The 288,358-nt window shown below is 40.6% G+C and overlaps 12 protein-coding genes across 23 annotated transcripts; 4 read left to right on the forward strand and 8 right to left on the reverse strand.

Moving 5' to 3' along the window:
- The first annotated feature begins 221 nt into the window (after positions 1-221).
- On the forward strand, positions 222-13,607 carry hpcal1 (hippocalcin-like 1). 3 transcript variants are annotated; one of them, XM_080491190.1, is made up of 6 exons: positions 262-544; positions 1,382-1,447; positions 1,989-2,049; positions 8,293-8,795; positions 9,780-9,885; positions 12,906-13,607. In XM_080491190.1, the coding sequence occupies exons 4-6, from the start codon at positions 8,418-8,420 to the stop codon at positions 13,001-13,003; spliced, it is 582 nt and encodes a 193-aa protein (XP_080347316.1). In that variant the 5' UTR covers positions 262-544; positions 1,382-1,447; positions 1,989-2,049; positions 8,293-8,417; the 3' UTR covers positions 13,004-13,607. The 3 variants fall into 3 exon arrangements, with proteins under 3 accessions (XP_080347317.1, XP_080347315.1, XP_080347316.1); XM_080491189.1 differs by lacking the exon at positions 1,382-1,447 and having other exon boundaries at positions 245-544; positions 12,906-13,603; XM_080491191.1 differs by lacking the exons at positions 1,382-1,447; positions 1,989-2,049 and having other exon boundaries at positions 222-544; positions 12,906-13,603.
- pdia6 (protein disulfide isomerase family A, member 6) lies at positions 12,819-20,131 on the reverse strand. 2 transcript variants are annotated; one of them, XR_013936455.1, is made up of 14 exons: positions 20,034-20,127; positions 19,577-19,718; positions 19,206-19,263; positions 17,687-17,813; positions 17,133-17,236; positions 16,903-17,042; positions 16,671-16,785; positions 16,013-16,153; positions 15,201-15,285; positions 14,995-15,067; positions 14,733-14,891; positions 14,546-14,642; positions 14,020-14,267; positions 12,819-12,999 (listed from the first exon to the last, which is right to left on the reverse strand). XR_013936455.1 is itself a non-coding variant. In XM_080491188.1 (13 exons), exons 1-13 carry the CDS (start codon positions 20,050-20,052, stop codon positions 14,205-14,207), a joined length of 1,323 nt encoding a protein of 440 aa, XP_080347314.1. In that variant the 5' UTR covers positions 20,053-20,131; the 3' UTR covers positions 13,510-14,204. The 2 variants fall into 2 exon arrangements, 1 of the variants encoding a protein (XP_080347314.1); XM_080491188.1 differs by lacking the exon at positions 12,819-12,999 and having other exon boundaries at positions 13,510-14,267; positions 20,034-20,131.
- A 2,531-nt stretch (positions 20,132-22,662) lies between these two features.
- On the forward strand, positions 22,663-25,521 carry LOC308126415 (voltage-gated potassium channel regulatory subunit KCNF1-like; the record flags this gene model as incomplete). The annotated part of the gene is made up of 1 exon (XM_080490804.1): positions 22,663-25,521. The coding sequence occupies one exon, from the start codon at positions 22,663-22,665 to the stop codon at positions 24,157-24,159; it is 1,497 nt and encodes a 498-aa protein (XP_080346930.1). The 3' UTR covers positions 24,160-25,521.
- A 12,426-nt stretch (positions 25,522-37,947) lies between these two features.
- LOC308126293 (uncharacterized protein) lies at positions 37,948-40,545 on the reverse strand. Its single transcript, XM_080490551.1, has 2 exons — positions 40,492-40,545; positions 37,948-40,395 (listed from the first exon to the last, which is right to left on the reverse strand). The coding sequence occupies exons 1-2, from the start codon at positions 40,508-40,510 to the stop codon at positions 39,374-39,376; spliced, it is 1,041 nt and encodes a 346-aa protein (XP_080346677.1). The 5' UTR covers positions 40,511-40,545; the 3' UTR covers positions 37,948-39,373.
- A 468-nt stretch (positions 40,546-41,013) lies between these two features.
- LOC308126452 (uncharacterized protein) lies at positions 41,014-42,393 on the reverse strand. Its single transcript, XM_080490856.1, has 2 exons — positions 42,315-42,393; positions 41,014-42,130 (listed from the first exon to the last, which is right to left on the reverse strand). Exons 1-2 carry the CDS (start codon positions 42,337-42,339, stop codon positions 41,130-41,132), a joined length of 1,026 nt encoding a protein of 341 aa, XP_080346982.1. The 5' UTR covers positions 42,340-42,393; the 3' UTR covers positions 41,014-41,129.
- Positions 42,394-44,955: 2,562 nt separating this feature from the next.
- Positions 44,956-82,448, reverse strand: LOC308126494 (rho-associated protein kinase 2-like). Of its 3 annotated transcripts, none has more exons than XM_080490966.1 (33): positions 82,176-82,448; positions 75,848-75,929; positions 74,838-74,938; positions 74,003-74,140; positions 72,860-73,120; positions 71,780-71,924; positions 71,433-71,571; positions 69,716-69,807; positions 67,088-67,247; positions 65,806-65,902; positions 65,613-65,695; positions 64,172-64,220; positions 63,934-64,069; positions 61,919-62,010; positions 61,401-61,647; positions 60,281-60,387; positions 60,032-60,191; positions 59,478-59,638; positions 58,424-58,608; positions 57,235-57,304; positions 56,932-57,035; positions 55,669-55,855; positions 55,307-55,400; positions 54,588-54,682; positions 54,092-54,280; positions 53,127-53,295; positions 52,783-52,998; positions 52,066-52,133; positions 51,869-51,957; positions 50,690-50,768; positions 50,338-50,605; positions 49,127-49,496; positions 44,956-45,584 (listed from the first exon to the last, which is right to left on the reverse strand). In XM_080490966.1, exons 1-33 carry the CDS (start codon positions 82,269-82,271, stop codon positions 45,581-45,583), a joined length of 4,533 nt encoding a protein of 1,510 aa, XP_080347092.1. In that variant the 5' UTR covers positions 82,272-82,448; the 3' UTR covers positions 44,956-45,580. The 3 variants fall into 3 exon arrangements, with proteins under 3 accessions (XP_080347092.1, XP_080347093.1, XP_080347094.1); XM_080490967.1 differs by lacking the exon at positions 82,176-82,448 and adding an exon at positions 77,761-77,829; XM_080490968.1 differs by lacking the exon at positions 52,783-52,998.
- Positions 82,449-84,192: 1,744 nt separating this feature from the next.
- On the reverse strand, positions 84,193-97,273 carry LOC308126667 (sine oculis-binding protein homolog). Of its 4 annotated transcripts, none has more exons than XM_080491209.1 (7): positions 97,002-97,273; positions 94,233-94,362; positions 93,753-93,947; positions 92,387-92,538; positions 91,080-91,175; positions 88,933-90,879; positions 84,193-86,744 (listed from the first exon to the last, which is right to left on the reverse strand). In XM_080491209.1, the coding sequence occupies exons 1-6, from the start codon at positions 97,092-97,094 to the stop codon at positions 88,942-88,944; spliced, it is 2,604 nt and encodes an 867-aa protein (XP_080347335.1). In that variant the 5' UTR covers positions 97,095-97,273; the 3' UTR covers positions 84,193-86,744; positions 88,933-88,941. The 4 variants fall into 4 exon arrangements, with proteins under 4 accessions (XP_080347335.1, XP_080347338.1, XP_080347337.1 ...); XM_080491212.1 differs by having other exon boundaries at positions 88,933-90,858; positions 91,086-91,175; positions 97,002-97,214; XM_080491211.1 differs by having other exon boundaries at positions 88,933-90,858; positions 97,002-97,214.
- Positions 97,274-122,238: 24,965 nt separating this feature from the next.
- On the forward strand, positions 122,239-132,094 carry LOC308126462 (reticulon-4-interacting protein 1 homolog, mitochondrial-like). Its single transcript, XM_080490874.1, has 9 exons — positions 122,239-122,849; positions 122,938-123,089; positions 124,864-124,932; positions 125,392-125,516; positions 125,916-125,964; positions 126,059-126,195; positions 126,688-126,871; positions 129,172-129,267; positions 131,116-132,094. Exons 1-9 carry the CDS (start codon positions 122,579-122,581, stop codon positions 131,317-131,319), a joined length of 1,287 nt encoding a protein of 428 aa, XP_080347000.1. The 5' UTR covers positions 122,239-122,578; the 3' UTR covers positions 131,320-132,094.
- LOC308126460 (uncharacterized protein) lies at positions 131,964-160,693 on the reverse strand. 3 transcript variants are annotated; one of them, XM_080490870.1, is made up of 23 exons: positions 158,023-158,213; positions 157,785-157,856; positions 156,160-157,490; positions 152,203-155,650; positions 151,774-151,953; positions 150,768-150,809; positions 149,846-149,964; positions 148,126-148,282; positions 147,775-147,914; positions 146,209-146,335; positions 145,120-145,155; positions 144,432-144,592; positions 144,171-144,291; positions 143,309-143,454; positions 141,384-141,510; positions 140,375-140,404; positions 140,130-140,242; positions 139,535-139,667; positions 136,774-136,913; positions 135,289-135,412; positions 134,948-135,106; positions 133,390-133,552; positions 131,964-132,373 (listed from the first exon to the last, which is right to left on the reverse strand). In XM_080490870.1, the coding sequence occupies exons 2-23, from the start codon at positions 157,830-157,832 to the stop codon at positions 132,285-132,287; spliced, it is 7,134 nt and encodes a 2,377-aa protein (XP_080346996.1). In that variant the 5' UTR covers positions 157,833-157,856; positions 158,023-158,213; the 3' UTR covers positions 131,964-132,284. The 3 variants fall into 3 exon arrangements, with proteins under 3 accessions (XP_080346996.1, XP_080346997.1, XP_080346998.1); XM_080490871.1 differs by lacking the exons at positions 157,785-157,856; positions 158,023-158,213 and adding an exon at positions 160,336-160,693; XM_080490872.1 differs by lacking the exon at positions 157,785-157,856 and having other exon boundaries at positions 158,023-158,328.
- Positions 160,694-167,349: 6,656 nt separating this feature from the next.
- LOC308126695 (melanocortin-2 receptor accessory protein 2A-like) lies at positions 167,350-170,711 on the reverse strand. The gene is made up of 4 exons (XM_080491252.1): positions 170,401-170,711; positions 170,175-170,312; positions 169,143-169,242; positions 167,350-168,462 (listed from the first exon to the last, which is right to left on the reverse strand). The coding sequence occupies exons 2-4, from the start codon at positions 170,290-170,292 to the stop codon at positions 167,976-167,978; spliced, it is 705 nt and encodes a 234-aa protein (XP_080347378.1). The 5' UTR covers positions 170,293-170,312; positions 170,401-170,711; the 3' UTR covers positions 167,350-167,975.
- A 37,502-nt stretch (positions 170,712-208,213) lies between these two features.
- LOC308126540 (single-minded homolog 1-like) lies at positions 208,214-216,260 on the reverse strand (the record flags this gene model as incomplete). Its single annotated transcript, XM_080491042.1, has 11 exons — positions 208,214-208,959; positions 209,328-209,715; positions 209,814-209,970; positions 212,187-212,334; positions 212,525-212,631; positions 212,798-212,997; positions 213,337-213,422; positions 213,901-214,009; positions 214,200-214,289; positions 214,391-214,473; positions 216,086-216,260. 11 exons carry the CDS (start codon positions 216,258-216,260, stop codon positions 208,214-208,216), a joined length of 2,289 nt encoding a protein of 762 aa, XP_080347168.1.
- A 60,353-nt stretch (positions 216,261-276,613) lies between these two features.
- On the forward strand, positions 276,614-280,623 carry LOC308126508 (uncharacterized protein). Of its 2 annotated transcripts, none has more exons than XM_080490986.1 (12): positions 276,614-276,720; positions 276,837-276,891; positions 277,000-277,033; positions 277,123-277,152; positions 277,287-277,325; positions 277,425-277,448; positions 277,769-277,804; positions 277,914-277,943; positions 278,076-278,247; positions 278,756-278,865; positions 278,989-279,163; positions 279,307-280,623. In XM_080490986.1, exons 2-12 carry the CDS (start codon positions 276,880-276,882, stop codon positions 279,404-279,406), a joined length of 762 nt encoding a protein of 253 aa, XP_080347112.1. In that variant the 5' UTR covers positions 276,614-276,720; positions 276,837-276,879; the 3' UTR covers positions 279,407-280,623. The 2 variants fall into 2 exon arrangements, with proteins under 2 accessions (XP_080347112.1, XP_080347113.1); XM_080490987.1 differs by having other exon boundaries at positions 276,649-276,720; positions 276,841-276,891; positions 279,307-279,753.
- The last annotated feature ends 7,735 nt before the right edge of the window (positions 280,624-288,358 follow it).

Here is a 288,358-nt window from a genome sequence, read left to right on the forward strand (position 1 = left end):
AGTGTGGACGGAACCATTCCGTGTGCAGGGGGGGAGATGAAGTTCAATTTGTGATGTACAACCCAGAAAATCCAAATTAATTATCATTATTTTCCACGAGTTATATGTTCAAGTTGGTATTTATTTGTAATTGTGCTCTTTTTTAGACTGTACTCAGCGCGATCAAATCGTTTTACCCACATGAAAATACAAAATGTAAACCCTTTAGTTGTGATTTGGGCGAGCCGGATGAAAACCGAGCTTTGTGCCACATCTTCCACTAAACGATAAAGGCGCTGCACCGGAGCTGGTCGAAGGAGCGACTGTTTTATTAAAAAAAAAACATTACAGCCCAGGCAATCCCTTTTATTCTCCTCAACACACCTTTCCCCTCTTAGTTAATTTCCATAAAAGCGTCGGGTTCACTGCATCATCTTTGCTTCGTCTCCAGTCGGAGTTTATCAGTGGGAGGAGGCGCTGGGTTAACTTAACGGTGAAGTTCGGCTGCTGGAGACGCCTCAAAGTGGGGAAGTGAAGATTTACAGCAAACAACAGCATTAAAAAGGTAAGTGTATTTGACTGCATGATAACGTCACTCCTGACAAATCCATTGCGTGTCAGGAGCATGTCCCCCCCCCCCCCTTTTCTGTAGTAGTAATTTACCCCAGATAGAGGAATGTGTTTGGAGGACTACACCCTGACAGGACTCACCCACTCCTCACCTATATAAGTATTAAAAACATTTCACAAGATGTCACACAGCCAAACCGAATCATGATATAAACACACCCTGGACAAAAGTCATAAATCTTACTGCAATGTAAACATCTACGCTTGTTTTTAATTGCAGGCAAAGCAGGGCTGCACAGTGGAACTTTACAATTATGATAATATTTATATGGACATCTCGCGCATGTGCATCACAATATGGCAAAACACAACTATTCTATCCCCAGAAAGCATTCTGTATGTGCAAAACAAATACAGGGCCATAACAAAGCAGTATAATCATTGTGCGAAAGTGAGGAATTCATTGTTCTTGCTATGACCATGTGTATTTGCAGTTTATTTATATTTTATTTTAATATGCATCCTACACAAAAAACATGAATAAGTGAAGCTTTACTAAGTAATACACAGGTTGTTTTGATAAATTGCTTGATGTAACACAATCACCGATGCCTCTAACATGATGCACTGAATAAAAGTACTTTTTAAACGCAGTTAACAGTAGTGCCCCTCGCCCCCCCCCCCCCCCCCCCACCACCACCTACAATGAGGGTATTCATCCTTTAAACTTTTATCTTCCCACACATTATTATGCCTGCCAGCCCAGTCATTTCAGCAACTATTCCACAGGAGCGTTGCAGTTTTTTTTTTTTTTTTTTTGTTTATTTCACAGTTTTTGATAGCAGGACCAATGCCAGCATGTGAAGAGTATGCATCCAAAATTAAAGCTGAAAATCTGGTGAGTGGGCTTACTCTTACACACTTGCTGATGATTTAAAAAAAAAAAAAAAAAAACAACAACAAAAAGATTCATGAAATTTTCAACTTTCCTTCACACAATAGTAACATTAAAGGTACTGTGTGCATCTTTTTGTACTTCAAATTACGACAGTGGATGACAGAATTGTTCATTCAGATAAGATTCTATTTGAAACAAATTGAAATCAGTCGATACTTGAGCGCAGAAAGAAAGAAAAAAATGTTCTTTGTTTTTCTCTTGAGTCTCAATACATCTGCTGCCCTGTGTGTGCCCCAGATTGATAGTTACACTGCCTCCTTCTCATAAGCCTTCGCACTGCGTACCATCCTATCCTGTTGCCTTGACTACTGGTGTGTCAGGGGACTTCATCCTGATCCACTGCGTGATTTTCTTTGACACGAGTTCAGAGAGACTGCCACGGCGCTGCGTTGAAAGCGAGAATAACAGCTCATTTTCTGTTTTTCTTCTTTTTCTTCTTCATATCCCGGACCAACTCCTCACCCACCTGATACTATCCCAGTTACAAGTAGTAGTACATCAGTACCCCGTCCTCCAGTGCTGCTCTGCTCACCCGCTGCACAGTAAGTGTGCTTTTTCTCTCACACCACCTCAGTTTGTTAGGATTACTATCCATTTAAAGCAGGCACAAAGGCAGCGAGCATTCAAGACAATGCTTATGCAGGGAAAATGATTGAAAATGTTTTGGGGACCTTGGAATGGTTTTTGTTAAAAGGCCCAACTAACTCGAAAAACAGCCTTTATTCGCTCCGTCTGTTGGTTATTATTCTTTGCAAGCATTCTAAAAGTATTCCCAGAGTGCAACCTGGCCTTTTCAAATGTCTCATTTTGTCTGACCAACACTTAAACCCCTAATGCACCATCACTGTGGGCAAAGAATACCAGTGTTCATATTTTTTTTAAAGTTTGGAATCAATAGCATTTTTTAGCTAAAAGCCTACTCAAACTGTTGTCTGTGTATTTTTATTTTATTTATATTTCCTCACCTTTGTTTTACTGAGCTCCATCAGCTGTTTATGATGCCCCCCATATGTGCACTAGTAGTGATTAAATGCAGCCAGCCATATTACCCCTTCATTCCCCCCCCGCCTTTTTTTTTTTTTGACTATCTGAAACCGTTTTCCCCATATTCGTATCTGATGGACATTAAGAAATGAACATTTGGGAAAAGAATAATGTTTTTCTTTGTTGTTGCTTACAATTACACAGGAAATGAGGTGGGAGGAGGGAATGGCAAACACCAGCGAAACTGCTCAGGGGTTTAACAGGAACCCTAATGTAGCCTTGGGGAGGAGCGGCAGCGGTGCGGGGGTTGGGGGTGGTTGGTGGGGGGTTGGGGGTTTACGGGCTGCACAGGAGCTTGTGTGAAACAGTCTCATTAGGCAAGGAACCCAGTGGAAAAAGTGGACCATACTGAACAAGGATGGCGGGTGGGGGTTGGGGGCAAGGAGAGAAACTGTTGCCGTGTAATCGAGGGGAATTGCAAACACTGAACATGGAATGGCCATCTTGTGGGGGCCGTCGTGCATCGAGCGACGGAGGCACACTGTGTTCGACTTACAAACCTAGTTCACCTCCAGCGGTTGACGCGAGGGGAACCAGATTTCCTCTGCAAAGGAGGTCACGGGGATGTCAAAGTGACATGCAGGTGCTATTTTTGACTTCACTGCAAAACATGTTCCTGTGAATTGGTATATTTTTAGTACCAGTGGAAAGAATAACACAGAATACACACAGATTAGGCTTGAAACTAATGAAACATCCTGTTGATCTATTAGTCATAAGCTTCTATGCATAAGTAGGAATGACGTGAGATAACACTATATCCCTGCAGCAAGTGGCAAAACATGAGTCAGAATCAGTAGTAATCAATCAGCTCATAGTTTTTCATAAATGGTTAAAATTATATTTATAGGGCAACTGTTTACATTTATGACTTACATAAATACCTGAAGATCAAACTAACTTCATCCAGTTGTCTTACAAAAATCCCCAAAAGGGCATAGTCTGGCTTTTATTGCAGTTGCACAAGCCTTATTTTAGGCTTTATTGTGCATATTTTATAGGTCACTGAAATCTTTAAAAGTCTGTTGCGACCCACAGCCTGACGTAAGAATGTTCGTATTATTTTTAACTGACAATCTTGGTTGGAGGGCGCGTGGTTTTAGTGAGTTTTGCTCAAATTATGTGTCTCACAACTGCTAAAGTCGACTTAGTTCGGCCTCGGAGTGTCTTCAAACGTGACAGTGCTTTTTTTTTTTTTAATTCTTCCAGCATGGAATTTTCTGGGTTTTCATGTGGCTTTCTGTGTGTGCGTTTGAGGGAATAAATAGCAACGCCCATATTTCTGTCTGCTCCAGCTCAGGCTGCACACTGAGCTGTCCTGGAAAAGTCCATGTGCTGAGGAGGTGCTGCCGCTTCCTCATCCTGTTGTGTGTTAGAGCGGAAGGATGATAGAGGAGCCTGCCGCCGCCGGGCAGTGTGTGATTTATACTGAAAACCCAGTTAAAACGGAGAGGGCTGATATGACACTGCAGCAAAATAAGAATCGCTTCTAGTTACTCACTCTTGCAATGCCCACAAACCCCACTAAGGTAATTCTGTTTAAGGGGTCACATATGGCCAAGTTTGAGTCACCGGCATTACGGAAAATTATGTTAATATTGAAGCAATTTATTGAAATGCCTTATGTGAACTACTTGAAATAAGTATTATCTGAAATCTTCGGAGCAATAACAGGTTTTGCTAGGAGGTTTAGTGTTGGACAAATGAATTATAGCAGTTACCTTGGTGGAAAAACTGTTGTTCATTGTGTTTTTGACTTTAACCCGAGGGTTGCATTAGACCGGTTTTGGCCCAAGTGTTAAATCGTCGACACACCTGAACTAGAAGATCTGAACTTGTGTTGAACTTGCGTTATTTGAGGTGGATTGTTCACACACGATGACTCTCAGGGTACCAAGCAGCTTGACATCTTTATCATGATCAAAATTACAGGGCTGATTTGATTTGTGGCAGTGTGCCCAGAGGATGAATCCTAATGACTCGAGTGAATTCCTCTTGCCTGGATTTCCTCCACTCTTTTCCTCCAGTGTCACCCAGAGGTGGATGTGTGCTGTTTTAATGAAATGTGTTGACAGCAACTTTAAAAATGTTTGATGTATTTATGTCCCCCTTGTGGATTAAAACGGGCTTCACAAACAAATCTTGAATAATTAATCTACCACTGTTATGAGGTGGAAAAAATACTCAATACAACAATTGTGCCAATTAAAAGTAAAAAATTATGAATAAACTACTTTGATACAGGTTTTTCTTTTTCTTTTTCTAGGCGCTACATGTTCAGTTCCTTACTTGCCTTTTTCAAGTGAGTTGGTTTCGCTTCAATTTGAGTTTAATTTCAAACCTTTTCAACTGCAAGACTGTGTCACACTTTAAATCAAACATTCAAAGGGATCAGTTTGTTTGTGCTTTTTGTACTGACCACAAATACTTCATAGATAAAGTCCAGTAAGATCCATTCAATTGGCGGTGTAACCAGAGACAATAACCTGATCCCTCAGGGATCCTGGCCAACAAAACCAGTGGTCATGATTTGTTTGGAGACTACGCCAATAGCCAGTGACGGTGACTATGCATGTGACCCCGACTCCACAAGTGCTTCTCATGCACGGCAGAATTATTTGACAACGACCACTTAAGAAGATGCAACCAGTCAAAACAGACAAGAGGGAAACGTGACCTTTGAGATGTGATGTGACTGGCTGCTGGCTGAAAGTCAACCATGGAACACAGACAAGGGGGCAGATTCACAGTAATTAGACACTCCCCATCCAGGGTCCATGAGCTCATTTAAGAAAATTTAATTAAAACCTTATCTGTATTTATTCTTTTTCAAGGTTCAAGCTATAGACTTCATCACCACCCTTGCATTGCAATGAGCAAGTCCTTGAATCCTGAACAAGTTCAAAAGAAATTAATTTGTTATTATTTCTAATCCATGCTTCTTCTTTATGTGTGTCTAAATAGTTTGTCAGGTACACTCAGCTACACTCGGACTGTGCAAATTAAAAAGTTTCAAATGTGTTTAAAGAATTGAATTGTGATAATCCCTCTGATTAGGAAAATAGGAAATACAAAGTCAGATCTTAGAAAAATCTTAAAAAAAATAAATTCTAAAATACAAAAACAACTGATGATAGTGAATAGTTGAAGCTAATCCAATCAATCTTTGGTTAGTTGAATCCATTTCTGTTACTATGTAATATGCATGAAGCAGAAAACTGGAGTGAGAATTAAATTATTGTGATGTGCAGACCCCCCCCCCCCCCCCCCCCCCCCCCTTTCATTGATTCCTCCTCCATTCATAAGCCATTGTTAAGAGCTTGTGTCACAGGCTGTACCTCAAACCTGACTGCCTCTTATGTTACCCCGGGACTTTGATTCATAAAACTGCAGGAAATTACACCCGCATGACAATTACTAAAAAAGAGCATGCCCAGTGTGCAGAAAAGACTTCATCTAAATCTCATTTGTCCCTTGCCAGATTGAATCTTTCTGTAGCCTTTAAAGCAGGCGGGGCGGGAGCTCAGTAATTGAAAGAGAGAGAGAGAACTTGACCATAGTGCAGCTCTCCCTTCTTCCACACACATTCATTAAAGGTAGCACAGAGGAGTGAAGGTGCTATTAAGAAGGCTTATTATGTAATTGAAATGCTGGTATTAGCGGAGCGGCTCACGAAGCATTGCTGGAAATAGTTTTTCTTCTATGTGTCATACTTTTTCCATTCTTTCCTCCTCCCTACCTCCGCTCATCTCTCTGCCTCTCCGTCCCTCCCACTCACACTTTACTCCATCCATGTACCAGGCTCGCTCAGGTTTTTGCCATGTTTCTTGCCTGATTTTTATTTATTATTTAATTTAAATCGTATTTATGATGGCAAATTTTAAATGTAGATTTGTAGTTTTCCCGCTGTACACACTCAAGGCTCTCAAACCTTTTAATGCACACACATTTATGAAAAAGAATTCCTCTTTTAAATTGAAAATGAATTGATGTTCTCCTGGAACTAGGGCGTTAGGATGTTATATTGTCAGGCCTTTATTGCTTCTCTCCTGCCATTTGCAATCTGTTTGAAACCACAGAAATAACCCTTAAAGGGAAGAACGAAATTCAAACGCTTTGCTTGGTTCATCAAAAACATGCAGGTAAACGTGCATCATTTCCGTCTTTCCACCTTAAATTAAATCAGTCATTTTCCTTTGAGAGTTTTTTTTTTTTTTTTATCAAATGCCCCATATTATACAGTTTTTGAACAATTTCACATAGCGGTCAGTGGTCCAACAACATTGTGTTCAAAGTGTGTTGCCTCAAATCCTGCCTTGCTCCTGAATTTCAGCCAGTCTAAAAAAGTCCTTCTTGTGAGCTCTGGACGGTCAATTTTCGGAAAAGACGGCCGAATTGTCAGTCTAATTTTGCCTAAATGAATCTTTTTTTGCCAAAATATAGTGAAATATCGGCTTGTGTGCACAACGAAAAAGTGACGCCCGCTTGTAATTTTAGACAGCAGAGCTCATCTATCTGTGGGAGAGTAAAAGCGAGTATCCACTACCAGAGGGAGTGGTTATTTCCCTGCATGACATCATAAAGGGAAAATATCTGATTGGCCTGTATATGAGCACACATTTGCTAAATGTGTGCAAGTGAGGGAGATGACAGACTATCTTCACTTCTGGGGCCTCATACACAAGCCATGGGGAAACATATCACTGTTAGAAAACTATATATTTTGCATAATATGGGACCTTTAATTCAATGTCAACCTACATAGGGTTTTTTTTTGAGAGATTGACTGCTGTGCGAAAATGTTTGAAAAAATAAAAACAGATTTAAAAATATATCTATTTACATGTATGTTATGAAAGTGACAAGAGGCTGACAACAGAGAAGCTGACAACCCAAAGAACCCCAGATTCAGGAAAGCAAATCTGCTGCCGCCACAACTTTGTTGTTGTTAAAATGTTCTCTGCAAGTGTCCCAACCTTTTCAGTTCCAAACCAACTCATCTTTTGCGTCAGCTTCACCACTGAGTTGCGCACACGAGCTGCCCCGTCTAATCATATCCCCCCAATCATGAATACCCGTGCATAAATGATTAAACACATTTTGCAGGATGTAACCATGGAAACAGTTTAGAGACAAACAACCGGAAGCAGAGGTGAATGGGCTCAGGTGGTCAAATGCCCCAGTGTCCTTGTTTGCATTGGCACTTTTTTTTTTCTTTTATTCCATTATATTCTTTGTCCTCCTGCTTTACATCAGTCGATGAACTCTTTCTGCTGAAAATACATTAAAATATCAGTTTTCTCATGAAGGTAGGGATTATTGTCATGGTGGATGTCTGGCCTTCTCAGTAACAACAGTCAGTATCAGTCTGACCTTTTACAAAGTGGCTTTATTGAGAATTACAATGCCCCAGGCACTTGTCCCTCCACCATGCGGTGAGGGGTCGATAAATTATCACCGCGACAGAGCATTAATACTGTATCCACGGAGACCAGGCCACCCCCTACCACATACTTACGTCGACACACACATAGTGACATCTGAGGAGTCGTCTTATCTCTATTTCTTCTGAGTGTATGAACACCGTCTCAACTATCCAGCGTTCCTTCTGCAGCTCCATTGCCTCGAAAAACCTCTTGAGCTGAAAAAACTCCTGCTGAAAGCAAGAGAATCACTGACTACCATGAATCATTTATGATATTCACACAAGGATATTAATGAGGGTTGTTGGTCCCCTGCAGGAGCAGAGGAAGCTCTGCAGCCTTTGACGTGGAGAGGGGGAAACAGAGGGAGCGTGGAGACGCGAGAGGAGAAGCTTCGGAAAACAGCAGCCCAGCCCCGTGCCTGCCTGTGAAGGTGTCGCGTCATGGGGAAACAGAACAGCAAGCTGCGGCCCGAGGTGCTGAACGACCTGCGAGAAAACACGGAGTTCACCGACCAGGAGCTGCAGGAGTGGTACCGGGGTTTCCTGAAGGACTGTCCCACCGGCCACCTCACTGTGGAGGAGTTCAAAAAGATCTACGCCAACTTCTTCCCTTACGGCGACGCCTCCAAGTTCGCCGAGCACGTCTTTCGCACGTTCGACACCAACGGCGACGCCACCATCGACTTCAGGGAGTTCATCATCGCCCTGAGCGTGACGTCCCGCGGAGGCCTGGAGCAGAAGCTGCGTTGGGCCTTCAGCATGTACGACCTGGACGGCAACGGATACATCAGCCGGGCCGAGATGCTGGAGATAGTTCAGGTGAGGACACAGTTTATGATATGACTCATACAACAGTAAACGTATGTATCTTATGTTGGCTGAGCTCTTTGCATCCTTGTGGCTGATAATAGATGGGCATGCATGAGAATTTTGCATGAATATACAGTCCCTGAGTTCCCATTATTTAATAATAAACTTTTTTTCTGTCGGATGCACCTTCACCTTAAATTAAAAAAAAAACAACAACAGACTTTTAGGTTGATTTGCTTATTCCAGTTAATAGCACACACAAATCTTTTTTAATGCTTCTTGCAGTACATATTTTACGATTAACTAGGGCTGCTTGTGATGATATACTGATTTACTTGGGGTAATAGAGAGTATAGAAATCTGTCTCCTGATTGTGTTTTATTCATTTTATCTTCATGTAAATAACCTCTTTTAGACTCATGATCCTTTTCAAATGTATTTTCGTAACATATGTAAGCCCCCGGTCATTGATGGAGACTGCCTTTTCTGTTTTTCTTATCACCGCCGCTATATTTACTCTCCCACTATGGTGAGGTGAGCAGCCTGCAGGGCCATATCAATATTGGCTCAGCCCGTTGTGTTTGTGGATACAAATGAATGTGGAAAAAAAAACCAAAACAAACCCCCCAAAAAAACATCAGCACTTTTGTTGTTATGAATGCGCGCTCTGTTTTTCTGCCAAACAGCCTTTTTTTTTTTTTTTTCCCTCATCAAAGCCAACAACCTTTGCTTGATGTAAAATGTGCAGCTTTAAACGTAGAAGCAGTCACCATGCAGTTTGTAACCATGCGTCTGATAAAGAGAAGGGGAGCAGGAGGACCTTCAGTGTCATTATCATGTAGCAACGGAAAACAGGACAGAGCTTTCAGACAATAGGGAGGAAAGAAAATGTCAGGAGGGAACATTTTTTATTATTTTTTTCCATCTACTGACTAAAATACTCACACTGAGATTTTTATTTTTAAAGTGCTTTCATTTTTACCTTCCTTTCAGGCAATTTACAAGATGGTGTCATCAGTGATGAAGATGCCTGAAGATGAGTCAACACCTGAGAAAAGAACGGATAAGATATTCAGACAAATGGACATCGACAACGATGGTAAGAGGGGCGTGTTTTTCTTCAGCAACCGTGTGTGAAGGAGGGTGGCATGTTAACCTGGTATGTTTGCGGGTTTCCGCAGTCAGAAACAAAATTCTGAGGCGTCAGTGTAAACGTGTGGGACTCTCTGGCCCTGCTGGTGATGGACTAACAACTCGTCCAGGCGGCGTCCAGGCGGCGTCCAGCCTTCGTCGGCTGGAATGGACTCCAGTCACACCCAACACTTAGTCAGACAATGTGGTAGAAAACATGGTTGGTACAACTATAGAGCCATGCGTAATGCCTGAATAAAGCATGGTTTTTTGGGGGGGGGGATATGTTCTTTTAATAAGGGAATGAATACACACATTTAGTGAGTTAAGTGGTCCTTTAAGAACAGCACAGCTTTGTGATTCAAGCATTCAGTGGTCAGAACAGTTCTTACTTGTAAATGGACACGGAGTTTGTTGGAAAAGAAGCGACCGCATCTAAAAGAAGAAAAAATAAAAAATCATGTAAGATCAGTTATGTAATACTCCTTCATATCGCATATCATGCATCACTGAGCACTTTGGAGGGTATTAGATCGAAATTCGAAATGTTTTGAGAGAAGCATTATATCACACAACAGCCTGACATAACATGAACACGACTCACTCAACTATTACCGGCCTTTTGCTTTTCAGTCCGTCAGCGATTTGACATCTAATATAGAAAAGTTCTGTTGCGCCCCGCATGCAGAGCGCTGACCCGGTCAACCTCCATCTCGATGTATCTGATGTCTCGAAGCCAAGCGAGGATTCCGGAGTTGTTTATGCAGCGGCAGGCAGAGTTGCTTTGCAGCAAAAAAACTTCTGAAAGTCCGGAGGTCAAACGGTCTCAGACATGTGGCAGAGCAGACCAGGCCCTCCAGCTACAGCCACAGAGGAGGGCACAGCCACCCAAACTCACTTCACCCTTCTTTCTGAGACGGTTCTCTACGTGACCAAAGTGTCGCGGTGACTCCATTAACATGTCGCCGTTTCATTTTATATCAGTTGTAGATTCAGCAACACCGAGCGCAGCCGCGGGTTTACTGATTAACGCGGTTTGCCGGTTTTGCTCTTCACACCTGTGCAAACATTAGATGGAAATCAACGTCACAGTGCATAAAAGGGTTATTTTTAATCAAGTATTGACTTTTTTTAATGGGAACTCACTGTGATGGAGTGGTGAACTGTTCAGTTTGCACCCTGCATCCACCCTCATCATATAAGTCTGGTCCCAGGCCTGAAGGCAATTCAGGGTGCCGGAGTGTGGCAAAAATTTTAATTAACCTTGAGATAGCAACATCAATCTGATGAGATTAGAAGAAAAAAAAAGAGTCATTGACATTTTGTTGCCAATGCTTGTTAAGTTGTTTTAGGATTTGTTGTACACCATCTGCTGCTGCTGCGACTTTACCATTTGCCAACGTGACGCAGTTTGCATTGTGGTTTACAGTATGCGATGCTTACTCAAAATATTTTCCAAAATTTGGCATCCTGAAGCTTTTGCTGATGTTTCCATATGTCACACTTCAGTCCACATGTAATATATGTGTGTGTGTGTGTGTGTGTGTGTGTGTGTGTGTGTGTGTGTGTGTGTGTGTGTGTGTGTGTGTGTGTGTGTGTGTGTGTGAGAGACACACTTCCTCTTCTTCTAAGGATGGACAGCTCATACAGTGACTGTCAGTAACTTTCTCGTACTTCTTGTTACTAATTCAGTGTCTTTGGGAAATGAAAGTATCCAAGTGACGTGAATGAATCCGGCTTTCTCAGCCATGGATGAAAAACTTGCAGAGTAACTAGACAAGACTCCCACCTCGGGCCTGGAGAACTTGCGAATTATGTTTGTGCCCGACAGAAGATTAAATATACCAGAAAATTGGTGATTGCAGCAATTTGTTCTGAATCACTGGAAGGCACCGTTTCGGGACAAATCTGCTAGTGTGAGTGATTCTTGCACGAGGCCGAATGTTTAATCATGTCTCCCCTCAGACACACCTGATTCATATGAATGGTTCATTACCAAACATCTGCAGAACCTGATAACAATTCATTCGTTTCAATCAGAAGCACTGGAGCAGGGAAACAAAAAACAACAACAAAAAAAAAACCGAACTGCAGGAAGAGAAGAGAGTGAATACAAACTGCACTTTGACTGGTTTATGTCAAAACATCAAGCATTAAGATCCAATCAGCAACTTTTATTATCTATCAGTGTGTTTTTTTTATTTTTTTTAATACTTGCATTTCAGTCACATTTGACTGTGTCCCTCCGAGTTTCCCTGTGGCGACATTTCCAGGCCTGCAGCAACCCTAAGTTGGATAAATTGGTGAAGATGGATGGGGGGGGGGGAAGAACAAACAGGACAAACTGAGACGGGAAAAGGAAGAACAGGCGGTGCCACTGTTGTACAATGCTCCTTAACCACACACTGGGAGGCTGTGGAGATGTCACGAGAAAACGTGGGGGTCGTATTTATAGAAAAATGGACCAGAAGAGGGAAGAAATCAAAATCATGTACATCGTTGACATCAGCCGTGTGTAGGGCACAGACTTTATCGACGTTCCTTAATATAGGTTTATTCATCTTTTTAAATCCAGTTTGTAATGAAGTAGTTAATTGTGCCTCCAGTAGTAACTCGCCTTTCATTTTATTTATTCTTAGTTAACTTCTAACACCCATCCTCGACTATTCAAAGGATTGCATCAAAGCAAATAAACGGATTCGCTGGAAAAAGAAAAAAGAAAAGCTCAACAACGCCCCCTGCTGGCAAATGTCCCTCAGCTACTATTGATGTTTAATTAATGTGAACTCATTGCAATTCAATTGATGCTGCATTGTTTCTATCTGGGGGCAGTGAGGAGTGATTATTTCTGAAATCAAAAGAACATCAGATGATTTCTTTTTTTTTTTTTTTTTTTCCTTTAAGGAGTTTTGTGGGTGGTCGCTTTATGATTCACTTCACCGTCACATGTTGGCGCACTAATGACGACCTCCTCCCTCTCCTCCGCAGGTAGATTGTCTTTGGAGGAGTTCATTAAAGGCGCCAAGAGCGACCCGTCCATCGTCAGACTGCTGCAGTCGGATCAGGGAGCCTCTCGTCAATTCTGAGGACACAAACAATGACAGAATCACTCTGACGCACGCTCACGCTCACCCGTCCAGCTCGGCGGAGCCCGGCCATCTTCACAACCGTTTCCTTTTAACACTCCCATGTCTGAATGTTTACATTAACGCGTACTCCTCTTGTCAATGTGGCGCCTGCGTGGACTCTGAAGTGCTTTTCAGTCGAGCTGTTTGTGCTTTTGTGCTTTTCCGAGGCTCTCGTCTTTGAAATGGTTTTTGACCCGTTACCTGAAAGTGAAGTGCCATATCATGTATTTATAGACTGGATCATGTACTCTTTTAAAGTATTCCGACTCCTGTTATGTTACATTAAGGGGAAACTAATTAAATCACTTGCTATAATTTGATTCGTCGTGGCTTATCGTTGTTCAGGGTTGTCAACAGGAGCTCGGTGTTTCGAACAAGTTCCGTATGCCTTCGATATTTGCATGCACTCGGTGATCGATGTTTTCTAATATTGTAACGGTTCATGTGAAAGAAAAAAGAAAACAGAGGTGGTCATTGTTTTTATTACTTTTTATTTTTGTAACAAAAATGTCAATTTTGTTTTCACACAATTCAAATAAAGTCGTGTAAGAAAAATCTACACAAGAACTCAAGTCCCACAGTAAACAACCCCCCCCCCCCCCCCCCCCCCCCCCCAACCCCAACCCACCCCCACCCCCGCCAACACGCCCCAGACAGACGTCACAACCCACCAAGATTTTTGTAATTCTGTGATTTAAAAAAAGAGAGAAGAGAGAAAGAAAAGACATGTAGTCACACCAGACTGGACGTTGAAGGTTACTTTGACAGATCCACATCTTAGAAGTAGCGTGAAGGCGGCTGAAGAGGGGAGAGGGGGCCATGCTTGAAGAACACGATTGAAATGTGACATTCAGACACTCCTCTTCCTCCTCCTCAGCTGACAGCGGCTGTATAAATATGCAGCTTCTTAAGTTCAGCAGGTATGTGGAATTAGTTCACCCCAGGGAGACACACACACACTCACTCACACACACCTTCTCCTTCCTCCTCTGTGTGAATGAACGATGATGTGAGAGACTGCAGGCGTCTCGTGTGTCTTTACTGGAGCGATTCATTAACCGAGCGACCGGCCCTCCCGTTTCATCCACAGGAGAGGGGAGGGGGGGGGGGGGGGTCACGCAGGTCCAAACCAAACCGGATCGGATCCTCCCGTCTGGACTCACAACTCAATCTTTTCGAAGAGGTCAATGTCGCTGAGGTCATACTCTTCTTCCTCAGGAAGCTGAGGATGAAAAAGAGCAAAAAAATTATCACATCGTCTTTTGTCTCAGTTTGCAGCTTTGGAGCTCTGCCTCCTTTAATTCAACACTTATAGTTTTTGGTTTTTTTCTTCAATATTTTCCAAGGAGAAGATTTGACTTTAAGAAATAAGCAAAGGGTTCTTTAGTTTATTAAGTTTTTTTTTTTCAAATTGTGTTCATCATCCTCACACTTTAAATCTCTTGGTTTAGGTCAATGTTTGTTTAAAGCCCTCAAGTTGTTGCACCCGCTCGCCCTCACCTCTCCATCTTTTCCATCCCAGGCGTCAGCATTATGGATCTTGGGCATGCTGCCGGCTCCCCACGTAGATGTAGAGCCCCGGCCGACTGAAAGCTCCCTAAAAAAGAATCGTTCATGTCAATTCATCGGCCTCTTCTTGAATTGTCTTTTTTTTTGGTTTTGAAATCAGGCGACTCTCTCCCGGTACCTGAGGAACTCATGGATGCCGGTCTCACTGAAGGAGCCCTTGAGGAGGGCGAATTTCATCTTGCGCGAGTTAATGGCAGCCATGGCGGGGTAACCGAAGCCTCCGATACCCAGAGAGGACTCCAGCTCCATCTGGACGCCGGCCTCAGTCCAGAGCCAGCTGAGGGGGGGGGGGGGGGGGGAGGGGAGGGCGGACGTTAAGTCACAGCCGTGCACATTTATTTCATGAAATCAATCATGCACAACTGCTATCAAGTCCTCACCCCCACATCTTCTTCTTGTACTTCTCAGCCATCTTCTTCATGACCTCTATGTAAGCATTTCGACCGGACGCACCTGTTGACACGCAAAGTGAGTCAGGAGCGAGGAGACGCTGCCGCCTGATGGTCGCCCCTGGTCTTTAGAGCCTCACAAACACATCAAGTTGATCTAAAACCACTACTGACGACATGTGAAAGCCTGATCTCACCTGTGTCCAGGATGTGCGGCAGCACTGCGATGACACACAACTGGCTGTCCTCACAGGTCTTCTTCAAGATGTCTTCACTGAGGATCTGAGAAAGCAAACAGTTGGACAGTGAGTCTGAAGCAGGAGCCGCCGTTTTGGGTCCAAGGAGCCTGAACTGTGTGTACTTCACTGCTCAGGCCACCTGAAGGGCTGTTCATTGTCTCCACTGACTCACTACTAAAATGTAGCCGCCAAGTATTATGGTAAAATGTACTCCATGTTATTTATTTCCAGAGCCGCTTCGCACCGTCTCATTGCTCCCTGGTAATGAAAATATGATGTCCTCTAAAACTCCACAGTGATTTATTATAGTGGCAAAGAGTACGCAGTGTGGTCGTTCATTGATTGTTTATCTGCAGAAATGATGTTTTCATTTTTTTTTTTCATCTTGTGACACCTTCAAGTCTTATTTATGTACAAGGTGTCGCCTTTGTTGATTTTTACTTGATGCAAGATGTTTTACCGTAACAGAACTTCAAATCACAAAGAAAACATTTGCTTTCTTATTATAAGTACAAAGAAGGACGTGTAAGAGAATGAATTAGTAAGTAAAACATGAGGAACAAAAGCCCTCTAAAGTTGTATTAAGAGAAATATGCAAATTAACTGCTGCTGATTAAAAACATCTGTCAAAATTAAAAAAAACTATTTCTGATACTGTGATAGATTATCTTTGTAAGGACTTGCTTTCAAGCAATGTGAAATGATCCAAACAACCTATTTGCAGTTAAAAAAAAAAAAAAGAATCTCCACATGCTACAAAGTGAACCGACCTCCAGCACTTCAGGAGCAGGAGAGTTGTCAGAGAAGATCTCCAGAGCTCTCTCGATGATGTCACCGCGGGAGCGACCTCCTTCGTAGTTCTCCGGCTCCTCCCCTTTACGGAAAATCTTGATGGTGGGAAACCCTCGGATCTACGGACACACACAGACAAAAGAGAATCCTTCAGGTTATGCCGTGGCAGCGAATGCAATTGAAAAGAAAATACTGAATTCTAAGTAGTAACTTCAAAGGTGGATTCCTTCAGTCATGCATACTATGGCATTTTATACGGATCAGACGGGGGTCGTCATTTAATCTTTTCTGACCTCAATAATACATTTATATACAATATTGTTTTATTTATATAGCATTACCAAGGCCAGTGTACAAGAGATATAATAAACAAAAAAAACACTGCTAATAACACAATAGTATTTTTGGGTAGTATTATAAACTAATAAGTAGAACTGCATGATGTAGAGTTCTGAATAAATCACTTCATCAATGACCAAATTTAACCATTTAAATGCCAGTTTATTTGTTTGGCATATCCAAACCAAAGCTTCACTACTAATTAGCAGAATATTTAGAAGATTCGTATTTACAAACTACACAGTAGCAGCATTACAAAATCTGCATCTTTTTGACTTTTAAGCAGTTCCCACTCACCCCATAGCGGCCGGACACGCCCTGGTGCACGGTAGCGTCCATGGCCCCGAGGCGAACCTTGCCATTGGTCTGCTCCTTGACAGCTGTGGCAGCAGCTGCCCACTCAGGCTCCAGGCTGGCGACAGCAGAGGGAAAGAGAGACGGTTAAATACATTTTTAAAAAAGACTTTTCAAATACTTTCATCTCCATCCTCTTTGAGGCGGCAGGTTCCAGTTTAAATGCTGAACTCACCTCTTGCAGTGGCCACACCAGGGGGCGAAAAACTCCACCAGCCACACGTCGTCGCTGTCCAGCACCAGCTTGTCGAAGTTGTCATCAGTGAGCTCCACCACGTCTTTCTTGCTCCCGCCGCCGCCGCCACCGCCGCTTTTCTGGAAGCAACACGTGCGGAGAATGTTTGTTTTAGTGCGTCTCACTTGTCTAAACGCCACACAGAAAAACAGACCGTCTGCTTGTTGTACCTGGTTGGAGTCGTATCCGCCGGACTTGCCACTCAGCCGCTCTTTCACCAGATTGCGCAAAGTATTCACTGCTCCGTCCACAATGGCCTGGGCACTGCGTCCGCCTGGAGAGGGAAGGACATGCAGATATGATCACAGCACAATAAAACAAAAGTGGATCACTGAAGGTTTTGCCATCTGATTAAGTCCTAGATGGTGGTTCAGAGAATAGTGAATAACAAGTACTGCACGTGGAATACAATGAGCACTGAGAGATTTTTCAGGGGCCCATTGATGATTCAAATGTGAAAGTATCTATAATTGAATACTTTTTGCAATGTTTTAATGTTCTAACTGTACTTACTGAGCTGCAATACTGACTTTGATTGCGAAGTTGAGGTATAAATAAGGTATAATTTAGTGATATTTAAAGAATTTGGTATACATACGCATCTTCTCATCCCCCTTTTCCTCAAACCAGACAAAAACCCTATTTTGTTCATTTGAGTTCCACCCGCCGCTCTCAGAACGATATTTACACATCTACAAAGCCTGCAATTTCAGTTTCTCCGTACCTTGGTACTCCTCTGGCTTGTTCTTGTTGGCACCAAAGATCTTGATGGTGGGGAACCCTCGGACGTTGTACTGACCACCCAGCGACTTGTGCTGATCAGCATCAACTGCACCGACTTTGACAATACCCTGAAGGACAATCACAACAAACAGGGTGGAGTCTGCGGTCATAAAGTTTATTTACAAAACTCACATCACACCCAGGCTATTAGAATAAAACAAGTAAGAGAGCTGTTATGTCGCAGGTGCCGTCTGGAATCAGCCGTCTGTTTTTCCTTCACCATGACCAAATAACTTTGTCAGTGCACCTGATTGATGCATTCAGAATTGAAAAGACTTTGAACTATGAAACTTGAGTGGTAAAGGCGAGTTTAACATGATGTGAAAGAGTTTTACATTTAAATGTTACATTAATTATTTAGTACTGCCATTTTAAAAGGTCTCAGACGTGGAAAGAAATGAAGTTTTATGATACGTCCCTAGACTCTCGGCCGGGTTTGAACTTTCCTTTCCTAAGTATTTCAGTGAGTGTCCTGATGTTGGTTAAACACCACAACTTTGTATCTGTGAGGCATTTTACACAAAGCTACTACAGTATTTTCAGAGCCCAAATTAAGGTTGCACTGCCACCAATACTCGTTTTTCATTAATAAATCAATTAAAAAAAAAACCTCTGACACAGCATTTAATGAAAAGGTGTGTTTATGTGAAAACTTGCACTCACACCCAGCCAGTAAAAGGGCCGGGCTTTTAATTGGTATCCTGTTTTTTTTTTTTTTCTTTTCTCCCACAATCAGTTTTAACTGCAATAATGACTGTAATTCAAAACACCGTGCCCTGAGAAACAAAACGGTTCACATAAATATCGTTGCAAAGGAGGCGACTGTTTTTAGAATAGAAATATTTTAATAATCCCAGGGTGACATTCTTGCCCTTCAATCAGGTTAATCACTGAAGCATTCATGACTCAAAATCTCCATTGTTAGATTAAGCTGCACTCGTCCTTGCCAATTCCCACAACAATAACCCTCACGTATAGATTGAGTCCACCAAGGCCTGCGAGAGAAATTAAACATTTGCACAGCTTTGTTTGGCCTTGTGGCGACATTGGCAAACGCATAACTTGGACCTGGGGGAGGATCCTTCAAGTTGCACTGATAAACGTACCGTTAACTCGCGTTTTATTTCGTCTCGCTTTGTTCAAGGGTTTTCTTTACATGTCACATCTAAGATTATCTTTTAAACTGATCACCTTCAGCAAATCACAGTTGATCCTTTTATATGCGTGTTTAAAAATAGTATTGACGGTTGTTATTCTCATATCCCTTGGGTTTAAGGTCCCCCCCCCCCCCCCCAAATTTGTAAGCTTTTTATTTGGCGCTTTGTCTACCTTGCTTCTGGATAAGGTGATTTCCGATTACACAACTGTGTCCGGTATCTTTGGAATTGAAATCCTAAGACAACAAGCTGTCGGTCAGTCGGCCACCTGACACTGATGCATCACAGTATGAAGTTATTTACCTTGAGGGCAGTGGCAGCTTTCTTCCACTCTGGAGCCAGACTTCTACAGTGGCCACACCTGAGGCGACACAAAAAGACGACGCAGGAAGTGGGTTACTACACTAATGATGAGCGATAAAGGATGGTCATTTAAATATTCATAGATAATGTGTGCAGGCGTTTGTCAGTCTTATTAGTCACAGAAACAAGTGATTCAATGATCCCCAGAGCATATTTAACACATTTTATTTTTGAATATTTTATGGCTGCCATTTAATTACATAACTGACTAACTGTGGGCAGTTTATATTTATCCAAAGCATGATTTTTACAGCTTCGAAACATAAAATCTGCACATCATCACAACCATATTGGCGATCAATGGGACTCACCATGGAGCATAAAACTCAACCAGCCACAGACTGTCACTCTGGATCACCTCCTTGTTGAAGTTGGATGAAGTGAGTTCAATCACATCATCAGAGGAGGAGTACAGAGCTCGGACCGACAGGACCAGAGAGCAGCCCAGCACTCCTGCAGGCAAGAAGAGGAGACCAGGGGTTTACTCACACCTGCTGTATTCTAACGTCAGCCCCGATAAACAGCAAAAAAAAACCACCGAGCATCAATTTGCAAGTGCGTCTTTGGATAAACACGAGAAATGAGGTTTATTAAGACATTGGATGAACAATAACACAGGCCTGCCTCTGTTGTCTGCAACTCAACTTAGCAGGTCAAGCTAACCACAACAGGGGGGAAAAAAAAGGCTCCAGCGCACGCGCCGTTAACAAACTCATAACAACTCACTGGATGTAAGCAGGACAATGTGTTAATGTAGTTGTCACTCACCGAGTAGAAGCAGCCTCATGTTTGGCCCCACAGCTGAAACAGACACAGAGAGAGAGCGAGAGAGTGGCTTCCTCCGCCGCTGCGTCTCCCAGAAAAGAACATCCAAAAGTCTCACCGTGGCCCGGGCTGATTGGTCCGCTGGCCGTGACGCTACCCTTCAACCAATCGGAGCGCGCCGTGTAGTTTTAACAGCGGCGCACGCTGGGGGCGGGGCGAAGGAGGAAGGAAGCAGCAGAGTTTACAACAAAGATGATTCAATCCTACAAATGTGATAATCCACACAAATAAACTCTGCAAAGGCCTTAAAGAACATTTTAAACACATGTTGCTGAGAATATAACAGATTTAATAAAATCGTTCAGAATACTGTTTGGTTATACTGCTGGGGACCCTTTGAGTTAATAGCCACAAATAATCATGGCAATATCAAACTTTGCGTGTGTGTGCGTGTGTGTGTGTGTGTGTGTGTGTGTGTGTGTGTGTGTGTGTGTGTGTGTGTGTGTGTGTGTGTGTTTTCAAATATCCTCACACAGTATTTCACTTTAAAATGCAGATGAAGGGAGGTAAAATGTAAATAAAGATATATGCTCACATAAATATGTGTTATTGAAAACTGTAACAGTCTTGACTTCTAAAACAGATCTTGACACGTATCATATCTGTGCTTAGAGTAAATGTAGACACATCTTGTTTGATATGATAGCTGTTAATTACAGGCAAAAAGTCATTGTAACCCTTTATCTCTGTTACAACCTCACAATAATGTAATGGTTACCACTGTAGCCTAAGTAAGGCGTTTATTATGCTATGTATTTCATTGCTTTCTATTTTTACCACTTTATCTAATTCAGGGTCACAGGACACTGGGGTCAATTCCAGCTGATTATTATTGAAGGCATGCAGGGTCGCTGGAAAAGTCACCAAACCATCACAGGACAAATTCAGACAGACCTGCTCTCATTCACATCTATGAGCAATTTGAAGTCAACAATTAAAGTTTGATGCATGTCAATCAAATCAAAGACCTTCAGCATAGTGTGACAGATGTAGAAGGACCTAAACTGTCTCAGAAATAGACATGGTTTTGGTCCTTCTTGTAAAGGCAGTGATCTTAACTCAGCCCAGTTTATTGTAAATAAACTGGAATCTTTAAATATAAGAAAATGTCTCAAAGCCCCCACCCCCAAAAAAGGGCTGAATATTGTGTTTCATCGCCTGTGTTGTAATGGTTATCAGTCTTGTCTCAGGAGGACCGAGTGCTTGTTCCTGACTTGCGTTATAAAAACTTGTCACTAGATGGAGACAAACGACCAGCGAAGTTTGAAGCCAAACCACTTGTTAGTCAATCACTGTCCACTGTGAAGCGATTCAGAAAAATAGGCTTTAGTCTCGACGACATTTTAAGGGGAAAATTGTATTTTGAATGACACTCCGATGAATAAATAAATAAATAAATAAATAAATAAATAAATAAATAAATAAATATTTGTGTGGAGAAAAACCCCCAATGTATTACAGTGATATTGGCCCAGTCTAATGGCGCTGAGCCAAATGAGATATGATGATGCATTAGTGACGGCGTCACGACTTTTCCTCAGAATAATCGATCCTTAATTGGACATGGTGGTCTGTTCAATCAATTTTACAGAGTGATGAATCTACAATGTCCCAGGAATCATACATAACAAGACACTTTGTTGTAGATGTAGACGAGATGACTTGACGTGCATATGATCGATGGGCGACATTCAACCAATTGTTGCTCTTTCAGATTATAAGGAAATCCAGCAGGGGGCACGTCCCCGTTTTACCCGCTAACTTGACAATTCATCTCAGACTGCAGAGATTTACGATCTGCTGCGCCTGACTGCGCTGCGTCAAGACGCACACGGCATGATGGGAGACACACGGCCAGGACTGGAAATAAAAGCACGGGCAGTCCTGAAGACAGATGTATGTTTATTATAAGAACTCTGGGAGGGTTGCTGCTTATACTTTATAAAAGAGGACAACCTTGACGTATTTATTCATAATAAAATCCTATTTTAGGCCAATTTAAGTAGACGGTTATGGTGAGAGCCTTCATGAAAATGTTACCTTGTTGTGAAAGCTGTTTAAGTTTTGGTCACATGATGAATCATAAAGTTTAATGAGACCGGTTGAAGTCTAAACTACAGAGATTAATTAGTAAAATTTACGTAAGAGCTTTATGTCGAATTGATGATCTTACACTTTAAAGAGAAATACTATGCAAAAGGCGCAAACTAGTCTCCTGTAAAATGATTGACGATCCGTGATTTTATAGTGAAATATGAGGAAGGAAGTTCTGCTTCGGTTTGGGTAAGTCTCTCTTGACGTTGGACGCACTTCATTGCCAACTTTCTCAGAGCGCACAGGCGCACTGTTAGTTTCCAAGCGCGGCTGTATGGGATTGAGAGCAATCCACGCTGCAGTTGTTTATTACCAAAAGATTAGACATAATAAAAAATAATAATAATTAAAAAAAAAAAAAGAAAGTCCGCATGATCTAGGAAGCTTTACGCACAGCGCCAGAGCTGCTGGTGACTTGATTTTTAATTTTGAAGTGCCCCGGTCAGTTTGGTTGATTTGTTGCGGACCTCTCAGCATAATGTGGGGCATCCAGAGGACTCGGTATGCGGACTGCAACGGCTCCGACGCCAGTGAAGAGACGGAGATTGTTGTGAACATCGGCGGAGTGAAACAGGTGTTGTACGGGGACGTGCTGACTCGCTATCCAGACACTCGCTTGGCAGAGCTGGTGGACTGCTCACTTAAGCCTCCCGAAGAAATTCTGTCATTATGCGACGATTACGACCCTGACACCGGGGAATTCTATTTTGACAGAGACCCCGAGGCGTTCAAGTGCATTATCGAGTTGTACTATTATGGGGAGATACACATGAAACGGGGTATCTGTCCAATTTGTTTTGTGAAGGAGATGGAATTCTGGAAGATCGACTCGGATTTTCTGGATGAATGCTGCAAATGTCACCTGAGCGAGGTGGAGGATGAACTTGCAGAGATCGCTGAGAAAGTGAGAACTATCCTGGTGGACCGAGAGGGAGACCCCACTGCCGGGGGGTGGCAGCGCTTCCAGATGTGCCTCTGGAGGATGATGGAGAAGCCGGACTCGTCGCTGCCCGCGCAGATAATCGCCATAGTTTCTTTCATTTTCATCCTCATTTCCTCTGTGGTGATGTGTGTCGGGACCATCCCCGACCTGCAGGTGGAAGACGCAGAGGGTCGTCTTACGGAGCACCCAACTTTGGAGGTCATCGAGACGGTGTGCATTGGCTGGTTCACCATTGAATACATCCTCCGTCTGATCTCCTCTCCCAATAAAATGAAATTTGTCCTGGCATTTATGAACATCATCGACTTCATGGCAATCATGCCTTTCTATGTGGTGCTGATTCTCACCTCCTTCGGCGCAGGAGTGATGGAACTGGCTAACGTGCAGCAGGCGGTGCAGGCTTTACGCATAATGCGCATTGCGCGCATTTTCAAGCTGGCACGCCATTCCTCCGGACTCCAGACTCTCACATCTGCCCTGAAGAGCAGCTTCAAAGAGCTCGGACTGCTCCTCATGTACATGGGCGTGGGGGTGTTTCTTTTCTCGGCACTGGGTTACACCATGGAGCAGAACCATCCTGACACACTGTTCACCAGCATCCCACAGTCCTTCTGGTGGGCTGTCATCACCATGACCACAGTGGGATACGGCGACGTCTACCCCAAGACCACTTTAGGTCGTTGTAACGCGGCCATCAGCTTTCTCTGCGGGGTCATCGCAATAGCGCTGCCCATACACCCCATCATCAACAATTTTGTTTTGTTCTACAACAAGCAACAGGTGCTGGAGACTGCGGCCAAGCATGAGATTGAGCTGATGGCGCTGCGCAACGGCGACGGGGAGTTCGAAGCAGCAGCCGTCGCCCATAAACATGTTTGCGGTTCAGGGGCGTGGGACGGCGCTATGCACTCTTGTCACAGCGACACATACATTCCTTTGCTGAAAGACCCCCGGGGAGCAGCAGGCATCCAGACCCCCAGCATGGACACAAGCTTTGAGAGCACAGCTGAGGCCACTGAATATTTCATCTGATCAACACAGCCTGGCACCATTTGGTGGGAAAAACAACAAAATACCTAAAGGACTATGAATTTCTGAATTATTCAAACTGAATCAATCAGATTTGGATTACTGATACAACAGTGTCAGTTGAGACTGTAAATACTCTGCTAGAAATAACAGGACTTGCCTCCAAGGACTTTTAATGCATTTGAGGAATTGAGCCTCTTAAGGGACATACATGTGAGATATTGACCTTAATGAGATGTTCCTCTGTGCAGTGAGTCCCAGTGGACTGTGGGGCTCCATTTGAACTGCCAGTACACAGAATCCCCAAATGAAAGCATGTTATACAACACCCCTATCCCCAATTCTCACACTTACACTGTAGACTGCACTGTAGCCTATTCCTATGTACAGAAAAGAATATCACAATTGATGTTTCAAAGGAATAATGAAGACAGACAGCTTCTTGACGAGCAAGGACAAGTGTTATCAGCCTATAAAAAACAGTGTACAGACATCAGAACAACTCCAAAGGACAGACTGGAGGCGTTTAAATCTTAAATTGTCATAAATTTCATCGAGGTTACTCTGGCCTCACTTCAATGTGGCGTTGCATCCACAGACAGTTTTAACAGTACATTAGAGGCCTGGCAGAGGATGTAAAAGCAGCATATCATGATGGATGGTCATTGTCGTGCTCGTGATCTTCATTACATCAGTGCAATTTTGTTACTGACTATGAATGTGAAGTAATGCGTCAGATGTAATAACCCTCGACTGTGCAGGACTTTTAAAGGCAGTGACTCCCATTTGCTGACATCGAGACCCCAGTTAAATTTCCTTAGCTGCGGGACATGTTCCTGCAATGGGTTTAAATTTTACAGCAGCTTCCTCCTGAGGTTCAGTGGAATCAATCTCCCCACCGTCAGTGAGTGGAAGAAGCAACAGGTCAAACAAAAATGTTATTTTTAAAATTTAAGCAGAAATAGAGATAAAATAATAAAAAAAAAAGTATAAATCCAAAATGGATGGAGTTGTTCAGGATTCATGTGTTCACCTGGACTTGAAAAGCATGAAGTATTTTAGCACTCTCTTCCATGTTTGAAAAAGAACTGTGAAGCAGGCTAATGGGTGGCTATTCAAAAGTTATTTTTCACAGTTCGAAAGGTCTGAACTCCTACACCGTTACTCTGATTGACATGAAACTTGCACAAATAGCGCCGTCTTTATAGACGCTAGTCAGCACAGTTGGGGAGCTTTAATTGAAATCTGACACTTTTAATTCCAACTCATGTCACTCGCTGGATGATTTCTGCCAGGATTGTGTTCCTTTGACCAGTCTTTTGTGAAACTTGTTGAAATGAACATGTCTGAATATAAAGACACAGCTTGTGCAAAGAAAGAGTGGTAGTATTCTTTCTACAAAACAGTGAAACAATGAAGACATGACAAGTGATTCTACTTAACCGGCTTGACTGGAATGTATGCGGTAAATTAAAGTGTTTGACGTATGGTCAGTTTGCTTACATTTAATGATTTAACCTGAAAAATTAGTAATAATTTCAAGGATTTTCTTCACTGTAATAAATCATTTGGTCTCCCCATTGAGAAAAGATCGTTTAACATCATCACATTTGAAGTGAAGACGGATTTATTAACCAGAATGATTTACACCAACGATACTAATGTCTTGGTTTGTTAAAACCAGTCAAACCTTAATTTTATAGTTTGGATTGACCAAGATTCCTCCTGTTTATGCTTTTGAAAACTATTTCAATTGATTAAATCTACTAATAGGAAATTTCTCATCGGCCCAAAATGGAAAACATTTGCGAATCAGTTAGAAATACATGTATTTTTTGAAATATGAAATTACGTATCTAAGTGCGAATCATTTGAAGCCTGGTGTGGTTTGTGATCAAAGCAGAAGGAGGAATATTTTTAAGCAAAAGGACATGACATAAGATAGCAAAGAATATCGTTATAACACAAAGTGCTACAACTCCATGTTTGAGTAAATACTAATGCTTTCCCCTTGAGTGAGAGGAACCCAGGTTTGAATACCGACGACAGCAGAGAAGAAAATAATAAACTAACTATGGCAGCCGACAATTTAAGTTGCTCTGACTTGCTGTGAAACAGCCAAATACAAATAAGCCAACTAGTCCAGTGGTGCCGTGAACAGACGCTGTTCACAGACCTCCAGTTGACAACAATATTTTTTAGTTTGAGAAAAAAACAAGACTTGGTGTTTAATCAAAGTCACAATATCAAAAGTATTTTTGATCACAATTATGAGCTTTTAATTCATTCCCAGCTTCTCTTTGTTTTTTTGAATATTGTTGTTTTAAAAAGAAAATAATAATAATTTTCAATGAATTTCAGATAGGTTTAGCGGTCTCCACTGCACAATAATCCCTAAGCCTTTTAAAATCTCAGTTGTGTAAAAGCAGAAGCCTTCATTTAGCCATCACCTTCAAGCAAACGTTTAGTCCATCCATCTTCCGTACCTGCATTGAGGGTCAGAGACAAAGGCGAGGTGTACTTTACACCGATTGTTAGGTCATCGGAAAGCTAACACTGAAAGGCAGACGATCACTCACGTGTACTCCCAAAGCCACAGACAATTCGGAGTCACAAGAACACCTGGAGGACAGTGAAGCCACAGGGACAACATGAAGACTCCACACAGAGAGGCCTTTTGAGGGACAGAGCTAACAACTGGACCACCATATGCTAAGAGCAGAAAGAAAATGTAACCTTCAGTTACTGCAAATAGTGCAATGGCAACATGAATACTTGAAAATGTCAGACAAATTCAAGTTTAGGTCAATAATACTGGGATTATAAAACTGAAATGGGCCACCTCATGCTACAGGTTTACTGATAAGGGGTCTGCAAAAACCACTGGTTACAAAACAACAAAAACAACAACAACAGCTCATTCAGCTCTGCCACCATTCTCGCCGTATTTTCCACTCCGCTCTAAGTATTGCAGACTGGGAGAAAGATCACGAAGGAGGTCAAGGAGGACTCTGCAGGCTGTCCACCCACGTATCCTGCCTCGCTCTGCTATCTGCACTGGCCAGCAGCAGATCCACACACGTCAGAGCCTGGGAGAAAGGCCTTTGTTCGCGCTGACAGGTGGAGCTGGAATGTCAACGGCGCAGCATTGTGAAACAAAACAATGTTCCTTCGGCAGATGTAAATGCGCACGCGCCATGAGCATATATACAAATAGTGCCCCTCCTCTGTGACGCCTACCTAAAGTGCACACAAACATTTATGTTCTCACACACACACACACACACACACACACACACACACACACAGAGTTAAACCCGCGGTAGTGTGTGAGCCTCTGTGCTGTGACCTGCCATGATTTGCTGGCTAATCACTGATTTCACACCCACGTGTTGGTCATCTGTTGCATTCAGTGGGTGTTTAAGGTGTTTAAGGCAGGCATTTGCACAAAAAATGTGCTCATTATCGCTTCACTGAGAGGGTACCAATTATTACCCAGCGAGCTGATGTTTGTAAGTACTAAATCAATAGTAGCTTTATTCACACTGTGAAATCCCAGAGACAGTGTTTCCAAGTGAAGACGGATCTATTTATAACAGTTCTGTGAGATATCCTGGCTGAGCTGCTGTGGCCATCTGATGCATGTTCACACTCTTAAAACAAACTGAAAGCAGATCGCTAAACGACTCTTCTGGTTTGAGTTGGGAGCACGTTATCCAGAGATGAAGGAGAACAACCAACGATGTCAAATCTAAAGGTTGTCACGTTTGTTCTCGCAACTCACTGTGGCGTGCGTTAATTATTCACCACATCCAGCATTAAATCATGTATCATGCTTGTTAGATGCTTTAAATAAACTCAGCCTACACCCAGGATACATTTAATTGCCACATATCGAGAGAATAGAGATTTCTCTGTGGATGTGCTTAAAAGGATGAACTTGGCGTGCACTTAAAGCTCACATCTCTTCCACGTGACCTCCAGCTCCGAATGCTAACTGGTGACGTACTGGCATGTTGATATTGGATTACACCAAACCATTCTGATGAGATCATGGACACTCGCATTGCGTCCATGTCCCTGCTCCCCTGACCTCCTCAAAATAGGCACAACGTTGGAGGTGTTCAGTTAACAAATGCTCCTTCAAGGCTTGTTATGTTTCACATTTATTCCTTCACATTTGCTTTGTGTGAAGTTATTCAAGGTTGTGTTGAATGTGGGCGTATGAAAAAAAAAAAAGAAAAGAAAAATATATAAATGTTTTAAACACAATTGTTGTCGTTATTAAGCATCAAAGTTACTGATTGACAGGTCAGACGCAGTGGGAAGGATTAGTCTTTGCAAAAACGTTGAAGGAAAAGCAAAATAAAGAATTAAAACAGAATAGATAAAAGATTCAAAATCACCAAGGGTAAATTATCTTTCCCGTGATCACACTAAAAGCAGGTAATAACTACCCTGAAACTCTGCGGATATTTCATTTTAATGGATTCATATCCTGCAGAAAATAGTCGAACACATTAATTTAAATGAGAAAGTGTGTGCATAATGCTATGTACGGCATATGCCCGCCCCTCCGGGCACTAGCTTGGTGTAAGAGATATTTTCAGCTGCAGGAGAGGGAACAGGTAATCTCCCTGACGGTACATTCAAAAGACCAAGAAAAAACATGTTCCAGAAGCATCATTTTGCTCTCAATGATTTTCTCCTTCATTTTTATTTTTTTTTCCCTCTACAGGAACATTTAAAACACTGCGTAGGTGCACCTCGGAGCTCTTTGGTTGAGGTGGAGAGTTGCACAAAATTGCACGACAATAATTACATAGATTAAATATGACCTTCTGCAAAATAGCAAAATGGAATGATGCACTCAAACCACTCAACCTGACTGTATAATTTTCGCATCTCCTTTTTTCCTCTAACCTTCTCACTTTTACTCTCTTACGTAGTGGAGTACACTCTTGAAAGACATCTGTGCCCCTGTGAGTTCAGATTGCAGAGCCTTCGCTATATACCACACCCTCATTTAAACAAAAAACTAGGTTACCCACAGCAAGTCAAGGAATTGTTTTAAATTCCTCACAGACTGCCATCGGCAGCTGATTATGCCAAAGCCCTCGTACAGGTGAGGTAAAGTGTTAAACGCTGAAATCAATGCATCTGTGTCGCTGCAGTGTGGACACTGAGCAGCGAGGATGAAGGGGAGTCTCCTCTGCTGCTCGCCACTGCATTACCCCGGACTCATAAAAAATGAAATAGGAAATATAACCGCGAATGCATTGCAAGGAAAAATGATTTGCCTGCAGAGTCGTTCTCACTGGTGAGCGTTACTCCCGCAGAGGGTTCGATTAGAGTTTGTAAACAAAAAGAAAGAGAGCACAGAATGATGGCGGTCATGGGGACAGTAATGTTGAAGCACCCACACAGTTTCATTGTAATAAATAAAGGAAATCAGCTGTTGATAGCTGATGGAAAAATAGATTACAGTCCTTGTTTATTATGGATTGACCACGTCTGCTGAATAGAATAATTTACACACACGCGCACACACACACACGGATCTAAATAACCTGTACATCTTCCACTTCCCCTCACACCAGTAACCTGAGAAGAAGAAAGAAAAACAGAGCTTGTGTCACTAGTTTAATGTCGCCTTTCTTCATGGTGTAAAGCTCGCTGTCTGGAGATACGGCAGGCGAGTTACGGCCTCATTTTTCTCAGGTTGTTAAGTGAGCTGCTTTTATTGGGCCCCTTCATTTGAGATGGAGACCGGGCTGTTCCCCACTATCACAGTGTAACTCTGAGCCTGAAGGAGGCGACGCGGCCTCAGCTCAGTGAAAACATCTCTTCTGGCTCTCACTCAGGACCTTTAATGACAGGCCTGCCCTCCGCGGGTTGTCTGCCGCAAACAAATGGAAACGCTGCACAGTTACTGCAGAGCTCATCTCCATGCAAAAGCACCTGCCTGATTTGATTTATACTGCATGCTAATCCAAATTCACGAGGAGCGATAAAATGTTTATGAACCCATTATAACTGATGCAGTCTCTCATAATAGCATATTGGTGTTTCGTTAATTATTGTTCCGGAATGCTAATATGAAAGCATTAGTTACTGATTAGACAGAAACAGGCGGCTTTAAAACAACAAGAGGTTCAAATGGGCTCCATGTTCTGACTCATTGGTCATGAAGGATTTCGTTCCGTTCTGGTGATTACAAAACTTGGTAACATTTGCGATGGTTGTAAAAATTATTCAACTCAATGTCAAGTTTCCAGTGTTATTTATCTCACGGCTCAGACGACGATTTCTGGAGCAACTGTAGAGGAAACATGCAAACTCTGCATCCAAACGTCCTGAAGCCTTTGAGGTGAGATTGCTCGCCATTAAACAAATTGTGTTTAAAACTCAACTAATTAGAACATGAGGCATTTCCGCTGTGGCGATCCTCTCGGAGATACTCTGGTCATCCAAAGTACGAGTTTTAATATCTGACTGATTTCCTGACACATCGTTAACATCTGATCTGACACAAACACAAAAAACCCATTTGAAGGGATTAATGTTTATTATCGTAGACGTTTGTATATCAGAAGTACAACAAAATCTCTCTTCACTTTGATGTGCACGACTTCTCTTCTGTTATAACACCAAACTTACTTTTGATTCAGTAACAACTCTCAGCCTCCAGGAGCCATGGAAACGAGCTTTAGTCGTTTTTAATCTTGATGCCTCATTGGTATAAAACCCAGCATGCAGATTTAACAAAGGGAATATCTGACGGCCCCCACGAATAGACCAAATGAGACCATTTTAATGCTTTATAAACTGTAGATTTGGCTCTAAGCTGTATCCATTTGCTTATATCATCACACAAAACCCTGCTCTTTCTAGATTTGGATTGATGTGAAATTGAAGTTGGAGTAAACTTGATTTCTCTTCGATCAGATTCAGAAACAGAAGTAAATGTTACACTGTTCAAAGACTGACGATGCCAAAAATATTGCTGTTGTTTCTCTTAGGATTGTAATGAGTAGCATATTAACTAACTGCTACTCCACCATGCCGGACTATTAACAGTTGACAGTACAAAATGAAAATGTCATAGGCTCCAGTTTTTCATCAAAGCTCCCCCAAACTAACATTTATGTCCACTTTGTAAAGAAAGATGTCATTGCCAGCGTTTCTTTTGTGGTCGCTCTCAGTTTTACATCTTGTTCTCTGCATCCAGGAGAGAGACAAAGAGAGTTCTGCCTCCCGAATTCAGCTTTCATCCTAAGCTGGCGCTGCCTCCTTGTTCTACTACTGCAGGTCGAACAGTTTAATTGTTTTTGAATCACGAGTGTTTGAAAACTGTCGAGTTGTTCCGTTTGAAAGTGAAATTCAAAGCATGTGCAGACTGCGATAGGGAAGGCTTTGTTTATTCCAATCTTGAGTGCAGGAAAATAACATGTAATCTTTGTTTTGCTTTTCTTTTTTTAGCTTTCAATGTTTGTCTTTCAATCTGACATTGCTCGGTCCCTAACGCTTATTCGGCAAAGTATGAATATGTAAATTGAAAGTCTAAACCTTGATGTATTTATTCATGTCGCTTCCCAGTTTTTCTACATGCGCTATTGTGTGATTGGATTGTCACTTGCAGGCAGTGCAGCGCGTTTCATGTTACTGTAGTGCTGATTGCTTTGATCAGGTCGTGTGTGGAATGAGAGCTGTCACATTTCCTCCAAACACAGATAAACTTCAGTTTGAAAGCTGTGGCTGCAGACGGCTTAGAAGACACTTGTTCAAAGCCGAAGCTTGTTACAACCATCTGAGTTTACTTAAAAAAATAAATAAAATTGAATTCATCTATCCACGGGTTTCCAAGTAAATGAATTGAATTAGCACATTATAAACAGCAACACATAAAAAGGAAGGAGCGGCTCGCCTGTGTGCTGCAGCCTGCATCATAAGGAGCTACAACCAGGTCTGCTGTCTGTCTGGCACAAGTTGTTCTTGCTCTGCGCTCAGTCATTCAGTTCGTGTCCTTCTCTTTCAATCCCCTCTCCAAAAATGGCTTTCAGAGGGTACATTTTGAATGAATCAGCCATGTTGGAAAGCCCCTTTGTCACTTCTGCTGATACATTTATGAAGATTGAATTAATGGAATTGGTCTTGAGAGGCCAAAGCTGCAGATGGATCCGACCTGCTCACTGATGCACTTCCATCTGCTGAGCATCTCATGTTGTTTTACGAAGTGGAACATTTTCCATCCATTGTAGATTGGCTACCATGATTACAATTATCTTTAGTGGGCGTCTTGTCACGAGAACAATACTTTGTGACGATGTCTCGAGCCTGATAACCTCCTCCAGGATCTATCTCTGCCACTTGAGAAGTCAAATATGAATTTTCTCCTAATGTTTAATGCAAATGGATTAAAGAAATGCACTTGAGAACCTGATTACTGCACTAAGGCATTGTTTTATGCTCCTGTTCAAAAATTACACAGAGAAATGACACAAGTTTATCTGTGCATGCGCCACGTGTGTCCGTATCTGTAATGTGGAAAGCAGGGTTGATGAAATGATGCCACACGGATTTACTTATTGATTTCACAGTTGTTAAGAGTGATTAAAGCATATATTATTGTATCTGAAGCTCTCCTACATCATCACTACATTTTGGCAGGATTAGTTTATTATTTTATGCAGTTAGCAGCCGAACTTTCTGGGAGGCCTTCCTTTTCTTGGGGGGTAAAAGTTCTTATCTGCTGTGTGATTATGTGAGCGGAAAATGGAGAAATACCACTTCATGAATAATTGAGCAATTAGCAAATGAACAGTTGAAAGAACTTGACTTTAAGAAAATCGAGTATTCTCCGTCTTGCTGAGAGAGGAGAAGTCTCATGTATCAGAATTAATTCCGTTGACATTCAGGAAACATGCTCACATGCTTTTTTGCAGTTTTACATTACCAGCTTGATCCCACTCATATTTCTTCATTAAATCTAGATGCAGCCGGTCCTGGACAGTTTAAATAAGCAAAAAAAATTGGAAAAATATTAAAACTGGCACAGTTTGAAAGAATCAAATGTTCTGCATGTCAGAAATCTTCTTTGCAACAAGTTACTGATTAACCCCCCCCCCCCCCCCCCCCCCTCAAAAAAACAACAACAAAAAAACAAAAACGGGTATTTATTGGTATTTTATTTATTTTCATCTGGATTTTATATTGTGATCTTTTATTGTGACTTTGTCATTTTTCAAATCTACTTTTCCTCTTTCAATCTTGAACTGTGAGGGCTACAGGCTAAATGCATGTACACACAGTAACAACATATTCATCCCTATAGGCATCAATTAACTGAATACACTCAAAATAGCCTCTAATAAGATTTGATCCCAACATAATTTGTTTGAGTTATCCTGTTGTATGTATACTGATTTATTTATGTGTGTGTTTGTTGTATTTATCAGCTGTTTTACTGTAAGGTGACCTTATGAGCCTTTGTGCATCATTATTAATATTGATGTGATGAACACGTATTGTCTTTGGATTGGATATGTGGGCGGATGCTGAAACAAACACATGCAGACATCCCCACCTGTTTGTCTGATGAAATAATAAGATAGTGATTACCAAAAAGTAAGAATTTTCCTTTCATTTCAAGGGAAAGAAACAACTTTGGTATAATGACATTGGACTTGTGAAAGTTTTACTATGACAACAGGGATTATTATTGAAGCTTTTTCAGCTTCTCTGCCCTCGGAAACAGTTGGCCTGACCTCCTGACTCTGCCCGCCGCTGACACTTGAGAATCCAGAGTGTCCTTGACACTGTTTCTGCTCACTGTGAACAAGTTTGGATGACTCCAGGCACTTCAATGTGACTCCACTCCCAGCTCTGCAACAACAGGTGAAAGGTCTGTTATAAGCACTGCATAAAGCCCCCCCAGGACAGATGGACCCAGATGATAATCCAAATGAGGTCAGTGTGAAAACATCAGCCAATCGACATTAAAACTTATGGCTGTCGGCGGGCGGAGTCAGCGAGGAACATTTCGCCGTCATACTGTGATGAAATGCCGCGTCCTTGTCTTTGTGCTTGGTGGTAATTAAACCCCCTCGGCCAATTTGTCCCCTACTTGGGTCATTGGGGGTGATTACAGATGGATGTGGAAATCAATCTGCCTTACCCCTGGGAAGAAAAATTACAGCCTGAGACACGAAAGGAAAAATTCAAAAAGTCCTTTCCTCTTCCAGTCGCCTCACATCAAAGCTGCAGAGATCATACACATGCAGACTTTACCGCAGTGGAACATTTACATAGTCATTACAGGGAGTGGATGTGTAGGCTAACTGTCTGAGGGGAATGCATGAAGCTGTGGGAGGAGTAACAGATCTGTCAGTACGGCTTATGGACATTGTGAGCTTGTAAATTAAACATCATACATGGATCCTGTCGGTTTCTATCAATCCTTGCAAGTCAGTGCAGACACTAAAATCACAACGCAAAAGAAGTCAACGAGGCTTCCTTTTAAAAACGAAAAGTTGAATTTGCAAGCGATAAAACCTATCAAATTGGTTGTTTTTGTTATTTTGCTTAAGTGCTTATAACATCAGTGGTTTGCTGGTGCTGATTTAAGTGAACTTTTACTGTAGATCAATCATGCCTCTAAAAATAGTACAGACGAATGTGAGGGTGTGTGTGTGTGTGTGTGTGTGTGTAGGTGTGAATCTGAGAGTTGATTATAGAGAGAAAATGGAAATTGATTGGAGAAGCTATGTCTGTAAGTGCATGGATATTTATATAAGTGATCATCCATCTTCTCCATCCACCCTGATGTAATTCATCTGGTTCTCAGGGAGTTTGATGCTATTTGTAATTTCCTCCATTTCCTCCTTTTCAATATAATATAAGCAAAGTAATTTCGTGTTCACTGCTCACAACTTTGGAAAAAATTGTTTTCTACAAAGTTATTGGCTTCCGCAGTACATTTTATTTCCTTTCTTTCTATTTCTTCAAGCTATTGCGAATGCTCCTGAGGATATGTCTAGTAATTTCTGAAAAATGTGCTGCATTATGACCTCTCGCAGGAACATATTTTGAATCAAATTACAGCGTTGCACCTGGAGGCAGAAACACATGTTCCATCAGAGGTGGTGAGAAAACACATTCAAATAAAGGAACCAGTTTTCAATATTAATGGTTGCTCAGAAGACTTTGTATGTCATATTAATGTTAATTTGTAAAACAGGCAATATTAACCTAACAAAAGGAAGCTGTTTGCCTAAACTGATTCTCCACCGCCACTGCTGCATGTTATTTATTAAGTGTGCTGCCATTAAGACGCTGTCAAATTAATATTTTGGCTGCAGTTTTCTTCCATTTCAGCTCAGAGTGCTTCGTTAATGGCTGCTGCTAAATTGCACCTTTGCACTTTTTTTTTTTTTTTTTTCAAAAGATGAACAGATGTTACATTTCTTTGAATTTCCACCCACACCTAAAGCTTTATTCTTGGTGATAAAACAGCCTCGATTTGTACCGGGGTGTCAAAGGGAATGTCGGTGTAGGAAGAGCCTCTGAATAGCCCATTTCCCTGGAGAGCATGAGAGGCCATTTACAACACCCAATCATACAGTTGGGCAAGCGACCCCGGTCCCTTTTTGCCAATAATGAGATAATGCACAAAGGCAACGCCGCATTTCTCTCCCCGTGTTTATGTTGTCAAGTACAGCGATGATTTATGAGCAGAGCAATGAGAGGAATAAAACCCATGAAGGATTATGATAAATGAAAACATGGGTTAACCCGTGGAAGCCATGATACTCTCAAACTACTCCGGCCAGAATTGATTGAATAAGCCACAGCAATGCAAATTGTAATGCATTCCAGTCCTGGACATGCACAAGTTAGAGGTATATAAAAAAAAGTGCAGTGAATCATGAGTGAAAAGGCAAGCAGAGGCTAATGAAGGGCTCAGTGGGAGTGTTTCCCTGTTTGGTAAGTGCCTGCATGGTAATGGCCTGAAGCTTCTTAAGACACACAACCGTGACTCCTCTCACCCACCTCGAGGTAAGCTTTTAATGAATCCAACAACCTCTTTTCTTACTTCAGGCCCAGCTCAAACGCGCATTGGGTGTCACCAAAAAGGTGAACATGACCTGTGAAATATCAAGGTTGAAGAAACAATGTGCACAGCTGCAGTGCAGAAAAGGAACAGATGTTTCTACTAATGACTGTCTGTTGAAGTGGAAATCCAGTCCTGGGATTTCCTTTTTATTTGTGATAAATTGCACTCTCGTCCATAAACTTTTGTTAGGCTATACTGTTAGGGTACCTAATAAAAAAAGCATCAAAATTACAAGAGGCGATACTTTGCAGAACATAACAACTCAACGAGATGCTTTCTAGACTCTCAGATACTTCTAAAGTGATGTAAATAATACGCAGAAACCACAAAGATTTATTACTCCACTCTACTCTCTACTCTTTCTTCCAATATGTAGATTTTTCCGCTTCACATTTAATTCATTTACTCAAATCCCAGTTTTTTTTTTCAATTTTATATTACTGTATCAAGTTGATAATATAATTGTCTTTAATTCCCCAGATTTCAATTTTTGTCCATGCGTGCACATAGGAAACGTTTTATTCATGTGTCTGTCAGGAAGGCTAACGTATAAACAGTATGCCTATTAATGTTTGGATTTTTCCAGAGGCAAAAAGATGCATTCAGTGAGGTGGAAATGAATCCACCCAGATATCGATATCAGCAGAGACTTGGAACATGTCAGTGTCACATTATCTGATGTCGGTGAAAATCCATCATCAAGCCCTACCGTCTGAGCCGATTTATTACACCTTGCTTGCTCAGCAGCTTGCACAGTTTGTGACTGGCTGGTGGATTTCATGGGGTGTTTACCAGCTAAAGAACCGTGAAATCTCCACCCAGAGTTCATTAAGAACACAAATAGAGTGAAAAAATAAAAAAATTTAAAAAATGCTATTTGGAGTTGTATTCGTAAATACAGCTTCAAGCTGAGATATTCCTTGAATTACAAATATGGCCAAATAGCAGAGAGTGAGTGACCGTATTTGGTAACTTTCATATTTTCTCAATACAGTTATGAGAACTGAGCTTTACACTGTTCATACACTGGTAGTACAGGTAATTGGATGCAGGTGCAATTTAGAACACTTTTATTACACATTATTATTATTTAGAACACAATTATTTAGAACACTTTTTTTTGCATTTTCATCAGACAACACGATACTAAACAGTGGGAAGACCTTTCTTTCTTAGGAAATCCAGTGAGACATTAAGTTTAGATATGTATGATTTTATGTCAGCTTGAAAACCTTCAACACATTTTATTCATTGAAAGTGGAAAATCTTGCACATACATACACTTGATAAACCTTATTGTAATATTGTTGTCTCGTTCAGAGAGTATGCAACGTATGTGGTTCTCACTGTGATTGATCAAACTGACAATCCCTGAAGATTTATGGAGAAATTTAAAAATATAATAATTTTGATAACTAGATCATAGTCAACAATCTACTGCTTTTATAACCACTGAAATATTATCTGTAAAATCTGTGATCAATAGTGATAGAACTCTAAAACCAAAGTGTAAAAAGAAAGTGATTTATCCACTTTACTGGACTGAATTACTTACAGCTGTTTTAACTTACTTTTAACAAACACTGTAGAAAATACCTTCAGAAATTGTTTCACGAGTGGAACAAAAGGAATCCCGTTGAACAGCACTTCTAAAGAAAGACACAACACATGTAGTGGAAGACTTTGCAGAGTTTAATGTCAAGTAATAAGTGTTCTATTATGTGCTAATGAGCAGCTATCAAAGAAGATCAAGTCTCCAGTATTACAGCAGTGAGCCAGAAAGGCCACAGTAATTTTCGAGTGCGTCAAAGCACTGCCGGTGACCTTTCAAATTTCAGTGTCAGTCAGTCATCATTAGCAGATAGTCGGGCAGCGAGCCAGACAGCAGAGTCCATTCCTCCACATTGGAGGGAAGCTTCGTCTTCATTTATGCAGTGAACACACAATCCCTGTCACAAATATCAGAGGTTCAAGGTTTACTAAAGTGGGTGGAGATTGAAACGTCGCCCCTCGAGGAGAAACAGTAGTTGTTGGGGTAAAGGACACTTATTCATTGTCCTGAAAGCAGATGTTCACATCCAGCGGGAACGCTCCAGAAAGCCCACATCCTCAACCTTCAACCTCCAGGATACAATCCAGAGAGGTGAAATGAAAGACTTACTGTACATCAACCCTCTCAAATTCCCGTCTGCTCTTTGGGGAAAATGTACAAACAAGGTTTCATTTTCGTGAGTAATAGTCTCCAGAGGCGGGAATGTTTTATATGTTATAAGTGTGATAAATTAGAGTCCGATGCACTCGCTGTGATCGAGGCCTGTGGGCTTATAGATGATATATACAGTGCAGGCAAACGCTATGAAAGAGAGGTGGAGAGAAACACAGAGAGACGTAAAGAATGAGAAAGAGGGATATTTAAACACATCCTGGAGAGGTCAGCTGCGAGACTGAGCCGTTGCGCTGCCCACACACTCCCACATTCTCAACATCATTAAAAACAAAAGGCCACGACTAAAAACAATGCCGCAATCTGTGATGCAACCAACAAGTGAGACAGATCTGTTGGCGTAAGAATCTCACAAGAGCTCTTTATCTTCCTGTAATTCTCTTCCTCAGCGGACCATCATTCCTGCTCTTAAACACGGCTTGTTCAGCCTGGAACTACAGTCATCCATCACTTTTTCACCTCCACAATTAAATTAATGAATCAACCTGAGAGCTAGTTGGATCAATATTCATTAGCAAAAGCTTTTGGTTTAACACATTTCTGGCTGGGATGTACTGCTCAAATAGGTTCTTGAGTGTAAGCTGCACTTTTTTTTTTCAATTCAAATCACTGATTAACTTCGGGGTATCTTTTTCCACTCGGGGGCGTTGGACAATATCCAAACTGATAAGGGCAGTTCACAGCAAAAGCAACATAAATAACAAACACAATATGTTTTGTTATACTATCTTGGACTTTTGATATAATCCGTTTTGAATAATAACTTCTCAAAAAAGAAAAAAGAAAAATTTGTGGTGCGGAAAGGCTTCCCCCTGACCCCCGCTGTTTGTTCTGCTGCTGTGCCACCATTTTCCAACACTGCGATTGTTAAACTTAGATTATAGTTTCATCAGATCGAGTTGGTGGTCAGTCAACGAGATCACTTGTTTAAGTTTGAGCGCTTCGGGAGCATCGCAAGTCACCTCCTGCAGAAAGAGGACACTTTCCGGATGCTCCCCGAGCCACTTCCACAGATACTCCATCTTTCTATCACACTTCCAGGGGTTCCCCGTTAGAATCACACGAAAACCGGCTTTTGTCTCATCGAGCAGACCCGCGGGGAGAAATCGTAGCTGATTCTGATTGAGCAGCAGAAGTTCAAGGTGTGTCAGCCCCTGGAAAAGAGTTGCAGGCAGCTCTTGGAGTCGATTCTCCTGCAGAAACAGCCGGGATAGTTTAAGGTTGTGCGTGAAGGTCGCAGGTTTTAGGGAGAGGAACTTGTTGCCGGCGAGGTTTAGTGTCACCAGGTGGTTCAGGTCCCCCAGTGTTTGCTGTTGTATATCTTGTAGATCATTGTCGCTCAAGTCTAGATTCTCCAGACGGGGCAGTCTCTGAAACATTGCCGCTGAGACATTTGATAAACGGTTTCCAGACAAATCCAGCCAGGTGATGCTGCTGTTGAGCGGAAACCAGTCCGCTTCTGCTTTCTCAAACAGATTGTTCTTCATCACCAGACTGCGGAGTGAAGCCCGACTGAAGACACGCGCAGGCAAATGAACCAGCTGATTTCCCGTCAGGTCCAATGTGTTCAGATGAGCGACGCCAGCCAGGAGATCTGAAGCGAGACTCGTCAGGTTGTTGTGATACAACTGAAGCTTCTTCAAATATGGGAGAAGACTCAAATGGCTGGCGGAAACGCCGCTGAGGTTTGTGGACTGGATGGAGAGTTGGGTGGTGTTGGGGGACAGGCCGTCTGATGGGAACTTACTCAGGGAGTTGTGGCTGCACACCACCTCTGCGCCTGAAGGTGGAAAAGAGCACAAGCATAGATCTGGGCACGGGTGGCTGCCGCTCTGCTGGTGACCGCATTCAGCCAGTGCGGCCAAAGTCAGAAGCAGCCACAGGTTCATCTTTAAAAACACTGCGCAGAGAGGAAAAAAAAACAAACACTTTAAGTACAAATAATTTACAGATATGGTGAAAATGTGAAGAACCGTTATCACAAATAGATTCTTACCAGAAAGACACAGCAGCATGCCGTCTGCTCTTGATTACAGACTTGCTTTGATACAGCATTTTAGTACATTTGTTCCCAGGAATGAGTCAGGACAAAATGTTGCAAGAGGCAAACAAATCCGAGCAAACAAACCAACTCATCAGCTGTTGAGTGGATCTTGTTTTTTTGTACTTTCTGAAAGTAAAGATGTTACTACACATAAATCAATATTTGCTACTTTTTACTCCTGCAAAAAATATTTTGTTCAAGTGTACGTGTGACATATGGGCAAAATGACTGCGCACTGTTTATGTAATATTCAAAAATGTGCACATATGAAACAATAGAAACTATTCATTATTCAATGTTATTTTTGTCAGAATTTTCTTAACAAGAGTTAAATATCCTTTTTCATGTCACTTTAATGTTGTTCTACTCCAAGTTAAACCACTAGTGTATTTGATCAGCTCAGTTTTGGGAGAAAACAGGCTAATTTGTCAGTTTTTAATGGTTAAAAATAAAGAGGACTGGGATTCGTCATGTCATGTATGTATATAATGTTTAATCATATCGTTACATACAAAAGACTCATTCATTGAAAGGACAGACAGATAGAATTGGTCAGATTTGATCAGATATTAGTCTTTGCACATGCAAAGCTAAGACTGGGCATTGAGTTCAGTCTCAGTCAGTGACAACACCGAGCGTCCTGCGAGAGACTGAGGTTTGGCACATGTGACGGTCTCTGGGAGGAAAACCTTCTTCTTGTTCTTCTGAAGCCATCTCCACAGGTACTGCAAGTTCTCGTCGCACAGAAAGGGGTTGGCAGACAGGTCCAGACCGTCATTCTCCAGCGAGTCCAGCGGGTCCAGCAGACCAGGGGGGATGTGGGTCAGTTGGTTGTCTTCCAGACTGAGGTGTTCAAGTTTGGCGAGGCCCTGAAAGAGATTCTGGGGGAGTTTGTCCAGCTTGTTTCGGGTGAGGAACAGATAGGTGAGGTTGTGCATGTTCTGAAAAACAGAAGCGTCCACTGCGTCTAGCTTGTTGTTCTGCAGGTTCAGCCTCTCCAGCTTGGTCACAGAGTCCAGGGAATTAGCGGATATCTTCTCCAGGCGGTTGTCGGACAGGTCGAGATTCTCCAGGCGGGGCAGCTTCTGCAGCAACGTGGTGGGGATCTTTGTCAAAAGGTTTCCAGATAAATCCAACCAGGTCAGGTTGCTATCTTTTGAAATCCAATCCGCATCGGCTTTCTGGAGCAGATTGTTCTTCAGCACCAAGCTGCGGAGTGGCGCATGCTTGAAGACATGCAGAGGCAGATGGCTGAGCTTGTTTTCAGTCAGCTCTAAAGTGTGGAGGAGAGGAACACCCCTGAGCAGATGAGAGGAAAGGTTCTGCAGTTGGTTGACATACAGGTGGAGCCCACGCAGCAGAGGTGTGGCGTTCAGATGCTTTTCGGAGATGGAGGTGATGTTTGTGAACATTATCGTCAGCTGTGTGGTGTTCTCTGGCAGACCCTCAGAGGGATACTCTGTCAGAGGAGCCATGTTGCAGACCACCTCTGGTCTTCTGGGGTAGCATCTACAAAGAGTTGGACAGGAAAGTGCATCATGGAGGAAACACACCAGCCCAAGAGACACAAGGATGCACCAGGACTTCATCGCTAGAAAACAAGAGGGACAGAGCACATGAGGACACATGGGGGGGATTTTAAATGGTTCGGAAAGTATTGCCTCACTGCAAAAGGCAGGACCACAAATAAAACCAGAACAAGTGACAAATATTTTCCAGCTCATGCCCAGGCTGTTCAGTAACATGAGGAGTAACAACAAATAAAAACAACTTACTGCTGTGTTCTGGTTGCATAAGCATCCGGCACACTGCTCCTTAAATCAGACTCAACACTGTTCCGCTTGCAAATTTACCGTCATTCGGGGGCCAGAATCCCCCAATCTAATCATTAGTTATTGTGTAAACAAGGACCCGCCCCCGCAGTCAAGGACATGCAGTTGCAACAGTCTGACTTCTCCATGAAGGGAAAGTGCAAACTCTGAAAAGCTGGTTCTGAAAATGACGTCTGTGAGTTATAGTGAGCAATTCATGACTGACTAATAAGCTGGCACTCATTAAAAACTGTAAGGTACACAACTTGTATTACGGCGTACTTTAAATATTGTAAATGTTAGACAGAAAGAGGCGAATGGGAGGCCAAGTGGATGAGTAACAGGGGAAAAAGTGCTTGGTCATCAATTCCAAAATATTGAAGAATTAGATTTATTCAGAAAGAAATGACATTGATCATGAGAAAGTACAGGGCTGTTTTCTTTTGTAGCGCGAAGACGATATGTGAGCAAAACAGAAATACTGTGACGTTACAGCGTCTTTTACATTAGTGAGAGTTGAAAGAAAGAAATACTGTATTGATTCTCTAATTTCAGGAAAATTACCAAAAGTAATGCTCTAGAAAGACATTGCACCTTTTAGTTTTATTGTACGGTTGTATTTTACTGGAACAATGATAACATTGAAACTGGAGCTCAAAATGAAATAATCAAAAAGAGGAAAACCACTGCACTTATCGGCCTCTCACAGGACAAAGTTTAATGTTCATGGAAAGCTGGTCAATAAAAACTTGTGCCTCACCTCATTCAAACCCAAAACAAAAATCAATTTTTATTCTAGTCTAAAGCCTGAAGGTTTCACATATTAACTATATATTTGTATATGTATGAAAAAAAATCTAGATGTGTGGAGTGACTGTTGATTAATGGATGAGCATTTTTCCACAGGTAGAAATAAGAGAAGAGAACGCATGACTTTCACTTACTACTATTGGGGAACAAGAAACTTGTGAGATGTGTAAATTAAAAAAAACTAAAGGTGAGCAATAATGAATGTACACTCATGAGGAAGAGGAGGAGTTTGTGTGCCACCTGGCATTATAACAACGAGGTACAGCCGTCAGGTAAAGTGCAGGATTAATTCATTGGTGATTTAACCGGCGCTTACAATCACAGAGCTGATAGAGAGAATGGATTAGACCAGCAGCACAAAATACGATTTTAGCAGATGGGCAACATGATGAACCATTGCATTATGTATGATGAGTGCCAGTTGGCTTTAGGCTGTTCTGAAAGATTTATTTCAGTCAAGCCCACTCACTCCACATGCACTTGTGAGATAGAGACAGGCCGACTCCGGTATACGTAGTTTAGTCTCCTAAAATGCACTGGAGTCAAATATAATACCTCTACAGGCACAATGACTGCACATTTGCCATTTCTATGTTCTTAATGTATCACACAATGACCTGTCCGGACACATCTCAATGTGTTCTAGTGGTTCTGTTTAACTGGTGACACCATGTTAGAGCGACAATATGGCCCCATTATACATATTTCCACCTTATTGTGGTATTTATACTCATTACAGCAACAATGAAGACAAGGGAAAGGCATGTGTATGGAAAATAACTACATTGCAAATTTTACCATGGATTGTTTTGAATACATTTAATTCCTATCATTTTGAAGCTGTATCTTCATTATTCAAGAAAACAGGTCATTGAGTTCAGATATTTCCATCCTGTGATGATGAATAAACCCCTTTGTACACTGAAATGAAGGTTCATAATCATTTAAGACCTTCCAATGGTCACCTATTATTTTTGTGCCAATAACCAAAAACTCTTGATCCTCGTTGATATTGTATAACACTCTTCCTCTGTTTTTGAAGGATTGCATCATAAAACTAGAGATTTATTTATCTCTCACTGAATGTAAAATCTGTCGAGTCCCTTTAAAGTTTTCTAACAAACGACATCATTTTTTAAAATCAAAATGAAGAAAAACAATCTATTCTCTTTACATTTTATGTCACCATCCTCCCTGTTTTGAAGGTGTTTATATTTCCCTTAAGAGAGACTAAAACTGTTCCAAAAAGCCATTAAAGCATACATGCATTATGAAATTAAAACAAAAATATTGTAATATGGTTAGAGTTTCTGCAATTAGACATATTCAAGAAATAATCAAGATACGCTCTGCATCTCAAAATAAAAGTCTTCTTGTGTTGGTTTGAAGCTTATAATTTCAAATCTGGTTCATTTTTAAGGTTATTATTAGTTTTGAGCTAAATATTGTATAACAATTCATTTGGTCTCCATAATACTTCAAATCCAGTCATAAAAAAATGAGCGCTTTAACAAGATAACCAGCCATCTTAGCCTCTGTTTAGTTCTTTTTAGTCTGAATTTCCTAAAAAGAAATATGAAGACAATCCAAAATAACATCAAAAAAGCCTCTAAAATCAGGCTTTCTAAAAAAAAAAAAAAAGTGATCACCTTTAAACCATAAACACGAGACATCCAACGATAATAGTTTTCATGAGTGGCACAAAAACACATTGTTCTTGTTGAGTTCATGTTTTTAAAAGCTGTCACAGCTTTTATGTTGCACGAGGAGGAGAGTCAAGAAATGAAGACACACACACAATGTGAAGATTTCTATTTAGGATAATCTGTATTTATACATTTACAGGACAAGCAGAGGTTTTCCATAATGTGCTGCTGAGTTATATCCATAAAAATAATATAACTAAGGATAATTCAATCCTATATACAAATGTTCACACACATGCCTAATATTTCACAAGCACTATTCAAAATTGAGTCAGAAAGAAAGAAAGAAAGAAAGAAAGAAAGAAAGAAAGAAAGAAAGAAAGAAAGAAAGAAAAAAAGAAAGAAAAAAAGAAAGAAAGAAAATCCCTGTTTTCATCATGACTACAATTATAAAATAAGGCAGCTTTAATCATCAGATGTTGTGAAAAGGTTGATCTTTGGGTGAATTGTCACTGTAACGTAAAGACGGTGCCGATTTCCCTCTGGTTAAAATGACAAAGACGGTCCCAGTTCTCATGACGACGGCCAGTCTCTGCAAACATTTCTGACCGTGATTAGTGAGGTTGTTTTTTTTTTTTTTTTTTCCCTTCTTCTCTTTTTTACCGCCACTTTTGTCGGTCCACTTCTGTGAACAAATATCACACACAGGCACGGCTTCCAGACCACCATCATTAATCCACACGGATGAAAATGCACGTCTCTGATTAGCCAGGGTTAACTGTGAGGAGAGAGGGAAATAAACAACATGATGTGAAAACCTGGGAAGCGACCAGCAAGAATGGCAGCACTTCAAAGGCTCACCCACACAAACACACACCACAAAAAAAAGAAATCCACACGTATTAAACAAGGAAGCTACCCACTAACCACACAATGGATGAGTAAAACACATAAAAAGCAGACAGATACGGGAATAATCTCGGTCTGCAAGCTTCAGAGAGGTAAACATTAAAACAAAAGCTTGACATTTTTGGGGAAGGTAGTAGGCTAAATATATAGCTAAGCATTGAAACGGCTCGGGTGTCTCTCAATGAAAGTCACAAAATCTGCCTGTGAAGCAAGTAATTCAACGTCAGGCTCATTCCTACCTAAACTATGACAGAAACAAAACAAAACAAGAAAACAAAAACAACTTAAATTAAACCAACTAAACCAATATGCTTACACAATATACCAATAATCCAATGAACTACTTTGATATTAAGTCACGACTGAGCATGCTCACAATTCAAAATAATATTTGAACACTAAAGTGCATGTTTTAGTTAGAGAATAATTTTCTTTCAACAAAACCAAACTCTTGTTTAATATCTACAATTCTCCACAATGCAAGTTGCTGTAGTGTAATTTCTACATGCTTTGTTTGATCTGATGTGTGTTGCGTCATGAGTTGATGCAGTTTACCTTGCATGTGACATCAGATAGTTAAAATAGTAACCAATACTAATCGAATACAAATCAAGCAGAGTACCAGGAGTTGTACCAGAGTCCACCTCCAGTGGAAACAAGCTTGTGACGTCGTATTAGTGGAAAGCATCGGGGGGGAATTTGAGAAATCACACTTAGTACTTTTTCAGTGTTCATGTAAACAGCTGACGTGCTGGTATACAAGCTTGAAAGGTTTCCTCCGATCCATTCAGGGGCTCTGATGCTATCAAACATTTAAAATCCTCTGAAGTGATTAGATAAAAGTGTTTACATGACGAGATTGTAATTGGATCGACATTTGGAAATTTCTGCTGCTCAACAAGAAAGGGACCAAAGTGTCAAACTATTACATAATTATTTTATTCTTTTACTTCCCCCAAATATGCAGACCAAAATCATTCCCTTTATATTGACTATTTGTTAAGTTATGTCCAAAAATAACTTTGTAATGGAATCTGTGAGACCAAACACTATTTTCATGACTTGCACTGGAATGTCAACCTGCGAATGACACACTTTGTCATGCTGTCTGTCACACTACGACCTCCTACAGACTGCAAACACACGTCTCATGCGGGGGTCCCGTTACCCTCTGTCCCTCCTCTGTCACTTGCTTCAGAAGAACAAATCATCATCATCATCATCATCATTAACGACATCATCCAATGACCAACTCCAGCCTTTCAGGTCAAACTCATCAAGCAATCTGAAAGAGCAAGTATGAGATTCAACAAGGGGTCAAAGGGATTTATTCTTTCACGGGCGTATTGTCGGGGGGCAACACATGCAGCGGTCAGCAGGGGGCGGCGAGCGAGCGGGCTGATCGTTCGGATGAGGAGGGTTAAAGGGCACAGCCATGCCGTGGGCGGACTCGGCTCACCGGACTCGGCTACTTACAGCCTCCCAGCGTGAGAGACGTTAGAAAGGTGGGGTCAGAAGTGAAGAGGTCAGGGGGTCAGTGGAGGATGATGCGGAGCATGGGGCCAGTGCTGAGGGATGAAAGCCTGTTAGGGCGCGGCTCAAAGTACAAACTACTAGTCGCAAAAAAAAAACCAGAAAAAAAAACCAGACAGTAACCGTTAGTTACTCTCAATTTGGGGCCATTTTCTACTCCATTAGGTTTTCTGCCCACACTGAAGGAGGTGCCATGTTGGAGCATTAATGCTGCACTGGGCGTTATGCAAATGCAAGTGGTTGAGGGAGCCTGTTTAAAGCAAGACATTCTAGGTCAGCCACAGCTTCAGGCCCCTTTCAACTCTGCAGGACTGAGACTCATCAACAGACATAACAAATCAGTAAGGGTTGTTTTGAAACTAGTTTTTGACCAAAACCTGCTAAAAAATTCAAGTTTTGCCCTCATGTTTTATTTAACAAGACATTTATAAGAACTGTTTATGCTACATGGAGCTCCCTCGTGATGAGGAGAGCTCAGGAAGGAAGGTTCAGCTCATTGGAATAAGAACAAATGAACAATGTTTTGGGAAATATGTGGTAACATGCGCATCTCTTTATGTCTTCTAAAGTAACAAAGGTAAATAAAAGGAAATGCTAGAATATATACACGGATGATTTTGGCCTCTTTGCTTTTGATTAAATGATTTGTTGAAATTCGTTGAAAAGGTGTGAAAAACCTTTCTTAAACAGATGCAATATACGTATGTACAAAACCAATATCAGGCTGAAAACGTATTGTCATACATATTGAGTGTGATGAGTCATAATTTTTTTTGTAACAAAACGTATGTTTACACAGTAGTACTGTTTGATAGACAGATAACTTTACGGGGACTTGAGCCCATTTAGAGACTTTAAAAAAAATGTGAAAGGTTAAAATACACGATATTGCCCAAAGTATTTGTCCAGTTAACCAAATCATGAATTCGAAGTTCCAATTGCTTCCGTGTCCACATGTGCATATGGAAGGCTTCCTTGGCCGAGCAGCTCCTCAGTTCCAGTGAAAGAAACCCGGAAAGCTTCGGCATACCAAGACATTTAGGTCTATTTCATGCTCTCAACTTTGTGGGAACATTTTGGAGATGACTCCTTCCTGTTCCAACTTGACTGTGCACTAGCACACAAAGCGAGGTCCATAAAGACAATGATGAACGAGTTCGGTGTTGAAGAACTTGACTTCAACCCGACCGAAGAGCTTTGGGATGAATTCCAGCAGAGACTGTGAGCCAGGCCTTCTTGTCCAACATCAGTGTCTGACCACATAAATGCCCTTCTTCTTAAAAGAGTTGAAGCTGTTATAAAACAAAGCTATAAAAGGTGAACTGACATCATATTAAATCTTTTGGTTTAAGAACGGGATGTCACTGAGGTTCATACGCATGTGAATCCACGTGAACAAATACTTTTGGCAATATAGTAAACATGTTATTTTTGTTTGTGGTTGACATGCTAATTTTCAAGCAATTCAATTGCATCATCGACATGTAACACTGCATATTTATACTGACTTTAAAGTTGTACCTATAATATCCTTCCATAACACTTAAGGGTTACACATGTTTTGGTGAAGGCCCTTCAAAGGGTTACAAACAGGACTAAAAACAAGTGAGCTCATTGGTTAAATCTATAGTAACTTTAAAATTAACATAATCCCTTTTGTGTTGATTCATTTTCACTTTAACAAAAAGATTTCCTGCCCTCAGACATTTATTTAACTCAATAAAAATATCTCTGTGCCGTATTGCTTTGTAGATATTGTAATGACCTTCTTTAATGTTTAATTCCAGTTTTTCTGAATTGGTTGATCAGACAATTATTGTATCCAAATAATGCAGTAATTATCTAGATATTGTTCAGTATCACGTGAAACTTGTTTACCTTTGTTTCCCTGATGGCGGCTGCGGCTGTGGCTGTGGCTGTGGCTGCGACTGCGACTGTGGCAGCGGCTGCGACTGCGACTGCGACTGCTGCTGCGGCTGCGGCTGTGACTGCGACAGCCTGGTGGATTGAATCTTGATGGCTCCGCGATGCGACATGCGAGGGGAGTTCCTGGGCGAGGGCCGAGGGGAGAGTCTCGGGGAGGAGCGTGGCGTGCCTTCGGGGGGCTGGCTCTGAGCGGAAGAGGGTGGACTCATGGTGGGGTGTTTCCTCGGGATGCGTTTGAGGAGGTGGCTGACCCAGTGCTGCTGTTCCTCTGGAGAGCCGGTCAGCAGCAGCAGGTGTTTGGCGGTGGACATGTCATAGTTCACTGTCAAAGATTCAAAGATAGGAGTAAGTGTCTGATAAGTGTACATCAGACCTAAAATAGTTAAATACACAATAATTTGGGGTGTGTCAAACATACACAGAGCCAATCATACACAACTAAATATTGTACTATAAACTTGTAGCAGTAGTTTTCATACTCGATATACATACAAATACAGACCAAACACTACTAGACACACAACACCGTATTATTCTTTCAGTAAATTCATCTTTTTATACAAAATTCAAATCACAATTCATGATTTATTTGATCATATCTCAACCTACCTTTACCTACTCTGCCACTGCTCATATAGATCAATAGTAATACAGAACTTGGTCTGCTGAAATGGCATTTCATAGTTCATTTTCATCACTTAATGCAAATATCAAAGTGAGTTAACCGTAGAGAAACCAAAACTTGGCACATCCACCTTTTGCCACCAAAGCACTATCAATTATTCTCAGCACACAGTTTTTGAAGGAAGTTGGAGGGAGGCTGTTTGAAAACAAAGAAGAGTTCTACAGATGGAGTCGGGTTCAGATCCCTCTTTCTGATCATTTAAACACAGTTTTTTCTCTAAATACCGGCTGTATGTTTTGGGTAGATTTTTTTCTCTGTTGATGGATACATTTCGAGCATATCAGACAACTTTCTACTGGTACGACATGATGGATAAGAAGCTTTACATCACACCAGCACTGTAAATAAACAGTGCACTATGTGCATGTAATCAAATATTTTGCCATTTGGTGTTATTGTCAATCACAGTTTGCACGTTGAGTTGCATCGTAGCAATTCTATACAAACTCTACACGCGTTGCTGTCCGAGTGTACTGACCTTTGCAGGGAGCAATAGCTTCCTCCGATCTATCCAGGTGGTCTTTGTGGCACTTGGTGTGGCAGCGGCGGCACTCGAGGGCCGGCGGCGGCTTGAAGACGTTCCACAGGGGCCGAGTGCAGAACTCACAGCTGGAGGGGAAGTGGTAGAGGGTGAGGATGAACTCGTGGCCTTTGTGGTTGATGTAGGAGGGGCGATCGCTATACAGCACGGGGTCCATCGCGACCTCCTGCTCACGTTTGCTCTCGCCCTCATTGTCATACAGAATCTGGAGGGACAGATGAGGGACGACATGTTGATTTATACAAGAGGACAGAAACAATTCAAAAACATCAAAGTCTGGGCACATTACCTGGAATATCCTTGGAATTTCTCTGGCTTCTGCACGGTAGACATCAGTCTGAGTGACAGGTCGGACATGAAACACTTTCCTAAAGAGAGGAAGAAGAGAAGAGAAAGTTAAGTGCAAAGATCACACATGATGAGAAATGTAGTTGTTTCAAAGATGTTAAATGTCAAGTATACTAATCTTTTTACAGTGTGCTCTGATTTGTTTCAGTTTGATTAAAATAAACGGAGGTGTTAAAATGACTGTTGTGATCTACACAAACTGTACCACCGACATGCAACTATAGACTCCTTAAGGAGTGGGTCTCTGGGTGACGTTGCCATTGAAGTGTTTGCTGCACAGACGAAAGATGTTTGAAAAAAAAACAAAAAAACAACCCCGAACAGGATGCGACAGGCTTCAGGATGGCTGCATCCTCTCCAGCTGGTCTTTGTTGGTATGTGCAAAGAATTCCTGCTGTTGCTTTCACTGCTTTATACATTTTATGTGAGATTGTGAGCGGGTTAAAAATAACACCACAAGGGCATTGTTGTGGAAGTTTTGAAAGAACAGTTATGCAAAACATGTCTTAAAAGCACGAAATAAGCTGTTTGTTTCCATCTTTTGTGTGATGTGCGTGTGAATCCAATGCTAACAACACTGAGATGCATTTTTTCTCACTTTAAGTTCCTCTAGCGTGGCCTTAAAGTACAAAGGACTTTCTACTTTTGTTTTATTGGCAATGCTGGCTTCAGATCGATCACAATTTTCTTTGGCTAAAACCTCTATTTTTGTCACGCGGGGAGTTTCCTTGAATAGCAGCGCTGGTATGTGAATCAGTCACTGCACCACTTAGACAGAAAATAAAATCTACTACTATCGCATTTTGTTTTCCAGATGCTGAAACTCACTACGAGCTGCTCATTTTTTCTTTAATATTGAGTCAAAACAGTGCACGGAAATCCCGCCGACACATGTATGTTCCCATAGGATAAATTAGAAATCTGGTATGCTGTCAACATTGCACAGTGTATTTTCAATTTGTCTGACTGAGTGATGAAACGCCAGTTGCTATTTGCACCGGCCTTGTCCGACTCTTCTTGTAGTAGTTGGGATGAAGATCTCTTCTGCAATCAAGACCGGACCGAGACTGCAGCCAGTATAAAAGTGTCGTATTATCAAATGGTGCATTCAATGACTCACTCGATGTCCAGGGTCATGAAGGGGTTGGCTTGCTCTCGGTCCAGCTCGCTGTTATAGAACAGGATCTTCTTACTGCTCACCACCACATACTGCAAAAGGAATGGAAAAACAGTGACAGGCAGGAAGTGACTAAGTGACAATGGTGATTACTAAGAAAACAAATCTGTAGATACAAGAAATAACAGAGGATGCGTTACTTTTTTGTCCCAGCCAAAGCGCTTCGAGTTCTTGGTAGGAAGTGAAATCCACCCCTCCAGCCGGGAGTCTATCGGAGGGAAAACAGGAAGAGGTCCGAGTGAAAAACGGAGAGGTGCCTTTAATCGTGTGAATCACTTCAAAGAACACCTTGACATTTTTAAGGTTTGGTGGCATTTTCCTCAAGCAGGCACTCTGCACCCCGAATACAAATGATTCCTCGCTGCAACCCAAACGGCAGGAGTCAGGAAGTCCAGCTGCTTTCTTTAACAAACAGCAGCGGGCGCATCAAAAACATGAAATACATGAGCCCACAAACAAAAACACAGCAAAAAACAAAAAAAACAAAAAACAAATCAAGAGCTGAAATTAGTGGGGGGAAAAAAACAAACTGCACACACATTTTACACTCCGCATTTTTTGTAGCTGAGCAAATTGCAGAAAGGCTGTGCAGCATCAAGCTGTGAGCATTCACATGTCCAGCCAACATGGAAAAAGATTAAAGCACGGCAGAGACACAGTCAACAGGGATTAACTGCGAGTTTGAACAAGAGTCTGGGTTTTTGAACTAAGCACATTTAGGGCAGAACAGACCAAAACTATTTAGGGGGAAAAAAAAAAATGATGAAATGTTAGAAAATGTTTGTTTATGGCCAATTGCATTTTTTTGTACTGCAATTGATTCCCGTGCTTCAGTTTGAACCACCATGCATGGTCACCTTCAGATTCAGGCTCAGAGGACTGATCATAGGTCAGGGCCAGAGGGCGCTGGCCCTTCTCCTCGTGCTCATCATAACTGTCTTCGTCCTCAGAGTCAGAGTCAAAGAGAGCGCGAGCCGAGCGCAGGTTGGGCCGAGTGTCGATGCAGACAGATTTGTGTGTGCGCTGGTAGGTGAAGGACATTGACTCTGAGGTGTGAGAGTGAGTGATGCGCACTGTGCCGCACCACGAGCAGAGAAGATGAGGTGAAGTGAGGAGCAGATAAAGATAAAGGGAAAGTTAAAGACATGAGAAAATAAAGAATCCAGAAAATACACAGAGTTGTTTTTAAATCTGGGTGTACCTGGGTATCCGTCAGCCGGGTCCAGGTCATTCCCGCTGCTGATGCTGGTGGAGTCCAGAGAGTGGACGCTGAGGGAGGTGATCTGGCAGCGGAGCTGCTCGATGTCGCTGTCTTTACTGTCCAACGCCATCTGAAGCTCCAGACGGACCTGGTTCTCTTCTGCTATCAGCTGCAAGAAATACACAAACTGACTCTCAACTTTTGATGGACATAACTGCTACCTTAGGACATCAAGAAGTTTAAAAAAAAACAAAAAAAACCAACAACACACAAAGCAGAGAAACAGAAAATCATATACTAGCCACCATGATTCACAAACAAGATTATAGAACTGTCAGATATTGAAAGATCAAGTAATCTTGGAAAAACGCGGAGAAGCACCGTCTCTGATTGCACATTTTTTGGGCAAATCTTCAGCCATAGAATCAAAATAAATCTAGTTAGTCTGAGTAACAAATACAAGACACAAGCAAAATCTGCTTTAGCCGTCAGTCAGCAGAACTTTTCTTGAATGCAACTCAAATCAACAGAAACTATATTATAATATTATAAGCACCAAGGAGCCAGGCATGGTGGTGTATCGGGTACCACTCCAGCCTCACTAAAATGTATTTTCATCAATAAAATCACTGGTTTGACACCCACATTGGAGGCCCTTTCTGCGTGGTGTTGCATGTTCCCCTCCTGGGTTTCTATGGGTATTCGGGTCTCCCTCACAGAAATAAATAGTCGGTGATTTGGTGTTTGAAAATGTCCCATAGACGTGAATGAGAGTGTGCGTTTGTGTCGCGTCTCTGTTTCTTATAAACTGTACGCCTGAATCAGCCACATTCTTACATCTTTCAGTGCTGTTGTCCAAATCCTGCTAAATAGTGAGGAAACTGCTGATAAAAATGTAGTTTTCTTCTTTTGCTAATGTATCCGTGTATCCTATGTGTGTATTCTGGCAGTGTGGGCGTACTGACCGCCTGCATGTCCGTCAGCTCCTTCTGGTATTTGTGGATGGTGGTGTTGAGCTTCTGCTTCTCGGCTCTCAGCTCCAGCTGCAGCTTCCTGTTCTCCTTCTCCTTCCTATGCACCTCGGTGTCGGTGCTTCGGTGGCCCCCCCGCCCCGTCTCCCTCCTGTACATCACCTCGTGCAGCTTGTTCACGGCCTGGGAAGAAAAAAAAACGACAGCGCAGAGGTGTGTTTATGACAAATGTGAACTGGGTAAACAAAGAGGGAAGCCTACAGGAATATCAATGATGCTGCAAGAAACAATTTTACACTCGGTTCAGATCTAAGTGGTTTTGCCCAGAGTTCAGCAGCAAGCTGGTAGCAGAAATTATTCTTAACAACAAATGATGTGGCATAACCGTCTGTGGGAAAGAAAGAAAAAAAAGAAAAAAGTATGAAGGTATATAAAAAGTATTGGAGGTATTTCAGGCTTTCCAGACCTGTGTAGGCGCCCAGACACGCACCTGAATTTTTAGTGTCCTTTCATTCTGCAGCTGCTTTTCGAAGGACAGTTTCACAGAGCCCATGCTCTTCTCCTCCTGCTGGGCTTTCTGGAGCTCTGTAAAGAAAACAGACATCACCGCTAATTAGAGGATACATTTTTACTTGGTGTTAGATTTGTGAAGGTAATCAGGAATAAAAATAGAAAAAAAAAAAAACCGTGTCTGTGTTATCCCACCGTCTTCTACACTACTTTTATCCACAGACGCAGAAACAGAAAATGCAAATTCCTTAAAGGCAGGCTTGGAGTTGAACGAGGAAAATTCAGGCACAGGGCCCCAATCACTGCACCATCACGCAACCTTTATATATTATTCATGATGTGGAAATTGATCTGCAGTTTACACATTAAAAATATTAATAAAAATGACACAGGAAACTTCATCTGCTTACTTCAGTCTGCGGCAGCAAAAGTAAAAACATTTGTCACACAGAGGCAATTCCTTTAAAAATGCACACAAAACCTTCATCTAAAGTGAAGTAAAAAGTTTTAATCTACTTTTTCATGACAGTTACTACTAATGAAGACCTCAACTGAAGATTGTTTTGGATAGTATTTCAAGTTGCCTGCACAAACATCGTGTGGATGTGCAAGTCAGCTTCCAAACACGCTTTCCATTTTCATTTGTGCATAAAAAAAACGAAACTGTGCTCTGCTTCATTAATTTAAAGGGACACTCACGCTGCTGCCTGTCTTTCAGCTGGTTGTTGAGCTCTTCCTTCTCACTGGCCAGGTTGGCTACGTCCACCGTCAGAGTGCGATTGGACTCCTCCAGCTGTGGGGAAGACGGAGGAATCAGTTTTGTGACTCATTTCAAAACAGAGGCCGCAATTCTTTAAAGAGAGAAGAAACAGAAGTATACAAAGCACCAAGTATCTGAACAGGCTTAACACGAGATGGTGGAAACCTTGACCACCAGGAGCGCTACATGAAATACCAAATAACATTAAAACACATGCGCACACGCACACACACAAAATAAATGCCTGTCATTACAGATTATTTGTGCGGTGGATTCCTGGATTGCGGTGAGGTGGTCTCACCGAGCTGATGGTGGCCTCCTTGTCGCTGAGCTCCTGCTTGTGTCGCGCCATCATATCTTTGATCTCCAGCTCTTTCATGATCTTCTCTTTCTCCAGATCAGAGTATTGCTCCTCGGCGATGGAGCGAGCCAGCTGCTCGGAGTCCGCTTTGGTCAAACTGGCCTCCAGCTGAGATGTCAGTGAATCCCTGTGGAGGGAGAGAGAATTATTATCATGGCGCTGAACTGTGAGAACTGGATAAGTCTTTGAATTACACAAAATCCCTGCTGCTACCATGCCTTTCAGGAATCGACTGCCTGTAGCGTGAGCATACATCAATAATTCAATGACCTTTTTGTCATTGCAGGACTACAGTTAATCTTTGGCTATGCATCTGAGGCGCCTGCTAATCAGGTTCAACTTTGTTCGATTCATTGAAAGGTCACATTCTGAGTTTTGGCTGCAGTGAGAGGAATTCACAGTGGAGCACTAATCTGAGAGGTCTGTCACATTGTCCGAAACACAGATAAACATGAGCTGTGCCGACTTGTACTCCACATTTTTAATAATTGTTCATGGTTACCAACACGTTTCCACCACTAATTCAAATCAGCTGGATGATGGTGGTTTGGATTCATGAATTTAAAATATTTCCTATATGCGGGTAACAAGAAAGCAACAAAGACACCATCAGGACAATCGGTTTAATTAGAGTAATGATTACACCTATAAATTAAAGAAAATACAAATAAGAAAGACTGATTACATATAATAAAAAGCAGGGTTGCTCAACGGGTTGTAGGATGCCTCCACACATCTCAAGCCCCCTGGCCCATGAATATTTAATCATTTTCACATCACATGTTACACTGTATTTATTAACATTTCTGATGCTGCTTCGAGGCTTTCATTTTGAAATCTGGGTGGTCTGCACATGTTAAACTTTGGGTTTTGCAGTCCAGCTCATTTCGTCATTGTATTATCAAGTGTTTTAAGTGCACATGTATCATCAGCTTGTGGATTGAGCAGATAAAGAAAATGAAATCTTCTCTACCAAGCAGCTTTTCTTTGCACGTGTGTGTATATATATATATATATATATATATATATATATATATATATATATGCATGAAAAGAAGTGAGCATCAATTAGTCATTATTTCAGAATGACCAGCCACCTTTACTTTATTATAGGAACTGCACATTGCTTTGTTCACAGTGATTACTTGTTTCAGTGGATCGCTGTGATGAACATACAAGTCAAAAGATAACGATCACAGTTACCTTTCCTCCTGATACTGTGCCAGTCGCTGCTGCGCCTCTTTGTATAATTTATTCCTCTCTTCACAGTCATCCTTCAGCTCACGGATCTGCGTCTTGTAAAGGGTCTATGAGCAAAACAACATACACATTTCATATCTGAGATTTTAATTTCACACACACGTGACTCGCTGGGAATCTTCCTCTCATTGCATTCAGGCTGCATATTTCAAGAACGGTGATATTTTCCTGCTAGGTTGACATTCAGATATTTGACAGCAACAGGTGTTTGTGGATATGATGCATGAAAATGAGAGAGAGAGTTACTGTGAAATACTGCTCAGCCTCCAGTTGGTCCTTCAAGTCCTTCAACTGGCCATCAGCCTCCTGCTTTTCCCTGAAACGACACCAACAACCTGTCAATCACTTCTGCAGCGCAACTCTCCGCCACAGCCAAATGCATAATCCTCTAATCAGATAAAAATATAATGTGATTTGCCACCACATAATGCAGCACTTAAAATTCTGATGCTAAATGTCTGCACGTGTATTATCCATCAGGCCTCAAGTTATCAAACACACAAGAGTTAATTGGCATTCATGAAATATATTTGTATTCAGTGCATATAGAGGAGACCCTGGTGGCTACTATATTCCACTGAAGTTAAAGCTGGCATTTGAAATAAATCTGAAAAATGGCAATTAATCGCTAAGTTTTCATATATTTGAAGAGTTAAAAAGTATTGCATTGACACAAGGACATAAAGACTTTTCCCAGATTAACAAAGGAGGGGAATGGCGGGGGCGGGGGCGGGGGGGGGGGGGGGTGTTCTTTGCCAAGTGTGACTGTACGTTTTGAGTACTCCAGTTTCATCCCACAGCTGAAGGAGTTTTGAGATCAGTTAGTGACTCTAAATCGCCTGCAGGTGTAGAAGTGAGTGTCTGTCTCCGTTTGCCTGTGATGGATTGGTAACCTCTCCAGGGTGCAAACTGCTTTCACCCTTCATCAGCTGGGATCCGCTCCAGCGACTTTAAGCTGGATGAAGCAGTGCAGAAGATGGATGGATGGATGAAAAGATAGCTAAACACTGCTCCAGAAGCTTTAACACGCTTGGGGTACCACAGCATTGCTGATCCTGAAGGCTGACCTTTAAAAGTGCCCCATATTTTAAACCGGGGACCGGGGGGGGGGGGGGGGGGGGGATTGCCAAGTATTGGTAAAGGAAGTAAAGAAACGAAAAAAAGCTCTAAACATTTTGTTTTGATAATTTATATACGAATAAAAAAAAATGCAGTACCTGTCTCTATAGATTAAAGCACCAAAAATTCAGTCATGATTAAAATGTCATTACTCACAGCTCAGTGGCTTTCAGTGAATAAAAAAAAAAACATTATTTAACTTATATTTTTCAGACGATTAAGCAGTTTGGTGTGAATGTGTGTGTGTGTGTGTGTGTGTGTGTGTGTGTGTGTGTGTGTGTGTGTGTGTGTGTGTGTGTGTGTGTGTGTGTCTGACCTGCGAAGCTCCTGGTTCTGTTTCTCCAGGATCTGCTTCATGTCCAGCAGATGGTTGACTTCCTGTTTGAGCTGCTTCTCTGAGGAGCGGAGCACAGACACCTGCTGGTTCTGCATCTTCAGATCGCTCTGGCTCAAGCTCCGCTTGTGGATCTCCTCCTCCAGACGCGCGTTTAAGACTTTCACCTGCGGGTGACGGGTAATGAAAGCGGTAGCTAGGTCAATAAAAGTTCATGCTTTTAATACAAGTTGTGTGTGTGTGTGTGTGTGTGTGTGTGTATAATTACCAGGTAATTTTATGAAATCCTTACTTGTGTTGTAATGCTTAATTTTTAGCACCAAACTATGTTTTAGTGAGACATGCAGAGTTTGCTTATGGAAATCAAGCAAATTACCAATAATATGCCAACGTCAGATTGTTTTACTTATTCAAAAGAAAATAAATACTTTTAAAATGAATGTATCACCTGGAAAATCAGGTAAAAATGTATTTTAGGATGCACAATCTAAAAACAAATCCATTTCATTTTGTGGAGGAGCAAAAGAAATTAAAAACTATCTGAAAGCAGAATTAAATAACCTCAAGTCCTTATACTCCTCATTATAGTGGTCCACATCACCTCACTAGTATGACTGTTCAACGACATAAGATTCACCAGCATGTCACACATCTGGTAAAAGTCAGTCCCATCAAAAACACACAGTATCAATAATGAAAAACGGCCAGACACTCAAAGTTACCTTGGGAAGGAACAAAAGGCCAAATCACTCACTCATTGCACATCTTGTGCCAAACTTACATCCATAAAATCTAAATCAATCCAGTCAACCTTGTCATAAGAGTGTAAGATGTAGTTCTAGTAGGTTATTGTAGTGTCATGCAACTCCAGCTCTTTCTGCCACGTTTTCACATGTTTCCCTCCTTCGACACAAATTATTCCAGAAGTTTTTCGGTCAAACTTCCCGGTGAAACATCCGTCTTAACCGGGCGACTTAAGAGCACGGAAACATCTAAGGGTAAACTTTGTGTCACGTGATTACAGAGCTGGGCGTACCTCCTCGCAAAGTTTCTCCTTTTGAGCGTGCATCTCGTCCAGCTTGAGCAGCGACTGCTTGTAGTCACAGTCGAGCATCGAATGGTCCTTCTCCTGCTGCAGCAGCGTTTCCTCCACCTGCAGCTTCAGGCTGCGCTCCTCCTGCAGGGTGCTCTCCATCTCTGGGCCACGGGAAAGGACAAAACAAAGTCATAAGGGGGCGTTATCTGCAGCACAGTATCGACAAAGCCATTTGCACCTCTCAATAAACTTGCTTGAGGCACCAGATAATGGTGTGAGAAGGACAACCGGTAAAATATCCGCAGGCCAGTCTCTTATACTTTTCTGTCAAACTGCTGGAACAAATGAAAATCGTTTGCGAAGGCTTTTTCAGTTTGAGGTCAACCCCATCAATCAGAGCCTTTCTCAGGTTATTCTACTCCAGCTTTTTCTAACTCGCCGACGCCACTTTTACTCCTGGACTTGCATCTTGTTCTTCCATTACTTTTTCCAGTGTTTATGTACCGTGTTAAACCTGCAGCTTACACATTTTTCCCGTCTTCCCACTCGCTCACCTTTTAAGGCCTCAGATTTTGCCTCTTCGATGGACTGGTAGATATGGTTCTTATCTGCCAGCTTGGCCTTGGTGGCCTTGTGCTCCGCCTCCTCCTGCTCCAGGCTCTGCTGGAGCGACTTCAGCTTGAACGTCAGGTCGATCTCCTGGTTGCCCTTTTCCTACAAAGTCACAGTTCATATTATGACCCGGGTGCACTCGTGTTATTCAGTCAGAAACAGAAACCGAGCCGCCGGGAAGGTGAACTTACCTTCTCAAGGTCATTGAGCTTTTTCTGAAGCTCCTTCTTTTGAGTCTTGACCTTGGAGAAAGACGATTTGACCTCTTTCACCTCGTCTTCTAGGCCAGAGATGCGTCCTGAGAAGCAGAAATTACATTAGTTAGAAAAAGAGTTTACAATGATTTTTTCCCAGAATTATATCAAAATTAGGAATGACAGTAGAAAATAAATATAAAGAATCAGCTAAAACAGACAAATGCAGCTCGCAGGCATATACTTTTGTGGCTAAGAAAAAAAACATTTCAAAAAAACTAAACATTTATTGACTTTACAGCTAATGGAAAGATGCTTAATTGGAGTACAATTAAAACAGATTGACTCTAAATTACAGAGTTTATTTCGAGGGAGGAATATTTATAGCGTGCATGTTGATTCAAAGTGAAGACATATGATAGAATTAGCCCCACAAACATCAAGCCTACCTGACATAGATTTGGCTTATCTGACGTCATTTGAAAAAATACACAGGAAATTTAAAAAAAATAAATGTAATGTTAAATTCCAGATATACGTACATGCTTAACTTGTGTAGTTTCAAAGAAGCAAAAAAAACCCAAAGCAAAACAGTCAGCATTTGTTTTCCTTTTTCCCCAACTCCGCCTACTCTGACATTTTTACTACGAGGGGAAAAAATCACGAGGCTTTACAGCAAACAGGTAACCCTGTTGTTTCATTACACTCCCTCTGATCTCAGCGCGCTTAAGTTTCCACTCTGGAGAAGTCCTGGCTCTGGTCTTGCGCGGGCTTTTACAGCCTCTTGCTTCACTCGCAGCCTTTTGAGCAGATGTTTCCACCTATGATCAAACATTTCCCAAGGCCGGCTCCAAAAAAAACCGATTCACATCTAATAGCCTGTTTTGCCTCGAGCGTCAGGTTGTGTAACGTATTTTATCCTCCTGCTTCTGAGGTGATGTTTACTGCAGTAGCTTTTTAGCAGCTCATGAAGATCCCTTTGACTACATTCCAGATATAGCCGAAATTTTTTTTTCATCATTTCTTAATACTGCTATTGGTCATCTCATTTAGATAATTTATCCCGTTTATTTGAATAACTGTCGAGGGGAAAGAGTAATTAAGAGCTATGTCTCACCCTGCAGATCGTTAATAGTTTCTGTTCCAAGGCTGCGATCTCGTCTCTCCTCCTCCAGCTCGGCCTGCAGCCCCCTCAGCTGCTTCTCCAGCTCCACCTTGCTGTTTTCCAGTTGGCTGCACTTCTCCTGCATCTCCCCGAGGCTGGCCTCCAGGCTCTGGGCTTGTTTCTGCGCCTCTGCCTGGTTCTTCTTCAGTCGCGCTGCTGCCTCTTGCTCAGCCTGAAGCACAGTGTTGGCCTCCTCCAGCTACAAGTTTATAAAAAAAAAAGAGGAAGAAAAACCCCAGAAAACACACACACCCAGAAAAGATGAAACTTTTTTTTTTCCCCTCCTTAAGGCAAATCTTGGTCACTGCAGCAGGAAAAATAGAATAATTAAAACTGTGGTTACAACTGCTCGCTGCCCAAAAGTATAAACACTTACAAAACCACTGAGGTATACACATGGATAAATAAAGGGGAAAAAAAACAACACCATGTAAAGCAAAGGCATTAAAAAAAATTCGCCCCCGACTCACTTGTTTTTGTAGCTGAATGTTTTTTTCATTGGAAATCTGCGAGTTCTGGTTCCTCTTCCTCAGATCTTCGAGCTGGTCCCTCAGGTTGTTTACTGACAAGCGAACACAGTCACAGAGAAAGTCAATGCAGTGTTTTATATAACACATTCAGTGGACTCTGAAAACACCAGAACAAGTGAAATGACAGTGGTTATTCAGGAGCACTAAGCCATTTTGATACTTTTGATTTTTAATGCAACAGGGGTTGATTTCACAGGTTTATAGTTAATCTTTATCCCTCAAATTCCTCAAAAACATTTAGAGTGAAACATTTTCTACACCACTTTATCCAAATTAGGGGTGAGGAGCACTGCAGCTGATCCAAACTGTGATAAAGGAAGTGTAAACCCCAGTGGCCACACCCAGTGGACAAGCCACACACACTCACATACACGCACACACACACACACACACTTTCACTCCTCACGAAAGGTGCTTCTGAAGTTGCTTGTTGTCTGTCATCATTTGCTCAAACTTTAAAAATCATGTTCCTCTTTTGTTGTTGCCTCTTTGTTATTTCATGTTCCTGCTTCACGTTACTGTCTAGATAGAGCTGCTCAGGCTAGTTAAATCTAGGAAATCATCTTACTGTCTAGATAGAGCTGCTCAGGCTGGTTCAATCTAATAACAGTTGGAAAGTATTTGGATGAGTGTGATTATTGCAAATAATATATGTAGCACAACAAGGACATTGTATGTTATCCCCTTCCCCCCACCCCCCTCCCCCCTCCCCCCTCGACTTTCTTCTCTCTCTTCTCTTCTCTCTCTCTTTGTGCGTTCCCCCCCGGTCGTGTACGGCAGCCATGCCAGCTTCTGACGGAGAAGGCAACAGGAGGAGACTCCAGGTCTCTCCCTGTTGCAAGACCAAAAACTGTTCTGACTCCGAAGGCTCTCAATCACATCATATTGTTGGCCCAAGCTGCCGAACAGGACAAGGGCAAAAAAAGATTTAAAAAAAAAAAAAAAAAAAAAAAAAAAAAAAAAAAAAAAGGAAGTGTAAACCCCAGACAGTTTATTAGTCCACCACAGGGCAAACAAAGATACATACAACCGCGCACACTCACAATCACACCGAGGGGCAAGTTGGAGTCACTAACCGTGAATGCAAGTTTTTATACTGTGTGCAGGGAAAACATGCTGACTCAACACAGAAAGGTAAATGGATTCAATATATTTAGCACTTTTTCACTGCTTCAGGAATCCCAAAACACTTCCATAGTCACAGTCCCCGATTTACATGTCAATAGTGACGGCTGCCATGTCAGGTGCTCAATTCAACCATTGGGAGCAGTATGGGGTTCAGAGTCTTGCTCAAAGACCCTTCGAGTGGTGGCGTCGAAGTTAGAGAAGTGGACCTGGGATCTGAGGATCACTGGTTTGACCTCCACTGTGCGTCTCTTAACCCATGATCTCCCTGGGCGCCACAACATGGCAGCCCGCTGCTCCAACCATGTATAGTTAAGGTATTTCCTCAAGGTGATTAATAAAGTATGATTTCTTCTGCTTTCTTTTTTCAAATATGGGAAAGGGGAGATGATTGAGAGCCACAGCCGCTCGAAGATGAGATATTCTCACTTTGCCTACCACTACACAGGAAGATGGTTTTAAACACCTTTCAGAAGTAAGAGTTGATCTCGGCTCAAATCTGTCTCTTCATGCAAACCCAAACAGACTCCATGATGTTGAGATGAGGACTCCGGGACTCCTATTTCTCAGTTATGCCCAAAGACAGCTGCTGCATGAATGCATTATGTAGGATTAGGATTATTGAACTCTGCTGCAGTCTACTTTCTTGATGCTCGCATGACTGGAAACCAGCATTTATTTCAGCACTTGCACAGTAGTGTCCATAAAAACAACTGGTGACTCCTATAGACGTTCCGATCTCTACTTTCTTTGGGTTTAGCAACAACAGAATTAGGAATTTCTGTTTGAGTTCATCTAAAGGTGACAAGCATTTCGTCATAGTTGCTTACGTTCATTCTCCAGGCCGCGTTTTCGGTCCGTTTCGATCTCCACTTTGCGCAGACTGTCGGCACTCTGGTGCTGCAGCAGCGCCCGCTCTCTCTCCAGCTGCCTGAGCGAGGCCTCCACCCTCTGCCTGCTGTTCATCTGACAGGATAGAGATCCACGCACAATGTGAGTGGAAACAAACTCTCACCTACTTTGTCACATTTGGGTACATGCATGACATTAAACTGTATCCACTCTCACCTCTTGGTCTAACTCTTTCACCAGTTTGTCTAAACGGTTTGTAGCATTTCTGGAAAAAGAACAAACAATTTCAGAACAGATTATCTTACGTTTTTTTTGGGTTTTTAAATACAAATTCCAAAATACATGTAAACATCTCCCTAAATTTCTAAAATTAAACAAACTGAACAGTATTTATGATGTACCAGACAGGAAAGCACAACCACAACTGTGTTCTGAGTTTTGTTTTGCCTCCATTTCTTTTTTAACATCTGCCATTATGGGAGTTTGTAAAAAGCTTACACTTTAAGAGGAATGGACTGTTTCTTCCCATTTTGCTAAACAATCCCACTTATTTCCTGACATACGTGACGCGCAACATGAAATTCTGCTCAGTGGCTGAAAGAAACCAGCAATCTTTTCACTGATGGGGCTTTGTTTTTAGCAGCTATACCAGCGTCTAAAAATGAAAGTGGTCGTGAGGAATGTAACCATGTCACATACGGCATCATTATCATTGTGCATGTGCACTCAACCACCAAATTAGGTGCATTTGTGTGATCAGCAAAGCAGCTCTGCCTTAAATTACACGTTAATGAGTTGTAAAGCGTTTTTCTTTTAAAGCTGTAGTCTGTAGTTGTTTTGAGTTGGACCGCGAATAAACAGAGAGCCGTTTGTAATATTCGACTCTTCTGAAGAATGTTAACGATGGGCTGAGTTACTACTACCTCCAAAATAATGCAGTCCGGCTAAAAGCCCCCTCAATATACAAGGCAAAACATAACTTATAGCAAAACTACAAGCTCTCAGAGGGTCTCAAACAAACGTGAGCATTATAAACCTTGTAAAAGCAGAATATGATTAAAAAATGCAGGATTCTCCTTTAAGAGAGGGGGAAGTGGGAGGGGTGCTTAAATGCTTGAGTGTATAAAATAAGCTACAGACTGCATATAAAGACAGGCATTTTAAATTAAAAGGATGTAAACTTGCACAAGAACAGTTGTTCTTTTTGTATTGATTGAATCAATAAATTCTTTGAATGTAAAAAATTAAGAAAAAATACACACATTTCTTTTTTTTTTTAAATCAGGAAGATTTTCACGCATGTGCACATAGTGAGGGATTGCAGTGCAAGGTGGGGCGTGCTGATGTTTCCATTGTGTATATTCTACCACCATACACATATGTCCTATGAATATAGATATAATTTAACACTGTCAACATTCGAGCAAATGCACATATTCGACGCTGTTCAAAGTTCGAAAACGTCTGCAAAAGGTCACACTAGTTTATCTAGTGAGGTGGCCTGTATCCATTTAATATTTTGGGGCAAAATGTCACCGTAATGTTTGTGAGTGTATCATCTCAATGGGCTGCTTCATCATGAATGAAAAGTTGAGACTGTACATTTATTGGTATCATTTATCATGAAAATGCTCTGTGTGTGTGGGCCTGGTCGTACTTGCACTTTTGCTCCAGCTCTTCTTTGGCTTGCATCTCATGGTCGAGCTGTTCCTCCAGCTGGTTGAGCTTTTTCTGCAGCTGCTGTGGTGGACAGAGAAATCCTTAGAAAACCCTCCCCAAAAAAACTGTTTTATTTAACCATTTTCTCTTCTAATACCAATAATTTTATCACCTCACATAAAAACACTTACATCTTTCTTATTGTCTGAACTATTCTCCTTATCTTTACGGTTTTCCTCACTGTCCTCCGAATCCTCCAGGGAGCTGGTGTTACTCGCCTTCAGCAGCCTGAGGGGGAAACGTGCAAATTCAAATTAAAGCCACAACAAAAATGACAATGAGTGGACATTAAGCGTTTTGCATTGGGCCTTCAACAGACTAAATAAAGGGTCTTTATAACCGAGACGACACACAACACCATCCGCAAGTCCAAGTTTCTGCCATAAATGAAATACTGGTTTGTAATGAAGAGGTGACCGTTTTATCCTAAAACAAAAATATACAACACAAAAACACATCGAACCAAAACATTCTACAAATTAGAGAAACACCAAGAGGCTTGTAAAGTGTCTCCCTGAGCCACACTACAGATTGAAATATTGTCAGAATGGAACAAAAAACCCGATGACGAATGAGTTGACACATCAATAAGGTGCAAATAAGAGACAAATACATGAGATATAAATGAATTTACAGCTAATCTTAGAAGAGTTCTAGACTGAGAATATGACTATGGTGGTGAATGAAGCATAAAGCCTGTAATCGTGTTTCGCTGAAGAAGCAGTGTGAGTTCAAAGACCTTTTAAGGCTTCTTCTTAGGTGCAAATGGGTTTACCACAGCAGAAACACACAAAGAAATGCTGTATTAAATGCTCCCATTAAGAGTCTGCTAATTTCTTTTTAGATCGAATGATGTTCATTACAATAGAAATTGATTTGAACAAAACAAGCAACAACACATTGTGAGTTGCTCAGTCCATATTCATGTATTCCAAGAAATGTCTACCGTAGATTGCCATTTTACTCAAGAAAAAAAAAAAGCGTCTGACATAAAAGTAACTGGACAAGCATTTCCCTTTTCAGAAATCCAATACACACCTAAAATAGTCGATTTGTACCTTCAGGTAACAAAAGCAGCACATAGAAAGTGAGATTTTTCATAAGCAAAGTGGGCACTTAAAGGGGCTGTCAGAACAAGGCAGCAGTGTGGAACAGAAACAGGCATACAGTGTGTGTGTGTGAGACTGTGTCAAAGGTATGAGAGAGAAGCTGCCTTTTCCTATCATATTCACGGCACAGAGCTGGCTTCCCTTAAGCCCGGTCGCTTACTGCTGAGGACTTGGCAAACAAAACATATTCACATGCACATTTATCGCTTAGCCCCATAAAATCCAAGATTTATTCCTAACAGTGCATGGGTAAGCTCAGCAAAGAACAAAGAAAGTGACGGAAATATCTGATTGAGATACTTACTGATCCTCTTTGAAGTAAGTAAAGCCGATAAATGGTAGCTGGTTGCCCACGAAGGCTCTGGGAGGAGGAAAGGTCTCGGCATTTCCTTTATCCTCTTCTATATCATCAAAGTTACTGGTGTCAATGTCACTGTGCAGCTCGGGAACAACTGGGGCCACAGCTGGAGGAGAGAAATGAAGAAACCAGGAGGGTTTGAGGAATGAGAAAGACACTGTTTTTTTTAACATAAACTAGAGGATTAAAATCATGTGCCGCAAGTATTTAAATTTAAATGCATTTTGAGAAGTTTAAGAGAACTTCGTGCCAAGTTTGGCACTGCTAGTAGTGAGAGTGAGCTTTCTGCAGGTTGGCGTGAGCCTGACACCACTCCTATTCCAGTACAGTACTCGCTTTATGCCCCACACACACGCACGCACGCACACACCCACACACACACACACACAGCGCCTTTCACAAGCGAAGTCTGACCACGCCAGGAGAGTACGACCCTTCTGCTCTCTTCTCACAGGAGCAGGCAACTTTAATAACCCTGGGCAATATGCACACACACACACACAACACACAAATGTGTTAAAGGGCCAACCAGATAAAACTAAGTTAGTTTTTTTGCCTTTAAATAGCCTCCAATTAGAGAGAAATAAAGCAGCTGTTACAGGTCAGATTCCTCTGACCAGTGCAATCCTGGCTCTTGGCGAAGAGCTCATTATTGTTAGGTCGAGTCACAAACCCCCAGTGGGACAAAGATGGTGGAGAAAATAACCATGAGAGATCAAGCACTGCAATGAAATAAACGAGGGGGGTGGGAATAAAACGAGAGAGTGACAGAAGAAAAAAAGACAAGCTGTGGTGAGACGGAGAGACGTGTGCCGCTCCTCGGAGGCCCCTGTGGCCCAACTTCCCAGAATGCTCTCTGATAGCGGGCGCTTAATGACAGGCAGCCGTGGCCACAGTGAGAGCGAGCGAGCGGGAGCAACCCTCCAAACCAGGGCGCCCCTCTCATTAGGCCCGTCCACAGAGGCCGCACAGCCTGCCCCGCCCGCCGCTAAAGGGGGAGGATGCTGCCTCCGTCCCATTCATTCACTCATCTATTCATCCATCCATGGAGCCGCCTGCTTCGCCCTCAACCGTCCAAACACTTAATGAAAAAATAAGCGAAGAAAATAGCCCAGTGGAGTCACGGCCACAGGCCCTGAGACACAGAGGGGCCGGGACCTGCAGGCAGCTCTGCAGGATGCCGGGACGGGAGCCGGCGAGTGAGTTGGGGAGTGTCCGTGTGCGACAGGACGTGCATGTGCAAACACGACGAGAGCCGAGCGGCACAGCGGTGGTTTCATGTTCCAGACTGCCCGGCTGTGATCAGAAGTTCTGTCTGTTTTCTTAATCAGAGCCAGGTGAAGCACAGAGAGGTGGGGAAAATAGTCTGAATGTAATTATATACAGACACAGAGGTCCTGCTCATACTCCTAAAATATGCCCCCCCCCCTCCCTTTTTTTACTCTATCCTGCATAAACAGAGAGTTGAATCAGCCATTGAAATGGAATATAATGACTTTGATATAAGTATATTACTGATGAAGTCCCTGATAAGTATCAGAATAATGTCACTAATATAAAGTTTCATGGTCTCACATAAAAAAATTACTGATGTATGTGATTCTTCACTGTGCATTTTTTTTAAATCTTCATTGCATTGTCAGATTTATTTTTAAATTCCTTTTGTTAATCTCATTTTGCTTTATAATGAAATTTTTTTACCTAATGCATGAGTGGCTCCATAGGGTTTTGCACATGTTTTCTTTTCCAGTGACACCCTCAACAAAAATAATGTAGAAATGCTTTATTAATCTAAAAATGCATCAACACTGCATTGTTGACTGGCTGTGTGTAGATTCATCATTGATTTAACTACATTCAAATAGTATACAATAGCATCACAGTGATGTATTATGTCTGTGAACTACAAGATTCTTTGATATTAATAAGATAATTAAACATATTTGCATTATTGGAACATTTGATGTTTACCACATCTTAGATCTACATTTGTAATTCTTTATTGTTTACAGACTTTGCAAAAAAAAAAAAAAAACACTACTACATTCAAAATGCAGGAAATGTTCTATTTTTAACCACTTGTACTTCACTTTTACATTTTGATTCCATATGTATATATGTCAACACAAAACTATATTATTGTCTATGGTAAAAAAGTCAAAAGCAAAACTTTGAAAGTTTTCTGATGAATCGGGGGCTTTGGCAGCACTGCTCATATGTAGCTGGTTATCCTGCATGTTTTGTGCATCATGTGGACTCCTGTTTCCAGGTTCCTGTCATATAATGTACAAAATGAGGGGGCAGCATATGGCACACATGTGAACCATATATGAAGGCTTAATGGCTCAGGGGCTGGAAATAAACTTTGAACTGAAGCTGAGGCAGAACAGACCTGCAGAAGAACGGATTGAAAATGATAAGAGGAGCTCAATATAGTGAGCAGCAATGAGAGGGAGGGGAAAAGAAGAGCAAATTACCAGAGATGGCAGGGAGGAAATCTGCACCTGTGCTCTGGTGGCTTACAAATAACAGTGAAGATTAAAGAATTAATAAAAAAAATGTGCAGACACTCACTCTCACGGATGTTGTCAAAGGTCCACTGCTCGTTCTTGAAGAAGGGGTGACACTTGATCTCATCCACTTCAGTGCGGCCCAGACGAACCGTCCTGCACACAGCGACAGGAGCGAGCAGTCAGACTGGAAGGCGAGTCTTCTCAGTGTGATCACAAAACGCACACCGCACCTCCCCTCCACCCACCATCGCCAACATCTCATCCCAAACACACAGAGCCTAGTGGAATGACCACGCTAACCAGCGTGGAGAGCCGCATGACCACGAGTGGACACAGGAGAACCTCCTCTACACAGTCAGCACCACGATAATAAGGGCTCCAGGGAGTGAAGACACCAAGGATCAGCAAGCTGGAGGTAACATCCTGACTGGCTCAACACAACTGGGAGTCCTCCCCACTTTCTCCCCCCTTTTCTCCCTCCTCCACCTCTGGGTGCAGGGCTGAAGGGGTGTGGCAGTTTGGGCTTGCCACGTGTGGGACATTCCAGAACCCAGCCAAGAGGAAGAGAGGGCAGGGGTGGGGAGGAAGAAGAAGGAAAAAGGAGAGCAAGTCAGGCTTCTAAGCGGAGTCTGAGTGGCCAGGAAATAGCAGGAGCGCTGAAGGAGAAGCTCTGAGAAAATTTAAAGGACGGATTTAAAAAAAAATAAAAATTTGAAGGTGTTGAAAGACTCGCAGAAGGGAAGGAGAGATGAGTGAATCCAGAAGGAGAGAGTGGCCGTGCTTACAGGAGTGATTCAGCATGATGCAGACACAGTGACGGAGCATGTGGGTTCAGTGGTGAAAGCAGTCAGTGGTCAGTGTGCAGAATGTGTGTGTTTGTGTGGGTGTGCGCACACATGTGAGATTCTGTCTGTGGTGAGAGAATAGTGAGAGAGAAGGTAAATAAACTGAGGGAGGGAAAGTGAAAGGCTGCTCTGTGTCAAGGCAGAAAGGGCCTGTGTTTGAGCCCTCTTGGGGGCGGGGTTACTAATGTAAACAGGAAGTGCTTTCTTCCAGGGGGATGGGTTATTACTGAGCAAAATGACCCACAGAACCATTCACTGTTACCTTTCATGCAAAGGTTTGCATTTAGGCTGGAGCTGTGACGAGCAGCATGCTTTCCTATGGTCGAAAGAAGTTTTGTTTTCTTTCATAGTGTGTAGATGAAGGATGAAACCTTGAATCAGTAACAATCCATCTCATGTACAACGGTCATTTCTAAAGCAAAAGCATGACATGAGTTATCCTTGTTTAAATGGCATGGAGATAGTTAATTCTTAACGAACTGATACTCACATTACTGGAATTAAGTAGAATTTAGAGGGGCTTTTAGGAGTTGATTTTTTTCAAATATATAAATTCATTAATACTTAGGCACAATTTACAGAATGTAATCTATCTCACTACCATTTCAAACGATAAATTGCTGTGTAGTAATCCCACAAATTGAATTACTTTACAAATCTATTGATCTGCATTTCAGTAGCCGAGAAAATTACGTATTACTTCATAACTGCATTTGTTTACTATTGTGTTTTCTTCTGGAGAAATCAATGCAGATATTGTATACACTTAGACTGAATCAATGCTAATGTGTATGTATAAATCTTGTGTGTTTAGGTCTGGAACAGGTGCTAAGGACATTTCACTGCATTCTTAAACCATGTATAATATTATACTTCTGACAGGTAAACACTTTGACATGACTACACAGTGAAATTGTAGTTGCACGTGCAAACCTGTCAATCAGAAAGGCACAGATGAGATCTTTGGCATCCGGAGATATCTCAACGTTATCTGGGAAGACGAGAGAATTCTTGTGGTTCATTATTTTCCCGTAAGTCCCAACCAAGGACTCTGCATAGAAAGGAGTTTCACCTACGAGAAGAAGGAAAGATCAAACCATTAAAATGATGACTAATACCAAAAAACATGTCTTTGTCAACAATTGATGCCAAATATGTCAAATTTTAACCCAAAAACCTTGAGAAATGGTTTTCATGTTTAGATCCTTGATTTAGTCATTCCAACCTCAGTCTAGACTCGCCTATGATGGACAATCAAGTGGATGAATACCGGAACTTACCAACAAACATCTCATAGATAACCACTCCCACAGACCACCAGTCACACTCTCGGCCGTAGTAACCATCTCCACCCTGAGACTGCAGCACCTCGGGGGAGATGTAGTCCGGCGTGCCAACAGCGGTGTCACAGTGCACCATGCCCGTCTGTATATAGACGGATACACAACAGAGTACATGAGAGAAGTAAGACCAAACAAAGAAAAACTGTGGAGTGTGAAACATGGGACCTGTTGCTAAAAATCATCTCCCAGGAGGCTTCATTGTTTAAAAAATGCACGACAATTTACAGTGGCATTAATTAAAAAGTGGCTGCTGTTAAAAGTAAATGCTATTTTCAAAAAGGAAAAAAAAAAAAAAAAAAGGCACAACACACATTGAGATCCAGAACTTAACAGCAGAGGGCAGCAATGCTTGTCGTGAGGGAAAAGTGTTGCAGCAATGAAATGTAGATACAACGTCACACACAAAAATACTTTAAGAGAAAGTTTGGATAACCATGCATGCTATAGTCTGCAGAAATGTTATGGTTCAGCAAAACTCAGCTCAAAATGGGCTGTAATGAGGCTGTAGAGTAATGAACTTATGAAACAAGGACACTTTGTTCTAATTGGTCTTCTTGTGACTCCTTGCAAACCTTCCTCACCATGAAATTTCTTTCAATAATCCATCATAGTTATATATATATATATAGTGTGTAAAGTCTGCTCAGCCTGTTTTTCTTTTGCTTCCAACTCTACCCGATTGTTTGGACTATTTGTACAAGAGATGTAATTACACCATGCACTGGGCCTAATGGTAGATTTTGAGACAGCTCCGATGTGTGCAGCCAGCTATTCTGAAATGGCTGTGGTGAAAACAAAAGGGTGAAAAACACTTCCTGGCCCACAGCACAGACGCCACTGCTGGCTCACTGCAGATTGGTTGTTTAAGTTGACGACTTCTGAGGGCCTTTTTAGAAACAGCCTGACGTTAGAAGTGTTACCCTGTCTTTGTGAAGCTTCACTTCACATTTTGAACACCTGGTGGTGCGCTCAGACCCGCAGACACATGAAAAACAGGGAAACACAACTCGGGCCTACCGAGTCCATCTTCATACACGTGCCGAAATCGGCCAGTTTGAGGTGTCCGTGCTCGTCCAGCAGCATGTTGTCGAGTTTGATGTCGCGGTGGATGAAGCCCATGGAGTGGATGGCGTCCAGCGCCAGCACCACTTCCGCCGTGTAGAAGCGAACCCACTCTTCGGGGATGTCGTAATTCATGGTGAGCGTGACCAGGTCTCCTCCAGGCATGAACTCCATCACCATGTAGAGGTGGTGGTAGTCTTGGAAAGCACAGCAAAGCTGCGAGCAAGTGCGAGGAGTCAATTAATGCTCAGGATGTCAAGAGATTAGTTGAATCGAGATGCGGCTTCGGTGAATGACTCACAAATCTCTAACCTCCGACTCCATGTCATTAAGACATGCAGTACAGAAAAGCAGGAGAAACTTAAAACCCCATCATTTAATTAACTATTAATTTATTACATGCTGAGAGTATGCTGGTTATCCTCCGGGCTAAAACAACAAATTACCTCCTAATGCAAGTTAAATGTTTCTTCAGCATTTAATTTCCTTTAATAGTCACATTCAGAGTCACTTAACAGTTACATTTCCCTTTTCGCACTTTCAATAACTGCACACCAGCTTTCTATTTATACTTCATGCAACATTTCAAGGCTGTTTACACCTTCTGTACATATTTCTTCACAAAAATAAAAATGACATATCCTTGACTATTATTATTGTAACACATTAATATTATCTTATCTCATTCGTAAATGCACCTTAGTCAGCATTTCCTATAGCTTTCACTGTCAAGAAGCTATACTGCAGTGATTCTTCTTGACTATTGTAAAGTGGTGTGATGTCAAAATTACATATTAATCCAGTATTATTGGAGTTTTCCTAAGGCCGTTTTATTCATTAAATGTTGGACTGTCATTAGATATTCAATAATGTACTTCTTACTAAAACCAACCGACATAACAAGATTGGCTCTGTTGCAAAAAATATTTGGAAAATGACACTAATAATTGGTTTGGGAATATTTGTTTAATGCGGTGTCAAAATGAGGGAAAAGTGTTGCAACATCTCAGTCTGTGGTAAAAATAATAAATCAGAGACACGCTTCATTATATTTTGTGAATATGTCATTAATGAGGATGAATTAACATAAATGCACACCTGAACAACCCAGGGGCTTTTGGAAAAGGCCATGATGTGTCTCTCCTCCCAAAAGAAGGCCGACTCTGACCGCTTGATCATCTCAAACTTGTTGAGCTGCTTCATGGCATAAACTTTCTTCGAGGCCTTGTGACGAACCTGTAATCATAAGAAGTGAGGCACGGGTCAGAGACATGAGACGTGGAAGAGCAAACAGTGATAACTCCACAAGGACAACGAGAGGAAGATTCTCAGAAGGTCACTACGACGGAGATAACATGAGAGGCACAGAGGAAAATCTACAGACGGAGGTGGAGAAAGCTGTAATTGTCGTACACACCCATAGAGAGACATGCTTACACAAGATTTCAAGCACAAACGCACCAGGTCCCCCCTCCACACCCCCACACCAGACTTCACACTTGTCTCCCACACACACACACAGACACATGCACACACACATACACACACACACACACTGAGCCTGTCCAGACTCGTTTCCACCACAAGACGCTCTGCACGTAGCAGATAGGAGAACACCAAGAACACACTGGGAGCTGAGGAAAGTAAAGAGTCACTGCAAGCCTGAAGCTCCAATAACTAAAACTGCATTTACAGGAGGGGAAAAAAGAAAAAGAAAAAAAAAAATTATATGAGACATTGTGTGTTTCTGTAGATTGTTGCACCCTCTAGTGGTTTCCAGACTATTCAAACGGATGAATTTAGGAACAGCTGGAGAAATCCTGTCCTTTTATCACTGCAATACACTGCAGCCTCCGGGTGATTTGGAATTAAAATGTGCGAGGGAACAATCACGCACTTATTTATCGGCTCTTTGCACAGAGAAACATCTCACCAGCTGCACTTCTCCGTAGGCGCCTCGGCCAATCAGCTTGACTTTGTCAAAGTCTTCCAGTTTGACCTGCAGTTCTCGCAGCTGGCTCACGGCCGCTTCATCTGAGAGACGCAAACGTATGTTACCATGGAAACATGAAGGTAAAAGGCTCGCATGCATCCAGAAGACCTCTGTTTTTTTATAGTGTAATAAATATAATCAAAGAAACATGTGACAAGAGAAATATCAAACCTATTTTTAGGTTTTTCAGCCATATTGTACACGTGTACATAAAGCTAAATACAGAATTTTCTGTTCTCAAGACTAGAAAATGGTTTGGAAACAACGTACAGCCTCATTAAAGTAACACAATTGTGTTTTAATAAGATTTTGACTGTGACATTTGCATTACTCATTAGCCCTCAATTTAGATTTCCTCAACAATTGGCACTTTAATCACATTTTGTATCACTCCTGAACATGTGAATCAGATTAAATAACAGGAATACTTTGGCTGACAGAATAATAGTCACAGTTTTGTTGTACAACTACATTATGAGTCACTAAAAGTATCAGACTTGCTACACAAAATGTAAGATGGACTATGGAGATGAAAGTATTTCACACAAATCTCTTCTCAGAGGTTACTGTAATTAAATGGTGTTATGATGTACTTTAATCTGTACCACTTTCAAGTATATACATTTACTTTCGTATAATATGCATGACGTAATGTAGTTTGTAAACCCACAATTTGAATTAATATTCAAACCCTTTAATATGCATTTTGTAGCCAATAAATTAACTCTTTGACAAATGTGCTCTGGACTTTTACTATATTGAATACTCGCAACTTAATGCAGTGAAATTGTATTTTTTCGTGCTTTTATATGAGGTAATTTCAGCAATGATACTTTTACTTGTAATTAAGTACAATATAAGTAAAGTAACAGTAGTTGTGCACTTGAGTACAAATGTTCCGCAGTCTTCCAACCTTTGTAAACAAATTAGACATTTAATCTGGTTCTTACATCGGTTCAGAAAGGTCTCAATGTTCTTGTTTTTCCGCATAGCAGGGTAGTTCAAATCATGGGCCAATGCACTCATGGAGTCCTGGAAGACAAAAGGAAAAAAATGATTAATAATAATACAAACAAAGAGAACACATATTCCTCTTAAGAAATAATTAACTGCAAGGCTTACCATCAGTTTAAAAGACACAACTGGGCCCACTGAACTAACATACATTGGTAACATAATATTATATACCAGATAATTCTTGCGGTTTTGGCTGAATTGTGCAACACAGCTACATTTTCCAAACCTGTTTCATTGTTGTTCTTACGGTCCTTTATCTGTCGGGAAGAGTTCCGCATGTCGTGTGACCCTGACCTCCAAACAAAACCGAACAAATCAATTAACGTGAATTGCATGTAAAGCTTTCACATTTTTCCATATTGGGAGTGCTCCAAAATCCAACATAATAGGGAGAGAAAAGGCAGAGCGGTGATGGGGCAGCAAAGCCAAACAACCACAAAGGAACAATGGAGGTTGGATATACAGACATAACAAGCCATGTAACAACACGAACTGGTCACATGATGTTGTTACTGCCGCCTACCCAAGCACACGGACCATCAAGCGGGCCCACCAGCCCCTCCCTATAGCGCAACATACTCGGGCAGTGGCAGCATCAGGCTAAAATCCGAGGCCTCAGTCGTGTCATCGGCGCTTAAATCGGCGGTGTTGAGTTTCATGTGAACCCGGAATGTCTCCGTGATCCCAGTGCATGTTCTGGTGGGGCAGCTGGGGAGATGAGCGGGGAGAAGGAGGGGGTCACAAGGTGTTTTATGACCCCCGTTCCCTAAAAACAGGGGTCAACTGGAGTCATGCAGTGAGTGTGTTGTTTGTGTGTGTGTGTGTGTGTGTGTGTGTGTGTGTGTGTGTGTGTGTGTGTGTGTGTGTGTGTGTGTGTGTGTGTGTGTGTGTGTGTGTGTGTGTGTGTGTGTGTGTGGAAGCGGTGTGGGCAGTGTGTGTTTTTTCTGTTTGTTCTGGGACATGTGGGTGGGTGGGTGGATGGGGGGGGGGACATGTGGAACAATTCTGCACCTTTAAATAGCAGCAGTGAGGAGAGATGCACCCTCCAAACTGCCCCCCCCCCCCCAACCACCGCCGTCCCTGTTGACGGTGGAAATAGACCTAAAGGCTCAGAAGCTATTGTGGGACAAACAGCTTATAGGTCTGGATCGAGACTGAGCAGTCGTGTGTGTGTGTGTGTGTGTGTGTGTGTGTGTGTGTGTGTGTGTGTGTGTGTGTGTGTGTGTGTGTGTGTGTGTGTGTGTGTGTGTGTGTGTGCGTGTGTGTGCGCGTGCGTGTGCGTGTGTGTGTGGGGGTGTGTGTGTGTGTATGAAGGTGAACCTGGCGATATTTGAATGATATGTAAATAATACAATCTAATTTTAGGCTGCATGTAAGATGCATCTGGAGACATAGGGAATGTGTGACTAAAATCATAAATGTGTTCAGACTGCTGCAGCCTCGTATCTGACACCAGTTTTCAAAATAAATTTAAATCCATCCTCCATCCATATTGATTAAAAGGAAGCTGACATGAGAAATGAAGTTACTTGCATTAATGGTATAAAATTTCCACATTTCCATGTTTCTCAACTGAAATACAGCTTGTGTACACTATTTACCATTTAAACCCTTTAAGCCTAAGGCTGTTATTCAATATCCACTGAAAAAAACATCCAAAAAGAAAACTGCAAAGATCCCATGTTTTTATAGGCCAGAACTTTGGCAAAACTTGACATTTTTATTTCCACTTAATGAAAACAACAACAGTCTCATAACAGTGAGTCACTGAACACTGCTGTCACTGAACCTGTTCTCTGCAAAGCCACCAGAATCTATGCAAATAAGACAAAAACACTGAACCCACTTTACTCCTCGTCTCTGTCGCGTTGGCATCTTCTCCCTGTGGCTGACAAAGACACGTAGGTGTGTGTCTCTCTTTGCGGCAGCCGTCTGATGGGCTGATGATATGAGCCTTTCTTCCAACGTTGGCGCGGACATGCTTCAGCCATCGTGACCCCAACTCTCGTGGAAAACCAAGAGATGGATGGTACCAAGTGGTGTGTTGATTGGATGTCTTTACTGCTTCAGCAGCCCCAAAGTGCTTTGCACTGTCACATTTGAACACACAAATCTACACATCAATGGTGACGACCATGCAAAGGTGCTAAACGTCCAGCAATTTGGACGTCACTATAAATTTACTTTGCAATGTTTTGCTACTTTTTTTTGGGGGGGGGGGGATATTCTCCATATTCTAGATCTATAATCGCTGATTTTCAAAAAAATACCTTTAATTTACTTTCGCTATATATTCCAAATAGAATTGCCTACAGGATGAATAATTATTTATCTATTAACCCATCTACAATATGTCATAAGATTGAGAGACAAAGGTCTGACAACCTGGAGAAAATGGCCCCAGGTGCAAACGTTCCAAAGAAAGGCGAGAGTGCAAACGGTGATTCAACCCCAGTCACATCACGTTTAAGAAAAACTAATAAATGTGCAACATTAGACCCGTGTGCTAATTATCTAAGAACAAGAAAAACCTCCCCAATCTCATGTAAAGTCTATGGTAAAGGCGGCGATCTTAGCATTTTGCAGGGATTAAGGAAAATGGAAACTCAAACAATCATTGTCAAATATTTTTTTTAAAAGGAGCTTTAGTGATTGTGTCAGTGTCTTTTGATCTGTGTCGGTTCATGTTGCTTTCGGCTGGCTTGTTGGTAGCTTTTTCTTGTTTGTTTTTTTACGTGGAGGGTTGGGGTGAGATAGCCATCACAACTTGCACCATGGACTTGGTTAGTTTTCACGGGTGTCCTTTCTCCATTCGAACAATATGGCTGCACTTCTTCAACACAATCACTCAGATCCAACTATCAAGTGGGTTTATAAATGGTCTTAGGAAAGCCATCGGTACTTATTTATAATCTGCTGGTCGACAAACACCTTGTGGAGTAACTCATTCCTGAGGTAAATCTCTTGCCTGCTCAGTAAGCCTCAGACCAAAGACAATTGGCTCCGTCTTGCTTGAGTTCAAGTGGAATCTGGACAAATCTGAACATGATCATGCATCTTCCCTGCCTTAGCCACCACCCCCCCCCACCCCCCGTACTGTAAAGGAGCACAGTCAGCAGCAGTAGTGTGTTGATATTAGTGCTCAGATGCCCGACACAGAAACCTGCCTGGCTTATAACTTGCATATACTGCATGTATAAAGAGGAAATAATTATATGCTAGTAATTCACTAAACGGGGGGGGGGGGGGGGGCTTTACTGGTTTTAGCAGTATTACAATGTTTCGCACATTGACATAAACACTTGTACACTACTGGCAACAGACCTGCCTTGCAAGGAGCTCCACTTTTAACAGGAACCACTGCTCAAGGAAATGCTCACACCAACAGATCGGGTAATCGCACCGTCTACAGAAAGACGGGTCAACAATCCACTCGACGACCTCAGCCACGGTCGTCAAAATACTCAGTGACTTAATTGATCCTCTTACAACTCGTAATTCATGGTAATAACTATTGACACCTTATCAGTTTTTGAAAGGTCAGCTCTGAAAAGTAAACTGCTCATTAACATAAAGTCCTGAACAGCCAATCACAGGGCAGACATGGTGGACGTGGTCTGTTCAGGTTCATACCAACCACATGGGAGAAGATGGGGGATTTAAATCTTCGTACTAATCTTTATATTGTGTTTTATTATATTTTTTGGAGAGTGTGCTCTAATCTAATTTGGACTATTGTACTACGACTGTCGGTGCCATACCGGCTAAAAACTTCCTTCCAGGACTGGCTCATCAAATTTGGGCAACAGGGTATTAGAAATACGTCACCTGATACTGATGTGATGTGAACAACGTGGATCCATCCTGTGTGTATCAGCTGTTGGTGTAAAGGACTGAGATGTTCTGAGCAGAACAGGGTTTACCAGCAAAACTTGAGGTTGGTTTGACAACAACAGCCTCCCTGACTATAATTGCTGATCATGCCCATCGTTTAATGACCACAGTTGATGTCATAAAATTCCTTCTACCGGCAGGTTAACGCATCGCGTGACAAAGTTCAAAATATCTCAAACGAGTTTCCGGAAGATGATTGCATCCAAAGTGTGAACATACATCCGACACTTTGGATGCACGTCTTACAGCTCGTCAATAAATATGCTGATGATAAAAACCTCAGTTACTATTAGGAGTCTTGTTGTAACTTGTTTTTCTGAAGGCAGTGTAGAGATCGAAAGCAGAAGCTGTGAGTAACGATAACAAGAGATATATCTCCGAGGCGAGGAGGCGGTGCATTCTGGTTGGCAGCTTTGCCTCAGGTTCCTGGTTTGAATTGTCCTTGCTGCACATTTAACAAATGACCTTCCTGTTTGCCCACAGAACTCAATAGGTCCCGCCTTGTAAGCTGCACGGCATCTTTAACTTTTGTAATGTAATACTTTGAATTTTCTGAACTTGTTGCTGAAAGCCACTTCGACCTGCCTGTTTGCTAGAATGTGGAGTACACATAAAAATACTTTGCATAACTGTGTGGAGCTTCCCCTGTTCTTCCTGTTCTTCCTTTGATAATTCAACACATGCTCATTAGGTAAACTGTTGTGTGTTGGCGTGTTGTCCACGTGATGGACTGACCCTCCCTGTCACACAATGTCACCTGGGTTTTGCTCCAGCCCAGCTCTGTAATCACCATAAAGCAGCTCCCCCCCCGCCTCCACAGTATTCAGAACTGAGACCATCATCAGATAGATCCGTTTGAAAAAGAGTCACTTTTCTCAAAATAGAATTATTTAAAAAAACAACAACTTCAAAAACCACTTTTATGCCAAAAACAACAATAAACACCGCTTGTGGACAAACAGGAAATAGTGACGTGAGGTCATGGGAGGTTATCTCCATCTCAATTCCAGGACGTGAAGTCAGCTTCCTGTGCGGTAGCTCTCTGCATGAAGCGGCGCGGTGGCTATTGTTACCTCCAACACAGAGCTGCTTAGGAACCAGATGTAGCCGACCGCAGTGAGGACAATCAGGCAGGATGACCGGTGAGTGCGAGTTGGACACGTTACACAGCAACGTTCATATCGCTTCGGTTGAGTCTCAGTGTCACAGACAGAGATTCTCTCTGCCACTGGACTTTGTTTTGTGACTCATCAGCACTGAGTATAGACACAGAGGGAATAACTCTAGACAACAGTTGCTGTGTACAGAAAAGCTTATCATATTAAACTCTTTGCTGTTTTATGTAGACGTCAGCTGGACTTCCATGCCACACCGGTAATCCTTACACTTGTGTTTTTATTTGTGTCACCAGTCCAAAAAAAAACTCAAGTCACCTGCTGTCATCATTTAGGTGGAGAATTACATGAGTGGACACGTCACTGCAGTGCCAGCATACATTAAAAAGCAGGTTAATCCAGTCCAAACCCTTTATTTTTTTTCTCAAAGCTATTTATGGATTGCAGAGGAACTCTACCGGATTGTTTAAAACTTATGTTATAAGAAGCGCGGCAGTGTTCGGTGGAGTTTCAGGATTTCATTTGGCCTGGTGTGAGTTCCTGTCAAGGCAGTTGGAAAAGCGCCTCCATATTTTATTTCCTGTAGAGAAGCTGAGGTGCAAAAGGCTTCGTGGTGGCAGTAGTTGCACATTCTCAGTGCAGGTCAGACAGCGGGCATGTCATGTCCAGACCAGACCAGGAGATTCAGCAGGTAAACACACATAGAGATGGAGTGGATTACAACTAGGGGTGACTGTATTTGTGGATTTCAGTAAAAGCACTAAAGGCTTAAACTTTAATAGAGTTTAACATAATTAACATATCACATTCCACATTAATATATCTCATTTTATTATAAATACACTTTATTCCCCCTATTCCATACTGTGAATGCGAAGAGGAACAGATTGTGCTCCATACAGGAAAGGCTCTGGTTTAGGTGGGGCTTCCTCCTGCAACATTTTTGATTAGGAGTCCAAGTCATTTCTGTCTTTACCTTTATTCTACAAAAGTGTTTGTGTCATTAGCAGCTACATTATTCCACCATTTGTTTGTACCCAGCTGTTTTCAAACGTGTCTTTTCATGTAATCCCCGGTCGTGTCAGAATAATTGCTCACAAATATGTGAGTAACTCATTATCTCAGGCACTGACGACAAACACGCGGAGAGGAGAAGAAGAGGGGGGTGGGGGGGGGGGGGGGGGGATGCCTGAGGGTTATAAAAAAAAAAATAAAAAAAAAAATAAAAAAAAAACACACCAGGAAAACTTACCAGCAGAGTTTCCAAGTTTAGGGCGGACTGTGGGTTCCTCATAAGGTTCTCCAGCTTCCTCAGCCGGCTCTCCAGTATGCTCTCCGCTCCCAGCATGATCGCAGCAGTGCGGATCCGAGTCCGAAGCAGAGAAACACCTGTGGCCTCGGCCTGGCTTTTGTCTCAGGCGGTGGAAGCGCACTTCGCTCCTGCTCGGCTCAGCTCCTCATGTCACCTCCTCCTGGGGAGTGCGGCTCGACTTGTCAGATTAATTATTTATCCCGCGGCCAAAGTAAAACCGTCTCACTTTCTGTTGTCATTAAAGCCTCAGAACAAAGTGTAATAAATAATAATAATAATAATAATAATAATGATTTAAAATAAACCAAAAACGCGGCGCCTGGTCGCTCTCAGGTACCGCGGGTCCGGGACGCTGCCAGGCAGGTACAACAAAATCTGATCCGACCACAACGTGTCCAACCTGTAGGACGCACCGCGCGTCAAGACACACGCAGCCAGAGCGCCGCTTCCGGCTGGGACTGTCAAAGCAAAAGTCTGACCATTGCCAACTTCACTCAATAGTTCAACACGAATGAAATAAACCAGGGAAAGAAAAGGAAACCGCCCAACAACAACAGCAACAATAATATTTAGAAATATTTGTTCTCGTCTCTCTTCTTAAATGTTTTTTTTTACCTGTCCTGATTTTTTTACCTTTAACCACCTTGTTAAAATCTATAGATTATTTTATTATTAAGTTAATTTACCCACTACATATGAAATTATCGAACAACACAGAATCATTAAAATAGAATGAAATAGACTTTATAAATCCCAGAGGAAGATTCTTTAGCTACATTTTATATTATCACTTTTTGTTATTGTGACATATTTTTCCTCCCAAAATAATTTTTCTCGCCAAAACTTTGTTGAGTTAAAATTTGCACTTATTTTTATTTGTAAAATAGATTTATTACATGTAATATGAAACATGTTTTCTTGTGCCACAAAAGTTGTTTGGTAAATGGATTTCATGTATATAGCACTTTTCAACTGTTGAGCCATCCCAAAGTGCTTCACACAGTCAATCCCATTCACACACCAGTGGAAGCTGCTTACATGCAAGGTGCTCAATCTATCCCTTGGGTGCGATTTCGGGCTGAGCTCAATGACACTTTGGCATGTGCGCAGGTGGAGATGGGGAAAAGAACCTGCAACCTTCCGATTGGGAGACGATCGCTCTACCAATCGAGCCAATGTGGCGTAGTTTATTCTAAAGTGACCTGTTACAGATATAAAACTAAATGTAATAGTGTGACATTAACCCAGAAGTGCCTTTTGTAGCTGTGTGAACTGCACTTGATTACATGTTAAAGTATTGTTGTTGAAAATACTGGTTATTGGTGACAAAGAAATAAATCAACACGTTTGACCGGTAAACACAATTATAGACATAAAGTAGCAAAGTAGATTGGAAATTGTATTCAAGTATGAGTAACATTATGTAATTGAAATTACTTCTAACAATACTAGTACTCAAATATGTCACTCAATCAAAATAATGTGAGTATTTACAGAATTCTCTGTGACCTTTCATTCTTTGACGCTTTAGTTTAGAGGGGTTGCCCTACATCCGGTTGTTAAAGGCAAATTGACTTCAGATAACGCGACATTATTTTGGAAAGCCCGTGTGTGAGTGGCGGTGAGTGTCTAACTTTGCCCCGGAATGCGCCCCAGGTCGGGACTCCACTGCCCTCCACACTCACCGCTCCCAGACGGATTCTTACTCCCTTATCTCATCCATCTGCTTCACTGGCATTACACAGTGGCTCGACCAACTTTCAGCATTTTAAGAATGCTGATGCTCTGCCTGTCAGACACGCTGCCACTAAAAATAAACACTGACGCGTTCTCTCCAGCTCGATCAGCCAATCAACAGGTATTCATGTGTTTCATTTATGTGGATGCATTGCAACATAGTATCAATCAAGAGGTATGACGTAAGAAACGTTAAGAATGCAACAGATGCTTAATTGCTCTTAGAATAACTTTTATTCATCTTATTTTACAAAGAGGTCTTCCCCGCAGCTCTTGGTTACTTATTTTTATTCAATTACAAACAATCGGCTTTAATTCAGTAAATGTTTGGCATGGGGAGTTCAGAAAGTACCTAAAAAAAGCATTTCAGGCAACAACAGCAAAGAAATAACAAAAAACCACTGACACAAAAGTATGTCTGTCAAATTGTTGTATCAGGTGAGAAATGACTCAATGCTGATTTAAAAATAATCAATAATGGCAGTCTTAAAAATGTGAGATTTGGCCTTTGCCATCTACGGGGGGGAGGCCCACTTGTTGACACTGCAGCTATTTGTATGGAACGATGTCATCACTGAGTCACACAAGCTGTGGCCCGAATCCCCTCTCGGGCCCAGGATGACACAAATGTAATGGCATGATCTGTGGCGAGGGTGTAGGCTGGAATGAGAGGGGTGACAGTGAAGGTAACACACACACACACACACACACACACACACACACACACACACACACACACACACACACACACACACACACACGCACACACGCACACACGCACGCACACGCACGTGATTGGTGGTTTTGGAATGATGGCAGGCGGGTGGGCCGTCCGTATTTGGAAGTGTTCTCGGTGTAGGTCCTGATGAATGGCTATGCCCTCATGAAGAAGAGGCTATGTGGGGACACTCACAGCAACCTTGGTATGACACTGCAGGGATGATTGATACTTGACATGAAGTGATGGCAGCGATATGAAGGAAAGGCTGTGTACTTAGCAGTGTTGTGTTCAGTGAGATTATATGGTTTTCAGCAGACTGCCTGTTTGCCTCCAGGTGCTTTTAGTCAGAATAAGGCAGGTGCAAATTTACAAAGGCCAACACTGCTCTCTAGTGGAGAATCAGCATATAAACACGTGAAAAATGGGGGCATGAAAGAGCTGAGGCACTCAAAAACAACAACAAAAAACCCAAAACAAACAAACACAAAATACAATCAGAACAAATAAAGATATAAAGACATTTTTTTATGAAAATCTACAGATGCATCATCCTTAATTTAATATAACATCATATAGTATCTGGGAACAGCTTAACGAGAAAACTGAAACCTTACAATGGGACAAGTGTGGACAAGCCTCTTAGTGACCTATCAGGATCAAATCTTATCCCAATTGTGGGAACTGTAATACTGATCGCTGCATACTACTGCATTTGATGCTTTTGATTATAATACCACATTTGGTAATATTTCAAATGTTTTCATTTTCACAAATGTTTGACAGAGCCAATATTAGAGAAAAAAAAAAAGTCGAAATCAGGATCAGTTTAACTGTTATGTCCTATGAATGTTGAGGGTTTCAACGTAAACATACATGGCACCCAGTGCTACAGGTGACACAAACTGTGATTTAATATCAGATGTTTGGTAGGTCCGGTGAGTAGTGAGTGTGTATCTGTAAATCACACATTTTAGTACCAGCGTCATCAAGACGACTAAAGTGTTCACAGACCATCTTGGCTACTGTGTATCAGTAGGCGTACCCTTATATATACTCTGTGTACATTGTTTTAAGAGTGAAGAAACTCCCCTTCAGGGATTGTCCTTCCCAATCTGACTCTCTCTGCCGAGTGAGTAAACTGCTGGAGGATAAATCTCAGCAGAATTTCTGTCCTCCCTTGAAGGAAGTGAGCTGAGGAGGGAATCACAGGCAATCAGTTGTGAGAGGATAAAACCTCAGCGCTTGTGTGTGTAGTGTGTACCGTATTGAGATGGGGCGGATAGGTGGAGGAGAGAAGGGTATACTATATTTCTGGCTGTCGGTCAAAAAAAAAAAAAAAAAAAAGCTCCTGAAGTCTGAGCCCCCGTCGGCCAGGTAACCCAAAACCTGGAGTGGGGAGTCAGCGTGGGATATGGGGAGAGGAACAATGTGGCCCTTTGTGCAAGCCGGGCAGAGAAAACAAACCGTTTCCCCTGGAAAGAGATCATGTTCAGGCTCCATCTGAGAAGACCACACAAGGCTGATCAGAGCCCTGTCTGCTGTGAGGAGCATGGAGAGGAGGAGGAAGAGGAAGAGGAGGAGGAAGAAGAGGAGGGTCGCATCTGGGCACACACACACACACACACACACACACACACACACGCACGCACGCACGCACGCACGCACGCACGCACGCACGCACGCACGCACGCACACGCACGCACACACACACACACACACACACACACACACACACACCTTAGGGCATTGTCAGACAGGAAGAGGATCTGAGATGCTCCGTTTCAAACACTCACTGAACACCCACTAGCCAGCAATTCTCTTTGGTCCAAGACAAAATGTGTGACTGTGTTGTGTTCTTCCCCCACGTTGACTTGTGATAGTTTGGCCATCTGGACTGCTTCCTGGGTTGGCACCCTGCTGGTCTACAGGCAGAGTGGCACTCTGGTGGGCTGACAGGCTGAAGGACAGGCTGGAGGGCGGTGGCACTGGCGTTGTCCACAAGAGGGCGTGGCACTGAATCTGGCACTGCCATACAGTGTTGAACAAGGAGTCTGTTCATTAGGAGGCAAGAGGGGGGAATGCAAAAAAAAAACACCAAAAATAAACAAACAAACAAACAAACAGAAAGAGGGAGAGACATGTTAAAGAATCTTTGTAACCTCCAGTTCTGCCATATCTTATAACAACCTCTCATGCACTGGACGCTCATTCCTTAATCCGCCCGTTCTACATAAACACTGCGAATGAGGCTTTTTAGTCATGTCAACACTCAGATAACTGTTGCACAGGGCACAATCAAACCAAGAACATCTGGCCTCTTTTCTTTCTCACACACTTACACAGACTTTCATTCAAACGCGCATATTAAATGCAAACAGACGCGCACACACGTAAGGGCCAAACCGGGGTTCTGTACTCCCTCTGTCCCATTGCGTTTTAGTTTCAAACGCTCAGCGAATACCCATGTGGTGGGATCAGATTACATGGGGCTATAAAATATCCCAAATAAAGGCAAGGAAAGCTGAGACGAAAAAACTGGCTGTTTCCTGAGGTGAAATCCTCCAGTTGGCTGCTGACTATGTCAGTGTGGGAGATTTTCTTAAGGAGACTTATAACAGAGGAGACAATAGAACAGGACAGCAATGTTCAACTCAAAGCATAGAGGTGGCAAGTTAAAGTCATTCGCATACGGCAGCCAGCTCCCATTACACACAACGCGAGGCCATAAATCCGTCTGCACGACACAAGCAGCACGCTGTGATTTCATATGTATTGGTTACTAAGGCGGTGCATAAAACCACAACAAATGACAAAGAGTAAAGTGGGGCTGATTTAGGGAAAAGATAGGTAGAAAACATCTGGGCCGCAAGATGAAGGTTAATACTGTAATTTTTCTTGATCAGAAAACATATCTATGATACGGTGATTAAATTAGAGGGTTAAGCTGACAAATGGAGAGAAGAACAGGGGAGTTATACTCTATCCTCTTGTGGTATTTTTGAATCAAACCCAAAACATACAGTAAAATTGTTGTGTTATTATACCAAGAGGTCAGGATGACAGTTGGTGTTAAAACCATTGTTACGTCCAATAAGGAGTAAAATGAAGAGTGGTTTCGATTTTGCTGATCAAAATGGCATTTTGGCTGTTGCATTCTACAACATCTGCTTGGCAGTGGACATCCGTGGTAAATGAAGAAAAAAAAAAAGGAAAAAGATTAAAAAAGGAGAGGAAAGTAGAAAATTTATATAAAGGAGAGGGTTGAGCCAAAGTCAGAACAGGGTGTCATTATGACATGTGTAATCGGATCGCACTGGTTCTGCCCTTGTGTTTTCCATTGAAACCCCAGAGCTCTATCGCAGCTCAAGACTGGCTCTTGCAGTCAGACTGGCTTCACAGCATGAATGACAATCACTTCTGTCTGTACACCAACCTCAGAACTGCTTCACAGTCCACACTACTCGAAGTAGAAATTTGAGTTGGGGGTCGTGTTCAGATATGATGTTTGTCTTTGTCACTTTGGATAAACTATCATGTAACCTCAAGGTGACATATTCGATTCAGTAGCAGTCTCCTGTGTTTGTCCAAGGCAATGGACCTTATACCTTCGCATGTGCTGCTTCTGTTAAAGGTTAACGAGTGAAAATCTAAAAATTTCCCCTGCCCTGTTAAACAAACACTCACTCATATTTCTCTGCAAATCTGAGCCTACAAAGCAGGCAGCCATGCAAACAAAGCATTGTGACAGTCAGGTTGTGGTGGAGTGATCGGCTTTCAAAGTGACTCTCACTGCCTGTGCCCTCGACCTCCTTCCCCTGCTGTAACCTTAGATCACTGAGGAGTGCCAGGTTACTGGGATTCTCTCTCTTTGGCGCCATGCTGTTTAGTGACCATGTGTACACTGTGAGACCTGTGATTAAGCTTGCCCCATATATATATGCCAACGGGTGTATGCAGACAGTTTACCAATCCTAATTAAATAGTGTTTAACAATGATTACAGGGTTTGGATCTACTTATTGAGAAGTAACACAGGAAGTTTCAGAAAAGACATTTGAAGTTCACAGAGTACATGAAATGATTTATATCATTATCTCAGCAGATATATGGGTAAGATAAGGAGGTCCAACAGTTGTGGGCCTTCTACAATGTGCAACTCAGTGATACCAGATAATGAAAGCTATTGAGAGCAGTGCTATCTATAGGCTACCTTCCCTAACACTGTAACAGAATCTCTTACCTCCATCCTCTACTTATTCTGATCTCGAATTCGTAGGCATCGCCTTTTCAGAGCTGGCTCCATGTCTCCTGCGCTGGGCACATTAGCAGGGCTCCGCAGGCTGCCCTTGTCCCTGAGTTTGGGCAAGAGCAGTGGGGTGGTGGTCCCACCTGTCTTTGGTGCTGTGGGCAAAGCATAGGCATGGTCCTCATCGGGAACATGTGAGTCCTCTCCACCATCTCTGACGACCGATACGGGCTCTTCGGGCTGACTCACTGGCCCTTCAACCCGCACTGGACTAACAACAGAACACTTATTTTCTTTGATAGCCTCCAGCTCATTAACTGCAGGTTCAAGGTGAGGTGATGGTAATCTCTGGGGTTGGGAGGAATCCGGACTGGCAGGAGCGGATACAGAGGACATCCCATTTTGACCATGGTCCTGAGATTTCAGGGCAGAGGCATCACTCAGATGGCTGCTCTCCATGGAGCTTGTAGGGGAGTGGGAAGGGGGAGTGTAGGGGTCGTGGTGCTGGTAGACAGTGTCCTGTGAAGGTGAGTGTGGTAGCGGAGGGGTGGGCCTGATAATGTCATGATGGCCTGATCTGTCAACCTGCATGTTTCCTGACTCCTGCAGCCCTGAAAGGTCCACCACTCCATTGGCACTGGGTTCCAGCTTCACTTTGGTTCTATATAGAACCCTTTGAATGACTTGTCGATCGGACTGCTGCTGCTGCTTATAGTCTGTCAGCATTTCTGACCCCAGGGCTGAGCAGGGGGATTCACTGCACTGTGCTCTGGGTGAAGATGCTTCACTTTGGGGTGTGGATGCTGGAGAGAGAAATGGACGCTCTGATTTAACCCAGTTGGTGTCCTTTGTACCCAGGTCACTTGGTGAGGACAGACCTTGCATCAAAGTTCCTCCCAATTTGTTGGGTCCCACTCTGTTGTCCACTTCAGCAATCCCTGGTGATGATGTTCTGGTAAGCCTAGATCTGCTCCTGTCTACCCCGTCTGGTACCGGCTGGATAACTCCACTGTGAGTTGGAGGTTCTTGAGCTGCTTTAGGGGGGATAGGAATCGGGACTGGAATGGGAATGGGAACAGGTAGTGGAACAATTATGGGATAAGGCACCAGGATGGTGGGTTGGGGCAGAAGAGGACTAAAAGAAGGAAAACCAAAGTTCATTAGAGGAGGCATCGGGACAGGACCTCTTGGCATCATGTTTATAGGAGGTGAATGCAAACCGGGAAAATAAGCTCCTGGGTAGGGATGCATCAGTCCAGGGGGATTCATAGAAGAAGGGGTAGGAGGCTGCAGGTGAGGAGAGTGCGGAGGTCTGTGGATGGGGCTAGAAGGGGGGCCTGGATGTCTGGGAATATTGGCAAGGGGGCTTTTCAGGCCCTGAGCATGAAGAGGGGGCCTTATGAAGGGAATGGGGATCTGAGATATGGGTTTTTGATCCAGAGGGGGGCGTGGTGGAGGTTGATGGGGAAGGTGCGGAGGGTGGGTAGACACATCCACCATAGAGGGAGGTGGAGGAGGCTGTATGGTTCTTTCCAGGTTCCTCAGCCCGGAAACAGATACTTTGGAGGATGAAGAGGAAGTTGCTTCTGAGGGAGCGATGGAGGTGGATTCTGCTGATCCGTGGATTAGTGCATGCCCTTTAGGTGAGAGGTTTCTATTACGGGCTTCCCCTGTGCTGCTGTTCCAAGACTCTGGGGTGAGCAGCTTCTGCCCAGTCACACTGCTGTCCATACGTCCCTCCTGATTGGTTCTGTTTGGGCTGGAACTGGTGCTGGTGAGAGCCGCTCGGGCTTCCCTGTAGAAAACATCCATCTTGTACTGGTTCAGACACTTGGTGCTGCAGAACTGCAGTCGTTCTTCACCAGAGCCGAAGTCCAGGTATTCTTTAGTGTGACGAACATGTTTGCACCAATCACATACCTGTGGTACAGGAGAGAGAGACTGTGGGGGGTCAATGAAGCAACAGATTCTAGAGCCAAGCTTAAAGATTTTTACCCCCCCCCCTCCCCACCCGCACACACACACACACACACACACACACACACACACACACACACACAAAAGGAGAAATGTGACCATTCTGGTAAACTTTGTAATTTATAGTGTATTGAACAAAAGATACATTTATAGTATCCTCTTACTCTGACATTGGTGTTTATCTTGAGCACCAGTCTGGGCGAATCCTCTGTGTGGGCGTGCTGAGGGGATCTCTCACCATGAAGATCTTCATCTCTGGCCTGACAGGGGAAAACCAGTGTCACAAACTTTATATAAACCAGCCTGGAGTTCATCCTGAAGTGGCCGTACCGGAATCATACTTCAGTAACATGACACAAAATGTGTGCATCTTAGAGCAAGGAAATAAATCTGTGATACAATTTTCCTGCTGTGAATACTGGAAATAGTTTGGTCTTTGATCTAAATGTCAGTACAACAAGCTAAGAACAACAGACATGGCCCTACAACCAAGTAGGGAGATAATGTAATGTGATGTATTGTCATATTATTAATGGTCCAGCCAGTATTAATATAGGAAATTCTTCTTGATTCATGAAAGCTGATCTGCTGCCGATCTAAGTGCTCCCCCATCTCTGTGACCCATTGAGTCGTGTTGAGTTACGAAACATGAGGCAGCTGAAGGTAAGGTATGCACTGAAAGTGGACACCTCGCCCCAGGCCTCCTGGCCTTCCTCTCAGACAAGAAGCAACAAGCCAACAGAAATGCTTTCCTCCCCACCTCCCAAAAAACTAGAGGGTTTATTGCACGCAGTCTGTTCAGCTCTCCTTTGTGTCTCTGTTGCTGTGTGAATAAACCTGGCATAGTATAAACAACAGTGAGGAAGAAACTCAATACCGATGCTTGTCACTGTGCACCTCTGAAGCAGGTATATCCATGTCGCCGTGGATATTGAAAAAGCATGGCAGTGGGCATCAGTGCAGCTCTGTGTCGTTGACGCTTTCCTGTCCTCCAGACCGAAGCCACTTAATGGCCGGCCCCTTCTCCATTAACATGGAACTAATACTAAGTGTCCTTCTCAAACTTTGACCTCCCTCCCACCATTCCTAAACTGCCTCCTCCACACCAACTAGGAAGTGTGTTCTTAGAGATCCTCCCTTTTTTTTTAAATGCCTGTAAATGAATCCGTATGACCTCACAAGATCAGGAGTGTCTGCTTCTGATGATCTGAGTACCTGCCAGAAACCACCTGATGCCTGTTTGCTTGCATGGAGAGTACACCGGCCTGCAAATAGTTTGAATAGCCCATACATGAATATGACTGAGTATATGTACAGTACATGTACCTGCATGACGAACAAATACATAAACACAAATCTACAGCTCATCTCTATGCAAATATCATATACAGTATACGGTCACAACAACATGTCAGTGACCTCCCTTACTCATGCTGATAAATATTGAATGTATCTTTCATTCAACACCAACCTTGTTGCGTTTGAAGTAAGCCCGTCTGCAGGCAGCAAAACACTTTTCGCTGCAGAAACTCTTGAGCTCTGAGCCCATGCATAGAGAGTAGCGTTTTACACCTTCCTTCTGGCACCAAACGCAAACGATCTGCACATTCTGTACATCCTCAACTGCAGGGGAGAAGATCACAGGAAAGGAGGGCAATTACAAAGTAGAATTTGAAGGGAGGAGTACACAGTCCGGGGCAAAAAAACAAGAATAAAATACGGTCTGTAACTCAACAGGTCAGAATTTAAGTAATTTTTTTGTAGAATAACTGCAACAGCAACTTGATATTTGATATCATATAATGAAGGACATTATTTATCTGGTTGAATAACGTTCATATACAGAAGATACATACCTGCAATGCACTAAACAGTAATCCCACTGCATCCCTGTTATATTTTAAAGTTATTGTTATTGTCATGTTGTACAATGCATGATTAGTGAAATGTTTTTTTTTGGGGGGGGGGGGGGGGGTTCACCCTGTGCTTGAACATAGTCAATCCAAAAATGGATGGGGGTTCTTCTACAAATTCAAAGCTTCTCCATCTATATGTCATGATCACTGTCATAATTATGGGCCATTTTATACAAATTTCTGCAACTTTCAGTAGCACAAGAGAACACAAGCAAGGCTGTGGTTCCTACAGTGGTTATCTAACACAGATGCCAACAATTTCACCTTTCAACTTGTTCAAAAACCATCAAATAGCAACATTATGTAACATTTCTAAAACTGCCAGACAGCAACAAAAAAAAAAAAAGAAAGAAAGAAAAAGCTGAATCCATAAAGGAAAATTCTCTTTTTTCAAGTTTAGATAATCTGACTTTTATTAAGCGGCCATTTGTAGTATTGAAGTATTACATCGTTACAGCAGCAAGGTTTTACAACCTAATTCAGCTCATATTCTTTATGCAGATTTTTGCATCAGAGCTAAAATTAAATAAACTTTAAAGATCTCATGTTTTCAAGGCTTATAAAAAAATTATAAAAATTTAATTACATCTTTGAGGGTGAAAATCCCATGTAAACGACGATGAGTTCTAAAAAGGGCATTTAAGAAAGAAAAATGATGGCATCGGGTTACAGGAGGACATGGAGACCGGTAACATAACTGCACCTTCTCTTTACTTTTTACAGAGGGTCAATTACTGCTCAGGAGCTAATGAGGAAAAAGCTGAAACTAATACCAGCTCCATCGCCTGCAGCTGACCCTGCACTTTGACTTCTGCACATAAATCCTAAGCCAATCATGTGTTATGTGTTTTTTCTGTAAATCGTGAAAGAAGCAATGCTGGGACCTGGAATATAAAGGTAAAAAATGTGTCATACTCCCACCTGCTGATGGCTTTATGAGAGGCACAATGACAGGCGCACTCTTGTGCTCCTTTGGGGTGGCCAATGATGAACTCGTTGATGAAGAGGAAGGCGAAGAGGAAGGAACACTAGAGGACTCTCTCTCTCCGCTCTTCATCGCAAGTACTGAGTGACTGACTTTGTTTTCCATGCTTTTGGGTTTTGGCAATGAATTTTCTGTAAGACAAGCAAAAAAAAACAACAACAATGTGAACTTGGATTTGTGATGTAATACAATAGCAGAAACCTATACGGCACGGCTATTATGATACTATGTTGGGTTTTTTTTGCACAAACAACAGACGCATATGAATGAATGAAATTTGAGAACGTACAACTATAGGAGATTATGTCTGGCAAATTTGTGCTGTGACTCAATGTCTGCACTAAAACCTGCAGAACCTGTTAGTTGGTGTAAAATTAAGATTGGACGAATAGTGAACTGTCGACACCTGCCCTCACCTTTTAGCACAGACACATGCTGGCGCCTTTCTCTGTAGTTTCTGATCTCATTGGCCTCTGAGTCTCTGAGATCAACCTTGTCGTATCCGTACCACCCCAGGAGCTCGTTCATGGTGCTTTCGGCAAATGTCTACATGAGAAAAAGAGGAAAACAAATCACATATTAACGTTGTGTGTAAGGGGATAGTGTAACTGAGCTGTAGTCAGCCTGTGAAAGGGAAACTGTGAGTACACACTGGGTTATTCGTGGAACTTTTTATCCTATGTTAAACATAATCAGAGCTGCCTACTCTGAATCAATGTAAGGGATTCATTCTCTGCCCGAGCCCTGTTGAAGAAATGAATAGGGGCACAGTGGAGTGCAGTATGACGCTTTTTCCATGATGTATTCAAGTTGTTTACCCTTACTAAATCTGAGACGGAAAGGTTTAAAACCTAACACCAGTGTGAAATCTATGAATCATCCTTTGTTTATCTCTGTTAATTGGAAAAAAGCAGGGGAAAAGAAAACTGTTCTCCACAGATGGGATGTGTGGTCTCCTTTTTTTTTTTTTTATTATGACCAGATGAAAAAAAAAAAAGAAAAACCCCAAAAAAACAAAACACAAAGGTCTCTCTCTTTATCCACCCACCTCTCTCTGTGGCTTTGGAGGAACCGGATTGGAGGAGAAACTTGATCCAGAACGGGCAGAAATCAGAGCGGGACACCCTACACCACAGCGAGGTCCCACGGTTCTCGGAAATGCCCCACTCCTCTCTCTGCGTCTCTCTCCAATGTCCACCACTCTCTCTCTCTCTCGCTCTCTCTCTACAGCTTTCCCTGTCCCACCCCTCACCTCTTTTTCTCCCCTATGCCCCCTCCACCTCCCATCTTCACCATCCTCCCCTCCATCCCAGCACCTTCCAGCCCTGACACCCGACACAGCTCTGCCTCTCAGGTTTCAACCTTTTCCAGCACAGCCAGTCTGCTGTGGTGGTGGTGTTGTAGTGCTGTAGTACTGACTGCACATTCTTTCCCCTGCTTTCCTCACTCCGACCTCTGCTCTGCACTCGGGCCTCAAAGAAATGGATCTCTCCCCTTGCTTGCTCACTTTTCTGCTGTGTGTGTGTGTGTGTGTGTCTGGGAGAGTGTGTGGGTGAGTGCAAGCAGTGGTATCATATCCAGCTAAATATGCCTAACGATGATTAAAGTTAAGTATCCGGTGTCTGGTGCTGCGCTCGGGTCTGACGTGGAGGGAGTAGGTCCGAATGTGGTGTTGAAACAGATGTATTACAGAGACAACAGTAGGACGGACCTCAGCTGGGCTTGAAATCAGTTTGCTTGCCATCCTGGCTGTCTTTCTTTTACAGCTTTTCTTTTGGGATTTTCATCATTTCACAAATCTTTACAGTGCACATCTCTGAAATGTATCATTCTTGAATATTCCCCCTCGTATCAGATTTTGTTATCATGGTGTTCTTCACATCTATGACAACTCTGTGCCACTTTGTCCTTTTCTTGTTAAGGAAAGACGGTCAGATTTTCTTTTTCTGCACCCACCCCTCCAATTCCCACAATGTTGTTTTTGTTTCTTTTTGGCAGTTTAGACAAACATCTGCTTTGTGAGAGTGACAAGCCATATCCCAAACCACAGAAAGAGTTGCAGCCAAAGGCAACAAACTGAGGCCGACCCTGAGATTCAGCCCAGGCAGGCTTACATCAAGCAGGGATAGCGTTTCACATGTTTTGATTAAAATTAGTTAAGATGTAATTCTACACCTCCCCTGGATATCAAACGCTACAATCCAAACCACTTACAAAAAAAAGAGCACATTTCCTCTCTCACGAAAGGCCAGAATCTCCCCCTAGAAAACAGCTTGTCTTTTTAGATTTCACTGCTTCAGCTTGAAGGAGCCTCGGATATCCCTTACCACCACCGTCAACAGTCTCAAATAGCCAGTGTCCAAACCCAAACAAAGCAGCAAAGCAGACAATCCACGGATTACTTTCCATGCAGTAATAGGCTCATAATGGTGGGAGGGAAACATGCCTGTTACTGTGATTTCACTTATTTTTGCCCGTTCAAGGTTATACTTTAACCCAAAGAGCAGAGGAGAGTCTTAAAGGATCAGATCATTTGCGTGAAATCACTGTTAATATATTGTTTGTATCCTTTTAAATTGTGGTTGAATATTTCAGAGTTTTTCCCACTCAAAATCTATTTAAAGAAGAGAAGCGCTGTTTCACTCTCTCTCTCTCCCTCTATCATGCGGGAAAGCCTCTGTTACATCAAGTGAGCGCACCGCAGGAGCGGGGAAGAAGTGACGCACATCTGGATCTCCGCTGGACATCCTAGTGTGCGCGTCCGGCCACAGCTGGCCTAACATGGCGTCACCATGAGGCAAAGGTCAACCTACTCTGTTACCAAACTAACATTTCTAATGAACACGTCCTGTGTCTGCCTCTGTCTCCGTAGTATATTATTTTTTCTTAAGTTGACGTTGAAGGATGTTTGTTGTCTGCCAAACAATGAAAACTTTCAAAAACCCAGCAATTTTATTAAATCTGCTATAAAATCTCAGTAATTACTATTTACAATATAAAAACACAAAGAGGGCTTTGATTGAAAACAAACAAAGTGTGTGTGTAATTATTCCCCGTGTTGATTTGTGCGCAGTCGAATCGCTGCGTAACAGGACGCTGTGTGCGTAAAGTTATCACTTTCAACAACGCGTTTCTCTGGATTATTAACAACAATATTGGCCGTGGCACCAAAACCTCATGCTCACCTTCATCTCCTGGTTGATCTCCCTCTTTACAGGGTGCGCGGGTTTCCTGCTGCGTTTATTTTCCGGTGGTCTCCCTTTCTCCATCTCTGGCATAGTCCCGGTGTGGCTGGATCCGATCCGGATCAGTGTTGAGTGTCACCTGGAGGAGTTTTAGAGGAGTCGCTCAGAGTGAAAGCTGTCACTCCCGGTGACAGCGGCTGTCATTCCCGGACGTCTGAGTCCCTCATTTGGGGCTTCACACCAGTCGAGTCCACTGAACATGCGTGAACTCCAGGCTGGAGGCTCTGCAGCTGAACAATCCCCACTTTCTACGCCTCACTGCTGTCAAGTATCCACCAACGCACAAGCTTTATCTTCCTCTAAGGACTTTCAAAGTACAGGATGCCTATTGATGATGTGGTTGTTTAGAATGTAATTTAAGAATGAAAGAAAAATAGCTGCACATTTACGTATATAGTTTTTGACATTGCGTAAATCTTGGACCGTTTCACTTTATATCTACACAACATCACTGTGTAAATTGGGACAATCAGGAACAAATAAGAGCCATGTGCAATTTTGGGGTTCATGAACTGCGGTCACAATATGCTGAACGTGGATCTAAAAATAATAGTCATATTTTTATTTAATGTTTTCGATTACATGAATTCCCATTGATGTGTCCAAACACATCTTTTTTTGCAATGGACACCCAGCCAAGGTAGCATCAAGTAGGCTACAATTAAAAGATTAATTGTAATTACATTGTAAAATTGTAAGTACTATTGTAAATACAAAGTAGAGGCCCCAAAACAAAGCAACATGACTGAAAGTGACTCACCAGCTTCTTAAATTCAAAACATAGTGAGCCCTGTTACGCGCCATGCTATATATGAGTGACTGTACGGCTTCTGGTTTTATTTTGAAAGGTAAATCATCTGGGTGCCGGTCTAAATTACTCCCGCTCCATGAAGGGAGGACTCCGATTTGATGTAACCCAACACCTGGCGCCCACCCCTCCCAAATCTCAACAGATCTATTTCATAAGGAATGCAAAGACTGTGTTTTATCTGAGGGGACACAGTACAAACACTGTCTGTTATACTCTTGTCTTAAAATAAAGAGATGAAAAGAGCACTGCGAGTGAAGTGATACCGTGGCAGAATGTGAGGAGCTTTCTCTCTTATGGCATCCGTTTGATCAGTCTCTGTTTGTGTGCGTGTGGGTGCGCGCGCCCATGTATGTACGCCACGCATCAGAAACACCTGAAATGTCCACATTTGACCCCTGAGCTACCCTGGTCGGAGGAAAAGTACCACATGCCCGAGGGCAGGATTTACATCCAGGGAGGTGTGTGTGTGTGTTCCTGTCTCCGTGCGCAAACAAGGGCTTCAAACGTAAACATTTGTCCTATGGTTGAAAGCCAGAGAATTTATTAGCCCTCCAGATCATGTTGCTCCACTGGCGTTGAAAGTATGGATGATGATCTAATTGCACAGAGTGGGCCTATGTAGACATAGTATATGTCAGATTTTTACACAACTTTCATCACTCACACGATTTCACCCCCACCCCCCCCCCCCCCCCCCCCCACCCCTCCCTTTAAAATCACCCTATTTATTATAGCCAAAATGAAAGCCAATAGGGTTTATATTGCACTGCATCCCCAAAAGTCTCCTTCTTGGAAGTCTGGCTGAACCCCATGCAGAGAGACAGACAGGTAGACAGACAGGCGGGACAGGAGGGCTGTTTTAGAGCCTCTTTCCTCCCTGTCTCCCGCCTGCCTCGGTCTACTCTGGTAGGAGGAATCCAGGGTCCACGCTCGTGTAAACAGAAACCCGATCCACATGCGCAAGGCTTGGGTTTCGCCCCCTCGTAGACCCGCTGATGATACCTGATCCGGCCCGGCTTTGGGAACAGGGCTTATCTGATGCCTCACAAAAGGCCCCTCTCTGCTGCTCTTCATAACAGCGCACATCTGGTGCCTCTGCAGGGAGCGCTTGTCCCTTTAGGTTCCTCTGGGGGTGAAGGCGTCTCACTGTTCCCTCAGAAATCCACTTACACAAATGGCAGAGGAGGGGAGACAGTCTTCAGGTCTAAAGTTACAATACCCAACATCTGGACTGAATCAGAAAAATTGGCCACTTTATGTACGATCGCTTGAAATATTGTACACGGGCTCATGATACAGTGAACACAGCCTGCAATTTAGGAGATGAAAATGTTGATGTCTGTGCTCAGCATTAATACTAGGATACAGCGTGATCCTCTTGTGGTTTGGAGCGGCAAGTTTCCACCGACAGAGGGCAATGTCAACCCGTAATTATTACCTGGGGTAATCGTATCAGAGAATAGAACCCGGTGTTTCCCCTGCCTCAGATTTCAAGCAAATATAGTCCCGATGAGGACACCAGTGTCTTGTGACTGAGACCTGTAACATAGACATCACTTGAGATACAATGGTCATAAATCTGGTTCTGATTATACAACAGCCAAGTTCAGACATTTTCTGACCCTATAGAATCAATCAATCAACCAATCAATCAATCAACCAACCAACCAACCAATCAATCAATCAATCAATCAATCAATCAATCAATCAATCAATCAATCAATCAATCAATCAATCAATCAATCAATCAATCAATCAATCAATCAATCAATCAATCAATCAATCAATCAATCAATCAATCAATCAATCGATCGATCGATCAATCAACCAACCAATCAATCAATCAATCAATCAACCAACCAACCAATCAATCAATCAATCAATCAATCAATCAATCAATCAATCAATCACCGAAATTTCCCATGTGATAGATATTTCTTCTTTCAATGGCTGAAACAAAGTCAAGAAAATCATCAACAGTGAATAATGATGGTCTGAAAAAGATAACACATTTATTTATTTATTTATTTATTTATTTATTTATTTATTTATTTATTTATTTATTTATTTATTTCTTTATTTATTTATTTATTTATTTATTTGTTGGATTAAAATATCCTGGGATCCAGCAGATATGGTGACTGGTGTGCTGTTGTCCACACATTTCTTACACTCTTTTTAGATCCTCTAAAAGCAGGGCTCCAATCTCCTACTTTTCCTCATCAATCTTCAGAAGTAGGAACTTTTCAAACAAATTCAATAAAAGTTTCATAGATTTGGTGTTGATCCTATGCTCTCGTTTGTGTGCCAGTGTGATTTTGACGACCCCAGAGCAGGAACCTTCAGTCTCCACTTATTACCTTTGGTGTCGACACAAGTTTGAGAAACACTGCAACTGAGAAACTGGACAGCAGTTTTATGTGAAGTCCCAAAAGGCAGTATATTTCCACTAATTCATTGAAGACTTGTTGGAATTTCTAACATACTATATATTGACCGGTAGGTGTCAATGTTGTCAAACGTATTGAACCCGAGAAAGTTCAACAAGTTGTGGGTTAACTTTCCACATTGATACATTTTTAATTACGTGAGTATCCTTGCAGTGTCAAATAATGTTCAACAAAACGTCCAGCCAGAATTACATAAAACACTCATATATATATATATATAGGAGGATAAGTGTGCTGCAGGCGTGTTGTGCAGATTAATCCTGTTGTTGCCTGTAATGTTAAGCTGGTTTCCCAAGAAGTCATGCCCCTGAGCAAGACATTGAAATGCATGTTAAGCAAGAAAGTTGTGTGTGGCCGGGTGGCGTTAAGAGGCTATGGAGCATGCGCAATCGGGTTTCCAAACTTTTTTCTTTTCAAGATATATATATATATGTATATAATAAACCGAAATCGTGGTTATGACTAAGATGAGGTGTACCATGATGTCATTTGGAGCACATGTGATGGAACAATTTTACATTTACCTGTTACATGTGTGTGTTTGGTTTCCAGCATGCTGCGTGCGCCCCAGAGGCTGCGTCACAGACCTGCAGCTTGTATAAAAAGCTGCGTCTGATGCTGCGTCCACATTAGAGACAAGCGGCGTCCGTGGCAGCCTCATCCATCTGGCCAAATTACTGCAAAACAAAATAACACAAAAGGGGAAAAAAAAAAAAAAGGAAAGAAAATATGTCGAAAATGACGATCTTTCAGCTGGGAGTGATTGTGTTCGCCATATCTTTATCGACACAGGTAAGATGAACATTTATGATGAGTTTAAACTATTTTGTTAGCAAGGAATGTATGACACAGGGAAGGATTAGGATGATTTATCTTCATTTTTCACAGATGGACATTAACTGTGCAGTAAAAGATGGGTTGACTTAGGTGATGTTTTCTAGAGTTGATTTGAGTGGAGGTACTAGTCTCGACAATGGTTCAGCAGACCAGACCAAAAGCTGTCCCGGTAAATTAACATGATCCTAATTTTTTCTTAGCAGTCACTTTCGCGTGCATTTTTTGTGCGTTACACCACGATTCCATTTTTTCCTTATTTATTCCCTTCATTGGCTAACGCTTCAGTGAATTATTGATTCAGGTGCTGTGTGTTGTCTACCTTTGCTAAGGTGGAGGAAGAATCTAAAGTTTCTCTGCGTTGACCTGTGCCAAGCGTAACTTGATACGCAAGCGCAGAACCTTGGGCCTCTCTTTACTTTACTTTTTTTTTTTTGGCTGGTAAACCATTATCTTACATTATCAGTGCTGTCTTACAGATTTTCCAGACATTTCTATTATAAACATCTATTGACGTTTATAATAATTGATTTTATGGAGCAATGCTGAAAGAAATCCCCTTCTGGGATTAATTAAGTGATTCTATTCTATTCTAGTCGAATCTATTCTATTCTATTCTAATAATTGACTTCAATCTCTTACTTTGACACCTGATGGATGATCTGCTCTTTGTTCATTTAGATCAAAAGTTAATTCAAATAAACAAGTAGAGGCTTTATGACATAGTTGAAATCCTCCTCATTCCTCCATCCTCTCCCTCCACTCCTTCCTCCGACAGGTGGTCTCCCAGAACAGCACAGACACCACAGGGGGAAACTCAACCTCCAACTCCAACACCACCACCATGGCCCCAGACCCCTTCAGCGGTTCAGCCAGCACCACTGCCTCCCCCGCTGGAGCCGGCGTCTCACTGCACGCAGGCACCTTCTCCTTGCTGATCCCCATCGTCATGGCAGCCTCTCTCCATCAGCGCTACTGTTGAAGACGGATCCATCAGTCGTCCCCCCCCCCCCCCCCCCCCCGCCCTTTGCCTCAACACTCCACACCACCTTCCATCATGGTCATCACACGCAGTCCAGCCTCTCTCCTCTCCACCCCCCTTGAGACCACGTAAATCGCACGAATGGACTTTACAACACGTTTTTCCTCTTCTCAAGCAAAGCTAAAAATTTGTAATTTAAGACTTTACTATTATTAAATGTGGCCTAACCTTCCACTGGAGGTCATCACCAAAATGCCTCCCCCTTCACTTTCAGCCCCATGCATGGAATCAGAAGGAGCGATGGCACGCACAGCTTCCTGTTTGTCTTGCATTTCCATAGTCACACCATCACGTTCTGGAGATGCTCAGGGCTGCAGTTGTCATGTCACATGTTTTTGATTATAATGTGGACCACCTGAGTGTACAGAGGTTCTTTTTGTGGCTGCAGATCCACCTGGCAATCAAAACCACAATGTTTGTTGTTAATTACATTAAAGTTTGGCACATACACTAGGAGATTGAAGAAAGAAGTGTAAGCCACATCCAGATTACCCCCCAACACAACCACCACCACCACCACCCGCCTCCGAAATTGGGCTCCTCTGTCTTTTTATTAGAAATGTCCCTGAGATGTATGTAGCAAATGAGTTGCCACAGAAGTTGTGTCAGTTTTGCCTTGTGATTTTTAAAGAGTTGTGGTCTTTTACAATGAGGGTTTGATTGACACCTTTCCTCCCTTCATCCATGGGTTAGACCCAGAGAATGACTGTATGTACAACGATTATGGGAAGGGTTGATGTTAGATTTATATTTCCCCCTTATAGTTTATATTTTGTATAAATGGACATGTTGTACTCTTTATTAGTTTGCATATAAGATAATGGAAGAAATGACAATGTACAATAAATTATGAAAAAATATAACTGCAACAGTTTCTTTGATTTCCAATTGGTTTTTACCCCTTTTAAAACGTTAATTCTTTATTTTGGAAGCAGAATTTCTTGACTTGCTTCCAATTTTGTATCATTCAGATTCCATAAAATGATCCCAGAAGGGCGTGGCGATGCTACGCTCATCATTACAATGCTGCCAGGCAGTCTAGACAGGCAGCTGTTGAGCTGCAGGCCAGAGATGGACTCAGCATTCCCTGATGCCCTCACAGATCTCCTCTGGATTAGTGCCAGATCAGCACTGAGTGACTTTATAACAATACATCAGCCTCCTTGGTGCTCTTGTGATGAACAGCTTTCCAAATGTTTAATCATATGTGTAAACTTGTGATTTGAGCGTCAACTTTGACTATCAATTTTTATATTTTCCGATCAGAAGAATAAAAATTATTTCCCAAAGTGCCTCAGGGGACACAATGATTTGATTAGTTTGTTGAAAAAAAAAGTTTCACTTTGTTTATGTGTTCGCTGGTAATATTTCTACAACACCTACGGAGCAGAGAATAAAATATCTCCAGACTTGCCGATTTATCAATATAATTTTCCAGTGAAACATATTTTTGGTGTATTTAATGAAAGAAAAGTTTACCAAAAAGTTGAACATAAACTACTTTAGACAGCCCCTGTGCGCTCAGTTACAGTGGTTGGATTAAATCATTAGTGTAATTAAAAATACACAAGTGAGTTTAATTAATGAAACATGACATTTTTGCAATGATTTTACTTGTTCTTTGGGTTTTTTACTGTTACCATGCGAGAGAGCACAGAAAAGTTCATGACAAGCTCTCAGCAAATGCTAAACCGTCGAATACATCACTACAGGAGTGAGCCCTGTGACGGTAGAGTGAGTGGCGTGGGGCTCGGAAATGCCTCAGCACCAGTAAAGCCGGCCTCATGACACATTAGCTTAAGCTATTGTCTCTCAATCCTCTCTACACTACTCCCTCTCCCCGCACTACCACCCCCCTCCCTTTTAACATCCCTTTTCCGGATCCATACTTTTATTGGCCTCTGACAGTCTGCCCTTTAAAAGTGTGTCTCAAAGGCTGAATGTTGCCTTTTATCTGATGTGGCAAAATGCACGTTTTTTCATTGTGATTCTATGACTTTGTTTCAGCTGTTGTGATAATAGTGAAGTATTTCAATAATGAACTACCAAGCAGATAGTGAGATAAAGGGCGTCCGCTTTCAATCCGATGCTTGGTGGTTTGCACCTCAATAGACTTTAGTCTTGTGTCAAAGTGACCCGTGGAAAGTGAGTACACATCAAATTGCTTCCAAACGAGATCAAGCACCTTGAATGACAGTCAGCACCATTGGTGTGTGAGAGTATGGGTAAATGAGGGAACGTGATGGTTTGTGTAAAGCACATTCAGACTGCTCAAGTGGTAAAATGTGCAACATCAGTAAAGCCCATTTCTGAATGTGATGGCGACATGCACTCATAACTACAGTCAGACTTTGACTGACCTGCAACAATTTGTGAACTGGTGCACACACTACATTAGAGTTTTTTCTGTACAAGCTGTAAGTTACAGAACAAAACTTTAGTGCCTTTTGAAGTTTAGACTGATGGTTTGTATCGTGAAATCCGTCCATTACTTGTTGGATCTGTTTCATTAGATTCCCATTAAAAAATTAATTCATGAATTGCTTTTCAAAGATAATATTATCTTTACTACACCTCTTGCAAGGACTGTAAAGAAACACCGTTTTAGTTGTGTCCCAGTTTTGAAGTATTCGTTAACCTTCTAAACCAAGGGAGAGCATTTACAATGAAAACACTGCTATGGAGATCTGTACTATAAGTAGAACAAAAATCAGCAAAACATATGTTTTGCGAGAAAGTGCCATGTTACATGGTGATTTACAACCTGCTCCAGGGTGTACGCCACCTATAGGTCAACGTCAGCTGAGATTGGCTCCAGCTTCGATCAACCCTCTCATGCAGGTACATAAGGTGGATAGATGGGTGTTAAATACCGTAGCTTGAATTAGGTAATTTTTTGTCTCTACATCAGAATCTTTCCTTAAATCTAGTGTGTTTTGTCAGATAATTGCAAATTTACTTGAATATCCTTACAAATTCCAGGTTCCAAGAGCCAGTTTCAGTTGCACGCTCTCTTGATGCTACAATGTCACGTGGCTCCCTGCTCTCTCACACTGCATGATCAATGCGTTGCACGGATGGTGGGCCTACATATCCCTCCTACATTGCTTGTTTGGGCTGCGCCTTGTTATGGATACCAGAGTACCTTTGAAATACACTCTATACTTAGTTTTTTTTTAAATTGATCTACGAGACATCATTTATTAAGATTTGATTATTCAGTCTGCTAAAGGGCTCTACGTGGTCATTGTCTGCCAGATCTGCTCAAACCAATAATTTTATGGACCTTTATGAATGAATATAACTTATAAAACAAACACATGTCTTAATCGACATGGGAGATTACTCATGGCTAAACAAATACTCAATACAATAAAACCCACAGAATTGAATTTACTCAAGCTGATAGTCACTCTCAATCATATTATACAACTATATCGTCATATAAAGAAAGGAACTTGTGATGATTCACTGTGTAAATACACTTTGGTTAAGCAGTCAAATCATCCATTACGAAATCCTTTGTTGCTTATTCAAAACATTTACACAACTTCTGCACAGATCTGATTAAGGCCGCATGATTTTACATCCACAAACGTCAAATTTTCCCCAAACAAAAGTCTTCCCAACAAGACCACTGCAGTGAGTTCCATGGTATAAAATGTTGTCCAAAATTACCCACAATCTTTCAAATGATTCAAAACGTTTTGTTTCCCCGAACCAGAAAAAAAAATCCCTCTAATTCTATTCCTAATTATTCTGTGAAAGAAGAATTACACTAATAACACATTTTATACTTATGTTGAGGGGCTGTATAGGTGGATGGTGCTCAGCGCTGAGATACAATAGAGTGTGCACGTTAGACCCAGGTGAGGTTGTGGTTAATAAATGACTAGATTTCTCGGAGCTGTGAATGCGAGTGTCTGTGATTGTCTTTATCTCTGCTGAGATCAGCTCCAGTGCCACTCTGAAAGCTTGATAAAGTGGTACAGATCATAGATGGATGGATGTTCATGTCGAGATTTAGAAAGTTAATTTCACTCCTCAAGGGCATTGGATTACTTATGAGTGATGTCTGAAGTGGAGTGAATATAAAGCACTCAAATTCATGGGTTTAAAAAGAAAAAAAATCTGGAGAGGTGATCTATCAGTGCATCTTTATTTATTCAATGCCCTTCACATAGATGTCCGGGGAAATGTTTTTTTTATTTTTTTATTTCAGTTTAAATATCAATTCCTCACAAAAACTTCCTGGGTTGGCATTTTGGCACATGACTGAATCAGCGCAATAAATGAACTGCAGTACGCAAAGTACACTAGGACTGTATTGATTCACAGAAATGTGCTTTCTATTCTCCAGTTTTTCTCCTGTCATCATCTCTGCGCAGTGCAACTGACTGGGCTGAGTCCTTTTTCTCCTCCAAATATGGTCTCAGGAGTGTTTTGTATCTTTTGTCTTAATCTCTATTGAAAGTATGTTGGGAAATAAACACATTTGGAAAAGAGATCACAGTGTAAAATGGTTCCAAAATATTGATGTATTACTGCTACTTGTTTGTTAGTGATGTTGATGGCGGATGCTAAACCATTTGTAATGGTACTACATTACATCCAGTCTCCTAAATATTCTGAATGAACCAGAGATGATGCTTCCAGTAATACCCGAGCAGTCATTTCCCATGTCTCAGAGGACTATTTTTTCCTGGAAAGACTCACCATCAACATTACCTCAGCTTTCTTAATTTGATAACGAAATGCATCACCATGCAACACCAGAAAAAGTAGCAGTTATTCAACTTACAAAAAGAAAAAAAGGAACTTACCGGTACCGTATTTTCACGACCAAAAGGCGCACCGTACTAAAAGGCGCAGTCTCAGTTATGTGTGCCATTACTGCATTTAACACACACATAAGGCGCACCTGCTCATAGGGCGCGGGTTCCATGCCCACACTTCCCCCTTTAACGTTCTCATGGTGTCCGCATTACAACAACACACACACACACAAGCATACAAGTGTGCGTATTTAAAAATAGAGCGGGAGCAAAACTGAGTTTGGTTGTGCTTTATTTAAGTATTGATTACAAAGTACTAACATTTTTTTTACCTGTAATCGTCATCAATCAAACCCATCGAACTCCTCGTCCTCTGTTTCTGAATTGAACAGCTGCGCTAAATCTCCATCAAACATACCAGGTTCCTTTTCTTCACTGTCAGTCACTTTCCGTGCCGTGCGGCTCCTTGGAAATGATGCCGGCTTTTGCGAAAGCTCGAACAACAGTGCCAGCAGACACGCTAGCCCAAGCATCTACAATCCATTTGCAAATTGTGGTGTAACTCGCCCGGCGCTGCCTTCCACTCTTAGTGAAACTGTGGTCTCCATCGGTCATCCATCACTCCCACGCCGCTCGCAGCCTTACTTTGAACGGCCGGTTCACACCGATGTCCAGCGGAAATGTTCAATTTTCATTTCTTCTGCTAGCGTTACTGCTTTTAGTCGAATGGTGACCGTCGAAACGCTTCTCCCACTCGTTCTTTGTACGATGATCCACTGCTCGAGTCTTTCCTCCAACTCGGGCCACCTCGCCTTATGTCCGCGGAAACTCAGCTGCGTCTTCTTCACCTGTCGGAGCTCGTTTTCCAGCTTCCTCCACTTGCGAACCATCGATTCATTAATCTTAAATTCTCTCGCGGCTGCTCGATTTCCATGTTCCTCCGCGTAGCTGATGGCCTTCAGTTTAAACTGTGCTTCATAAGCGTGTATCTTCGAACTTTTCAGGGTTGTTAAAAGGGATGTTCTGCATAACGCACATACCCGTTCATTTACATACAATCCACGCCCACACTTCCCCCTTTAACGTTCTCATGGTGTTCACTACTACGTCCGCTTTACAACAACAACACACACATAGGGCGCACTGCACCATAGGGCGCGCCGCACATTTTGAAGAAAATCTAAGACTTTTATGTGCGCCTTATAGTCGTGAAAATACGGTACTTAAAAAGGTAATTCCTCAATGATTTCTAATTGCCTCCCTCAATTAGGGCCTCTTAATATTATGCACATAGTTGTTGTGGCATTATTATACATTATCTTAACTGTCAGCTTTGTGTGGGTCAAACTGATTGTGGTTTTTAACACATTTTTTGAACTAACGAAGAGACGTAGCAGCAGGGAAAAAGCAGCAGACAAGCCTTTAACAAGTTTATTCAACATCATTAATACAGGTACCATGGATACAGGAAAATGTCAGATCGGATGGAATTGGTTTAGAAATAATGAGGCACTACTGAACCACTAAAGCAGAGTTTAGTAAAATACAAACGGTTGCAACAAAGTGGAACAAGTTTTTAAGTTCAGTGATGTTCTCGGTGATTATCTCCCATTCTCACAGACTTAGAACTCTTGTGCGCTTTGCTGAGGCTAAAACCAACATCTGGCTCGTGAGCAGAATAGATTCGTAAAAGCTTTAAATATCCGTATTATCATTCCCACGTTACTTACAAATGCAATAGTATATATCACGTAATTCTCAACACTGATCAACGCTTAAAAAATTAGAATTTTAAAAACTACATTCTGATCTTCACAATCTTACACGGGATGTGTCAGTAACGAATCTAAGCTGAATCATCGCATCACTTTCCCAGACCTTATTTTGACTCACCACCAGCCACTACAACTTCCACACCGTTTGCTTAGCACAGTCACCTGCCTCATGGCGTGAGGAGGAGTGACACCCAGCAGACCTTTAATCATTGATCGGCTTGATGAATAATTCAGAGAGCCGCCACTGTTGCAGGGACAATGTCACACACACATAGAATGCTCCACTCCCCTGCCCACGCGGACGCCCTTCTCTTAGGGGCCTTTCATGCATTTCTTTGTTGTGTAAAAACAAGTGGCAAGATCACATGGTTATCATTTGTACTCTACGCTATGACACGGGAGGTGAGTGTGTCATTGTGTAAATATTCATCATTGTGCCGAGATTACAAATGGGAGTGTGGATTTTCGTGTTATTGTGAGGTAATAACTGGTATTATATACAGCACGCTTCTGTCATTATGGGATAAGCCTCTTTGACTTGTATCAAGTTTCAGGCCTGGGACAAGGGGACTGAAAACAAAGGAAGAACACCGTGGCTCTGTGGGGAGTTACATTTTGGATCTAAAACAGAATTTTGGCCGAACATCCGCTTTGCACATGTCAGCCATGGCTTTTAGGAAACTGCATGTTGGGGTTTGAATTCCAATCTGCCTGGGACTTTGTTTTGAACTAATAAATAATCCAGTTCACACCTCAGACAAATGTGCAGCTCGATTTCACACCTGTTTTAGACCACTGCTAGTTGCCTAGTACCCAAACGCTCTCAAAACTGATTCATACATGGAAAGATGGCTGAGTTCAGGTCACATCAGCACACAGTATTGGTTTCCATAGAGCCAACCTTTAATGTGACTGGTAGCAGCAGCAGTTGAGCTTCAAAAGAAGCTTTTTATAGAAACATATACGGAGTCCTCTTGTGCACTGTACATGTATAGTACCTCCAAAGTGGAGGCAAAATGCACACTCGAGATTAAATATGGAAATCAAAGGACGTTTCAAGCAATACAGATATTTCATTAATTACAATCACAGATGCAAACGATCCATCCAGTTCAATGTCATTGGTCATTTATAGCTGAAACCATCTGCCTATGAAATGTCTTCAGTCCATCACAGGCCAATCACAAACAGACAAGCTGTCAGTCATATGACAGACGATTCAGAGCCCCCAGAATCCAGAGTACCCTGAAAAAAAACTACACCTGCACAGGGATAACGTGCAAACTTCACACAGAATGAACCCCCAAACCGGGACGCAGACATGGGTGTGTGAGGCAATGGAGCTAATCTCTACTGCTCCATGGAGCCCTACAATAATGTATCTACTGTGAAAATGAACACTTACTCTAAAAATTGCTCTTGCATCTTTTCATTTGGTAATAGTGTTGTTTTAAAGATTTGTAACCAACTACAAATTGTTCCACAAGTAGGCAGTGTCACACGAAGAAGCTTTTTTTTTGTCTGCATATATAACTTCTTATGATTAACAAATATGTACCTGTTGCTTAAAGATGACTATGGGCAGTATATGTCCACCTGCATCAGTTGTTTTTTACATTTGTGGTGAAATAACTAATCAGCCCACTTATAGCCACTATAGACTAAAATGCATTTATCACAAGTCAATAAAAGCAAATGCAGAGCATTTCATTTTTGCTCAATCTAACAAATATTGTCCTTGTGACATTATACTTAACTGTGTTTATGCTCTGCTTTGTAAATATATGTGGAGAAAATCTAAGTTATTTGACATAATAAAACAGTTTCTAAAGTTGGAAGGCGAAATGCTAATGTCTATCAGCTTTGACACCAATTCATGAAGATCATATCCGCTATATGAATGTCTTGAGTAAGACAAAAACAGGTCACAACATGAGTGCTGATACCGAAGGCACACCTTCAGGAGAAAAACAAATAGTTGAAATGACAACTACACAAAGACATTCAAATTAGAAGGAGACGTGCAGGAGAAACAAATTCACAGAGGAGCGTTCTCCAGACACAAGCCAAGATTGGACCTTTTGCGTGTAGGTGTTTACTTGAGGACAATTTCCATGTTTGCAAACCTTGCTTCTCAGATTTGCAAGGTTTCCATTCACTGACCATTAGTCACATGTTGCTGTGGAACCGATTGTCCTAATAAAGAAATGGAAAACTCCATCCTCATTTTATTACATTCATGACAAAACTACACGGATTACAAATCTCTGGGATCCAAATGATCGATTGTAACACGTTACACACGTTATAGTACGTAACACCCACGCTCCCTCATTAGCTTTTAGTGAAAATGCTTATGACTGAAAGGTTCTGTGGCTTTGAGAGCTCTAACCGTAAAAATATTATGCAGTGATTAGATTATCCTGATCTGTTTTCAGTTTATCAGTCTTGTTCCCTATTTATGCAAATCATCTGTTCCTGTCAGCATTTGACTTTCATGACTGGAACAAGCTGTTATTGCTCTTGTCTGCGGGTACATTTTCCTAATGTTTACTGATGGCGTCATACAGCAAAAAGCTATTTGAAGCTTGTGACACATCTCACCTTTCGCAACAACAACAACCAACAACAACAAAAAAAGGAGTACACATTATGTACTTGTTTGGCTCAGATACAGATTACCAGCTACTGGTAATACATTTGCATTTCCATTACGAGAGTACCAACCATCGTATATGTCTTCATTATGACCTTTCCTGGCTTTATGGTCAATATGTTCCAAGCCTTAATTTCTGTCTGATTTTGAGAAGGGCTAAAAAGATTACTATAGAATCAAAATGTTGTAATAAAAGCATGATTCTACAAAAAAAAAGATAAAAAATCGAAACCCATGTTTGACCACAGTATTGATTCATTCGGACATGGTCAGTGAAAGAATTCTGACACCAGGAAGCCGTCATCTGATTGGCCAACCCATGACACATAATCACTTACAAACCTGAACTAAATAAACACAAGGTCATGGTTATTTTATTTTAAATAGCTTGTTATCAAGTTGAACAACTTTCATGAAATGTTCAACGAAGTTATATACACCATCTTTACAAAAAGGAGAAAAAAAAATAGAGCCAACCAGAGCAACATAAAGCACTGAATACACCCACTGAACAACCAAAAAAGGTTATTTCCTCAGAGTAATGTAAGTAGAGAGAAAAAATTTAAGGAAACTACAGTTAATATGTACTAACAAATCAATTGTAAATCCATTTAAAAAAAAAGAAAAAAGATCCACAGGAACATTTCAGTGATATTTTGTCTCTAATGACATGAAATAGAGGAAGTAAAAGAGGAAAGAAAGACAAAAGGCTGCAGATCAGCAGAAAAGGTACTTCCACTTCCTGACAGATGGCCAGCTGTACTTTTTTTCTTGCCATAATTCTGCTTGTTGAATTATGAAAAGATGTTGTTCTTCACACACAATGATGCTCCTCTTTGCTGCATCAACTGGAAGCAAAAGTTAATCAATTAGGATGAATGGAGGCAAACCTCATTCAAGATTTTTGGTTTCAACTAATCACTTTCAGCTCATCAATTAGGCCCATAAATTATTCCTCTGTTCCTGCCCGTGATTCATGTCCACAGGGTGTGGTCACGATGGAAACCAAACGATGGAAATATTTTTGACAGAAATTTTACAGAAACATCATAAGAACAATATTAACAAACATACATAGATGATGTAGACATCAAGAGAAATCAAAAAGGAAGGCCAAAGTATGCCTCAAATAACCAAATAAAATACTCCAATAAAAGAATTGGTAAAAGGCTAAACAGCTCATCAAAGAACTAAAAAAAATTAACTGATCAAAGGGAGAAAATAAAAGTTATAGTATAGAGTATAAGACATAAATGAATAGAGGACCAGTTGTGCAGTGGTTACAACTTCTGCCACATTGGGATCGTTTCTGTATGAGTTTGCATGTTCTTCCTGCACCACTTTCCTCCTACTGTCCAGAAACACAAGTTTTGGTTATTTTAAGTGGCCTGTGTGTGACTGTGTGATTTTCTGTCTGTGATGGACTCCTGACCTCAAGCAGTTATAGAAGATGGATTGAGTTGATATGATCAGATGGACATATGATAAAGCACACCTGAGTCTCTTTACCATCAATTATGGTAAAACGTACCCACTGAGTAATCGCACAAGAGGTGCTGGTTTTGAGTGCACGGTGAGATAACATTTATTCATGTTTGCGCAGCTCTCATGCAAAGTCTCGTCACTTTGTGAAAATCGTGACCTCTTTAATATGACAGGAGTGAGAGTCTATGCAGCTACCCTGATTTCATTAGCAAATCAGGTTGGATCCCAGATATATAATGCCGCTCTCCCTGCTGTCAGTGACTACCAAAGTCAGAGAGTCCTCCGAGGGTGTCTCTGATCTGATAAGCTGCATATCTGGGACAAACCAGCCTGTAACAGTTTGGAAGGACACCTGATGCCACACGATGGCACCTGCTTGCTGGGGGCAGTTTCCACCAGCTGTGTGTGGAAAGAAGACTATATGAGAAGCTACAGACAGAAAACCACAATGTACATGAACTAATCCTGCACACAATGACCGATGAACACACTGATGCTTTCGAGAGACGCTGTGCCTCAGCACCATCTGGTCTGCGAGGCATCAGAGAGTCAATGCTTTTTTTTTTTTTTTTCTTCGTCAAGCTGCACTCACTTGTCAGAAACATCTGACAAACTGTATGCTGAGTGCAGAAATTTTGCACACTCAAAATAGTTTTTTGTGGCAATAAATCTTGTTTAGTTGGATGAAATCATGAACATAAAATCAAAGGTTTGGTTTTTCTGTATAAAATGGATCTACAGATTCAGCTGCGTTAAAAAAAACATATATATTGTGAAAATAGCTGTAGTGCAAACACAAATTTAGATTCCCTTGAAACTGACACTGAATCAGTGGGTTAATTTATTTGATCCAAAGTGGCTTACATAATAACACAGCATATTGTACATATAACATAAAAAAAAATGTGTTTTGTATTTATCTTTTTATTCTTTTTTTCTTTAGCTGCTTAGAGATGCGGCTTCAGCATGAGTCACAGACTCACAGAAGTAGTCGCAATCTTAATTTCGATGTCACTGTGTGATATCTGCAGTGACTCACATTCTTCACACAGGAAACAGACGAAATTACTGCCACAATTCCCAGAGAAGAAGCCAAACAGGAAATGTTAGTGCATGTGCTCATTTGTTGTATTTGAATGAACCAATTATGTTAACTTCCCCCCCCAAAAAACTTGTTTTGTTGATATCTGATCATCTATAAACTGCTTTTAGAACAGTATTCACAGGGTTTAAAGGTGTGGATGAGAGGGTCTATTCAACCCCGTAGACATGGCTCGGTCACATTCTACACGCCCTTCCTGATGGAAGTGGGATTCGAAATCGGGTTCCCCACAGTCAATGCCAGTGCACCACCAGAGAGGGCTTTAAGTCTAAAAACACACAGAGGAATCTATATATACAAGACTGAGTAAACATCCAGATCAATCGCATGGAGATGCAGTGGTTAGTGTAGAAATCCCCTGTTTGAGTCCTTGTGTTTACCCCATCACGGACCGGTGACCTGGCGTCAGCTGGAATCAGCTCCAGCGCTCCTAAATTAGATGAAGCATCACAGAAGATGGATTGACGGATGCTACAGAACTTTATAAGCTTATAGCCAAAGGAAGAAAGTAGATACCATAATTGGCAGGTGGGGATTAAACATTTGGAAGGCATTTGAAGGTCTCTTTGGTTCCCCTGGTGGCGACGTGAAGTGCATCTGGCATTAAAAACTAACCAAGTCTACAGTTGCAATGACGGTAAAACTGAGCAATCAAATAGAAACTTCTCCACCCACAGATTAATATAAAGACCGCAAGATATTTGATCTGTATACACTAGTCTATAAGCTTGAAACATAGCTTTATATCTTTACAAATGCATAGTTTTGTCTAAAATATCGATTCAAAGGCATTTCTCTCTTTAAATTTTCTTTTATTGATAGATTGAGAATTATATCCCTTAAATTCCCGCTTATGCTGATAGCTAATTAAGATGTCTTTCATTAAACTACTGAACTATAATCAATCCAATACCTTAGCTTTCAAGCTAGATTTCAGAGAGACTTACACGTTTGGCCAAAAGATTATCTTCTTTTCACGTATAGATTTCGATATGGTAAATATAGCTTTAGAGAGAGAGAGAGAGCGAGAGAGCGAGAGATAACTGCATATCATATACCTTAGCCTTAAATAGAGTTTTGTACATGAGAAACAAAAAGAAAACATTTTGTTGTGGGGATTAACCTTAACCCAGTTTCCCTGTCATGTTTCATTGTGCACACAGCACCGGTAAAAAGTTTGACATCAGTTTACAAGTCAATATTTAGTTCCTCAAGGGTATTTTCCAGTAGAAGGTAAACACACAGCTAAGTATTGTGAAACAGAGGACATATAGCCCAGGGGATCTTTTCTCTCTTCTTTCCAGAAACCAGTTTGTTCCTGACCATATACTACACCCTCTCACTTGTGCCTTGTAAAAAGCAAAAGTGATGAAAAAATTGCAAAAAGGGTATTAGACCGTAGCGAGAAACATTTCTTTTGAGATAAAGCATGTGGCAGCTGAGAAAACCTGGTAAGAGGCATGTGTGTGGATGGAAATGTTATATGCTTCCATGGTGGGTCTCATTATATCATACACCCAACTACTACGGTAAATTGTGCCTCTTGACTGGACTGAGGAGCCTTTTTCCTTGATCATGTCTCATTAGCGGACTGTCAGCTCGCCTCGCGGCTCCCCCACACCTCCTCCCAGCTCTATCTTCTTCCTACACTCCACCAGCAGGCACTGACATTTGTATAATGAATGTGGCTCATTTTCAGAGGGCTGCCCAATTAGGTGTGACACTCAGAGAGCTGTGGGGAAAGTTTTGTTCACATTGGCGAGAGTGCAATGTTCCCCGGCAAGCGAGCGGCGTCTGTTATGTTTAATCTCCGCATGAATAAAGTGTACTCAAACGATGATTAATTTTATTGTGAAATACATGCCATAAATGCACCATGGTTAATCTATTGTGCATAACCATTGAGAGCATCGGGAGAATCTAGCAAATCAAACCTTAATGTGACAGGCATTACGGCATGTCATAATGCAGCCGATCAATACTGTCTACCTGCATTAAAATTAATATGTATAGGCTATATAGATCAAATACTCAAAATGCATTAGACGGATGAGGGATATGCTTATAACAATAAAAACGGAGAAAGGTGTTGGACTTTAAATTGAACTAGATTATGTTGTTCCTCATATTTCTGTATGTTTTCTGGCTTCAGCTAAACACATATGTTGCTTCTGAAATATAATATTTATGCTTTAAAGGCAAATCCACGAGTTGTGTTTAAGACTACTGTCACCAGGACTCCTTGTTGAGGTAATTGAGCGTATGTAAAAAAAAACATTGCTTTTTAATGGGCACTTGTCGTCTTCATTGTCTCTATAGGTCAGAGGTGGGTGTGTGCAGATGAAGGTCAGGTGGAGCTAAAGCCCAGAACTCACAGATAAGTGTATCAGTTATGTCCATGTCCAATTTGTCATCCATGCAATTATAAACAAATTGCTTATATTATAACTTGGTCAGTCTATATACAGTATGTGTGTGTTAGCGTGTGTTTTTATGAGGTTATTTTCAGCCTTGGTCAGAACCAACACAAGTTACTTAGTTTATTAATTTTATATAAGCAGAGGTGGTAATGATTACAGTTTCAGCTTGAAAGATTATGATATCTCGACTTAAATGGTGTACACAAGTCCTTTAGTATGTGTACGTGTGCATTTGTTCAGAATACACATCTGTGTGCACATAAACACACCCTGAAGCTGTATATGATTTCCCTGCAAGATCAAATAAACTTACACTAAATGCAGTACACAGTGCTAACAAAGGTAGAAGAACGACACATCATTGTCAGTTTTTCATTCTGATGAAGGCATGATTAATAACTTAAACTTTCTTTATTAGAATAGTTCATGTCAACATTGTTTGATTGTGTTCCTTACAAAACAAGACTTTGTGTCATTTTGTATGTTTGCTTTAGTCAGTGAAAATAAAATCAGTCAAAGTGGAAGACCAGGTTTATAAGTAAACACATATTATTTATTTTAAGATCCTCTTTGTGCACCTTTGCAAGAGTAAATAATAGATAAAAAAAAAAAAGATCACAAGGAGTGAATGTAATATATACAGAATACTCACATTATTTGGACTTGGACTATTTTTCCAGTGTGTAAGTAAAAATTACAACATGTAACATATCAATCTACTTTTAAATATTTAAAAGCAACTGAGTGTACACAATTTGAATTCGTGTTTAATCCTTTTGATCAGAATTTTTGTAACCAATAAAGAGAAAATTTTGAAATTCAACCATCTTAATTTGCCATGTTTGTGCATACAAACAAGGAATTGGACTCAGGCATATGTATGTTTCACTTGTTTTGACCTAACTAGTGTAACTGAGTCCAACAAAAGCAATTTAATAGCGGTTGTACTTCAGTACAAACTGAGAGTAATATTTCCACTGCTGATAATTCGATTGAGTCCTACCTTGTGTCTGAAGACACAAAAGGACCCAATTTGTACAGCACACTATTCTCTGTCGGCGGATCACTCTCATATTCCTCGCTTTGGGGAGGAAAAAAAAAAAACTGTGCATGTGCATTTGTGAATCAGACAGAGTTTTGACTGACAGCATTAACTGACATCAGCATATGCAATGTAGTTTTCTATAATCCCCAGGATAAACAGATCGAGGAGTGCGTTACATTTATAATGCTGCCCTTGCAGAGTGGAGGAAGCCTGCAGATAAGATGCTATCTGCGAGATGAACAACAGAGCACATTGTGTTTCCTGTGCCACTGCTTAAGCACTGCTCATAGTGTATGTGCATGCATGCATGTGCGTGTGTGTGGACAACCCTGGCAACACAACGGTTTGTTGATACTGTATGCTATGTCATACTTTTTTCTTTTTTCATTTTGTTTTACAGAAAAGGCAATTATGTTTTATAATGTAAAATGAGTAAAAAGTAAATTAAAAAGTGTTCAATATTACATTTTGGAGGTTTTTATTGAATTTAATCTTAAGAAAATAAGACAATGATGCAATTTGGGGTAAATTTAAACACCTTAAAAAGCTTTTGTAATCATACTCGGTGTCTCCTTATGAAGTAATCTAAACAACCAGCAACTTCTTGTTCGCTTTTTGAATCATGTTAGCTGTAGAGGAATACACAGTCTCACAGTCATTAAAATAAACGGTGCACAGTTTAATAAAAGCAGTAAATTTACTGCTATGATTAAATTGTGCACCGTTTTCTTTTAAAGACTCTGAGTTAAGTTAACTTGAATTATGAAGCTATTACATGAAATGCATTGGACCACACACAGTTTCCCTAGTTTCAGCATCCCAAAACAACTTGTCATTAAGATGCCTTTCTTATTTTATTTTTATTAACATTTTTTTTAGCTTTGTTAATGTTAAAATCTGATATTTGGCATATTTTGCAAACAATGTGGATTAAAACACTACCAATGTTAAATTGGTTAAAACTTTGATATGCGCAGAAACAGAACATTTTTGCATGTGTTTTTTTTTCTAGTATTTTCAGTTATGAATGTATCAGAGATTGATAGTCTTGTTTGGGTGTTTAATTATATGTCTGAAGTAAATGTGGCTCCTTGATATCTAAGTCTGTACTTGCTTGCGCGAGTAAAGAGAATTAAAAATATATATTTTTTTTAACTTTAGACAATCTCAATCTCTTTTCAAATGATCTTGTTTTATTGTTATATTATATGAAAACCATTGCTGCAACAAATACATAGTCCACTAAACATACCTTTCTTACTCTTGATGGGTAGTTTATAATGTTCACTATGAAAATGATTTATTATTGCAAATTGTTCACATATGTATTTATTCGTTCATGAGAAATTGCCTGTGTATCGTAAAATGAGATTTTATGTGATTAGTTATGTAGCTGGGAATGTAACTTGTGAAATGTGCATACATTCAAATGTACTGGAGTTGAATTTGCCAATGTATTGAAACTTTTATCCATATTTTCATAAGTTTCTACCTCAAGGTTTTTCAAACGTCAGTCTTGTGTATAAACACTGAGCAAGGCAACTGTGTCTGCGCCACCATTTCAGCAACAAGGCCATTTAAAGTGCTTTACATTAACAGCACAAAACTCCACATGTCAATAAGAGAAATTTCTAAAACCTAGTTTTATCAGAGTGTACCCTGTTGAGACGAAATCTTATGAATCCAAATCATAAAATACGTCCAATCAGTCTAGGGATTCATGTTGAGCGTTCAGAGCTCCCTTCTCCTTTTTCTCCTGTGGAGTGATAACAAGCTTGAATGCATCAGGTGGATTCTGCCATCAAATCCCTGCTGTGAGTTCATGGATGCGCCTCTGAAGGATACACAGAGCAAAAATCAATCTCACTGCAAATAATTTGGCTAATTCGGTTATCGTGAAAACTGTGGTGAAGCTCATTAATCATCATGAGTTTGTTCAAGAGAGAGAACGAAAATAAGGACAGTTTATATATATTGAATTAAATATAGAACTTAACAGAAAGGGATCGGAAACATAACCTTTGAGTTTCCTTCATGTCTTTCTATATCCGAGTTGGTACGAACTGTAGCACTTGACCTATACAGGGAAAATGGGGTGGTGACCAAGGAGAGAAACTAATGTTTCATTCTAAAAATATCTTATCAGAACACAGTGAGACAGACAGCGAGAGAGAAGGAGAGAGAGAGAGAGAGAGAGAGAGAGAGAGAGAGAGAGAGAGAGAGAGAGATTCATTTTCTTCAGTCTGCAGTGGCTCACACGAAGCTGCCGGACTGTCACACAATAAACAACTCTTGTGATCATTATCCAAGCAACGAGAGGCCGGCGATGCCCAGCCTCACCACAGGCTCACTGTTTAGCCAAGCATCTGGAGATTTGTCTGCTAGTTAGTGAGCTATTCACGAAGGAAGAAAGGATGGGAGAGTAGCTGAAGAAAATGAAAAGCTTCACTTTGCAATCATGTACAATCTTATACTATCATGCCTCTTATGACTGAGTGTCCGTTGGAGCCTCGACAGACGCTTTCTTCGAGATCACCAAATGAAATTGGATCAGAGCGATGGTTTTTAAAGCAGACATTTGATTTAGGCCACAGGTCCCAAGATAGAAGGAGGCCTAGAAAAACTACACATAGAACGCCTGTGGAAGAATGACCTTCCAGAAAATACTAATGTCAGCTCATAGGTTAAGTCAATCAACAAGGACATTTTGATGAGGGTTATTTTTGTGTCAGGGTGCTCCCCGTGCTCCCTCTTATGTTGTTTTCTTTTTTTCTTTTTTTTTTTTTGAGCAGCAGCCATGGGTTTAATTCATTAGACAGACCCTTCGTAATGAGGCAGCAAAGACAAAGAGCCCAATTCCCACTGTGTCCTCGTTCCCTGGAGAGACGTGATCATAATGACAGAGCTGTTTGTTGCTTGGCTTCATGCTGAATCATGACTACACAGAGACAGGCCCCTTTTTCTTTTGTGTCTCACCTCTTTGCCTTTGGTATTTGGACAAGGAGAACATGAATCCCTCAGGCAGCTGATGTCAAATATATGCAACGGGCCTCATTTACTGTATGAAATCAATTCTTTATCAACATGAGACTACTATCATCAGAAACAATCATTTATATATGAGAGGAAGACCCTCAGCGGTTGGTTTATTTCTGTAATTCAAATGCTTGCCAGACTGAAATCCCTCTTGTGAAGGCCAATTCAGATATGCTCGGCATGTATTAAGAGGATATATTGTTTCTGACCACATTCCACAAATTAATCTTTCCTGCATGTTGTGAGGATATAATTTCTTGTTCTAACTGCAAGGCGTCATATAAACAATAAAACAAATCAGATTTTTACCCCGTGTGTATTGCCCAAGTATAAACAGATAAAAGCCTTGCTCCAAAGTGGTCTGTCCATGAGTCTTTGCTGCATGTTTGTGTAGATGATGGTGCACTCAGCATCTGTTTTAGTGTTGAGTGAGCCTCTCAGGCATATTGGGTTATATATTTATTTCATGTACACTTTCATTTTTATGATAATAGGCTATTATTGCAACATGATGGTTTATTGTGAGTTTGTGGAGCAGGGCAATTTAGTTATTTTTCCTCTATTGGAGTCATGATTGTTGATGTCTGTGACTATGTAACATAATATGAATACTTGTAAGTAACCTTCAATATGGCTCCTTAACCTTCATTATGGTGTTGTTTGTTATACTGGTTTATCTATTATGATTGCAATGTTTTCATGATTACAAAAACATGAACGGTTGATAACAGAATAAAAGTGTATGATTTCCAACGTGGAAAAAGAATATACTCATAGATTTTCAGAGAAAATAATATTAAATTACACAGCAGCTGTGTCTCAGATTGAAAGGTCTGCTAGACTAAGCCAGGCCTTAAAGGAGCTTCACTTGATAATGAAGAAAAAATTGCACATTGAACGCAATCAAGGATCTTTACAAGTGATTACAAGTGATTGACAAAATGGAAGGGTTAGTGAGCTTTTGACTGGAATACTAAAGCGGAGCATGATTGAAACCAAACAGCAAAAATAAAAAAAAAGGTGTTATGTTTATGATTAATTTTTCTAACCTAAAATAAGTTTTAAACATGTACATTAACAAACCAGACAATAGAAAATGCTTGTTGATATGACTTTAGGGATTTATACAAGTTAATTCCTTTAGAAATGTTTTTACCGTCATTTTAAATCATTTTAGTAAAGTATTAAAGGCAAAATAATAAAAAAAAAAGAAGATTTTGAAAACAAACAAACAAACAAACAAACAAACAAACAAACAAACCATTATTATTACAATAACAGATTTGTACCAATATTATCATTTCAATCATATTTCAGAGAGACGGGAGAAAAAGTGTAAATATTGTTAGAGGTAACCTGACCTGATATTTGGTCTCGAGCTGATGTTTAAGGTCTGCTTTAATGCATTACGAATTTTAATATATACCGCATTATATTTCTATATTGTTACATATAGTTATAGTAAATAAATGCGTTTTCATGGTTAAAGTTGTATTTAAAACATATAATTAAACATTGAGAAATGTAATAATAATAATAATAATAATGATAATAATAATAATAATAATAATAATAATAAGAAGAAGAAGAAGAAGAAGAAGAAGAAGAAGAAGAAGAAGAAGAAGAAGAAGAAGAAGAAGAAGAAGAAGAAGAAGAAGAAGAAGAAGAAGAAGAAGAAGACTATAATTGTGACATCACAGACCTTCATTGACTGGTATTGGTCAAACCATCTGGCTGCTGAATTCTGATTGGCTGCGAGTGAAAGTTCAGGGGTTAGCTTGTTTGGTAACTTCTATGCTGTTGTGTATCGAACTCAAGACAACGATATATTCTTTTGTTTTTGTAGCAGCGTTCCTCTTTCTGTCTAATGTTAAACAGTATTGGTGCACAAACGGGTTAAATGTGGAAACGGTTCTGCGCGGTGCATGTTTCAAGCGGTGGCAGTCTGCGCGTGCTAATGTTAGCTGTGTAGCTCGAGTAGTCGCTGGTTAGCTCGGTGTCGTAAATGTCAAATTGTAAAGGAAACTGACCCCGTCCAGTGGATACGGCCAGCTGACAGACACTTCACGTGTCTCCTGGAGGATTCATGGCATCAACTAGGCTTCTGCGTTTATTGTACGTGAAAGCTACTGCAGGCTCGAGCTGGACGTTAGCTAGGGCAGGCTGCAGGAGGAATGTCAGCTCTTCACCTTCAAGACAGCAAAGCTGCATGTCAGCCTGGGTTATTGATACGTATGGTACCAATGGAGTTCTGAGATACACAGAAGAAATCGGCATGCCCACCATTAATTCCCCCAGTGACATCATGATTAGAGTCAATGCGGCGAGTCTGAACCCTCTTGACGTGTCTATGAGGGGTAAGTGTCAACTCGTGTCGTCCAAAAAGTTCCCAAACTGATGTTGTGACTTTTTGTTAACACACCTTCTGACTCGTGTCTTTTTCAGCTGGCTATGGAGCAAAGCTGATGAGGTTAAGAAGAAATCCCTTCACTGCTGCAGACAGTGAAAGCGAATTCCCTCTCATCCTGGGTCGTGATGTGTCTGGGGTGGTGGTTGACTGTGGGTCAGAGGTCACTCATTTCAATCCAGGGGATGAGGTAGGTGCTACACTGCAAAACACACATTTCTAGGAGACTGCAGGGTTGGTAGTATAGATGTACAATATGCAATGTTTATATAACAGGTCAGGGTTTAGGTTTTAACAGAATCAGCCATGTTTACATTAGTGCTGGTATTTGGGCCTAATCTGTAAGGGAAACCATAAGCTTATGTTGTTGGAGAAAGTAGCTAAGAAGATATTTTCTATCAAAATATAGGGATTAAAAAGATACCAATGCACACTATTGATCATGCCAGGGGTCAACATAATCTGAAAACACCTCAGCTTGAGTGCCGGCACGTTTGGGTCATTCAGACAGCCATATGAGCATAACTGATCCTGCATGACAAAATAAATCAATTCAACATGAGGCAGGAAGTAATGCCTAAATAGTGTAACAACTTTAAACTTAAATGAAACACACGTTTAACTAAAATAGTAACAACTATTGCAAACGCGGACATTTTAAGATGAGGCTGGCTTAAAAAATATGCATACATTATATCAGAAGAAACATATTTTGATATTGAGCTGTACAGGCTAGTTCAGATCCAGATGCAAGGAAATAAATGACAAGTATCTTGTCACTGTATTTAAGCAGTTTCTAGGGAATGCATTCTTTCTTTATTCTTCACATTGAGCAAACCTTTCTGTTTATTTTTATTTATAGTTTATTGCTTGTTTGGATCAATTGAATTTCTTTGTTATTGTGTTCCTTCCTGAATCAAGCCTGATTGAATCTTAAATGGATTAGATGATTCCTCTGTATATATATCAATGTATTTATTCCTGATATGGATAGACTAGACAAGGGAAGTAGTTTTGTCCAGGTTGATAAGGTGCAGATTGATTGTGATGCCAGTGACAAGGGCCCTGGTGGATATATGGCCTTCTGTAAACCAGGAAACATCTTTGACCAAACAAGCTCAGAGCAACAAGACAGTCCTCAGCTACGGCCTTATTAGTGGATCACAGTTGTGGTGTGCTTCCTTTATCCAGATCATAGATGAAATAAAGCAAAGGTTTGTACTGTAAAATGATTCTTGTTTGACTACCATTAATATTTAATTGGACAAACCCTCAGCTAGAGGCCCATGAGGGATCGATGAGGATGCATATGTACATAGTTCACGTTAATGGATGTTAAAAATGATCCATCTTAACTGTGCTGAACTATAATAACCCTAACCAACTGGCTTTTAGTAAGAGATAATGTATAAGCTCATTGTACAGAATTAGGTAGAATGTATTACTCAGCCCTCCCTCGGAGTTGTAGGTTTTTCATGTGGGCCTTCTTTGGAAAATGAATTTCCCAACCCCAAACTGCAACATAAATTTTGAAACAGAGATAATTTGACAGGCTCACTCCTTTTAGAAAGCATAAAATGTGTTTGTCATAAAAATGTGAAAGTCCTAAAATGACCCAAATTATTAGGTTTGTGTCTGTTTGTCTGTCTTTGACTCAATCTGGGCGCTGTTTGGTCCCCTAACCACGTCACTGTCTTGCTGCAGAGAAGAAAAAGAAGTAATTATTGAACAACAAAGTGAACGTAATTGCATAATCGAACAATACACCAGCGAAAATGTCCACATATTCTATTCTCGCAGCTGTTTTCCACCAGTTTAACCATGTCTTTGGAAATGACTAATGAGAGAGAACGACAGGAACCGTTGTCTAGAGCTTAATGGCTGATTAACCGGAGTCGGAGGCGACACTTAGGCGGTTAATTTCAATGGTGTTCAGAATGTTAAATGTCATGTTTGTATTCCAGGTGTGGGCCGCAGTTCCCCCATGGAAACAAGGAAGTCTGGCAGAATTTATGATTTTAACAGAGTATGAGGTGAGTAACGGTGTCTGCAGGGATGTAATGATTGAAGTTCATTCAGTTATAATCCAGTCATTCTGTATAATTTAATTGGCATTTTCTAATGAAACTGGTTTTTTTTTTTTGTTTTTTTTTCATGTTGTCAAACAAACGTAAACAATTTAATTGGGAAGTCTTGTTTAAATTGAAAATAAATGTAAGTACTGAAACAAAAACTTGTGTAAGAACTAATTAAGACTAAGTTTGTTTGGGAGCAGTAGCCACTGTGGCAGCAATTATAGTGACCCACAAATTGCCCTGTGTTTTCTTGCAGCATTGCACCTCATTTATTCAGCAGCTCAAGCTCGCTGGCCTCACAGCAGCTCTGGTGATTAGACAGAGCTGCTACATTATACAACGAAAGCACTGCAAGCATGCAAATATATTTCATACAGTTGATTTTTTTTTTTTTATCATTTTTGAATGTTTTCACAGGTTTCCCTCAAACCAAAGTCACTGAGTCACATAGAAGCAGCATCCATTCCTTACGTAGCCAGCACTGCTCTGTCTGCACTTGTTAATGCAGGTGGTCTTTGCAGAGACAGCTCTTCAAATAAAAGGCAAGCATCAGCATGATCCTGGACAACCTTTCACCCCCCTGCCATTTGTACGTTGAACATGAGAGGTGTGAGTCTCTGAGTACTTCTGTTAACTGCATTCCCAGAATCACCTTTTTAGTATCTTTGACAGGTATAAAGTGGTTTTTTTTTTTTTCCTTCCTTCGTTCCAGCCACACACACCTACACTTTACTTCTGTAGTTCAGCTAGTTACACATATTATTCTAATTGGGGCTTTTTATACCAGAGTAAATTGGAGTTTCCACTTTTTCAGTGGTATAACTTCCACTCCTTCATATCCCCTTTTACCCTCGAGGCGTTTGATCCTCTTTATAGCGTCACTTAAATGAGCCCCGCACTAACTAAATGACCCTCTGGTTGGTGGGACTTTCTCCTCTTAGAGTTTTGATCACTGGTGGATCTGGAGGTGTTGGAACATTCACTATTCAGGTAAGGCAAAGTGTTTGCCTGCAGCCATGCCTGCATGTAAATTGGAATTTTTTTTGAAACCCTTCTCGCTTTCCCTCCTCCTGTGTTCTCCCAGCTATTAAAGGCTTGGGGCGCCCACGTAACTGTGACCTGCTCTCACAACGCCGAAGGCCTCGTTAGAGGGCTGGGGGCTGACGAAGTGGTGGACTACACAGCGAGCGACGCCACCGAGCAACTGGCGATGATGGAGAAGTACGAACCGGGAGGCTTTTACAGACAAGCACCTTGCACATTGGTTTATAGGAAAGGACAGAACTCATTGATTATTGAGCTTGCACTCTGGGAACATCCTTGTATCTTTGGTTTTGCCAGTTCAATGAATGTGCTAATGGAAAAAGAGTCATCAAAGATTACAACATTTTTGTTTGCTTCTCCCCCTTAAACACCTTAAATGTAGTAAACATCTTCCTGTCAGCATGGAACACCTGCTCACTGACTCACTTTCCAGTTTCCATGGAAACCAGGGCTTAAGGTCTGAGTGGATGCTGGTTCACTTATTTCCCTGCCCCCAAAGAGAAATTAGTAAACCTTGTCTTTAGCCTCAATAGATAAAATAAACAGTTTTCTAAACGGGGCACATGACTTGAGTTTGATTAAGTGAAAGCCGCCATACGAATGATTCATGTTTGTTAGCTGGATTTGAACCTTTCTGTTGAGTTTTGCCGTTTTTGTCTGCACCTCCAGGTTTGATGTTGTTTTGGACAACGTGGGCGGGGATTCTGAAGAGAGTGTGATGGGCCTGCTGAAAGCCTGGTCGGGGGCGAAGTATGTCACACTGGTATCCCCGTTACTCCTCAGCACGGATTCCATGGGCCTTTTAGACGGCGCCGTCCAAGCTGGACTCACCCTTCATAGCAAGGCCATTCAGGTACGCACGGTTTAAACAAACCTAACGTAAAATTTCACTCTCCTGTTCATGTCAGACTTCTTTCTTGCAAAACAAAAACTCGTCCTGCCCTGTTGTTTATTTCACATGAAGCACTGAGCCTTGTGTTTCTCATGAAGTCATTATCCTGGGTGTGGAAGATACTCCCAAAATGAAACGTCATAGTTGTTCCCTCATGGCAGGGAAGGACAGCAATGAGTAATGGGTGTATATATTCTACAGTGACTATAGATTTCTACATAATGTCCTTCGGCTTTTCAGATGGATGTTTATGAAAATCATGTTGACTTTATAGCATGTTGTGAAACACCTACTTTAGGGTGTAATAAATCCGACTGGGCTGCAGGTGGGGATTGCGTGTTAGCAGTAAGAGTTTGAGTCTAAGTGCCGGTGTATGCATGTTTTGCTTCTTCAGTTTTTTCTGCTCGATAGATGGATAAATAGATGAGGAGAGCCTGAAGCTGCTGCACAGACGGAGTCCAGTTGTTCTGTGCAGTGCAAGCATTGGTGACGGCACAGCTGGCAGCATTGGCACGTTGTGTGTGCGCACACACGTGTGAATGTGTTCGCTGCTGAACCAGCAGTATTTGGTGTTTGTTCAGATTGTGGCTGACTATCTCCCCCCAGCAAATACCAGTGTTTCTGTGTTTCTTGCCAAGCGTCCGAGCCCCTTTGTCCACGGGACCAGCCAGCTGGTCAGTTTGGCGGGGCTCAGCTGCAGCAGTCACACCCTCAGCACCCAGCTCTGGACAGCATGCCCTTTTTTTTTTCCATGTTGGGAGATGACAGTGCAACTGAGCCCTCTAGTGTTCATCCTGTTGTCAGCTCTGAATGATTGGGAACATCATTCTCAAGCCAGCCAGGATTAGTTCTACCTGAGCTGAAGTTGTTTGGCTCAGTGATGTGACATAACAACATTTCACAGTCAAACACAAATGAGGGTGGTATTCCCCAAGCAGCATGACTCAGTTTCCAACTATGGCCCAGATCTGTGCTTCTCGAAGCACTTCTAGATTAAATGACCACTTTTTGACATATTTCTTCCCGAGTTAACATGTAGGAAAGTGACAATATGTCACTGCGATATTAATGTGTTATTTACAACATTAACAAAAACAGTGATCCCTTCATGACATGGTTTAAATAGCAGACTGCTGCAGTTTCCATGGTTCAAATACAACCATTTATAAAACAAAGAAAATTAATCTGTAGACTTAGACTGGTTACACACAGATGGTCCGGATCGAAAAAAATATGGTTTTAATCTGTTTACATGACCTTATGTACATTATGTGTATTCTGCATTAACATTGTGAATATTTTTTTATCCACACCTTTCCTAGATCTATGTGATTCTGTGGGATTACGATACTTTTATCTTGAATGTTACATGTCAGGGATTTAAAATCCCACATCGAATCAAAGCACGCTCATTCTGTGTTATTATGTAATACTTTTTGGATGCCATTGTGGTTGCACTTAACTGAGCAAACCTAGTCAATGTATTTGTAGTGTCTGTGTTCTTTTTGGAGATTTTACAACACCTCCATTTTATATTTGGTGATCACGTTGACGAGATGAATAACGAGCTTAAAATACAAAATTTCTCTTATGTCGCTCGTCAGTGAGTGGAATATATCAAGGCAGCATTTTGGCTAAAGTTGATGCTGTGGTGGAATACGGTGTGTGTCAGGTTGTTGTAGGGGAATCCACACATTAAGAAGCACTTTGCCTGTTGTGCAAGCGTTAATCTCAACACCAAAGTTTAATCTCTCTCAGTGTCTTGAGTTTATGTAGTGGTGGAGAGTGAAATCTCCACTGAGATAAAAGAATATTACCATTTTGTGATTCACACATACATTTGTCATTATTTTTCTTTTCAACTTGAATGTATTTCATTCAGTTTATTCCAGCTGTTTTCATTGAGTATTACAGTAGATGCCATTGCCTGTTTTAGATGCTATAAGTGGATCCTCTGTGTTATTTTGATGCCTCAGTGAGCCAGTAGACCAGCAATCTCTGAATATTGTAACCTATAGTAGATTCACTCACTCCTATTATTTTACAATATGTGCACACTAGTTTGTGTTATTGTCATATTTGCGTTTTGCATTCAGTTTCAAATGTACTTTTTATATTTTACTTTTGAAAGAGATCAATTTGAAATCATGAGCCATTTGTATGCTGACCTCCCTGTCTTTTCAGAGCAGATATCCACCGTGCTGTGATCTACAGACCTGTCTAACTCTTATTTACTGCTTTCTCTCTGCTCCCCCTCCCAGAGCATATTATCAGGTGGGGTCTTCTACAGGTGGGGATTTTATGCCCCGGATGGGCCTGCCCTGGACGAGGTCAGCAGGCTGGTGGACGCAGGGAAGGTACGGTGCTTTTTTCTCATTCGAACCACACAAACTTTCAATTCAGAGTCATTTTACACTGACAGAAGGAGAGGTTGAAAATTCTCATTTGCACATCAGTCACAGCCCCCCCTGTGGAACTCATGCAGGGTTTAAATCATGCAACACAGTGAATATTAGCATACCAGGGATTCCATACGTGCCCATACTCAAGGCTTCCCTGGAGCTTTGTCAAGGAGCGAGCGTTGCATTCCCGGTATGCTGGTTGGTGGGTTTGGTAATGTGTGCGACGGGCTGCTGGGCGATAGAGTCAGGCGCCAGGAGACAGTGAATGGATTTTTAAACAGTGCTGAGCAGCCATTAACAAAAGCGTGTGGGACCTTTGTCCCTTTGTGCAGGGGGCTTACAGCAAGCGGGCTCATCCAGACCAGTAGCGGGAAGCTACGGACACACGAGGACCCCCACCCCCCCCGTCCCGTCCCACCCAACACAACATCCATGCACACTCACCCTCTCCCCACATCCTATTTGTAATCAGAAACGTGGATAGTTTCCAGTGACGCCACCGCGCTCGCCATTCATTGTTAACTACAAGAGATGCTGACCAGAATAACAAGCCCGGCAGCTTGTGTTGAGGGACCATCACAGGATTGTTCAGCCTCATCACATTCTGAAGCCCTGCCTCATGTCCTCACATTCGCTTCTGTTAAGCAGAGATGATGTAGCAGTCCAAGATTGTCCTTATCTGCTAATCTGAATATATTAACCCTTATATGATTGACTGGATTTCTCCCTCCTTTGGTTGCTCCTGGCCCTTTTAAAAAGAGTATTTTAACTTTGAATACCTGTGTGTTATTGATGAAGCTCATATTGCAAATGTGTCGCACACTGACTCTTGTCTGGGCTCAGGTGGTTGCATTGTGAGGTCTGCATATCTGCACCAAGATATATTTTTCCTCCAGTTTTTGATTTTTCTACACATCGTAAATAATCTTCGAGTTAGATTATGAGAAGTACATTTGAAAAATGTGGTGACAATCCAAGAGTGAAAGGCCATCTTTTTTTGCTTTTGGTGAAGAAAATTGTGCTTTAAGCTTTGTATTGGGGTCTTGGGTTATTTCAAAAATGCATTGCTCTCACTCATTTTGTACGGTTTTGAACATTTAGACCCTCATTGGTTAATATCCTAAATAAAGAGCACTAAATTATCTATTATTAATAAAATCTCGTTAGGAAATATGCAAACAGGCGTCTTAAAGTGTTTGACTGATTGTGTTTACATGGAAAAGATTAGATGGAGAAAGTTAAGGAACATTTTCAAGTTTTGTTAAAATAACACAATATGGGAGTTTTGTCACAAAGTTGATTCTGTAGCTCCCTGGAGACACACAAAAGAGGGGGTATGCAAAACCTACGAACTCGCAATCACCAATTCTAATGGGCAGCTGAGTACCGTGAATGTCTCCCAGCAGTTACAGCAGCCGTCTCAGCTAAAGGTGAATTGACTTACACCTGTCTTTGACAAGTGTTCAATACAGACGCATTTGGTTCAGTTAATATATTGGTGAATTTATAAACATAATCTCCAAATGTCTGGCAGAAACGGTTGGTATTGGATGTGTTTTTACACTCTTCAGTATATCAGGCCCATCAGTGTGACCTGCATGAGCTTTTACAGGAAGATATACCCAACTGTGTTCGCGGTATGTCTCAGCATCAGCACTCATTAAAGTAAATTGAATCCATTCACTTTTCAAGGCTGATGAAAGCTAAAATTCATTTTTTTAAAGACCTGTTCCACGCTCTTCTGATAAGCTAAAAGGTTTGAGTCACACACTCCTGGCATGTTTTCTTGTTGTCTCATCCCAGATCCTACCAGTTGTGGAGGCACAGTTTCCATTTAGCGAGGTGCCTCAGGCCTTTCAGAAGCTGGAGCAGGGCCACGCCAGGGGGAAGACTGTCGTCAGGGTGGCTGAAGACGACGACAGACAAGCCGAGGAGCTGGTGCAGAACATCGGCACAGAGGCTGCAGACACGGAGCAGGAGGTGCAAGAAACAGCCAAAGAAAACTGAAGTGGGGGCAAAGCAGGTGCCAAGAGAGTTACCCTTGAACCCCCCCCCACCTCCTCAATGCTACACTTGGCTGTGGCGGACTTTATAATCTGCAGAAAGAAGGTTCTGGTTGTGCAACAGACACTGGACGTGAGCTATGCTTGTAATGGGAGCACGCTAACGGTTTCCGGGACCTGCTCATGCCTTCTGGTGCCGTCCTCAGGTTTTTGCAGTAAGTGTGATTTGTGCTGCTTTCAAAGTGCGCTCAAGGTATTGTAAAGACTTACTGATAAATACCTCCCAGCTGGTAATGACAACCAGGTTTGTGAATAACTTTGAGGTTGTAACAAACATAGGTAGCTGGATGTGCTGGCTTGGTTTGGTTCTTTTGCATAGTTAAGCCATCGGATGACTCTCATCGTCACCCAGTAACTTATTTTATGTGGATGTCGGTTGTGAGTACAAATAAGTCGCCTGTACAGTGTGTTTCAGAAGTTTATTGACAAAAATAGTGTTATAATTCTGAAAGCAAGACACTTTGTGTTGTATACTTTGGAATAAGAAAAATAAAAAGAAGTGATAAGAGATAATGTTTGTTTGTTTGTTTGTTTATCCTCAAGTTGCATTTAGTTGGAAAAGTAAAGCAATATGAACTCAATAACATGACATTGCATATAAATGTTTAAAGTGTTAACACTGTTTATAATAATTAAAATCAGGTAGAAAGTTTTTTTTTTTCCCCATGAAAAGGCAAAATGTAAACTATGAAAAAATACAATGGGAAGAAGTTCAAGTTAAGAAGCCTCCGCTTGTTTGTTCAGTGAGTTCGCAGCGTGTTCTCATGATCCCAGTCATTTCGCTCCCAATTGACCTCTTCATTGGACATTTATTACTTCCTCCGCAGCAAAAGGTGGAGCTCCTCCAGCGACGTCCCCACAGTCGTACCTCTTGATAATATTCGGGATCCAGTTCAGCAGCGCATGTTTTCACATAATCTCCACAGCCCACCTTTGTTGCAGTTTATTTGGATCAAGTGTGTTCAGAATCACTTGGTTCTTGTCGTAGTGGTGGCCACCTGAAACACAAGGTTCTATAATTACTGGTAGAATAGACTACACGTCCGTCTAATAACACTTGATACTTACTTTAGTGACACATATTTTCTTTATCTGAAGTCATAGGTTATTTAAAGTAAGCGTTAATATTTTTATTCAAGTAATCAATACTCACTATCCTTCACAATGCGGCACTCCTGCTCCATGAATGAGCCTTCACGTTTGTACACGAGCACTACTCAGTCCACAAGGTGTCAGTAATTGACAGTGGTGGAAATGAAGTCTGAACACATGCTGGCTTTTGCCAGTTCTCTGGTTGCTGTTGGGTGTTTGGTACACAGTGACATTCTTTGCAGCCTCATGATGAAACTTTCACTTTAAAAAAAAAAAAATTGAGAATGGAGTATATTTACATTCTCACATGGGCACAGAAACACTAATGTCTGTTGAAGTAGTATTTTACTTTTGAGATTTCTGTTGAGTCTCTAAAAATCGAATATTTCGCTATAAAAACCTGAACCTGGATATTAGAATTCAAGCCGAAGTGTTGTATAACCCTGACATTTGAAGCCTCTGTGGCAAACTCATCCCACATGTTGTGAGTACACAAAGCGTCCGACCACACTCTCCCTACCTGGTTTACTAAGGACTGAGCAGGAACGGATTGTATTAAGAGGTTTGTAACGTTGGGTGGCCAAAATATTACACACATATTTCTGATATAATGTACCTCATGAACCTGTGTTTAATTCTTCAGTAAAAGTAAATCTATTCAAAAGCAGGATTTAGATCAACTCCGGTGACGGACTGGTGACCTGTCCAGGGTGTACCCTTGCCCTCGCCCATATTAAACTGGGATTGGCTCTAGTGCCCCGCTACCCTGCACAGGAGTAAGCGGTTTAGACGACGGATGAATGGATATAGAGCAACTCTGTACTGCTCATTCACATTCGATTCACCAAGGCTCACCATGTATTTTACCTTGTCACAGTGAGAGGAACTTCTTATGGAGGCTCTGCCAGATATGAGCACTCACCTTTGATTTCCAGGACAAGATCTGAGTTGTGGGTGTAGCGAATGAAGCCTTCGGGGGTGATACTCCAGCGCTGGGTTTGGTCGGCTGTCTCCGGGCTGAGACCCAAGCGGCTCCCCGCCATGGTGACACTGCCACTGGGACTCAGGCAGCACTCCTCCAACATCTGAAGAAAGAAGTCGGTGTGAGAGAGATGGGAAAACAAAAAGTCAATTTACTTTTTCAATTTCACTCCAGATAAGGTGGTAATGAGCTCTCGTGCATCAGAGAAAAAGACATTGGTTCCAGGAAGGGGCCTTCCTGAGCAGAGTTTGTATAGCTTCCCTGTGCTTGCGTGGGTTTTCTTCACGGGCTTCCAGCTTCCTCCCGCAATCCAAAAACATCCTTGTTAGATTATGGATGTTCTACTTGTAAATGATTGTGTAACTCAGACTAAATCCTGTGAAGGACTCCGTGTAACTAATCTTTTTTTTTTGAACACGAACTTGGCTGTACTTCAGGCGTCTTCTCCCTAAAACGGATGAAGTGCTTTTGAAGTAGGATTGAAAAATTGACTATTTTTTGAATTAAAATCTGTGACTAGATTAGACTTTACATGATTAATTGAAAAATGAATGAAGAATTTCCTGAATTTATCCTAAAAAGACTGTAAATTCTACCCTCAGCATCCTGTCTTAGGACTTCACTCTGTTCCACTCTTCTCTAACAATAGTTTTGGTCTTGATTGACTTCATTCTGCATTTAAAGACTGTTACTTTCTGGTTTAATTAAATAAATGCGTCCATTGATCCTCAGTTTATTTTCAAATGCACATCTTCAAATTAACCCCAAAGTACATTGGGAAATCCCATGAACTCAGCTAGAATTTGCAAACTCTACACAAAACCTGCTGAGGACTTGGATTCAAGCTGGGGTTGTCCAACTGTGAGGCAACCATGCTATCCACTAGACTACCATGCAGCCCTCATAAATAATGTTTCCCCTCTTTTATGAATTATTCACAGATCAAATCCCACTTGTGCTTTGACGGCAGCCGTGGTTAGATGGACTGTAAGTAATCAGAGTAAAGAGTTCTGATTAATAGTGTTTCATGTAAACACGAGTATCAGAGCTTGTCAGTGATTGACCCGATCCTTATTGAAATTATGATATGATGTAACCATGTTTGAAATTTCAATCAGGTTCAATTAGAGTTCATGTAAATGGACAGGAAAGAATAGACCGTAAGTATGGGTTTGAAAAGTGCAAAACTAATAAAATTGTAAATATTCTGATTAATCGCTGACACAACATGAGATAAAACGCTGTGAGGCTGTCTCATCCTGAAAATGCCCCAAAAATATTTATTTGTGTTTTTCAGTTTCTATAACAAAAACAACAATCTTAATTTGTTTTCTCCAGGTAAAGGTAGAGGTGGCATCAGGACGGGACAAACGGCGCTGTGCAAAGCTATTGACTGATCCATGAAGTGAACCCGGATGATATTCAAATTCAGTCAGATTGAGGAAACAGTGCTGACGTTTGCGCTGCTACTTATTCGAGGTGAATGTGATTCTGGTACCTTGCAGTGAAGATGTCCATTGTGGTAGAACCAAATCTGTTCAAAACCGACGGTCTCCTCTTCCTCTTGTATCCGCATCAGTTTGACGTCACTCAGCTCGCCGCTCACGGACATCATCAGCCCCGTTTGCTTGTTTCTCAGACGGAAGTGCACTTGTTTCTGCTCGGAAAACAGGTGAAGGAAAAATTCAGTTTACAGTGTTCACAGCTTCAGTTGTAATAGTTCTGGTAAATCCATATGACTGAAGCATGTAAAAGAGTACATTGAATGACTTCCAGTGTTGTCCGCAGCTTTTCAAAGACAACGATGCATGTTTCCCACTGTGGGACGTCAGACTATACCTGTGTCAGAGGGCGCAGAGATCCAATTTTCTGCCAGCCGCTGAACTTATGCCAGTTGAGGACCTCACCGGGTTTCAACAAAATCTGCGCTCCCCGATAGTTGATTCCCTCGTATAGCACCCATCTGAGGCAAATTACAAGACAATACTTTCTCATTTCAAGTTAAAGACAGATACTCTTCAAGACTGTGCTGGCTTTTGTATCCATGTATCATGATATAGATACGTGCAATTTAAAATGAAATACAATGTTTGACACAAAACATCCTTTTATCTATTTATTTTTATATTCTTCTTTCTTTGTAATTCCTTTTTGCGGAAAGATTTGACTTTGTTCATGAAATCAGACAGGAACCGCCTTTCACCAGGGTCTCCACAGGAAGCCAATGCTGCTATGCTTTAGACTAGAAAGGTTTTTACATTTGCAGCCCTTCCAGCTGCCATTGACATAGTCAAGTAGTTTATTTTATTTGTATGTGATTCTGATATTTCAAAGTTATAGTTTTTAAGAACAAACTAAAACGTTTACAAATTAAAGTTTGCTTCTGTTGAGTTGGATGAAGTCAAATAAATGCATTAAATAAAAGTAAAGACACTTAAATTGTCTTGATTTCATAAATTTAACCAACTCAGTCTTTTGTTGTAGTCCGGCTCCAAACCTTTCTTCTAAAAGGAAGGTCTATATCTTTTAGGTTTTTTTTAAAAGCAACACCTGCAATCCTCCGAAGTGTGCTGAACTTCACGACTGTCCAATTTTGCTTTTAACTCGGGGCTCGATGGCAGTCTGTGCTGCAGGAGGAATGTTTCGCTCTAGAGACAGCTCTAACGTCTCTGCGGGCCCCTTGTTTCCTCAGCATGGACTCACACTGGCAGTATGAATTTTGCACATCAGCAGCAGGTTTCCATCACTCATCCATCTGTCACTGCTGCCATGCCGCAATATCAGATGTGCTGAACCTGCATTCTCCGTCCAAAGTTTCTGCAGCAATGAAACATTATGCCTGAGTGTACAGGCGCAAACTGCTTCGCTTGGAGAGTCATTCTCACTAATAACTCCAGGAATCTATGCCCGCTTGATTTCAGACCTGGGTTGAAAGCGGTTCCAGCAGACGACTACTGGCGACTTGAAACAAAGACAGTCACTTATATAGACAACCTATTTGAAGCTTCCTTCTGTTTTTATCCTAAAATCCTTCCTCTTTAGTTCTAAGCACCCCGTTTTGTGTGCGGAGAATTATCTGCCTCACTGTCTAACAGTATGAGTTCATGTTAAAAAAGTGGCATCCAACATGGGCGTGTTCAATTTAACCACAAAAGGACTATACAATGGATGTCAGAAAGCCGAAAGTTCCGGAGAGCATTGTGGATTAATTTCCAGTCTAAGTTTGTAAATGGCTGTTATGTGTGAAGCTGTCAAACACAAAACAATTAGAATTTGTGGATACTTTAAATTCATACTGAGTGAGTTATCACACGATGTACTCACATGCCGCCTTCCACCAGCACAGACTGAACCCGGCCACAGCCGCCGGTGAACGGGAGGTTGACCGAACCATCTGTGAGGACGACCCGCTTACCCCGCAGGTCACATCGCTCAAACAGCGTGATGGATGGCAGCGAGAACTCCTGTGAAGAAAGAGAGGTACATAAATGAGCGCTGGCCACGTGGTTTGACAATTGAGGTTATTTTGAAGTTACCCTGGAAACGGAGCGCACTTATACCTTTGTGCTTCCTGTCATTGTGGCTTTTCGCTAAATGTCATAGATGGCTTATTTGTGAAATTGAAACCCATTTCACGTGTCACAAGGAGGGACCTATTTAACGCGCGGTGGTGGTTTCTATGTAAAAGGACGAGGGCAGATGAGCGTGGTGACGGTGATTTGATGTGAACCATTCCAGTAATTTCGAATTTAAATGATGTTACCATCAAACTTCAATTATTTGGAAAATAAAATCTTTTAGACTATATAACAACATTCTTCCACACTAAACGCTTGAAGCTTCACAATGAGGGCTTTTATTATTGAAAGCATACTCGACAAATCAGAAAATAGCTTGTCTGGCTTGCTGTGCGTGTTATTACAAAAACTAAGAGCATTTAAATTAAGTGAACATTTTAATTGTGTGGAAATGCCATTTGTACTGGGGGCACTTATGGATTTCACAGCTGATATAACTTGTTAACAAACAGGAACCAATTTATACAGGCATATACGTACACGGAGCAATTTGATACAACTGGCTCACTTCCTAACCTTATTTACCTCTACCTTTCAAAAAAAGTAGGATTTATATACCAGATGGGATATATTGCCAAGAAGCATTATTAAAAAAAAGTATACAGTTTACCAAAACACAAATGTCCTTTCTTCACAAAGAGTACATTTCATTAGATGTGAATACACAAGGCTATTGAGTAAACTGACATCAACACTACAGTTCTCCGTTTGGCCTTCGCTGTGTGTGGTTCATTGGGAGAGAGCAGGTTACGTCAGTGCAGACATAACAGGAAAACACATCATTGTAAGTATATTAAAGTCCTTCAGCGCACAATCAAAGGCTGCACTGGAGCTCGAGGTGAAATCCCTGAGATAATGTGCTAATCCGAGTTCCACTGTCTGGAGTCACTGTCCAAGCACATTTGTCACATTGCCACGAAACATTAAATACATATTGTATTTCAGTATATAAACAACTGCAATAAATAGAGGGAACTTACAACGCCACATTGTGGTGTTTTAACAGAAAAGATAAAGTGTCCGAAAAATATGATAAAGAGATGGCAGGGCCTTATTGTTGTGCGTATTAGGGGAGTATAGCTCAGGGAGGCAGAGGCAGACTGACAACCTGAGATCAGAAGCTAATATCTTTTACTTGAATGTTATGTTCGACTGCTGCATTGAGCTGAGGCTCTTTGCTGAGTGGCACCACTGACAAGCTCACTTCACTGTGACAGATCGAGCTCCATATATTACACATACAAACGAAGGAACAAAACTGTAAGGAGAGAAGTAGTATTGTATAGTTGTAGTGTCGTGTAATAGTAGTGTTTTTACTTTTCCAGTTTCCTGACCCAGTAAATACACTTGATTGGCGCAAAATAGAAATGCAGGAATTGATGAAATAATATATCTAAAGTCAGTATAAAGGTTCTTTTTTTTTAACAGATTTTACTTCATATAGATGGCTCGTATAGAAGTCTTTAAAAACCATTGAATCTAACTCTTTAATTGAAATATTGAAGTATTGTGATGAGAACTCTATAAAGACCGCATAAGGCTCCTAATTATTCTGTAAAAGCTACAATAACAATTTTCTAAACAGCTTCATAGTCTAAACATTGACTGTATGCAGGACTGCGATCAATGATTCCATGTTGTATCATTGAGTTGTGTTATGTTTAGTAAATGTAAGTGAAGCCTGTTTCAGCCTCTCTCCTTCTCTCTGTGACCATCGTCTTGAACTTTTAGTGTCACTTGTGCATGAAAGATATAAAAAAAATGTGAAACTGAGTCGCTTAGAATGAAAACACTTAAACAATTCAAAATAACGTCCTTGCGATTTTTACAAGCTTGCCCACAAACACACAGGATGACCTTGCAAGGGAAAAAAAAGAAAACGAAAAAAAAGAAAGAACAAATAATCCTGGGGGTTGCATTGCTTTAGTCACAGTCAACAAATCACAACACTGAAACACCAAAACCAAACAGGAGATAATGGGAATGCCTGTAGTGTTATGCAGCAGTGAGAGCTGGATATCGTATTGCCTGTGAAAATGAATTAGCATGAAAGCCATCCTCCGTGGGTGAGTTGGTGAAAATCTGCTGAAGGCAGCAGAAATTATACGGCAAAGGAAGCAACAAGCTTTAGCCAACATTAATGGTAAGTTTTTTTTTCTCTGCGTTGTTTATATTCGGCTTTCTAAACTGCTTTAATTCAGTTATTTAATTTCTGAACACTTATATTTTGTCATACTTCCTTGCACTGAAACTTGGTGAATGAAACTCTGGTAGTTGTTGTTGTTATTCATGGGTAACTATGGGTGATGCCGAGGCCCAATTTGGATGAAACTGGACTGTACGTGAATTAAAATGACTCTGTTTAAATGTACCGGAAAGATCAGAGCTCTGATGATTACTTGTGCTAATTTAAGTTTGTGACTCGTTGGTGAAGCCTTCATGTAATGACAACAACAAAAGCCAAAACCCCGCCTAAAAAACAAAACAAAAAAGAAAATCTGACTTACGAATCCAACAGGCTGGAGTGACAGGATGGAGGCGTTTGCACTGACACAGCCCATCGCTCTCAGATCTGGGTAGCTCCCCTCTTCCAACACGTACACTTTACCAGTGAAGTCCTTGCCCTCAAATGCCAGCCAGCTGAAAGACGTTTACGTAAGCAAACATACAAACAAATATATAAATATACACCCATGTAAGGAGGGCAGACCAAATGAGACACATGCTTCTGTTCTGAACTGTTTAAAAAGATGATCATGCACATCAGAGCTGCAGATTCTTGCAAAATATACTGTAATGTGTGTGGTATGTCAGATAATTCTGTGTTTTCCTGAAGAAATACGTCAAATCAATTTGGATGCTTTTCTTTATCATTTGCAAGCAATGCGCCATAAGCGATATACGGAAATTGGAGCAGCGGCAGCCAGTTGCAGACTGAGTCATAGCCGTGTTTTGTAATGTGAGCAGCAGCAGCCACCTTGGGAAATCTATTCCTGAAGGTTTCTTTGGGAAGGTTGTCAAAAAGTGTTATCGCAGTGTCTCGGTGATTCATATAATATCAGACCTTACAAAAACGCTCAGCGTGTGTGTTGCATTACTCACCTGCCAGCGAGGACTTTGCAGGACGCCACGGAGAAACCGTCCTGCGGGGAGGCCATACTGTCCTCCAGGGTGAGGACAGAGCCTTGAAACCCCGGATTAGAGAAAAGCTGCACCTGGGGCGCACAGAGCAGGGCAATAAGAGTGAGTCATCTACTCTGAGCTTCTCGTGCCGTTTGTTAAATAACGCGCACGACATCACAGCAAGACCATTATCACTAATTTATTCATCTGTTGAAATTTCCTACCTTAAACTTGGCCGTGTTTTCGAAATCATCCTGAAATGAAGAAAAATAGTTATCATTTTATTGATGCCTACAAAAAAAACACACCTTACAATTGTGCTAATTTGCACATTTTGAGTGTGAATTGCAGAGTGTGATTTGTCAAGGTGTACAGATATATTCTCACTCTAATCCATCTGTAGGAATAAATCAGACACACCGAAACAATCAGACACGCCATGTACTTTTGTCTCCTGCTGAGGAGCACACTTTAGTTAATATGAGACTTTATATGAACTCCGAGACAATTTCAGAGTAGAGTTTTCCTCCAGAGACAAGAAAATGTATTCTGGGAGGAGTTTGAGGCTTCTCCTTTGAAGGTGGAAATCAGTTGTGGAGGTAATTTTCCATACGCTTTAATAGTTCACTGTTGCAACTTTAGTGGGGAAAGCTGAACACTGACTTCAGAATGAAGCTGAGGAAAGTCCAGTGTGATCTAAGTCTGTTTGTCATCATCTGGTTTCAAACAACAACAAAGAAAACAGCTCCATGATGAGTCACATTTGTAATTTTAAATGCCCCCCCCCCCTCCCTCAGTCTCATGACAAGTATTTTCCTCTCCTGACACAGTACAGATCGGTTTATTCTTGATTTGGCTGTGTCTCACGCTCCCAGAGATAATCTGCTCCCCTCTGCCCCAGAGATTCCTCAGCTCCATCTTATAACAGTTAGATTTTGTCACAAGTGTGAGGGTTGTGACTGGTCACATGAAATGAAATCATTTGGGAAGCCAAACTGGGACTGCCAGAGGAAGCGAAACAGAGGCACACACACACACACACGCGCACTGATTATTCATGAAAAGCTAAGAATGACATTAGAATAAATGTGCAGTTCAAACAAACACACTTTGTGTTGCAGTGGCTAAATGTCACACAGTATAACTGAATCATCTGTCTAATGGACGCACATTTTTATCCACCCAAACAAAACAACAAGATTTCATGATTTTCTGTGAGTCACTCCCTCGTACCAGCAGGACAGGCATTGTAGAGCCGATTCTGTGCTGCTGCGCCCCCCAGTCCTCCGGGCTTCCATACAGGCCTTTCTCCAGGATGTAAGGCTCGCCACAAAAGCCCGGCTCATCAAACACAACCCAGCTGGACGGGAAGAAAAAGCAGAGGAAGAGTCTGATCACCATTTTATTTCGCAGTGACTTTTTTAGAGCCGAACCCTCTCCATAGTTGTTTCATTTTCATTGGTCCAAAAAAAAGAGTTTTTCATGTCCCCACACTGACAAACAAAAGAGACCCACAGGAATCTCATCAAAGAAGTGCTGAATCATCATGTATGTCGACAATTCTGACTCAAAATCAAAGCTCCTAATAAGTTTGCATGTGATTGCGTCTCAGCACGCGGCGGAACCCTTTCCACTTTTTCAAGTGACAAAAGCCTTTTAGGAGTTTAAAAGATTTTCAGATGTCTGTACTCTGTTCATTAAATCTTCTGGGCTTTTCTTTTCTTTTCTGTTTTTTACTTTTACTACATTTAAACACAGCTCTAAGTATTTCTTTTCCTCCTTGCATTCTTAAACTGGTTTCAAACTCTATAAAGGTTGTTCGTACATGAGTATTTGTATTTCTACTTAAGTGAAGAATGGGACAATTTCACAGTCCTTTTCTTTTTTTGGACGAGTTTTGTTGGGAAGTATGCGTCATGACTGTAAAGAGACAAATGAATGTCTCCAAGCAATGTGAACATGAGGAAGACTGACAGCGGCGGTAGCACAACACGGGTAAGGCTGTACCATCTAATAACAGGCTTGCGGCTCAGCAGGAGCAACCTTTTGAGTTGTGTTCCTGGTAAAGAAGGACGTAATGTTCCTCTCAATGTTATTAACATTGTATTAGCATCTCTCTCGGGGGACAAGCGATCAGCATTACATGTTCTGTGTGTAATCATTTCTATTTGCTTCAGGTTTCCTTTTGCATCTTTTCAGGTAAGCATCGAGAAATCCCTACACTGAGATAGGAATAGAAATCCACATTTTCCTGTCGTGTGCGTTATAGGGGAGGAAAACAAACAAACAAACAAACAAACAAAAACTGCAGTCCAAAAACAAACGGCATTCCTTGTTAACAGTGTTTGGCATTTGGTCCGCCTTGTGTGCGCTCTACATGAATTTCACTTTCAAGTCAGCATGCCCAGGAAATGACAGACTAAACAGAGAACTGCGTGATCTGTCTCGACTTGTCGACATGGGTGTAGCAGTCTTACAACCACACACCTGCACAGCAAACAACACCACCAAATCGCAGACGACCTCTCGGAAGCTTGTAGCCTCCAAATGATCCGGTTCGTGGCCAGTAAAGCGTCTCAAAGCATTCATGTGGTTGGTGGGGGGATTGGCCAGAAGAAAATCAGCTTACATCAAACGCTGAATTTCATTACATTTATAAAACATTTTTCTCCGTCCTGAATACGTTTTACTCATTGTCTACTAGGCACACTTTAATTTGGTGTGCGATGAGTGCGTGTTTCTGCAACTATTTACAAAATAAGATTAGAATGAGATAAGAATGTGTCTCTGATGTTACTGAGATGGTAAAAATGTGTGGCATACTGGTGATTGTTTTTAACCTGGTCTGTGATTGGGAACTCCCGGGGTCCACCATGATAAGCAGTATCGATATGGACAGCTCTAATTTTCTGTGATGCTTTTTATAATTTTTTTCATATATAATTTAAAAGTCTATAGGGGTTATGGTTATGACCAATATGCATACTAAAATCATGAGTCAAGCAGTTTGTGCACAACTTTTATGTCACGAAGAACAACTTTCTTATTATTGCTATTCCTATTTCCTATTCTGATGCAACCTGTAACTGTGAGTCATTGACTTTATTTCTCCTGCAAATGTGCAGGTCGTTCGAAGAGTTGTAATAGATGTCACTTACACTCCACGGATGACGTCAACAGACTGTGTCTTCAAGCCATAGCCTGTGTCGTCCATGTTAATAACAGGCACTGACAGGTCGATGTCCACTCCCAGTTTTCCAAAGTCTTTGTCGCTGAACATTTTGAGATGCGGAGTCATAAAGTCCTGCATGAGGAACGGAATTACATTAAGAAAATTGCATAGATAACCCTAACCCTAACCCTAAATCATGTCACAAATGGGGCGCTAACTTTAGGATTAAAGAAAAAAAAAAAAAAAAACTCTTTGGAAGCAGGAAATTGGCCTCATTTTTTCCAACACGCTTCATTTATATTCTTAGAGTGAGTATTGTAGCCAAATATTAAACTGTACAAGAGAACTATGTATATATGTATATATACAGTACTACAACAGTGCCTGTGCTAATACCATGATCCCCGAGTGGATGGCTGCACTACGTGCGTCTTGATAATGAACCAGTCTAACCCTGCTACCACCTGCATGTATTTGATGACTAACAAGCACTCTGAGGAGAGGTTCAGCCAGAAACATCTGTGCAGCATATAGTGATCTTTTTTCTTCCTGGTGGCTCTCCAGGTTGCTGTGTGCATCAGGCAGACAGCCATATCCACGGATGATGCTGAAATTCTCCAGCATACAATAAAAATACGCTAATTGTTTCAAGCTTGAAAACCCTACACACTGTGCAGTCAGTCTGAAAAATTATAAGTGCATTTTCTCCACTGACAAGAGCAAACATGTCTGAGCAATACAAAATGCCAACCTTTACAGACTCACAGTGACTGAGGTTTGAATTAAAGATGATTTCATCCATGCTGCTTTGGAAGACGTGAGCTGTGTTTGTGCAGAACGATACTCACAGACAGAATTGGTCGTAACGACAGAAGCTCTGAGCCTCCCCAGTCTCTGCAATCCAGATACTCCCCTTCCTCCAGGATGTACTGCTGACCCTCAAACCCAGGCTGGCTGTAGCCTACCCAGCTGGAAGGTTAGAACACAGTATTGCTAGTTAAAGATGTCGATCTTGAAAAAGATTACATAACCGTTAAATTCCTATGTGGCTCTTGTACAAAATTTGATTTGTGCCAGTGTGCAAGTGAAACACATGAAGGAGGACTCACAATCCTCCGGTGATCTTTAGAGATCCCACAGACTTTGGCTTGTCTGTGACAGAGTTTGCTGCATTTGTGGCAACGTCTCCTTCATCCTCGCAAAAACTGAAAACATCACTGTCGATTTCCAAGCAACAACCTTCAAAGCCTGGTTTCTCATATACCGCAGCCTGAAAACAGAGAGATCAAAGCTTGAATTGACCTGAAAAAATGATTTACACTGTAAGAGAGTACATTTATATCAGCAATACCTTCCTCCCACACCAAGGTTTTTGATCTTCTCTAGTATCATTAATTATAGCCTTTTAATATATATAAACATGATGAAGTGGGCACAAATTGAGAGCTATGACCCCTTCAGTTAGTTTGAGCCTGTATGATTGATCGAAAGAATAGAAAAAAAAAACCTTTTATTTTATAGCTTTGGAAAGAACTCCTACCAAAATGCGCTGCTATAAGACTGGTATTTCCTTGACATTACATCTATTTTTGGCCAAAAACAGAATAAACACACAGCCAAAGAGAATAAGTAGGCCAATGACGACCACACACAGCACTTGCAGGCCAGCTGCAACACAGTTTTACTGATAAACAAAGCTTGGTAGTCACAGTTTGTCATTTGGTTACTTATAAACTCGGATGGAGCATTTTACTGCTCCCAAAGGTGAACTCAGACCAAAAGAAAAGATGTATATACCTTGATTTCATCAGGATTCTCCACTTTAAAACCACCCTGGAACAGAAAGATCGTCATTATTAGTAACAGCATATTTTCTTGTCCACTTACACGTGCATTATAAAAAGCGAGACAACCAGTTCTCAGGAGCTAATTCTGCCGAGGAGTCACAGGAGTAAAAAAAAGAAATTCAAAATTAAAACAGAAAAACACCGACTGCTGACCTGAACTTCTGTCCTATTAGATGCAACTAATTACCTCTGACTCCCTCACTAGCTGTTTTTGTACACAGCGCCAGACAGGCAATATTAAAAGAAAGAAAAACAGGAAACAAAACAGGTTTTTGGACAGGACAGGACAACCACACAGCCAGAGCACTCGGGGAAAACCCGCACATGCAATTGCAAAGAAAGCCCCCTCAACAACATGAATCAATAACATAAATTAAAAATTGAAAAGAGGGAGAATCAACATTCTAGTATAAAATTAATCAAAGTTGCAGGTATTGACCTGTGCCCGTACTGAATATGAGAGTCCTTCCCATTGTTGTGTATATATTTCCCATTTTGATCCCCTAACTTGCCTTGTCAATGGGTCAAAGTATTCTCGAGCAACACATTGAATCACAAATTGGCCCTAATGGAGGTCAAGCACCAACTCTGTGTGTGTGTGTGTGTGTGTCTGTGTTTGTGTGTGTGTGTGTGTGTGTGTGTGTGTGTGTGCGTGTGTGTGTGTGTGTGTGTGTGTCCATTCACCATATTTCCTTTTAGTCTGTTCAAAAAAAGACGAGGTGAATATTTGCAGATGGCATGTAAATGTCAAATCATTGAAACATATCACAGTAATCTAAGTCAAGGGAAATTTTGGAAAAAAACCCAAAATGATTATGCTTCAGAAAAACCTCTGAATGACCAAAGTCATTGAAAAACCAAGTATCTATAGAGAAGCTCAGGTTAATTCCATAACTGGGAGATATTTGATTTTGGACCAAAGTGATAAATGGAGCAACCCAGAAATGTTCGAGGGCAAAACTGGGAGAGTGGCTGGCAATAGCAAACAAACTTGTCATGTGATCTAAACTGTGGACCTTCGATGCAGAACTTCACGCACCATTTTCAGCGGTCTGAGAGATCCCACGAATGGCGATGGAAAGCCCCAGGACTCAGGGAAAGGGTACACTCCTCTTTCCAGCACAGCTATCATGCCCTGAAATCCTGGGTCGCTGCACACAAGCCACCTGCAGGAAGACAGAACACCAACAAAGCATGTTCATTTATCACAAAGTCGAAGGGTTCTTTTGCATTAGCGGTATGCAAGCTCTATTAGTGGTTTTAAAATTGCTAGGTGTCAAGACCTTCAATAGTTCTGAAGCATCAAAGACGAATGGAAAAGGTAACAAACTCACTGACACATGTATTTTCCCAAATCGAAATCAGCAGCAACTGGTTCTTTCACTGAGCAGACAGCAGTGATTAATACTGTTTGCTCTATGCATTAAATATTAGGTCAAGACAACCTTTTATTTCACTTTAATAATATAAATCTGCCTCAGGCCTGAGTCATGCAACTGCAGCTGAAGACAAAACACATTTCGTTTAGAATAAACTCTTGGGAATGTAATGCTCCACTTCAAAGCCTTTTTTCACCACAGTTCAAATTTGGCGTGGGCAGCCTTTGTTGGAGCGATGCCTCTTTCTCTGGCATTTTGAAGCATTTTGAAGCACAAAACAATGCCTTCTAACCAATTATTACATTTGAGCCCCCGGCGGGAAACATAAACCAAGCTTGTTGAGTAAGTCCTGGAAATGCAATGCCATCCCGATCATGCTAAGAATGTACCACCAAAGGGGTCTGTGAGACTTTTCGTCCAGAGAGAAGTCTGAAACCTCCATCTGATGCACAGCTGCTTTCACTTGTAGAAGGGCAGACGTGGCAGGAGGAGCTGCAGCAGACAAATTATTTTTAATTATCTTTTCAGCAAAGATGAGCTGGCACCTATGATAGACATTAGTTTCGCTGTTTGCTTCACTGTTAGTTTTCCCTGCCGACAATGAAAGATGATGAATTAATCTCTCTGGGTTTGGGTTCCCACCAAAGCGTCCTACAGTACTGACTGTGGGACAAAAAAAAGAAAAAGAAAAAGTTGAATGTCATTCGTTCCATTAAGGGGCAGGGCACAAAATGTCCTGAATGCCTACAGCACTGTGTCACGAGGGAAAGCGTTCTCCTGTATGCCAGATTCTCTCCACACCTTTGTCTCTTTCTTAGTCTCCACCTCTCGACACTGCTCACCGTTTTCCCCCACACCCTCCCGCTCAACCTCTCTCTCTTCTCATCTAACATGCAACAGCAGGACTGACATTCCTGAGCAGGCAGATGAGTGAGAGACTAGCAAAAGACAAAGACAAACACGGGGGAGCCCAGTAATGATTATAACCTCTCAGGTATTTGTCAAAGCTAAACATGGAGATTGTCCCATTAAAATAAAAAAGGACCACTGGGTTTCAGCTCTTCACTACATGCATGACTTCCCCGCCAGGCAGAAGCAACAGAAACGTCAATGGGGGAAATCGGGGATTGCCTCATTACCTACAAGACTAAACTCCTTATTTCCTTTGTGCTGAATTACCTTCTATCTAAAATGAAACCTTGTCCTCCAAACACACGCGTACTTACACCCCGGAGTGCACTTGGATGGAAGCAGTGTTCTGCGGGATGCCAAACGAGCCCGTCTCTATTGTATCATCATGGTACGGTGTTACTCTGCCGTGGCCCTCTGGTTCGGTAAACAGATCAATATGAGGGATGCTGTAATCCTACAGAGAAGGAGAAACAAACACAGCAATTAGCAGAGACCCACGCCGGTCTTTCAGTAATTCCCCCCAATGAGAAGAAGGAGCAGCTTCCCTTCCAGAGTCTCGTTGTTTTCTAAGGTATGGAGTGAATATTAACCAGGTCCTGTTCTGTGCAGCGTGAAGTGACAGAGATTTAAACACCAAAACAAAGGCAAGTAATGAGTGCGCTCACCCCGACAGCCAGTCGAATCGAGCCAATCACCATTGGCGGGCTGCTCTGTGGCTCTTTCTCTGGTCCAGGTTCCCCCCACATATTAGCCAGCTCAGTGCCCCCCTCCTCCAAGGCTATGGTGCGCCCTTGAAAGTCTGGCTTCTCATAAATCACCCAACTGTGGGGCAAACAAAGTTGTGTATAAACAGGCAGCAGAAAGATCAGACAAAACTGTTAGAAGTAACTAATTACAAATACTTGTGTTGTTAGTAGTATTCAAGTGGTATTCTTCATTACTTCTTGAAGTTTGTTTTTTTTTGTTTTTTTTACAATCATACAATCTTTATCATACTAAGATGCAATACAAATCAAATCTTTTGATCTGCACTAGTACAGTGAACACACACACACCAACCCGCTTTACCAACTGAGCCACAGTGGCCTCTTATTTATCCCAAAAACAACTCATGAATTAAAAGTATATGAGAGAAAGTAATCAGTCAGATTCACAAATAAGCAGCAGTTGTTTATTTAATTTTTTTTTAGATTCAAAGGTGATTGAAGTTGGGGGCGCATTTCAGATAAGAGAAGTCTTCACGGTGCGGCACAGCAGCTTCAGGTACTCTTACTTAATTACTTATATCAAGATTTAAGATGCCCACTGTGTTCTTATTCTTCAAAGGGATCCTGAACGTTCTCTCCACCAAGATAATTGAGTGATTGATGATCCCACCTGCTTAGTTTTAAAAGCCAATGTTTGAGTAATGGGAAGCTGAAGTAAAGAGTTGAGAAGTAAGATTTGAAAGTCTGTGTGGTGAATGAGAAAATGAGAGAGAGCTGTGTGTTTCACTTCAATTTCTTAGTGGGGAAAAGTGAAAAAAAAAAAAAAGACTGTTACAATAATCCAACCTGCTGGAATTGAGAGTGTGAATGAGCTCCTGTCAGTCCTAACTGAACACGAGACCTTTCACTTTTAGAGCATTTGTACAAGATAATAAAGCACTAATCTAATGTGGCTGCTGAAGGGCAGATCTGAATAAATCAAGACACCAAAATATCTTTACGGCTCTGCAATAAAGCGAAGATATACCTTGGACTATAATCTTCTTGTTAGAATCCGTACTGATTTCTATCTTAATTATTTTGTTATTCAGTGATTTCATACATTTTTCATCTTTGCTGCAAATATTCTTCAACACAATAATATTTGGGAAACTCTCAAAATTTTCTTCAGCTTAAATGTGATATATTTATTTATCTATTTTTGACCATGGGTGTATTTTGTGGTATTCTTCCAAGAATACAGCACAGTTTACTTAATGCTTGTGCTCAAGAAGAAGAGAAAAACAAACCTGGTCATAAACACATGGGTGACATGAAGCACATTGGTGCCAGTTTCACACTATTCTCATGATTCACAAGTGACGGTGCCATGATAAGTCAGACCGTAGTGGTGAGGGAAGGTGTAGTATTGGATGAGGAAGGCTACATGTAAACAATGGTAGAGTTCTGAAGAAAGACAGACGAGGTCTGTTTTTATGTATGCAAATAAAAACCGTTGTTTCTCATAAATGCTTTCTTGGAAATGTAAATTAATGTGTGATCAGCTCTGATCTTATTAAATTAAACCTGGAGTCTTAAAAGGCAACAGGAGCATCCAAAAACCCATTGAAACTCATTTGAACAACACTTTGCAATGCAATGTCTTTCCATTGTATGACATTCGAATACAGCTACTTACCACCCTCGAACAACCTTCACAGATAGGAGAGGTGAGAGCTGCAGAGTCGTAGCATCTGCTAGATCCCTGTGAATCTCGTATGCCTGGCCACTGAACTGAGCTTTTTCAAACAACACCATCTGTGTGGAGGCAAGAGGGCAGGGTCACGAAAATCAAGCCATTAACCACGAAGCGGTAAAATGGCAGAATGCATCACTCGTTAAATCTCTCACGTTAAACCAGGATACAATGTGAGCCGAGAACAGCCTAATAGCATGACACTTCACTTTGAATCCATTTTATGCAGCAGTAAGAGCACACGGGTGTTTATTTCCACCCGACAAGCACAGACCTCCACACAATAGTTTGAGCTACTTGTGTGTACAATTAATGTACTGTGCCACTTAAATACAAAAACTTACATTTTCAGATTTTAATGCTGCAGGAAATTGAAATGCGAGTAATAAAGCAATGCACAATTGATAAAACCACCCTGATCTACTTTTTTTTTTTTTGCAAAAAAACACTTAAAAAGGTTCTGAAAAAGCCTTTTTGTTTTATTTATGCCAGTCGTGACAGCAAATTCGAAGCACGGTGAAAGCAGGAGGTAAACTGACTTCATAAAAAACTGATGTGTGGGCAGGAGACTAAAAACAATGAGCTCCAGGAGGGAATATGTGGCTTTCCTACAACAACTATTAATGACATTTTATTATAATGAGGAACCGCAGGTTTTGCTGTGTGTTGGCAGCACTGAATTGCATGATTGTAATTGCACCCAGCTGAAGATTTGCACGAGACTGCTTCTTTGCACTACTTTGTTTACCCCCAAGAACACCATATGAATAGCAGATGTTTCCAGAGAACAGTGAGCTGTCTGTCCACATTCCCTCACTCTATCGTGTTTCTATTCCGTGTGGGCCAAATTATGTGTCTACTGTACCTTTCCGGGACGTTTGTGAAATCCTCGTTTGACTGTTGGTACCTGGAATGCACAAAGAGCCGACTAAGATTGAGACAAACACAGAGAAACATCTCAAAAGAAATGTTGAACAAACCGATCTGGGTTCATGCCACAAGTGTCTGTTGTTAACTTTCCCATTTACTGGAAGACACAATGCTCTGATTTCATATAAAACACAACTCTGAATGCCAGCTTTGTTAAAAGTATGATTTGTAACTTTGGCAGCTTCATATTGAGGTGACTAGGACAAATAACAAAAGACATAAAGTCAAAATTGATAAGTCCGTTAACGTCGTTCATGCAAAAAAAGCTAAAACTCTTCACACTCTGACACCAACTCATGATCATTTTTCTTAGTTTTCTGAGATTCAGAAACACTTCGGTATTTGAGCTGGAAACATTCTAAAACCTGGTATTTTGGAGAGTGAGATGTTCTCAGTGGACCATTTTCTAAAAAGGATTATAGTGAAAAACTGAGAATTCAGCAATGGGCACAAGCAAACAATAATACTTGTGTGGTTTTCACCACCTTAAACCACAACTCAATAAACATTATACAAGTTCCAGTGGTGCTAATGTTTCAAGGAAATTCCTTAGAGGTAAATGATATGGTTACTTCTCTGAAGAAGTCCTCATGAATACATAGAGAGTGACAAAACGACTGGAGACACGAAACATGAGGCATTACTGTAACATAGCAGAGAGTATTAAGTAAAAGTCGAGTCAAAAATACAGTTTCTGAGACATTTCTATACCAGAAGGAGGGAAGAAAATTGCACTTTCCATGAAAACCATATGTGGTCGAGCTCTTAGGGAAAATAAGGACAAAAATAGCCTTGAGTTGATTTGTCAGAGCACAGGCAGGCGGGGTTTTCCAGAAAGTATAAGCTCAACTCAAGTGCTTTAAAGCAGCACACAGCCTATGTGATACTAAACTACAATGCATCTTTTCATAATATTGTTGTACTTTCTATGGCAAACTCACATTATTTCTGAGTATCCCTTGTGGCTGAGCTGGAGGCTGCTGAAGCTCGGGGACTGGAGAGCGCTCGGTTGGAGGAATCCCAGGAAAACATGGAGCCACTTTGTCAGGAAGTGCAGGACCAGTTTTCACAGCCACGTCTGCTCCAACTCGAGAGGCTGGAGTTGTCATTTTTTCAGTCGACTGCAACCAATAAAGTCTCAGCATTAAAATAGATTCTGCGTGGATTTACAGTGGTAAATGTCACATAATAACAATACAATAAATACAACTTATTTTCTCCTATTGAAACACTCATTTTCCTGCGTCTGTCAGTTTTGCCTAACTTTAGCTTCCCTGTGGTTCCAAGATGTATAGTGGCTACTGGGTTTCTCCATTATGACAACAACTATGACATTCACATCATTTGTATGTGTAGACATCAAAACTGACCTCCGGTCTGACTTGATCTTGTCCTCGTACGCTCTGCACTGGTTTCGCTGGATCTTGTGGGAGGTACTTCTGTAAATAGTCAGGCAGCTTCAGGTCGTTAAAGGAAGGAAGTGGAGCGCCTGAGTCAGTGACCACAGTCTCTGCAGTCTGGGCTTCCTCTTCACTCTGTGTGAGTTTGAATGGAGCAGTGGCAGTCGGGCTTGGAGGGGGTGCTTGTGAGAATGGTGGAGGGCTGACCTGAGGGGATTCATTGGGGGACACGTTCCCAGAGCCGATGCCCTCTGCAAGTGCTTGAACGCCATTCCTCTTCCCTCTGAAGCTGGAGGTGAGACTGCTAAGGACACAGCTTCCCTCCAAGCGAGACTTCACTTTGATGTGATCATCTGTCTCGTCCTTGACAGCCTCTTCAATGTTGGCAGTTGTCTTTTCCTTGAGACGTGAGTGAGTGTCCATGGTGCCGAGCAGTATGCACCGGTCTGCAATACTAGCCCTGGCAGGCTTAATGGAAGATTTTGTCTCTGGGGCTTGGAGCTTAGATAAAAGACTCTGGCTTGTGTCTATGGTGTACTGAGCCTTCTTCCTTAAGCCAAATGTAAACTCCTCAGGATCGAACACCTTCTCGAAGCGGTCCTCTCTGATGGCCGGCATTACAAAGGGGGGCTGAGCTGGTCGGAGGGGGTTGTGTTTGCGTGGTGGAAGGGAAAACGGGGCGCAAAGATTCTTGATTCTTGCAATGAAATCATCATCGTCTAGGTCAGGGGTGTCCAAAAGATTGCTCTCACTTCCTGAGGAGGTTAGTTTTTGCTCATGGAATTTCACTTTCTGTTTGGGGAAGTCGACATCCAACCAACTGGAGGGGCCATCCTGCCACTTGGAAGAATCGTCTTTGGCCAGGCTGCGTGGCAAATGGAGCTTCTTCATGGATGAACGCTGAGTTGAGTCTGGGCTCGGCTTCTTTGCCTCGGGGGATGTGGGAGCTTTTGGGGAATGACTCGGCTTGTTAATGATTGGTTCCTCTTTGACTATCTGGACTTGTAAATTTGTAGAAATATCCCTATTAGCTATAGATGGAAGTTTATTTCCTGGCAGGGCGGCTTTCTCCTCAGCTGACCTCTTGGTGCTATCAGGTGGTTTTTGTGTATCTTTGAGTAGAGTGGCACTACTTTTGCTCTTTTTATATTTTGACTCTCCAGGTTGTGCCTGGATAGGAGTGAGTTTTTCTACATCACTGAGGCCTTTGACTTCTGAAGGTGCTGATTTGACAGTTGTACTTTTCCCATCATCCTCCTTTACTCCCTCTGTGCTCACAGATTCAGAGACAGAAATAGCAGAACCTTCCTTAACAGAATATTCAGGTTGTTCCTTATTAGATGCTCTACTCTGTCCAGGTTTTAGTACTGGAGTGTTATTGGTGACTGTTACAGTCACTTTCTCAACTGCTGTAGCTGTTTTTGTAATGAGTTTTATGCTGGAGAGCTGAGCATCATTAGATCCATGTGCACATGAGTCATCAAGTGAATTCGGTGCTTTTTCCACAGATACAGATTTAGGCTGTGGTCTTGCTCCAATCACTGGCAGCTCTGTTTTTGTTCCAGGCCTCTCTGCAGACTGTTTCTGCAGCTCAGGGGGCATATTTGTAGCCTTCCGAGGCTCTTTATCATTCTTGCTGCCACCCATAGCCTCATTACTCTCCACGGCACCAGAAACGGAAGCTTTTTCTGTATGTCTATCGAACCCCCGACCAATGTGTTCTGTTTTAACAAGGAGCTTTGATGATTCCTGAGTCTTTTCTGGTGTGTGAGAGGCCAGTTCTGGTTGGTGTGCTTCTGGTTTTGTTACGTCTTTACCTGGCTGCATTTCCTTGTTTTTTTCTGCTTTTTTTCTTTCATCATCCCTCCAAAAGCTCCCGACTTTCCCTAAGATACCAAGTCCACTCAGTAAAACCTTGCCCTTTGAAGTATTTTCATCTGACGACAGGAACTTCTGTGTTGTTTCTTTGTCTGTCTCGGCAGTCTGATTTGTTTTTGCAGTTCCCAGTTTTTCTGATCCTGCCACAGATTTATTCTCAGCCTGATTTTCTGTGTCTTTGTTTTGCGGTTGCTGTGTTTGCTCTCTTTCTTCTTTACTTGGCTTCCTTCCTTTTCCATGGCTATTTGATTTGAGTTGCATTGGCGATTTTTTATCCAATTTAAGACTTTCAATGTGAGAGTCCTGCTTCACTGCAGGAGATTTCTCAATAGATGGTATGTCCAGTGGGGAGGAGGCTGAAGTTTCTCTGTTATCCTTGCAGGCATTCTTTTCCTCCTGTGTGAATGCCAGGCTGTGTCTTTCTGCTTTTTCCTCCTTTTGGGGTAAAATAATGGTACCCTTGTCAATAGGCTTCTTTGTTTCACTGCTACAAGCAGCAGTATCGGGTTCATCTCTATTGACAGATGGTTGAGGTGATCCCTCCTGTCTGTCTGCTGGCTGTTCAATATTCTTCTGTTGAAATGGAGTATCCACCTTTTTCTTCGGTTTGTCTGGCACCTCAGATTCTCTTTTAAATGTTTTGTGTTTAGTATCAGTCGGTGGCTGTTTGTCTGAAGCATTCTCCTGGGCTCCATGAGATGGTAATAAATCTTTCTCTGTGGGTTGCTTGGAGGCAGAGACAGTCTCCTCTGTAATATCCACCTGCTCCGGTTTTGTGGCAGTGACCTCCGGCTTATTTGTCAAGCAGTCTGGTTTGTTTTGATTATTTGGGCTGATAGGACTGGTCGGTTCTTTGCTCTTCCGTCTTTTCGAGCGGGAGCCTGTTCTGCTGGGGACTTTAAGGTGTGGGCTAAGCTCGACAGAATCACCCGGCTGTTCTGCTGCAATATTTGTTTGATCGCTTTCTGAGGCTGATGTTTCCTTTCCTTTCAATTCTGTTACTTGCAGCTTAGAAGTCCAATTATCTACTCTCCCAGCTGTGTCATCTTGTCCTTCTGCTTTTACTGTATTATTTGACACTGTTTTTGCCTGTGTCTGCTGGTTAGTATCCAGTTTACCCTGAACGGCCAGTTTTTTCGTCTTCGACACAGCATCTTTCACGGATGAAGTTGGTTGCCGAGAGATTTCTGTCAGGGCTGGAATCTGAGGCAGTTTTACTTTGCCCTCTGACACAGATTGCTCAGTAAATTTCTTTGCCCGCTCCTTGATTGTCATCGGCTTCTCCCTTGCAGGCGATGCAGAACCAGATCTGGCCACGCCAAAATATTCGGACGATTTTGACCTCTGTTCTGAGAAAACAGATTCTGCTTTCAGTCTTTCAGTTTCTATTCGGTTTGGCGAGACGTCAGCGCTCCTGGGAACTTGGAAGGTCTGTTTTTGGTTGTCCACCACTTGATGCTGCTCAAAGGCGTTGATTCTATCTGCAATCCGCCCAACAACCGGCTTTGGGTCATCAATGGCTTTCTTTGGACCCTGTACACTGTGCACAACAAGAGGTAAACATTTGAAAACATTTGAAATTAATTGTGATCCATTTATATCAAGCAATACTGCCTAAACAATAAACATTATCACTCATGCACAAATATTAATCTGATTAGTAGCTAATATATCATATATAAAGTATGATATATAGCTCAGTGACAACACTAATCTACTCTTTATTGGGATCTAAACTGGCTTTTACTAGGCCAGTCCTGAAGCAGAGCACTGAACTTTGTGTTATGACTCAACACCACCATTGTTTAAAGGTGGATACACCTGTTTTTTCCACCCACACCAGTCAACATACATTCTGCTTTGACAACAAAGTCATCTTGAACAAAAGCAACAGGTGGGGGGTAAAATGAGATACATTCATTAAAAAAACAGTCAACCCTAATCCTTATACAAATATCATTTTAGGGACTTAAGTCTGGCATCAACCCTGGACTTCAGCTTAACATGATGAATCACTGCAAACATTTTCACTCTTTAAGGTTAACTTACCTTCCATCAACCTCTGTTTTGTGTGTATCCTGGGTGTTTCCACCCGAAGCTTGTTTTGGAGTGAAAGGCACATATTTTGGAAAAATCTTCACTTCACTCCGAGAAACTTTCATACTCCTGCGTTTGGACTCTGGCGTCTCGGTCTTCCTTTCCACTTTGTAAAACCTGTCCTCGTCCATTTCTGCCAAAGTGTCCACCGCAAATGCCTGAGAAGCAGCAGTTTCTGAGCTTGATTCCTGGAAGTTGTCCAACTCTTTAGCCGTGTCAGGGCAGGAAGTCTGACTTTTCCCTCCTCCAGGTGAGGCCTGAGAGGTGGAACTGAGCTTGGAGGAGGAGTCAGCTGACTCCACGCACACGTGAGCGTCTGAACTTTTACCCTGGGAACTGGCCAGGGAAGGGGTACTCTCTGTGGCAGGTGGGGTATTTGGAAGCATTTTCTCCTGGGGGGTGTTTCCTCCATCCTCTTGAGAGGTCTTCTTGGATCTCCTCCTGGCTGCATTTTTACGTCCCATTCTGTTGGTATCTGTTTGATCTTTGTCAGAGTCACTCTCTGACTGCGAGTCTTTGTTTGACTTCAGTGACGCTCCCTCCGGAGCACTGTGAAAACTATGTGAATCGACAGCGGACCTCACATTTGTCCTTTTCTCCTCTAAACTAACACTTGATGATGATTTTAACTTGGGGAGGACGTGTAGGCTTTTTGTGACTGTAGTGCAGAAAACTTCTTGGTCAGTCTTTGCGTCTTGTCCACAGTGAATCACGCTGGTCTCCTCCAGGTACACATGGAGCTTTTTTCCTGTCTGGGCCTGTGCTCGTGTCTCGGTCTGAGACTGGGTGTGAGCCTGGTCAGAGTCCCACACCACTCCCTGTTTACAAGACGTAGAGAGATGTGTCAGATGAGTGGCATTCTCCTCAGGAATCCCACTCGTTGAAGCAAAGTTCCTTCTCTCCTCCCTCTCGTTGCCCTGCCTATTTCTCTGCCCCCTGAAAACCACAAGCTCCTCCTTTTTTGGACCTCCTGCTTCTGTCTCAGTGCTGCTCACAACAGAGCCATCTCTGCGGGCAGACTGCGTGGCGTCCTCTTCTTCACAAGGGAAAAGGTCTCTGGAGCGAGGCTTTCGTTTGGGACTCTCGTCCTCCCACTGTTGTCCCTCTGTCTGGGTTTTCACATACTCCTCACTCTCCTCTTTCCCCTCTGACTTAATAGTGCGATCACCAGTCGGGAAAGCATTTTCAGAAAGAGTCTTTGGACCGTTTCCCTTCCACGGGGACAACCAACTGCCAATTCGACCCAAGACTCCAGTGCTTGGCTGTTCTTCTGGACACTCAGACTAGATCAAAGCAGAGAAATAACCCACATAAACATCTGTTTTCACATGTGTTTGCGGTGATTAAACATGCATATTTCATGTGAATATGTACAGAATTTACATAAATTGACAGAAGTTGCATTTTGTAATGCCAAAATAATAAACTGCCTATGAACAAAGGGAGGGAGTGCAGGCTTGGCATCCAAAGAAAATATCAGTAAGGATTGTTTGTTCATAAGCATTTTTTTTTAGTATGGCCATTCATCTATCAGCAGAGCAAGCACATGCAGAGGTGCTTATAACCTGTAAGCTTACCGTAGAAAATACCATATCATTCAGACTCTTTATGTAGGAGGTGAACATGATTTTGGTTTTGAACAAAAACTCCTACAGAGCATAAAACAAAAACAAAATCATTCCACCAGGATAACAATATAAGCAAAGTGAAGAAAACCGTCATAAAAAAGAACCAATGAAAAAGATACTCCTAAATAAGAGATACTTGCACACATAACTCTAACTTACTCCAGCGGCAGTAATTAGTTCAACTCACCCTTAAATACACTCAGAAGGAAACTTTTCTTCCCTCTCCAACATGTAAACAATCCTTATTTGTGCAGTTTGAAATCTTCGCTGAGATTCAGACTTTAACTGATGAGCATGCTGATTTTAATCCTCCTTGCCTCCGGTAAAGCATCCACAACTGTCGGAGCGCCTCAGACGATCCGAGATAGGAGTTATACAGAAGTTGAGCCGCTGCAGCGGAGCGCGCAAACCAGCGGCGGAGTGATGCCTTCACGGACCGCTCGTAAACTTGCCAATTTCACGTCACCACGAGGCTGGACACTTTCCCACGTCTGCCATTCAACAGCAGAACCGTTTTTGTGGCGGCCACCAAACTTTAACCGGCATCACTTTTTATCTACCAACTTCCTACTATCAGCAGTTCAAAACTCTGACTCAAATCAAAGTCAATACACTCAAGGTTTGTCAACTAGAAACTTCATGCTTTGTTAGAATAGAATAAAATAGAATATAAAACAATATATATTACATATAAGCATACTTCTTTTTAAACCTGACTGTCAAATGTGATCTACAGTAACGCTATAATGTTTGATAGTTTATTGGTTTGATTAAATTCAGTATTTGACATTGATCTGACTCTAGGAAAACTTATTTTGTTCAACTGGGAATATATTATGTTTTCATTTGACTGTAAGTACTCAGAGAGTGGGGATTTTTAATTCCTTTAGTTTTTCAGGAACAAGTTGTAACCTACATTAAGCATGTTTGAAGTACATCTGAAACTGTACAAAGAACATATTCTATCATGAATTTGTCATCACAAATTTTTTGGTGCAAAAACACTGGATTACTTATAGTATTTATTTTGTGTGAAAGATAGATAAGCTAATGTGGTATATGCATGTGTGAATTTCTCCAGACCATGATTATAGGAAAACTACACTTAAATTAAATTTTCATACTCTGCACCTCAGCAATTGTTTTATAATATCACCAAAAAACTGAATGTGGCAAAAGTATTTAAAAAAACAACAACCCAAATACTGATGGTCTGTCTATAATTTGCTGATGTCTTTAGTTGCCTTACACTGAGGTTTATACTGAAGTGGCACATCCAGAGCGTCACTGCAGCAAGATCATGGAAAACAAGATCTACTGTAAATATTCTGTTAAAGTTAAACATGCATTTCCTTTTAATTAATTCACCACAAACAATGGAATGGAAACAATGGAATACTCATGTGCAACGAGTGCAAAGATGTGCAAGATTAAGAAATTAATTAGAAATACCACAGAGAAATGTGAACACATCACAGTGATTAACAAAGTGCAACCTAACTGTAAAAATATATAAATCTAGGAATACGTTGGAGGAGATTTGCTCGGCTGTAATTCATTATAAAGGTGACAGATCTCAAGTTTGTTGTTCAAAGTCAAAGTTTTAATGCTGAAAGTTGAGAAAATGAGGGAAAAACTGATCACAGAGGCAAATTAAACAGGTGGGACCATGACAGCTTAACACTTCATCCAAAGACTTTAGTTTAGTACAGTGACAGCTGCCTCTTTTTATGCAATGTCATACCCTGACATGAGGTACAGCTCGAAGACGAAAATTCCGACTTTTCTCCAAACAGCTGAAGGCAGCAGGAGGCAGTGCCCAAACAAAGTTTTCCAGGGGAAATGACGCACCGGCTTTGAGGCTTTCGCAGCCTGTTCAATTCACTTTTTTTTTGGTTCTCTAAATCCGCGTGCTCTTGTGTCATTCGGTGAGCTGTTCAACTCAGTTTTTCCATGTTGGTTAGAAGGAGAACTTCACTCTTGAACTGCGCAAAACTGTCATTACTTCACTTAAAACGAATTAACCCAAGAGTTGTAGCATGTCGCTGTTTTCTAATGAAGACGCTCTTTTGTCACTGTAATTACACGCACAACCCACCCTACCTGTAAGGCATGGGAGTGGCGCTGGTAATCATAGTTTAACTAAATAATACGCGACATGTTTGCTTTAGGGGGGGTTAACGCGTTATTTATGAAACTATTTTTTTATTTATTTCTTCTCACAATTATATAATCAATCCTGTCCCATACGGTTTTTGACCACCAGCCATCATGTTTAAGATTAAACAACATTAAAATATCAATTTTACTTATATTCCTTGTATTGGTGTGCTCAACTTTCTGACTTTAACGTTTTATTTTATTTTATTTAAACTAAACATTGCAGAAACCCCGCTGGACCTCAATACTGCTCCACTTATGAATACCTGAAATAATCTGTATTACTCGACTTAATTTGCTTTAACAAAGACGTCAGCATATACAAAGAGCGGCATCTTACCATGATTATAGTGTTTCTCTTCCCTGTGTTATGGGAGTGCAGCGGTCAAAATGCAGAATACGCATGAAGCCATTGAACGCGCCGCCGCGTCTCTGGAGAGTTGTCCTTCAGGACAGGACAGGCTGCACCGCACAGCAAAATGTATATTTACTGCTGTCAAAAATCAGACGAATAGCAAAGATCCAAACTTGCGTTGCGCCATTTAGATGTTATGGTGAATGTTGGAAGGCGAGGTGTTATTTTCTTTCTCAATCTCAGGAGGGAAGAGACAGGTTGCAGGTGGAATCTGCCCCGGCCAGGTATTACACCCTGAGGCTCCCTCTCATGGCAGTCAGCTCTGGCAGCAATGTTGTGCAACGAAGTCATTACAGGTATAGGCTGTCACTTTAAGCTCATGCATTGCCAACCACGATGGCCTATTTGCATGTGGAATTGTCTTTTTATTTGTTTGCAATCCATTGAAGTATTTAGACCTTAATGAAATGAATAAATACACAATAGCTTGATGGGAATCCTGTAGAACCTTTTTTCTTAAAAGGTTTTTCTTTCACTCCAAACGTTTTATAAAAGGAACCTTGTTTGCACACTATTATGAATGCATGCTTCATTCACAATACAAGCAAATACAATACATTCCTCCTTGGTGTTTGTCTCTTCCGCAATGATTTATTCATGAGGTACAGAAGTTGAAACCTCTCATTGTCTTCCCTATCAAACATTTATACCTTGCTTTTGACAGTTCCTTCTTTTACTACAGGCATAACACACTCAGCACAGACAGCAGATCCAGGGTCTGTTCTTATTTGTAACCATCACTTTAAAATTGGGATATCATGCATATTAAAAAAAACAAAAACAAGAACCTGTACTATAGCTGCAGCTATGACTGAACAATTTGAGAAAAGGGTGCCACCGAGAAATAAAACCAAAGGGAGTGGAGGGCAAGTTTTACTGGTTTGGTGCTGATTAGGTAAATAGCATAAAATTAGGATCATTTTAGTTTCTCTGGAAAATAAATACAGTTCAAGGGCTCCTCTTTTTCTATGGGCCTTATGAAACTGACAGATTACAAGGTTTAACTCAAGAGCTTTCTTTTGACAACATAAAAGCTTCAGAGATGAGTCACACATTCTTCTCTGTACCATTTGGTTATTTTGAGTGTGTAGAGTAAAACCAAGTTATATACAGTATGTTTTCATGCATTGATTCTATCCAGGGAACACTTTTGCCGCCTGTGTTCTCTTCTTGATGTTGCATTAATACAGTCGCAGAAAGGCTTATCTGAAAGCAGCTCATAAGGTTTTCTTTTGTTATAGTGTGCAGCTCTGCTGGAAGCGTGTGTAATCAGGTGTTTTGTTGCTCATGAGGGGGGGGGAGAAAGAATGGTTCACTCTGTATCTATCCAGACTGGCCTTGCCTGAAGAGGATGGATTTGTCCGAACACTGGGCCCACTTTGAACGTTACATCAGAATACAGCGAAGGCTATCGAGTCCAGTCCTCAGTGGTTAATCTCGGGTCTCAGGACCAATGTTTCTCTTGCCAACATCCATCCGTCCAAGCATTTTCTATTCCATTTTTATTCATCTCAGGATGGAGTGAGCTGACTGTGGGTTGCCAGTCAAAACCGAAAAAGACAAACAATCAAACAAACACATCAGGAGAGAGCCCTGACCGCTGTACAGACACATTTACAGTGATGGGTGGGATTGCTTTTGGAATAATCTTTTTACCCCTGTCAGCTGAACTACCTTATGTTTTATACCTGCCAGTGATAGATACTCATAAAATATAGATCTTTTGAACTTCTTAGTTAGCATACTGAATTCTTACCCAGCACTCTTACTGACACACATAAACACCTGATAATAGGATTAATGTTTTAAACATCTGGTAGCTTTCTGAGCGGATTGTAATAGCTTTATTTTAAATTAATGTACCACAACACCGCCCACTGCTGAGGAGCAGTAAAATGCAAGTCTGTTCGTCACTTGCTTTTCCAGTATGAGCATGTAGCTATACATTGTACATCTGGTAGGTGAGACCCAGGGGAGGAGGACGAAAATCACTATTGTTGCCAGGAATACACTTTCCAATCCCAGTTAGATGTCAGTGTCATTAGGTCTTTCACTCACAAGTAATATCCCACTTTTGAATCTATATTCAACTTGAATGCGAGAATGGAAACTTGTCATTTGTCGCACACCTGACCTGTGAGAATAAACGGCCAATATGACCTTCATGCTACTTGGAAGTGTTTGATCAAGCATAGAAGAGTGAGGAAAAACATCTTTCTCAGTGGTTATCTTTAGAAGTCAGACAAACGAGGCGTGTATTTTATGTTACATTGTCCTTATTAAACCATGAATAGATTATGTTGTGACCCACCAAAATCCCAAAGTTTTTCTTTGTCAGTGTTGGCTCTTCTCCCCCGTCACCTCCCCCTTCCAGTCATTCCTCCACTGCTGTTCTTCAGTTTAAGAGTCATGGAAACCCAACAAGTGCCAACCGCAATACCAAGGGAGACCGCCTGGTATTCAAAAAATAAAGCTTTGTATAATTGACACGACTCAGTTGCCCCCTCCACTGGCTGCAGATGCTCAATGCACACCTGGAGGTCAACCTAAATATTTTAAAGTATTGTCAAAGAACTAAACCATGGAGGCATGAGGTGCCAACATTTTAATTGTGCCAATGTAAGTCGCTTAAATGTGATTTCTAAAGTGAGGATGTTGTTATTGTGATATGGAGTCCAAATGTACCTTTAGTTTACTAGTAATAGGTCAGAAACATGATATGGTATTTAAAAAAGCAATAAAGAAAGGCAGAGTTTCTCCAAAAGTAAAAATAAGTAGAAATCCATATAAATGAACAAACATTCATTTAAAATTCAGCAAAAATATCAAGAATGTCATCATTGTATACAATATGAATGCTATTATGATACCACCCACAATTGCACATAATTTTAAGAATTAAGAGTGTCAGAAGAACTAACACTTCTTAATGAATAATAAATAATTTGTTCCTGGTATTATTTATATTTTTATTCTCCTGCAATCCTGTGAGGCTCAAAAGGAAGTTGATATCACTTTAACAGTGGCAGGGTCACCGTCAGTCTCCGCAAGCAACTACCAGACATACCTCTTGCAAATGTATGAGGTTGTCTCACATTCCCAGTGAAAAAAAGACGAGAAAAAAATATGTACAAAAACAGACAAATTACCAAATCTAATTCTTGACAACGTTTGATAAATAGACCATGAGCAAACTGTCAAGAGTTTGTGTGGCAAACACTTTATTGCTTGATTAATTTTAGTAAACATGTTTGTATCCAATGTCCATCAATGTCTGTGAACAGTTTGCTGAGAAATTCACAATTTTGGGCTGTATTACAGAAGAGGCCAGGTGTGGCTGTGTTCTCTGGGATAAAGCTCATTTACAATTGACTCAAAATAGGACACCTAAAATGATATGTGATCAATAATAAATCCTTATTTCTGGCAGGGAGTGGACGAACGAGGTCAAGGACCAGCTGGCTTGTTATCACTGCTCAGAACAAAAAACACTTTTCTGATTGATTGAGAATGCATCACAACCTATAACGTGCAACTTTATCATTGCTGAAAAATATTTCAGAGAAAGCCTTGTTTATTCATCAAAACTTTCAACGGCGGGTCTCCTACTTTGGATAAGGATGAGACAACATATCTGTCCCAGAACTCGAGCAATTGGCCTCCTCACTTCCCAGGGGTTAAAGCTGTCAAAAGAAGAGAGGGTGCTTCAAAATGGCAAACGAGGGACATTGTGAAGCAGTTACAGAGAGTAATGGACAGATAGGTTTTGAGTTTGGATATGAAGTCGGGGATAGTGGTAGAGTTACGGAGGTCGGGTCCCAGTCACTTCTGGAGCTTGGAAGCAGAGTGGCTAAATGCTCTGCAGTCTGCACCCCGTGGTGCTGAGGCGGGCAAAGGGTTCAGTGAGGTGGATGAGGAGGATCTGAATGAGAAGGATAAAGTAACAACATGTAGGAGGTCAGAAAGATATGGACGGGGAAGGTTATGGATAGACATGTAGGTTACTGGAAGATTTTGTAGAGGATTCTTTGATTGATCGGCAGCCTGTGAAGTTGCTGTATGTGGGTGATGTGGTGGAATAAAGGAGTCTTAGGAATGATCCGGGTGGCAGAGTTCTCAACCAGCTGGAGTTTATGAAGGACCTTTTAGCTATCAAACCAGATGTGTTACCATTATAATTACCTACAATCCTCAATTTAAAGTATTAACGCTGAGTCTATATTTTTATAGTTCTGTCAGGGAATTAAGTTCCACAGAACATATATTCCGTGTCCAGTCCAGTCTTTTCACGCCCCTCTACAAATTTTCCAGAATCTTTGAAAGAAATGGCAGAAATGGGCTGAAAGTTATTGAAATTGTTGGGGTCAGAGTTGGGTTTATTGAGAACAAAACCAGAGGATGGCAGTTACCAGAGCTGAGAGGGAGGGGACGCATGACCTACCCAATGGTGTTGGCGGGTCAAGTTGAGAGGGGTCAGCTGTTGGTGAAGCCGGTCTATTTTTTGAGTAAAAAAATGTTATCACGGTGTTACAGTTATATGTGGAGGAAAAGAGTCTGTGGGTCACAGGGTGTTAGTGACAACTGAGAACAAACCATTGCCGGCACTGACACTAAAGAGAGTGCCTCGGATAGCAAAATAAGGTAACGACACAGTAACCTTGTTCTGATCAGTTTTCTGGTCTTGTTATTCATAGTCTTTTCCAATTGGCGTCCTTTGGCTTTGAGCAGGCATACAAGTGGTGGAAAACCAAGGGGCAGAGGGAGTGAAAAATACTCTGCCCACTTCTGATTTTTTTTGTCCGGAAGAGTGGGAAGACTATTATTATAATCAGAGATCAGTTCATCAGTGGGAGAAGAGGTGTTTATGCTCTGGAGTGGGTCAAACCTGACATACAGCCATACTGTATGTTCTCTGCCTTCTATCATTAATGTAACAAGGGTTTGTGAGAAATGTTTTTGAGAAATGTCCAAACCCATTTTTGGAACTGGTGTACATGTGCAATGAGTTAGAGGGACGAACATTTAAAGTAATTTTCTCTACCATTTGTCTCCAATGCACAAAAGCCCTGCAGCCTCATTTTTTCTTTGGTGGACACAGTTTGACTGAACACCCCCTCAGACAGGAGATAAATAAGAATGTGATTCACTGCTGCCTGACCGTAAACTGCCAAACCAATCTTTCATCTTTCATCACCACGGCAACATCACCAGTGATGTCTTGATGATTTTAGTGGGACGTTTGGCTGTTCAGAATTAAAGGCTGTAATATAAAAGAAAAGCAGCAATTAGTAGATACTCCAGGTTCCCTCTCAAATCACAGGCAGCACTGAGCTTGCGTAAAAGTTTCCTGAACTTTGTTCAACCTTTGTTCTTGTTTACACTGTATAACATCACATTTTAACCTGCTTGGTGCAGCTATAGCCATTGGCTGTTTGAAATTGACCATTCCAGAAGAACAAGGACAACCATGAAAGCTCTAAATTGTTTGAAGCAGTTAATTCTGACTTGATCCTTCATTGTTCTGAAGTGTTGACTGAACAACACTTCTGGATAATACTCAACCCTTTAGGTGAAGCTTAATGATTAATGGCGCTTGTATTCACTTTTCTTAGCCCAGTAACAAACACATATACGATGATGGTTGTGCTGTACACAGATTTCTGCACTCAACAGAGAAGCAAGAGAGAATGGAAAATGAATTAACACGCCTATTTTGGTCATTTAGAATTGTTTACTTGCTCAATCCTCCATGAAATCCGCCACAATATTTCATCATTGGGTCAGAAATTTCCGGCTTATATAAGAGTAAAGGATGGAAATAATCAAATAAAAATGTTCCCTCAGAAGAGTGTGGTGCAGAAAAAAATAACATTGAATTTATTGCACAAACCTGATCACATTTGTGGACCCAATGGCAAGTCTTTCTTTACACAAGCTATGTTAAATAAGGCCAGAGGTCCAAGTGCGTGACTGTTTAATCTCCCTGGCATGTCTCAGAAACAATTAATGAATGGTCCAACAAAATTCATAAAAACTAATTCAGTGAAGTCGATGTCACGTTAACGTTGATAGACTCTCTGGGATTCCCAGCACATCCCTCCGTCAGACAATTGTTACATAACTCATTCATTTCCTGGTAAGTGACTGTGATCAGCAGTGTTCGTTTGCATATTCATCACCTAATATTGCTCAAAACAATTCTAATTTGTTTTGACTGGGCATTATATTTCTACAAAAGAGGCAGGAGTGCTTCTGTGGTTTCCATGACTCAAACCTTCAGTGAAATATACCATGGATTTTGCTATACACTGAAAATATCACAAACATGAAAGACAGTGACAGTCAGAGAAAACATGAGAAAGTTTAGGGCCAACTTTTTTTCCATGCAACACTTGAGGATTTGGCAGTACGGACGTTCAATAAGAGGATTCAGATTATTTTGTTTAAAATGTTCTGAACGTATTGTTGTGTCTTTTTACTACCTCTAAAATAATTTGCAAACTTGCTGCTCTCTTTCAAGGTCTCCATTATTGATCAAGAAATCCACAACTCTGATTTGGAGCAGGTTTTATGGCCGATTCCCTTCAATGCAACTTGAGCAGTTCGGGGTTAAGGTTCTTTCTGGTGGAATCACAATAGTGCATTGTCAGTCATGTGATTAGAGTTTTAGGAACCCTGAATGACTCAATAGTGTTACAGTTCATTTGAGTCCAGTCAACGTTGTTGGCTACTTCCTATTTAAATGACTCCACTATGCTAAAAGTGGTCTGTTAATTTCAGTGAACTGATTATAATGAATCATCCCAGTCTGAGGTGACTGATTGCCTTCACTCACCTTGTGTACTGGAACTGACCAGCCTTAAATTGAATTTGAACCGCCTTCCCTCCTGTTGTAAGTTAAACTCTCAGCCCACCACTGTTAAGAACTGCTACGCCACACCAAGAAACATCCAGGCTTTATTTGGGCAGTCAACATTTAGGTTACCAGAACTCTGACTACAAAAGTAATATACACGTTATATCGGCAGGTTTCATGTTACAAAATCTGTTAAAGAAGAAATATATGCTGGAGTTTGTGCTACTAGTTACACAGTAAACATACACTTGACCTTTTCTAAGAGCATTTCATTTGAAGTGGTGCTTTCATTCTTGCTGGTGCAGGCCTACTACTCGTTGTATCATCTTAAGAGAGACAATCATGTCCTGTGTGAAGGAGTCCTTCAGAAAACAAGACAACAATAACAGGAGGGTACATTTAGATCAAGCATTTTTCTTTAGTGACCTCATTCCTCTTTCAGTTTTTCCCTGTGTGGTAAGTCATCAGTCCAAGTACAGCACAATTCGCATCCAATTCACTAAACCAGCAATCAAACCAACAAGTAATGTTCTTTGAGATGCACTTAAAACAAACACGTTGTGATTTCTCACTTGTTGATCCCATTGTGCATATTTTTTAGAGCAGGTGTGGATTTTGTTTTTTGTAAGCTTGTGAACGAATGTCTCAATGGAAAGCAAACGATGGTACAATAACCCGCTCTATTCATGCCTTTCGCTTGGAAACAGCCTTAGCGGATGTCGGAGTGAGCACTGTGAGACTGAGACTGACGCTCCAGTATGGCGGATGGCTCATACAGCAAATCATCCTCTCCAAGTGTGGAACTGTGATCCAAATTCACAAAGTTGGGGATGTTGAAGTGAGAAAGAAAGTGACACTCTCTGTCTATCTTACTCTCCTCTATGAGTCCACTGAGAGGTTGTTGTACTTCAGCTACCTCAAGCTCCTCCTCCATTTGTCCACTCATCCCATTGATCCCCCCAGTCCCGTTGTACATCCCCCGCTGGGTTCGTGTCCCCATGCTCTTTTCAGTCCTGTTGTCCTCAGTATTCTTCTTCCTCTGGGCCTGATCTTCCTCATTGATGTAGAAATTAAAATATGAACGGGGGCCTGCAAGCAATGGCCGAGAAAAGGCTTTGTCGTTCTCATCTTGATGACCATCAATGTCGACCAGGCAGCTTCCGGGTCGATGCCGCTTTTCAGCCGAGTCTGGATTTCTGTCAAGAAAGAAAAAGAGAAAGGTTCGAAGTGAAATTGCTCCGGGAAAACGGTTTTGAAATGGGAGGCTTTTAGTGTCATTTTCTTTTCTGGAATGTAGCTGCTGCTCAACCCTGAGGAAATGCTGAAGCTTTATCTTTTACTTTTTCTGCACTTATTCAATATGTTATTTCACTGTGAAGAACTGAAGTTTCAAGTCATACCTGCAGCTATTTCATAGAAAAAGATGGATGAGGAGGAGTGAAATATAGCGAAAGATTCTCAATAAAAATTCCTATTGCATACTGGGGTAACCTCAGGGTTCTACTGCACTGAGGCTGAGCAATGTTAACAGCTATGTCATCAATTTCTTCTGTTAGTGTTTAACTTCAGATGTGTGTTTAACAAGAAAGCTTGAATGCCATCTTTCCACTTGCAAACGAGGTCATTCAGATGCATTCGAGTGTGAATTCTTACGCATCAAAACAATGTCTCACAGGTTGATCGACAGCCGGAATGGCTAAATAACTCATCGCCGTATCAGTCACTTTTGCAACATCATCAGTTCACCTCCAGACAGCTCTGAGATAAGGAGTGTTTTGGTTGAACTGATTGAGCTCGCTCTAAAGCTGAAATGGCCCCCCGGGACCGGATGTGGAAGTGAAATCAAACAGGGTCTGTAGCCCGTGAATAAACTCACTCTTGATGCGGCGCTCCAGTCTTTGTGAGCAGCGTGAGGACAAAGAACATGAAAATGACGAACACTGCAAGTCCGACCCAGAAGCCGATGACGATGGAGTCTGAAATGTCAGAGAAGGAAGCGTCTCATTTATCTTGTCTCACCCCATTCCTCTCCTTTATTATGGCTTTAAGTCATTGCTTTTAAAAAGTGTGGGGTGGGCCTCTGCTTGGGGGGGGGGGGGGGGGGGGGATGATGCCCTTTCCGAGTGCGATTTTAAAGAAAATAAATAAGTGGAGGGTAAAACTACTTATTACAAATATGCTTCTTATGTCTTATAGATCCTTGCAGCTTTTGCAATAGTACACTGTATGGACATACCCATCCAGATGCCTGACCTTGGAAGGTTTTCCTAAAGGGATTCTGTGGGAATTTGTTACATCCAATAGAGCATTTATAAGGTCAAGTACTGATGCTGGAAGGAAACTCCAGCTCACAGTCCTTTCTTGTTCATCCTGAAGGTGCTCCACTGGGTTGGAAGGGGAGGGTTCCACCTCAGACAATTTGAGTACCCCCGAGTGCCCAAGCTCTAAGCATGACATCTCCCTTTAATTACGTCAATTAAAATAAGCTCTCATTATTCCAAAATGTTAAATAGCCTGCTTGTTTTGTAGGAAATGTCTCATTACTTGATCATTAACATTTAGACAGCTATAAACCATAACAGCCTGATGGAAAATGCGCTGCTTTATAACGATATTAAGCGGCAGCCAGTGGGTGTCGGGGTTTCAGCTGGAGCAAGGCAGATAACACAAAGGTTGGAAGGGTAATAAATGATTCTTAATTAAAAGTGCGCTGTCAGGCTTGCACACACACACGCACACGCACACACACACACACACACACACACACACACACACACACACACACACACACACACACACACACACACACACACACACACACACACACACACACACACACACACACACGTCGCCTGAAGTAGAAATGCATTAAAAAAGTAAAACGATCTCAGTAATGTTTTCAGCTTACATTTGTGCGCTTTCAGTCCCTCAAAAGACACAGGCTCGTCGTCGTCATAATATTCATACTGCCACACGTAGTCACTGCGACGCGCGCTGGTTCGGCTCTGGTTGTGGAAGTCGGACATTTCACCCCGGTATTACGCACCTTAATCACAGGAGACACATGGAATCAATCCAGAGAGAATATACGCGGTTGTTTCCACATCCATAAAGTTTGAAAGCCTCCTCCAAACCTTTTCTCAAATCCACTGCCTGCAAATGTTTGGATCCCTCTCAACTATTCCCTCAGATGTTGGTTACTGTCGCGAGAAAACGCTCAAATTGCAACACGATGCCAATAAATCCATGGTGTTATCTTTACGCAAACCCCCCCAAATAAACTCTATTCATCCTCGTGTAAGTCCGAGGAGCGACGCAGCAGCCGTGTTGGCGAGCCTCCCAGTGCGCATCGCCCCGATCCTCTAAACACGACCCACTACCAAAAAATATTATCCAGCAGCAGCAGCAGCCTCGGTGCTGGTGGCTCGCTCACTCCGGGGTTTGTGAGATTACCCTGCAAAAAACGCGCACGTCAAGCAAGACGCCGGGTCCATCCAATCTCTGACGAGGTATTTCCAACGCAGTGTGCTCTGAAGCTGTGCAGCCCACACTGCAACCCAAAACAGTCATATCCAATATTTTATAGGGAATGAGTACAGAATCATATTGTAAAATATGGATCATGTAGATTTCCACCAAAACAAAAAGAATAAAATAGCCATTAAACCAAGAACAGAACAAAAGAATTAGGATGTAAAACTGACCGAATAAAATGCAATACCAGAACGCAGAGACTAATTGTTGACCAACATTGAAAACAAAATCGATATCTGGAATTTAAGCAAAATGTGCTACATGGTGTGAAACAAAAGTGTGTCAATAAGTCGGGTTTATTTTAGTCTTAAATTACCTTCATTAGACATGTTTTGTCTGGTCTGAAAGTAAAGTTACAGTACCCATCTGTTAAATCAGTGTGCTGGGGAAACTAAATGGAGTGACAGACCTTCACAGGGAAACTGTCCACTGCAACTGAAGTGTTTACAGTCACAGGAAAAACTTTTATCTAATCTATTGTATTGTGTGTTTAAGTCTTTTCTTTTCAGACGATGTTGTCAGTAAACACACATTTTTCTTAACGAAATTTCAGTTGTGAAATATCTTTGTTTAGTTGGAAGTCTGGGTTCGTGATAAGAGGGCTATGGGAGTGATAGCAAACAAACAATAGTCCATTTTTCAAAACATGAATGGTACTTCATTGTTAGATTGAGGCCCAAGTTCTATTTTGAGACATTAACGCACTTCTAAACATGTTACATGATTCACAATTATCAGTGTTTAGTACATCTACGCAAGTGAGAGCAGTGAATCAAATTCCAAGTGTGTGATGTTTATCTGGCAATTCAAAGTAGCTTGAATTACAATGCAAAGGCACACTTTTTTGTATCACAGCACCAGGGCTCTAAAATCAATATCCTGCTGGAAAGATTGATGACTACCCTTTACACCACTAATCCATTCAGACCAAGCTCATCCCTTCTTATTCTAACCTAAAGCAGAATGACAGCATGTAGCAGCACAGCTACAATTGTGAAACAGTATTGTGTAAATACAGTGACGGTTGAGTAAATTGGAGTGACGGCAGCGAGTAACAATTAACTGTCTTGCATCCATCTGCCAGTAAGAAACAGTGATGAACACTACTCAGATTAGCCCTGGTTTGACTCTGGTTTTGAGGGTCATGCAGAGTTTGCATGTCCGCCCTGTGGGAGTTTGGCTTCAGCACTCCACCACCCTGACTTCAATGAAGCGGTATACAAGGATGGATGGATGGATGGAGACCGATCCAGCATTAGCACATAGCCTCACATTCAAAATAACCCCCCCCCCCCCCCCCCCCCCCCCAAAAAAAAAAAACAACCCCAAGTGTTCAATTAATGACAGCTGTGAATATATACTCAGCACCATTCACTCTGAGCCCCATCTATCCCCATCATGCTAGTAGGGGCTGGAATCACCCAGCTCATTCTTGGCACAGTACATCTGGGAAAGGATGCCAGGCTTTCACAGGGCACCAACCTCACAGTTACATAAAAATAAATGTATGCATTGAATCTTTATTTAGGCATGTCAACACGGCACACTTCTGTTTGAAGAGACTAGAATGGTCCTGAGTGCATACTGGAGACTCTCTCATACGAGCAGAGCGACCAATTAAATCAGTTTGCTATTTTATGTATGTTTTGTGAAGCGACTGTCAAATCTACACTTAAAAGTCCAGACACTTTCTTGCCCCTGCCCAGTTAATGTAGTTTCATCACATCTAGCGTGAAGATGTGTTTTGATTTCCAAGCTGCAGGCGGCATAATGTATTAAGCCTCTTTATATATTTCACAGCCTGCTTTGAAAAGCCAGGTCACAGATGATCCATATGATTTTTTTCTTCTTCTTTTAAACCCTTTGATGAAAACATGTTACTGACACGTGTGAGGTGAGTGAGATCTTGTGTGATAACCACTGGAAAAAGTACAGAGTGAGTTTCCTCTTAACATGCCTCTATAGAAATGCATCATTTCACTGTAAAAAAACCCAAAACAAAAACCTTTTACTGTTATTGTGATGTAACTATGACTAATGGACTTATAAGTGCTTTCACTGTGTGATAATTAAAGCATGTACAGATGTGTCTGCCTGAGACTGAAAATGCTCATTAAAACTGGAAAAGACCTGTTTATTAAAGACCTTCTTTTCATCTGCAGATGAATCTTCATTCAGGCAAAAGGCTCCATTTGAGGTCGGACATTATTTTAATCTGTGAAAGGCCTCTTAAGCAGTAGTACTTAAGCTGCTTCTCTGCAGTAACATTGCACCGAGGCTCCACCAAAAATAATCAAATAATAACCAAATCACCAGCGTATTCACTAATACACATAATAAGATGATCTTTTTTCTGTACCTCACTGTGTTGGGTTGATGTCAGTGTGTCTACCAGTCAGTTGCTGTTACTAAATACCCATATGTTCAGACAGTTAAAGGATTCATTTTTCTTTCCAGCTGGCATTATCCACAGTTTATTTGTTGTTGTTTCTTTTAATCAGCAATGGTACTTTTTTCTATTTAATGAATCCACCTATCCCTTAATTTGGCACCATCTGGTGGTATTATCAGTAATGACTTGGGAAAATCACACCCTATAATTGGCTTTCAAGGCAAAATGAGAATGTGCCTTCAATGTTATTAGCTCTTTCATCAGAGGCGTCATACTTGTTTCTCTTCAAAGGCTGCATACAGCTAAAGTTAAACTCAAGCAAAACAACACGTTAAAATGTTTCCCTTCGTTTTAGTGCAAATAAGTAAACCTACAATCTTACAACAGCAAACAACTTAGAAACTGTGTTTTACAGGACTTGAACAACTTTAAAATTGACAAGCAACAGGGCAATTGCAAGATTATTTAATATTATAAAATGGATCCTGATAAAAATCAGAGTGAGAGAGAGTCTATTCAGTGGCTCACAGTTTTCTACTTAAGTCAGTTGGTGAGTTTGTACCCTTCTTGCAGCAACTGGGATTTGATCCTTTGTCACCAACACTCAAGGTCAAAACACAACCAAGTCCACCAAGTCTACTTTGATGGATGAACCTCTGCAGTGTTTATTTTAAGGATTATAACGGGAGATATCCTGTTGGATCCATTTTTTCAGACTATTTATATTGTATGCTAATAATAACGTATGACTGTGACAATTCTCTGATAACCAGGTTATGGTATAGTCAATTCTAATCTGTTTCCAAAGCAGGGAATTGAGACAACTATAACAGTGGATTGGTCTACAGAAAAAAAAACACCTCAGTTTTAGCTCATGTGACATACATTTGACACTCTTGTTTCAGATGATTTCTCAAAGGATGTGGCTGGACATGGCAACTCAACTTGGAGTCTGGGTAGGAAAAAATAATGACAACAAAATCCTGAGGATTTGGAAATTGAGTTGATGAAGACTAGAGAAAAATGCTTTGAGCTACATGAAGCAAGCACGATGGATATGATATGTATTAACTGCAGCCTAAAAACCACAGATGGAAAAGATAGATAAAGATAGATTATAATAGATTCCCTTGATTTATGTCAAGAGAGAATGATAAAAGATTGCGTCTGCAAAGTTTCAACAATCAAAAAAAAATTCCCTTTAAATACTACAGGCTGTATTCACTTTATCTACTTGGGATTTGAAGTGACATCATCTGTATTCTCAGAGAATATCTGTCGAAATACCACATTACTCACAGATAGGAATCCAGCCAACGCTACAGCAAATTCTCCATAAATTACTTTATAAGAAGGCCATTCAGTCCCCTGCTGCGTTAAAAGACTGATCTCAACAAAACAAGACTAAGATATTTTAAATATTGATGATTTTCACTCAAGCCATTGCAGTGCCTTCTAGTCCGCCTTAGGTGAAGTGACGACAATCAGATGCATCCCAGATAATAAATCACTCGCTGTGTGTTCATTGAGGTTTTTGCATGTATGCATCAATGATATCAACGGCTGCATTTTGTCTCACATTAGAGGGACGATCAAGAATGCGTACGTGAGTGAAACAGCATGTCTCTAAATTCTACCCCACTGGGTTTGCTTTGGGCAGCTGCTTTGTTCTTTTCCAGCTGCAGTGGCCATTGTAAGATGCTACGCTGTGCTGTTTTCACAGTACATGTTATAAGAGCTTTGATCAAAAGAAGCATGCGCACGGCTGCTGGCAGCAAAATGCCCAAAGCATTTACCAGTTGTATCACCAACGCAACTAATAAATGCCAAATGCAATACTGAATGAGTCCGCGAGCTTTATTTCTCAGCGGTTAGTCGAGTCCATGTTTCCATTTGCGTTTTTTTGTTAAAGGACACAATCAGCATATCACTTTTTCTTGTGGCCATTCAAACTTTGGTAACAGTGAAATGTTGTAATACAATGATCAGGGATTTAACAAGCATATTACCACATCCATATACTGTATCTCCAGACTGATATGTTGCTAATCCTGACCGCTGATTATTCTCCTTTCTAATCCTGCAGCTCGCTGAAACAATACCTGAGAAGTCAAGTGCGTTTCCATTACTGTTTGCTATAATTCAAAATGTTCCTGCTGCGTATGCATTGGTGCCTTTCTAACAGAGAAACAGGAAAAATCAAACATCAACTTGTCATGGATAAAGTCATTGTGACATTAACTCGTGTGAAATTACTTTCTAGATTTCATGAAAAATACCATGAAGCATTTGATTGGCTGGATTAAAAAAAAACTAACATTCAGTGGCTTGTTTTCTGCTGTCTCAAAACAAAAACATTTGATAATAATATGACGCAAGGTCAAGGATTCACATCATTATTTCAGCCAAGATTTGCATATATTTGCCTTTGTTGAAGGTTGGAAGAAATCTCGGGAGTCCTGGTCATCTGTACGACCGTGTGTCACATGAATGAATATTTAGCTGAGAAAACAAGCAGCCTGGAAGGAAAGAAAGAAAGCAGTGAAATGTGATTGGAAAAGAGCCAGAAAGAGGCACACAAGTAAAGAAAAAAAACAAAAGAGCTCACAAGCAAAAGACAAGCGAGGAGGCAGCTGAGCACAAAGAGGAAAGGAAGAAGCAAAACACTGTTATTCGGTGTCTTCAACAGTCTACAAGACATACTGTATATAAAAGAAATACAGAGTTCCAGAAAAAGAGAAGAATCCGTTGTCGAGAACAGACTGGGTGGTGTTTGAACTAATTGTTGAATCCTTCATCTGTGAAAGTGGGTTTAATATTTCCTGGCAATGCTATTGGGTATGTGTTTTATATCATATCACTCACAGTATTCAGCCGATAACAAAAATGTTACATCATGGCCATGTATTAACAAAGTATATTGACGGGAAATTCATATATGTCAGATTTTAGCTCTTGTGTTTCTATATTTCAAAGTGTTTTCAGGCTTCAAATCAGTTGCTACAGTGCAAAGGGATGGTTTGAATCATGTCCTTTGTTGCTTTGTCATAGATTGCTTCAACGGCCATTATTTCACTGATAATTAAAACTCATTACAGAAGTCTGCCGACATCTCCAGTTATGATGTCCATTATAACTTACTGATGAGTTTTCTTGACGCACAGAACAAAAGGTATGAGGTGAGACTTAAACTGTGGAATCAGCCCCGCAGAGCCAAGATGCATCTAAACGACCTGCCCACCACATACTGCACTCTCTGACTCACCATTGCAGGTGCTGTGAAGAGGCGTGTTTTGATTAAGATACATCGCTGAGAAAAATCATTAATGGAAAGTGTTTCAGGATTTCTCATTAAAAAAAACAAAACAGAAGGGGTCAGGGGTGTGTATTTCTGACAATGTTTAGAGAGCATTTAGTTTAGTTCATAGATTTAATGAGTTTGTTCTTCAAGAGAATCGATTAACACTGCAGGTGCAGCTGCAGACTGGGCAACGCCACAGCATCATTTCTTAATTCCCTCAATTGCTTTAACTTTCCCATTGCTCTGAATAAAATTCAGATCACACATCTTGTCTAGTTTGAAGTGACAGCCACCCACCACACTGACTGCACTAACAGCTCTGAAGCTGTCCATTTGTGATTCGAGGATGGAAACACTGAAGATTCCTAAATAGATCTAGTAAAATATTCATAGAGTCTGCATCAGTGCCGCTGCTACATGAAATGCATAACTCTATCGATGCAGCGCAGATAACTTCAGACCTTTCACTCGCCAGCAGAGAAGTCGTAGCCTCACAGCTCCTAAACAGATTTTGGCAGGTGAATCTTCGTTCTTGTACCTGGTTTCCTTTTCTTTCATTTTGGTCTTTCCTTTAAAGAGAAGGATCTTTTATTCCTTTATTGTTTCAAAATGTATTTCAATTATATATCTGGTGGTGGGCTATGTCTCTGATTCACCCCTCGATGAACAGCTACACTCCCTAATCTTGGATTGCCCCTGTCTCGCATATCGAGCGCTCAATACACACACACTTCAACATTTTCACATTTTCAACCTCAATTTTTTTTCTTTTCCTGTCTGAAATGAGCTGTTGTCATCTCCGTTCACTCACGCAAGGGATGCTTTTCTATGCACCAGTTTTGATTGCCAACTCTTCAGAACATGTTTCAGAACCAAAAATGCTGCTGCATATTGAGCAGTTACATTTATTCCAGTGCAGAGCAGAAGGAAAACGCAAGCCATTGTCATCCCGACACTCGACACTGGACAGTGACAGGTGAAGTGGCTAACACCACTTAGACCCTCATCAAACTTTTTTTTATTACAAAGTTTGAGTGAATGTGAGAAGAACTAAATTGACAGTCGGGTCAAAGCATCATCGATCAATATCTATTAGTCCAAGGAAGGAAAAGCATTGAAAAGGCAACAAGGTCATGGTCAGACAAGTCTCGTCTATACATTTGGTCTTTTGAATGACCCACTGTGCAACTTATAGACCTGAAAGGGCTTAATCCTTACCTATTGATGCAGGATACCGCAACTCACCTTCAGAGGTCTACTGGAGTCCATACAACAATGTATCCAGGCTGATGAGTACATCTTTTATTTCTGTTATAGGGCAGCAACTTCAACACAAAGAAATCTGTGGAAAATAAACACAATCAGAGACTCTACCAAGAATGGTAAAAGAAAACAAAAAAACAAACACATTAGTAACTGATGTTAAGGTCATTCTACATGTATTTGTAAGACATCAACTAAGGGTTGCATAATGGTATTGTGGTTAGTACTCTCATTAGAACAACCTTGGTTTGACTTCAGACTTTCTATCTGAAGCTTGCATGCACTCTCTGTGTGTGCCTGTGTCACACACTGTCATAGTCTTGTCATAGGCTTTTTGTTTGTTTTTCTCTTCCGTGTTTTGTTTCTCCTGCTTTGGCCCTTCTTGTCTCTTATGTTTTGTGACTCTGTCCTTATGTGCTCCCACTCCTCCCTTCAATACCCAAAATGGTACATCTGGAGTATTTGTGCTTGTAGCACTTTCTGCCTCGGAGTCTCGAAGTGTGTGTTTGAGCTTCCAGTCCTAGGGTCTTATCAGTACGTCTGCTTTATTCCCATCTGTTTGGATTCCTACGGTTTCTCCAGCTGTATGAGAAAGAACTGCAGCAGGATTTGAGGGTGACAGACGTCGTCACCATCAAACCACTACATTACTCCAGAGACATTTACATTGTGTACCAGCTGGATTATGTCACATGCTCTCCCTACTTCCCACTGTAAACAGACACAAATACATCAACAGATAGACTCTAAACTGCTTCTATAACCAAGCGGCTAAATCACCTTCACAAAAGTCAGCTCGGATTGCCTTCAGCTCTCTGCCATACCAGGTTGGACAAAGCAGGCAATAGGCAGACAGTAATTATCATCTATTATCAGATAATGTTATCAGGGAATGTATAGTACATTAATGTACCTTAAATGCTGTTCATGATGTTCTTCTGGATCTGTTTTAAAAAAAATTTAATGCCACACATGGATTCAAATGGCTCTTTACGGGGATTTGAAAAGCAAGTTGTGATGTTTATATTTTGTGGTAAGATTCTTGGTATTTCTTCTGTTTTTCTCAGACTTTCCCTGAACCTAGTCTGGTTCTGCTTACATTTTACTCAGTCGGATAGTTTCCAAGGAAACGCTCTGGACTTCAATTAAACCGGGATATGGATCATTCTGACCTTCAGCATAGCCGTTCGGAGAATATAACTTGGGGTTTATGAAAACCCTGACAAAACATGGCAATAAGACCCACCACACTCATTGAGTCCAACCTGACATCTCATGACAACCAAACTATAAATCTGGTGCTTAGCGATTCGTTAATATTCACCGAGGGTGATGCAGCCTGGAAATCTTGTCTTCTGAATCCAAAATCCAACTAGAACCAAACATTTTATAATCACTAACAAACAAGAATCTTTTAAGTTATGCAAAATGTCATGCAGTGTATATTACAAGGGAGCGTGTTGCTTTCGTGGAGGATGAGGCTCTATAAATGTGTTCTTGTGTGATCTACATGGAATTACAATTACTCAAAAGCATGTGATGAGTGCATGAGGTTGTTTGGAAGAGTGCCATTGCAGCGTGAATCACCGCATGAATCACAACAAATGGATTTTCCAATGAAAAGCAGATAGTCCCTAATTTGAACACACCCCTTCTTAAATCAATTAAATGCTAATGTACCACTAAAACACTCAAAGACCATCAAATATTGCCACTGTGACTTCAAATCCATTTAATAAATCTTCTTCATCTGGAACATATACTCCATTATATGCAGGGCACATGTCCCAGCTTTACATTGACCTCAAGTTTCAATAAGTAGTCTTTAAAATTCAGTTTTGAATATTACACATATTAGAGTACTATCTATAAAGGAAGAAGTATAAATCATCAACAATAAACTTTACAGCGATTCGTCCCCTCATTTATACTGGACGCTGAGGAGCTGAAAACAATATATGGATCGTAATTACTGCCGGCTTGACTTGGATTTCAAACCTCAATGCAATTTCACATACACCCTAATAAGAGATGGCAATGTTATCTCCACCCTCATTAAAAAGTAATCAAGTGATTCAATAAATAAAACACTCAGATATAATCCATTCTTCAGTGATTGTTAACATTTTAAAATTCACCAGGATTGATGTGCAAGGTACATAATTGATATGAGCATTAAATAAATACGACATTTTGCTTGTTATTGATGCAGAAGCTGCAGACTTGTTGGTTGCAGCAGTGTTACATGTCTGACTAGTACATATGTGAAAGACGCTTTTACACATATGCAGTAATGTTTTTTTGTGTGTGTAATTCTCATTCATGGTGTGTGTTTTGTTGGTTTTTCATGCAGTTTGTGTGCTGTAACAGTACTTTTCCACAGTCAATGTTAAATTATGTCAGTGGAACGTAATAGAAATGAAGCATTTCAAGTGAGGTCTTAAAAGGGGGGTTACCACCATGTGTTTAATCAATGTGTAATAGCAAACCAATTTAGTTCCTTCAAATAAATAGCCTACAAACAAGTTATTATAATGCATTGTGGGTATTAACTATTGATTTAAGACGCAAGAAAGCTTGTTTCAGTGGTTTTGTAAATGCATGTGTTTTTGGTTCCACAAGGCAGTGACTACCTACTAAAAATACTGCTGCCACTCAACAGTGGAGCATATTTTACATTCAGTGTCCCAGAGGTCATCATTGTGGGACACTGAATGTAACAATAGAATATACCCGGAAAATAATGTTGAATAGGATAGTTTCTCAAACAAATGACAATGACAGGTGATAAAAGACCCAAATACATGGGTGTGTAGGAACCAGGCTAACATTGGGGGTAAATATACTATAGTATTTCAAGCCAAATACTGAGAGTATTTTGCCCCAATGGCCCGCTGGACTACTGCTAATATATAAATATCCATCACTACTCCATAAACCTCGCCTGATCCACCTCAGTCTGTTCACCTCCTATCTTACCTGTCTCACTGCTCTTTGTACGCCCAGTCTCCCGTTAACATCTTATTTTGAAATAATGTATTATGAGAGTGGGATTATTAATATTCAGTAGGCTTTTTCTCTGCTGTTGTGTGTAAAAACTGTGATATATATACTTTAATATGAGGCCTTAAAAAAATATCTTGCTTTTTTCCCCCTTTTACTAAAATACATTACTAAAACAATTTGTTGTTTCACATGACTTGAAGTTAAACACGTGAAATAATATGAACATGTGTCAGCTCTCGGTGCCTTCATTGGTGCATGCACACACAAAATAATTGAAGCCATCCACAGAGGAATCAGAACTATATAAAGCATTCAAGATATAACATTGACTGAGACCTCGAGGCTCTGTCAAACTTGGTTTAAGTTTGAATACCAGCACATGACAAAATTAAGACTTTCCAAGAAGTAATTTATTGTGATGATGACTAACATCTTTTACTCAGTAGACTTTCAGAAATATCTTTTTTGTGGTTGACTGTTGCTGTGGAGGAGGGTTATTTTTAAAGGGACTGGGGGATTTTCTTCAGTCTTTGTTGAGAGAAGCATCAATGACTGAATAAAAAGGCCACAGGACCAATGAATAATTAGTCAGTAAAAAGAAAAATGACACAAAGTGGAACAATGACAGAGTGTATTTGATGTAAATGTAAAAAAAAAAGTCTTTGTCAAATGGTGAGCCTGCTGTAGTCGCCAATATTCAGGCTTTTCGAGAGATTCAGGATAAAAATAAAAGATAGGTTGTCTCTAACATTTATGATGAATCTGCAGCTTTTTCCACTACATATGCAATATACATATTAAGAAGGAGCTCATCAGATCCTATTTATCTTTACTCCATCCATTGTGAATGATTGACAACTAATGGATCGAGCCAATAAGGAAGGATGGCTTATCTTGGATTATCATTACTTACTGTGATGAGCTGCTTTACCTTCGTTTTTGCAGTGTGGTGGTTAGATGTATTTTCATGTGTCCTTCGCTGTGCATTTCAATCTGGAGTTTGTAGAGACCTCACATTTAGTGTTGTCTTGTTTGTGTTGGTTTTATTTGCTTGTCTCGCATATTTTGCAGAATGCATTGGGTTTTAATAGACTATTCGTGCAAGGGAAGTAACATCATGATAACGAGTAGAAAAAAGTAAAGCTGTAAAGCACAACTAATATTTACAACTCGGTCATGGCAATGGATTAATCTCATTCTGTGAGTATGGCTTGCAAATGACAATGGTCACGTTTCACAAGTGAGGTTGAACAATGAGAATGTCTGATATCTCTTTTACACCCAGAACCCTGCAAAATAGTGAATAACACAAAAACACAAAAACAGCCAGCATGAGAGCATAGTGGGTCCAATTAACTCCCGAGCTGAAAAAAACTGTATAAAAAAAAAGAGAGAGAGAGAGAACGAGAGAGTCTGGGTGGACCTTATTAGTGCTGCGCTCTGCTCTTTATCCCCTGGAGAGTGGTGTCTGTGATGTCCATCGAGGTGGCGCGCAAAGACATTCACTGCTGATGCATGGATTACCTTCAGGCAATTACCAGTCTGGCAGTGATACAACCCAATGCAGAGCTCCGTACCGAGCCAACGTCGTGCACATTTAGCAGTGTCAGTATGGAGCCCCTCGTGCACCCGGCAATTGGCATTGCAATTTTATGCAGCCACATGCCAAATAGTATGAGTGCTTCTATCCTGGCTCCAGCGCAAAGTGCAGCACCACACTCCCCCCTGCTGGTGCACGGGGATGCTTCAGTTAGTGTCAATTCAACTGGTGGTCGTGGAGTATAAAACAAGCAACACTTATGAGAAGCATTACGCAAAATAAAGTGTCCTGCATGGGCATGCAATGTCGGCTTGTTATGCATCTGTGGAGTTGTAATTATTGCCACCCCCTCCTGCTGTGATGCTGAGGTTAACACAAATGCCTGACACGTGTTCTCCCTCCCAATAATGCCCCACACGAGACTCCCTCCGTCCTCCAGACTCTGACAGTAGGACACGTGTTTCTTCACACCTCACCTCACACCCAAAAGGCATCACGGATGGAGATAACTAAAGGTGAATGGGGATCAACTCACAATTTGCCCCCAATAAGAGTTTAGCTGGCTTGGCCAGCTTTCAATCTCTTTTGGATTAGAAATCACGTTTCTGCATGGGCTTTTCTCAGCAAAAATTATGCACGTGTCAATAATATATGCAGATATTGGATAAGAGACTGTAGGTGTGACTGGTTTATATCTTATAAAACATACATATGGGAACTTTTTTGGCACAGTGCTGTAACGTGATTCCATGTCGTAATTGCTTCCAAACACTTCAGAGATATCTTAATCTGCATTCTGCAAAATCAAGATAGAAAGTGGCCATATGGCCGTGGTTTGCTCGAGTGTGACTTCGCACCTTGCCACCGTGGCGCATGGAAACACTTGGGGACGCGTCAAAGCGCAATTTGGCACGGGCTGCCAAGGCCACGATAAATAGGAGCTTCCTGTCATCAATCTCACTTCTTCAACGAACTTTCGTGCAGGACTGTTCAGCACCAGGAAACATGGACTCTTTCACTGCCGGCCCTGGATTGGAGTCTGTTTTTACCAGAGGCAACTCTGCTCAGCAGATCAACAATGTGTGGAGACCATGGGCTGGAAATGAAGGCATAACTATCCCACATAAGGTGAGCGTTGGTGGCTTTGTTTCAAAAAAAAAAAAAGAAAACGAAAAAAAAAAAGCTTTTAAATTAAGAATACATGATTCATCGAGAAACCCTATCCCTTCCATTTCAACATTTCAGATACAAATTGCGCATGGACAACTATTTTATGCAAAGTACCCCAAAACTCCTCAAGTCATTCATCCCGTGAAGTAAGTGGATTCCTCCTCATTAAGTCGCCTTTATGCACTTGTCGGTTTTGTTTCCTGTAAATTGTATCTTTTATTTGTTCGCATGAAGGCTGTATTGGCCCAAATCGAGATGCTTCGATTATCTGTACCAGGACGCAGAAATGCTCCTTCGCAGTTACCCGGTCCAGGCAACCATCTGCCCCTATGAGGACTCCAGCAGTGAGGAAGACAGCGACGATGAGGAGGAGGACGCGGAAAAGCAGCAGAACTAAACGCCACTCTTTGAAGCATGATCATGCAAACAGTTCCATAATGTGATAATATATTTCCCCCTCTAATTTATTCCTGTAAATACCTGTACATAAAGCTCCCTCATTTCTGCATCAGCAACAATTGCTTAAATTATTCCTTAATAACATCTCTACCGCTTTTGTATTGTGTCCATTTTTGCAATAAAATGCATGAAACTGATGTTTGTATGGTGCTTATTATTATTATTTTTCTTTTGAATTTAGTGTCAGAGTTTAAGACAGGTTCATTCAATAAATTGAGCTTTATTTGGCACTGTGGAAATTTATAATATGGAGGAGGAAGATTTTTCAAGGAGGTCTTGAAAAATTTACATTTTAAAGTATAAAGACATCAGATTGATTTTATGCAAGTGCATGATGTGTCTCTGGGGCTCACTTCCACACCTCTTGACAACATGTTTTCGATTAAAACTTATTTACCGCAATTTGAATGTACTCATCCTCATTATTTCTCAAAACTCATCAAGGCAAACCTAACGCAAGCCCGATATATAATAGAAATATGTTTTTTTCCCCCCTCCTCAGCCTTGTATTCAGCTTTTGATACAGCACCAGTGGCTGAACAACTCTTTTCCCATGGATAAGTGTAAGGTGGTAAACACCTTATTTCCCGTGTTGCCTGAAGTGCAGGGTGTGCGTGACAGATGGGGGATGTAAAAACCCTGTCAGGGTGCCAAAGCTCTCTGCCAACACTTGTTCAGAGAACCACCCATTGGTGTGGAAGACAAACCACATCTTACAACTTCTACCAAACTACATTTTTCCTCATTTAACCTGTAAACTAAAGAATTGATAAATTATTCAATCACAACATTCCAATTGCTGATTGAATTTGGGTAATTTCCCAGTTCAGTTTCCAACTTTGAAATCTCACAAATAAAAACACGACAAATACAAATACCTTTCAAAACAGGCAGATTAATTCACACTGAAAAACTACATGTTGCTTATTCCCTCTGGTTGCTGTGCAATGTTCATGTAGTCCTTGGTCCTAAATGGAATGCCTTTACTTACAATCATGGCTTTTATAAAAATGAAAAACATAAAAAACACATTGCACTTTGAATATCTATTTGACATAGCCCATAGGCAAGAATTATTCAAAGTAGGGCTTGAGGTTTTTTTTTCCCAATGAGTAAAATATATATATTTAAATCAGTAAATTTGTTAAATAAAGACACATGGAAAACCACATGCATCCAGCTGCCCACACAGTGGTTTATTGATGGACCCTCCAAAATAAACTCTTCAGTGTCTTGATGACATGGGGTTCCTAATATGAGGTCATGGATGTCCATGACCTGCTTTGATTGAATACAATTTTCCCTTTTGATGTGAATAAAAACAGCAACGTCAGTCCAGACAGTAGAAGTTATAGTTTTTGCTTGCGAAAGGTGCATATTTGTTTATCTTCTATCAGCAGGATTTTCGGATTCCAAAATAGAAAAGTAGTCAATAGTTCAACTCATTGAACTTTTCACCTCACGGTGGAGCCGACCTTCTCGTCCGTTTGTGTGGGAACTGTTCGGATCATCTCAAGGTGTTTTCCAGAGTGTGAAGTTTAAACACTTTCTGATGTGTTGGCCTCGGAGAGCCTTTGTTTGAGGTCCTGCACAGTCACTGGAAAAGTGATCTCAAGAGGGCAGATTGTTAATCCGCAGTGCTTTAATTAAAATTGAACGTAGTTTTCTAACATTTGTTCTTACACTGACATGAACAAACAAACTTCAGAGAAGTAGAAACATTTAGCCAGTGACTATGAGCGTGATGGGATCAAACAACAAACTGATTCAGGGCAAATAATCACGGTCTGACTGCTGAGCATCAAAATTGCATTGAATGCCCTCATGCTGACTCAGGATTATGAATTGTAATGAAGTGTTGAAGCTCTCCTTACCCTGCAAGCCTGAGCTGTTTTGGATTTTCCCACGCTTGGGTGTCAAAGTCGCAGGAGTGTCATTACCTGGTGTGAAACGTGTGCTCCTCCACAGTCCAATATAAATCCAGGGACTGATGCTCTTTTGCATGAACTTATAACCTTTATTGCGTCAGTGCTACAAGTTAGCTACAGCAGTTATGTCTTACAGTTTATATTGCAGTCCTCACATACTGTGTGAACCTTTGCTTGGCAGATTAAAATGCTAAAATGGTCAGTTTGGTGCATGTGACTGTGTGTGTGTGTGTGTGTGTGTGTGTGTGTGTGTGTGTGTGTGTGTGTGTGTGTGTGTGTGATTGTTTATTGCCAGATAAAAAATAACAGCAAGTCTGATCAACTGATGCGGATCAATATGCATTTATATCATACAAATTGGAGGGTAAATCACGCTGCCCCTCCACGCATGACTTTATGAACTTTGAAGAGTTTGAAGAGGGCCGCCTTTTCACAAGAGCTGGTGTGAACTTGGGTGTGAGGTTTGTTTACCAAAAGGAGAGGCCGGGATTCAGTCCCATGGCATCCTTGGTCACGTGCTTCTGTTCAAATCTGCTTGTTTGTTCTGATGCAGCAAAGGTCAGCACGGCTTCTTCTTCGTTTTAATTTTGTCTTATTGTTTGTGTTAGTTTAACTGCAGCATGTGACCACTGACATGCAAATGTGAACTTTACACTTGCTGTGTGATCACGCACACCAAATGAGGTGGTGAAGTGTGACCCGGGCAAGCCGAGGACCGGTCAGCTGCCTTCCCACAGTGACACCTTTGCTCATCGTTGAGAACACTGCGTGGTGTCTGGGGTGCACCGTGGAACTGGAGTATTGATTTTGGATGGCTCAAACCTTTTCAGAGAAAGTGCGGCTGAAAGCTGAACGAGGGCAGCGCTTTTTCACACGTTTGGAGCTGAAGCTGAACATTGTAGCCACTTTCTAATTTTATTGACACAATTGAATTGTAAAACAACATTTCAGTCAAATTGCAAAAAGTTTGGCACGATTGTAGGGCAACTCGTCCATGGATGAGATTGCAGAATTGTTTGGGAGAAAATGAATCCTATACAATGTACTTTTTCATATTGTTATTTCTAATAGATATTCTGGATATTTTTCATCTATCTAGTTAATGCCCATATATATTTAGTATAGCATCATATGGCTTTGCTTCTCTTGAAAATTGCTCAAATTTAGCTTATCACACCTACACATCTACCCCTAACCCTAAAGACTGCTTCAAGATGAAATAGCTTCTGTTTTTGTGTCAAGTGTACTCAATAATTTAGGTCACAATTGCAAGACTGCAAAGTTAAAATTTAGCACTGAAAGACATTTAATTAAAAAACAAGACAAAACAAAAACAGGGACTGGGAGATTCCTGTGGGGAGAAAGAGGCTTTTGGAAAGCTCCCAGAAGAAGGTGTGTTTTCACTCGAGTTTTTCCTTCAAATTTCCATCCTACATTTGCTCAAGCTCATATTGATGACTGACAACACAGTTCATCACAGTGACTTCACTTACTGTTTGTAACAATCAAAACAATGTTAGCAATGGTTACGACTGCTGCTGGACTGTGGGCATGCTGTTGGAGGGACAACAAATGAGCATTCATTTGACGTGACATTAAATTGTGGAGCTTCAGTTCTTCCCTTTGATTGGTTCATTTATGTAACGATGAGCTTGGTCGCCTATTTTCTGTGTGCAGCAGCAGTAAAGTAGTGCAGCTAAGGTGGGACATGGTGGATGGTTTCTGGGAAATGAGACCCGGTCAATTGGTAACTTTCACAGTTTCGAGCTCTATGAACAAACTATATTAACAAAAACAACAAGAACAACAAGAACAACAAGAACAAGGACAAGAACAAGAAGAAGAAGTAGAAGAAGAAGAAGAAGAAGAAGAAGAAGAAGAAGAAGAAGAAGAAGAAGAAGAAGAAGAAGAAGAACAACAACAACAACAACAACAACAACAACAACAACAACAACAATAATAATAATAATAATAATAATAATAATAATAATAATAATAATAATAATAACGGAAACCCAATTAAAATTACAAGTGAAATTGAGGGCATAACCAAACATTTTGAAATAAGTTCATTTCTTGTATGCATTTAATAAACTTTCATTGATATAATATTTTGCAGTAGTACAGACTCACTCAATTATATTTCCAATATACTTTTCACCAGAATTATGGCTTTTGAAACAAAACCATCGGGACTAGTTTGTTAGCACAAGAAAAAGTTAGAAGAAGTAAATAAGCGTTTAGGTTTAGCATGTTGTTCTTTTTTTGCTTTTCAGAAAGAGCATAGTGGTTTTAGTGGACAGCTTTTTTATTTGTTTATCAAATGTAGTTCAGACGACACCCAGAAGAGGGGGATGTGTTTCTATGTTCTGTGTTTCCTGAAGAGTAAAAGAGTTCTGTGTAGACCGGAAATGCCTCTTTTTGTCCAGCAGAAGACAGGTGACAAGCATGATGTATACTTTCCCAAAATATGAATTCAACGAATGACTGAGTAAGTTCCTTTTCTCTCCACGTTTTATCTTTAATGTGAATGCTGAACATGTAATATGTTTGTCCTGATGTCATAGTCATAAATTTATTTGTTTGTAGCAATTCTGCCTCACAATATGACAAACATTTATCTAACAAGATGGGGATTAAAAAACAAAACAAAACAAAACAACGACAGCAAACAAATAAAAGAAAAAACAACATCTATGCCTCTTAAAATGGGGACAGTTTTAACGTTTAGTCAGTGTGAGGAGGTGTTTTGATAAATTACTTAATTAGATAAATTAAGTTGGGTGTTTTGAGATGTATACGATTTAGTTTCCACATAGTTATGTACACATTGATCAGTTTGTTGTGCTTTTCTGCAAGTGCATGCTTGTGCACATTTGAACTGTAGCTTGTGGAACAGCTATTCTTTATATTTTAAGCTTTAAAAAAAAATACAAGGTGCATTTTACATTGTTAGCCTTTAAAATAATAACTCTACATAATCTGAATGTGGGTTTATGACCAACAGATGGGGAAAGTCGGCTGCAAGTGGTTTGATAAGTAGGTGTGTAACTGTTCGCTGCATCCGCTTGGGGGCGGTGTTGTACCTGAAGAACAATCACTAGTTTGCAGTTGTTGGTTTAATGAAGTTTTAACCCTGAATTGTGTGTGTGTGTGTGTGTGTGTGTGTGTGTGTGTGTGTGTGTGTGTGTGTGTGTGTGTGTGTGTGTGTGTGTGTGTGTGTGTGTGTGTGTGTGTGTGTGTGTGTGTGTGTGTGTGTGTGTGTGTGTGTGTGAAATCATACAGTACATATGTAATTTAGGATAAATATGCTGATGCGGTTCAATATTTCAATGGCATTTCTAAACTGATTTAATAGTTCAAACTAAATATTTGAAGTACTAAACAACAAACCGAAGTAGGTGGCAAAATTCAATTAAGATTATTTGTTGGTCTTGTGAAACTACTAAAGTACTTGTAAACACATTTAAATTATTCATTTTCCAAAATGTATAACTCTTTAAAATATTCTACACTATTTACTATTTGTATTTGTCTACGTCACGTATTGTGTAGGTTAATTGCCTGAAATTAAGATGTGTTGCTTCACTTGCATTATCCTGGAACAAAACCAAAACAAATGGGGAAGAAAAAAACAACCTTAGAGAATATTTAAGTAAATGCCTGATGTCACAGCACTGCAACTTATGTATTTACTGCTCTGTCTTGTATGCATATCTTTCAAGAAGGTGTCACATAAACGCCACTCAAGTGTGATTAAGCCATAGAAGCAAAAAGAGCAACAGTCTTGCGATAAAGGAGACGGAGGATCTGAAACATGAATCCATCAGTGGTTTGAAGCCTTTTGTTTCTCTGCTGAGTTGTTCTGGATCCTCCCGGCACGTTGTGGCTCACACTGCTTTTTACGAGATAAAGCTGTTGTGCTTTTCTCCACCCTGTGATCTCACTCTCCACTTAAATAGTTAGTTTGGTCTTCTCTTTCTGAGATGTGTGCAGTGGAGATAATTACAATTTCAGCAACGTTTGTCAGGTGATTACCTCATAATCCCCTATTTCATTTGATAAGTCACGCATTGATTTAACTCAGAGTTGGACCTAATGGAGTATCTTTTCCACCGCCACAGTGATTTGTATGCTGGGGCGAAAGGACAACGGTGGATTGAAGGCAGAAAAACAGCCACTCGTCCATTCCTGCTCACTCCGTCGCTGGTGAAAGATGAGCAGCCACGAGGCAGGTTTAATCACGGCAACCTGAATGCAAACAGTAAATTACAGTGGCGGCTGATACAGTAGCATGTGGTGGTGGGAATTGTGCGTCTCGTGTAAAAAGCTGCCTGTTTCTCTTTTAAGAAGGCAAAAAAAATGTCTCTCCTTGCAGGCAGAGGGGGATGGAGAGATGAAACACCCTGGATGAGAGATAAGATGAGTGAAGAGAAGAGAGACCTGCTTGGTATTCACCTGTCTCTCTGGATCAATAAAGGTAATTTGGGCTGATTCCTCCCCGTAGGCCTCTTAGCAGACAGAAGGGGAGCGGGGTCAGCCACTGCTGAGCTGCAGGGAGCTGGAATAACTTAGAAACACACTCTGCAAATTACTGCCCCTGTTTGAGAATCCCTCATTCAGCTATTCTGCTGCCTCCACAAGAGTTACAGTGTAACGCAGAGTCCTCCACAGAAATCTGAGTGTGTAATGTGTTGATGGAGTAATTGGTTTGGTTGATGTTTATCTTGTAACTTTTGGTCCAAAACGCAACTTTCTGGAGGAATAGCTGAGAATTAACCACCTCGCCTTTAGCTTTTATCCCACCCTTCACCTGATCTAGTGGCGACGGCGAGGGAAGCCTAAAGTTTTGTCATGACTATTGGTTTTCACACTTTGGACTTTGATTGCTACCAAAACAGTTCAAAGAGGGGTTATGATACCCATAAGGGAGACAGTTTCGGAGGCAGGACCTGTGTGTTGAGATTCAAGGGTCAGGCCTCGTAAATTACCATGTGAGGAGGGGTTTCGGGTTGAACGAGAAACAATTCAAGGTTCACGCACAAGCACACACACAATGTGCAGCCCTGATGCTGGACGCAAAGCTGAAACTCCAAGTTGCTTCTCTTTATCGCACGTCTCATCTGTTTTGCCTGCAATTTTTTCTTAAAAAGAATTTGTTTTTTAAATTGATGCTTTTTTTTTTTCTTTTTTTTTTTAACATTCCTGATCACAACTTCAGTCCATCAGTCTCTTGGGGGCTCCAGAGGGTCTCATCAGTTCGTTATAGGCATGGAGGTTCCCGTCCGTCATGTGGGGTCACAAGTCTGAGAGGAATGCTCTATGTCGGGGGAAGTCAGGAAACAGTGTCCCAAGAGACGTCCCCCCCCGTCCCCCCCCAATCACATCAGGCCAATTATTGCTGCATGTGTTGCTTTTCCTCAAAGCATCACATGTTTATACATATACTTATATTTATGTGTCCATCTCTCTCAGAGGTGATTATTGCTGAAGAATTTAAGTCGATTTAAGTAAATTTTTTAGATATCTGGATATTTTCCTTATATCCAACACAAATATCTGCACTTCCTTCACCTCACAGTCTTCAAACTGGCTTGAATTAGAGCGAAAGCGTCAAATTTCACAGTCACCCATGTCGAAGGAAGTTGACAAATTTGACAGTGATCAACTTCTATCAAGCGTGTGTGCGCTTGACTGACATTATTTTTTTTAAACATTTCAGAACTTAGACTTTTTCTTTTTTGAAGAAATTCAAACGACACTTTTACCTCCCCCAAAGTCTTTGATGGAGGTAAAAGTATTTGAGTAATAGTATTTTAGCACCTTTGCCTCCTTTTGTATTTGCCAACATGCACCATATAACTCCCTTCTGTTTTGAGTGACCACATATCACCATTACCTGTATACGCTGATACATTCTGTATTTTTACTCTCTGTATATTTGCCCTGTCATAACTTGAAATGTTGACTACAGGCTGCTTGAGAAGCCTTTTACTGTGTGCTGTCTGCAGTAGAAAGAAAGCCATTTTACTACTACTTCTTACAAATACTGTCCAAAGGTACGTATTTAAATGTAGGTTATTGCAAAAGTGGCATCTTTTTTTTTTTTTCTTCTTCACATATTTACTTAACATCAGTATATTGTAAATGTCAGAATAAAGAGTGAAATCAGCCACTCAGTTTCATTTTGCTGTTAGATTTTTTTTTAGAAAGAAGCAAAAACAAGACATGGACACTGTTAAGAGAGTGGAGAATACATAGCACATTATAGGATTCGTGAAAAATCCATATGACGTATACAAGCAAACTAATGTCACATGTAAGCGAGGATCATCTTACACGCATGTGATCGCAACTATGAAATAAGAATCATGCTAAAACAGTGTCCAGAAGAAATTGGATTAATAGTCTACTTTTGCTTCCCACATCTTACTATCACACTTCAATTATCTTTCAACATCATTAATTGCTTCTTGAGGAAGCACATATTGATAGTCCATCATGTGCGGAACTGTTTGAGGCCGACTTAGCTGACAAGTCATTTCCATTCTAGTACCCTGACCTAATCACCATATCTTATTATCATTCACATGAAAACACTAATTACAAAGACAGGGTGAACCTGATTTATGCTAATGGAAACGTGAATATGCCACGGATGCATTAATCTAGAGTATAGGACCCTGCGCTGGTGTTAACTGTGATTAGCATGTGATTACCATAGCATGGGTTATATCTACTGGAAGCCCTGCTTCTGATGGGCTCGTGAAAATCTCTCCACTCACTGGCAGGGAATGAGACTGTGACTTTTCATGGCATGAGGAAATAACGCTAATAACACGAAATTGGCCATTTTGATTGTTTTACTCCAAACAAAAACATCAAAATACTAGTGAGGTGATTTGAACACCTTGTGATTTAGGGCTCAGAGACTTCGGGTCGCGAAAAAGAAGAGCAAACTTCATCTTTAGGACAAAAATAGAAAATGTCATTGCTTTGACGAGATTTTGTATAACAAGGTGCTGTGGGATTTTATGTCATTTTGTATTTGGAATGAAATAAGCCTTTAAAAGTTAAACCTATCAAAACTTTTTTTTTTTTAAATTTTGAATCAAAACAAGAATGCAACCAGAAAGCGAACAAACCTCCTCAGAGTCACTCTTCTACTGTCTGTCACACTTAACCCAGCCCTTCCCTCTACACACATAAGGACTTTGAAATGATTCATACACTCAAGTTTTCCCTAAAAAGTCACACTATTGCCCTGATAACAACTATATTCACTATATACAAATACATGCACATTTTGACACTGTCATAAATATTTCCTGCCTCTGCAGCTAACTGCATTGATTGTGTTTATTCTTATAAAAGTAAGGAAATATTTGCTCTATTAGTTTTTCAGACAAGAACAGAAATGTTTGGTAGAATAATTCATCCTATCAGGAGCTCATGGACAATGAGTTGCTGTTCTTGGACATTTTTGAGAAAGTGCTTTGATTTTGAAACATAATCCAGATGAATGATTGCGCTCAGAACCTGATATAAAACCTCAGGAAGCAGCATTTTCAGCACTTCCCCGCATGGCAGCAGAAGACATCCGTTATCATTATATGTTATGGGGAAATCAAATGCTTGTCATGTGTAAATCTGACATACGGCTGCATTGAGCGCAACTCTTGCAGAGTACAGGTGTCTCCCAGTGGTAGTCTTCTGCACCATCTGTTCCTGCGACCAGCCGCTTCCATGCAGCCTCCAACAGAAAAGAGGATGCGTTTGTTTTGGGAGCCACGCGAGCACAAAGAGAAGGGGCCCATCCTTCTATCCCTGCTTTGATCCCTCCTTTGAGACAGCCCAGCCGTGGCCCTCTCGCTGCATCCCTCTGGTTTCCTCCGGCCTGGAAGTGTTGGTGTGACGGCTGAGGTTGGGGGGGGGGGGGGGGGGGGGGGGGGGTTGGGGGGGCAGCGAGCAGAGCCGGGGCGCCCTGCACATGACACTCCACCAGAAGGAGCCTATTGACGAGGCAACAGATTGGCTTTGAGTGTACCTGATGGTTATCCCCCACTTCTCTCCGCTGGTCCCCCTTCTCTCTCTTTCAACCAACCAAAGACAATCCCTGTGTCTCCATCATTCTAATACAAATTGCCAGTGTGTAGTGGATTTAAGAGAGTCGCGGAAGCCATTGTTGGGTAATCTGTATCAAAAAGGAGAGGTGATGTTGAGTGTGGTCCTTTTCTAAGTCAGGATTAGGCTTGGTTTTTCTCTGTTAGCCCTCCTTGGGTGATTGGCTTCAGCAGCAGCAGCTTGGCAGAGATAGAACAGCTCTGTGATGGGTATTGAACCAGGCAGCATGTTATGTAGAAATGTGTGTGTTTGTGTGTGTGTATAGACATGTATTTGTAAGAACCTATTCTGTTTACATACTCACAGTATGGGGACAAAGTTTAAGCCCCTAAAAACATAATGTGTTATTATTCGTTGTATATTTATTGTTGTTGTGGGGACTTGAGGTGTTTGTGTCAGGAGGTGGCATGTGTGGGATTTATCCATTATTGTGGGGACAAAAATCTACTAAATCACTCATATTAACTCTTTTGTGTTTCTTTGTTTAGATGCAAAAACGACTCTCTGAAAATGTTCACCTTAAAGCATCTTTTTTAAAGGATTATGTTTTACACATCCTACTATGAACAACCTGTAACTTCTGTAAGAAGGCTGTCATGTGAATTATTTCACCTTTGGACTTAATAGAATTGTGATGGTGAAAATGGCTGCAGTCAGCTTTAGTTATATTTATTATCTTTACTGACACTGTGCCATCCTGAGTGAACGCCTCAGGAACATCCGTTTTGAAACATTGCAGTTAATATCTTCTTTGTAAGTTTTACACTTTGCAATGCCATCATGCATGCCAGTTGTTCCACATATATTTAAAATAATAGCACCCTAATCTAAAATACAGACAATTCCTAATTTCAATATTCTGAACATGCATATTAAATGATCTTCTGATGAAAGATATTCTGAACAACCTGATGTTTTCACACGTTTTCTTTTTTTTTGCTATTGTGGTTTTATAAGCAAGAAGGCAGCATTTTGGTGCAGTAGACTTTATACTTCTAGTTTTAAGCATTGTTAGGTTTGATCTTGCAATACTAGTCCCCCCAGTGGACAAATTGAAAAGTGGTTCCTTTCAATTACAAAATTGTCTGTAATACTGTATCTTCTTTGAGATTTTTGACTGTGTAACGTCTCCCTGCTTTTCCAGCTTGTACCGCCACGTGGGACATTTTTAGCCTGTTTGACACACGATGCAGTTCAATATTTTTCAGTTGAATACACATTTTAAGGTAGTTATAGTTATATTTGACACATTTTTAATGGCTAACCTGTTGTTTTAGGGCTAAAGAACCAATTGAGTGGACGTCAGGGTTATGCACTTAGTTGAGCTTATTAGGGGTAAGGTGCAAGGGAATGGCTTATGGCCTCACAAGTAATGCTTTCGAAATGTGTGTGTGTGTGTGTGTGGATTTTGTATGAGCGTGGGTTTGTCATTAGCTGAGCAGAGGGTCATCTGGCTTTAATAGGTGTTCTCAGGTGTTGGTTCTACAGCGCCGGTGTTGTTTGCTGTTGGGAATCAGATCCTGGCTTCCCCCCCACCACCACCACCACCACCACCCCCCCGTCCTGCGTCAGTCCCTCTGCACCCCAGCTAATACCACGCTCATTACACTGCTATCGATCAGCCCTTGCTGCACACCAAAGGGCAAAGAAGTCTTCTTCCGTCTTCCCCGCTTTTGTCATCCTTCTCCCTCCTCTTATAGCTTTTTATAATCTGCTCCCTTTTCCCTGTGAGCCGTTTCCTCTCCATTGATGTGCAACAGACTGTTCTTTCCTATCTGGCAATTACCTTTCTGTCCAAGCAGGTGAAAAAACAGGAAGCTGACACTTTGTGTGCCCTTAGAGTGGTGATGTTGTTTGGTTTTAAGTCATGTTTTGTGCTGCAAGCTTTCATTCTGCAATATAGATAATTTTAGACCGATTCTAATTAAGGTAGAGCACTTAAATTCTTCTGTGGGACCCTCCCCTGCTTTGTCACCTCATGTCTCTCTCTCTCTTTGTATATACATGTGTATGTATATATATATATATAAGAAAAAACCCCAACTTGAATTCTTTTACAGGTCTGTGTAAGAGTATGCCGCCTTGCTTTGGATGAAGTATAAACACTCGGAGGTGACTCTGAACACTGCACACTATATGATCTCGTGTAGAGATTGCATCGGACAACAAACTGGCTTGCATACAAGAAATGTTTAGTAGGTCACTTCGTGGTGTTTTAGCCTGTCATACAATGATATATCCTGTAGATGCTGAAGTTCTAATGAATGAGGTTGGACCAGCAGCAAGTTAAATTTGATCTTTTTGGTTTCAGCTCTATTTTAATAAACATTATTTGTAAATACATTTTGTAATACCTTCTTGCAATATACTTGATTTTCAAGTTAATTGTCATACATTATCTGATATTTTGAAGAAATTATGACTAGAAGCAGTAAGCATAGGAAGCAGAGGAAGACATTGCTCATTGTAGGACAGTTGAGAAATATCCAATTTACCAATCAAACATAGAAATCTGTCCCCATAAAATAATGTCCAAGATATCTTGATTAACCAATCACTTCCATGACAATTATGAATTAAAAGCCATCTTACATCTTGCTTGTAAAATCTGGATGTGTCTTGGGAGTCAAGACTGAAATTATCTTCTCAGATTTCTTTTCATCTCATTTCACAAGGATTTGTTATCTCAAGGCTATGAACTACTTTGTACTCCTTACAATTAAACTTCCCACATCGTCTGAAACACTTCTTGCATTCTTGAAAACATACCAGCGAGTCTCTTGAAGACTTGCAACAAAGGCTTTTCCTGCAGTTGACAGAATCTATTTGCATTTTTCTGCTACAGTAACTCAGCAAGGGGGTTGTCTGTTCCCTGACCTTACGGCTCACAATCTGCGTTGCCTGTTCAACCATAATTGCTTGCATACCATATTACAGCAGACTTCTTGGATTTGCATTCACATCCTCTTGCGCCCTGGTTGCACATACTCCTCAGCCACTTCGCCCTGTCCCGTGCTATGATTTTATAACGACGAACTCTTCATTGCAGCAGAACAAGAGGTGGCACTGGGTCTCATAATGTTAGCCAGGTTAGATACCTCTGACCCCCCGCTACCTCTATGTCTTTGTTTCACGGCTGACAGAAAGAGTGCCAGAGCTCCTCCAGCTCGGGTGATTTATGACCAGCAGCTGCTGTTGCAGCCCATGACCCACACAGCTGGGTGTCAGATGTGGTCTCCCTGCGAGCAGAAACTTATCTGGCAACCCAACATCAGTCGAAGACTGGACGGAGGTAACGAGCAGACCAAGTCGGGGAAAGATGGACGAGGAAGACAGATTGTCTGGGGAGGAAGAATATAACTACAGTAAGAAGATTGCAAGCTAGCATAACATACAAAGAGAAAAGAGTAGAAGGAAAACCACAGAAGTGAGAGTCAATAAAGCTTGGAAAAAAAAAAAAAGATCAAGTCTGGACCGCATAAAAAAATAATTTGAATGCACCAGCTAGACTCTGCATTGATTTCTTCTGGTGCAGGGAAAGCAAAATGTTTGTATTATTTCATAAGCCAATTAGCTGCAAGGAGACTCCTCTCCCTGTGCGCCTATTGACCCACAGTCTGTGGCTTTGGCTTTATTGTCTGGGGGGTGCTCTATAAAAGATCAATAATGGGCGAGTGATTGGATTATAGGGTAATCAATGCATTGTACTAATATATAACCAGAGTGATTATGGGGCTCTGGCTAATAGGAAGCCTTAGAGAGGTGTAATGACATCACACTCCCGCTGGCGATCAGAAGAAAAGCGCGTCTTAAATTAAGCGTGCGCGTTTGTGTGCGTGTGTGTGTGTGTCACAAGTCTACATATGTCTGTGTGTTTGTGAACGTGAGTGCAGGGGGTAGCATGGCAGTAGATGATGGGTTGATTTTCTTGATTCTTCAAACAACTGAAGAATAGTACTACCAGATGGTGTGTGATAGCTGCTTAGAAGAGGCCATCATCAGATTCCTGCTGTAACATAGTGACAAGGCTCCTGGGTTCAATGCAGCAGCATATGTGGGAGCTCAGAGGATAATGATAGATAGCAGTGAAAAAATAAAAAGCCTGCACAATCGTTTTTCCTTAATCCACACACATTGGCACATTAGAATGATTTTATTTTTGGGACAACTGTCGAAACTTTCTTTCAAATTTTTGAGAAATTGTTGCTGCACAACCATAATTCACCTTTAACTGTTTGGGCAGACGATCCTCATCCAACAAAGCAGTAGAAGATACTTTTAAATCCCACTTGTTACAAGTCATTGTAATTTATTCTTACAGCACATGTGATATTAAAACCTTTGTTTTAGGAGCTTTGTATCAAGATGCTAGTTTATCATGTGTACTAACCACAACCCAGAGATGGAAAGACTAATGAAAATTTGCACTCGGGTACAAGTAATTTTACATTTCTCAATTACATGTAAACGTACCTCTTGTTGAGAATTGCTCAAGGAAAATAAAGTCAATTTCTTAAAAACTACTCAGGGTAAAAAATTATTTAACAATAGTAAACAAATATCAAATAATTGGATTTCCTTTTCAAAATGAGAAAACATTTTGGTCACAAAAATGCAGATGACATTTTTTTGAATATTGATCCAAATAGTGGCTGTACTCAGTAGAGACTGAATATAATTACATACTTGAACAATTCTTATAACCCTCCCCAAAATACAACTAATTACAGTAATATGAGTATTTTTAATTCATCCTTCCACCCCTGAAATAACCTTGCATCAAAAAGGAGTCTCTATTCAGCAACTCCTGTTTTTTTGTTTTTTTTTTAAACGTTTAATTTAAAATAAAAAATGAATCATTGCAACTTCCACCTCACTTGTTTTAGACTCCAGACGCTTTTCCTGCACTGGGATACGGACGCAGATCACAACACTTTTAACACAATGCACTAGCAGTTATTAATATTCTTTGACAATTACAATATTGGTTTTACTGTAATGAAAATGTAAATTCCACTTATATTGCATTATGAAACAGGATGTTTCTGGCAAAAGTTTACATAAATTGACAGTAATATGTTGAAAAATATTATAAAAATCTCTTGAATGAGGTAAAATTGTATTGTTTGGTTGCAACACAAACGGCAATGCATAAAACTATGATAATTAAAACAATTTATACATTTACATACATTTTACAAAATCTAATCCTTTCTAATCTCAACCTTTATATATTTATATTTTTTCTGTGCCAGTTGAGTGAATTACATTAACTAGTTGTCCCTAATAATGTGGATGGCTGTGGAATTATTCCACGACCTGTAAGCTGCTTTCCCCTCACAATGTGCACTTCTTGTTTGCTGAAGGTTTTATTTTGACAGCAGTGTCTCTTTATATGCCTTCAGATATGCTGCCAAAATTGTGAGTTCATGAAAGACAGACATCAAAAAAGCAGCCAGCTGGGAAAGTTGTCCATTGTCTGCTCAGCTGAGAGGAGAAACGTGACTGGCAGGCTAATCTTGTTAGACACTTAGCACCAGAATGCCAGAAAGTAATGATGTAATGATAATGACGAACCTTTTCACAACTAATTATCTCTGTTTATCAACACGTGCCGGTCCATTTAATGTAATTGAGTGACTGATAGCCAGCATCTCATTGCCACCATTCATAATTTCTTTGATTGGCCGAGTGTTAAAAGCTGGAGCTACAATATCAACTGTGTGATCTGCACGGAACCACTGCTGTGCACTGATGTGGTGGAAGGAGCTTTGGCTTTTGTGCTGCTTCTTTAGCTCCCAGATTTTTTTTAATTTTTTTTATTTCTGGACAGGATGGACAGAAGGGAACGCGGCAGAATGAATGAGATGTGGTTAAACACCTAAATCCTATTTAAGGTGTCTTTTGTTTGATTTCTTCTCAGCTGCTTTGTCGTGTGTCTCCTGCTCAAATACAAGACGGAGACGTGGTGCTGCCGACTTGTGCTGCGGAGCGTTGGTAGAGTTCCTGTTTGCACAAGAGTTTAGGAGGCTTTCATGTGACAAATTGTAGAAGAGCAACATAATGAGAGGCAACGTCTTTAAGTAGATGGAGACAAAAAAAGATAAACAGATGTAAATATCTACCTTAAATTATCTATCTGTCTGTCTATACATCTATATATGTATATATCTATACATATTTGATAGAGAAAGAAACTTTTTTATCACATTCTTTATAGCTACATGGTAGAAGCTATTTCCACGGCCTGCTCTGACTGACATCATATATGATTATGTCCACTCTACCTTGATGCTAAACCCTTGTCCTCTTTCCCATGACATGCACAGCCCAAGTTATTTTTTTTTTCCTGACAGCCTGGAGCTTTGATGCCCGTTTCTCACTGCTGTCACTTTCCTGGCTGTTTAAGTGTCCGTTTAAAAGCCGCTTTGTCCCAGAGGGCTTGTCTTTTACCTGTCAGCCCTGTCGAAAGCACTAATCACCACACAAAGCTGAGGGAGCGCACCATGCGCTTGTTAGCCCTCATCCCAATCTTCTGCCACATCCCCCTTTGACATCCGCATGGGCACTTAATTCCCCCCCTATTATGTTCTTATGTTTCTATAGCCTCCTAATGAGACAAGAAAGGGGAGTATCAGGTTGTGTCCATTGATGCGACGGGCTCGGCGTGTGTTGAATGTGTGTGAATGCATGTGCCGGCGCTTGGAGCCATCTGCCCATCACAGGAACATGGCGTGTAATAACAGAATCATGACCGTGGAGATCATGGTGCCGGCGGGGAGCCTTGTATTCATGGAGCTTTAAAACCAACCATCCAACACTGATCAGACACGCCCAACTCGTACCCCCGTCGCCGCCTCTTTATGCACCCCCAAACGCTCGTGCACCCCCTGTTTCCATCCTCCCAGCGGCCCAGGCCTCAGACTGCACGTTGCCAGGGGTGACATGGACGTCAGGGTCAGAGGTGCTTGTTGGAGGTGAGGTTCAGACAGTGGGCCCATCTGATAGGACCATCTGGGCGAGTGACCTGACATAATTAGTTATTAATTCTTCTCTTGGGGGGGGTTGAGCGAGGAGGTGGTTACACAAAACTAAAGCTCTTCCTCACACTGCTGCTGTTGGCTCCGGGATTATGGCAGTAACTACTGTTGTAACTGTAGAGGAGAAATGAGAGAAAAATGAGAAAGAGACTTTAAAATAAGCATAAATCTTTCACATGTTTAGAGGGTGATGTTGCATTTTAGACTCATATTTAGTTGCATTGCTCTTGTACCTGCAAATAAATGTCCACACTTAAAACATTGCTGTATTTTGTTTTATTTAATGAGAAAATGACAAATTGTGAAGGTCCAGTTTGGGCAGAAACTTGCACGGTGCACCCTTAATAGTCAACTCCAATGTTTTGTTCCAGTTATTTGGAATTATTTGTTATTCACACAGTTAAAGACCATCCTAAAGGATTGAACCCATTTAATTACCAGCATCATCCAAAGAGAAAGAGGCATGTTTTTTAAAGGCAGCTATCTATGGCCATTTACACCTTGAGGAATGTTTACTTTTGTATGGAAGCACTGCCAAAAGGGGAAAAGAACATTTGTATGGGCTAATTCTTTGTGCTGTCTCACACACATTTAATTGGGACTAAAAAGTAGCTTATTACAAAACAATGTAAAGATAATTAGCTGGTTAATTCTATATATTATAATAGCAGAAGACTCTTGGCATTCTTTAATCAGAGACTGAAAACATCAGATAATTCAGACTGCTGCCACATAGAGACAGTTCTCACCTGCATGTTTACAGTAAGTTTAATTTAGCAGTAATTTATCATTTCTCAATGATTTGCTTTGAAAACCCATCTGGTGTTCAGCTCTTTTGTGTGGAGTGTGTAATGTGCCTATCAAGGACTATAGTGGTACAGTGTCAGCGGCAGCCCCTCCTGCTGCTCTGCTCCACTAACGCTGCCTTCGCCGCCTTCGCTGCTGCTGCAGGGGAATCTCCTCATTGGCATGCAAGCAGTGACTTGTAGCTGTGGAGCACCAGCACCCTCTCTCTAGAGACTCTATCCTCGCTCTCTCCTCTCTCCTTCTTTCTCCTTGTCTGTCTCCTGTGCTCTCCCTCTTGCCCCCCTCACGCAGCTGTCACAATATCTTCTCAATACGAGTGCTGCAGGGATCGAAGGAGTGGAAGAGCCGCGTTGATGTGCAGCTTTAGCAGCACCGGATTTCCAAACGGAACGGCTGAAAGGCCTCTTGTGAGAGGAGTCGAAACAATCTTAAGATTTGTCGACAATGTGTTTTGTGCATGCGGTAATGGTTGCCATTGCACTCCAGCTCCAAGGGACATCATTCAATAAAGATCTACTGTACGTTCGGTGGACGGCGAGCGGTGTAAATCAGGCAAAATGCAGGGACGGCTCTGAATTCACTTTGATCTGATCCGATCTTGGCAGATTGATGAGGTGTTTACAGTAAGAGCGACTGAGATCCAAACAAACAAACACAACTTCTTGGCATGTGTTGAGCATTTTGTAGAGATGCTGGAACGAACAATGGCACACAGAGAGAGAGAGGGAGAGAGAGAGAGAGGAGGAGGGAGAGAGGGGACATGGATCCTCTGTGGCTCTGTGGATTTGGCAGGAGTGAAAGCAGTGAGAAGAGCGCTGATACAAGCCAGACTCAAGCTGTGGGCAAATCAAGCGTGAAATCGGGAACAAAGGGATTCACAGGATTGGAGGGCATTAGATTCACACTGTCTGAGCCTGTGTGTGTGTGTGTTTGTGTGTTTGTGTGTGTGTTTGAAGCTCAGGATATTGTACTTGTAGTCTTTTTTAATAGCCTTATTGCAGAGAGATTAGCTAGTTTTCAAATTAAGGTGGATTTGTTTAAGTGATCACGCGTTTTTCATGTTCGTGATTCAAAACACAACATTCAATGAAAGTAACTTGCAACAAACTATTTTTCAAGATTTATGACGTTTATTCCCTGTGGCGTAGGCGCTTTAAATGTTTTTGCGGCTTTGAAACAAAGCAGGCACTTTCAAGTGAAGGAATTGCAGATAGTCAATTTGTGGGAACTCTGAATAGTGTAGACTCATATGGTCCATCTCCTTTGCATACATGACTAGCATTAAATACTGAGTTATCATACTTAGCAGTCTTAATCATTGTCTAACCACAGAATGTAAAAAATGTTTCTTTTTTTTTATATATATATAATTGCAGCTTTCATAATATTTATTCCATGTAAGTGACTTCAGTGATCAAAAACAGAACCAACATAATATAGTCAAATCAGCCACAGTTAAATATAGTATCTTTTTGTGCCGTGGAACTTCATTATTGGCTTAAAACTGTTGTTTATTTTGACTCAGTTCCACTTAGGACATTTTGCAGGTGGTAATACTCACTTTGCACCAAATGTGCTGCTGAGGACTCTCACAGATTCCATTTTTTTTTTTTTTTGCCAAAGTCTTCTTTGAGAAAATGTTGAAATAAATAAATTAGCATTTCAAACAATTGCTCATATGGCTCATCAAATTAATTTCCAGGTAAAGGGTTAGGGTTTTATACATGCAGTGATTATGATGTATCACAGTGTACATTTCGACGTTGCATGTTGTAATTAGCAACATGTTTTGTAAGATGAATTAGTTCTTTAAACAAACCTCTACAACACAAACCCTACTTCAACTCAGATTTGCAGAGTCTCCTGAGTCAGCCAATCAAATCGACCAGATGACCTCAATATCCTGTTCCACCCAATCAGAACATCTAAATGTCCTCTGGTGCAATGAGCTCTGCTGCAGAGGTGTCACTAAGGGTGCCGGTTGAGTGATTTTCCCAGGTCCTGTGCTATTTTGCCCTTGGTTGACTCATTTGCAGGCAACTCACCACCACGAATGCACAACTTTTTTTTTTTTTTTTTTTTTTTCTTTCTTCCTGTGAAATGTCTTCATGCCCACTCAAGTGTTTGCATGGTTTCACACTATGCAGCTGTGTTTTGAGACCGGATATGTAAAGGGCTGCTATTTCCAAGGTGATTTCAGAGAAGAGGAATTAAACAATTAGAATATGTCAGCTCACACTCAAAGAGGTCATAAAGTACACACGGAACAGAAAACATGTTGAAACATTTTCCTTTGCTCTCGAGCTGCTTCATAAGGATGACTCCTCTCTTGAGCGCCAGGTTGAATTATGGAGGCACTACTGAAAGAACACTTTAATTGATGTATGAATATGCAGTTGCGCCTCAATCCCAGCCTGAAATCAATCAACTGGACGTTCAGTGGCTATTCTGAGCCTTGCCACCTGCACCCTGGTATTCTGTGGTCGTTTGAGGGTTTAGGATCAGTTTCTCCTTCACTGCAGTTGTGAAACCCTGCAATCTTTTTCCTGTGGCTCGATAGTTCACCTCCACACAGAGTCCGACAAGTGACACGACAAGCATGCTTATCTTCTCAAGCCTCAAGTGCTTCAAAGTGTAAACAAAGTTGATTCTCCCATGCTTTTTATGTGCCGTAGCGCATAGTTAGATGATCCTCATTTGCTTTAAATTTGCATTGATGTGATTCCATACGAGCGGTAGAAGAGGGAAGTGATGAATGCGACACAGCTACACTTGTATGTTACTATCAAACAACAACAAAAATCAGCTTTTCTCAGCTGTATTATTGCTACTATTTACACCATTGCTTTGTTACAATAGTGCAAATTTCCTACATTTCCCATATGTAAATTATTTTTTTTGTCCAGCAACTAAACAGAAAATACTATGAATCACTCAAAAACAAGTTTCATTTTATTCCTATTTTAATTCCTACTTCACTGCAGTCGACACCCTCCGGTCTCACAGTGAGATCATCCCTGGTTGAGGTCCTTGTGTGTCCTTGTGTGTGTGTGTGTGTGTGTGTGTGTGTGTGTGTGTGTGTGTGTGTGTGTGTGTGTGTGTGTGTGTGTGTGTGTGTGTGTGTGTTTCCTTGAGGTTTTCATTTCAATAAACATGTTTTTAAAATTGATTGGTGACTGTAAATCCACCATAGGTGTAAATGATTGTGTGTGATTTTGTGTTTCTCTGTGTTTGTCCTGTGATTTACTGGTGTTCCCTGCATTTATCCCTACGACCCTAAGTTTTATCAATTATTATTAAAAATAGATGGGTGTACACAATTGTGTGATGCTACAGTTGTTTTAGTGAGCTTGCGTCCTTATATTTTTCAGTATTAAATTTAAACAAAAGATATTAGTCACACTTCCAAAAAAAAGAAAAAAAAAAAAAAAGTCCTCCAGCATTCTTAGATTATTAGCAAACAATAGAGTTGATGATATGGGATAATCATGGTGTATTTTATACCATGAAAAAAAACATAACACAAAACATTCGCATTTAATTTCACCTATAAGAATGTTTTCCAGCATTTAAAGTGCATAACTTCATATCTGAACTTAATATAATAACTTCATTATCATGAGGGAATTCACATTGTCTTTAAGAAATAGCAATTTGCATTAATACTGTATAACTAACTGTCCATACTTTTGTTCAGTTACATTACATTTTCAAATATGGGACTTTTACTCCTTGAGGAAACTTTACATTGTTTTTATTATTCTTGAAATTTTATTTATACAGGTAGGTAAATTGAGAACCAGGTCTTATTTGCAATGACGACCTAGAAAAGAGTCCGCATAATAAATCTACTGATAAAGGTAAAGTGATGCGAGCGCTCATCCATCACTGCTAGTTATCTTTTTGATCTCACTTTCTAGAAATATATGCGAGAAAGCTGTAGGTCTTCCTCTTCACTGGAATTAAACCCGCCAGCTTTTCTTTTACTCTTGGCCTCCATAATCACCTCCTTCGTTTTCTGAACTAAAGTAAGAATGAGAAGAGCTTTAGTGAAGCGATATGCTGGGGAGATGTGTGCAAAGTCTGGGCAAAAGGCCCAGTGTAGCCACATTTTTAGCTGATTCTACACGTGAAAGCCTTCAGGGCACATCAGGCAAAATCCCTGGTGTTTAGGAGGGGGGAAAAAAAAAAAAAAAAAAAAAGGTCTGATTATTGCAGTATCTCAGCAATAAACACAGTCAGCCAGCACTGAACACAGTCACACACGTGCAGCGCTCACAAACTTCCATGATGTCAGAAACAGAGTGGTATAGTAGTTTTGAATCCATAAATGACGGCAGCAGTGATATCTGGCCGACCTTCTGATGGGCACGTCAGCATTGACTTATGGGAGTTCTGCAGTCAGGCCCAGCCCGTCCAGGCAGCCCGCGCCGCTCCAGCTCCACGGCTACATGTGAATAACTTTGCATACATTAAAATACACAGCAGAGAAATTGCCTCTGAGCAGAGGTCAGAGTGGCTAAATGTGCAAGTTCAACTGCTCCAAACAGCAGAAACGTGTCACTGCAAGTGCATTTAGAAACAGCTCAGTGGGCATAGGAGCACTTTCCCCTTGTTGTAATGAGCTGTTCAACAAATTATTTTTTTTTTTTCAATGTGTTTCGGAAAATTATCGTCAGTAATTCCCAGTCTGAATCTCTCACTATTTATTCCTACTTTCACTGATCCTCGTTTTTAAAAATCTAATCAGTTGGTGCAACTTGACAAAGCTGATATACGCCATATTCATTTCCCAAAAAAAGACACTGTGGAGTCAAATCTTTCTATTGGGAGAGGTCTTATTCCAAAATCATATTTATAAACACTGCAATTAATTTTTAATTCATTATTCTCATATCATAAATATTCCCAAAGAAATTTAAGGGAATAAAAGGAGAAATTACTGAGCCCTTGTGTGTTTTTATATTGTTGTCTTTTTTTCCCCCGTGTGTGTGTGTGTGTGTGTGTGTGTGTGTGTGTGTGTGTGTGTGTGTGTGTGTGTGTGTGTGTGTGTGTGTGTGTGTGTGTGTGTGTGTGTGTGTGTGTGTGTGTGTGTGTGTGTGTGTGTGCGCGCGCGCATTTCACTCACCAGCTTTAACAGCTATGACAAAAATCGACACAGACAAAATTTAATTGATAGCAATTGTATTGAGATTTAAGAGACTTTTAAACCAACTAATAAATAAACTTGTCACTTCTTGTTCAAAAGTTCATCTTGTGATAATATTTACATCATAAATTAAAATAAAATCGAAAGACATTAAACTCAATTTAGATGTTTGTATCAATCTTTTAACCCTTTTACACTGGCATGGCACTGGAACAAAGCAAAAACATTGTTTTCGTTGTTAAGAATTGAAAATGGAGCAAAAGTTTAGGATTTTACAGTATACTATTCATGTCCTAATCGGTCTGGCAAGTGTTCAATGGTATGTAAACAATACTATTTTACCTACAATTTTATGTTGATTTACAGTATACAATGCCTGAATTTAAAAGGCATAGAGAAAATTACACAAGTTAATTTGGTAATATCTCCTCACACTCTAAATAAAGGCATTAAACATACACAATCAGGCATTTGCAAATTGATCTGTATATTTTCCACTTCCACTATCAGAGGATTTCTTTTTTTCCTGCAGTTTTTTCCACTTGGCTTATTTTTTAAGCCAAGTGAATTATGGTGTGATCCAAACACCAAAATGTTTTTAATGTCACATTTTCTACTTAGACAGAAAAAAGACACATACATAAAAACAGCCCACTGACAAATAAATACCAGCAAACATTGACATCTTACAATAGTGAAACACGTTCCTTTGCAATGTTGCACGTCATGTGTCAAACATAATGTGTCGGTGCAATGGAGTTTTCAGGTGAAAGGGCAATGGAACAACACATTTTCTTACTGCCTTTGGAAATCATGTCCAGGACAGATTAACTCACACAGCCAATGGGGCGTGAGAGGTCTGGGACTGAAACACTGGCTTGATGTTTAGCCAGCCTTTACAGGGAGGGTAGTTGAGTTCACCGCCCTGGAAATAACACTATATTCCTATTTAATGGAGCAGACCTCCTTCCTGTGCCAGGTGGCATATCAAATGTCACTTCCTGAACTGGATCCTTAAAGTCTTGGAAAAATCATCCTCTTATGATAAAGAAGGGGAAATGGTACAATGCAAAGGCCTGACAAACACAAGTTCTGCTGAATGATCCACCAAAGGGACATCAAACTAACACAGTTGTCTTGCATCCACCTTTTGCACCAGGCCCCCTGGTTAGTGTTGCAACACCAACGGTATTATCCTCGTTTAGACAACAGGACCCATCTGCACCAGATATCGTCAGCTGCCGTTGGTTATGATCACTGATGTGGGCTTGTGTCCCTGTATCTGCTCGGCCTGCATTCTCACATGAGAGGCCACATCATACTGGACTCCTCCACAGGCCAGGCCAGAATAACTTCGCAAGGTCTCCGGGTCGTACAGATGCTCCAGGGAGTACCCAGTCAAGGCGTAGGCTGTTTGCCTGTCCAGTGCCTGCCTCTCCTGAGCTTGGTAGAGCAGTGGACTCCCCTGTGGTTGTGAAGCATGTGGGGACAGCTCTGTCTGCATGTAGTCCTTGGCGAGGGAGAGGCCTGATCTTGGGATACCATCAGAACTGGGGCTGCTGAGACGGGACAATGAAGCAGGACTGGTCGTGTTTTCGTCATTGTCATGGGCTGCGAGCATTTTGATGCTGTCTCTGTGATGAAGGCGTTCAGAGGGGAGGTCAATACTGGGGGCTCCTGGGCCTCGGCACACCACACTAGGCATGGCGATCTGAGAGTGGTGGGCAAGCGAGGAGGTGAAGCACGGGCTGTGAGTTTTGGTCAGGCCGGAGACATCCAGCGGCGGTACCTTGTGATGCTGTAAGCGGTTCTCTTCCTCTTTGATCATTTGCTGTGTGGCACGGATAAGCGTCTCCATCTTGCTTGGCTCTCGAGGGCTTGCTTGGAACTGGTCCCCATGGTATCGCTCACCTGAATCACTTGTGGACCCGCCCCCATCAGGTGAACTCACCACACTGTCTTCGTCCCAGTGACCCCGTCCTGTAAAGAAAACCAGTTGCTTAGGTTTACAACGACCAATTATATAAGTTACACAGAATTAAAAAAAATACTCAATGTTACACGTTTAAATTCTGCTTGAAACGCAGAAAGAATCACAGTTTGACTGGGTATTTTGGCTGAAGCAACATTGGGGCTGTTTTACTGTTCGAGGATGAGAAATGTGAAATAACTTGGCTTTCAATTGCAGGCAATTTTTGAACAGATGGAAGCAATCGGCACACTGGCAAGAAAGGGCGTAAACAACTTAGCATGTCCCATAATAACATTTGGGAAACAGCTACCAGGAGAAGCTAGGCCAGAACTATTTTCAGAGACAGATGGTTGCGTTCTCAACCCTGACACCTCACCATGAATGGCGCCGTGGTAGGATGTGATTTCGTAGCCCTCGCTGCTCTCCACCGAGAATTTTGGCAATGACAGCACAGAGCGTGTGGTGTCCCACCACATCTCTCTCCCGGACTGGGGGGTTCCCAGGAAGTAGCGTCCACTCTGACACCGCACACGGTCACAGGTTGTTGTGTGAGGATGCGTGTGGGCATGGGCAATGTCATCATCAGATAGACCCAGGCCGTAGCACAGGGAGCCTGAGTCTGGATAAAGTCGATATGCACAAGACGCCTCTGCAGCCTCGCTGGGATCCAACAGCTGAGGAGAGGCAGAGTCTGTCAGTGGACTCCCTCCCCACTGGCTGTCCTGGTCAGACTCTGAACGTTCTGGGTTGAAAGCTGAAAATTGCTAAATAAAAACAAGAAGATAGCAGATCGAAGTCATTTAAACCCATTTGTATCAACCAATTGTGCACCAGGCCTAGTTTTTTATTAAAAGAGTGTTACCTGTGGGTATGGTGACACTCTGGCTTTGGCCTTCGACTGAGTCAGACGTGACTTGGTGCTCTTTCTGTCTTCACTGTGACTGTCAGCATATGGAAATGCTGGCTTGGTGGGACTCATTTGGTCTAAGGAGAGCTGCATCCCCTTATACTCGGTCTCCCTTTTGGCATAAAAAAAAAAAAAAAAGACAAACTGTTATCTTTGAACTATTGACAAGTTGAGGGATTTGCAATCCCTCAAGAATTAATTTGAATAACACTGACAAATTTCTACTTCTATTTCTCATACAATAATCATAATTTTAACCAATAACCACAAAAAGAAAATCCAATCCCCTAACATGCACTTCATCTTCAGTGTGGCATTCACACAGTAAATATATCTCCTACATTATATTCATCATGTTCATATTGTCTTTGTGAGCAAGTTTCATGTTGTTATTCTGATGTGAGCTTGGAGGGCAACCTGAACAAACAACTGACCAAACAATACACTCTTCATTGTGTTCAAACATGCATGCATGCTTCATTCAACTTCTACTGCTTCATGGAAATTTTATTAAACTGATATAGTTTTTTCTTGCTAAAAAAAAAAAAGATGTTCTTTTTTGTGTTCGGCCTTTCCAAACCTATAATATGAGCACCATCGGTCTTTCGCATCAAGTGACATAAGTGATTCATTTAATCTCAGCTAATATTGAATACATAGCCATACATACTTAATTTACAAGCACACTTTACATCCCATGAATATTATTACAGCAATTAGAAATTAAAACAACATTTAGGATACATTTGAGATTAAGCCCCCCCCCCCCCCCCCCCCCCCCCCCCCCCCCTAGTTCTGAGACAACTAACAAACACCCTGAAGAAAGTTATTCATTCTACCAGAAAGCAGCGTAACTAAATCTGCACACAGTGCCGCATGCACATGTAGACTATCTCTGCAATAAATTTTCTCTGGAGCCCCTTTGTATTTATATATTTATTTATTTTTTGAATTTTGCTTGGTGCAGATTACTTTCTCCTGTATATGTGCATGTAGTAATGGCAATATGTTGGACATGTTAACCCACTGTCCTGTTGCTGAACTCAATCCAAGTGTCACTGTCGAGGGAGTTAAAAGGCTCCCGTGTCAAGTGTTCAGCAAACATGAGCCTATTCTTAACTTATCACATCAACAGTATGTAATAGCAGCTGCCTGGCATTTTAAACCTTGTGGCCCATTTCTGACCCTGCACTGCCAGCCTCTTTAATATGACTCTAAATATGACCCATTCTTTATGTACAACACCTTTGGGGAAAGGCTATGTTTGGATAGCCCGTGCACAGTGTGAGTGTTATTTGCTCTTGCAGGTATAGTTTGGTGGCTGGTTCTGCATCCTATCTGTGCCCTGCTTGACTTATGTCTGAGCCAATAATGTTGGGCCTTTGTGCAAACTCAGCTGTGTTAGCCGAATTCCACCTCAGGGTCAATGTCAGAGCACCTCATGTCTGAAATACGCCACCAGCCAACCTCCAAACATGATTTATTAATGAATTCTTGTTGGGTTAAAATGCTGTCACGGCAAGGTGATTATTTCTTGTTTATATTTCAAAGGTTTTCTTTGTACTTTTGTTGCATGTGCAGTCACTGATGCCTGAGTCTTAGACCTAATTATGCGATTGGAAATTCACTGTCATTTTAATATAGTTACTTTGTTTTCTTCGAACTGCATTGAGGAAATCAATACTTGGAGTGCAACCTCATGCATGCATGCACGTACAGACTCACACAAATCCTCTATCGTGCGCACACACACGCACGCACAGGCACACACACAGAAAAAGCGGCATGTGAATCAACCAAACCTAACAAGGAAAATCCAACATGTGCTACAGCTATGAGATAGCTATTGATTCCTAGTTTACCGTTTGATCGATTTTGCTTTCCTTAGACTGCAGATCGATGGTGACAGTAGAGGTTTTTTGATGGGGTTGAACCCTGGTGTTTGTCTTGCTGTCTCAAAGGGCCATAGTGTGCTTTGTGCTCTCATAACACACAACTGCCTGAGTCCTGCAGCTACCGTTTTCCGAAGATTTTTGTACAAAGAAGCTGCAGTCATATAAATACGATAGCAAAAAAAAAAAAACAGACACTAAAAATATGCTTAATTCAGGAAAATATGTAATGTGTTTTTCCCTGTTGTTTTTCCCAGGAAACATTTGAAATAGTGTATCTGTAATTTCAGAATCTCGCAAATAAACAAAAAAGACAAAACCAACAACATGTCATATAGTTAGGAAAGCAATCATGACTCTTTTAAAAAGTCTTTTTAAATATGGAATTAATCACTGATTCCAGTTTGTTTCTGATAGATATCAAAGTCAGACTCACGTGAGGACATAGTTAACACTGACAATACAATGTGGTCTTGAAGATCGGCTGTTGTGGACAATGGTGGCATAACTCTGGACCCAGACCCAGCCGCCGTGCTTGGCCAAGAAACGGTAATACTTAGTGGTGACTTGGCCTTTTACCAGCACTGAAGGAGACAAAAGAAACAGACAGGCAAGGGGAGATTAACATACTTAAATTCTCGCATGCATTTAAGAGTGAGTGAGACAACACGTTGGATTGTCTGCACATGTTGCGGCAGGTTGCCTGGGCAGTGGCTATAAGAGAAGGTCAGGCAGCTTATTGTAAAAGCAGAAACGAGTTGGCTTGTAACTCACAGAGGTGGTGCGCACAGCGGAGGTGGAAGATGTCACAGCTGTGGACGTGATGGTATAGTGTTTTTTCTATGAGGTCCTGGGGCTCATATCCTGTCAGCTCAGCTACCCTGGATAGGAATCAAGAAGTCCGAAGCATGCAGAGTGAATTCACGGTATTTCATGTTTGTCTGTTTTTGTTTTTCCAGACAATTGATTTTGTAGCATCAAGCTGTTTGGACAACTTCTTTAAAAACAGTATGTTTAATACTAGGCTTTAAAATACAGTTTTCATACCTGGAGTCAAGGAAGATAAGTTTCATGTCCAAACTGGCTCTGAACATGAACATGTTGCTGTGCAGTTTGATCTCAGTCACAGCACTGGGTGGTAGGGAGTGACCAACAGCCACTAACCCCACATTCTGGTAGCATCCCTCAAAAGGCGATATGTCCAAACTGTACTGACGGATCTTCAGGTAACCGCTGCAGTGAATCACCTGTAATGATGCAGACAAGAGACACAAATAGAGGAAATCATTTTCAAAAGCTGCATATAAATCTACAGAATTATCTTGCTATAGAATGATTGACCTAAAAATAAAAAAAATAAATGCAATATTACAAAAATACAGAACGTTTTAAAAGTATGAATTTAGTGACACTTGAAACAATAAATCACAGGAATACTGTGGTTATTCTCAATATATTAAAACAAGCACAGTGTATAAGGAACAAATAAATTCTCATTACCTTTTTAAGTTGATAAATTGATTATGTATTTATTTTTTTTATATTCAAAGAAATACTTTTCCATCAACCAAAATTCTACTGCCAACCTTGTATCCTCCACTGGTGAGTCCTGCGTTTCTTTTTGCCAGCACGCATTTCATCCGCAAAAAGAAGGAGCGCTCCATTTCATACTCTGAAAGAGGACAAACCATGTTTAAAAGGGGAATATAAATAGATTCCTATCAGAAACCCTCTTGGGAGGAGGAAACATACAAGACGGCGGCCACAAATTGAATATACGCAGCCTCCTTGGTACACTTTTACGCACTGCTGTATTAAAAAAAAGAATGAATAAGTGTTGATAAAAAATACTCAGCGATAACAAAATAATGCAGCACGTGTCAAGATAAAATTAGATGAGAAAATACAAACTGATTTTTAGAATTTCAAACGGGATCCTGTAGGAATAACGTGTTGCGTAAGACGCGCACATGGGTGCAGCCTAAAAGCCTAAATATCCCATGAGCGTTTTCGTCACACGCACACGCAGCGTTTGCTTGAGCACATGCAGGCTGAAGACAGAACGTATTAACGTATTTAAATGGTACATTTCGACGGTTTGGTGCATGTGAATTTGGGAAGCTTTCGAGAGGAAATATATGCCGCTGTACCTTGGACGAAATGTGAGTGATAGGGTTGATGAGGCGTGAGGACAGCTGTCATCTCATCGTGGTCGGCAGGATGGACGTACTCGTAAATACTGTTCCCAGTCAACTCTACCTGTTGAGAATAGCTCCGGTAATTTACGCATATAGCAGTGCCTGCTGGAGGAAATCTTTTATATGCATTCAGGCGTTACAGACGCAACGTGTCTGTTTTGCCAAAGTGGCTGCGACAAAATAAAAAGCAATAATGTTGGAAGAGACAGTTATACTAAATATATATATATTTATATATTGTGTAAACGGACCTGAGAGAGTCCTAAGTGGACGGATGCAGTCTCTGAAATGTACATGATTTTCCCATCTGGAGCGACAACAAAGATGAATCCGTCCAGTGTCTGGAAATAAACAACAAAGGCACTCCGGTTGCAGGTCAGTTAAAAAAATAAAATATAATAAAATAAATAAAAATAAAACAAACGACAAAAATATGTTGTACCTGCAGTAAATGAGATCCCAGCTCCCGTCCTATATTGTCCAAAGATCTTGTCCGACTGGCATGACCCCAAGCTTCACCCAAACCTGCAGAGAAATTAAGCTGCTTGAATACGGCATTTTTTTTTTTTTACAGATAATTAAAAATAATACAGCGTTATATTATTCTTAGTTACGTATAGGGTTACAATTTCAGCCTATTCCCGTTTTTACTAGATTGGATTTAGCAGGCGGAGCACATACGCTCTCGCGCGCTCTCACGCACGCATGCCCGCACACAGTGAAATCCGGAGGCCATAGCTTCTGTTTAAAAAGGCCCTATTACAACTAAAGAAGCATTTTCTGTCTTTCTGCAGGCTTTGTAGATCACACATAGCCTGAGAAGAGAAATCAGGATCCACCAATAACCTATATCAGTATTTAGATAGCGCATGATTTCATTATTATTATTATTATTATTATTATTATTATTATTATTATTATTATTATGCATGTGTAGCCTATGCATTTTCTGTGACTCAAGAAATGTAACGAAGCCTGCGCATGTTTAGATTCTTCGTCCAATAAAAAAACACCGTTGACTGTAATAGGAACAAAGCAAGTAGCCAGTGCTGCTCATTAAAATTCATTCAGTTCCATCAGAAGTCTCATGGAGCTCGGATATCATGGGTAAATTAGGTGTCCGTCTCCCCTGCTGTAAATGAAAATGAAAATAGTTCTCCTCCGTTGGTGGGACATGTAGAATAATATCACTCCAGCAGATGAGAGATAGTAAAAAAAAAAATAAAAAAAAAAAATCGATCCTTAAAAACAAGGATGCATCTCTATATTTTCCAAGCAAAATTGCTAAATATTTTTTGTATGTCCCACAGATATTTTTTCTGTTTTTTGGCACCACCATTTGAGTATAGGTCTTCATGTTTCACTGAGTTTACGGGCCTCTGATGTGATTTCATGGGGGATCATTTGGGGGTGTTTTTTTTTTCCTTCGACCACAGTGGCTGGCTTGGATTCCCTGCGCCTCCTGCTCACACGGCTTTGACTGATTAGAAGCCATGCAGGGCCTTTTTTTTTATATTTCTAATTGGTGAGTCTTGTTCTCAGTCACGCCATCAAAGACGCCTGCAGAGCCTTGTATAAAAAAAAATGGTGGCAGATTGTCTCATTTGGACATCCTGAATTAAAAAAAACGACCATAATCCATTTGTAAAGACTCCTTGTAGACCAACGACACACTGCTGTAATATTCCTTTATTGTTTCTTTAGGGCTTACAGAAAGCCTTTCTGCCTTAATAATGATGTTTAATTTTATATTTGAGCTTATATAACATCACTGAAGAGTTTTTAGGTTTTAGGGATGAAAAGGGTTACATTATAACTTGTATTTTTATTTGGTTTCAACTAATTGAACCTTGTTTTAAACCTTTATTTACTATAAATCCTGATGTTACTTTGCATAAACAATAATATTGTGTGATAATAGACTAATTACAAGTGATCCTCGAATTGTGCATTTTTAATGCAATAATAATTTTAAGAATACATTTTTTTTTAAAACTTTTTCTTGATTATATGACGCGCGTTGCTGAAATGAAATTATGATTTATTGACACTTCATGAACGAGTTTGTCATTAACATTTTGAATGTAATAGATACGAATGAAGAGGAAACTGGTGTGTGTTGGAGCTAGTGGCTCACCCTGAGGGAAAACAATCCTCATCTTCAGGTAACTTGTTGTCAGTCTGATGATGGAGGCTTTGTCTAGCTGCGAGGTGATGGCCGACGGTAAAGGCAGCATTTTAGCCAGCTCATAAAATTCACTGTTCTCCTTTTCCCGTCTAGTCCTTGCGGCCGTTTTGGATTTCTCCTTCATTTCGCCTCTTTTTTCAACTGTATCCTTATTTCTGAGAGATGGTTGTCAGTCAAAACAGCTGTGTGCTTGAATCCCTTGCGCTTTGCTTCATTGTCGTTGGTTTGGAATGGGGGGGAAAAAAATGGATGCAAAAAGAAAAAAAGGGCGAAAATGCAGATTCCAAAGAGCTTAAATATTCCCCGATTTCCTCGTGGATTTGAAGTTACAGTTGAAGTAGCTGTGCAGTTAAACCTCCTTGGTACTGCCGTTGGCCTTCATCCATTTCCTGCAAAATTCATAAAAAATATCACACATATATTTATAAAACTATCACAGATGCGATTTTTTTAACTGCCTATTCGGGTTATTTTGATGCACGTCTGAAAAAGGCCCGTCTCCACTGAGTACAAGATTATTCATTGATTTATTGATAGCATGCCTCAAACATCTGGTGAAGCTGAAAGTTGGATAAAAAGATTTACAGCGAGGACGCACTAATAATTTCACTATCAAACGTGCAAAGCTATTTACAATAACAGCAATGCTGCTGGCTACTCCCTGCACTCTACCCTGGTTATTTCCTTCTCTGGACGTATAAAACATTGCATATCTGATATCTATGTGTAACTTAAAGACACAATGCATGCAGGCCTCGGGTATATGTTCTCTCTTTTATTAAAATAGCCGAGCCTATAAAAGCATATGAATCACGCACTGCAAATATTCCAATTTAGTCAGTCACAAACAATTAGAAAAGCTGTAAATAAATATACATTAATTGCACTTTCTTGTCGTTTCGGGGGTGACACGATACCAGCTATTTGTGGCTGATCGTTGCAGTGGTGTCAATGAAATGGCATCTGACCCAACACAATTCCTCAAACGTTCACAACTGCGATGGTAAAAACAACTGTGACATTTTGTCACGGGCCGATGCTTTTTCCTGTTTTACTCCTTTCAAGAAAATAAATACACACGCGTAGCTATATTATCACCCACCACTAGTTGACAGATTTTGCTGGACGGATATATGAGCGGTATTCCTACCCGATCAGAGCCACGCTGTATTTCCCTACAGCCGAATCGATCCCGTGGCCTCAAAACCAGCCTGCTGGGAATTTCACCTGTCCTGAACCGGGTTCACCAGTCGTCCCAGTTAAAATTGGTCTCAGCTCCTCCTGGATTTCCACCTGGAAAGGCGAACGGGCCGTGCGCTGCATACACCTCTCCAAATTATAAGGACGCGCAACGAGTGGCATTCGTGCACAACAAACCTCCTCTCCTCAACTATCTCAGTGTCCCTCTCTGGAGCAGCCGGAGACCCGCCCAACGGGCGCTCTCCCGGCCCTGATTGGTCAGCAGCTCTGAAATCAGGCCCGTGATTGGACGCTCGCCGTGGGCGTCAATCTGGTCCAACTAGGTATGCGCGGCACTTGGCCGTGCCCGGAGTGAGCTTTAAATGTGATCTTGTTGTGTTTTTGTCATTAGCGCGAGGATCATGGATCAAGCCGGAATAAATACATTAATCCACGTAAAAATGCAGAGCAGGGGAATGCTTTGCAGGTGAGGAGTCGAATTGAAGCTTTAAAGACCTCCACTTGGTGCTTATTACACGCAATACATGTTTTATTGGTTCGGCTGGCATTTATTCTCACAACAGTTAGACAGTTATGCAGTAAGATGACTTGTTAAAATAGGTTGGGGTATTCAAAACTTCATTGCTGAATTTAATTACATTTTCATTTATTTAAAACATGAATACAGGAGGATTTTGCTGTTTTTACTTTTGAAAATAAAATGGGGACGAAAATCAACAAATACACCAGTTAAACTTTTAAAGTTTTTATTTTAATTTAGTAAACAATTAATGCGTCTGAAAAGGTCAAGAGTTTGATTAGTTAGATCAGTGTTCGAAGGTGTTGCCCATTTGGATTTCAGCAAATGAAATGAATAAAAAAAACAAACAAACAAACGTGTAGCTGTTGCTTTGCTCCTCCTGTTATTTGTCTACCAAATAGGTTTTTAATCATCACCTTGCTTCTCAGCATCACAGCATACGATGGATCAAAAAATGGACGACTTCTGTTGGTGCAGAAATTCAATCACTTGTTTTCCAGTGGAGTCTCCCTCCGGATCTATTTGGTTCTAATGTTCTCTGCTGAGGTTTGAGCCAAACAAGCACACGCTACTAAAAATTCGAGCCTTGGGGCTTCACATGCTCATGAGTGTTTAAAGCTTTCTATTTATTCATATATTTTAACTTTAAAAAAAAAAAAATGCTGAAATTGTATTTATTTTCTTTTTTAGTTTTTTGCACGTTTGACTTAATGGATGATATGTCTCGTTTAAAATCTTATCGAGTTAACCCACTCTATATAGTTATTTTTGAACTGAGGTTTTTTTTTTCCCCCCTTAAAGATAAATGCAGAGCAGTTTACACACTGGGTTGAGAGAACAGTGTGACGCGTCCGGAACTCGTGCGCGGGTTTTGGTGTCCATCAAACACGTTTATCTGAGGATTAATTTCCATGGTGTGAATCGGATGAAAGCGCTGCGGCGCATGTAGTTTTTTAATTAGTTACTGGGCGCTCAGATGGAGGAGGGGGTGGTGGTGGTGGGGTTGAGGTGGAAGAAGTGTGTGGTGGTGGTGGAGGAGAAGGAAGAGGAGGGGGTTAGAGCAGCGGGCTTCGTGTCGGGGGCGCGGACGCATGACGGTGAGCTCATTACGCACATAATTAGCCCTTAAATTGATGCTGCATTCTACCATAATTGGAGACTCTCCTGCTGCCTGGGAACAGATTTATCTCCATCTCCTTCCTTTTGTGTGCGGGGCTGGATGGGGAATGACGACAGACAGATTGCGTTTGTCTCTCTAAATAGCTTTTACCCGTCTCAAAATCAGCCCTGCAAGGCCATACCTTTCTATTACTTTCCCATTTATGACAGATAAAAACAACAAATTGGCAATTAGAGGACAGCCGCAGATGCTGGATGGCCTCAGGTTCTCCCTTCAAACCGAACAACAAGTTACAGCATCCATCATCTTTCTGAATGGGGTATATATATCAGCGATTCTAATGGCTTGTTCACTTTATTTTTGCCTATGGAAAAAATATGTAAATATCATACTTGTTTATTTTTCTCCAAAGACAATCAGTCCTCTTGTCACATTTTGTGTTTAACCCAGTTTTACCATTTCTGTGCGAGCAAAAAAACGCGATGATAAATAAAACAATATGCAAAAGAGATCCTGTACCAATAAATACAAGCGAGTAACAGCTTTCTTTCTGCCGGAGCGTAGTGACTGACAGCCTGTCAGGGGTTGGGAACTTCTCTGAGAGTGTGAGCTGCGTGAGCGGCTGGTAGAAGATTTACCCCGCCTGGACATCCTGTTAATGCCCCACTACAGGGTGTCACAGCAGGGGAGCTCGCTTTGCTGTCCTTACAGCCCCTCCTTTGATGCCGCACAAGTCTTGCCAGTCTTTCCATTTTTATTGTGCTTTACCAAATCATGCTTCTCTGTGGGAAGCCAGGCCTGACATTTTCCCCCATGCAGCAAGAAGAAAGTGTGTGTGTGTGTGTGTGTGTGTGTGTGTGTGTGTGTGTGTGTGTGTGTGTGTGTGTGTGTGTGTGTGTGTGTGTGTGTGTGTGTGTGTGTGTGTGTGTGTGTGTGTGTGTGTGTGTGTGTGTGTGTGTGTGTGTGTGTGTGTGTGTGTGTGTGTGTGTGTGTGTGAAGGTTATTTAGGGAAAGAACTCAAAAGAAAAGGTGAGAGGACAAATGTGGCTTGTCAGTTGTTCTCTGTGAAGAATATGTTGCTTCATTTCCTCTAATCAGATGTCTAATGTCAGCGGAAGGTTTTCAATTTCATGATCTTGGTCAGTAATTGTGCAGGTTATCCAAATTATGCAAAGGCTGCCCTTGAGCAAGGCTCATAAATGCTTTGAAATTAAATATATTTCATAACTTCCTGAAGAGCAGACAGCCAAAAAAGTATTTTTTTCAGCTACCTTCTTCTTTCACCATTTCCTTACCTATATCACTAAGATGAATTTGCTTTACTGCAGGTACAGATGTCAGAGACTTCATCTGAGTTGATTCATCACAGTTCCTATGGAGCCAAGTATGTAAAACTGTCAGTATCGCCTCCACACCAACATTTTTCTCTGATTTCTTATTCTTCAAACCTTTTTAAAAACTCTGTGTTGAGACTTGTTGTGCATTAAACTTAAAGCAAACATGTGAAATTAGCTTGTAACTTCACCACTGTATATAACGTGAAACATAGAAAAAACTGGGATGATTACGATTACAACTGACTCATGTCTGCTATGTACTGTACTACACTAACAGTTTAATCTACTGGACTATCACAGAGATCCCCATATGCATTTATTACCCCTCTGTTTCCTACTTGTCATACCTTCTTCTTATGATAACTTCTTCACTCTCCAGATACAGATTATATGGTTAAATATAACTCTGGCCATTATTATATTAGCACTCATGGAAATGGCGAAGTGTGTATTCATAAAAACGAACTAGATATGCAAGCAAAAGTCAAGGAATGAAGGAAAACCTTGAAAAGGAAGAAAGGAAAAGATGCAACAGTCGGTTCTAAATGTGTGTGCAAAAGATTTCAGAGAATGACTGAAAGGCAATGAGACTTCGGCACCATGTTGGGTTACACTCTGTGTTCAGAGATTGAATCGGCTGGGCATATGTAAACAGGCTGCATGTTTGACTAAGATTTGCCAGTTGTGTTTCCTGTAAGCTATTACTGAGTCTTTGTGTTCTGTTTTCCTTAAAAGACAAAAATATTATTTAGTACTCCCCGCCTCCTTTAGCAGTTGGTTTTTGAGCCTGTCATTTTATTCAGAAAGCGACGGTTGCAAATCTTTTGGTGTTCTTTTCCACCCATTACCAGTGACTTTTCCTCAATGGTACTGCCTCTCTGTCGCTTTCTGCCAGGCCCTTCACTGAGCCCATCTGCTGTGTGCAAGCGTTAATTAACCACATTGCCATTTCCTCTGTGCGTGCTGCGTTTGAAGGTGCTTAGAGTACACGAGTCAGCCCCACAAGTTCATCAAAATGCTAATTCAGCCCAAATTAAAGTTGTGATTAACATTACACAGTTTCCTGTGCAGGCACATTGATCCTTCCCCAACCTCTCTCTCTCTCTCTCTCTCTCTCTCTCTCTCTCTCTCTCTCTCTCTCTCTCTCTCTCTCTCTCTACTGGTGATGAGTGTCTGGGGTAGGAGAGACTTTCCCCTTGGGTGTTCTTGTCATCATCGCCAAAGTGGAAGAAAAACAGAAACAGCCCACAGATGAGGGTAATGGTGTGTGAGCAGGATTTGTGTCTAAATGCTAACACCTATCTTTATTACATAAATAAACAAAGCATTTCATTTTGTGCCGTAAGCAGTATGGTTTCCCATTATCTTTCCCTCCCTCCTTTCAATAGTTCACATGCATATCAATGCATATTTGTTTTGTTGCATGCATGTACTGTACCTGCGGCTGTGTTTCTGCATTGCCTCACGGTGTGCACATATGCAAGGAACCAATAAGCTGCTGTCCAGATGCTGTGACACAGTTCTGACTGTATTTACCATGCTGCCTCTGCACCCACCTGACACTGACAGCCCAGAAAACCAAGGCCTTGCCAGGTTAAAAAAAAAATGAAAATAAATCAATCATGTCAATTCTGCCTTCAAGCTTTATTATGTTAAGAGCAAAATCAATTTCGGAGACTCATTAGTGGTCGTGATGTGCAGGTCGATACCAAAGTACTGATATCTCTAGTACAGCATGTCTGTTTTTGGATCAATTCTCATGTTGGAATATTGAGATATATATTTTGTCGGTACTGTTTTGAGATAAACGTGAGTTTTTTGTTTTAGTAGGATTAAAACCTATTATGATCTTTAGGTCTTATTTCCTGGCTGGTTTACATAACTACTTATTTTCCCACATGTGATAAGTAACGCTAATATGGCTGTATAAATTCACCCCACACATGCTGGAGCTCAAGATCATTATATCAGATTCTGCAATGTGTTCAGATGATGACTGACCACTTACACAGTCATGTTTGGAGCGTCATCAGCTCAGAGAGCAGCGACAATGGAGTGAATCTTACTATTTCACTATATTGACATGTCATGTCATGACATGTCAGTGGTATTCCAAGTTATTATTTGGTATTGTTGTTACTGCATTGTAAGAGCATTTCAAAAATACATTGTTTGTTTCTTTTGCAACAAAAGCAGAGCTATATTTGTTTATTTTTCTCCCAGCTTGACTTTCTCAATCTGTAAACAACTAAAGATTGCATATTCAGGCCCATACTGTAGTCTCTTTCTCTCCGTCACTCTCCCTTGCTCTCTCACTCACACTCACATACGCAGGAAGAAGAAGAAGAAAAAAAACTTGTCATGGTAATGAAAGCCCCTGGCGTTCATCACTCTGTCTTAAGCAGTGGTTATTGAGGCATTAAATATGTCTACACAGGGCTCAGTGAAAGGCTGCCAGATCAGTGTTCTCCTCTGAGGGGGCTCTGTTTGCATACAGACAGGTTGGGGGATTGGGAACGTGCACCGAATGGAGCCTGGGAGTCGTAACTGGGTGCCCACCACTCTGGTGTTAGTGCCATTATGGGATGTCACTGTGGGAGAACTGCGGCTCTTCAGTGGGATTACCGAGATTCTTGCTGAAATTGAGCGGAATTGGAAATATGGCCAATGGATTCCAGCCCGAGTCATGCGTGCACAACGCTGGTGCGCATGCACACACACACACACACACACACACACACACACACACACACACACACACACACACACACACACACACACACACACACACACACACACACACACACACACACACACACACACACACACACACATCCAGACAAATGCAAATGTTAATTTACGTAAATATTTTCCTGCGTTTGGAATGCTGGATTTGATGCCTGTGTAAAAGAAAAAGCAAAGTATACATTGAACTTCATACAATCAACACTGAAAGTTCCCATCTTGCTTTTATTTTAATTTCACAGCCTCACACCATAACGACAAATGCAAAGTGGCACTTATGCATACCTCAGTGGGCTTTGATGTGTGTTTGCATAGTACGAAATGTAGTGGTTTGTTGAATTTTTTATTTTTTTAAAATCTGGCTTGCAAATCAAAGCCCTCATGTGGAACTGGGAAGATTTGAATTGCATTCAAATGTACAGACCAGAATAGTCAGTGTAGAGATAAACACGGGCTCTATCAGTGTCACCTCCAATAATGAGGAAATCCCTTTGTAATCATTTTATATTAAACCAGGAAAGTCCCAATAACACCAAAAGGCTCTAGTTCAAAGCAGACCTGGCCACCACTGGTAGCAGCAGTTTGAAAACACAAAAGTATAAATAAGATTACGTTACAAGCAAATAATAAAAAAAAAAAAGTACATTTTGCGGAATCAAATTTCAGCCCATTGGATTTATAGATACTCAGTGAGATTAGATCTGTAAAGCTCCAGTCAGCCTGCATTATACCCCCATGCTAAGTGCAGAGTAAAACAAGTTCATTAACCCAAGTCAGTGCAGATATATGTTTTATTTACTGCTTCCAACTCGGGATACCTGGAGAACATGGGAAATCCCCAGACAAAAGGCCCCCAAGCCCAACCTGGACTCAAACCGGATACAAACTTTCTTTAACACAAGCGTGCTTACCACTTCACCACTGTGTGGCCCACATCTGGAACACAAAGCGACAAAAATGTCAAGAGCATGAAAAGAATAAGCAGTAACACATTTCAGTGCAACTGCTTCACAAAAGTAGGTTTAAATTCACCCTGGGACTTTGAAGGTGGTAACAATGACTGGGCCTTAAGGTGGCTCATGCTCTTTTGGTAACTTAGTTGACAGTAGCTTTCTGTAGTTTCAGCAAAGAACAGTGAAGCTGCATGTGGCCATAAGAAAAGGGCCTCGGTAGCCTCTTTTCTAATGTGCCTCGGGTCAATGTGTGGAGGCCTCACTCCCTCCTGAGGTCCCTTCTCTTGTGTCATAAAATAAACATGCAGAGTGTGACCCTGATACGGCTGAACATTAACACCCCAGCCACTGGCTGGGAGGTCAGCGAGGGGTCAGCAGCCTGTGGTGGAGGAAAGAGTGGAAATCATTCTTTTATGCTGACAGTGAGCCAACATGGCGTGGTATGGTTTGTTTTGTAAGGCCCTCACACTCCTGGTGTCTTTTAGATTCCGTCTCAAGCATCACAATTAGGATTTTAGCTTGTTTTTCCAGATGAGAAGGTGTATAGGAAGAAGAAAACGGAGCTTGTTGCAACAAAGAATGTAAATTAGAAAATTAAAAACAAATACATAAATAACATGAGTTGTTAGCACTGGTGTGTAATTCTCTATTAAAGTGATCTGTTGGCTGAAGTGACAAAAGTACTGGTATTCATGACTTAATGGGAAGTTCAAATGCTCTTTTGAAAAAAGGCTGTTCTCAAACTAAACTTCTTAGTTCAACTTATTTTCTGCATATCAGCTCCTTTCTGATGTCAAAACACCAAATACTTTTGGTTCGCAGGAAGAGTGAACTAAACAGCAAAGTTGCAGCATTATAACCAAAATAGCGTCCTAAAACTGAACACATCGGTACATCTGGTTATTTCATTGTGATTATTGTTGCTGCAGATTGACACAAAGTTTCTTTTTAGTTTTTTTCCTTTGTTTAAGTCATGGATTTCTTAATCCATTTTGATGGCGCAAAAACCAGAAGAGGCAGAGCAGAGTGGCGTTTGCCTCCTGCAACAAAGTCACCCTGGTGCATTATTCAGGCTGGCACTCACCCTGACTGTGGGGAGCCACAGATGTCAGACATGGCTAACCAGCTATTGTGGAGAGCAGGCACGGACAACAGACCTGCCAGGACTGGTGAGACTTGATAGTGAGCTACATATTCTATACTGACAATATGAATGAATGGAAGAGAGATTGATACCTGAAGAATTGATTAGTAGATATTCAGGCAGAGACTTAATGTGACTTGTAAACTGTAGGAGTTTGTGTTGTGTTTTGTAATTTGCAATAATCGTTATGAGGTCATTTTGTTTCATTCCTAACTACAAAGTAGCTACAAAGATCCTGAAGCCATAAAACACCCCATATGTAATCCAGGAAACCAGGCAGAATGTGAGAATTTATAAGCAAACTACAAGCTGCAGGATTTATTTGTCCTTTTAGCCTATCCACAGCGTGCTTATAAAACCTCCCCCTGCAACAATTAGAGGCCATAGATCACATTCTTGCCTTTGGAAAGGCCAGATAACACCATAAGGCTTTGGGACATCTCATTCGCATTGTGAACGGTCTGGAAGATGCTTTACTAGATGGATTTATATGTGGCCCACGCTGCTTCCCAGTGATTGAATGTCTGTGTGCATGTGTTGAGCCGACTCTGTGTGGATCTGTCAGGGGACTCATAAGGCAGGTTTGAATTAGGCATGAGATAGAAGGAGGATGTGTGTGTGTTTGTCTATGGGTACATGTGTGACTTGAAGTACTTTATGGTGAAAGAGCGTGTAAATAGTGACCGGAGACAGATGTGGTCTCATCCCTGAAAGGCTGGGGATAAAAAATTATTAGGGCAAGACCTCTGGATCGGGCCAGAGCAAGACATTTCTCAAGATAACATACTTCCTGCATGTTAAAAGGGACAATAAGGCCAAACATATAAACACCAAACAGACACACATAAACATACATAGCCTTGTCTCTGTTTGGTGGCGTCGATAGCTGACAATATCCAATTGCACAAAGTGAAATCAAACCTGTGAAAAGTTCTCCAAATCTTTTTCATCTGTGCAGCTCTCAGCTTTACCTAAGACGTCAGCTATCGCTCTGGAAACCACAAAGACCATAAAACTTGAGCTGGAGAGTTGTGAGAGACATAAAAGCAGCTCCTTTTAATGTAATATTGATTTACAAACCACAAGTTAAAACACCTCCTGGACACGGATCATTACTTGTAACCCCTAACTAATTTAGCTGGGGGCTGAGCGAGAGCCAGTGCACATGAGACAGTGGATGTTTTAGAGCCACATGCACAGGTTTTAGGTATCTTCATGTCTAGACAGCTACACAATGAAAACATACACTGTGGACTGACAAAAGACATAGACACTTTTAAAATATATATAAATGTATTCATTAGAAATTTCTATTAATCTTTGAAAACGGAATATATTTTTAATCCTTAAATTTAAGGGTGTAGCTCTACGACGACAGGATGTGGTTAAATCATTTTTTTCTGAGATTTGTCCAAAAAATATCAAGACGTTTGACAAAATGACAAAACATAGCTATACGGATTCAGTAGCAATCTAGTTGTGGTTGGAGCAGCACCTGTAAAATGGCTTATAACTCTTTCTCTTGTTTAATTGTGTAACATCACTTTTGTTGTACAGAATTTGTGCTTTGCATATATGCGTCCTGTGCCAGAGCTTTCCATTTCTCACGCCCCTCGTTTTTAAAATGGTTAAAAAAAGGATTTCCTTGTATGTAACCATAATCAAGAATGGGTATATTCGATTGTTTTGGACAAATTATGAAAATTGCATCAACCTTAAGGATTTATTATGATTATGAAAGCTAATTTAATGAAAAGGACATGTGTTATGTCTCTAATTTCAGTCAACATGCATATACATTTTTTTTCCAACCTTTAAATAAACTAATTAATAGTAATTTTATTTTAATCTCTGGTTCAAATGTGATTAGAAAATTGACCGAGATCAACTCTTTACTAATTTTCTGGAAATTGACTCTCTTGCTATAATATATGGAAACGGGGGCCTTATGTGATCAGTGGGCCGCCGCGAGTTCCCCACATCTGCCATCAACCAGTGATATTTCAGTTTATCTCAGCATTATTATCCCCATTGTATTTTCAGTACATTCACAAGCAGCAGAAATAATATCAGAATCGCTGTAGAGCTCTTTTAGCCCCCAATATATGCATGCACTGATGCCATCCAGGCTTTTGAAATTCAACCTTCAATTGATTAGTACAATGAGAAAACAATTAAACGGAATAATCGTCTGACTTCTCACCTCAAAACACATTGCTGTGATAAATGTGACCAACTGAACAGCCAGAAATTAAACTAATTAACTTGTTTCAGCCAGTTAATGTTTTGAGAGTCGAAACATTCACTGAGAGATACACGGACTGGGATTTTTTTCTTTTCTTTCAGGTTTGATAAAATCTCTGCAGAAATCATTGCAAAGCATTTGTGCATTTCCCCCCAAAAAATGAAAAATCATACTTTATTGTTGTTTGCAGAGCTGATCGATCTCATAGAGATCAGCACCTGTCATAATGAGAAAACAGTGTCTTATAACCATTGAGATGCCGGAATCGGCTCAACTGGCTTCTCTCGATATGGAGCAGCAGCAGTCATGACCCAAAGTTCATGACCTTGATGAGGGTGTGGACGTAGACTGACCGGTAAACAGGGAGCTTTGCTGTATGGCTCAGCTTTCTCTTCATCACAACAGCCTGGCACAGTGACTGCATTACTGCAGCCACCTGCCCAAATACGTGGCCAATCTCACCATCCCTCCCTACATCACTCATGAATAAGACCCAGAGACATTTGAACTCCTCCTCCTGGGCAAATTTCACCCCACCTACATGGAGAGGGCATCCTTTTCCGCGAGAGAACCATGGACTCAGATTTACTGGCACTGATCCACAGCCCAACCACTTCATACTCAGCAGAGCTCTGTTCCAGTGAACGCTGGAGGCCCTCATGCAACGCTGCCAGGAGGACATCATCATCCTCAAAAAGGAGAGACGTCACCGTCCAGCCACTAACATGATGCCCTCTTAGCCTCAGCTGCGCCTCGACACACAGTCCATGAAAATCACAAGCAGAAGGGATGATAAGCCACAACTTTGGTGAGGTCCAGCGGTCACCTTGAACAATCTGATTTAATGCCGAGTAGACGGACGCTGCTCTCACATCGGAAGTACAACGACCGGGTAGCCAACAACAGCGTTTCTAGGTACTCTATACTAACTAAGCACCTCCCACAAGACATCTCGGGGGACCCGGTCGTAGGCCTCCTCCAGCCACAAAAAACACATGTAGGCTGGATTGGCAAACTCCCATGCTCCCTCGATAATCTGTAAGAGCTGTGAAGAGCTGCTCCATTGTTCTACGGCCAAGACGGAACCCACATTGTTCCTCCTGTTTCTGAGGTTCGACTATCGGCCTCCTTTCTAGTAACCCCACATAGACTTTCCCAACAAGGCTGTGAGGTGTGATACCCTTCAGTAAAATAGTTCCTTTAACATTTCTAAAATGTTGGTTGTATAAACATCAAACCAAGTGTTTGTATTACACAATATAGCTCTTTGAGTTATTTAATTAGTTTTCATCTTTTATTATATACAACTTTCCACTTATTTAAATATAGTCAAAAATATTAATTGTTCTGTTAACTGTGTATTTTTTTTTAGATAATTTCAATTCCTTTTTGCTAACCTTAAGCCACCAGAATTAAGATTTTCAAGCAAAGAGAAAATAATCTGACAGTGTAAAACAATTCTGTAATTTATATTTTTCATACTCCAAATGATTTGTTTTAGATCATCAATGCAAACCCTAATAAATCAATAATTATTACATAAGCAAAATGTAATTTCAAGTAGTTTATTTCAAAATGGAATTAAAATTAAATGAACTTATTCATGAAAACAAAACAAAACAAAGAGTCCTCCCAATAATGTGCACTTTGCAAGATGTATTGTAATAGTCGCAAATAAAACTACATCCATCAAATCAAAATCTAAAAGCACAGAAAAGTTACCACAATCAGCTTTCAGGTAGGCAAGTGTAAAATATACACTTATTTCAAAAACAAACCCCCAAAAAACATGCATAAGTAAAATCTTTTAAATGGGAATTAAGCAAATAATGTGAAAATGTTTAAATGATTACAGTAGTTTTATGCCAATTAAAAATACATTTGAAACTCAGAGGTGGTTATTTCTTTGTAAGATGATGACGGCATTGAAAGCAGTTCCTATTTAACATACCATTTAAAAAAAACAAAAACCTACAAACCTTCCTCTGTTTTCTTCCTCTCATCAGACAGACTAAACATCCAGCCTACACTACAGCAAGTATGGCTCCCATTTACATTTCAATTCACCTTCAGGTAAATGCTTCCACATGAGACTCGACTCTTGTCGGAACTTAATGTTCTTCATTATCAGTTGTTACTGTTTGTTCAAGGCCCTGCACAGCTCATGAACACATAAACAAACTTAAGTCACAGCAATAATAACAGCATGAACAATAACTCATACAGCCGGGTCCATATCCAATGCAAATCTTTGGAACAATACCTCCTTTGTGCTTTTGTGTTTCTGTGGTTAACGCAGCATTTACATTTCATACGCTCACTAACCTTTTGTGCATCCCCGAGCATTGACTTGTCACTGCACTGATTTACTAGACCAGCAATTTTTGAGCCGGCTGACACACTCCCCCCCTGCTCCAGATGAATATTTACATGGCCGTTAACAGGTGGCGAGTAGTTTAATGGTGGTAATTGCTCGGCGGCACGTGTACCAAGAAAGAAGCTGTAAGAGTTGTGTTGCTTGGGGCTGTCCCACTCCTGTGATGACGCCTCCCAGGGGAAGCATGAACACGTGTGTGTGTATCGCAGTGTGTGCACCACATTTCATACATTAAGTGCAAACAACAAAGACATGGTGCAGTAACAACGTGTTCAAAGCTCAACACCCATTTTTTGTCATGAGTGTTGATAGTTTCTCTAACCACTGTGATATTAGTGTCTGATGAAAATATGAGAAAGGCTTCTTTTAATCTTGAACAGAAGAGGTGTCAACCCCAAGGACCAAATAAGGTCCGTCACAAGGTCGAATTGGGCCCGAATAGGCTGGGCTTGTATTGTGCGAAATTACAAAGAAGGCATTCACTATTCCTAAATTGTCCACTGGTGGTAGGGACTTAATAACGCTGAAAAACCCATTATGATCTGATTTCTGGAACTATCACATTATTCAAGTAATCATGTAAAAAACATAACAAATGAGGACAGCTAAACAATATGAGAATTTGGATTAACACACTTAGGTCTCTCTCGTACTGTAATGTCTTTGAGTCTGTATACTAGTTAATAAGGTTTATTCTAATCTTTTGAATCGGTGCATGTGTAAAATATACAAAAAGTGATAGTGTAACGTGGGACAACTAAAATGAACAAACATGAAGTGGAGCTGTTTAAAATCAATATAAGGATGCCATTTCTGGGGTGAAGAGGAGACAAATTGATTGCAGGTTTAAATGAAATGAAAACTTCACAGTAAATGAGGCTGAGTCAAAGAAGACAAGAGAAAACAGGAAGTGTTTGTGCTGGGTCACTGCGTACGTTTGTACACCAAAAGAAACTTGACAATGAACTCAAATCTGTAAAGCAGGGTTTTTCGATTATTGCATTTCTGAAGAGCATGGGAGCGTGTCAGATCTGATTACTAGTTACCTGATTACTCCCAGCTGCCAGAGTTTTATGGTGAATACGGTCAAATGAGACCCAGAACTGGATGGAGACATACAACGATCGGTCCAATGCAGCAGCGACGGTTAGATTAGTCTTAAGTCTTAGTCTGCAGTGACAGGCTTTTGCTACCTCATGCCTAAACAAACTTAGTTTCATCAAGAAATTTCATGTTCTTCGATTCAGCTCAATGCATTGTATTCATATAGTGCCATTACCAACATAATCATCTCCCAGGCTTTTTCCAGAAACAAAACCCCAACAAATCCATAAAAGCAAGAATAAATGACAGTGGAAAGGAAATATATTATTTTTTGGAGAAATAATAAGAATAATATGCCTTGTTTTTAGCGGTGCAGTTCAAACTGGGCTGTATTTAGCTTCTGAGACAAAAAGAGTTTGACACACTTTTTTTAAAAATTGAAATCACAGGGCAATCTGTGCGTTTTAAAAGCTGCTGCGCACCAAAGACCCTTCACAATTATCTCCATATTCCACAATAACCTTGTGATTTCCTAGTTTATTTATAAGGGGCATTTCTTTATTGAATTGTGCAAATTGACCATGTGGATATAAACAGAAGATGAAGACATAAATCTGTGTGTAAATAGACCTGTTTAGATTAATCTCCCATCTCATCTTCTCTCTATTCATTGGAGGGTAATTAGATTTCATTGTCTATCTGACAGCCATGCAAATGTTAGAGCTCAGGAATGTTTTCACAAACTGGAGCAGATGGACGTGACAGGCGCCCTCCTTTTCACTCTCAGAGAGGATGACATCAGCACATATGGTCGCAGTGATTGATCTGTCGTTGGAGAGCGATGGCCGGCTGAGTGCAGGCGGTGGAGAAGGGATATGTGCCGAGCGCAGGCAGCTGTAATGTTTTCCATGGCAAAACTCACACAGACGAAAGGATGAACGTGTCAGTGGCCCGAGTGTTTTGGAATTGGCTGTCTGAGTGTGTCTATGTTGTGCGGTGAAAGAAAGAGAAAACAAAGAAATGTGTTTGCAAAGGAAGTTTAAACCTTTATTTTTGTTTGATTTACCTCATTCATGTGTGCATTTTGTGTCTTTCCAGCCAACACGCAGTTTCCACGTTGAGTGCAGCCTTAACACAGAAAAAGTGCTTCATCAAAATTAAGAGCTGGGAAAGGTTGTGGCCTCTGCTTTGCATAAAAAAACCCATCAGATGTACCTCCAAACCTGACTTCAAAATGCAGGACATAAAACAATCCTCAATCTTCTTGAGTTCTGAAATTATTTATGCTTTAATGCGCCGTAAACTTATGATTTTTAGTCCACATCCATCAGCCGGTGATTGCGTCTAACAGTCAATATAATAGTGACGCGTCTCTGTTAGAAAAGTCAAACAGTGGAGTCCTCCAACCCTTGGTTAAGAAGATGCAAATGCTGTATCATATGGGAGGAAAAGCAGTGGGGTGGATATGCAGTTCCAGAGGCAGAACAGAAGCTGGGAGCTTGTCTTGTCCTGCTGTGTTCCTGGCAGATTGCTATGGAGCCTGTCATTGCGGCCAGCAGGGTGTTCAGCCACTACATGGCGTTCAGCAGGGGAGCTGAATAAATCACTGGAACACACACAGTCCAGCTTACAGTTTCCCTGACAAAGCTAACACTGGCCTCTCGTCACACCTATACTTTGTTTGTACAGCAGTGGTGTCAGCATTGTTCTGTTGGCCAAAGTGTAAAATCCAACAGATTTTACATAAAGAGGACAAAGTCTATTAGAAAGTAATGATTTAATCACTCTGAATCAGTGATTTAAATCAGGGATGTTCCCATCATCACCTTCTCAAATCTCCACCAACACATGCTTTGTCTCTTTAAAGTCCCTGATCAACATTTTTGTCTCATAAAAGATTTACAAATGATCACGGTACACACGGAAACACCAAGAGCGCTTACAACACTGTAGTTTGCCCGTCAGGCCTCGAGTTGGCACTGTGTTGTTCTTTTTCTTTCTTCATCATATTGGTCCAATTAAAAATGTGGAACTGCATGTGATTCAGTCAATCAGTGTTGTAAATGTACATTTTGTTTTCCCCTCTGCAAATAACCACACTGTTTCTCCACCAGTCAATTCAAGTTGGGTTTGAATTAGTTAGTTGCACATTTTCTAGAATAATCGTGATAAATCGCACGCTACATGGAAAAACTAGAATGGTAGAGCGCATAGCTTCGCCAATGCCACATTTGTCACCGTGGTAACCAATGTAAACAAGGTTATTTGATTCACCACACCACGCCTTCCACAATTTGTCATGGTCAAATGAAATGGGAACATCCTTGGATAGGGACAAATCATCCAGTCTAGTCTTTGTGAAAAGTTGGTAAAATACATCCATAAATGCCAACCAATAAATAAATAGATAAATACATGCAGACAAAAACGTTACACTCACCCCAACATTCGTTGGTGAAGGAAATAAGTCATCACAGTTCAGGCAGTCTTATGGGATATGTATGCCATGTTGATACTGCGATATTGATTCGTTTGTGGTGTATTCTGCAGCTCCATTTTGCACTTCATTAGACTTTATCAGGCTTTTACTTGCTATTTATGTTTTTAATGTCATCGTTTTTCTCAAGTAACCCAGAAAAAAGGCTTTCCGGGGACCCTCAGATTTTGCCTGCTACACCCCCTAATGCTCACTGGTGCCCCCCCAGGGGAGGCCCGTACAACACTTTGAAAGCTACTACTCAAAGTTTTAATGAACAATATATATAATGTTTTAAAGGGGACATATCATGCTAAATCCACTTTTTTAGCCCTTAAATGCATTTTGTTGTATATTTAGAGTGTTTAGAAGTACAGAAAAGTTCAAAGTAGTCTCTTCAGGTGCTCCGTTGATATCTTTATATTCTGTTTTGGTCATATTTTGCGATCGGTTTCGATTTTTCTATTCTCTATTACGTTTTTTGAACAATGACGTCACACTATTCTCAGCGGAACTGCCAAATTAGGACATCGACGTTTCGAGCAATCCGCCATTTTTGTTTCTCGCTGCGATTTTGTAGTCCAACCGAAGTTACGAGAGGATAAGTCGAAATGTTCGGTTGTTGGATGTAGTAACCCACAAGCTTCGTTACACCGTCTCCCAGCATCAGAACCTTTTCGAAGTGCCTGGTTGAGTTTTATTTTTCACAGAAATGTACCCACATCTGTGGGTAAGGTCATTTTTGTGTGCGCGAATCACTTTAAGGACGACTGCTTCAGCAACCTCCGCCAGTATAAAGAAGGATTTGCCGAAAGACTTGGTCTGATTGAGCGGTCAGTTCCTTCTATCTATGGAGACGACGAACAGAGCACTTCGGTAAGCTGTATATAACGCTAAAAAGTGTGATGATAAGACGTCCCTGTCATTGTTTTGTTAGCATTAGCAGTTGCACCGTCTTCATATGTTAGCGCTGTGTGCTCGTTTTAGATTAGAATGTAACTTCTGTGTTAAATAGTCGTTGTAATACAGGCAGTATTGTAGTAGTGGGCATGGATGGAGAAGTTAGTGTAAATATAGTAACACACCATTGCGTTACATCCATATGAAGACGTTGTTCTGCAGCTGCATCATCGTCATTTTCATCTCGCTCCGCCGGGTCCGACTCTGGCTCCAACATGTATGGCTGGATGGACAAATCTTCCGTTGTTGACATTTTGTAAATAATGTGTGAATATAAAGTTTCTGCGCCGCTAGATAATTGTATCTGTTCTATCAAACTACAAAGATGGCAGAACAGGGTGACGTTGAACCGAGTGTCACCTCTGCAACCTGGAGAGGAGGCGGGGTATGAAGTGTTTCATTTGCATTTGAAGAGACCGCCCCAAAACGAGTTGCTCTCAGAAGCACATCAGAAAAGGGGTAGAAAAGGGGCCTGTGGAGCTCTAATAATGAGGAATTTAGACCCAAGCATTGCAGTTTCGCGTTGTATAGACCACAACTGTATGATTTATATGTAAAAAGGAAGGATTTAAAAGCATGATATGTCTCCTTTAAGTAATACCGTCTATAAAATGGCATTTTCCCTTCGCTTGAAAACATGAATGTCTCCACACGTCAAACTGGAGGTTTGCTGTTTACACTCAGAATGCTGGTAGGTGAGCTCTCCAAAACTAAATTGCTTTTAGGGTTTAGAGTGATAGTGAAAATGTGGGCAAACATAATATTTATGTCTTTGTCAAAGGGCATGAAAAGCATTTTATGATTCAGCTCATTAACCTGCGAAACAGTTTTGTTCCAGGTCATAAAAAATGAACTGTCCTCCAGATCAAGTAACGCACATATCCTCCGGGGTGAATCGGGGTGAATTTCTTTGAAAACAGAGAAAATTCTATATTTTTAAAGTTATCCAAAATTCTTTTAAGCGCCTCGCTCGATGATAGGGCCAGTATGGCAGTGTGAAGTACCTCAAATTCAAAGATTCATATTGCATATTTGTAAACGTCTGTACTGATTTTTGAGGATTGCGTAGCTTCTTAGGTGCACCGGTTGAACTTTTACAGTTTTAGTGAGTTATTCTTTTATGCTTTTCCAACTTTTTTTTTTACTAATGTTTTACTAACCAGTCAGTGCACATTTACTAGCGATGTTTGTTTGCCACAAATCACAACTTTTCAAGAAAGGAAAGACTCCTGACTGAGTGGAAGTGTTCCTGGCTTTATCAGGCGGTCGCAGGTGGTTATAATCGATAAAACTAACTCGTATTGACTTGGCGTTACAGTAAGATGCTAATGGTGGCATGCAAAACAATAGATGAATAGTCCTTTTTGGAGGGATCCAGAACTGTGTTGTCCACAGTTCACATGCTCCATTTCCTAGACAGACATAGAAGACACCGGTGTGTCACTGTCACCTCGTTTTCTTCTAAAATGCAATAAGAAAAATCATGACAACTTTGCAATTAGGTCAGAAAATCATAGCCTGTGCCCCTGGAAAGAGTGGCTCATTGGATTGGGTTTAGACATTGGCTGTGATGAGGAAGGAGACAGGATGTATTTACATGAGGCACCCACACAAGCCTCCATAATCAATCTTGCAATCTCTCAGGGTGCAGACTCAGCCAAGAATGAGTGTGTGGGATGGAAGTCATGGCAAACAGCATGAATCTTTGCTAGCTGCCTGTTTAAAATCTGTGTTTATCCACAGGGCTGTGAATCTTTTTCTGCACTGTCACACTGAACATAAATGTTGTGCAGATTCTGCGATTATGTGAAACACATCCTACACCTTATCTACAAGATTTCTATTTCATCTCGGGGCTAAAACGTGTGTGTGTGTGCAGCCCTTGATGACAGCATATCACATCAAAAACGTTGACAGATCAAAACGGTTACCATCAAGGTGATCAGTTGCAGACAAAGTCATATGAAGTGACTGTACCCACTAATGTGGTGTTTTAGCTTTGAAAACGTGAACAAACTTAGCAGATAGTGATTTTTTTTTTTTTTTTTTTTTAACTAAACAGAATGAAGTGACTATATAATAATTCCTGTGTAATTCAATTTTTTTTTTCAGAATGGTTTAGGAACAGACATGATCTGTACAGGATGAATACATGTTTGGTTGTTGGAGGGTGACAGATGCAATAAAAGCAGCAGAGAAGTGTGAAAGTCTGTGACTCCTGGTCTGGACTCTGCAAGTCAGCTATTTGTGCCATTAAAGTGCCCATATTTTTAGATAAGAGAGTTGCACCATTCAAAGTCCTCAAACTCCTCATCAGACCAGGCTTTCCCCCAAAACATTTGCAGTTGTTAATGTAGCCCATGTTGTTTTCAGAGACCATCTAGACAACAAGCAGTTAAATGAGGACATCCTGTGAAACGTGTTGTCACTGGTCAGATCGAGTAAGGGGCCAGACAAAATTATGGTGCCTGACAAAGATTTTTGGATTCTTATGACCTCTGATTAGTGTCTATATTGAGAATTTGTCATCGGGCTTCAAGATAATGGATTCATGCCTTGCCTTTTGGCAGTTGTTGCAGTTGTTCGGGACATTAAAGCAATTCAGGGAATCATTTCAGTCGACAATGTTATTTAAACAAATATAAAGACAAAAAAGTTGCATAGTTGTAGCAGGAAATGAAGCTTATGTTCTATATTTAAATAACTAAAGTTGAATCTTCAATCCACAATTTTGTCCCTTTCATTGGGCAAGGCAAATGTAATCTCGTGCAATAACATTAAAGCTTTAATATTGAGTAAATTCCCAGAAATGTCAGCTAAACCAAAGGTACACTGTTTATGTAAAGACCTCATCCACATCTCTCTGAAAGCTTGATACAAACACCTTGATGATCGGCTCACACACACCGCTGTGGTGACACACTGGCAGATACCAGGTAACAACAATACCATTTTAAATATTCTTCCCAGACGGGGTTACCAAACCCTCCACTCACATTCGGCCGGGTGCACACCTCCTAAGTGACAACAAGCAACGGCCTGAGAGGAGGAGAGGGATTAGAGGATGGAGAAAACGTATGAGAATGAAAGAAGGTAGCAGCCATTTAAGATGACCAGTCATGAACACTTCCAGGTGAATGGGTTCTTTTGTGCAATCACCAAGCAGATCTCAGTGTGACTCACCGGGGATAAGCTTTGCAATCCAGTAATAGGTAAAATAAGAGGAACATGAGTGGTCCTGTGTAGAAAGAGAGAATGCTTCAGTTCCATAAGAGAAATAGAGTGGGTAAGTAGGACAACCGTGCTGATAGTTTCACTAGCTGCTCTGCTCACTGTATTTTTGTAGTTTGTGTTTTCTATGTTCTTCCTCTTTGTGTCCATTTGTTCTCCTTACTTGTCTGAACACTGAATATTGGCAGCTCAACTGAGCAAAATCAGTGCATGCTTATATTTTTTTTCCTAAAACCTCATCTACAACCGAAATCTAGAGATCTGCTGTTTGTTGAGATTACTCCGTACTGAAGAGCTCCAACCAGCCTGACTTGGCACTACCCGTACGCAGTCTGATACCTGTTGCCCAGCACATTCAGCATCCAAATCCTTTCTTTCCCTCTCACAGATGGCTGCACAGGATTAGCTAGTATGCTGAATATTCTCTAGATTCTTCTGACTCGTAGTAGTACTTGTAGGACCCCTGTAATTATATGTAAATGAAAAAAGATTATTGGTCAGTTGTTTTTTTTTTTACTTTGTTTTAATTTTAGAACATATTTTTTGATGATGTATAGAATAACAAGAGTACCGTTCAGTGTATTTCCAACAGTGACAATACAAACTACATGTTTCACTTTTAAAGTATCATGAGTGTTCCCTTTCAAATCAGAGCCTATGACCCTTCAAGTTAATGTAATGCAGGATTGAGTCATGCTCACAGAAGAGGCAAATACTTTTTTTTTCCTTTGGAAAAATAATGTCGTTCAAAGATACACTTCAAATGTGCTTTGGCTTCTGTTGAGCTTCATCACAAAAGATCGTGACAAATAAATTCATTTGGCTTGCAATAGGTAATCTACTCTTGTGAGTTAGGTGTTGAGTATTATGATGGACCTCAATCGTTAAACCGACATAAGTCAAACGAAATTAACGGCCCTTGTGATTGTACCACCAGTGATTTCCTGAGTGAAGCCCTTGCCTTTGAGCTCTCCAGCAAATATAACCTTTACTTTGCTCAAAAATACTGACTTGTTCCTCAACGTTCCCTACTTTTGCAGGCACCAAAGGAATACTTGTTTGTATCTCTCGCATGCAGTCCCTGAGTCAATTTTCACAAATTATCAAAATGCTACTTTCACAGTTAATGGAAGGATGTTGGTCATTTTAATCACACTTGAAACAGCTAAATTATTGAATCCAAATGATTTTTATTTTCCTATTAAAGTAGTTGACCTAATCTCTCATGAATATTTTTGGTGGATGTGCTGATTCATAAATTGGGATGCCACTTTTGGTGGTGTCATATAGAGGACAGTTACCCTTCCATGTCTTAGATGTGGCTTCAGCATAATTTCAGATCCTTTTTTTGAATTTTAAATTTTTTTATTGAATTAATTTTATTTATTTTTTTTTTTAAATTCTTCATATTCACTGACCTTAAACAAGCAGACTTTTTAATCTCACATAATGAATGTTCAGTCATGCTGCAACTTAATATACAATCCAATACAAGCTTGTGTCTGTCGTTGCTCTTATTCCAGTCGCTTTGTTTGCATTGCAAGCGAATGCATCTTATTTTCCGTGAGCTCGAGAAGTCATCTTATACTTTCTCTCTTTACGCTACGGCAGTTTTATGACCTTTGGGACTTTGCGTCATCTAACATGGTTTACTCAAGGAAGTGATGATTACCTGCGAGCTGACAGAAAACAACGGGTCGCGAATATCAGGAAAGCTAAAATCAATTTATTTGCAAAGCTTTTTCCAAGCATCATAAAACACACACAAATTGCTTTCACAGTTTTCTCCCAGGGTTGTTTTAATACTACTACTACTACTACTAACTTCATTTCTGTATTAATGTTCAGATGTTCGTTTTCTTATTGCTCCTGAATAAAATGTTACTTGTTGATTTATTTTTTTTTGGCAACCAAATAGACGCTTAAATTGTGAATTCAATATCATTCTATATTTAGTTTTCTCATATCCATGAAATTCTTCATTTACCCCCCCCCCCCACACATAAAAGTAATGCTGTTTTTACTTCTTTTTTCTCAGATTTGTCTGCATCATTTTCGTACCATTGCAAACATCAACCCTCCTGTTCTGATTACAGATGGAGCGCTGCCAGACAAGAAAGGTGTTCGCTACAAACCCAGCTGTGTAAATTGTTAATTTTGAATCAGTAAACAAAAACCGGAGTCGTCTGCTGAGGCAAATATGATAATTGTTTGCGGATTATGGAGATCTGGCTGGCAACTCGGCAGAGGCTGTGAGTAAACGGGAAGAAAGCTCAGCTCAAACAAATGCAGTTACTCAGCTAGTCGAGCGTGATCCACAGGGGAATATACAGCCTGTGTGCCCAGGAGGGTCTCTGCTGGGAAGGTGGGTCCAATCATTAAAACACACATCTAGAAATGACTAGATTCTGTTTGGGACCCTTAAAAAAAAAAAAAAAAAAAAAAAAAAACTCTCAAAATGCACATTTCTTATTCGTGTTGCGTGGATTTTTACTCGAAACAAACCGTAGTAAATATCAAACATATTTGCATTGGGCAGCATTATTGTCAATGTTTGTGCATACAATCAAGACAAGTTGAATTCACCATTAAGTATGATTTTGATATCTCAAGATAACTTTGCTACAACTGGCTTGCAATTTTTTGTGATGTGAAATTCATTGATGATGGAAACTAAGACTAGCTTGACGGGTTTGGAAAAGCCCATGTTTACTTGTCAAGAGTTAAAGTTGCACAATGATATCGCTCTCAATCTGACGCTGTAAATAATAACACCTAGCAGCTGTTTACGTTTAGTTTAGTAGGCACTCCAGAAACAGCTTGGCTCCATCCACAGTTGGAAAAACTTCTTCCATGCAGCTCCTTTCAGTGTCCTTAATTGCATTTTGCCAAGTTTGCTTAAAATTGTGGTTTTAAGTGGCAATAAGATATCTTTAGACTGCTGTATTTACTTACCGTGATTTTTGCCAATCGGTCAGTCCTAGTTTTGTTTTAACTGAAGCCATATGCTGTATTGTTTTGAAGTGATTTAACTTCCCCAAGAACATATTTGTTCACATATATACAGGTTTTGTTGCGAGTTGAAACAGTCTTAATGCTATGGTGAACTACAGGCGGCGTTGGGAAGCTTCTCACCTCTCAGCAATAAAAGTAATATGCAAAATGTTCAACCGTGAAACTTTGCAAGGATTTTTGTGTTGAGTTGCTTTTATTTGATGGATTTTGTATGACGTCCGTATGTGGGTTCTGAATTTTTGAGATGCGTATTCTTTACACAGCAATGGAGGAATTGTTTTTTAACCACACTTTACTCATTGTAGTTATTTTTTGACAGTTGCTTGGAACAGAGTGAAAACTCCTTTATGACATCAGCATGCATAAAAAATTAGGTTTAAAAAAAACAAAAAAAAACCAATTACTCTAACACGAAAATACCACTACGAAAACTCAATGCCTTGTGGTGTGCTCTTTAATTCTAACTTTGTCCTTTTAAGCATGACTGACATCTTCCAATACAGCTTCTATTGACCTTTTAAAGTGGTTATCATAAGTAGTTGCTCTTTAAAGAAGAACTGGTTATCTGATCCTTCTCTTTTTAAGAATGGCAATAATTCTGTTCAGTTGTGAGACGGTCTAATCTCTCTACCGCCGGGACCACATATCTGAGCAAACTTTCAGATCAAAGTCTGCAAGGGACTCCTCAACATGGTGTCCCTTGATCGCCTTTTCTGCCACAAAAACAAAATTCCAACAAAGAGTGTGTGAACTACCCACTCTTGGGATAATGGAAAAGACACTTTAATGTCGGGCTCGACGTGAGTGGAGTTGCCCAACACTCCTGTCATTGATACACAGCCGCTGCTGCTGCTGCGTCCTTTCTCTGTGTGAGGCAATGGTCTTCAAGGATGGGTGGTCCGTCTGGGGCTGAAATCGGACGTATGTGTTGGGGTGTGTGAGCTCCCTTTGTGTCAGGGGAGGAGGGCCTTTGTTCTCTTAACCAGGGAGGTGGGACCAGCAGATTAAGCCTTTAGAAGTGCAACCGACCACCATGAGGGCACGCCACAAGGGAGATTGTGTTTGTTGCTGAGCGTGTGTGTGTGCATGTGTGTGTGAGCGTGTGTGTGTGTGTGTGTGTGTCTCTGCATATGTGTATGTCTGCGTGAATGCATGAACCATACCATAAATATGCCACCGAGTATGAGTTAAATTGGGGAAAAAGAGAGGAAACTGGAAAGAAATTGACTCACAGAATGAGTGAAAAAGTCAGAACAGACATTTGTACCCATTTGCATTCGAATTAGCATGAGTTAGTGAGAATCTGATTCAGGTCAGCAGGTCAATAGTTCTTATCCATCTGTCCTTCTGATGGCATGCCTCCCAGGTCAGTTTGATTCCTCTGTGAGAGAGCTAATCTCACCCCAGTGCTCAGTGAGCCTCTACAGCATCCTCTGATCTGCTCCTTCAAACCCCTCTGCTGCCTGCGCACACAACAAAATGGGTTTGAGCTAAAGGGAGAGCAAAGTCTCTCTCACACACACACACACACACACACACACACACACACACACACACACACACACACACACACACACACACACACAGCCACAGATGGATATTTGCCTTAACTTAATTTTTTTTAACCAGAATATTCACTTGAAACACTTCTGCATAAAATATGTCAATTAGGTTAAAGATCTAAATTTATTCAATTTAATCTAAAGGATTTGATAGATGCTACTTTTTAGATAATAGTTCAGGCCCACTTCAAACATAATGAGGCAGAAGGCTAACAGATAATGACCCTTAAAATTCTGTTAAAAAGTTTTCAGCATTACTGAAGCTTCCCTACATGTCTTAGACATATCCTTATGTCTGTGCAGTCACATGGAGTCTTTAGGAGATAGCGGGCAGGTTACAACATATGCTAAAAATTATTTTTAAACATGGTTTGACCCGTTTCTGTCGGGAGCGAAGCTTCTGGGAATAGGACAAGCGCACCATCTGTGATGTAGACCTCCACCAGTCCTCTATTTCATGGCACACCCCGACCTCCTCCTCCTACTCTCATACCCCTGTTTCTGTCTCTCTCGTCCTTCAGTTTTCCTCCTTCCCAGTGTTCCTCCGTCTGTCATGGCGGCTGTTTGAACAAACAAACACACGAGGGTCCGTCGCGAGGCAGACGGCGAGATGTGGGACTGTTTGCTTTGGTTGCTCCCGTGCGGGCGAAAGTTTTCTTAAGAGGTCTGGAGCTGAACGGAGAGGACCTCAAAACAAATATTTACCCTCATGGCTCCAGCGCCTGGGCCCTTTCCTCTCTTCCACAGATGACAAACAAGAGGATGGACCCACTTTTGGTTCTGAAGAGAAAAAGAAATGCGGCTCAGAGTTAACGAGAGACTTCACGCTTATTTCAAGGTTGCCGTCGCTCTTCTGGATTAATAATTGACAAATAATGCCAAACTTGGCGTGTGATAACTGGATTGCTATGCGGCTAATCCTACATTCCAGCTTTTTCACATGTGGACCCTTAAATCGGTGCTCCACAATGTGGTGTTGAAAGACAAAAAATAAACAGACAGTATTTCTTTGTGTCACTGTATTGACTTGTTTTGCTAGTCCTGCCATGCTCTTTTTCCTCCGCTTATAATCTCTACTACCTCTGATGCCTTCCTGCCACGATCAAACACAAATCAACAGATATCACCATCCCTTCAATGCAGCCATTAAGCTCAGCCTCTATCTGAATTTAAAGTGTCTCCTCCATCACTCCCCAGCCTGTAAATATGTACATGTTTGACTGTGGGGTCAGAGAAGAAGACAGGAACTGGGCAGAAATGCCTACTTCCTGGAGGAGGCAGCACGGCAGGGGGGCCTCTACCAATCATGTGTCAGCACAGGGACATTCTCTGATGCACGCCGTCACACATCAGAGATGAACATTAAAGCTGAGAGGGTGAGAGAGAGGGCGCTCGCAGGAAGTGAGTGATTTCATGTGTTGGGGAGGGGAGGTTTGATAAACGGATATGCAGGTGTTAATATCCTGCAGAAAGTAAATACTTGTAATCTTTACTGACCTCCACTGAGCATGGGGTCGTCCTTCGCTTGGACACAGAATTCCTAATGTGTGGTTCTCCTTTATTTTGATAAGTTGGCAGGACTGTGAATATTTTTTTCTGTGCAACTAAGAAAAAAAAGTTTTATGCAGCATGCAATTACAGAATTTTTCTTTGGCAAATGATGTGCTAATAAAACTCCTTTGTTTATAATTCATCAGCATAGAACACATGATCTGCTGGGAAAAGACAAACTCTAGTGGAACTATAGTGCCCTCTTGTGTTGTGTGTGCCTTATCTTTGTATCTCCAACCAGACCTACCACACAGGAGTCAGACTAACAGTCAGGCAGAGGGATGAAGGTGTGTCTTACTTTCACAGAGAAACAGATATACAGAATTTACATCCTGCAGATCATGCAAATGAGTGATGTGTGCGTGGTTCAGAGACAGTAGCACTTTCCGAAAGACAGTAGACTGAGCTGGAGGTGAAACCGATAAAGAGGCTGAGGATTTCATTGGGACCAGATCAGATCAGATCCCTGTTTGAAAAAGGAGTAAGAACTAAACTTTCTTTTATGGTTTTCCTTTTTGAACTCGTTTTCCTGCAGAGGGCAAGGATAGTTTTGGTTTTGTCACCATGTGCTCATCCCAGTGGTCACCTAGACGAGTGCAAAACTCACAGACAAGCCCTTCATATAGCTGTAGCTCAAGTTACTGGGTTGAAATGTCTGTGCGAAGAAGTACCTGTCTGTCATTGTTCACACAAACATCACTGAGCATCAACAATTATGAAACCATCACAGAACTTTGAAGCTGTTTAAATCCGTTTTAAGATACTTTGAAACAGAAATGCACAACAAATTAATATTTCATAGGCCATGGGCCTAATATCCATGGGCCCACATTGGCCCATTAAAGGGTACTATATGACCCATGGATGACATCGCAAATGGTAAAATGTACTTTCATTTTTTTTAATTGGTCAATAAAACACATAAATTCCTAAATTGGCCAGTAGGGGAAAAAACAAAACACCTAGAACTGAATAGTGCAGTAATGCCACCTTTTGCAGGCTGCATGGTTGAGTTGTGGTTAACGCTCTCACCTCATAGCGTGGGTTCAGATATGAGGGAGGTTGCATGTTCTTCCTGTTCATGGGTTTTATCTGGGTAGTCTGGTTTCCTCGCAAAATGCAAAATTGTGTGTGTGTGTCCTGGTGACCTGTACAGAGTGTAACCTGCCTTCAGCCAGAGTTAGCTGTTATTGGTTGGCTCCAGTGCCCTCTGACCTTCGGCTGGATTAATTGGTGTGTGTGTGTGTGTGCACGCACGTGTGCTTGTGTGCACGTGTGCGCGTGTACTGTCTGTTTGCTCCTCTGGCCAATCACATAATTGCTAACAGAATTTTTGGGGGGGAGTCATTCTAATTGTAACGGAGCCTATTTTTTTAATTATTTCATTATTAGCTGCAGTCATTACACGTCGAAAGGGTTTTATTGGCAGAATGTTATTGTAAACATAGATTAGATATCTTATTACACTATTGACAAGTTATTCCGTTACGAGCTTCATTACAATGAAAAGAGCCAAACTTATAACATTGTTTGCAGGAATTACATTATTGGCCATGATTACATTGTTGGTGGTTAGAGCCCTGGTCTAGAACATGAAAAGTTTTTGACTGACTGAAATGTGAATATGTCCTGCTATTGATCTCTCTATGAGTTGAATGGGAATGAATAGGCAACAACACTATACATGTAACCTGTAACTTGTAGAGTAAACACTGTATTCATCTTTCTAATCCTGACGGTTACTCAGACCAGGACACTTACCATTCCTCCTGATGGTTCTCCAAGAACTGCAACCACAAACGGTCATAGTGCAATTCTAAGTCAAAATCGATAAACATTTGAGTAAAGTGTTTATTTTCCTTCTGTTGGTGTAGATTTTTTTTATTGGAATCCAATTTGTATTATCAAGGTTTATTAACAAAGAAATAAATCAGGGAAACCACTCAGAAGGCGAACCAGGTAAGTCTTGACCTTTTGAGAGTTGTTGTCCATGGAACGAAATTTCAGTGGTAGCAGGAATGGCATTCAACCTGAGTCTATGGTGGAAGATCCAATTACTTGCTGTGGCGACCCCTGTGACAGTGAGCAGCTGGATGGATACTGGTCGAGCATGAGCACTAACTTAGAAAATCATGTTTCCTGTAGTAAGTAACTTCTGTTAGTAAAAGTTTTGTGTGGTCAAAATAGTTTGATGGAAAATGTGTGTCATACTCATATCATACAAAACAATTAGCTATTTTATTATATTTGCAGTGTTTTTTAATTGTTTGGGGTTTTTTTTCCATCTTTGAACATATTTGCAGGGCATCTTGACATTGGTTGAGTTGGATTTCTGGAGCAGCAGGGACCCAGAAGGGGGAATATGTCCCTGAAAAAACATTTTTTTCCTTTCGAAAAAGAAAAAGAAGAGCCCCTAATTCGCCATTTGACAAGTCACTTGATCTTCTTAACTGCAGAGATCTTGCTCTGTAATATATTCCGACCGCTTTTCGCTTGGAGAACTACCCTCCTGGGATCAATGAAGTACCTCAAGGTAAGGGAAGCGGTCCTTTAAAGTGGCTATGAACTGTTTTTGCCACTAGATGTCAGCTCAGTAGCATTGTGAAACTGCAGAAGCGACAACACATGATTATATTGTACATACAGCATAGAATGTGCACCAGCATCAATATTTAAGGGATATTAGTTGTTTGGACGCAATAGAGTCAGATTTCAATTAATCATAACGTCATTTTTTTTAATGTTTTTTTCAGTAACATGATTTATCATAATTTATCTTCATTTGTTGCTTCTTTTGCTAATAAAAACAGTGTAATTATCGGCAACACTCAAGAAGGCAAAACATCTGATTACAGATTCTTTACTGTACTTATAGAAAAGCATACAACAATTTTAAATGCATGACAAGCCTCAATTATGATAAAAGAAACACAAAAAAGAGGTTTGTAGGATCAATAACAGGTGATTACTCAGATTTAGAAAGGAGCTTGTATTTTTACCATCCACCTTCCCTCTACACATGTTAGTATCTACAGGATAGATTTATTCAGTTCATATTTTAACTTTACACCAACTGATTAACAATATCTACCTACATGCAGTTTTTAAGTTGTATTCAGTATATGCTTCAGATGTCTGCCTTCTTTCATGATCACTTCTAACTCTGATCAGTCATTAACCCTGTGCTAAGAGCGCTGCGTGGTTATAAACATGGATGACCCGTTTCTGGAGGGGCCATACTTTAATGTAGTCCTGCTGCTTCACGGTGAGGAGATTCCCAGTTTGAGTAAAGTCCTGGTGCGGCTTGCTTCGTTCCTTTGCATGTGCAGATTGTGTTTTGGTACTCCATTGTCCTTACACAATCCCACAATACATTTTCAATCTTATTAATGAGTTTAAATTATCTATTGATGATAATTGGAGTGTCTGTTTGAATCTTGTGATGGACTGGTGAACTATCCATGCCTCAGGGATTGGCTCCAAAACACCACAACCCTACTCCGGATGAAGCGGTAGAGAAAATGGATGGTTGAACATGGTGCCAGTCCCTCCCATTCATCAACGTCTGTCAGTCATCCAACTTCTTTTGCTGATAATTTAATTTGCAACTACATTCTTTGTATTAGTGAGTGAGCGTTAAAGCAAGCACCTTAAGGTGGGGTACACCTGTCTGACCAGATCATAATGGACTACTGCTGCCATCACTCTTTTCAATCCTGATGATTCCCTGGACCCCCATTCTCTACATGGAAATAGAGAAACTATTGTTTTCCACAGTCAGTTACAGGTTATAACTGATCAAAAAGGAAAGTCACTTGGCTTGAGGGAATAAGTTCTTGCACAGTTTGCATAAATGTTTTGGTGCAATGAGAGGTGAGACAGGTGTCGTCCAATATACCAGAGGCCTTTCAATCACACTGTACAGACCTCATTTATCTTTGTTACTATGGAGGATTTTATACAGTGCTTTACAGTTAATATTTAACAATGAGAAGTATACATTTTATTTTTAGAGCACTTTTCTTGAAACTTAGTTCAAGGTTTAAAGCAGATTTTGTTTTTAATGAGTGATTTTACGCATTTTAACGCCTCTTTATTCCATAAATAAAAAGCCACGTCTTTAGTTTTCTCCACATTCAGGCAGACATTGTTGTCTATAACAATGGAATTGGCTCCAATGCCTTTCTATAGTACATTTAGTTGTTTATGATGAGACTAACCACTGTTTTATTAGCTCTTAACTTGAAAATGTTGAGCTGAGTTTGCCTGAACAGTATTTTGGAGCGCTCAGCACACATCTCTTGTAGCATTTGTTTGAGGTGTTTAGATATGTGTTCAGGTTATAAGTATACCTGAGTATTAATTGCACAGCAGTGCTATCAAAGCCCATGGACTGAATTAATTCACCGTGTGAGTTTGTGAAATTTAGGAAGGTGAGGGGAGCATAGCTTTGCATTTTGAACACTTCTTCAGCCAACAAGATCTTTACACAATACCGGATGACACTTCACCTGGTGCTTTTGTTGTATAATTATATGTTATGAAGTTCCTCTGTAAAGTTGCACCTTTGTCTTTTTAAAGGACCAATTTTTGCAGCAAAATGTTCTGGGTGGAGGTGACTTTGACAAAACGTTTGTTCTGTTGACCCTCTCAGCGCAACTGCAGCTGAAGCATAGTTGCCCTTTACTACAATTACAGGGTATGGCGAGCTTCAATAGTCAACTCATTTCGTAATTAGAAAACATGGGTTGGTCTAATCAAACTATGTAGCATATAATAGCTTTGTCCAGTACCAAGGAGCAGCATTCAGAATATTTGAAGGCTAACTTAAACACACAGTCGAAAAGGCTTACGGACTGATTAAAGACTCATGATTAATAAAAAAAATAAAAAATAAAAAAAAACCTTTGCAGAAATTGTGACGTGAACACAACTGATGATGTTCTAAAACATAAAGAAAGCTTGTGATAGTTTTAATTGTGTGCTTTATAATCTAAAAACAAAATGGATTTTGTGTTTTGAAATCCAGTGAATTCATTTATCCATAATGTGCAGCATTGTGATGGATTGATCATCTTTCTTTCCACATTTTGGCGACTGTGTCACTTATCATGATACACCCCAGTTACCACCTATAAAGATGTTCTCATACCGCAGAAGGTCTGTGGTTATGTTATGGTCTAAAACCAAAACTAGGATTAACTACAAAGAGCACAAATGTGGTAGTTTCGAATTTCATCAATTTCAGACGGAGTATTCAAGATGTTAGGTAGATCAATGACAAACAAAAATCTCAATGTGATGTGATTCCAAAGACATTTGTTACACTTGTGCTTAAAAGTGGAATGAGGCCTTTATGTGAAATCAATGTGTCATACAAACATGTCCGGACATGTTGAGATAGATTCTTTTGCTGAATCCAGAAAAGTATTTAACGCTAATGCTTCTCATCGCTTCAATTCGAATTTAGGTTTTTGTGTGAATGCAGCGGTTTCTGATAAGTACAAGCACTGTGCAACATTTCTAGGGTGTTTTCTTTTTGATTGAAAAAGAAAAAGTAGTCGTTGAAGCCTGAGATGGTGCCTCGGGCAGAGACTGCTTTGATTGCTGTGAAGGTTGATGAACTGGACTTTTCACAAGAAGCTTTGAGGTAGCTGCTTTAGCTTTTTACTTTTTGAGGTCTCATTACTTTGTAAGTTGTTATATGATGTGTGTGGTTGTTAGTACTGTGTGAGCTGTGTGTCTTCAAGTTTGCTGGTGAATTTAATGGCTGCTGTTCTACATTTGTGAACCAGTTTCTATCTCATTCAGTGTTGTGAATATTCGAAGGGTATTTCAGTTGATTTTTAGATCATTATTATGCTGGAGCATTCGAAGAAATGACCAGCTGTCTGTGGTGGTTCCAAATGTTTAAAACGCACCTCGGAAACAGGCATGTTGAGTTTTTTATTTTGCGGGACTCCTGTTTGAAGAGGGATGCGCTTGTAAAAAAGCTAATCTGAGGTTAACTTGGGTTTTGGGAGTTTGGTTCGCGAGATGATTGTCATCTGGAATGGGAGCACCTGTTTTGTTGTTTTGTGTTGATGTCTGTTACCCAGATGCTTTTATGAACTGTAAAGTATGTGGGCAGGTGAGGCTGGTTCCAAGATGATTATAGTTTAGTCACTGATGACGGTGCCTGATTCCAATCTTAATTTTGAGTGATTGGTGTTTTGTCAGCTTCTCTTTTATCACAGAAATCGAGGTCAAGCATGGGTAGAGTCGGGGTTCTCTGGTATTTGTTGGTGGTATTGTTTTCTTTCCGGCTTACCTTGCTAGAATAAAAATAAAAATGAAATTAAAAAATAGTGTAAATCAACATTCATAAACGTAAAAAATGCTGTTGTTACCTGTTGTTGGGGATTAATGAACGTTATTGTTGGTGTCGATAGTTTCCTCATATTTAGTTCTGTTTATTTATTTCTATCAGCCTTTATCAGTTAAAAGTATTTTTGGTGTTGTACTTTTCAATGCAATGATGAGGAAGTGAGTCAGGGTGGAAATGCTTTTGAATTCGTTTTCTGTTCTTTTGACTATTTTTGTGAAATCTCTATTGCAGCTCTGCGTCGTTCATTCCACCTTCACGTGTTTTTCAATTTGTTAATCAAAGGGGTTTTTCTTTCAAAATATTTGTATTGCCTTCTTTTCAACTAAATATTTATTCAAAGGTGTTGCATGCATAATTAGGGCGCTGACGTGTCTCATCTGACATTTGAGGCTATGTTGGCTATAATGCAGTACAAAGAAGTGGCTTTGTAAAAAGAATAAAAAAAACAAACAAAAAAAAAAACACGTCACTGCATGTGACCGTAATTACTGATTACTTTATTACTTTGGAAAGCTGATTTACAAGTCCGTTTTCTAAGTCTGTGAAGTAACACTGTATTGTTGTTTCCTCTGGAGTGGATTAAGTTGAGCGCTGTATCACTGTGAGAAATGGGGGAGTGTGTCCTCGACTCCCACATGAAGAAAGTCTCAAGGCTGAACTTCTTTCACCCGTGCAGTGCTGCTGAGAGAGAGAGCAGGAAAAACATGCTTTTGTTCATTTCAAGACGGTGCCATTGTAATTCCTCATGATCAAACTAACCATGAGAATTTCAAATGTGGGTGTATAGCAATCACGATCATTTGTGTCTTATATTCTTCTTTAGCTGCCTCATAGCCAAAAGACCTGATGGTACTATATTATCTTTCATAGTTCTGACTTGCTCAAGGTATCTCCAAAAGTACAATATGGTAGTTGTTAGGTTGTTATATTTCAGGTTTGTCTCTTGTGAAACTACCTAACAGTTTCAGTTCAGGGGTTAAGACTTTCCTTATAGTTGTGCTCCCATAGGTTTTAGATTTTTTTTCACACACTGAACTTGTATCCTTTTTGTTCAGTTGTCACGCACTTGCATATCTCATCACTGTATGCCATTAACTTCTTCCTTGTGTTGTCTGTCTCATCTTTGAATATTTCTCTACTCAGTCATGAATCGTTGTCACTTCCGGGATCTTTGGACTAAATATTCCACATGGTCCTATAGTGCTATCTTTACTGTTATTGTGTCCTGCTTAATATTCCCAATAATCTTTCCAACCCCCAAGGTTATCATTTTTGGGCCTGTTTGAACCGGCAAATTTTTCCTGTTAAAAAAAAAGAATTGTCCTTCCATATTTTGACCCAGGCTGCTCGATTTATCACAAAGTTATCGGTACCGCCATATAAACATGCACAATATGCATGTCCCAAAAGACTGACTGACCTGGAATAGATTATTTTTCCATCCTCTGGAAAATTGAAATGACAGAATCTTAGACGTAGGAACAAAATGCAAATGACTTATAAAATAGGTGCATATAATTTAGTTCAGTTGACTGGCAGGCTTAATCTTTTCATGGATTCCTCAGAGCAGAAGTCAGAAAGCCGAAAATCGGGGAAGCATTACCCCCCCAAAGAAAAAAAGGTCGATAACTTCTCTGCTTTTGAAATGTTGCTGGTGAGAAATGAAGTTGCACATGTACGGTAATTAAAAAACTAACTATTGTTCCAGGTTGCATGAAATCACATTTAGGATGTCAGAGTTACATGTTGGAGGGGGTTGGTTTACACCTGTGGATGACGATTTGAGTTTGAGCTGTATAGGATGTCTTCAATTTGGTAAGGTTTTGAATGTCTTATATTGTGTTAATCACAGTTCCGTACTGGTACAGTGGTTAGCATTATAGCCTTACTGTGAGATAATTCCCAGTTTGAATCTGGGCTTTTCATGTTGTTCCGCAGGTGTGCGCAGGTGTGAGGTCATTTGGTGACCCTGTGTTTGCAATCTGAGGGACTGGTGACCTGTCAGGGTATCCATTCTGTATGCTGCATTCGCAACCTGTGACTCTGAGTTTAATAAAGCCGTTTAAGATCATGTTGGATAGATAGCTGATTTGTGATGAAGTCTTCCATGATGTTGGCGAATGTCAGCTCAGACTGCACCCACATTCGGAGAGTTAAAGGTTGCAAAATCAAAATCTTTCCACCATGTAATTTCCTTAATAGAAGCTAACAAAAGAAGGTATGGAACGCTTAATCTAATCCAATTATTGCTAATTAAATGTTATAAGTGTGACTCTTATGGCGCACTCTGAGTACAGGAAAGTGACTTATAGAACATTTGTAACGTGACCTAAATATGATTATTATAGATTAATGGGTATAGTGAGGTATTTGCGATTTTGATGTTTTAGTGCTGTCAAACGATTAACATTTTTAATCAGATTAATCATAGTGTTGCTGTGGATTCATTTTGCATGAACAAACAGACTCAAAAGAGAACGGAGTATATATGCACTTAACATGTTTATTAAACACCTTTAACAGTTCATGTATGATTCACATTAATGTGGCATTTTAAGCTGGAAGTGCTTTGGTGAAAATAAAACTCCTTCCTGCAGAACTATGTCGGTCAATAGTTTCGTCTTGAGTCTTTTGGTTCTCAAAATTCCCAGAGAACGAACGAACATGCCTTTTAGTGTTTACCACATCCAGTTGGTTCCGTTAATTTTGACACCCCTAGTATTTTTACATTGTTGTTAAATGCACTTTTAGTTTAGTTATTCTTATATTTTAATCCTAAAATAACAGTATTGTATGAATGTAATTGTTACAAAAGTTGCTTACATGAAATGTGTTATCTAATTGGCCGCCCCAGTCCAAATATTCTTCATACGCCACATTTGAATAACAATAATGCTGTTGTGAATTTTTACACAATAAGATATTATGAGGTTCAAGCTCAAGGGACAAAAATAACAGAGTAGAAAATTGTGTTCTGAATAGGAAATATGTTTTATATGAGCGTGCCAATTCTGGTTGGTTCTTTTCCCACTGAGCAACGCGGGCCAGATGACAACTTTAAGACGCCTTCAGGGAGGCCAGAATGAAAGTTCTTTGTATGTCTTTCCTGGACATTGCTTGGATGTCCTGTCTGGACGTCATATGCACGTCCAAACAAGACCTCTGGATGACGTGACGCAATGAAAAAAAAAAAAAAAATGTGACACCACCTGGGATTGAACCCAGGCCTCTTTCATGCAGGTATGATTCCTAACTAGACCAACAGTGCACTTGTGCTTATGTCAATCCTGACAATAAATTTGTAAGCATGTCACTTATATATGACGGACTCAAAAAAGTATTGTGACTAAACATGTGCCCTAGATAACATCGATGCATAATACTTTTTCGAGCTTGTCATATATAAGTGACATGCTTACAAATTTATTGTCAGGATTGACATGAATACAAGTGCACAGTTGGTCTAGTGGTTAGGAAACATACCTGTCAAGGAAGAGGTTTGCGTTTGATCCCAGATGGTGTCACATAATATTTTTTTCCTCCATTCCGTCACGTCATCCAGAGGTCTTGTTTAGATGTTTATATGACGTCCGGATAGGACGTCCATGCGAGGTCCAGGAAAGGCGTACAAAAAAGTTTCATTCTGGCCTCCGTGAAGACGTCTTAAAGATGTATGGAAATGATGTCTTAAAGACGTCACCTGGACCGCTGTTGCACAGTGGGTTGCTTTAGCCACATTAGATTTGGACAGTGTCTGGATTTGTTATTGACTGGACACCATATCCACCCATCCATCCATTCTCTATACTGCTGTACTGGGATTGCAAGATGTTGAAGTCCATCCCTTATAAACGAAGGCAGGTAGGCAGGGAGTCATTCACACAGATGGGCGATTTTGAGTCCCTAATTGTCCTCAAACACATGTTTTTGAGCTGTGGGAAGAAGGAACATGCAGACTCCACACAGACATGCCTCCAAACCCCTGTGCAGTCCAGGCTACAACATAGCATCTGTTAAACTGACACAATTTCATTTATATTTAAAGACAAATATCCTTAATTTAGGCCATGTTTCCTGTTGTCGAGTACAAAATGTCTGGGTGTTGTCGTGTAGGCTTTTCCCATCTCCCGGGGAGCCGGTCTGGCTGTTTTTAAGCAAAGAGGCTGCTGAGGAAGGGCTGTCAGCGGATATGGATGCTTCCAGAGCTCATTAAAGGGCTGTCTGCAGCACGCCAGGTTTTGCGAGACAGAGCCGGAGATAGAACGCAACATCATAAAGGAATTCCATCCATCATGTTCCTCTGTGACATTAATATCTGTCACACACCTCTGACAATGCAATATTGCACCCCTAGAGTGAGACATCTTTTCTGTCACAATGCAAGCCAAGAGGGATACTCATGTGTCTGTGTGTGTGTGTCCTTGTGTAATTTTGTTTGAAGCAGGGGGGGTAGTGGGGGTATGGATGTTGCACTGCTTCCGCCTTGTTCCTATTATGAAACATTGAGTGTGATATTGCTGGAAGTGTATACAATGTTTCCCACCAGAATAGCTTCAGTACTACTCTGCAAGAAGACGCCTCTTTCAAATACACAAGCCTCTTCAGGTTGTTGAACCAAATGAGGAAGTTGGAGCAGTACTTTGGGATGTTTACAATGAAATGATTCATACTGCGCAGTAACAGGGTGCAGCAGCAATTGGAAGGTGAAAGCACTACACTCGGCATATTGTGGGCTTAATAGTGAGTCCTTGCTGTAGGACGTCCCAGTCTCTCGTCATGTCTCTTCACTGAGCTGTAAGCGAGCAAACAGACACGTCCACCAAATTGTTTTGTGAATTCTTTGTCACTGAAAGGCATTTTATTTCCAGGAGAGGCATTCATATCTTCGTGATTTCCAGACTCTGCATCTGTCTCATTGGAATTCTGCCTCTTGCTTAAGGACACACTGAGAGAAGACACATAAATCAGAGGAAAGCTGTATTTAGTGTCACTCTGCTGTTGAGATGACTGTAGCATCACACACTTTGTAAAGCGCACATTATAGCCATATTTCATTATCATTTACCTGCTTGACAAGGACAATGCTCATCAATCCACACTAAAAGAATAAAAGACCTTTAATCCAAGGAGATTGAATTTCTGTTACGATTCACTCTAACATCGCCCACTAGTGGCCCCTCCTGATATTAAACGCAGTAGCATGGTGATGACTGACTCTGACAGGCCTCTCCTTGGACTTCTCCTTCAGGCCATTTGTCAGCAGGCAAGCCCCACACAACAGAGTACAGATTGGCAGTTCACTATAACATCGTTCAACATGAACAAGCATGGGCACCGCAGGGGCTGAGAATGAGAAATAACACTGAGCCACGCTGAGTAAACATGATCCTCCAGTGTAATGAATCAGTTCGTAGCACCTCCTTGACAAGCCTGTCGGGTATGAATGAAAACACATGCATAAATAGCCTTTCTAGTTAATATTTTATCAGTTGAGCCTGCCCCGCGTTTACATGAAACGCCACAAGGTGATGAACCAGTATCGCATGCAAGCAGTGGCCATATTTTGTGCCACATTTATTGTTCACAGCTTGTGATTTCAGTTTTCTACAAGTATCCTATTCCCAGGTAATTAATCATAATATCAGCCATAACTCTGTAGAGTGAGATATCTGCAGTTCGACGCAAGTGAAACTTATTCAGCCCAAATGTGTTTCATTAAGCGGATTTTCTCCAGCAGGAATGTAAAATCACAGCTGGCGTTAAAACATAGGTGACTAGTGTTCTTATAGTAGAGAACGGAGATGTGTGGTTCTAATTAGACCAGTGGCTATCTCAGTGGACCTCCTGTCACAGACCTTCTCTTTAATTAACACAAAGAAAAGAGGATGTCAAGTGGAAATAGCAAGTTGGCTCCATGCTGGATGATTTCTACTGTAGGAGTGGGAGAGACTCGGAGTCAGGCACGGGAAAGAATCCTTTAAACATGCAATCCATCACACATTTAAAGAAGCACAACTGAAAGAGTGATCACGAATCAAAATCTTTTAATTTATGTTACTCCGTTCATTATATTCTTATCATATTTTTGTGATGTAAATGCTGCTTGATCATGAATCACTTCTAATGACTTCATATAAGATTAGTTGGCAAGGAGAGGGGCATCACTGAAATTGCTGCAGAAATCGGTGCATACTTTCAAACCCGCCAGAATAATTATAGTCTATTTTATTTTTAAACCCAGTCACGGCTTCAGCTATGCTTCCAGCATTTAATCACTTTTTTTCAACCCATACAGCTTCTACTAAAGTGTATGATACTCCCATATATGTTTGATAAGTAATTCAAATGTCATCAGTAGCCTGTGCAAATTTCTGATGAGAGAGATTGAATTCTCTAACTCATCTTTAGCCGAGGACATGAAGTCGAGGACGTCATGAGGTCCTATGCTCCTTAAAAAATCTGGTCACTGTTTCTAAAGTTGTTGAACTACAACGAAAGCATTTTTATTTCAGGGGTTAGCTACTTATATCAGTCATCTTCCCTTTGTTGTTTTTACTGATCACTGCAAAAGCACGACAGGCACCATTTCATGTCTAATTGACAGATAAGCATGATCGACAGTGAGCAGATTGTTTACCAGGTTGAGTAAGAGTGTGGCGTTACGTCGGACATGTATCATTATCATTACGAGACATTCACTGCACAAAGCGTTAAATATAGTGATGGAGAGTATTTTTTTTTAATGGCAGTGACATTAAAGGCATATTGGCCACCATGCCAGTTGGGGAAGTGAATCCGCCTTAGTTGAATGTTGCCCAACCTAAAATTAAGAACGTCTGTTTGCTCCTTTTGACAGGTATTGCCACAGCAAGTTATTGTAACTTACACTGTCAAGTAAGCTGGTTCTTATTTTCAGCCCAGTCTCCTCTGACTGAAGATTAAGACTCAAATGCTCAAAGGGAGGCCCTTCATCTGCTGCCATAATATATCATATCACACAATAGATCTCCTATTGGGGCAGCTTTTTGTTACTCAACAGTTGATAGTATTTTCTATCTATTAAACAAGAGGTGTTGATTTAGTCTGAGTTGCTTATTCCCTGTGTATTTCTGGATAATCTTTGTGTAATTCAATTTTCTCAAATACTCCAAAAGCATGTTCTTTAGGTGGACAGCCGTCTCTAAATTGATGAGTTGGATAGAAATAGTATAGAAAATGAAGGAATGGTAATTCAAAGGATTAGTTTTGCAGTATCTCTCTTTGAAGCTTCCAACTACTACCACACTAGCTTTTTTTTTCAGATTTGATTTTCTCCTATATCTTACGTCTAAAAATATGGGTTTTGATAAAAACAAAATGCTGCAGTGATGGCGCATCACAATCATTCACAAGCTTCAGCTTTAGTGAGTTTTGTGATTGTAAGTGTGGAGAGATCCAGGCTTTCTGCAAGTGAGTGAGAGAAAGAGAAATATAACAGATAAACGATCACAAAGTGGATATTTTCTTCTTCTTCTCCAAAAAAAAAAAAAAAAAAAAAAGGAAATGCTGCACTCAGCTTATCGGTGGGTCACAAACTTCCACAGTTACCATGGTAACGTAACAGCCATCCCTATGGTAAACGGCTCAATCCCAGACGAAGTTTGATTGAACAGTTGTCAGAATGAAAGTCGAGTGATGATGTATAAAAGCAGACTGATGGACACACTTCACTCAGAGGCACAGTTACGAGCAGTAAAAAAGGTTTGTATGCTTGTAAGCACAAGAGCAGGCATGTGTGTGTACAGCATGTATGACAGAGCAGGTCAACGGGGGTGGGGGGGGGGGGGGGGGGGGGGGTACTTTTTTCCTTTTTTCTTCTTTTTTTGCTGGCCTGAGAAAAATATCAACGAGCCTCGACACTGCACATCAACTGCACATCCTGGAAATACACGCATGCATATTTTATGGCATGAACTCTCCAAGAATTAATGCATCAATAAAAATAACCCTTCGGAGTCTGTACAGGCATTAGACATTTACTGCAGTTTCAATGTACGCGTGTCTCATACCTTTTAACAAAGATGTACAAAGGTTCACAAAAGACTATTATACTAAATGGAAAAAAAAAAAAGACTGCTGTAATTTCCAATAATAGCCTGAATCTCTCTTTTTCTCACTTTTTTTTCTTTTTTGCACGTAGTAATGAGCAATACCAATAAAAAGGGAAAGGGGATATCAGCAGATGAACATGTTGTGTGATTCCAAAATGTGGCAGACACTTGGAGCTCCATTTGAAAGGAACATTATAAAAATCTGTGTCTCGTAAGTGCTGGGTATCGCTTGCCTTCCTACAATGTGAAGTTAATTTCCAACGATAATTAAACCCGTAGCACATTTTCATCTTCCTACCTCTGGTTTACATAATTATCCTCAGGCTAACTTTCTGCTGAATGAGATTTTAACAGCTGTCTACTGAAGGAGAAGATCCTCGAAAGGGTTTATGCATATTTAGTAAATAGACGTTTCGATTCATGGTTACCATGGCTTGTACATGGAGAGATACAGTTACGTTCAGGCTCCGTTTACATGTCAAGTGAAAAAGGAAAACCATTGTTGCATTTTGGGTGTCCGTTCACACGACAATGGTGCTCGGAGTTACTGTATATTTTTTGAAAAATGACTCCCGAGGTGGAAATTTTGAAAACAATCCAAGCCTGTATATTCAGGGGAAAATGCAACTTGGATATGCACAAGTAAATTGACGATAACAATGTTTCCTGCAGAGAGTCATGAATCCCAGTCCATGTTCTCCTTGGACTTGGTGCTTTTATAGTTGAGAGTCACCTGGAATAGCAATCCAACTTTGTCATTTGTCCATCCAAATGTTCGTCTACTCGCCATTATTAATGTTTATAGCACATTGTTCTCTGTGCATGTGTGTGTGGCTTCATTACAAAAACAACCAACAGCACTGCCTTGTGGCCTGGCATGCTAACTACATCATTTTCAGCGTTTCTGTCATTTTCCTCATAAACAGACATGGTTTTCAAAACTTTGCTGTATAAACGCAAAAGGTTGAGACATTGTGTAACTGGGGCCTAAATTAGGCTATCCAGTGCAGGAACAATACATCAGTCCATTTATCTGTCCATCTGTTCCAGCTGGCTATGGAGAAATGCAGGTTTCACCCTGGGAAAGTCACTCATCTATCTAACCTCAAACACATATTTTTGGACTGTGGAAGAAACCCAGAGTTAAACCACACAGACAGAGCGAGAACATACAAATCTTGCACAGAAAGGTCCCCGAGCCTGGACTGGAACTGCGGGGACATTCTCATCGTGATGGGAAAGGGTGACCACTACATCATTGTGCTGCAATGCAAAACACTGATTATGTCTAATTAATTCAATGTGGCTCTATCTGGCTGTGCAAACATGTCGGTTTGTTTGAGATATAAAACTGCAAGCCTTCTGGGTTTTATAATTATTGTTTGTGAAATGTTATTTCAGCACATTACAAAAACAAGTGATCCCTCGGCACCGTAACAGTGAAGACATTTCAATTAGGAGTAGGAACACCTGTTCATCCTTCATTACCATGGTGACATTTAAACTCTTAAGCCAAGATAATGTGAATGCAGTCGCCCTCTTAAATAAAGAAGCGGGGAGCCATTATTGGATTTTTGGGTCATGATGACTCTAGCTAGTATCCAGAAGCGCTGCCTCTGAAAAACACTCTTTAGTAAAGCAAAAACAAACAACAGTCTAGAAATAGGAGCAAAATAAATGCTTCAATTAAAGTTTACATCATGTGTGGCATGAGACACAGAAGCTAATGTTGATTGACCATCGCATGAGGAATTCTCATAATGTGACAGTGATGTAGATCAGCACATGTAACAGCTTATTTTATAGGAAGTACTTCGGGGTTGAAGGTGCACAGCAGCTATACTCCACTCAATCTGTTGCGATCATCCCAAATGGAATCTCTTAGGAATTAATCTCTATTGTGTCTTTCAACAAAGAAAGATTCTATAAGGAATACATCCTACGTGGTCGGTGTTTGTTCATTTTAAAGCAGGTAGGGTCATCTTTGATGTTGGATAACCATCAAAGCAGTTTCTTTATACATGCACATTGTTCTCGATACCACACAAAAATGTTCTTATTCAGCTTATTTGATGTGATCATGAGTCGGTGGAAAGTGGGAATGTTCTGCATGATATTATATTTTTCTATATTCGAGCTTCCAACTAATGTCTGAATTTTTAGAGACTCCCAACGAACAAACTTGACAGCATTTGTACATCTACATTAGAATATGTTTTTCTTCATAATGCATTCTGTGATTACATTATTGCAGCTAACCGAGCCTATGTCGCTACGAGTCGTAATAAGCAGCTTAAATTCCTGCAAAAATTCACACTTGTCAAATCAGTCTCTCCAACTGTACTTCAAGGTCACACCTGATATAGTCAAGATATTAGAGCATTTAGCGACTGACTAGTCCGATATGAACCAGCTGTGATAATACGACCCAAAGTGTTGACTTTCTAGAATTAGTTCAAAAGTTAGAAAGCGGGTGTAAGTGCCTTTGTGACGCTAATAATGAGCCGGATTTCAGTTAATTGCAAAAACCTGGCTTCACAAATGCAATGTCCCAATTTCTTTAGCTAATCAACACGCTCTCCTGTGCCGTTTCGACTGGAAGGGGATTATGCAAAGTGTGTAATTTTGGTTTGCCCTCCTGAAATTCATTTTTAACACAGCTGCTGTTTCAACTGCTGCCTGAATCCTTCAGTATCACTAAAATAAACTAAGGTTTTATATTGTTTACTGGCAGTATTTCATAAGAAGGCGTTAGATAACCAGCAGGAAGAACAGAGGGGGATAAAACAACCACTAATGCAGTGGCACTCTGGGCCTCAGTGATAAGAATCAACATGTTTTTATTGTGCAAATCAGTGATTCCTATTTAGGTACACATTTGTCCATTATTCATCCCCACTGCTTTTACTACTTCTGGATTATATCCAGTGTTGGGCGTTACAGAAAGTGATTCCTAGCACCTGATCATGAAAATGAGGACGTTGTTGCACGTACCCAAGTTTTCGTCAGCTTTTGGTTTTTCCCATCGATATAAAGCAACAGCAGTGCTGCTGTCTCTGTTTGTCCTGCTGCCTGTGCCGACTGTTTGCATGAGCCAAAGCTTTTCCCTTTGAGGTTTGCTGTATTTAATCCTCCTGTTCAGTGGAGGAGAAGCACCTCATTCATTCTAAACTATCTCATTCTCGCTGACAGCAACTTGAAAGATGTCTGCCTGTAATTAATATTATCCAAAGTATTGATGTATTTGCATCCCTAAATAAATATAAGCTTGAATGATTAAGAGTTTTCTGCTCCTGTTTGCATGTTGGTAGTATAAGTCCGCTGTTTCATCCATGATTCTTTTTCACTGCTTCACAAATACAATTCTTTGAAGAACTGAAGTCCTGCATGATTTTGTAAATATGCATTCCCACTGTAGGGGTCCATGCAGTTGAAACTACCAGATGTTTATAATAACTCAAACAGACCAAAACAACATTTGTACACCAACGCTTCAGAAGCCTCTAATGAATAAATCAATCATGAGACTGCCCTCAGAGTTCTGTCAGGCCGGCTAATGAGCTACACTATAATACAACCACATGCAACTTTTTAAGAAATCCGAGTTCACTGTGATAATTAAAAGAAATACTTTAGTTACTTTCCTGAGTTATTAGATTATTTTATCCACTACCTATTAAAAAAAGTAACGAGCAATTTTAATCAAGTCCTCATTTACACTAACTTGCAGTGAATATATCACAATTAGTATGAAGCATCAACGATAGATAAACATAGTATGAAGAGTCACTGTTACATATAGTGCTAATAAATCATTGTGTGAGTGCATGTCTGTGGATTCCAAGCAATAAATCACTTGTTATTTGGGGGGGGCACCTAAAATAGTTTTCTCGAGGCTCCATTTGTGTTAATGGGGCTGAGGGTTAACAAAGAGACTCCATTTAGCGCCTTCATCAGTGGCGGAAAGGAGACACCATTGATTTCCAGGGAGACAACAGGAGAGAGCCAGAATGCGAGCAACTGGGGGTTTATTGGAGTAGAGAGATAGGAGGTGTGTGCATGTTCAGGGGAGGGATGATAAATGAGGCTACACCATGCTGTCATTTGTACTTTGGCATCCAGTCCAAAGCACAATTTAGTGTAAAATATTGCGCCGGCCCTTTCATATGACAAAGTTTAATGCTGATGTATGAATAGACACAGGCTATCCCCAGCTGCTATTGAACAGAGGGAGGTAGGCATTCTTCTCAAAGGGCAATTAATTAGTGCACACACATCTTTCCAGAGGGCAAATACCCCCCCCCCCCCCCCCCAAAACAAACGGATGTTCATACTGCTTATATACCTGAAACAGCAAAATACTGTTGAGACAATGCAGTCATCAGAGACGGCAATAAAGCTAGTGAGGGAGTAGAAACCTGCTGTGTTTTGGAGTTTCGGTGTATTTGAAGACTCTTATTGAGGATGCATTGCATATTTCTACCACTGATGAGTTTAAACAGTGTCTAGGTGTGCGAATGAGTCTGATGGTATTGCTGCACCGATTTCAAGACTTGCTTGTTTACTTGCTTTTAAAAGTAATCATCTTCAACTGTTTTTGAGAACAACCTGACTTTCCTAACAGCATATTTTTGGCCGACATTTTAGTTTTCCCTTCATCTGTACTCCACAAGCAGCTCCAAGCTGCATATTCACATGTAGTGATGAATCATCAGTGTTCCTCAGCTACTATCTGGAGGTGTTTTGCCTTTTTTTTTTTTCAGTTTTCAGTTTTAAATATGTGACATTACTTTTCATGACACTCCCTAACGGCTTGTGTCAAAACTCTCAAATTTTCAGTGTCCTTTTCAGAGAGGCTGGCTTATAATTAATCTGGAACATGCACATGGACAGGGTGATTGCCAGTTTCTGAAAGTACTTAACAAATTTGGAAACCAGTTAACCTCTTCAATAGGAAAATACTTGATGTACTTTGGAGACAAATTCTCTACAGGATGTCACCACAATATACAAGCCGTTTTCTAAAAAGGCAAGTGCTGGTTCTTCTTTGAGGACACCAAATCCTATCTGTTACTTGCACCTGAATTATCCTTTTGTAATTGCAGGTTTAGCACGACAGCAGCATTAACAGCAAAAGAGGGCCAACTTCTGTTCTGGATTATGGGATTTGTTGCACCTGTGAAGTTTCATCTGCCAAATTATTCTACTGAAGATGATAGTCATACATGTGTGTATAAATGTATGTGTATCTGTCTGTCTATTGTATGTCTGTGTTTTGAACTACCTTTTGAAATCAACTAAAAATAGTAGAGGGTTACAATAGGCCAAAGAAAATGAGCTTTTCCACAAGCTGAGTGTTGCATGTGATAATAAAAAAAAAAAACTTCAACTGAAAATATCTATGAAAACAAACCGCTGGAAGGATTAAATCAATAAATACAATCTTTCATGGTTTGTCAAATATAATGAACCTGATGCTAAATGAAAGATTCAAAGTGGAAACAGACTTCTGCAGATGAGGGGACCAAACCTTGAAGGAACTATAGCCTTCAGGGAACAAGTTGAAAGACCCTGCTTGGAGATTCAAAAAGAATATTTCCAAATCTCACAGTGAACCAGTATCAGTACATACATATTGATTTCTTTATGTGTACTGGATGAGTGTATGCTCCTCACTGTTTTATGGACAAATTAGTGGTGTTATGGTGTAATTGCTATTCAACTCTTAATCCTAACTATTCTGTAATAACTACACAGGATACATAAGTTACTTTTAACTTGTGCACCAAACTAAGACTTGAAATGCCTAGCTTCTTTATTTGTGCATGCATTGTGTGTGATTTTGACCTCAAAAGAATGATGAAGCTGTACAAATGTTTGCGCAACCATACTTGTCACTGGTTTTTGTCCCAGTGCTGCAGGTGCTCCTTTTTCTGTGTTTGCATGCTATTCCTGTACATGCGTAGATTTTCTACTCTGGTTTTCTACAACAGATGTATTTGAAACTGATTGTAACTTCTAAACTGTCCATACCTTAGGATGAAAGAACTGAATATGTGTTAGTCAGTATTTTACTTTTATCAGATCATAAAGAGGGATCAACTTCAATATCCCTCAGTGCACACATACTGTTAACAGCCTGCCTCTGTGTAGTCAAAAGCATCTGTACAGAAGGTCAGGAGTTATCTGTCGATGAGCTCACACTGTCACATGCTTTTCTATGAGCAAGTCTCCTATGACTGTGACCGTTCACAGTGTTTTATTTCAAGAACCGCTCGAACAAATTTGGTGTTTCGATCCTTCATGAAGAGAAAATATAGGTTTATTTAATGAATCCAGGGAAAATGGTGATCATAGTCAGAGTCTCTGTCATCTGTACAGCTGCCGGACCCACTCAACAATATGATCCTCTGAAGTTTCAGTCTGCTCCCTCTGCACCTCTTACACCACAACAAGATAAGGGAGATGGCCTTGATGAGTCAGCAGAAGGATTTCCTTACACAGCGGCTCGGTCGGAACATGATACAACCTGTATCAAGACCCTGACCCTGAATCACAGGCGATTTTTACCGAGAACACAGACAGCAGGACAAGGACACCAGAGGCAGTCCAATTATTTGTTTAACAAGAGATCACCTGCCTTACCAGTCAAGGACTGGTCAGGAATATAGTCATACAGTAATATTGAAGACTCAAGATTACTTTCGCTATAAGGTGTTGCTCCCAATCACGACTGAAAACCTAACATAATCAGAGAATCTGTAAGAGATGCTGAGAAACATATTTATCTCATTAAAAAAATAACAGAAGAAAATGGCACGTTAGGTTGAAGCAGATATTTTCTTGGGCAATTCAAGCAAAACGTATGATGATCGCATGTGTCCTAATACATTTTTCTGAGGCGATACAGACCTCCAGCAGCAGGCAGAGCTCTGGAGGGGATGACGCTCCCCATGTGTAGGCAGGGGTGTTGGGTCTTGAGTGCAGGGAGAACGCTTCAGCAACAGGCCTCGGCAAAAAAAATGTCTCAAGTGCAAATGACCGCTGGAACAACCACACACACACGTACACACGTGTCAGAACCAAGAAATAATACACGGAAAACATGAGAAAACAATCTCGACTGGTGTCATGGCGGCACACAAGACAACACAAGACACAACCTTGGGAGCCAACCCTCCGCCAAAACATTTCGCAGCTGAATTGATAGTGTTAAAAGTAGCACACAATCTCAGGAATATAAAATCGACAGTATAAACTGATCGTGAGTATTCACTTTCAGCCTTTTTCCTTTTGCATTTTGCACAACAGTAATATAATAGGTGTAATTACCCCTATAGGAAAAACAGATCAGCACAAAGACTGACTTTAAAAATTGCGGTCAGATGTTGGAGCAAAGAATGTTGAGACGAAAAACATGTATACCTGTGAAATACAGCAAAGCTTTACAATGCTTGTTGAAATGCAAGAAGTAACTTAAAAAACTGACAACAACACTGGAAATCAAAGGCGTTTATTGAAATAGATTATTCATTCATGTTTTGTGCAATACATCCACCCCCATACTCTGTACATGTCCACACTTATAGGCACCGTGTGCATATTTTTCTGTTATATTGTATTTTTATCTGCTTTTTTTTTAGTTCCTGCTATGTGTGCTTCTTTCTCTGTACTATCCTGCTGTACCACTGCAAATTTCTCCACATGCGAGATAAATAAAGGGATATCTTATCTTATCTTATCTTATGTTACCACAAGATAAATCAGTCCTGTGCTGCTTGCAGAGAAAGCATGTATATATGTGATGGTAGTTGCATAGATATCCCTAACAATTCACTTCCCCATGGATTTTAAAAAATCTTTTAAAAAATGGAGAAAAAAAGCTCAACACTGGTTCAGTCACTGGTTCTTTGTTTCGCATTTTGTTCCTTTTCTTTTCTGGTGTATTTAAAATTTGTGCTCTCTGCTTGTGTGCTTTTGAATCAACAACAACAAGGACATCGTTTCAGGAATGGCATAATTGGAAACAATTCTTTTTACTTTCAAAAAGTACCCTGTAAGTAAATGGTTGATGAGATGCTGCTATTCCCATTCATCCATCTTCTATGCTGCGTTATCCTGTACAGGGTCGCGGGGCGCTGGAGCCAATCCCAGCTAACTATGGGCTGCTCGTCTATGACAGGACAATAAGAGACAGATAACACACACTCACACTCACACCTACGGGCAATTTAGGGTGACTAATTAACCTCACATTCATGTTTTTGGACTTTTCGAGGAAACGGCAGGAAACCTACGCCCAAACGAGGAGAATATGCAAACCACACACAGAAAGGCCTCCCTGGTATTTTGAAACCCAGATTCTCACTCTGAGACAAGAGCCCGTAGCTACTAACGCTTTAGAATTTTTGAAGAATGTGGTTTTCAATGCCTGAGATGAAGACCCCCGACAGAGATCATGAAATAATCTTTGCCTGCACCCTGCCATGTCTGAGACGTGGTGTTGGATGGAGTCGGCAAACAGTGAGATCGGGTTCAGCTTGCTATAGTAGCACCTCTGAATAACACATATCTTTCACCACAGGGAGGAATAACGTCTCCCCAATGCTGGGGTGTTTACCTGCCTTCATAAGACTTAATTATACAATACTTTAGTCGTCTTGCAGAGTTCAGAGCGAGAAGTCAGAATTAGTCTCTTCTCGATCCGAGCTCATTTAGCTTCCTCCCCCCAAAAAAATCCATCAGCTAATACTTCTTTGCAAGTCAGCAGCAGAGCTGGTCCATTGCATTCTTCCTTTGGTCTTTGCTCATTACAGACAGTCTCTTCTCTCACTGTAGATACTAAAAATTCATGTTGCGCAGAGAATGAATGCTGTTGGCGTTGTTTAATCTCTGACTTTTCCTCAAAGATCATAAGTTGACAGTTTTGTGTTGCAGTGAATTGTCATTGATGTTTATTGTTTAATCTATTACTTTTACAATAAATACAATAATGGCTATTCAGTTGAAGTTAGTCATTGACATCATTATTTTATGATTTTTGTTTTATTTATTTATCTACTGTGACTTGAGAATACAGTTATCATTTTGTTGTATTTATATGTTTCTATGCAGAAGTATTAATTATCACATCATTGTTTTATTAGAGGGATTTTTTTAATATTATTATTTTGTTACCTCTAATCGATTACTTTGATTACATTTTGTGTATCATAAGTATTTTGAGCCAAATGTCCACATTTTTAAAAATGAAAATATGATCCACCCTATTGAATCCGACCTAATGATGAAAGCATAGAAGAAGAAATCAATCCTCTCCACTAATTTAAAAAGTATTCTCATTTGGCCTGACTTAATATAAACAAAACAACAATCCTAACCTCCGAGAGTCGACTATCCACAAAACAAGATCGTTTCTGCAATTCTTTTTTAGATATTCTTACAGCCAAATATTTCTCCTCAGAATAGAGCTTCTGACAACAGACGGAGTGAAACAACAAAGCACTCGACATGCCATCAGCCATCAGTCATCCTAAATGACACCGAGCTCTTGTGCAGATGGGAGGAAATGCTTAACTTGAGAACCCGATGACGACGACGACGACGACTCATACTGAAGTCTTGGAGAAGGGATATGGGATCATGTTACAAGTGAAAGTACAAAAGCATTCCATTTACCAATCTATATTGTAGACACAGGTCCATATAAAACAAGAACATATAAGTAAGAAGTAGAAAAAAAAAAGAAAAATTGATTATATCTTTTAAGAATTGCTAATAAACGGGGGGACAATACAGAGCGAGTGCTGAAGGTCACTTGAAATAACCTTTAGCCTGTATATTATCCTCGTGTAACCTTCTGCAGCCTTCTGTTTTGCAGACGTGTGTCTATCGAACATCTGCCGATATCTGTGTTTTTCCTCAGGCGTGGGGTAGACAGACTTTGTTATGCGACATCTCATGTTTGTGTGACGATGCTCGTGTATAAAAGAACCGAGGCTTTTCTTAGCGATCTCCTGACACAGGATCCAAGGATTCTCCTCAGCGGCAACCATGATCCGACTGGTGAGGTATCATTTACCTTCAAACATTCCCTGTTCTTTATCAAAGGCGTGACTATTTTAACAAGCTTCTCTTTCTTTTCATAGCTCATTCTTGCGACATTTGCAGGCTTGGCTTCTGGTGGGTTATTTTCAGTTTGTGCTGTAATTTCTTAACTTATTACAACTTAAAATGTATCATCACAATATTACTCCCCCAATAGGCAAATATAAGTTGCCCAAAATTAATTAGCATGTATTTCTAATGAGTTAGTTAAAAATTAAGAATTTCTATTGTTGTTTTGTCACAGGATCATACCACAAATACCCTTTTACTCCAGGAGGAGGTGAGAGATTTCTTTAAGTGGCATTTTCTGTCTGTCTGACTGTCTGTCTGTCTGTCTGTCTGTCTGTCTGTCTGTCTGTCTGTCTGTCTGTACAATGTGAATTTATTGTTCATTTCTATTAGGCCTTTTGTCAAGTTCATCATTTTTATCTATTAAGATCTTATAGTATTGCTAAGAATTGTCTTGTTTGTCACACAGGGCCATATTTTAAATCCCCTTATTACTCAGGAGGAGGTAAGACACACAATTACATAAATAAACACTGAAGAATTCTGTTTTTGGGGATTTCTCTCTCTCTTTTTACCGTGTAACGTTGAAAATGGTGTTTTAAAATCCATTAGCAGTCAAGGTCACAAACAGATGCAGTTAAAGACAATGAGTGTGCATATAATGGTAAACTAATCTGGAACATTTTAATTGTTTTTTCTTTTTTAATGTAGCAAGTAGTAAAAAAAACCTTATTCTTCAGTAGAAGGTGAAATAATCCTTTCAGCTGAGTTGGCGTGTTCTCCTTGTGCATGCATGTGCATTTCTGGTGTCCATGTACAGAACAAAAACGTGTTTACGGCCAATTTTTGACCCTCAATTGCCAGTGAGCTTGATTGTTTGTCCTGTGATGGACTGGCAATCTGTCCAAGGTGAATCCCTTTTTCACCAAGAGTCAGCTGGCTATGGCTCCAATCGTAAATCAGATAAGACGGTTAAGAAGCTTGTTAGATTATATCCAAGATACACACTGAACACTTCCCCGCTCACTTTGTACAGCATTGCAGGGTATTAGAGCAAAAGCAGGACATCCTGGACAGTTCTTAAACATGGATACATTGTTTTAATGATATTTTAGATAGGCATCAGTAAAATGACCCTCATTATTGTTTTCTCAAACAGGACCCAATTCTCGATTTTCTTACCTTTCAGGAGGAGGTAACACACTTTTGTATTCTATTATCTAATGCTATATATATATATATATATATATGTACACACACACTAATATTGTTCCAATTGTTTGTCACACAGTTTCTGGACCCTTCACTTCTCCAGGAACAGGTAAAAAAATGTGTTTTGCAAATATTTAAATTACTGAACATTGCAAATTTCATTTTGTAAATTGTAAAATCTGACACGATGTAGATATGTATGTACATGTTCCACATACATTTGTCTTGCAGTTATTCGTTTTTTATATATGTAACAAGGTCCTTTAACATTTAAAGACATATTTGTTGAGTTCTCATTTGAAATATCCTTTACCTTAATTGTTTACCACACAGGATCCGGATCTAGATTGGGATTGGGATCAGGATCAGGACCAGGACCAGGATCAGGACCAAGACCAGGATCAGGATCAGGATCAGGAACAGGATCATTCCCAAGAAATCCTTCAGTGGGAGGTAACACACTATTTTCTGTTAATATTTGATATAATGAACCATTCAAAGCTTTGTAAAATGTAGCCGTTTTTTATGGATGTGTAACATCGGCATTGTTACAAACATCTTTCTGGATCTTTCTGTTGAGAATAATGACTGTTTATATGTTTAACAAAATCCTTCAACAATGGAAATTCTTTTTTCAACTGAGAGCTTATTTTCTAGTGAATTTATCTTGTACTTTCCCTTTCTGTAGGATCACAGTTTGGCCCATTCCCCAAATATCCAGGAGAAGGTGAGATCTAAATTTCTGTTGATATATGAAAATACACCCTGAACAGTTCAGTAATTTATGCAGTATAGAATCTGACATGCTGTTTTTAAGAACAAAGCCTCCAGTGTTACAAAGGTACAATTAATTAACTTGAGAATATGATATTAAAGTGTTTTTTATTATTTCAACCACTTTTTATTGAGATTTTACTGTTTTGTTTGTCACACAGGACCATCTTTTAAATACCCTTTTCCACAACATGAAGGTGAGACCTTTCTTTTAGTTACATTTAAAGTACACGCTAAACAAGTCAGTGGTTCAGTTTCTACAGTGTAACATCAATTCTGTTTTCTTTGAACAAAAATACTTCAGTTTTACAAGCACAGTTAGAATGTGATATATACATTTCTGCTGATATATGAATTTACACACTGAACCGCTCTGACATTGTTGTTTGTAAGTGCAAAGCCTTCGGTGTATCAACCATGCCATTTAGAAAAAATATGAATATGATTTTCAGTGTTTTGTTTTGTTTTATTTCAACCACTTTCTATTACGAGTTTAATGGGTTTGTTTTTCTCACACAGAACCATATTTGAAATTTCCTTATCCACTACAAGAAGGTGAGACCTGTGTGGAGGTGGTTCATGGCAACACATGTCATTTGTATATGGAGTACATTTTAGGCTTAATGGCATTTAATAAGTACTTGTATCAGTACTTGGTAAATAGCTAAAGGTTACTGCTTGTACTAGTACTCATCCTTTAAAAAAGTGTCATCGGTTTATCTCGAATGGGAACCATTTTTTTTTGAGATTTTAATGTTTTGTTTCTCTCACAGGACCATATCCTAAATATCCTTATCCACAAGAAGGTGAGACCTTACCTTTAGTTAAAACATTCAGTTTCTGCTTTCTGCCTTTCTGCTGAAATATGAAAATACACACTGAATACTTCAGTGGGTCAGTAATTTGTTGGGGAGTTTAACGTCTGACATGATTTATTTATGTTTTTTAAGTGCAAAGTGATATTTAAACTGTTTTGTAACATTTGAACCACTTTTACATTGAAATTTTAATATTTTGTCTCTCACACAGAACCATATCCTAAATATCCTTATCCACAAAGAGAAGGTGAGACCTTGCCTTTAATTATATTTAATGGACATACTAAGCAATTCAGTAGTTCAGTTTCTACAGTGTAATATTAAATGTTTTCTCTCTGAATAACAAAATCTTCAGTTAAACAATCCCACAGTTAGAAGGCGAGATATACATGTCTGCTGATATATCAAAGTACACACTGAAAAGCAGTAGATCAGTCATTTGTGCAGTTTAACATCTGACATGGATTTAAGTGCAACGTCGTCAGTGTCACAGCGAGGAAATTCAGGAAACATACGTTTCAGTGCTATTTAACATTTGAACCACTTTTTTATTGAGATTGTGATGTTTTCTTTATCACACAGACCTTTATCCTACATATCCTTATCCACAAAAAGAAGGTGAGATGTTAACTTTAATTACATTTTAAAGTACATAGTAAACAATTCAGTTGTTCAATTTCTGTGGTGTAACATCAATGCATGCTCTTTTTCCACAAAAACTCATGTTTTACAATCACACCGTGTTCTTTCACACCTGAACCATTTTGCTGTTGACATTGCAATAATGTGTTTGTCAATATATTATTATTTGTGTTTGTCACACAGCATCAGCTCTGGGACCTCCGTTTCCATGGCAAGGTGATAACACATACGAATTAATTCAATAGTTTACTTTGTACAGTGAAAATCCTAAAATAGAGGTTTTAAGTAAACAGATCCTTCTCATTAATATCTCTGACACAGGACCATCTGGACCCTATCCAAAATATCCTAATCCTTGGGATGACGGTAAGACATTGCCTTTGGCCGATATTCACAACACACATTTTGCACAGTGCCACATTTGACGTGTGATTTTTAAATTAAAATTTTTTTTCAGAACAAACTTGCAGTGAGAAAAATGACTGTTAATGTTCATTTGTTGTAAGTTATTTATATATAACTTAACATTTTCTTGTTTTCCACTCAGCATCATATCCTGGATATTTGTATCCTCCTGGATTAGGTAAGGAATTCCCTTTAGCTGATATATTTACTTTGTGCAGTGCAAAATCTCACATGTTGTTTTCTCTTGTTTAAATCCGACTTAGGAGAGGATCCCTACTGTTTACCCAACATCAGTAAGCACATCACACCATTGACATATGAACTGTCGGTGCAGCACAACAAACTGCACATTCTCCTCTCCATCTTTCAATTTTCAGTTTTCAAACGTATTTTTTGGCAGAATGCTGGACAGCCTGGATTGACCGCGATGACCCCGATCAAAAGGGAGACTGGGAACTCCTTTCACTGATTAATAACGACAGGCCCGGTCTTGTCTGCCCCAATGCAACTGCTATTGATGTCACAACTGTGAGCGGGAAAAGTGTGGCTTCAACTGGGGAAGTTATCTTCAAGTGCGTAATGTATTATGTACTGCAACAGTGAGAGTGAAGATAAAGTGACTGATGCTCTATTTTCTGTATTTTCTGAAAAACACTATTCACTATTTGATTAGAAAAACACTAATCAAAACCAACACTTGTGCTCACCAAGGAATCTTTATTGTGAGATTTGAGCCGAGACTTAAGACTTAAGACTTAAGACAGTGGTCAGTGCAGCCGTATGTGACACTTCTAGCTGCTGACACGGTTTTCTCTATTCCAGGAATGATCCCAAGGGATTTATCTGCAGAAACGAGGACCAACCCGATGGTCGCTGCTGTGATTACCGTGTTCGTTTTGCCTGCCATGCCCCTTTCTGTGATAGAGGTACCATCTCAGTACATTATGCATGGGCAATGTAAAACCGGTGATGTACAGTGTACTTTCCCCCCGAATGTTAATTTCCTGTGTCATTAGCGATCACCCAGAGCGGTGCACCTTCCCACCCGTCACCCTGACTGTCGTCCTTTGCTCATTGCAGTGTGCAACTGGACCAGGTTTTTTGATCGAGATGATTGTTTCGGAACGGGAGACTATGAGCTTTTGAGCGACCTGCGAGCCGATTATCCAGGTGAAATCTGCGATGACCCAATAGCCATTGAGGCTGTGACTGTAGGCACATCCATCCCAGCTATCCACACAGGAGATTGGATCCATACGTAAGTGTTTTCACAGAAACTTTACAATCTGTCAGTATTTGATCACCGTAACATATTGTTAAAAGTTTCCAAATCATTAACATGTGTTTTTAATGCTAATGTTTAAATATCAATTAAACATTTTATCTACATTAAAGTAGAAGCTTTTTCAATACAGCTAAACCACCTGATAGCTCAGGATATCTGAATGGTATTCTTAAGATTATGTGATCCCTGATGTTTATTTAATTCATTTCTGAGTCACACAAAACCACAGTTTGATTGGCATTATGCAAGATTACTATCCAGCGTTATAAATTGCACTTTGAAGTTATGTTTGTTCTTTTTGCAACATCATTCTAATCCAAGTACATTAGAAATGTATTAACCAGTAAAATATTTCTCTAGAGCATCCCCTCATTTTCTTGTGGGTTGTTTTATGAATTATTTTGAGTAACAATAGAATATATTAATGCCAATTGGCACTCATAATCTCATTGTACATTATGAAATGAGAGTTAAACTTCCTGTTAAGTGGATTTCTCTTGATTTTGCAAAGAAATTACAAAAAAATTTAGTTTTTAATGCAATAGATTTAAGGCAATGAATTAAAACACAATGGCCAACTGATGTACTAATTTATAGTTTTTTTCTTTCTTTTTTTTTTTTGTAGCTATTGTCCAAGTAAGGGATTTGTTTGCCGGGCAGAGGACCAGCCATCACGCAGATGCCATGACTACAAAGTTCGCTTTGGATGTCCATGCCGCTGATCGGCTCATCCTACACAACACTGTCAATAAAAGAGAAAGAAGCTCTTTAAGTTCCAGGCAACCATGTATGTTACCACTGGCCCTTTTTTTTTTTTTTTTTTTTTTTTTTTGAAATGTAAGAATGCATAATATAACAAACTGACATTTTCACTTGTCACAGTTGGAATCGCGAGCATTTTGTACATTACTGATAGTTTTGCATTAAAATGACATTTTTACATTTTTGCCACCATAATTCTTTTTAAGGTATAAGGATATTGTCTGCTTTGTCTATGATTTTCCTAAGTCATCATGTAATCGTTTGCTTGCTTGACTCAGCACTAATAAAACTACTTACAAACAGTAAATCCATTTCCTGAGAGTTTATATATATATATATATATTTCACAAAACCTCTACAGTGGTGTTATGTTGTATGTAAAAGGCTCATCCCATTCTTATTTCAAAGTTGTTAGAAACATCAGAAAAATGTACAATGGCTAAAACCATAAAATAAGCCAACGTGTATTATAATACATATTAAGTCTGGTGAATTATACACTCCAATGCTTTGCGAGATATTCCGATGGTGTATGTTCTATTCATCCATCGGGGTTACAGTCTATTAAACAAGATAAAGCCAGGGAAGGTTATTTGTAACACAGATGAAGGTTGATCCGAGAGGTCTGGATGGTTCATCAAATTAAACATTTGTTTTTTTAAAAAAGTTTAAACTGTATTTTCAACCAGAATTCAATTCAACGAAATTTCATTTGTGTTTATAGATACAACAGAATTACCAACCTGTTACAGGGCGTACTCTGTCTTCAACCATTGTTAGCGGTGTTTGGATCCAGCGCCCCTGGAAATAATGAAATGGCAACATTGATTCCTCTTCTGGTTGTGATTTTCAGAGACGGGATGTTGAGGCCAAGTCAAGGCCTTGGAGGGCATCATGTGGTCGGGCGGATGATGCTGACCTCTTGGCTTCATCATATGAGGGACTCCAGTGTTTGCTGAGTGTGGTCCAAATCCGAGTCCATGGTCTCTCATGGAAAAGGATCGCATCCCGTCTGCAGGTAGGGTGGAGCAGCTTCCCCAAGTGGAGGAGTTTAAGTTTCTTGTGACCTTATTCACGAGTGATGGGGGGGAGGGGTCAAGAATTCAGCCGCATATTCACACAGGAGGCTGCAGGCATTCAATTCCATTTAATTTATATAGCGTCAAATACAACACAGTCTTTTAAAGGCACTTTTATCGAGAAAAACCCATCAATTCCACATGTACAAACATAGGTCATAGTGGAAAAGGGAAAAACTCACTTTTAACAGGAGAAAACCTGCAGAACCAGCCACATAGGTCATGACTTTCTTCTGTTGTGGCTGGGGTTAGGGGATAGAAGAAGAGAAAAGGATAGGATTTAGACAGACATCTACAGCGTTTATGACATGATGAGGGCCAGAGGGGGGAGAGAGAGAGCACAGCCTACAGGAGAAAGAGAGAACAGACGACAGGGGAGAGACAGAATGCTAAAAGAGGATTAGAAAGGGAAAAATAAAAAGCTAAGTCCAGGTCCAGCAGTCTAAACATACAGCAACATCACAAGAAAACGCCCCAGGTTGGTCTAAACCAGCTCCAACTGTAGGCTTTATGTTTGAATCTAACCTTAAAAGAAGAGCGTTAGCCTTACTTACAGAAACTGGGAGTTTGTTCCACATGAGAGGAGCCTGACAGCTGAAAGCTCTGCCTCGCATTCTAATGTTAAAAAAATCAAAGAACCTTCCAGTAAACCAGCACGCTGACAACCACAAGTGTTCTTCTGTGGCGATATTGGACTAACAGCGCTTTAAGTTAAGTTATCAAGTTGCTAGTCCTCCGCATTGAAAGGAATCAATCAAAGTGGTTTGGGCATCAGATTAGGAGGCCCTCTGGTCACCTCCCATTTACCAGGTTTACCAGGCATTCTATAAAGGCGAGTTGCAAAAGATTATTTTTATTGTGTCCAGCACTATGTGTTGCATTATATTTGTATTTGTATTTAGAAAACGTTTGACAGGAGCTGATTGCAAAGAGTTCAAAGTCACATTTTTATGGCTTATCATTGTTTAAGTATGGTTATTCTTCTTTCAAGGAGTTGTCCAACTCGATTTTGTGATTGGGGCCCACAAACAGTTTGCAAAGCCATTCATCGTTTTTTGTTTTTTTTCAGCCCTGGCAGTATTTTGTGACTGTCTTTAACTATTTGCTTTCAGTCTCTGCTCTTCTTTATTACAAGATTACTCATAATTATGAGTGTTCTGGCCTGCTTTTGTGAAGTTAGTCTTTATTTGTTCAGGTGAATGATACATCCATCCTGTTTGTCCGCTTGTCCGGATAAAAACCCTCACAAGACCAGATATAAATAACACATTTAGGTTCAACTATTATTATCTTTTTCAACCTTTTGGAATAGAAGCACGCTCACGGATAATTAAGTAACAATTAACCCATCCTTTGATTACATCTCTTTAGGGTAATTATCATATAAGTATGATCACTGGGTGTGCTCCATTCTTTATAATTCAAGTTTGTGTGACCTGTAACTTTTGCCTCTATATAAACTGCAGACTGGATTTAGGTTTTAGGACAGGCAGAAAGGTTTTCCTTGGGCCAAACCAAACAACACACTCTCTTTTCTTCTGAGACATCTTGTCGGTGAGTGTCTTTTCTTTATGCAGCAAAATTTGTGTTTCTATTTGAGAGTAGTTCTTGCAGCATATTTGCTCATATTTACCAGAATTATTCTCTTTCATTTTCACAAATGAATCCAGACAGCTCCCGCTCTTGTGATCAAAGATCGCCTCATTTGCAATCATGATCAAATTGGTAACATGAGATTTTTTTTTTTCATTTTTCTTTTAAATTATTACTAATATTAATGATATGAGAGTGTCTATTCTTGAAAATCACAATTTTATTTTATTTCTTCTACAGGTGGCTGTTGCTATTATAGCAGGACTGGTTCTTGGTAGGCTCATCTCAAAGTCAAATGTTTAAGAACTGAACTGTGCAATAGCACAATACCCTGAAATAAAATGCTGTGATTGTCTTTTCCAGAGAGCCACCAGCAGATTTTTGATGAGTCTGGTAATATTTCCAAATGAATTTAGAAAAGTACAACCTTGATGTCACTTTCATACGTGCATTGTGTCTGAGACATCCATTCCACTTTAGGTGTATTGAGTACCGTGCACTGACTCACACTGGTGTGTCTTTTTCAGGTAGTGCTTTGAATGCCACTTTTGAACCTTTTCAAGCTGGTAAGAGCTCTTATTGCTTGTGATACAACTGTCTCAAGTGTATCTCAATCTAAAAGAAAAACATGGCAACTCTTTTGAAAATTCTAATTTGTTCCACAGCCAGACGGGCAGTTGCGCCTCCAGGTAAGCATGTTTGTTTTTTGTCTTTTTTTTTTGTTTTTTTTCCACTAAAATGCTCTTAAATATCCAGCCTGACCTGTGGGCCGTTCACTTAATTTTGTACAACTTGCTTCATCACCTATTTTGAATCCAAATATTAAAACTTAACATGACGTGGCAGTGTGTAAGCTAACATTTCTTCCAAGTTGACCGCCTTGCCTCTCTCAGAATTGAAAGCTTTTCTTGATGTCAATCATCACAGAGAAGATAAACTTCATCCAGCAAACAATGTTGTGAAAGAGCAGTTCAATCCACCTTAATCATATTTTATGTTTCTCCAACAGATTGGTTTGACAAGCCACTTTACCCTTTCGGAGGAAGTAAGATATTCCTTTTCAGATGATATTTCAAATGTACACTAAATAGTTTGGTGGTTGATATAAAGCTTGACGCTCTCTCTTTTTGTCTCTGTTTTGACACTGCATTTAGAACCACCCTGTTACCATCCTATCCACATCAGTAAGTACATTTTATTATTACATTTACCTGTATGTTATTTTTTCCCCCTGTATGAAACAAGAGCAAAATATTACAGGATGCAAGGATCAATCATTTAAAGGGTTGTTATTCATAAGTAGATTTATTTTGCAGGGTGTTGGACTGAATGGTTTGACAATGATGACCCCTGTGGGACAGGAGATTCTGAAACCCTCAAAGAGCTCCATAAAAAGTATCCTGGAAAAATCTGTTCCAAACCAACTGGAATTCAGGTCCAAAGTGTGTCCGGGCTCACCGTGGGACAAACTGGAGATGTGATCTTCAAGTCAGTACTGTCCTAATCCAAATATTGTATTTCATGTAATCTGTGTGCTAAATTCAGTTGTATCTGGTTTTAAACATCAGTAATTCCCTTTGGGGTTTGGTTAATCTTCACCTTGTTTTTTTGTTGTTGTTGTTGTTGTTGTTTTTTTAGTTCAATTTAGTTTCAGTCAAATATGCAGTATTAGTCTTTTTGTGTGACTAATACTGTATATTTTTGTGTGTATATTCTCGGCAAGTTGCTCCCACCTTGCATGGCACTCGTCACCATTGGTGTGTGAGTGAATGGGTGAATTTGATGGATCATGCAAAGTGCTTTGAGGTTCCTCAAGCAGCTAAAGATGTGGTATAATGAAAGCGAAATCCAATTTAGTTTACCTTTAAATGCTTTAATCTAAATACTGTCACCACGTCACTTGTCTGAGAAGCACCTTATAGATGAGCAGTCATGTTGATTCACGATTAGAGTTGTTCATTAGGCTTCATTAGAGTGCTTCTCTGTTTCATCACAGGAGCGACACAGTTACAGGATTCATCTGCAGAAATAGAGACCAACCATGGAAAAAGTGCAGCGATTACCGTGTTCGTTTCAGCTGCCACCCTCCTTTCTGTGGTGGAGGAGGTGAGACTGCCTTGTGCTACATGAAGCTGCTTTCCTCTTTTGTTCCTTGTGTGCATGATTACTCATCTGGAGTGGCTCTGCAGTTTCCCTCCAATCACCTTTCCGTTTTTTTGCTTACCACAGTGTGCTGGACCGACTGGTATGATCGAGACAATCCCAGTGGAACAGGAGACTGGGAGCTTCTGAGTGACCTGCGGAAAGAAAACCCTGGAAAGATTTGTGATAACCCACTGTACATTGAGGCTGTGACCACTGACACAGACACTCCAGCCTACCTCACCGGGGAAAACTTCTTTGTGTAAGTTCACTTGTCAATTACTTGCCAGTTACTGAAACTACTCCTTAAATAAAAATGCTACATTGCTGAACTTTATTTACATGCCTGAAACATCAGATATAAAGTGCATACTTATTTTTTGGGGGGCTTGGAATCTTTTCTAGGTTCGATCCAACCAGGGGATTTGTCTGTCGCCGTGAGGATCAGAAAAGGCGCTTCTGCAGGGACTACAAAGTTCGCTTTGGGTGCCCCTGCAAATATTGAGACCCAACTCCTCAACACGGCCAGTGATGAGAACAGAAGATAAAAATATTTTCAGTGATTACATTTCCCTTTTGTCTTTTTCTCTGCAATTTCTTGTCTTATATTTCACAAGAACTATTGTTTTTCTGCTCAAATTGGTTTTATGAAACGGAAAACTTTTCATGGGCTTTTTCCTTTACGCTTCTTTTCTTTTGCGTAATCCTGACATGAATATCTTGAAGGAACACTTACAACAAAATAAAGGTACTTTGTGAAGACACAATTTTGCTGTGTCTTGAAATGTTTCCCCGTCTGTGTGAAGCTCTACAAATTCCCTGACAGACCCATATAAAAACTGAATTTGGTTTAAGTTTGGCTGAGATCTTTATGTGCAGCTGTTGTCTTGGTTTGTCTCGTAGTTCTCTTCGGCTGCAAAAACAAAACAAAAAAAAAGATTTTTACAAAATAGAAACTGCACCCATGGTTCTACCTCAACACACTGATTATTTCCCCTGGGGCGTGAAATGTGCATTTGGTACTTAAAGGAAACTGTGATGCTTAAAAGAAACTGTTCCATTTACTGCTCGTGAAAAAGATTTGATTGTTTGGGTTTATGGTGATGCTCCTGCATTTCATGTCAGTCAGTTTTGAGTGTGCTTGCGCTGTATGCCATATTTGAACATTTCAAAACCATCAAAATTTGAAAAGACCCTTTTCCCCTCGCTATCTATGATAAAAAATAAAGAGGACATTTTTGTTATTTGTGGTTAACCCCCCCCCCCCCCCAGCATTTCCACTACTGAAATGCAACAGAAGCACTGAAGCTTTGGTGCATTATGGAGTTCCATTCTCTTCCATTAATCTTCCAATATTCCACGGCTGTGAAGGCCTATTTATAGACCGCAAGATGATTAAGCACTGTGAAGCACTGTGCCACATTAGGAATCAAGCTCATTTTCTTTTTTCTTGATCTTCCCTCCTTACTTATTCTTCACCTCCCTCTCCCACTCTCTTTCTCTTCATCGGAGGCCTTCTCATATCCATCGTGTCCCTGCTCTTTCCCAGTCCATTTATTCATAAGCATATACATTATAAAATACTCAACCCTCTGTTACATATATTGTCTGTGAAAATATGTTAAACTTAAGAAGTAAAGAATAAGTCATTGAATAACCTGTAGATTGCTTTATAACAAATAATGACACGATTAATGTGTAGTAAAAACTGGGTGACACCGTACCTATTCAGTTGGATTAATTCTTTAATACAGTGGCAAATACAACAAAGTCATCTCAAGGCGCTTTTACAGAGAAAAACCTACCAATTTTACATGAGCAAGCAGAGGTGACAGTTGAAAGGTAAAATCCTTTGTAACAGGAAGACAACTTTGCAGAACCAGACTTAGAGGTGGAGACTTTCTGCTGTTCCAGTTGGTGTTAGGAAAAAGGATAAGACAGAGACAGAGAGCAAAAAGTAACAAACAGATCAGCATAAATCCGCTCGCTGCAGACATGATGTGGGCAGGAGGCTCAAACCACAAACTTTCAATTCGACTGCCGGAGATCCTGAGATCAGGAGTGGCTTCGATAATTTGATTTGTGTGTATCTGCACAGCAATGACGTTAATGGAGTGTTTTTAATAATGGTCACAACAGGAAGCATTATTATCATGAACAAAGTGGAATCTGTCTGATAAATATGATTATCATAAGAATGATTGCTCCAAATAATATGTTCCAGCTCCAGTAGTATCACAAGCGGCATTGATATCTAACAGGACAAGAACAGAGACGACTCCTTTGACTGAAGCCATGAGAAGCTCATTGGTAACTTTGACCAGAGCTGTCTCGGCGCTATGATGAGCTCGAAATCCTGACTGAAATAACTAAAATCCTTGCTTATATTTGACCCATCCATCCACAGCTTCCTCCTCTCTCCTTCCTTTTTGTCAACATGCCACATTACTTCCTGAACATTTACTCCTGATTTACTTATTATGGCCACTAGGGGAGCAATAGCTGTTCAGATGGTTAGTTCTTGCGGCTTGCCCAATCATGCTGTTCAGCAACAACAATGCATTCCCCTGGGTTGCACAACGGCTCAAATGGCAACATTGTTCTGTCAAGTAAATTTGACCAAAGGGCACTGAGCAAAACTGGTCTGTTTCTATGATACGCCCATGTTGCATTTTTGTGTGGGCAGTTGTGAAATAATTGCTTTTTTTGAAAATGTGGTCCTGCATAACCTGTTTAAGGGTGTGTGGTGCAAAATGTATGCTTATTCACGTGCTGCTTTTGAAAATGATGGCATTGGATTGCAGTTGCAGTGCAACATGTTGTAATGTTTAGGTTGTTTTGATGGGAGCACTAGTTGTCTTGAGGTTAGGAAAAACAGTATCCTGTCCTAACCCTGCTGACAATGGGACACCATTATAGCTCCCACAGCAAGGAACTTAACCCCCCAACTCTTGAAAAGATCACATGCTTGTTATGGTGGAGTGGAAAAGTCCAAAAAGAAGGAGTGGCAAAATGAAGAGGCATCACCATCCTGCCTGGGTTTAATGACAACCTAATGTGAACCACTGACCTATATCTATGCATTAACAAAACCAAAGCTTTTACACATATACTTGGAGCATGTATTAAATATTTAAAAACATTAGGCTGGTTTGCAGGTTAAAGTTTGCATAACACATTTCTTTGGAGTTATATAGTTGATGGGTAATGGTGGATTTGTTTGAGGATAAATTAAAACTGTGCCGTTAAATGATTTATATTTAAATGTAAGACAATATGACAAACGTTTTCCATAAATCTCCTGTAGCTATCCAAGCAAAGATCCATCCATTAAAAAGGTGTAGCTTTTTACCTGATAAAAGTTAGTTTTCCATAAATTTGGTTCACTATAATCGTCCATCTTTCCATCCATCCATGACCTGATTTAAATGGTTTCACTTTTTCTTTTCAGCATTTTTCAACAGTTTAGCAATTTTGACATTTTAGTTGTTTCAACTATTTACGTTGATTTAACTCATTTTACTTCTTTTTCTTCTATTTTAATTTCAAGCCATTTTAAAACCTTTTTTATTTTACAAATAATAACCATATTAGTTTTGTTTTATGTAGTTTTAGCTATTTTTTTTTAATATATTTTAGTTGTTTCATTTTATCTTAAAGCCCGTTTAACCAAATGATATTGGTCCTTTTGAAAATGACACATTTTCAAATTAATCAAAAATGAAGATGAAGTGCTTATTTACACATAATTGTGTGAAAGCTTCAGGGAGTGACCGCAGCCACGTGTGGCACCAGAGCCACAGGTTGCTCACCGCTGCTAAAGGAAGTTACTCTTCCAGAGGGTCAGTCAATCCGACGGTATGCCTGTTCGTCTGTCCATCCGTGATCCAGCCATCTATTCAAAAGTATCAGTCCCATCGCAATGGCTGACTGCAAGTTTGCGGTTGTTAAATTGTGCTTGCGTCAATAGTTTTTGTTTTTGTCAAACTGTATTTGCTATCCATGTTATCAATCCACCCTTTCAAAGGGATCAATAATTTTTTCCTGCAACTTTACAACTGTTAAACTGTGGTTTCTCAACAATATATTGTTTATTTCCTGAAAAAGAATGCTGTTCGTTATAACCCTGTGTAGCTGGTTAAGGTCTGTCTAACCAGTTCCTCTTCAGCTTGGGTTGGGTTTGGAATCATGGAGCAATCTCTCCACCTGACTCAGCATTTCAAATAACTGCAAAGAGCCTCTATGTTTGTGGGCTGCCATGGATCAGTTGAAAGAGTAGATCACCTCTCAATTGGAATGTTGCAGGATGATTAGATACATATGGGATCCACAACAGCATCCTAATGTCTCTCAAAATCAGAACTCTGTCATCTTGCTGTCAGTAGGACGGAGCTAATTTAACCTCCATCGAGCACTCTTCACTTCTCCAGTAAACAAGAGTTTTCTGAAACAGTAACCAGCTAAAGCAAACAGGTGGTTTGATGAGCAGAAAACAGGGACAGAGGCTAAGAAGCTTTCCAACAATTTGACTTTTGTTGGGAGGTGGAATGAAAGGCACCGCATGCACTGCCATAAATACTTTGGTCCTCTGTAAATATCTGTGTGAATTTCTCAGACTTAATCCAACAACAACCATGACTACTACTTGTAAGACTCTGACCAATAACGTGAAACTGGCCTGAGTTGTATTCCTCTAAAAAGTTTACAGCATTAACTTATATAACGTTGACAAGCAAACCTGACTCAATCCTTAGTTACACTATTACAAATGTGTGAACAAATCTTTTAACAAATCAAGACACTTTTCACTCCTACTATTAGGTTACTTTGCCAGACAAAATGTAAGAATGAAATTCAATGAATTAATCCACCTGCTCATCATCCATCCATCCATCCATCCATCCATCCATCCATCCATCCATCCATCCATCCATCCCATTACCGTTTATCACAACTTGTCCCAACTGTTAATCTTTGCTATGTATCTTCAGCATGCAGCCATCCTTTTAATGGGCTCAGGCCCACACATCATTCTTGACAACAACTTCACAATCGTTAAAATGTGGTTGAGTAACAAGACGTTTCTTTCCCCCCAAAAATGCTGCTTTCTCTGTTTTGCTAGTTGAGGCGGGTCTAACCAGTTCCTCTTCAGTCTGGGTTGGGTTTGGAATAGTGAAGGAATCTATCCCTGTAACGCCACATTTAACAGATCACTTCAGGCTGAACATCAGTCAGCGGTTCTGTATGACCGTCTGTCCGGACGGTAAAATGTATTACCACAACTTTAGGAGTGTTAAACTGCATTAGGCTAAATAAAAGACGTTCTTATTTCCACAACTGTGATTAACTGTAGCTCATGTTGGCAAGTTGAAGTGTAATAACCAGTTCTTTTGCAACTTGGGGTGGGTTTTGAATAGTGAAGAGAAAGCCGTAGGTGAATATATGAACCGTGATATCAAGCGATGCTTTGCAGATGGACAATCTGTCCGTCTCCAAAATTGTTTACAGCGACTTTGCAATTGTTGGACTCTGCTTGCCTCGCAATCCTTTTGTTTTACTTTTCATGAATGGGGTTCTCTTCAAACCGTTTTATGCTTATTAGGATCTATATTTGCTATGGTATCAATCAATCCCTTCAAAGGGACCAGTCCCACAAAATTTGCTTGCTGCAATTTTGCAATTCTTAAATTGCTGTTGCTCAACAAGAAATTGTTTTTTTCCAAATGCAGTTCTTTATAACCCCGTTTTACTAGTTAAGATCTGTCTAACCAGTTCCTCTTTTTGTGAAGAAGAGTGAAGGAATCTCTCCAAGTGACTCAGCATCTCAAAGATCTCTATAGAATGAGCTATCTATCTATCCATCCATCCATCCATATATCCATCCATCCATCCATAAAAGAACATTTAAAAACAAACAATAGGGGAAATACCAACATCAATTTTACATAAAAAAAAATATTTTTTTTTCATATAGGGCCCATTGGAATTTCCACTGCCAAATGACTGATGCCTATCTCCTTTTTCAAAGTGCATTTTTTTTCAAACAGGAATTGTTATCTTTTTTTTGCCAACAATCCTGGGTGTGTTTTGTTTCACATCATTCCATTGGGTGTGACCTCCTGCCGATGACTATATAAGCTTCATGGTGCATCTTGGTGGGCAGACAGAAGGAGAGAATCACACAACAGCTGCGTTTCTTCCAAAGTCTTGTGGGTGAGTATATCCATTTAGTTTGCAGCATTGGGAATGGTCTCACTTGGACTGAAACTCCATATTGCACATACATGTATTTGCAATCCTCATGTATATAATATGAGCAATTGCGCTTCCCTTTGCAGGGCCTTGTCATCTGTAATCATGTTGAGATTGGTAACGTACAACTGTTAATCCTTAGTTTTACCTTTTCAATTACCAGCACATGAATTTCGTCGTTTTAAATGTTTTGTTTTGTTTTTTTAGGTAATTGTTGTCTTCCTTGGAGGACTGGTTGTAGGTGGGTTTAAAATCATAAATAAATAAATATTTTTAAAATTCAAAATAAGCTTTTTACAAACACTGAAGATCAATGATTTTTTTTCCTCAGAAAGTCACCACCCAACTAAGAAACCAGGCAAGTCATTAAACTCTCAGTTAACATCACACGTTTTCCATTTTTTGTAAAGACCCAGGAGTTTTTCTGTAAGATGGTAGCAAAATAACAATTTTTTTTCCATCTGTCCCACAGAAACAACAAAGGAAGGTATGATGGTTGTTGATCATTCACAGGAACAATCTTCAAGAAAAAAAAAAAAAATACATTTCAGAATTGACTGAAACCTTGAACCGCCTGTTTTTTGTTTTCCTATCAAGGAAACATGATGATGATGATGATGAGGATGATGGAACCAACTTCAGAACCAGGTAAATAGGATGCTGAAACTGTTTTCTTCATCACATCCATTGTATTTCATTCAATGTGAGTAACCGTGAAATTTCAGGTTTGATGAAATAATACCTTTTCTTTTTTTCCCATCTGTTCTACAGAACCAACAAAGGAAGGTATGATGGTTGAAGATCATTCAAAGAAGCATTTTGATAAAAGTAGAATTTCTTCAGCAGAGACTGAAACCTCTTTATTGTTTTTACTGAATCGGTCTACTTCACAGTGACGTAATGACCACAGTGCCTTCATTGTTACACCATTTTCTCAAAACATGTTCAAAAGAGAAGAAAAAAATAACATTAGATCCTAATTATTCTTTTCCTATCCAGGAAACATGATGATGATGATGAACCCAACTTCAGAACCAGGTAAATGTGATTTTGAAACAGGTTTTACATCACATCCATTGTATTTCATTTAGTGTGAGTAAACATGAATTTTCATACGTGAACATTTTTTTTAACTGTTTTTTGTCTCTTTTTTTTTCATCTGTCCCTCAGAACCAACTAAGGAAGGTAGGAGGGTGGTCGATCATTCAAAGAACAATCTTCATGATAAAATTAGATTTTTTTCAGAATTGACATACACCTCTCACCTCTTAATTAATTATTCCTATCCAGGAGACAGTGATGACAGGATGATGATGATGATGATGATGAACCCAACTTCAGAACCAGGTAAATGTGATTTTGAAACATGTTTTACATCACATCCACTGTATTTCATTCAGTGTGAGTAAACATGAAATTTCACGTTTGATGAAATGATACATTTTCTTTTTTTTTCATTTATGTTCCACAGAAACGACAAAGGAAGGTATGATGACTGTCGATCATTCACAGGAACAATCTTCAAGAAAAAAATTTGATTGAAACCTTGAACTGCCTATTTTTTGTTTTCCTATCAAGGAGACATGAGGATGATGATGATGATGATGGAACCTACTTCAGAACCAGGTGAATGAGATTTACAAACTATTCTGTACATCACATCTATTGTATTTAATTCAGTGTGAGTAAACATGAAATTTCTTATGTGATAAAATTATACTTTTTTTTCCATCTGTTCCACAGAAACAACAAAGGAAGGTATGATGGTTGTTGATCATTCACAGGAACAATCTTCAAGAAAAAAAAAAAAAAACATTTCAGAATTGACTGAAACCTTGAACCGCCTGTTTTTTGTTTTCCTATCAAGGAAACATGATGATGATGAGGATGATGGAACCAACTTCAGAACCAGGTAAATAGGATGCTGAAACTGTTTTCTTCATCACATCCATTGTATTTCATTCAATGTGAGTAACCGTGAAATTTCAGGTTTGATGAAATAATACCTTTTCTTTTTTCCCATCTGTTCTACAGAACCAACAAAGGAAGGTATGATGGTTGAAGATCATTCAAAGAAGCATTTTGATAAAAGTAGAATTTCTTCAGCAGAGACTGAAACCTCTTTATTGTTTTTACTGAATCGGTCTACTTCACAGTGACGTAATGACCACAGTGCCTTCATTGTTACACCATTTTCTCAAAACATGTTCAAAAGAGAAGAAAACAACAACATTAGATCCTAATTATTCTTTTCCTATCCAGGAAACATGATGATGATGATGAACCCAACTTTAGAACCAGGTAAATGTGATTTTGAAACAGGTTTTACATCACATCCATTGTATTTCATTTATTGTGAGTAAACATGAATTTTCATACGTGAACATTTTTTTTAACTGTTTTTTGTCTCTTTTTTTTTCATCTGTCCCTCAGAACCAACTAAGGAAGGTAGGAGGGTGGTCGATCATTCAAAGAACAATCTTCATGATAAAATTAGATTTTTTTCAGAATTGACATACACCTCTCACCTCTTAATTAATTATTCCTATCCAGGAGACAGTGAAGACAGGATGATGATGATGATGATGATGAACCCAACTTCAGAACCAGGTAAATGTGATTTTGAAACAGGTTTTACATCACATCCACTGTATTTCATTCAGTGTGAGTAAACATGAAATTTCACGTTTGATGAAATGATACATTTTCTTTTTTTTTTCATTTATGTTCCACAGAAACGACAAAGGAAGGTATGATGACTGTCGATCATTCACAGGAACAATCTTCAAGAAAAAAATTTGACTGAAACCTTGAACTGCCTATTTTTTGTTTTCCTATCAAGGAGACATGAGGATGATGATGATGATGATGGAACCTACTTCAGAACCAGGTGAATGAGATTTACAAACTATTCTGTACATCACATCTATTGTATTTAATTCAGTGTGAGTAAACATGAAATTTCTTATGTGATAAAATAATACTTTTTTTCCATCTGTTCCACAGAAACAACAAAGGAAGGTATGATGGTTGTTGATCATTCACAGGAACAATCTTCAAGAAAAAAAAAAAATTCAGAATTGACTGAAACCTTGAACCGCCTGTTTTTTGTTTTCCTATCAAGGAAACATGATGATGATGAGGATGATGGAACCAACTTCAGAACCAGGTAAATAGGATGCTGAAACTGTTTTCTTCATCACAT

This window comes from Lipophrys pholis, assembly GCF_963383615.2.
Source record: "Lipophrys pholis genome assembly, chromosome: 21".
NCBI classification, from domain to species: domain Eukaryota; kingdom Metazoa; phylum Chordata; class Actinopteri; order Blenniiformes; family Blenniidae; genus Lipophrys; species Lipophrys pholis.

Coding starts and splice junctions, on each gene's coding strand:
- hpcal1 (XM_080491191.1), top strand. CDS start 8,418: ATGGGGAAACAGAACAGCAAGCTGCGGCCCGAGGTGCTGAACGACCTG. Junction 8,796..9,779: donor AGATGCTGGAGATAGTTCAG/GTGAGGACACAG, acceptor CCTTCCTTTCAG/GCAATTTACAAGATGGTGTC. Junction 9,886..12,905: donor AATGGACATCGACAACGATG/GTAAGAGGGGCG, acceptor TCTCCTCCGCAG/GTAGATTGTCTTTGGAGGAG.
- pdia6 (XM_080491188.1), bottom strand. Junction 17,237..17,686: donor CAAGCCAGAGGAGTACCAAG/GTACGGAGAAAC, acceptor TTCCCTCTCCAG/GCGGACGCAGTGCCCAGGCC. Junction 14,268..14,545: donor GGGATGGAAAAGATGGAGAG/GTGAGGGCGAGC, acceptor TTTCATCCTCAG/CTTCCTGAGGAAGAAGAGTA.
- LOC308126452 (XM_080490856.1), bottom strand. CDS start 42,339: ATGCTTATGCAACCAGAACACAGCA. Junction 42,131..42,314: donor TATGCAACCAGAACACAGCA/GTAAGTTGTTTT, acceptor CTTGTTTTCTAG/CGATGAAGTCCTGGTGCATC.
- LOC308126494 (XM_080490966.1), bottom strand. CDS start 82,271: ATGCTGGGAGCGGAGAGCATACTGGAGAGCCGGCTGAGGAAGCTGGAG. Junction 65,696..65,805: donor GTTCAGACAATAAGAAAGAT/GTAAGTGTTTTT, acceptor TGTCCACCACAG/CAGCTGCAGAAAAAGCTCAA. Junction 50,606..50,689: donor AAATTCCAAGGATATTCCAG/GTAATGTGCCCA, acceptor CTGTCCCTCCAG/ATTCTGTATGACAATGAGGG.
- LOC308126667 (XM_080491209.1), bottom strand. CDS start 97,094: ATGCCAGAGATGGAGAAAGGGAGACCACCGGAAAATAAACGCAGCAGG. Junction 94,363..97,001: donor AGATCAACCAGGAGATGAAG/GTGAGCATGAGG, acceptor TTTCTCATGTAG/ACATTTGCCGAAAGCACCAT. Junction 93,948..94,232: donor GCATGTGTCTGTGCTAAAAG/GTGAGGGCAGGT, acceptor CTTGTCTTACAG/AAAATTCATTGCCAAAACCC.
- LOC308126462 (XM_080490874.1), top strand. CDS start 122,579: ATGGCATCAACTAGGCTTCTGCGTTTATTGTACGTGAAAGCTACTGCA. Junction 122,850..122,937: donor TCTTGACGTGTCTATGAGGG/GTAAGTGTCAAC, acceptor TGTCTTTTTCAG/CTGGCTATGGAGCAAAGCTG. Junction 129,268..131,115: donor GGCTGGTGGACGCAGGGAAG/GTACGGTGCTTT, acceptor GTCTCATCCCAG/ATCCTACCAGTTGTGGAGGC.
- LOC308126460 (XM_080490870.1), bottom strand. CDS start 157,832: ATGTTCACCTCCTACATAAAGAGTCTGAATGATATGGTATTTTCTACG. Junction 147,915..148,125: donor CGATTCGACTGGCTGTCGGG/GTGAGCGCACTC, acceptor CCTTCTCTGTAG/GATTACAGCATCCCTCATAT. Junction 133,553..134,947: donor ATGGACATCTTCACTGCAAG/GTACCAGAATCA, acceptor TTCTTTCTTCAG/ATGTTGGAGGAGTGCTGCCT.
- LOC308126695 (XM_080491252.1), bottom strand. CDS start 170,292: ATGTCCGACTTCCACAACCAGAGCCGAACCAGCGCGCGTCGCAGTGAC. Junction 169,243..170,174: donor GGGACTGAAAGCGCACAAAT/GTAAGCTGAAAA, acceptor CTGACATTTCAG/ACTCCATCGTCATCGGCTTC. Junction 168,463..169,142: donor ACTGGAGCGCCGCATCAAGA/GTGAGTTTATTC, acceptor CTTTCTTGACAG/AAATCCAGACTCGGCTGAAA.
- LOC308126508 (XM_080490986.1), top strand. Junction 277,805..277,913: donor ACTTTACCCTTTCGGAGGAA/GTAAGATATTCC, acceptor CACTGCATTTAG/AACCACCCTGTTACCATCCT. Junction 278,866..278,988: donor TCCTTTCTGTGGTGGAGGAG/GTGAGACTGCCT, acceptor TGCTTACCACAG/TGTGCTGGACCGACTGGTAT.